The sequence below is a fragment of the Schistocerca cancellata genome, chromosome 5, assembly GCF_023864275.1.
Source record: "Schistocerca cancellata isolate TAMUIC-IGC-003103 chromosome 5, iqSchCanc2.1, whole genome shotgun sequence".
Classification (NCBI taxonomy): domain Eukaryota; kingdom Metazoa; phylum Arthropoda; class Insecta; order Orthoptera; family Acrididae; genus Schistocerca; species Schistocerca cancellata.
The window spans coordinates 805067594-805355951 of NC_064630.1; positions in this window are offsets into that span (position 1 = coordinate 805067594).

The window sequence follows — 288358 nt, forward strand, 5'->3', positions numbered from 1 at the left end:
CACCTACGTGAAATTTATAAATCCTTCAGTGATGCCTAAAAGTGATAATTATTAATTTTCTAGTACAAATTTAATCTTGTAACATGACTAGTAAATAATCTAATAACATACACATTGATTAAAGATGCGCTCCCACTGAATACAGATTTTCTTGTTCGGGAAGAAGGCATTGTGTCGAGATAAATAACAGTGGTGTTGGTTTATATTTTTATGAAGAATTATTAAAACGTTAACAGAGACACGCATCAGCTGACGGTAGTGGTGGCTTTCGATCTGTTGTACTTTAGATCTGAAAATGGCGTATTAGACAGAACCCTATAGTTGAAATTAAAGAAATATGATCTAGATTGTCTTCTGTTAAGCCTTAAAATCGTGTAATATTATACAGCGTATTAGCAGCTTCAAGAAATATCGTTGGTGCCGCTGTAGATGACATCATCCACAACAGGAGGCACAGATTTATGAGCTGGGTACCATCTATAGATACGAAGTTCATTGGTCATTTACTGTTACGTGTCAATGGTCACCAGCCACAGTAACACCGAAAAACACTACGAAATTATGTCATGTCGTCGATTATCATTCACTGGGACTATCTGACATGATCAACAGAATATAATTTGTTTTAAAATACTTTGTATCTTCTAAAATTAGACTAGCTACTACTTTATTCAGGACTGTAAATCTAGTGCAGCTATTACAGTTCGAAAAGGGAATTTACAGAAGACTAGTCTCTAAAGACAGAGCAAGGCAACACATTAGGATATTAAGGGAAATGCACTGTTAACTATGAATAAAAAAAAGTCACATCACATGTCTATTCATACATGGGAAGACTCCTAAAGCCAAAAGGAATCAGATTAAAGTTGCTTTTATTAGTGAAAGAGACGACAACGTGCGAAGATTTACGTTGCTACAAACATCGTATGGGGCATCACGGGATATACTGGACGTATTCACTTTCTCAATCGAAGTATACTAACTGGATGATCGCAGCCACAATACTTTTACAACACTACTTTTAGAACAGAACAGGGTCATTGACAGAGAACATAAAGTCATTAGTAGATTACTGATTAAGCTCATAATACAACACATTACGCAATGGCTTTAATTTTCATCATCAGTTTACGCAACGAAATGGTAGATGACCTACTTAGTTCTTTGTATTAAAAAAAAATTGTCAAGCAACGTATTAAATAATTCTTGTAATTATTCGATACTGTTAGTCACCACTACTAAGTGGTTCTCTGCAAATGGGCTCTCATTAAACTTTGACAAAACACAATATATACAGTTCCACACAGTAAATGGAATGACACCATTAATAAATGTAGACTCGATCAGAAATCGATAGCTAAGGTACAATATTCAAAATTTCCAGGTGTATGCATTGATAAGGGGTTGAACTGGAAAAAATACACTGAAGATCTGCTGAAACGTTTGAGTTCAGCTATTTATGCTATTAGGGTCATTGCAAATTTTGGCGATATACATCTCAGTAAATTATCTTACCACGCCTATTTTCATTTTTTTCTTTCGTATGGCATCATATTCTGGGGTAACTCATAATTGAGTAAAAGGATGCTATTGCACAAAAGCGTGTAATCAGAATAATTGCTGGAGCTCATCCAAGATCATCCTGCAGGCACTTATTTAAACAGCTAGGGATCTTCAATGTAGCCTCACAATATATATATATATATATATATATATATATATATATATATATATATATATATATATATATATTCACTTATGAAATTTGTTATTAACAATCCGAACGAATTCAAAAGTAATAGCAGTGTACATGGCTACAACACTAAAAGAAAGGATGATCTCCACTGCTCAAGGTTAAATTTAACTTTGGCTCAGAAAGGGGTAAATTATGCTGCCACAAAAGTCTTTGGTCACTTACCTAATAGTATCAACAGTCTGTTAGATGTCCATATAGCATTTAAAAGGAAATTAAAAGAATTTCTGAATGGCAACTCCATCTACTCATTACATGAATTTTTGGATATAGTAAGTGGGTAATTTCATCACCCCCCACCCCTACCCCCCAAAAAAATTAAAAATATTAAATGTTATGTAATATTTTGGGTAATGTAATATCTTGTATAGACACCTTTTATTAACCTGACACATTCCACATCATTACGATGTGTCGTATTCATGATCTAAGGAACAAGCACTAAACTAGTCTAATCTAAACTACGTTATAAATCGATTTCATGTAGTGGGCAGTTTGCTGATATCTAAAATAGAATTATTACTGATTTCAAGTTTATTCTGTTAGACAACTACTTGCGAAATTTGCGGGTGTTAATAAAAATTCATATTATAAAATAGTCTCTAATTATTTAGTACCACAATTTATCTCACATAACGAAAAAAATTAATCCAACAATTATGAGAGAGCTGTGACGGATATACTGTCGACATCAACGAAATTCCTTTTGTTCTGTTAATGTAATTCTTGTAATAAATTAATTATGATGTACACACTTATAAAATGTTTGCTTGCGTTGCCATCATTCACAGCAAGCACTGTAACATTCATTTCGTAAATAAAAACCGCCTTTTTCTTTTTGAAAGTTATTTCATTCATTCCAGAAACGTTTCGCCTATTTACTTTGAGGTATCTTCCGTGGAATCTAGGATGTTACAGTTTTGACTGATATGCGATATTTATAGATTATAAGACGGTTCTCGTCTTGTTCTTAAGTAAATAAGCGATTACTTACAATCATTCGCGTTTTTGACTGGCATCTGCGTTTCTTCTCATCTGGTCACTTTCTGGAGGTCACACAATAACATCACTTCCGAAACATAAGCACATTTTCATGTTAAGAACGTTTTTCCTCACAGTTATGTTCTTTACGCCAACTGCTGTGGAGTACTATTAGTCTTCTGTCGTTAGTTGTAGACATTTTACCGAAAACTGTGAGTTAAAGTTGTAGCTACTGTGTGTTAACTTGTGTCTTCCTGTTTGCTTTGCTTACGTGCATTTTGCTAACAATCGAAGTAGGTGCTGAAAATAACATATGTTCATTTTTGTTCTCTTTATACGGGGTGGTCCATTGATCGTGACCGGGCCAAATATCTCACGAAATAAGCGTCAAACGAAAAAACTACAAAAGAAGGAAACTGGTCTAGCTTGAAGGGGGAAACCAGATGGCGTTATGGTTGGCCCGGTAGATGGCGCTGCCATTCAAAAGTGTCTGAGGTGCGCTGTCGTATTTTCAATGAGAATTTGGAATACTTTATTCTTGTTCTTTCTTTTATGTCAGAAAGGGACAGGTAGCTTCTTCTCTCTTTTCCCTCCCATATTTCTTGCCATTATTTATCAATGAATGCTTTTATTTCCTTATTCTTTACGGCTCTTGTGCCCCGTCCCTCCTTTACCTTACCATGTTCGCGTTTTTTGAGCCAATATTGTGCACCTCTGTTTCTTGCTGTTAGGTTTAGATGTAGCAAGGCTAATGCCACCAACAGCGCCTTAGTCGGTGCTGTTCTAGACGCGCCTGTCAGGTGCAGGAGTTAACTCCTCTGTGTTCGCCGTAGAGCATGAGCTATGCTTGCCTCTCCGTCTCTGTGAGCCCAAACACTCGACCTGTAGCCCACAACAGCGAGTAAGTCTGCGTTGTGGTGCATTCTTCCTGTATTTAGTGACAGCTGAAAACTTCTTTGGCCTATTTTTGCTACTTTATTTTGGGTTCTAACGCCTCTCTAGCAGACTATTTCTTCATGGGAGTGAAAGTTTTGCTTTTCGTCGATGCTCCTTCCAGGGATCGAGATACTTCTTTTTCTGACTGTAGGATTTCTCGTTCATGATAATGTTCCTTTTAGTATGCTATAGACTGTTTTTGTGCGCTGATATCGTTACTTTGTTTTCTGCGCACCAGTTGATCAGTCTTTAAAAAACTAGCCTATTGCCTTCCTCTAATTTAGCCCTTGTGTTAGCAGATACTGTAGTTAGCAGACCGTCTGGGTAGGAGATGCAGCCTCTAGTGTTATACTCCGAAAATATTTCAGTAATGACTCTATGCCACCATCCCAGAACTCTGGGCCACAAACAGAAGCCTGTGGGCACCCTTTGGTGATGTCTTCCACAATTTTCTTTCGAAGACATTCTCACTGCACCTGTCTGTGCAATAATCTCATAAGACGTTATAGAGACATCTTGGATTGTCTATCTGTTTCAATCTTTTGAACGGGGCAGACCACCACAAACTAAGGCGGTTGTTCGTAAAGAAAGGTTCGATCTGTTGCGAAATGTAAACCACAATGAAAATCAAAATTGTTTTATTCACAACTGTTATCCACACCTTCCAGGTACCTTTATAAATAGGCGCCGCTCCCATTTCTCGTAGCGTTGTACAAACTTAAAGTATCCTCGTCACAGAAAGCAACCGCCTGTGCTTTCCGCCAATTCTCTACGCTGGTCTGTCTCTCGTTGTTTGTGCCAAAATGTTGTCTTCACAGCCAGCTGCTGACGTGAGCAGAGAGTAACACCGGAGGGAGCCAATTAAGGGCTGCATTGTGGATAATCAAATATTTCCCATCGAAAAAGCAGCAGGAGCGTCTGCCCCTGCAGTATTCGGCTAAGAATTGTCTTGAAGAATCTAATGAATGATATTTACGTTATGTGAGCTGCATAGTTCCAGGAGAAGTTTCTCACCAGATCCACATACTTGGTGGGAGACGCTGTTGTTTAGGAATTTCTACGTGATCACTTTGCGCGCTGAACTGAAAAGAGCGGAAGCTATAGACTGCAACGCTAAAGCCACTGCCCAACACATCTACGCAAAGTTCCATCGGATTTTCACTGTGATTTCCATTTCGTACCTCGTATGAAACGTCCAGCAATATCAATCATTTTGCCTGTAACGTACTTGTCGTCTGAGATGTTCACAATACTCATTGCGTGACTTATCGCATCCTCTATGGATTTGTCTTTCCTGAAATAGTAACGCAGGGGGCACATGCCTGATAGCTGTCTGTGGGAGCACAGAAGCTTTTCCTCTACTTTGGCTAGAGAATTTACCGAGCAAATTGGTCTGTAAGATTTCGGTCCTCTTTGGTCGTCGTCTGTCGCCTTTTTTAGTGTGATGACATTCGAGATTTTATAAATTCTGGATACCGGACCCTACAAAAGATATTCGTTTAATAACACTGGCACAGTTTAGCCCTCTAGCTGATTCAACACTTCTGCCAGTATTATGTCAGGTCCTGGTTCTTTCTTCTTCTTAAATTCATTAGTACCAGTCTCAGTTCCTCCTGGGTAAATGGAATTGGGACACCGTTATTCTCATGCTGCGCTAGTAATTCACAGCGAAGATGCTGATGAAGCTCTGTGCTTCCCATCATTGTATTGTCTGGCAACAAGGTCCTCAATTTGTACAGTTTGTTGTAATCGGGCCCCTGATTTTCTCTGGGTTGATAATACAGTGAGTGATCGAGCCTTATTCGTTTTAAGTTTGTGTGGAAAACGCCAAACATCTGTTACCATTTGGTCCTTAATGTGAGCCTCCAATATTTCTCCTCTTGCCTGGTGCAGCCGTTGTTTATTTTGTTGTTTGACTGTTCGATAGGAAATCGGCGTTCTTTGTCGTCTGTTTCCCTCAAATATTTTTGCAGTATCTCCTCGTCTGCCTTGCTTTACGTGTTAGGAACTGTAGAGCGGGACTCCAGGGAATTTCAAACCCTTTTCATTTTATAAAAAATGTTCCGATCGCCTTGTCTTGCGTCATCTGTAGTTCTGTGTTAGGATTGTCCTCATCAGAATCGTCAGCAAAGCAAAACCGACAAAGCTAGTTCACGTATACATGACAACAGCGCAAACCGACGATGAAGAGAAGAGAAATCATATGAGGATACTGAACAAATAATTCAGTATATAAAGGCAGATGAAAATGTAATGGTCACAGGGATTGGAATGATGTTGTAGGGGAAGGATTAGAAGAAAGGGTTACGGCAGAATATGGACTTGGTACTAGGGATGCGAGAGGAGAAAGACTAATTGAGTTCTGCAATAAATTTCAGCTGGTAATAGCGAATGCTCTGTCCAAGAATCAGAAGAAGGGGAAAGATTGCAGGTACAAGGGCTGTCCAGAAAGTAAGTTACGATTGGTCGCGAAATGGAAACGACTATGAAAATCCGATAAAGCTTTGCAAAGATGTGTTGGGCAGTGTCTCTAGTATGACTCTAGGTAGAATTATGTCGCTCTTTTCATTCCTGAACTCTTAGTGAGCGCGTAAAGATGTTACAGAAAGTAGTGTCTCCCCCCAAGTACGAGGGCCGGTTGAGAATTTCCCCTGAAGCTATGCAACCAACATTACATAACTGTCATGCGGTTTCTTCGTCAAGACAATTCTCAGCCTCATTCTGCAGGGGCAATGAAGATGTTCCTGCATCGTTTCAATTGAAAATGTTTGGTTACCCACAATACAGCCCGTAATTGTCTCCCACTGAGTTTCATCTCTGCTCAAACGAACCGTTGGCTATGAAGACAACATTTTGGCACAGGCAACGAGCTTTAGGCCAGCGTAGAGAATTGGCGGAAAGCACTGACGGCTGCCTTCTGTGATGAGGGTATTGGAAAGTTGGTACAACGCTACGACGAATGTCTGAGTCAGAACGGCGACTACGTAGAGAAGTAGCTGAAAGGTGTAGCTAACTGTTACAAATGAAACATTTCTGATTTTCACTGTGATTTTCATTTCGCGGTCAATCGTAACTTACTTTCTGGACAGCCCTCGCAGATTACATCATGGTCAGGCAGACTTATAGACACAGATCACAATTTAATAGTGATGAAGAGTTGGCAGAAGTATAATAGAATAATCAGACAGAATCAAGACGCAGAGAAGTGGCATACGTAAGTAGTAAGGAATGATGAGATACACTTGAAGTTCCCTGAGGCTATAGATTTTGTAATAGGTAATAGCTCACTAGGCACTTCATTTGAAAAGGAACAGACAGCTCTAAAAGGATCATCACAGAAGTTGGAAAGAAAAATCTGAGTACAAAGTAGGTAATTGAGAAGAAACCATGGGTAACAGAAGAAATACTTCAGATGTTCGATGAGAGAAGGAACTACGAAAATGTTCACAGAAATTGAGTCACGTAGGAATTGAAATAAACAGGTAGTGCACGGAAGATAAGGCGAAATGACTACAGAAAAAATGTGAAAAAATCTAATAGAAATGACTGTCCGAAATACAGACTCAGAGAAAACTCAAAACAACCTTCGATGAATCTGAGAGCCAGCATGATAACAGTGAGAGTGCAATGGTAATTGAGAGGAGTTAGAAGGTAATTTTCTTTCACATTTTTGGATTTTTATATCATTATAAAATTTGCAATTTTTGAAATAAAATGATATATACATATATCACTTATAAACGTACGTGGGAAGTATTTTATGTTATTTCTTTAATAAAATCTATACCGGATGAAAATGTTAAAAATTTTACGTGCATTAATTCAAGAGCTAACAAAATCGGTAATTTTTTTATGTAGAAGGCTGTGGATTGCTGTGTTATAAGGGTTAACAGTGTTGGTCACGTCCAGAAGAGGATCGGCGCAAGGTTGAGGAAGTTGAAACGAAGTTTGAAAGGCAAGAAACTTTCTGATGATAAAACCATAAGACGGAGGCTGATAGACAAAATGATTGATGAACTACTGCAGTATTATGGGATGGCCATTAGAAATAACAGTGAGGATTTGTTGAAAATGAAGCAGGCAGTATGGGATACCTTCTTCCACAGACTGTCAACTGATGAAAAACCAGTACACCACCTTTGCCCTCCTGGACCTGATTCATGGTGCAATTGCCGTAATGCCCAGTAGTCGAATAGTTCATACAGCCATAAACATTCCATCCCAGCAGGAGGCATGGATATCATAACACCGATTTACAGAGACCTGGAAAATAACGATTTACTGATGAAGTGTCTGCATGGTCAGACTCAAAATCGCAATGAATCATTCGATAATCTTATATGGACTCGCTTACCAAAAAAAGGTTTTGTTTGAACGAAGACACTAAAGTTGGGGGTCAGTGAAGCTGTTAATTCTTTTAATGACGGAAACGCTGGTGGTGTGAAAGTGCTACTGCATATGGGAATTAATCCTGGAGCAAACTGACGGAACGGATGCACGAGGTTCGCACTGATAAAGCTGAGTATGCAGCACAGTTGGCCACTAAGGACTCCAGAAAGAAGAAAAGAAGAAAAAACTTGGAAAAAGATCAAGAGGATGATACACAGTATGGTGCAGGGTGCTTCTGAGTGACTAAAAAAAATTAAGCACGTATTAAAAGAGTTACAATCTTTTGAAAGTTTAGAAGCCGTTCCTGAAAATTTACATGTTTTGTTGCATTTTTCACTAAATCTCAAAAGCCACTTCGAGTAGAGTACTCAAATTTTCATGGAGCAATAACATACATATCCTGAGTCTACTGAACTAAAAGAAGAACATAATATTATGTATAGTTACAATTACTTATGATAACGTACAAAAAAGTACACAAAATTTTAACTACATAATTTAAAAAATGTATTTCCGAAAGCAGTGGCTGAAATGCAATTACTGTAGTTCAGTAGATTCAGAAAATACAGTTCAATGCCCAGTAAAAGTTTCATGTTAATGGCTACAGTGGCTATTTCGGAGAGGTGCTAAGAGTACACTGAAGGTCTCTATGAGAGGGAAGACTTGTCTGGTGATGTGGACTTGAACTCGAATAAGGCGGAAGAGATAGATAACATTTAACATTCCATAGAAATTTCCAAAATTAAAGGTGTAAGTGGCAAAAAAAGTAACAATTCACGTTGGTGTGTAGAATGTGTGAGTCTGGCGCTGTCTGTCTTTCGGAAAATCATAATTCACACAATTCCAATAACTGCTAGAGCCGACAAGTTAGAGAATTATAGCACAATCAGTTTAATAGCTCATGAATCCAATTTGCTAATAAGAGTAATGTACAGAAGAATGGAAAAGAAAGTTGAGGATGTGTTGGATGACGATCAGTCTGGACTTAGGAAGGGCAAAGCTACAAGACAGGCCTTTCTGACATTACGATTAATAATGGAATCAAGACTAAAGAAAAATGAAGACACGTTCATAGGATTTTGCGACCTGAATAAAGCGTTCGATATTGTCAAACGATGCAAGACGACTGAGATTCTGAGAAAACTAGAGGTATGCTACAGGGAAAGACGGGTGATATACAATGTATACAGGAGCCAAGAGGAAGTGGAACACCCAGTACGAAGCGCTCGGATTAAAAAGAGCAATGACGGAAATAAAAGTAAGTCTAGAGAGTGGAATTAAAATTCAAGGTGAAGGGGTATCAATAATAAGATCCGCTGACGTAATTACTACCCTCAGTGATAGTGAGGAAGAATTACTAGATCTTCTGAATGGAGTGGATAGTCTATCGAGTTAAGAATATGGGACGAGAGTAAGTTGAAGAAGACGAAAGTAATGAGAAGTAGCAGAAACGAGAAAAGCGAGAAACTTGACATCGAACTGTTGATCACGAAGTAGATGGAGATAAGGGTTTCTGCTACCTAGGCGCAAAATGATCCAAGCAAGGGCCACATCAAAACCAGACTAACACTGGCAAAAAGGGCATTCCTGAGAAAGAGAAGGCTACTAGTAGCAGCCATAGGCCATAATTTGAGGAAGAAATTTCTGAGAATGTACGTTTGGAGCACAGCGTTGTATGGTAGTCAAACATGTACTGTGGAAAACGGGAAAAGAAGAGAAATGAAGTTCTCCGGAGAATCGGCAAGTAAAAGAATGTATGGAAAACACTAACACGAAGTAGGGACAGAATAGGATATCTGTTAACACATCACAGAATAATTTCCATGGTACTAGAGGGAGCTGCTGAGGGTAAAAAGTATGGAACAAGATAGAGATTGGAATACATCCAACAAAGAAATGAGGTTCTAGGTTGCAAGTATTACTCGAAGAGGTTGACACGGGATAGGACATTGTGGAAAGTCGCATCAAACCAGTCAAAAGACTGATGATAAAAAAAATAATTTTATAAATATCTTAGCAGCATAGCCTTGTCCGCCGATATCAGCTAAAGAAATTACTTACAGGTGTAAGATGTAAACAATATTTTTGGTTACTCTGACACTGAGAAGTAAAGGATTATGATGACGTTACTACATCAGCGCAAATAAAACTTTGGTATAATGATGCTCGCTGTTTTACATGTGATGCAGTATAAAATAAAAATGAGAGGTTGCAATTTATTTCAACTGCAAAATATATTGTCAACTTCACAAATACCAGATGAATCAATATAGGGAAACATAGTGCCAAGTATCAATGACCACAGCAGTGATAACGGAACTACTTTGGTGGAGACTGAGTTAATGCTAGCAGCTTGAACTTAGTATGCGACATCGCACCTAAACTGTATGGCCTTCCTCTGCAGGTGCCGCTGACTTGATCCACTCGCTAGCCCGCATTCCTCTGCCATTCGTGGCTCTTGGCTTCTAGTTTTCCCGCCATTACCCTATCCATCAAGGTCTGGATATCGATCACAACAATATCCACTGAAATTAAAATCACAGAAAACCTTGTTAACCTTGACATGTAGTATCGTCCCATATCACATAAAGCAAGGCCATGGCCTGGGTATAATAAGCTAGTCTTCTGAACGACTGAGTTTAAAAAGTTCATAGCAATAAACCTAGACTGCATAAGAATATATATGTTCTTTATTTGCGACAACACACCCATCAATAACGCTGATTTGGAAAAGTGGGAAAGCAGGAGCTAAGTATCAAATGGTATAGGATCCAGTATGTTAATTTTTTTCATCGTCTAACATTGATATATTCCCTCCTCCAAGACAACTGTAGCCTGGCAATAATACTAATTAAAGTGTAGAAGTTACAGCAGTTTTAAATTGTATAACACTTCGCCTGTGACAGCTGCTAATAGGTTAATTTTACTCCCTTTATTAGTATAATGTTACGAGGACGTGGCTGTGTGAAATCACAGGTACGGGGATTTCTAATGTGCTAATTTTTATAAAACTGTGGTGGAAAGAATGTCTGAGGTGCCATGCAGTATCCAAAAGCTCTGGACGAGTGTTGCTTGTGGCATGCGTGTGTGGTGATGACAGCGTGAAAATATTCCCACAGCCATAGAGTGTTGGGACGCCACTGTTTCTAAGAGACAATATAAAATTAAATTATATATAGTCAATCAAGCATCCGTGTAACTACACTCCTGGAAATGGAAAAAAGAACACATTGACACCGGTGTGTCAGACCCACCATACTTGCTCCGGACACTGCGAGAGGGCTGTACAAGCAATGATCACACGCACGGCACAGCGGACACACCAGGAACCGCGGTGTTGGCCGTCGAATGGCGCTAGCTGCGCAGCATTTGTGCACCGCCGCCGTCAGTGTCAGCCAGTTTGCCGTGGCATACGGAGCTCCATCGCAGTCTTTAACACTGGTAGCATGCCGCGACAGCGTGGACGTGAACCGTATGTGCAGTTGACGGACTTTGAGCGAGGGCGTATAGTGGGCATGCGCGAGGCCGGGTGGACGTACCGCCGAATTGCTCAACACGTGGGGCGTGAGGTCTCCACAGTACATCGATGTTGTCGCCAGTGGTCGGCGGAAGGTGCAACTGCCCGTCGACCTGGGACCGGACCGCAGCGACGCACGGATGCACGCCAAGACCGTAGGATCCTACGCAGTGCCGTAGGGGACCGCACTGCCACTTCCCAGCAAATTAGGGACACTGTTGCTCCTGGGGTATCGGCGAGGACCATTCGCAACCGTCTCCATGAAGCTGGGCTACGGTCCCGCACGCCGTTAGGCCGTCTTCCGCTCACGCCCCAACATCGTGCAGCCCGCCTCCAGTGGTGTCGCGACAGGCGTGAATGGAGGGACGAATGGAGACGTGTCGTCTTTAGCGATGAGAGTCGCTTCTGCCTTGGTGCCAATGATGGTCGTATGCGTGTTTGGCGCCGTGCAGGTGAGCGCCACAATCAGGACTGCATACGACCGAGGCACACAGGGCCAACACCCGGCATCATGGTGTGGGGAGCGATCTCCTACACTGGCCGTACACCACTGGTGATCGTCGAGGGGACACTGAATAGTGCACGGTACATCCAAACCGTCATCGAACCCATCGTTCTACCATTCCTAGACCGGCAAGGGAACTTGCTGTTCCAACAGGACAATGCACGTCCGCATGTATCCCGTGCCAAACAACGTGCTCTAGAAGGTGTAAGTCAACTACCCTGGCCAGCAAGATCTCCGGATCAGTCCCCCATTGAGCATGTTTGGGACTGGATGAAGCGTCGTCTCACGCGGTCTGCACGTCCAGCACGAACGCTGGTCCAACTGAGGCGCCAGGTGGAAATGGCATGGCAAGCCGTTCCACAGGACTACATCCAGCATCTCTACGATCGTCTCCATGGGAGAATAGCAGCCTGCATTGCTGCGAAAGGTGAATATACACTGTACTAGTGCCGACATTGTGCATGCTCTGTTGCCTGTGTCTATGTGCCTGTGGTTCTGTCAGTGTGATCATGTGATGTATCTGACCCCAGGAATGTGTCAATAAAGTTTCCCCTTCCTGGGACAATGAATTCACGGTGTTCTTATTTCAATTTCCAGGAGTGTATTTGACTGAGGTAAAATTTCTGTTTTGTGGCACGTCATAGCTCCTTGCAATTAGTGTTGAATTTGAAGTGAGTTCAAATATTTAATTGATACATAGGGAATATAAGGTGCAGTGCATATAATATTCACTTGAAAAATAGTATTGAAAAGCATTACAGCAAGCAGTTGTAGGTTGGAAACTGTGTGATAGACAACAAGTTCGATTATTGAACTGAAATTTAATATGTTGAACAGTTTCATGTTTAATGTGGAAAAAAAGGTTCGAAAGAGAAAGGAATTGTGCTGGCGTAAGCTAGCACCAGCGCACCAGGTGGCAAAGAGGTTTGCAAGAAGTTCGATAGAAGACAAAGACGGACTCGCAAGAAATGCACCGCCAACGCACTCTCGGCCTCCAGCATTTACATCGTCGCCGCGGACCAGAGGACCCAGTCAGTTTCAGTCTGTCATCCAGTGAGTCACTGAGTCATCAGTCGCAGCCCAGTCACTAGCTCTGGGGTGCGGCAGCACATGTCGACCAGAGTAGTGTACATAGCAGACTTGAATTTCACCAGCAGTGGGGCTGAAGTGGACTCTTACGGAAGAGCTTGTACCACAACAACTAGCTGAAGTAGCATTCTTATTCTCATGAATAAAGAACCCTGTTAACACATATGTGCTGTTGTGTGGCCACCAAACAACATCACTTGACATGGTACATGCCTACAATTTCGAGACGACAGGAAAGAAATATTGATTCTTTGCAAAAGACAGATATATAGGGAAGAACTATAATTGGAACACAGGCACATTAACACTTAGGGCCAAGTATTATCGTTTCAGTATAATAAATCGTTGCAATGTGCTAGGGATTTAATATTAGACCTCTACTATGAGTGATCTCATATGTAAGGGAAATAATATTCCTTGAACGTCCATGATCTGGAGTGAGAGCAGAGAAGCAGTTTTAAACACTTTCTACTTCACTTCCCAACATAAAAGTAACGCTCTAATGGATATGTTGAAGGATTTCTGTGATGGCTGTGTTGCTTGAAGAAAGAAGAGAGTTTTTGATGCATAAGTAAAATTCAGACTCTGTCATTGACAAGTGGAGAACCTGTCGCTTCCCTCCAGACAGTTATTATATTACGAAAAGCATCCAATAAGTAATACAATACATTTCTTTTAAGGTCAATTTTCCATTGAAAAATGGGGGATTTGTTGTGAGACATGGTGGAATATGAAACTTCCTGGCAGATTAAAACTGTGTGCCGGAACGACACTCGAACTCGGGACCTTTGCCTTTCAAGGAAAAGTGCTCTACCACTGAGCTACCCAAGCACGACTCTTGCCCACTACTCACTACCACACCTCGTCTCCTACCTTCCAGTGGTAGAGCACTTGCCCGCGAAAGTCAAAGGTCGCGAGTTCGAGTCTCGGTCTGGCACACAGTCCGCCAGGAAATTTCATATCAGCGCACACTCCGCTGCAGAGTGAGAATCTCATTCTGGAAACATCCCCCAGGCTGTGGCTGAGACATGTCTCCGCAATATCCTTTCTTTCAGAAGTGCTAGTTCTGCAAGGTTCGCAAGAGAGCTTCTGTAAAGTCTGGAAGGTAGGAGACGAGGTACTGGCAGAAGTAAGGCTGTGAGGACGGGGCGTGAGTGGTGCTTGGGTAGCTCAGTTGGTAGAGCACTTGCCCGAGAAAGGCAAAGGTCCCGAGTTCGACTCTCGGTCCGGCACACAGTTTTAATCTGCCAGAAAGTTTCATATCAGCGCACACTTCGCTGTAGAATGAGAATGTCATTCTGGAATGAGGGAATATTCTAGCGTCAATCCCTACATTTCCATGAAGTTCCATTGGTGGCGGTGCTACACATAGCCTTAAAAGTGGACTGTGTTACAGAGGTGCGTTCCAAGCAGAGAGCTGTCACCGAGTTTCTTTTGGCGGAAAACTAGAGCATCGCAGATACTGACACGCTCTCACTGTCTATGGAAACCTGTCAGTGAATCTTGAGGTGAGCCGTCTGTCTTCAACGAAAGAAGATCCTGAAAACCTATCCGATCACCCACGTGTGGACCGGAGCACACAACCGAGACTCCGGCAATCTCGGGGCGTGATATACTGAAAAGTATGGCCGCTGAGTTTCTTGCCGCCTAACAAAAGACCATAAATTGCAACGAAGAACCATCCGTGAGGAATTACTTGCCCATTACGAGGCTGTTCGTGACAATTTTTTGTCGAACATCTTCACGAGCGATGAAACATCATCACATCGAACCGAAAACAAAACGGCAATCAATTGCATGGCGCCTCATAGCCTTTCCTCAGAAGAAAAAGTTACAAGTGTCACTCTCAGCTGTGAAGTCAAGGCGACAATCTTCTTGGACTCTGAAGGATTTTTTCTGTCTAATGTCCTCGATAATGGTGCAGCGATCAAGTTTGACGTGTACAGCGCTACCCTCAGGAAATTGAAGAAACGACTTCAACGTGTTCGTCACCACAAAGCTGCAAACGGACTTCTCGTTCTCCATGACAAGGCCTCACAAAACTTCATTGGGTTAGTCTTCTTCAGTAACACTACGGCGCGGGTCTCGAGCAAACCACCTATTTGGCCCTACGAGGGACGCACTCTACAGGAATCAGTACGTGGATAATGGGCAGGCCATTGATGCAGAAAGACGTGGGCTCCGACGTCGACCAGTGGAGTGGTACCATGCGAGCTTACAGCCCGTCGCATTGAACAGAGATTATGTTGAAATTTGCCGATTTTGTAACCGAAAGAGTGGGAAATAATATGGTGAACTGGAGTTCTGAATAAAACCAGAATCAAATATGTTCTATTGCTGACGAACGACCCTCGTACACGAACATCACGACTTAAGTGCTTATACACTACTGGCCATTAAAATTGCTACACCATGAAGATGACGTGTTACAGACGCGAAATTTAACTGACAGGAAGAAGATGCTGTGATATGCAACTAATTAGCTTTTGGCAGCATCCACACAAGGTTGGCGCCGGTGGCGACACCTACAACGTGCTGAGGAAAATTTACAACCCATTCATCATACAAAAACAGCAGTTGACCGGCGTTGCCTGGTGAAACGTTGTCGTGATGCCTCGTGTAAGGAGGATAAATGCGTACCATCACGTTTCCGACTTTGATAAGGGTCGAATTGTAGCCTATCGCGAATGCGGTTTATCGTATCGCGACATTGCTGCTCGCGTTGGTCGATATCCAATGACTGTTAGCAGAATATGGTATCGGTGGGTTCAGGACGGTAATACGGATTGCCGTGCTGGATCCCAACGGCCTCGTATCGGTAGCAGTTGAGATGGAAAGCATCTTATCCGCATGGCTGTAACGGATCGTGCAGCCACGTCTCGATTCCTGAGTCAACAGATGGGGACGTTTGCAAGACAACAACCATCTGCACGAACAGTTCGACGACGTTTGCAGCAGCATGGACTATCAGCTCGGAAACCATGGCTGCGGTTACCCTTGACGCTGCATCACAGACAAGAGCGCCTGCGATGGTATACTCAGCGACGAACCTGGGTGCACGAAAGGCAAAACGTCATTTTTTGCATGAATCTAGGTTCTGTTTACAGCATCATGATGGTCGCATCCGTGTTTGGCGACATCGCGGTGAACGCACATTGGAAGCGTGTATTCGTCATCGCCATACTGGCGTATCATCCGGCGTGATGGCATGGGGTGTAATTGGTTACATGTCTCGGTCAGCTCCTGTTCGCATTGATGGCACTTTGAACAGTGTACGTTACATTTCAAATTTGTTACGACCCTTGACTCTACCCTTCATTCGATCCCTGCGAAACCCTACATTTCAGCAGGATAATGCACGACCGCATGTTGCAGGTCCTGTACGGGCCTTTCCATATACAGAAAATGCTCGACTGCTGCCCTGGCGAGCACATTCTCCAGTTCTCTCACCAACTGGAAACGTCCGGTCAATGGTGGCCGAGCAACTGGCTCGTCACAATACGTCAATCACTACTCTTGATGAACTGTGGTATCGTGTTGAAGCTGCATGGGCAGCTGTACCCGTACACGCCATCCAAGCTCTGTTTGATTCAATGCCCAGGCGTATCAAGGCCGTTATTACGGCCAGAGGTGGGTACTGATTTCTCAGGATCTATGCACCCAAATTGCGTGAAAATGTAATCACATGACAGTGCTAGTATAGAAAATTTGTCCAATGAATACCCGTTTATCATCTGCATTTTTTCATGGTGTAGTAATTTTAATGGCCATTAGTGTATGTTACGGTTGCTGGCTCCACAAATTCGATGCCCAACGACCTTGTATATATTTATAGGCTACGAGCGGCTACGAGCCGCGTCAGCAGGACGAGCCGGTGGTGGCGGCGGCGGCGGCGGCTGCGGCTGCGGCGGCGTCCTTCCGGTGCCAGGAACCGGCTGGCGGGTCCTGATCAATGAAGCCCGCGCTGTTGCGTCGGGCTGCCTGCCAACCCCGCCAGCTTTTATATTTCGCGTGCTGAACGCGGCCGTATTGAGCTCTGCCGGACGAAATATTAGTCACCGCTTTGGAGGAGCGCGCTGGTCGCTTTGGGTCGCTGTAGGCGGCGACGAACTGGCGCCAGGTGGTCAGGTGAGCCTCGATCTCTGACACATCACGTCAGTGGTCTATACGTGTCAGTCGGTTGTACGATAGCAGTGACTTCAGTCGGTGTGGAGACGACTGGCCCATGACCACACCACGCATGAAGTTGCCCAGTTTGTCGATGTATCAGTTGGGTTGTTTGGGGAAGGAGACCAGACAGCGAGGTCATCGGTATCATCGGATTAGGGAAGGACGGGGAAGGAAGTCGGCCGTGTCCTGTGAAAGGAACCATCCCGGCATTAGCCTGGAGCGATTTAGGGAAATCACGGAAAACCTAAATCAGGAGAAAGTAATTGCTGCTGTCAGTGAATGGAGACTTCTCTATCAGTCTGCGAGCAAAGATTCTGAAGGGAACTACGCGCAATGATACTGCACACCATTACTCACATCTGTACATAAAGCTGTAGCTCGTAGAAGTGAAACAATACAGAAAGTTTTTATACGTCCACTCTTATACTAGATCGTTCCAAGAAGTTCGGACGTGCAGTATGAAATGAAAACTGGAATACCTGCAGTCACCTATTTTAGATTTACTTTATTTTTGCTACCGGTTTCTGTGATCCATTAAACCATCTTCAGGTCCCTTGAGCATTGTAAATTGGGAGGAATCCAATCCTGTATTCACTTAGGAGTCAATATTAAATAACCGCTGTCTGTAGACCTTTGGTTTGCCTGACAGTACCAATGCTTTCATTAGGCTACGACTCTCAGTACATCATGTCCAGAATGGCCTGAATGTTATCCTGAAAGTTTTCGGTTAATGGACAAAGAGATAGGGTGTCGTGTAAACCACAGATCTGTGGACACCAGTTATTTAATGCTGGGTCCTGTTTAAGTGTACACGGGACTACATTCCTTCCAACGTTGGTCGAGGGCCATGAAGCGGGTGTCATGGAGTAGCGAAACTGCTTACAAAAATAAATTAAATAAAAAAGAGTCGCCTGCTTGTGTTTTAATTTTCATGTAGTACAGAATGTGGACATTATCTGACTGGAGACGTGCACTGTGGTCCACTCGGTCATGGCATTCCTCTTATCAGATGATGAGTACCACGAGGCACCAAAAATGCAATTAGCCCACAATGTGTGGTGGCTGCATTTCAGGCTGCATGTGGTCCTCTTTTGTTTTGGTGACGTTTCTTCTACTGTGACTTGTTATAAACTCATTCAAGTAATCAGATTCCTTACTTCAACATTCTCTGTGACCAAGTGATACCCTTCATATTCATGATGTACACACCCAGCTTTCAACATATCAACAGTCATTTCAGATGTCTGTATGCATAAATTCTTTGTTGGCAAACGCTCATGTGGACCATCACATCTATACTGGTTCAGTAAGTCACCTGATCTTAAACTACACTGCAAAACATAATTGAAGGATCACTTTTCCTAAGCCCTGTAATTGTCTCCAATTTCGATGCATAAGTTTGCAATTTGGCTCAAAGATGCCTACAACCCTCTTCTGTAATGGAGCGATGTCATACTTGGACTCGGTGACCCTTCAAATAGCAATGCATATAAAGGTCACAGCTCACTAATTCATGGTGGCTGGGTGGCTGGTGGGGTGTTAGCTAGATGGCTGTTGGGATGTTGGCTAGGTGCATATAGTGGTATTGACTGTGTTGCTGTTGGAGAGTTTGGTGCACGCCTGGTGCTGTGTTGGCTGAGTGGTTCTCGGTTTGTAGGCTGTGCGGCTGGTGGGTTTTCAGCTGCATACCTGTTGAGTAGTTGGCTGGGTGGCTGGTGGAATGTTGGCTGGGTGCCTAGTTAACTTTAGGCTGGGTTGCTGATTGAGTGTATAATGGGTAGTTAGTAGGATGCGGCTGTGCGGTTCTAGGCGCTGCAGTCTGGAGCCGAGCGACCACTACAGTCGCAGGTTCGAATCCTGCCTCGGGCATGGATGTGTGTCACGTCTTTAGATTAGTTAGGTTTAATTAGTTCTAAGTTCTAGGCGACTGATGACCTCAGAAGCTAAGTCGCATAGTGCTCAGAGCCATTAGTAGGATGTTGGCTGCATGCTTGGTGTTGGCTGTTTGCCTGATGGGATATTGGCTGGATGTTGTTTTGGTTTATGGCTGGGAATCCATTGAAGTATTGGCTATGTGGCTGGTGGGGTCTTGCCTTTGTTTCTGGTGCAGTTTTGTGCTGTTTAGCTGGTGTGTTCCTGGCTGGCTGGATAGCAGGGTGTTGGGTCCATATTGTGGTGTTTTCTGTGTGGTTGATCCAGAATGTCTGCATTGCTGATGGGGTGTGGCATGGTGCCAGGGCCAATGTTTATTGGGTTGCAGGTGAGTTGTTAACTGCAGACCTAGTGAGGTGTTGGCTGTGTGGGGGTGGGGGGGGGGTCTGGTGAGGTGTTGGCTAGGTGGCTGTTGATGTATTGTTTGGGTTCCCTTGTTATTGTTTGCTGGATGGCTGATGGGGTGTTGCCTTGGTATGTGATGTGGTGTCAGCTCAGACCTGGTGTACTGTTGGCTCAGTGACCTGTGCAGCATTTATTGAGAGGCTGCTGGGGTGTTGGTCTGGTGGCTGTTGTGATGTTATCTGAGTGGATGGTGCAGTGCTGCCTGGGTGCCTGGTGGAGTGTTGACTGGGTGGCTGGTTGTTTGACAGCTGGTTGCCTGTTGCTGGCTGGGTCTCTTGTAGTTCTTTGACTGGATGTCTTGTGCAGCATTGGCTGGTGGCACATTGGTTGTCAGCTAGGTGCTTGATGCAGTGACAGGTGTTAGTCTGTTGGGGTGTTGGCTGGTTGCCTTGTGGGGTTTTGTCTGGGTAGCAGGTGTCATGTTGGCTGGATGCCTGATGTGGTTTTGGCTGATGGGGTATTGGCTGTGACCCTGGTGTTGTGTAGGCTGGGTGGCTGGTGGGATGTTGACTTCGTGGCTGGTGTGGTGTTGTCGTGGTACCTGCAAAAGTGATGGCTTTGTAAGTGGGAGGGGAAGGGTATCAGCTCCACACCTGGTGTGATGTTGGCAGTGTTGCTGTTGATGTGCTGGCTACATGGCTGATGGGGTGTTGGCTCAGGGCTTGGTGTGTTTATGGCTGGTATGCTCGTGTGTTGTTCATTAGGCTCCTGACATGATCTTGGCAAGTTGGTTGGTGTTGTACTGGTTGAGTAGGCTGAATGGATTGTGGCCTGTTGGGATGGTTCGTGGGGTGCTGTCTATGTGGCTGGTGAGGTTTAGATGGATGGCTGGTGGGGTTTTGATTGGATGACTCGTTCAGTGTTGGCTGGGTGGCTAGTTGGGTGTTGGCTGTGTGCCTGGTGTGATGCTGGCTGGATGGCTGTTGGGGTGTTAACTGAGTCGCAGTGAGGTATTTCCTGGGTGGCTGGTGCTGTGTTTCATGGGTGTATTGTGTGGTGTTGGCTCAGTGGCTTGTGGTGTGTTGGCTGGGTGCTGTGTGGTGTTGATTGAGTGGCAGGGGGAATATTGGGTGCAATCCCGGTGGGATATTGACTGGGTGGCTGATGGTTTGTAGGTTGTGCGGGTAGTGCGGTTTTGGCTGGGTATCGGCTGCAAAGTTGGCTGGTTGGCTGGTGGGGAGTGTGGTGGGCAGTTGTTGTTGTGGTGGTGGCTGGGTAGACAGTCAGACGTAACTCGTTCATGACCCCATCACACAAAAGGTATGGCAATAGCTCCAATTGATAGAGGCAGTGTGTCTCGTATTGCCCAGTTTACCGAATGGTGATCAGCTGGCATGGCTGTGTTAAATACTACTTCCTGCTGCTGATTCAATGTTGACAGCAGTCTGGAACATGTGATGATCATGCAGTTGAATGCCCAGCACTCAGTGTTTGTCTCTCACCTCATTGCAGTTCTGTGTTTAAATTCTTCTGCAAGTTCCCAATACTTCGTTTCTGTTACATTAACACTATGATAACGTTTATTAACATTAATTAATGACGTTTTTCGTAAAATGACTAAAATAATGTGCCTGTAGAGAAATGCCTCCTGACAGTTTTCAGTTACCTGTTAATAAAAATGATAAAATATGAGTAGCTGCTGCCTGCAAAAAAAATCCGTTCCACTCACAGGGCTTTCGTTTCACCCGTATTGAACCTGCCACTGGGAGACAAGCAAACTCTCTAAGTACATGTGATGTTAGTTTCAATACTACCAGCGAAAACTCTCTGATGGAATTAGCTTAAAATCGCCCCAAGACCGAAGCACTTCTATCGCTTATTTGGCAATAAGAATGATGCTAGGTGCTACATATCAGTGGCACAGGTAGCAAACCACTGTTAAGCACTAATACATATCACTGCCGTAGCACTCCACTAATATCTAAGCCTCTATATTCTAAGTGGTAGAAGAAATTTTTATCATCACTATTTGCCCAGCTGTATCAGGAGAGGGTGTTTGTGATAACCTAATTAATGGTTCAAATAGCTCTGAGCACTATGCGACTTAACTTCTGAGGTCATCAGTCGCCTAGAACGTAGAACGAATTAAATCTAACTAACCTAAGGACATCACACACATCCATGCCCGAGGCAGGATTCGAACCTGCGACAGTAGTGGTCACTCGGTTCCAGACTGTAGTGCCTAGAACTGCACGGCCAAGTTAATGAGTACAACCTCTGCACATGGTCTCATGGACGCAGCGTCTGATTTGTGACCATTGGGGAGGTATAGAACTGCCATGGAGTGTTAATATAACTGGTATTGACGAGGCAATGCCAAGGAAAGCAGACAGTACTAAGAACTTCTACTTTTGGAGCAGTGTTTATCTGCTCTCTTGCACCTACTCTGTAGGCTAACGGTAGAAAATCTGTAGGCAGCTGCAAGGACGGACTGAAACTTGGTGTACAACCACAGTTGTTACTAGCCTGTAATATTCCGGAGACAGCTTTAATTCTGTCATCTTTAACAACAAGAAAGTGTTACTTGTTCAGATTTGGAAATGAAATGCCACATTTTCGTCTTAATAGAGGCCAACTGAGTTGACATAGCCGAACTGTGAATGGTCTACATCATGAAATTAACTTCCTATGATAAAAGAATATTTGAGTCTGGCCATTCTGTATTGTCAGAAAGTAACGTGAGGTCGGCTGGTGATGGAAGCCAAAGTACTGAAAGCACCAGAAAATTGTGTTTCCTGGCAAAGACATTCAGGGGTTATGGTAACGGTGTAGTGTCAGCAAGACATCTATATAAGAGCACTTAAAATAAATGATTTGTATCTGAAGTATAAAGTTCGCTGTGTGATGTGGTCAGATTGGCTTGTACATCACTTAAAAAAATAACTAATGTGGATTCAATCAAAATGAAGGAACTGCAATAGTTTTTTTAAAAATTCTGAAAAGCTGGAAAGTATTGTCCAGATGATATCAACGTGGAACTTTTATAACATGCCTGTCCGGTTAGCGTTCGTATATTCTCCAACGAATGTTGGCGTTGGTGCAAAATACAGAACTCATTTAAAATTTTAGAAGTGATATCAGTTTTTAAAAGCGCCAGAGAAACAGCTGTAAAAATTGTACAGGTATTTGCCTCCTAAAGTGAGACTACAGTGTAGTTACAAAAATAATTAAGTCTTAAGAAAACCATGACAGAGAGTCTCCTATTGGAAGAACGAAATGGATTCCTGAAAGGCCGTCCATACAGTTGCAATGTACGAGAGCTATTCAGAAAGTAAGGTCCAATCGGTCGGGAAATGCAAACCACAGAGAAAATTTGAAATGTTTTATTTGCAACAGTTTACTACCCCTTCCAGTAACTTCTCTACATAGTGTCTACATACTTCTCTACACACCAACTTTCCAATACTCTCATCATAAAGGCTGCCGCCTTGGCTTTCCGTCACTTCTCTATGCTCGTCTGCACTTCGTTCCCTGTTCCAAATTGTTGCGTTTATAGTCAGGGGCTTATGTAAGCAGAGATGAGTATCAGAGACAGCCATTTCCGTGCTGTGTGGCGGGTGATCGAAACACTACACAGGCGCATCCTCATCCCGCCTGCAGTGTGTGGCCGAAAACTGTCGTGAAAAAGGAAATGTATGGCAAGTACGTTATGTGGTGCTGCATGAAATCAGGTGAAACCTCGCAGCAGGCACTCAGAATTGGTGCTCGAAGATATTGTTCTAGGCATCTTTACATGCTCACTGTGTGCTCAGAACTGAAAAGAGCACCGTAATGCGATCGATAGGCCTACTAGAGACACTGCCCGTCACATCTGTCCAAAGCTCCATCGGAGTTTCACTGTCGCTCGTACTGTGCGACCTATAGGACCTTACTTTCCGAATAGTTCTGCTATTTACCACAAAAATAAATTCGGGGAAATGACGAGAATTTATGCACCAACTGTAGTGTAACGACGTAAGTTTCTTATAAATGATTTTCTTTCGACATATGACCATGTGCAGACTTCGTCACCTACGTCAGTTACAACCCACTCCAAAATTATTTATATTCTTTTTAAATTGTCTCAGAATGGTTCTTGAACGAAACTGTAAAACATCATTTGAGTCGTATGCACAGAACTACGTCACTCGGGCCAATTGGTTTGCGTGAACTTTTTCAATTTTTGACGTCGTTTGTTTCTCCTCAGAAATTATATTGATACACTTTATCTTGATTTAATCGATATTAGAATCACATTAAATAAACTTTGAGATTCAAAGTCGCGATGAACACTGTCAAAATTCAATAATCTCTTCAAATATATTATTAATTCATTCACATAATTCTTCATAAATAAATCCTCAGAACACGTATTTCAACTTTAATAGCATCCACCAGTTTATTATCTTCCTACATACAGACGTGAACCTGAGCCTTGACGAGACAAAACTAACATTTTCAATAAGATTAAACTTCCCATGATATCATTGTTGTACAAAAAAAATACATATTTTCATTTATCAATTTTTAGAAGCACGACGCAACAACTCGCTTCCAGGATCTTCTGTTGCTCTTTGGCTGTCGACCCGCGACGTATAGTGGCCAGCAATTTTCTCTCTAGTCGCGGCAGCGAAGATGCTGTCTCCGTTCGTTGCGCCGCCCTCTCCGTACATGAAACATAAAAAAAAATACAAAACTTTAGGCAATTCACAACCATTACAAAATATTACAAAAATACGTAAACAAAAACTAAATTAAACTTATAATCACCTGCAAACTGGGCTGACACTGGTGGATGGGTGACGCTTCAATTTCGTCTCACTACACAACCCAAATTTTTATTTGCAGAAGTTAAATGAATGTATTGTGTGATTAAATAAATTGATCTCAGATTAAGTAACAAACAGTCAATAACATGCATGATTAGCCCCCTCTGACGTCAGTGGTTTAAAACTCTGAATAACTTCTATACCATCCTGGAAATATTGAATGCAAGTTGACTGATCTTAACTTTTCGAAGTTAGTTTCAAACATTTTTAACCACAACAACCTTTATGAATCTAGTAAACGGTATGCAGCATTCTGTCTTCAGACGGGAAAGAGGTTACAGGATACTTCAACCAGAACTGATTAAAGTGGTTACTTATCTTCTTCTTCTCCTCGTTTTTCTACAGTTCTAGATTTTGGCACTAGAGCTTGTTCTTGCCACTTCTTTCTGGATCTTCCAACACCCTTTTTCCTCTTAGCCGGTAAAGCATGGCGTGACATGGGATTCTCTCTACAGTCATTTTGTGTAGATGATTTTTCTGTTATGTTTTATTTTCTTGCATCTTTTCATTAATATTATAAATGTCTTTTTGACTTCTAACAGCCTCATTCCTTATTTGGTCTTCGCTGATAACAATCCTGACTTCCCTGGCAATTACAGTTTCTGCTGCTTATACATTATTTGTATCAAGTTTTTAGTGATCTATGTTTCACTTCCCTATAGCAATACAGGTGCGGCCATGGTTTTATAGAATTTTACTTTTGTTTCCTTCCGTGTTTTGTTTCGGAACGTTTGTTTATCATTGTGCATTCTGGCTGATATTTGATAATCTTATTTTCTATATCCTTGTCCATATAATAACTTATTTCACATCCTAAAAAGTCGAAGATGGAGACCTGTTCAAGTGGGGTATTATCTATTATTATTTTTGAGTGGAAGAGGTATTTCCTAGGATGCGCCATACTCTAGTTATCTTTATTGATATGCAAAGACCATATTTACTTTTCCGTAGTCGGTGTAGTTTATACACTGCTTTTAGTAGCTCATCTTCTCTTGCTTCGAAAACTATTACATCGACAACACACACATTTATATTAGCAGATTTATTTATATTATTTTGCAGACCCAGATTCACTTCTTGTCTCCACTTGTTAATCAAATAATTTATCCATACATTAACTCAAAGGAGCAGATTTCGGACATGTTATTGAATGCAGAAAAGTACATTGACGGAAATGGGAAGTGTTACACCATGAATATTCATCAGACTATATGGAGATATTCATCAGACTATATGGAGACATTTGTCAACTTATTTTTAAACATTCATTGCGTTCGGAATTGATGTCTGCCATCGACATCAGTATGAGGTGTGTCTTCGAGAGGCACGAATATACACTTCTAATTGCTATTGCTGGGACACATAATGACTCTGAAAGCCGTCCTCATGAATTTCTTAACAAGCATGAAAAACCTTCTTTCTGTGCCAGTTCATGAAGACTGCTGACTGGAGGAAGGTATGAAGGTATACGTCTTAATATGAGTGCTGCAAAATTGCTGAATTGGTCACTAAATGAAATATCGCTAATTAAAAAACCAGTGACTTTATTTGACGCGTTTTGGCAGATACCCATCCTCAGACAGTCTGGAATCCAAAATACAAATGACAGAAAATATACACATGTATACACTGCAACATGACGAGAGTACATGCACTACAAAGTTTCGTCACGTTGAGAGCTGACATACACACCATTATCGTCTAGGTATTCAGATGCATGAAGCCATGTTGTAACTGATAGAGCTTTCTAGGTAGACAATTTACGACACTAGAGAGCGGTGAAGCATATATAGGTGGTGCCGCATAGCCGCGAAAACAGAATGATAAATTTTAATTTATTTACATAAAAATTGTTAAACATAAATTTCAAAAAGGTATACAAACCAAGAAAGTTAAATAACATGCCGTAGAACAATTTTTAAATTTCTGTAAAATGCCACCAATAGAATAGACATATAAAATAATATGCGTGAGGTATGCAACCAGCCATACAGAATCAAAGTTATGCACAAATGACTTACTGACAAAAAGTGTGAACTTCACCACATAGCGATATACAATAAAAATATATGAAATTCTTATGTTAAAAATGCTAGAAAAAAGCAGTCGTGGCAACTAGATAATACAAGCACTCAGAAGACAGATAATGGGTTAGTACCATTGAGAGGTATTAAAATAAATCAAGAGAATGGTGAAATACATAAAATAATGTAACAAAGCCCCAGGAATACAAAGCGGTGTGCAGGGCGTAACAATGCTCTGGAAATGCTTAAGAGTTAACAAAAAGTATTACAGTAAATAAGCAAATAAAGTTTACATTTCTAGGCCACCAGGCATTCAAACCCTGCAGAGAACACGGAAAGCCTACTTCCGCATAATGTAAGGTACATAGAATTAGAGCAATAACTCCCACTCTCGCAAGATGGGGTGGGGGAGATCGTACAAGTAAGAAAGTGAAATAAATAATAAGCGAAAATGCACAGTGTGGGAAAAATAATAACAAATCATTAATGACTGAATGAAACACGAAATAAATTTGAAGGTCTTCCCATCGGATCTTAGATTTTCTCAAGAGGTCAGAAATCAGGGAAGCGAGCAGGGGAGTTAGGCACCCCAACATTCCTTAAGTCGTTTGTAGTATGGACTGCAGCATTTCCTGCTGAAAACTGCCATTTGTTGCACTAGTTATGAAGAGTATGGTGAAAAACTGTAAAATTCTTACCGAGCATTCAGCCTATTTTAAACAGTTACAAAATGAGTCCTTTTGTCATATGTGGTAGCTCTCCGTACAATTACTGAAACTGTTGTAGAGGCATACGTCTCTAGAGTCACAGTTCCCTTTGACTTTTTATCAGTCCGGCATCGATAGACTACCAAAAACAGAACCGTGATTCATCGCTGAAGGCCACAGAGTTCCAATCGTTGTCCCAGTTGATCCTGGTTTTACACCAAACAAATCTTTAGCAAGTCATTGTTGTCTGTGGCACGTTGCCAATCATAAACGATGCATTGTAGTTCGAGGTCTTAGTCCATGTACCAGCACTATGTTCCCAACGGCTCATGGTGACACACTGCCTGTAATGTCTTCCGGGATTCCTGTTTTTGTTATCAACTTGTACTTCAGAGCCAGTCGGATCGAATAATACTCCTATATACTCTTGGTATAGTCCTTTGCAAGGATCTATGCCTGCTATTCTTCCCACCCTCTTGTCCTGCGCCCATCTCATACATAACTGCGGCGCTGCGCTGTAAAGTGTCGTCACGATCTGTTCCTCATGCCAATGATTCATTATTTAATTCCAAAACCTGGCGTTAAGTTCCAAGTGCACTTTATCTGGGAACGTTGTGTTCTGATCTCCATCTGAAAAGTTCTAGTAATGTTAGCCGCACATTGTGGTGTCACCGCCAGACAACACACTTGCTAGGTGGTAGCTTTAAATCGGCCGCGGTCCATTAGTACATGTCGGACCCGCGTGTCGCCACTGTCAGTAATCGCAGACCGAGCGCCACCACACGGCAGGTCTTGAGAGACTTACTAGCACTCGCCCCAGTTGTACGGACGACTTTGCTAGCGACTACACTGACGAAGCCTTTCTCTCATTTGCCGAGAGATAGTTAGAATAGCCTTCAGCTAAGTCCATGGCTACGACCTAGCAAGGCGCCATTAACCATTTCTAGAGAGAGTCTCACTTGTATCATCAAGAACGCTGTATAAAAATGATGGATTAAAGTTAAGTATTCCAGCAGCTACGTACTTTTCTTTATAGCATTCATTACGTATCCTGTTTCAGACCTAACGCCAGCCTGCGTGAGTTGACGCGTGCATTTCGGCCTCCTCTAAATTAGTGTGCGTTGTGTTGGCTAATCTGCCGACACAACACACATAATAGCTATAATGTACGCAAACCATTCTTCATCAACAGGTATCTACATCCACACCATTCTCCGCACGCCACCTAATGCTGTGTGGCGAAGGTACTTTCTTTAGTGAAAATACTGAAAAGAATCTCGGATAAGGTTGAAATTTTAGTCAACATATACTGCAACCATGAAAATCCTGGAGTACTAGCTATTCAGCCTTCTGTCAAGGTATTCCGTCCCGTAGCGTACACTGTAGACAGGACTGTAGGCTCAACAAGAACCTAAAGATCGCCGCGCCTCCCTCCCTACCACAATGCACCTGCAGGTGAAGCGAAACTGAAACGAGTCCCTCGTGCACCGAGGACCCTCTCTTCTCCCGTCGCCATCGTTGTCTCTACATCGAGAGTGGGCAAGAGTTGGGGTCAGCTACAGCCTCTTTCAGCACCTGAACTCACTGCTAATATGTGAGAAATAAGTCGATGACGTCGTAAGCACTCTTTCAGAACGCGGTAGCTTGAGCACGCTTTTCAGGAAATCAAGTACATGAATCCATAATGGATTCTCGCTCTGCAGGTAATTGTGTACCGATTTGGAATGTACTGGCAAGTTAAAAATGTGTGCCCAACTGGGACCCGAACTCGCAACCTTTACAATACCAAGGTACATGCCTTACTTTCTGAGCTATACATGAACGACTCAGTTGCAGCATGAGAAGCACAGTTAACTACCGTAGTCTCCTATTGGTTACCATTTTTAAAAAAACGAAACAATTACGCTGGTTGGCCAAAACATTATGACCAGTGCCCACTAGTGGCTGAATGCCGCGTGGTAGGGATGTGGACACGTGAGACTGTCAGGAAAGTAAATACGGGGAATCCAATGACATAAGCGACTTTTACAATGGGCTGCTTATTAAGACATGCACAACGGGAAGGCAAATGCCTGAAAAGGCGAGGATGAGCGGCCGATCGCGTGCTGCCGTCGCCATACTGGGTCCGAATCACGAAAGAGTATCCATAAATACAAAAAAAGAAGTTCGTAGTTAAGAAGTGAAAATATGTGCTTCATTACGAGCACTTATTTCGTTATTTAATCATTAATTAACCATTAGTTTGTGTTAATTAACTTCTTACTGGAGTACAAGCAAAAAAAGTTGTAAAATGGAAGCGAATAAGAGATGTTAGGTTCCACCAAATTCCACCTTCTTCCTCATTCCGTCCAGCAGTCTTCCGCGGATCAGCCTTAAACTCCAACTACCAGGCATTTTGGAAAAGACAGCTTCAAAATGCCGTTATTGACTTCGTCGTCGGAAGTTGTTACCCTCTTGGCGTCTTCTGCAGAGAATTACGAGGAATCAGATTCTGAGGGTGACGAATGCTATTCAGTTGCGATGAGGAAGGAGATGAAGAAGAAAATGAACAACAAGAGGCACAAGAAAAAGAAGATTAAGAAGAGTTATGAAATTTTCCATTTCTGTAAGTAAAATATATTTCCTGTTATAAAGACAGTAACAGAGGAAGTTTTGTAACATAGTTTACCATTAAAATTCTAAATAATCGCCAGAAATATTTTTTTTCCTCTTCTTTAATCTTTCCAGAGTCTTTTCGCCATACTGGATCCACCATTCTTAATTTTTCCGGTTTGTTACAAAAACAGTTATCAGAATCGTCAGAAACCGCATTGTGCCCATTTTTGAACATACTGGAGAAGATTTTGAAGTTTTGCCCGGGTTTTCAGGATTCTGACCCACTGTATCCCGAGAAAATATGGAAAGTGTTTCATGAACGGTCAAATGACAGGTAGGCGACAAGGTACTGGACGCCTGTGCATGATCACTCAACGTTCATCTCGGGTGTTTGCCCGCTCTGTCATGCAGGATAGGCAGAACTGTCGACGGAGTGCAGCGCTGGTGCACGCACAAGTGTTTCGCAGCACAGCAATTAGCACGCGTTATTGACCAAGGGGCGCCGCAGCAGTTTCTCATGAGTTCCCATGTTAACCTAGCGGCATCATTAATTACTATTGCAGTGGGCATGGAACCATAGAGATTGAACTGCGGATCAACTAAAATCTATCGGATGAATCACTTTTCTTTTTACACCAGGTCGACATTCGTATCTGGATAAACAGTCATTTAAGCTGACAAAACACGCATTGCGCTACGTGTGCAGGCCAGTGGGGTGAGTATTATGCTGCGGGGAGACATTCACCTCTGCTTCCTGGAGACTTGTGGTAGCAGTCAGAGTTGCAATCATGACTACTGTGAACTGGAGGAATTACTGCAGACCACGAGCATACTTTCGTTCTTGATCTCTTTTCGGACGACGATGGTGCCTTCCTTTAGGATAACTACTCGTGTCGCAAGGCAACAATCTTGCTAAATCTGAAGAGCGTGAGAGTAAACTCACGTTGATGTCTGTGCTAACAAATTATCCTGATCAGAAAGCTATGGATCACATCTGGGGCTCTATAGGGGGCAAGCTGCGCAACCACAAATTAGCGGTTCGTCGTTTACAAGAATTACGTTATCAGTACGTTAACATCCGGCTTCTCGAACGTCCAAATTTATACTAAGACCTTGTCCAGATAACGTTTAATCGCTGCTTTTGCTTGCCACGTATGGACCAATAAGCTGTTAAGTGGGTGGCTTCATTGTTATGGCTCATCAGTGTACATTCTAATACTTTTATTTTCCCCTCTGGAAATTTGTTAGTGAAAGCTTTGCGACTGTAAAAGCAGTGGGTTTATTTCTAAAATAACTTTCTTCTGTTGTCAGGCGCGAATTGCTGTTTGTTTATATCTTCCACAACGCGGTTCGGGAAATGACACCCAAATTCAAATCCGTTTTCCGTGTATTATGCCAGTTTCTTCCGAGGTTGTCGAGGTATGCGGTGCTGCATTGTGCTGTTGTCCTTTAGGTTTTCTTGTAGTCTATCTGTGCAGATGATGTTTGACACGAGTGAGTTTCTGCACTGTACAAGGGGACTGCGAGGAAACTTGAAGGGAATAGTACAATTCACCACATCAGATACCGAAAAAATCAGGGATTACTGGCATAAGACACGAAACACGCACTTGAAAATGGGAATCCTTGCCTGAAACCCGTCGTGTAAAAGATAAATAAAAATGAAAGGTCAGCTAAAAGAGTGTTTGCCGAAAACAACATCGACTTCTCCTCGTTTTGTATAGTCTCATAACTACTACAGAAAGCGATCTCTGTTATGATGTTACGCAGGTTGCTGACAAATGAGGGAGTTAAGCTGAGAGCTATGTCGACACCCAAAATAGTGATAATCGATCTCTTTTACTTTTAGAATGGGGCGGATTCAGACTAACAGGTACCAGAGTTCACGAAGGGAGCATGTACGTCATAAACTGTAGTCTCAAAAAAGTATACATTCATTTATTTGGAACATTTTTTTCGTCAGTTCCTGATTCAAGTGATGTAGCAAGCCTCTCCGACCAGTAAAATACTGACGTACGCAACAACAACGCTTGCTAAGGACGATGGTCTAGGTTCGGAACCCAGGCTAAGACAAAATTTCAATTTGTAGAAAAATTTGTACCTCAAGCTTTTCGAAAATTGTGATGATCTTTTTCTCATTGAAGCTCTTTTTGTTGGAGACGGACGTCTCATGAAAGGAGCGAAGGTAGTGAAATTCAGTGAAATAACATTGATTAATCGTTGCGGATAACTGGAAGAGCACAACAGAGATTAACCTCCATATTGGAGGGTTGGGTGACGTCAAACATTACCTCACATGTACGCTACGTAATAAAGTCCAGACAACTTTTAATTTAGTTCTTGTTTCTAAGACAAAATATTGCGCAAATTTTAGCAACAACGCTTGTAAAGATTGTCAGCCTATATGTAGCCCTCAATTATTCTCCTTTATAACTGTTCTTTGTGAGGTACCTCCTCTTACACTCTGTAAATATTCGTTTCAGGTGTTGCCAACACTCTTTACCACATATGATTGGCATCGATGAAGGAATGTGGATCTTTTCATGCGATTAACGATGAATTTGTAATTCACGCTTAGTCGTTACAGGTGGCGCATTTGCTTGGTTTTTGTCGCCGACCAAGCAATTTTCAGTCTCTCTCTACTCTGCGCCGCGGCTGATGTGTGATATTTCTTATTCCCCGCAACAGAAACATTTGTCACACTTGTTTGGGAAACGCTGATGGCGAGGACAGCGTGCGGTCACCAACAGTAAATTCATATTATCCGTTTGATGTACGGTTCTGTTGTCGTGCTAACACGCGTGAAGTTTAGCTTGCTGTGTGTAATCTGTTCCCGTGGACGTCGTAATAAGTACGAAATTTTATGGACGGAAATTAAATCAAAAACCGTTACTCTCAGAGTATGATAACAACAAATCCGTGGGTTCGCTAGTTCTGACGAGTTACGTTCTCGCAGAACTGACAGATTATGTTACTACGAATTCTAGCTGCAACATATGATAACTAACCCTGGAAAGCTGTAAACATTTATGCAGGGATACGTCTATGAGTAAGGTACAACATAAATATGTACAAAAAACCGCTGTCGTGCAGTATTTTCAACATGTAATGATCAGAGTCTTGTCAAGAAGAGGGGTACAAAATCGGATGTCTTAAAGAAAAGAAAATCCAATACTTCCCTTTTTACAGTAATTTGCCCTTTGACGCAGTCTCTCATTACCTGTCAAGGCATAATCTAAATGATGTATCCGTTTTAAGCACCGTGGGCCGTCAGTCAGTTTCAGTCAGTTATATTCCTATAATGCATCATATATATATATATATGACACACATTCGTGTGTGTCTGTGTGTGTGTGTGTGTGTGTGTGTGTGTGTGTGTGTGTGTGTGTGTGTATTACGTCATTTAGACAATACGCTGAAGTTGATGATATTATCCGCAGGCATACTTTGGGCGCAGATACATTGCTCTTCAAGTATACAATAAAATTAACTTTCTACCTCATAAAATTCATGTTTAGTGTGGTGTCACCGCCAGACACCACACTTGCTAGGTGGTAGCCTTTAAATCGGCCGCGGTCCGTTAGTATACGTCGGACCCGCGTGTCGCCTCTATCAGTGATTGCAGACCGAGCGCTGCCACACGGCAGGTCTAGAGAGACTTCCTAGCACTCGGCCCAGTTGTACCACCGACTCTGCTAGCGATGGTTCACTGACAAAATACGCTCCCATTTGTCGAGACGATAGTTAGCATAGCCTTCAGCTACGTCATTTGCTACGACCCAGTTAGGCGCCATGTTCAGTTACTATTGATACTGAATCATGTACAGTCAAGAGCGACGCTCATCATTAATGGATTAAAGTTAAGTATTCCACCAGCTATGTCCGTTTTTCTAAATTCTAATTTCCTTGTCCTGTTCCAGACCTCACGCCAGCCTGGGTGAGCCTTTCGCCTTCCTCTATTAACACAGTGTTGGCTCTCCTGCCAACCTACAACATTGGCGACGAGGCAATACCGCGTACATAACTATACTGCCATGATTTACTTGTGTAATGGCTTCGCCACCATCTCCAGATGTACTGTCCGAATTTTATCGCTTACAGAATCAGCAGACGCAGGCCTTACTGGATGCCCTTGGACAGCTTGTCCAGGGTCAACCTGCAATGCAAAACGACGTGGCAGCCGCTGCTCCACCGCTAACGCAGCCACAAAACGCAGTTGCACCAACTTTTCGTCCTTTTGATGCTGCACTGGAAAACTGGACGGAGTGGTCACGCCAATTTGGATTCCATCTCGCCGCCTACAGAATTCAAGGTAACGAGCGGCAGCCTTTTTTGTTGTCCTCCGTAGGAGTGCACACGTACTGTGTGATAGTCAAATTATTTCCCTGACGCGACGTAGCAACTCTGTCCTACGACAAAATATTTTCTGCATTAGATGCATATTTCAAAGAATCAGTCAATGTAGTTGCGAAAAGGTATACCTTCTTTCGTACAAAACGTATGGCAGGTCAGACTAATAGGGAGTGGGTTGCAACCTTGCAAGCCCTTACTAGGGATTGTGCTTTTGAGTGTCAATGTGGACTCCCTTATTCAGATACTATGGTGTGTGATGCAATTGCACAGAATGTTTCCGATGTTTGTATACAGGAACAAATTTTGAAACTAGTCAATCCCTCCCTTCAACAAGTGATGGACGTATCGGATCGGCAGGACACACTTGACGTTGCTCAGGAATCATTTGAAACTTCGCCACCTGTGTGTCAGGTTAACCGGCCCACCGGGTGAGCTGCATGGAACAGTAAACAGTCCTCGCGCCCGGCGGCGCCGCTGCCGCCAGGCTCTCAGCCACGTATACTGCGCCGGCAAGCAGATGCAGTGCTAAACTCTTGCCCGCGGTGTGCTACTAGACATTCGCGTGAGAATTGCCCGTCACGCCAAGCTATTTGCATTTACTGTAATAAAAAAGGACATGTTCAAAGTGTTTGCTAGAAAAAGCTCAGAATGGAAGCTCAAAACCATTCCAGGCCCTTTGCTTCACGCTGGAATCGGAATCGAACCAAGGATACTCCGGCTCGCGACACTTTGCCAATGGAAATTCATATAGTTCATTCCACTCCACCCAGTGCCACTCTCTCTGACAGTGACTGTGTTCGTCCCACAAATAGTGTGCGACAACATGGCAGGAACTCCCGTCAAGTCGCAAGTGATTTTGTACCAGTGTCAGTTCACGCTGCACGAGACAGTCGCTCTTGTTGTCAGCAGGACAATAAACTTTTTGTGGACTTGGACATTCATGGCAAAGTGATACCATTCCAGCTCGATACCGGGGCTGCAGTTTCACTGATCAATCAAGACACTTACAAACTGCTGGGCACACCTCTGTTGTGTGCCATAATTGTTAAGTTAACTAGCTATGCAGGTCCAGAAATCCCTGTGTTAGGACAGTGTAGCCTTCTTGCAACATACAAGGGACAAACAAAACTTGGGTCATTTTACGTCCTTCGTTCTTCTTCTGCAGTGAACTTGTTTGGTTTCGATTTATTTCAGTTGTTTAACTTGTATATAGTAAATCAGGACCTATCAGTGAACCAGACTGTGCCTTTAGACAGTGTTTCTCGTCTATGTGAAGAATTTGCAGACATTTTTGCACCGGGCCTCATTTGGAACTGAAAGTAAACGCGCAACCGAAATTCTTCGGAGTGCACAATGTTCCCCACGCATTGCATGATGAGGTCGCAAAAACATTACACGATTTGGAATCACAAGGTGTAACTGAATGTGTCCAGGCTTATCTCTGGGCATCAGCCTTAGTAATTTTGCCAAAACCTTCCGGAAAATTGAGACTTTGTATGGACTTCAAGGCGACAGTGAATCCACAACTAGTGACTGCAACTTTTCCTTTAACCCGCCCGGAAGATCTTTTTGACAAACTGTGTCCGGGTAAATATTTTTCGAAGTTGGACCTAGCAGATGCGTACTGGCAAATACCGGTGGACGAAGAATCCCAGCGCGTTTTGGTGGTTAACACGCATCTTGGTTTTTTATCGATTCCAACGATTGCCCTTCGGGTGTGCATCCGCCTCTGCATTGTTTCAGCAATATCTACAAACTGTTTGTGCGTCAGTCCCTACTGCAACAAACTATCTGGACGAATTGTGATCTCCGGAAAGACGGAAGAAGAACATTTAGCCAATCTCAGAACATTATTTCAGGTCTTGCGACAAAATGGTCTTCGCTTGCGGAAGGACAAATGTGTGTTTTTTGCTCCTGACTTACCCTACCTGGGACATGTACTCAATGCCCAAGGCATACATCCCAGTCCCGAGCACCTCCGTGCCATACAAGAATTGCCTTCGCCGCAGAATTTGAAGCAACTACAGAGTGTGCTGGGCAAGATTAAATATTATCATCGCTTTGTTCCCCATGCCTCTTCCATTTCAGCTCCGCTTCATCGCTTACGCCGTAAAGGTGTTCCGTTCGTCTCTACGACGGAATGCGAACGCGCCTTTCGACAGTTGAAATCGGCGTTGCTTTCCAATACTTGCCTTACGCCATTCGATCCCCAGAAGCCCATTTTGTTGATGGTGGATGCATAGGATTTCGGGATCGGTGCTGTGCTTGCGCACAAAGATGGATCGCACGATCGCCCTTGCGTCCAAATTGCTCTTGTCTGCGCAAAGAAATTATTCACAGATCGAGAAAGAAGCATTGGCTCTGGTATTTGGTGTTACAAAGTTTCATGATTTCTTGTATGGTCGTCATACCATCCTCACAGACCACAAACCTTTGACATCACTTTTTCATCCGACCAAGCCTGTACCTCCACGTACAGCGCAGAAATTCATTCGCTGGTCTATTTTCCTCTCGTAGTACCGCTACGATATCTTGTATCGGTCCACTGCTAAGCACGGAAACGCCGATTCGTTGTCCCGTTTGCCTGTTGCTGAGGATAGAGCATTCGATTCCTCCGAACTTGCTTGCATGTTTATTGATTCGAAAACCGATGACGTGGTCGAATCGTTTCCGATTGATTTTCTTTGTGTAGCTACAGCCACAGCTGCCGACCCTGTCCTTGCTACCGTTCTGCGTTTTGTTGCTACGCAATGACCCTTGTTAAAGTCACGGATCGGGGATTCGTTGGTTCGCCGATTTTTTGCTCACCAGGAGAGACTTTTTGTATGATGTGGTGTTTTGGTGTTGCGTTCTGATAATGATCAGTTCAGGGTCGTGGTCCCACGTTCGTTGCAGTCCTCTGTCTTACAGTTTCTCCACCAAGGACATTGGGGTATAGTGAGAACGAAACAACTTGCTCGTCAGCTCTGTACTTGGTTCGGAATCGATGCCGCGATTACGAATATGGGCTCTTCTTGCATGGTGTGTGCCGAACAGCAGTCAGCACCACCGCGGAAATTCTTTGCATGGCCAAAAGCCACTTCCCCTTGGCAACGCTTACACATCGATTTTGCTGGTCCATTCTGGAATGCTCGATGGTTGGTTGTGGTAGATTCATTCAGTAATTTTCCTTTTGTTGTCCGGATGTCTTTCACGATGTCATCTGCCACCATCCAAGCGTTATCCACTATCTTTCGCATTGAAGGTCTTCCACAGGCTATTGTTTCCGACAATGGCCCACAGATCATGTCCACAGAATTTCAGTCATTCTGCAAGGCCAATGGTATTCAACATCTGACGTCCGCGCCGTTTTCGCCACAGTCAAACGGTGCCACTGAACGATTGGTCAGGACTTTCATGTCACAGATGTTGAAGTTGAAATGGTCGCATTCTCGGGAGGACGCGTTATTGCTGTTTTTGTTCTCGTATCGCTCTCAGCTCCGAGATGGTCGCTCGCCGGCTGAGTTGCTCCACGGTCGCCCTCATCGCACCTTGATGTCTTTGCTACATCCGCCGCATCAGGTTCCTGTGCAATGGCAGACACCTGCTTTTGTCCCAGGCGACGTTGTCTACTACCGCAACTATCGAGGTTCACGGCGTTGGCTCGAAGGGCGCATTTTTCGCTGCCTCAGCCGCGCTATGTATCTGGTTTTGGGGGCCTCTGGTGAGGTGCGACGGCATCTCAATCAGCTGCGCCTGTCGCCGCACGGGATCTGCCGCTCCCCGTCAGCTTTCAGCGACGGTGCCGTCCGGTCAGCGCCCTGGGGACCCATCTACTGGCTCGCCTCAGCCCCAGGTGTTACCGACGCTGCCTTCCATTTTGCCCCATGGCGACGCGAAGCCGCCGCCGCTGCCTGTTCTCCCGCCGGCGACGCCCGCAGTGGACGAGTCGCTGCAACCGCCGGATGCCTCCCTGGGTCACGCGCCGCCGATCATTACCCGTGACCAGTTGTCCTCCGCCATGGAACTCTTGCCCGCTCCGGACCATATGTCGTCTTCGCCCGTCGGGTGCCCCGGCCCGATGGAGGTCGACCCTTCAGCCCCTTCTGTCTCTCTGCGGGCGCATACCCCGCATGTTGGCGTGCACCCTGGAACAGGTTTTCAGGCGTTTCCTAGCTCCCCGCGGTCCGAATGGCAGGGTGCATGTGGCACAGCCTCGCCTGTTGTTAGGCTCCCCACCTCGTCGCATACGTTAACATGGGGTCCTCCCCACGGCGGTCGGAAGCCTTATGCCACAACCGTCTGCCGATTTGCCGGGGATGAATGTGGTGTCACCGCCAGACACCACACTTGCTAGGTGGTAGCCTTTAAATCGGCCGCGGCCCGTTAGTATACGTCGGACCCGCGTGTCGCCACTATCAGTGATTGCAGACCGAGCGCCGCCACACGGCAGGTCTAGAGAGACTTCCTAGCACTCGGCTCAGTTGTACAACCGACTTTGCTAGCGATGGTTCACTGACAAAATACGCTCTCATTTGCCGAGACGGTAGTTAGCATAGCCTTCAGCTACGTCATTTGCTACGACCTAGCTAGGCGCCATGCTCAGTTACTATTGATACTGAATCATGCACGGTCAAGAGCGACGCTCATCATTAATGGATTAAGTATTCCACCAGCTACGCCCGTTTTTCTAAATTCTAATTTCCTTGTCCTGTTCCAGACCTCACGCCAGCCTGCGTGAGCCTTTCGGCTTTCTCTAATAACACGGTGTTGGCTCTCCTGCCAATCCACAACATTTAGTCCACTCTCAAACGTTTTTGTTACATGAGATGTTTCTGAAGAATGTCATTTTACTTCTTACTGATCCACTAGAAAAGATATTTACCGTTTATGGATTTCGACATATCAGATACCACGGATTAGAAATTTTATGATTCTGTTCTTGTGTTAAAGGCGCCATTACCAAGAACTGATAGATATTCACAGAAGGTGCAAATAATTCACATTCAGAGACAAATGGAGTAATGGTCTCGACCAAGAAGTTTAAAGAGGAATTCAGAAACATCTAGAATTGCTTACAGTGCACAAAATGTAGACATTACCAAGGCAACTATAGCGCCATATCACTCACATAACTCTACTTCTAGAAACTTTCATTTATAAACAGAAAAATTAAAGAAATCGACACATTAAAGGCAAGTTTTGGAACCGCTATTTGTAACAGCGTATTAGCCCTGAAGTGAATTTTGTATGAAAAGATTAACGAAAAGACAGCCATTGGCCAGATGTATCTGATAATGGACAAAAAGTTTAACAAAGATAAATAATACAGAATGGTCAAAGAAACATGGTAGTTAGGAACTACAAAGAGGACATTCCACACCAAGGTCCACTTGGTAGGTTTTCCTACTGTGCACCCTCATCTCACTTCTAGTTTATAAATTAAAGTAATGGAGGAAGGAAGTAAACGGGTGAAATCATACATAAAACTTTATTAGAGAAAATAGGAGAAAACAGCATCGTGATCTGATTGGAGAATCACGAGTTGAATTTAATGCAACTCTTAATGGTCCGAACTCACCCGAGCCAGATGGAGCGTGTACAACCACCATCATAGAGCGGGGTGGTAGTGGGCACGAAAATGCGAATCAACTTGCCGTGGACTTTGAGTATGGCAACGACAAGTTTCTTATGTTGGCGGAGATACACCATCCCGCATTACTAAAAATATTACGTAGTTTGCAGTGGTGGAATCCCCTTTCGCACGACCTGAGTCCGTGGGAGAGCAGAAGAGAAGCGGGAAAATAGCGCATGATGAAATTGCCGCAGGTAGGATGTGGGAGAAATTCTTTCAGGTATCGTTCTGAGAGCGTTCCAATGGCGCAGTCGATTTAAGTTATTATAATATTAAAAGCATTAGTGTGTGTTAAAAACGATGATATGACATCACTGACACCTAGAACAGGAAGCAGCGGTGGTGATGGGCCATTGCTAGGGGAGAAAGTGGGTGATATCCATAGTTATGGCACATTAAGTTCTGTTTCTTTTTTTCTCTCTTCACAAAGTATTTTCATTCTTGACAACGTATGTAGACTTATGCGAAGTAAAACAGCATCACTTCAGTTCATGGGGGTAAATGGGGTACTCTGATTGTACCAGCGTTCACCATCTCAGTGTTGTGACAATGAATGATTTTTTAGTTATTTTAATTTAATTTTATTTATTTGTTTTGCAGAATATCGAGTTATTGATTGCCAGCTGTTTCTAAACGGTCCTGGTGTTGTGATTTGAAGTCCCATGTGGCAGGTAGCAACAATCGTATGCCGCAAATCATAACAGAGCTGTGGCAGTTTACCGGGTACATACATGTGCGGGTATGTTTTCTTGGTGCACCAGTAGCCCCGGGGCGAGACGAAGAAACTGCTGTCGCGCTGCCTCAGTGAATTCGGATAAAATCATTGGTAATTTTCTGAAATTGATCAAAGTAATGCACAACTTCAGAACTGGGGGACACTGGGCCTCAACAATGCATTAAAAGTGTACCAGACGTGTCTGTTATTCATTTGTTGTTGTACCATCCTTAGTTAGCTGATAACAAGTTTTTTTATCAGAGATCATATACTGCAGCGCAGCGTACTAGTATCTGCACTACGGTTAACATCAGGTGAGATTAATAGGTCAATGATGTGCGGTTGGACTTTGAGGAGGAATGGCCAGCTCATAGGACTGCTTTCAATAGGGCCATGCAACCCTGTTACTTTTCAGCTTCCTGTCAAGGGCAGTTATTTATGGTACATAGGAGGTTAGGGTTTGGACATCAGTTATTTCGTTTCGTTGTAAACCGATGTGTTTTGTCCGAACTGGCACTTGACAGTGGCAAATGGAACTGAAGTAAAGTACGAGCGGAAGTATTGGAGGATTTTCCACAGTGGTCCCGCAAATCAAGACTAGGCCTTTATAAATAAGAAGTAAACAATCTGGAGCATTTGAAGGATTCTTTTAGTAAAATTATGTGGAACAAGTCAGTGTACAGGATATGTATACAAGATTAGTGTTGCCATTAATTCACTCATTTTATGTTATTAGACAAATTAGGAAAAATTTTTTGTTGTATGCTGAGCGCCTTTCTAAGCCAGTAACAGCTTTAACAATGTGTAATGAAGGCAATTTTTTCCTCTTTTGTCCGACATATGAACATCACTGTTCTTCTCAAATTGTGATGGATTATGTATGACGAATTTTATCAACGAATATATAAATTGTGGCGACAGAGTTAAAATGCGTAGTTCCTTGAAGATACACCTAGATGACTCTGTGAATGGACACCACAACGGTCCTTACTGTTCGCTTTCGTGCAATCGATACTTGCTTTCTAGAAGATGAGTTACCCCAGAATATATGGTTGTGTAAGACGTTATTGTGTAGAAGTATGCAAAATATGTCAAGAGTTTGATAAGTTTGTTTCCCAGGTTACCAATTACATGTAGACCAAAAGTAGCTGAACATAATTGTTTGATAAACTGAGTAATATGCTTCTTCCAGGTCAAGTATTCACCAATAGAACGTATGCCATTAATCTAGCTATTATGACGAGGAAATCAGAATTAATTCAACTGCTACTCTAACATACACCTATAACTGAAAAAATGACGTAACATCGAAAAAAGAGTTTATGAAGGGTGAATACTTGCTTTGCAACATATTAATATGAGTATATAATGAAATAGTAGACGGAAGCGCTAGTGACATATCGAACACCTAACAATGTCGTGTGGCTAGGGCCTCCTCCCGTCGGGTAGACCGTTCGCCGGGTGCAAGTCTTTCGATTGGACGCCACTTCGGAGACTTGCGCGTCCATGGGGATGAAATGATGAAGATCAGGACAACACAACACCCAGTCCCTGAGCAGAGAAAATCTCTGACCTAGCCGGGAATCGAACTCTAGCCCTTAGGATTGACATTCTGTCGCGCTGACCACTCAGCTACCGGTGGCGGACAACACCTAACAGTTAGTATCACTACAAGTGCTAATTCCTTCTGATACAGGTTTTTCTTTGCATACTGGTGGTTTCGTCGTATATTTCGGAATTGCAGCAGTCCTTCATTTTCTACATATTTAAAAATATGCCACTTGATAACAAGATAGTATTCGAGTTACACACATTCTACAGGTAGTGGACAAATTTCCAGTTTTTGTCAAATGTTTGATGGTTTACGGTTTCCTTCAATGCTCTGAGTGTTACAGTATATAGAGAATAAAAAAACTATGAGGGAGTTGAGTAACTGAAACTAGAAATATCGACTGCGGATGTAGGGGTGCAAATTACATTTCTCAAGATTTTAAACATGGATGAAACAGCAACTGTTGAAAATTTTCACGTTAAATGATAACAGCCAAGCAGTTGCAGGGTAAAGCTTTATTGAAATCCTTGACCACGATTTCGGTATATCTAAATATATCTTCATCAGAAGCAAAAATACACTAAACTCACATCCTGCAGTGGAGATACATAAAACAATCGTGCCAAAGGCGTGGTCAGTAGTTAAACATCATCTCCATTTGTATGTTGTATAAATGGAGATGTTCTAATCCAGTTTCAGAAATACGTAACTTACGGGTTACTGTAGGTTGGCAACTAGAACTTTAATTGGCTTCCTGCGGTGCCTACGGTAGTAGTACAGGCACTAATGGTCTACTAATTACAATATAAATCGCTAAACGATTATTTTGGTTAGTCAAGAATATTAATGTATACAGATACGAGGAGTGAATTTGCTAACACGGTAAGACATAGTACTGTACAGGTTCTGAATCATCTTCAAAACAATACTGGAAATATTGACAGTGTCGTCTGCTGAAGCTGTAGACAGGAACCTCTCGATACAGGTTGATACGTAAATTCGTTAATAGTTAACATTACAAAAAATTAGGAATTTTTCAATCAGCTACAGATAGTCTATCAGTACGAGGACTCTGTACTTATTTTCCTTTCGTACAGAGCGAGATTAGTTCAAGTTCACGAAAGGGCGTATCAAGTTCCCATAAAGACGTCCTACTTTGGTTACTGCTGATGTAGGATGAACAGAACATGAATGGAGGTTATTTTCGAGTTAGAACCAAAAGAAACCTCAAAACCTGTTATAAAGAAGACATACAGTTGACAAGAACACATTCTGAGGTAACGTTACCAAACAGAAGATAATCACCAGATGCTTCTTAACAGAAGTAAACAACACGACTCCCAACACTTCAACGAAACTTCATCAGTGTACATTCGTGTAGAAATTAAAACTGTTTTGTGGTTGTATGGCCACTTGCATGTCGATGTAATTCATCAGATTCATGGCCATAAGACAGACTAGTGAATTAGTTACTAAGTCCAACTTTTCTTTCAGCCACGTTAGTCTATTTGAAGCTAATATTTGGAAACGATTCAAGAGTGAGACCTACACTACGTTTAATTGAGAACGATACACACTGATACCAATTAAAGCTGCAACACCAAGAAATGAAGCAAAAGGGGTGGTGGCGGGGCAAGGTCCTGGGGGTGAAAATTGTAAATCTTAATGCGGCTCCAAAAGGATGAGTTAAACAATACGATGAATGTTTCGGATAAATGAAGAAGTGATAATAAGTTGCAAATGTAAAAAGTTCATGAATTATATTGTCTTGTTGGACATTATGTACGATATTGTGAAAGAGGTGACAGATGAAGTAGTGGAGTTGTTTCCTTTGGATGTGTCTTTGAAAATAGCAAAGCTTGGTAGTGGCAGTGTTGCCAACCGAATTTTAAACCATACGCCTACACAACACGTGAAATGTACCTGCGGCAGCTTGGGAGCCCATGCAGAAGCGAAAAACTTTACAACAAATAATTAAAAATAAATATCCGCATGTGATGGACTGACAGTTTCTACACAACAACCTCAAACACCTATAGGAGTAGCTCATGTGCACCAAGATCTCCTCAGCAGAATGATATCCATTACGTATGCGCGTGCATTGCCACCCATATAGTGGATATGCGGATCTACTGTTCACAGTTTCATCATGCAGATCGATAGATGAGCGCAACAAACGGTATGTTTGTTGTGAAAACTGTAAGAATTTTATACAGAAGTTGTACGAAAGTTTTGAAATAGTTCGAAGATCTGCTAAAAGATAACGCAATAGCCGCGGCAATACGTAGCGCCTATAAACACAGACTGCTGCAGTTTAGAGCGGTCACTTCCACCGTTTAAACATGAGAGGAAGTTAAGCAATAAACTGCATGCGTAGCCAACATTCAGCATGGACATATGTGGCACTTCTTGATGGGATATTCCTGCGTGACCCTATGTTGCCTTGAGGTTACAATTATATTTTTTAATGTTTTACTCTCTTTTCATCAGGAGGTAGTACAAAACCAAACATACAGTTTATTGCACAGCATGTTTTCATATCCTGTGCACGGAGGATCTGAAGAGGGCAACTTAGCCCTACTGAAACTAGTAATCCACAGTACCTACATGTGATCAGTGCAATAAAAATTTCATATTTGAAGCTTTATTTATACTGAATTTACAATCATTCTCCAGTTGACAATGCCTGATATTTATAATTTTCATTATGAGCCTATAACTTTTCTTTTCTGATTCATAATTCCATTTAAATGTGGCACCGAAGGAAGATGGTGATTTTTGAATGGGATATCATTGGTTAGATCACGGCCATACGGCTATAAGGCGCAATTTTCGAACATGATTTAATGTTCTGAAGGCACTCGTTGCGAAAACTATTCGCAAGCTCCTCACCAAATTCCAACGGGCAGGCAGTGTGGCTGATGATGTACAATGGATTGATGGCACCAGGCAAACTGTAGTTGCCTCTACAAGTATCACCGTGGTTTCCGGAACTATTCAGCAAAACCGAAAGAACTCTGTCCGAAGAAACGCAGCACTGACTGATTTCAAGCGTTCCGGTACGCAGAAAGGACTGCGACAGAGTCTACACTTTCAACATCCAAAGCCACCAGGCCATATTTGTGCGAGCTATACCACAGAGGGCTGACTGGGAACCGGTTCTCACAATGATTGACAATGAAGGATTTGATGTTGTCTACATTTTGTTCACAGATGGAGCACGCTTCCACTTAATGAAATGCTGAATAAATCATACAGGCGATTCTGAAGTTCACAAAACCACATTTGTGGGAAGTGAAAGCACTGTATTCTTCCAAAGTAACTGTTGGGTCTACTGTACGCAGCGGAGGCGTATTGGCCCTATTTTCATGTGAGGGACGATGACTAGTGAACGATACGTTGCTACTTTGGAACAATTTTGTCCCCACTCATTGGAGAATCGATCATGCAATGAATGGACCATGCAATATGGGGTGACACCAAATCGCACGTAATAGTTGTTTCATTATCTTGGTTAATATTTCGGAGAGTCATGGCGTTGGATCATTGCAAGTTTACTGGCTAAGGGATGGACTGAGATCATTGCAAGTTTACTGACTAAGGGATGGACTGACCTCAACATTCGCCCGAACTGACTACTTGTGGCTACTTTTTATGGGGCACATTGCAAACCCTGTCTACCGGAGCTACTCCGCCACGCTGGACGACTCTGAATTCTGTGTGGCGTCCGAATCCACTTCCGCTGGGATACGACAGAACACGATGACACATTTCATTGCTCGTTTGCGCCATCGCAGTACTGCGAATTGTGGACATTTCGAAGGACTGCAATTTGATGGGAAAGACTGCTTGCAGGGAACAAGTTTAACTATGATGCACGTTGATACTGTACGAGTTGCACAGCGTGGGGCGCCGTCTGTTGAAACTTTTCGAACTTATTCGGAACTTCTGCATAAAATTATTATAGCTAACACAATAAACATCGATTCCGTCACTCTCGTCTATACTTCTTAGTTTTTGAGGTATCTTATTTTGAAATCAGGGTCTCCTTCGATGGACAAGCTATATCTACTCTAACGACGAAGCCACTAAATAGCACACGGAAAAGTAGGACTGACGCAGTCGCATATCATGTGAGAGATCTATGACGCAGAGAACTTTTAACATCGCAGCGAGTCAGCAATCGTGAATAATTTAATGATTACAAAGAATCCGGCTCGATTGCAAATAGAAACCGGATGTTGACGTAGGTTTCGGTGCGGATAACCACGCCTTCTTCGGAACACACTAAAACTACAAACTGCCTAAAGCGGCATGGTCCAACAGTAATAGCCGGCCGGAGTGGCCGAGCGGTTCTAGGCGCTACAATCTGGAACCGCGCAACCGCTACGATCGCAGGTTCGAATCCTTCCTCGGGCATGGACGTGTGTGGTCCTTAGGTTAGTTAGGTTTATGTAGTTCTAAGTTCTAGGGGACTGATGACCACAGCAGTTAAGTCCCACAGTGCTCAGAGCCATTTGAACCATTTTCCAACATTAATACAGAACGCCCAAAAGGGCAAAAGACACGCATAAAATGCAAAATAAACGGTACGTGTGTATCATCTCAATAAATGTGCTTAGGTCAAACGTCAGAAGCGAGCTTCCTCACCCCAGCCGACGTTCGGTGGGCCGCGGGATCTCAGGTAAACCTTTTTGCCCTTTTGGGGTTCTGTATTAGTTTTGGACCATGCCTCGTTAGGCAGTTTGTAGTTTTAGTGTGTTCCGAAGAAGGTGTGGTTATCCGTGCCGAAACCTAGGTCAAAATCCGGTTTCTATTTGCAATCGAGGCGGATTCTTTATGATCATTGTATCTATGACGAACATGTTGAGATAAGCGAAGAATAAAATATTGACAAAAAGAAGTACCGAGGCTAAAACTGATTAAAACTTACCTGAAGTCAACAACGCGCTACTTACGACTTTGTCGGCAGGCGACGATGGCGACTGTATTTGAACTAGTTCAGTGCTCGTATTTCAAAGGAGTTTTACGGGAGACTGCTGATGCCAAAGCAAGAAAGGTATATGTAATATTACAGATGTTTAACGTGAGTCTTATTTTTGAATTGTTTATGAATCTCATGCTTTTCTTTTCATGGAAGTGCAGTTAGGAGAGGTGAGAGAGAGAGGACGGCGCTTGAAACCTTTGCACATGGTGGCATATTCCATGGACTCGGCCTGGAGGCAGTTGCCTCGGCCGTGCATGTTGACGAAGCTTGCCCCGCCGACGACCCCATCGGCTATTCCTCTTATACGGCGACCGCGGAAAAGGCGGAAGGAACCTCGACTATGACAACCCCTGCGACGGTAGCAGCCGTCTTCGAGAGGCCAACGATACATCTGACTACGGACGCCAGCGGCGACAATGACGACACTTCTCACAATCAACACAATGGCTGTAGCGCCTAGAGCCGCTCGGCCACTGCGGCCGGCTAGTACTGTTGGACCATGCCGCTTTAGGCAGTTTGTAGTTTTAGTGTGTTCCGAAGAAGGCGTGGTTATCCGCACCGAAACCTACGTCAACATCCGGTTTCTATTTGCAGAGGTCGTCAGTCCCCTAGAACTTAGAACTGCTTAAACCTAACTAACCTAAGGGCTTCACACACATCCACGCCCGAGGCAGGATTCGAACCTGCGACCGTAGCGGTCGCGAGGTTCCAGATTGTAGCGCCTAGAACCGCTCGGGCACCCCGGCCGGCTCGACCGATAAGGACGATTAGACAACTCAGCCACTAGCCGCCGCTTCGTCGATGCAAACCTCCGCATGTTGGAGGACAAGACGATGCAACTTGACAACGACAGCAAAATGGAGGATAAGAGCTGCTTCGGCGCCATCTACCAAAGAAGCTACACAGTTCCACCTCAAAACAACATTCTGTGCGATCCACTAGTTCATTACAAGAGCGGCTGTAAGAGAAACCGTTCCCTGGTGACGATCAGCGGTCACTCACAACACTTCTGAGAAGAAGAGGACGACTTCAGTACTATTCAGTATACGAGGCACCACAGGAAGAGTGCAGATTAACTACACAACCCACGAAAACGACGCTCTGGCAAGACAAAGACGAAGAACAGATACCAAGCGATTGCACCACTGGAGGCGCCGCCCAGAGACGCACAGAAACAGCAGCAGTGACTGCAAGAAAAGAATTAAACTGTGGAACCTTCTGTGACCATTACCCCTACACAGAGTTACCCTGAACTCAACAAGGCGCTCTGGTCGCTTCTAGACGGTGGTCTGAAGGCAAGTTATCAACGGGACACGATAAAGTACCACTTCTACACGTTTTCAGACCAGCAACAAGCCATGTCCTCTTTCCCGAATCACGACATCCATTTTTTCACTCATAAGTCTCCGGAGGAAAACGACTGCCTGAACAGTTTCGTGAAAAAGGAGTGCTCAAAGCTCTACGAGAAAAAGGCTACAACGTCATCGGTGTGTACCAGTACGACAAGAGAGACGAGAAAACGAAGGAACTCGTCCCGCATTCGGCGTATTGAGTACGGCTACCAAAGAGAAGGAACAACCATCTGATCTACGATCTGAAGTATCTTCTCTATACTGGAGCGCACGTAGAAACCTACAAGGATGGCCTAGTCCAGTGGAAAATATGCCGACGGTGGGAATACACGGCCTATTACACAACTAACGGGTAAGGCAAACTCTAGATTGCGGTTTATTGGTAGAATCATGAAGCGATGCAGTCCTTCAACAAAGGAAATAGCTTCCAATACGTTAGTTCGTCCAGTCTTTGAGTATTGTTCGTCTGTATGGGACCCTTACCAGTTGGGTCTGATTCAAGAGACTGACAAGGTCCAAAGAAGAACGGCAAGATTCGTGACTGGTACATTTAGCCATCGAGAGAGCGTTACAAATCTCATAGTTTGAAGTGGGACACTCTTGCAGATAGACGGCGCGCTAAACGAAAGGGGTTGCTCACTAAATTTCGAAATCCAGTCTTCGCCGAGGATGTAGAGTATTACCACCAAATTTCAAATCGCGCAATGATCACCGTTGAAAGATAAAGGAAATTAGAACTCGTCCTGGGGCGTTCAGACCGTCGTTTTTCTCTCGCGCGATCTGTGAGTGGAACAGAGAAAGGGGGGAGGGGGGAATATGTCTTTGGCGCGGACTGTGCCCTCCGCTACACACCGCTTGGAGGCTAACGGAGTATAGATGTAGATGTAGATGTAGATATGTAGATTACTGCTGCCTCCCACCGAGGTGTGTCCGACGTGGCGGCCGTCATAAATTAGCAGACTCCAAGTACCAAAAACAGCGCAACCTACATGCACCTATTGCGGAAAGGACCATTCCACGGCCTTCCGCAGCCACGCGGAGTGGCCGCGCGGTCTAGGGCGTCATGTCACGGACTGCGCGACCCATCCTGCCGGAGCTTCGAGGCCTCACTTGTGCATGGGTGTGTGTGCTGTTTTTAGCACAACTTAGTTTAAGTAGTGTGTATGTCTAGGGACCGATGACCTCAGCAGTTCGGTACCTTAGGAATTCACACACATTTGAACTTTTGAAAGACCTTCCGCCGGTGCGAATCGTTACAAGCACTTCTATGGAAGTATAAAGAGAAGTTTGCCCATCAGGCATCACGAAAGAAGACCTTTGTTATAAGAAATACCAGGCAGGAAGAGCAACACTACAACGTACAACGACAAGCCTCTACAGTGACCGAAACGGTAACACAGCGTATGGCTACACAAGTGACAATAACAGCTGGCTCGACTTCCGTTCACGGACTTACGACTACGTGGCATCACCACGTCTTCTACGATCCTGCAGAGAACCAGCGACCCCATCACATCAGCCATGACGAATATCGCCTCGCTACTGACCTCGCTGCATCAAAAACTGTGCACCATTCGCTCACAAGAAGAGAATCTTATCAAAGCATTCGCTCCACCATTGAACGGACAGCGGATGCCCCAAAATGCACCTTAAGATCTTCCTATGAAACACGGAATGAGTCAAAACGACGAAGACTAGATTGGCAGACTTCGCTGCATTCCACGGGATTGACGTTGCGCTCATTTCGGAGAGACATTTAAAGAAGTAGACACCGTTCCGCATACGAAACATTTACGTGTACCGTACAGATCGGGTCAGTCAAAGACTAGATTTGACTGCCGTCCTAGTGAAAAAAGAAATTCGTCATCACGAGGAACAGCTTCCAATGCTACGACAATTGGAGGTTATGGTGGTCACCGCCGCCACCTCCATAGGAAACATCACGTGTGTTGCTACATAACTGTCCAAACAGGCAGTTATTATCCGAAGACCTCCTTACTGGACCTCTTCAACGGTTTCGACAAGGCGCTGCTGGTAGACGACCTACGAACTGCTTGGAAGGCAAAATAAAAAAATAAAAATTAAAAAAATAAAATAAAACGAATCCAAAGGGTAAACAACAATTCGGTCTAGAAGAGGACCTAAACACCAACTTTCGCCCAACACAAGGTGTCTCATCGAGTGCTGCTATCGACGCAGCGGCACAGACGTTGGCGGTCAAAATCTAAACCGCCAAACGCTGGTCAACATCACGAATTTTTCAATCAGATGTCAATTTGGAGGCGGTTCCCCCATGTATTCAAGCCATTGAAACAGAACATAATTATTTCCGGAGATGGTGGATCCGCTTTAGAAGTTATGAAGACAGAAGACAGATGTATCAACTGAACAGGGGACTCCAGAAATGTCTCATACATCAGAACCAGAAAGTCTGAGAAACCAGGATGTCCGAATTCTTCCAATGGCTGCGCGATAAGTGGTTAGAGGTGAAGTACCTGTGTCACCGAAAACCGCCAAAACAATCTGTACGTTGCACAGATAATCTGGTTACGACTCGTTGGCACAAGCTGAAATCTATGCCGACGCATATCAGCAGCAGATGACAACTCTACCTCCACAGGCAGAAGGTGACAAAGTCCTACACTATGAGGAGCAAGTCCGGACAGCACCTGGAATACACCAACGCAGTTCCGGCCACAGTTTGTCACTCCAGTGGAAATTAAACAACTCGTCTGTAAATCAGCCAACACCTCATCAGGACGCGACTTGCTGGGAAGCCGCTGGTCCTAATCAGAAGAAATGTCAACAGTTGTCATCACTTTGGATACTACCCAGAAGCGCTGAAGACGGCGAGAATGGTGCCGCTGCCGAAACCTGGGAAGAATTTCTCGTTTCCGAACAATTACCACCCAGTCAATCTACTACCAACGCTGGGCAAGCTACTCGAACAGGTATTATCATAAGGACTGCAAGACACTATGGTGCGGGACAACGTGATCCGACTAGGACAGCTGGGTTTACAAAGTGTGGTGTCACCGCCAGACACCACACTTGCTAGGTGGTAGCCTTTAAATCGGCCGCGGTCCGCTAGTATACGACGGACCCGCGTGTCGCCACTGTCAGTGATTGCAGACCGAGCGCCGCCACACGGCAGGTCTAGAGAGACTTCCTAGCACTCGCCCCAGTTGTACAGCCAACTTAGCGAGCAATGGTTCACTGACAAATTACGCTCTCATTTGCCGAGACGATAGTTAGCATAGCCTTCAGCTGCGTCAATTGCTACGACCTAGCAAGGCGCCATTTATCCTTTGCTATGTATCTTGTGAAGCATGTACCATCAGACCGATGTACACCAATTATGGACTGAAGTTAAGTATTACTTCAACTACTCACTTTATTTGCTACTATAATTTCCCTTAACTGTTCCAGACCTCACGCCAGTCTGCGTGAGCTTAACGCGTGCCCTTCGGCATCCTCGCATAGTGACTTGGCTGTCTTGCCAGGTCACAACACAAAGTAAACTCTCCGCCGAGCTTCAGTTGCTCAGGATTACCGAAATCAAATAAGACAAATAAACGATTTTCAACGACTGGAGTCTTCTTGGACATTGAGAAAGCTAAGGACAAAACGCTACTTGATAACTTCCTTCATGATAGGAATTTGTATGTGCAAATTGACGAAACGGACTCTGACGAGAAACCAGTCCATGCCGGTATCCCACAGGGATCTATAATCTCGCCAGAACTTTGCAGCGTCTATATCAACGTCATATCTACAGTTCCACATGAGTGAACGGATTGCAACATTGTAGTCACAACTGGATCCGATGGAACGCCGTCCACAATTACACAAGATTACAAACAAACAGGATAAAACGGTAACCATTATCTTCATAAGACGCCGACTGGTCATCAGTACGAGACTGCATATCGGAAACCAACGTATTCCTTTTTCTGGTGGTAAAATGCCTGGGCGTTTACCGAGGCGCGAAACTACACCCATCACGTCACAGAAAAGAAGAAACCCGTATTAAGAATGACGAGATCTCTTACCCCCTTCTTCAGGAGTGAGAACCTGAACGTTGTCAGGAAGATAAGACTGTACCGGGCCACTTTGCAGCCCACACTGGTCTAAAGAACGACTTCCTGGGCCACAACATACGACACGAATTCCAAGAAGCTGCAAGTAATGTAAGACAAATAGACTCTCAGAGTACAATGGAAGTTAAAGGCAACGGGACTCTACGATGCACTGCATAAAAAACAGCTCAACCAAAAAGTGCGGGGAAAGGCCCAAAAGCTGTTTTACAAGATCAACCCTCTACGTCACACAAATGATCAGTAAGCGACAGTGGGCACAATTCTCCCCAACAATGGTACAAGTCTAAAGCACAATGATCCATCCTGCCAGGCCACGGAGTAACGCCTGCAGGACACTAAATAACCTCAATTCAAGTACAACTTACAGTGAAAGAAACGTACTTCCATAATCCCTACAGGCGAAAGGACACCTTTGTGTGTTTTTTTTTTTTTGTCATCAGTCTACTGACTGGTTTGATGCGGCCCGCCACGAATTCCTTTCCTGTGCTAACCTCTTCATCTCAGAGTAGCACTTGCAAACTACGTACTCAATTATTTGCTTGACGTATTCCAATCTCTGTCTTCCTCTACAGTTTTTTCCCTCTACAGCTCCCTCTAGCACCATGGAAGTCATTCCCTCATGTCTTAGCAGATGTCCTATCATCCTGCCCCTTCTCCTTATCAGTGTTTTCCACATACTCCTTTCCTCTCCGATTCTGCGTAGAACCTCCTCATTCCTTACCTTATCAGTCCACCTAATTTTCAACATTCGTCTACACCACTACATCTCAAATGCTTCGATTCTCTTCTGTTCCGGTTTTCCCACAGTCCATGTTTCACTACCATACAATGCTGTACTCCAGACGTAAATCCTCAGAAATTTCTTCCTCAAATTAAGGCCGGTATTTGATATTAATAGACTTCTCTTGGCCAGAAATGCCTTTTTTGCCATAGAGAGTCTGCTTTTGATGTCCTCCTTGCTCCGTCCGTCATTGGTTATTTTACTGCCTAGGTAGCAGAATTCCTTCATTGACTTCGTGACCATCAATCCTGATGTTAAGTTTCTCGCTGTTCTCATTTCTACTACTTCTCATTACCTTCGTCTTTCTCCGATTTACTCTCAAACCATACTGTGTACTCATTAGACTGTTCATTCCGTTCAGCAGATCATTTAATTCTTCTTCACTTTCACTCAGGATAGAAATGTCATCAGTGAATCGTATCATTGATATCCTTTCACCTTGTATTTTAATTCCACTCCTGAACCATTCTTTTATTTCCATCATTTCTTCCTCGATGTACAGATTGAAGAGTAGGGGCGAAAGGCTACAGCCTTGTCTTACACCCTTCTTAATACGAGCACTTCGTTCTTGATCGTCCACTCTTGTTATTCCCTCTTGGTTGTTGTACATATTGTATATGACCCGTCTCTCCCTATAGCTTACCCCTACTTTTTTCAGAATCTCGAACAGCTTGCACCATTTTATATTGTCGAACGCTTTTTCCAGGTCGACAAATCCTATGAAAGTGTCTTGATTTTTCTTTAGCCTTGCTTCCATTATTAGCCGTAACGTCAGAATTGCCTCTCCCGTCCCTTTACTTTTCGTAAAGCCAAACTGAACGTCACCTAGCGCATTCTCAATTTTCTTTTCCGTTCTTCTGTATATGATTCTTGTAAGCAGCTTCGATGCATGAGCTGTTAAGCTGATTGTGCGATAATTCTCGCACTTGTCAGCTCTTGCCGACTTCGGAATTGTGTGGATGATGCTTTTCCGAAAGTCGGATGGTATATCGCCAGACTCATATATTCTACACACCAACGTGAATAGTCGTTTTGTTGCCACTTCCCCCACTGTGTGTCTAGTACCCGTAAATAAAGAAGAATAAATGAAACTTCCTGGCAAATTAAAACTGTGTGCCGGACCGAGACTCGAACTCGTGTCCTGTGTCCTTCGCGGGCAAGTGCTCTACCGACTGAGCTAGCACGACTCACGCCCCGTCCTCACAGCTTCAGTTCCGCCAGTACCAGGTCCCGAGTTCGAGTCTCGGTCCGGCACACAGTTTTAATCTGCCAGGAAGTTTCATATCAGCGCACACTCCGCTGTAGACTGAAAACTTCATTCAAGAATAAATGAAGTGTGAAACCGCTCCCTTTCCTAACACACAGGCAGTAAAATGGCCAAAGGCAATGATATTCCACTGCAACCACGCACACACACACACACACACACACACACACACACACACACACATGCAAACATAAAGAAGCATGGATCTTAGTGGTATTCCGACTACACTCTATCATATTTTTCGTTATCTTACCGTTGTTTCCGTTCCTGATATTGCTTTGGCTAGACTCTGTGTTTGATTCACTCTCCGGACTCGTCATTTTGCCGTGTTGTCCTTGTCCGTCCATTGCAGTTGTTGTCTTTCTATGTTTATCGGAGACTCATCGTCGACGCCCTGGGCCAGTGCCTCTTGGCCGATTCCGGTTACTATACAGTACCTTCCTTCAGCGTAGAAAGAAAATAACAGCCGGAGTCCTTTTCATTTGCTCTGTTTCCCGCATAGAAGACTACTTACTCATAGATAACGCATTTAGGTAAATTTGCAACGATAAACTTTATCCCTCTTGAGCGACTCATTTTTCTCTACTTCCTTTTACTAAGCATGTAATATCTCAAGATATATTTTCTTTCAAGAGATAAAAATCATCATATTTTCCTAATATTTATTTTCATTGTATGAAAATACTCTCAACGCAATGTGATTTATACACATTACCAATAGAGATATCGTATACAGGTGCACGTGGTTTCAGTCCGTGGGTACTTGACCATGACTAAACAAGGAGTGAAGCATCTGAACATAACATATTACATGATTTATATTAGTTGTCCAAAATTTTATACACTTGTAGAATGTCATTTTGGAAAGTATACGGTTGAGTCAGAGGCCCACTTTGCCGGCCTTGGTACGTACTTGCGATCGATGACTGTTCCCCAAGAGGCGGCAGTGGACGGATCAGCGTCTATGGCTGCAGCAGCCAAGATTTTCGACACGAAAGGTACAGGTGTTTAAGAAATATATGCTTCAAACAACATGGTAATACAGAAGTAGAATCTGTCTAAGATATGTTACATTATTATTAAATCTTCTTACGTTTAACCGTTTGGGAGGGAAGAACAGCACTGTGCTAACTCCAATATCTTGTCAGTCACGGGTTAAAATTTAAACCTTTTAAAACTTAGCTCGTCGTTTACAAATATCGACTATAAAGACTAAAAGAAAATTTATCGTATATGGGACATGTGTTGCAGTTAAAATTCCTCTAAAACGGGACGTACGTCGTTAGAGAGCAAAGTGAAACGTGATATGGTTGGGAGGAAAGATCTCAGATTAAATTCGGATTAAAAATTGTAAATTTTACGGCAGCGTGCTCTTGACGGCGCACATTCCGTGCTGCGCAGTCGTTCTTATAGTAACTGTCGTGCATACGCCGAACAAAAGGCTTTCTGCAGACGGAAGCCCGTTTAATCAGCGGAGGGCCAATTACGAAATTCCGTTTTCCGTTACGAGCGACAACGCCGTGCGCCGTTTGGCCTCCTCGCCGTTGCCCGTATTTTCCTTTGTTTCAACGCTGCGTACCAAAACAAAACGGCGCGAAGGAGAAACGGCAGGGGGTGGGGGGGATTGGGAATGGTTCGGAGGTGGGAGGGAGACAGGGAGGCAGGGAGGCGGGACAGAACCTCGGCTGAGGGACGGCGAGCAGTCACGCTCGCTCGCGTGACGTCATAAATACATATTTGCACACCCAGCTGGACAGCGCGCGCTGCCACGGACTTCCGGTCCGATCTCGTGGGAGGCCGCTCCGGCGCAGGCGCCACAGACGACCGCCGCGTCGCAGTTCTCCTTTCTTCCACGAAACGAAGTAATTATTTTGTTCCACTCAGAATAATTGGTATTGACGACATCTACCCACCTGGCACGTCTGGTCATAATGTAATTTTCGTAACATACTTGTTAAGACCAGGTGAAACTTCTTTCGTCCTGCCACAATTGAAGGGCTTAATTCATAGTGGTACAAGTTCATTTTTGTTTATTCTGAGATACAGAGTCCTAAAGTTAAATGAGCGCGGAAAAATATGCAGTTGGGATACCAGAAATATTCAAGCATATGGCTTTTTGCTAGAGATGAAACTATCTTACTGTTTGTTTCGACCATTAATTTCAGAAGCATTATAGACAGAAAAGTGGAGGTAATGGACTTGTACCACTACTGAAATAAGCCCTTCAATTGTGGATTCTATGGTTGCTCAGGGAGAAGGCTCATCATATTAGAACACATGAAATGTTAGCTTACTTTATTACATACACGAATAAAATATTTGCTTAACTTTGACACACTTCGCTACGGGACTCTTGGGTAATTTACAACTGTCATGCACTAGCAAAGTGTCACTTGATGCACAGATTAACAAACTGTTCTCCTGCAGTTCAGACTGCAACATTAAAATCACTACAAATTTACGTGAAACTTTTAACTTCTCGTAGGTCCTGTACAGCAACGTATACTGAAACGTCCCCTTAGATACAATTTCGGAATTACTGTGCTGATAAACCTCTTACATTATTTGCTTTTCAAACAGCTGAGCAAAACTGAACGTACTCAAACATTCACTAAAGTGACACACAATATTTTTAGCGCAACGCAATCTGACTATCAAAGATCCCTGCAAAAGAATGGCCCCGAGTAACATTAACCTATACCTTTCACAAATCACTTACCTCACAAAAATCTTCGTTACTCGAACTACTGCAATACAGCGAGCGCCACTATTGCCAGCTAAATAAAAGATTCAAACTACAGAAGGCACTAACTAGTGATAGGGATAGTTAGCAAATGAAAGGTTTTAATAGAGAACAAACACTGTATTTACCTTAATATCATCATAAGTCATAATATATGTAATTTCAAAACTCCGCCATCTCTCTCCTCACATCCACCACTGCTGGCGGCTCACCTCCAACTGCGCAACGCTACGCGCTGTTCACATCCAGCTGCCGCTGCCTAACACTACAATGGCAGACAACAATGCAAACTAGCCACAGACTGCACACAGCACAGCCAGTGATTTTCATATAGAGCGCTACGTGGCATTACCAATATAAAAATCTAAACAGCCTACTTACAATACTGCTGCAGCTGAGGTCTCGAATTAGGCGACCTCTGGCATGTTCGACACCATATTGACCTCAACGTAATGATGCTGCTCTCTTGAGAGGGGCATGGTCTTCGTGAATGCCTACGTCGTTGCCTATTAAAGTGAGCCCTCGTTAATGTCTGTGGTATCAATTAGCGTTGCCAACTTTGCTTCGGCAGTGCACTCTCTGTACAATACCGCGATAACCGTTGCAGTGTGCAAACGACAAACAGCAAGTGGTAGCCCTCACAGACCTTAGAGTACGAACATTTCTGATCATGCAGGTGGACACTTCTAAGCAGGCATCTGCCGAATAAGTCACCGACTTACGTTGGCCATTAGAGACCATATCAAATAACTGCAAGACATTTCTGGAAGCCATTTTCACGGCCAAAGGCATTTCACTCTTTCTCTGACAGCCTGTTTTCTCTCTTCTGTCCATCCATTGTTCTGCTTTTGGTCATCGTCGATGCCCTCAAAGTTCTTTGATCAATTAGAAAGGTTCTCTTGATTTACTTCAGTTCTCCCGAAGACCCCCTTACATCCTTGAACCATTTACCATAGGCATCAGGTTTGTTACCAAATACGTTACAAATCTGCTTCGGTATTCGCGTTGCAACCATTCTGACCAGATGTCCAGAGACCTTCAGTTGTCGTTTCCTTATTGACTTCACCAGGCGTTCATTATCCCTGTACAGCTCCTCCCTTCCTCGAACATTAAGCTGTCACTTTGTGTGCCCAGGACCCATTCTTTTAGGAAGGACCTTGGGCTCAAAGTTCTCGGCTTTTCTCAGTCCTGGGTTTCATATCATTCTGAGGTATTCACTTTCATACAGACATTCGGTTTTCATCACTGTTCGGTAGTGCTTGAATTAAATTTTCTTAAAATAGTCTTTTTATAGGACATACGCCCTATGCAAAGAGTCGGTCATGTTTTCTCACCCACTGTCATTGGCTTCTTTTTGGCTAGTTTTTATCTGCACTCTCTCAGTACGGTATCTGGAACTATCAACTTCTCTGTTTGACTACACTCTAATGATAGGTGTTGTGGAACTCTTCAGATCTAGAATACGTTCTTTGTTTTCTCGAAAGAAATTTGGAAGCCAGCTTTGTCTCCTCTAACATCTTTACCTTCCACTGCTGTCTCCATATATCCTGACAGGGTCGCCAGGTCATCCACGAAGGCAAGGCAGTTGACTCTAACACCGTTGTTTCATCCTCCAATACGATATTTCTCTGCAGCAGTTCACCATTTAATTGTTTTGCCCATTCTCGGATGATGTTCGCTGACACAGAATTGAGACCTGGGGCAGTCCGTCTCTCTGTCTGGCTCCGGTTTAAATTAAAACTGTTTGGAGAATTCTTGCTTCAACATTACACTTAAAACTGTTTTATAGAATTTACTTGATAATTTGCACTGCTGTCAGATCTACTCCATAATCTGTCAAGATGTCAAACAATACTTTCTTGTCGACCAAATCACAGTCCACAACGGCTACTACCATGTCCTTAGAGATTTACTTTTGCAGTACTCATTTTAAGCTGCCAGTCTGTTCAACAAATGTTCTTCCTTTACTGTATCCACTTTCATATTTACCAAACTGACGATTTACTTGATCAACCACCCTAGCCTGTAGTGTTTTCCAGAGTACCTTGTAAGTCTGAGGTACGACAGAAATGCTAATGTTGACTTCAGTTCTGTCACAATTTTGTACAAAGGGTGAATTGGTGCTGCTTTCCATTCACCGGGTGATATACCAGTCCACAGATCTTTCCAGTCTATTGACTTCTCCTCCACATTTCAACGTTTCCTCGTTGATCGAAGCTTTCCCGACGATTCTGACGTTCTTCAGTTCCACAACACTATTCTGTATTTGATGGGGTGCAGGCGGAGTTGAAGTTTTCTTTATTGTTCACTGCAAGATTCCCGTCGTCTCTCTTGAAGTACAAACCAATTGGTTAAATGCTGCTTGAAGGACTTGTAAAACTTCATGCCGTTGTTTCTTTTGTATTCTGACTCAATACTTTTGATTTTGTGTAGTAGCGGCTAGAAGGATTATTTTAGCAATTGTCGTCTGACTCGTCTGCACGTATGTGAAATGTCGAACTACTCTCTCAAGTTGAATGTCTGATAAATCCGTGCAAGAATCTGAAAACCGAATTTAAAGGAATAAATTTGAACCTATGACATTCCGTTAAGCAACAATTTGTGAGAACGTATCTGTCTCACATGAACTGAATTTGAAAGTTATTAATAATGCGTCTGACTTGCATGAATTTAAATCTAGTACTTCTTCGTAATGCATCGGACTTACGAGAATTGAAACTGCATTTCTTTTAACCTGCATTGATAACATAAAAGTTTCAAGTATGAGTGGTAGAACTACTTGAAAAAGACATTTCGTTCAGTGAATGCCATTTATTTTTACCGCTTAAAATGGACACTGAACATAATTTCAACACCGCTGATCACAGTAAACATGAACAATAACGTCCATTACAAAAACACAAGTGATTTTAAATGAATTAGTTGTAGCGTATTTGTATGTGGAAAAGCGGGAAACAGAAATCAACAGATTTCCTACTCCTCTTTCACAAGACAAATTGTCCTTCCCGAATAACAATGAATGAGCATGCCTCGAAGAGAAAAGAAAAATCATTCAACCAAAAGAAATTACCCCGCGTCTTACCACCTGACTTACCTACCATTTAATTTACCATAACGAGACATTGTACTATGTCGTCGCGGCTGCGACTGCTGCCGCCGATTGGCGTGCGTTCTGCGTATCAGGTCTGTGCTTACAGACTGGTCTGGAGACGGTTGAATCACCTTGAAGACAATGACTTATTGATATATAATCAATGCAGATTCAGAAAATATCGTTCTTGTCCAACACAGCTAGCTCTTTATTCCCATGAAGTAATGAGTGCTGTCGACAAGGGATCTCAGATCGATTCCATATTCCTATATTTCCAGAAACCTTTTGATACCGTCCCTCACAAGAGACTATTAATCAAATTGCGTGCATGTGGAGTATCGTCTCAGTTGTGTGACTGCATTCGTGATTTACTCTCAGAGAGGTCACAGTTCGTAGTGATAGACGGTAAATTATCGAGTAGAACAGAAGTGATATCTGGCGTTTCGCAAGGTAGTGTCATAGGCCCTCTTCTGTTTCTGGTTTACATAAATGATCTAGGCGATAATCTGAGCAGCCCCCTTAGATTGTTTGCAGATGACGCTGTAATTCACCGTCTAGTAAAATCATCAGACGATCAATTCCAATTACAAAATGATCTAGAGAGAATTTCTGTATGGTGCGAAAAGTGGCAATTAGCACTAAATAAAGAAAAGTGCGAGGTCATCCACATGGGTACTAAAAGAAATCCGATAAATTTTGGGTATACGATAAATCACTCAAATCTAAGGGCTGCCAATTCGACTAAATACTTAGGAATTACAATTACCAGCAATACCACATAGATAATATTGTGGGGAAGGTGAAAAAAAGACTGCGCTTTGTTGGCAAAACACTTAGAAGATGCGACAAACCCACTGAAGAGAGAGCCTACATTACACTTGTCCGTCCTCTGCTGGAATATTGCTGCGCGGTATGTGATCCTTACCAGGTAGGATTGACGGAGGACATCGAAAAAGTGCAAAGAAGGGCAGCTCGTTTCGTGTTATCGCCCAATAGGAGTGAGAGTGTCACTGATATGATACGCGAGTTGGGGTGGCAGTTACTGCAACAAAGGCGGTGTTCTTTGCTGCGAGATATATCTACGAAATTTTAATCACCAACTTTCTCTTCCCAATGCGAAAATATTTTGTTGACACCCACCTACGTAGGGAGAAATGATCATCATAACAAGATAAGAGAAATCAGAACTCGAACGGAAGGATTTAGGTGTTCCTTTTTCCCACGCGCCATTCGAGAGTGAAACGGTACAGAAGTAGTATGAAAATGGTTCGATGAACCCTGTGCCAGGCGCTTAAGTGTGAATTGCAGAGTAACCATGTAGAATAGATATAGATGTAGAATCACGACTAAACCAGGGCTACTTTGAATAAAAAGATAACTTGCGAAAAAAAATCTATTCCAATTTAAGTTACAGCGGACGACGGGATGCGTCCAGAGTAAAAGCATAATCCGGCTTTAAAGTGGTGCAAACTTCAACACAAAGTGAAGTAAACCTTCTAACGGAAGGGTAAAAACATATCGTCCTGAGTGAAGCTCCTGAATAAACCCATTCTTAGAACCAAAACTTCCGTAACATGGATCAACAAATGAAAATTTTTCTTTCTCCTTTCCAAGATCATAAACAGCATATAACACTCCTGACTGCTACTGCTATACCATAACATCAAAACTGGAGGCAATTTGCAAAACAGAATTATTTTGTTGGAGTAATAATGGTATAAAGCAACAGAGCAGTGTTACCCCCTGACAGGAATTTTGTTATGTTGACCGTGTTGTACCTAACGGAGGTGGCTAATCGGAAGTGAAAGTGAGAATTACGTAAATATTTGAACAGTAGCAAAACAAAATTTTGCCTATCTGCACTGATTATAGAATAAGAAAAACGGTCGCCCGCCTAATGAGGCAAGAGAAAGATTAACGTTCTCGTTTAAGAAAGTAGGTATAAGTAACTATAACGGATCAACACAACCTATACTTTGTCACACGCGAGTGCAGTGAACTCTGACACACACATATGTTTTAAGATTGAAGCTAACAGTTAGAGTAGCACAAACTATTTGCAAAATTATAACATATACCGAAACACACTATTACTTTCAGGGCTTACACAAAGTGAATGGTCTTTATAACATTACTATTAATATGCACTTCTAATACACAAGAGAGACAAACACTTAGCAATCATGAACATCTAGTTTTCTACTATTGCAGTTTCCCACTTTTACTACAGCGAAACACAATGTTGACAAAATTGCAAGAAACTGACAAACCTTTTAGAATTTACTACAGACAACAATGTGATCATTTACTTTATAAGCCTCAGTCTTAAGAACTTTTAATTTTGAAGTTGGCAACAGCACTTTGGTTCAAATGGCTCTGAGCACTATGGGACTTAACATCTATGGTCATCAGCCCCCTAGAACTTAGAGCTACTTAAACCTAACTAACCTAAGGACATCACACAACACCCAGTCATCACGAGGCAGAGAAAATCCCTGACCCCGCCGGGAATCGTACCCGGGAACCCGGGCGCGGGAAGCGAGAACGCTACCGCACGACCACGAGCTGCGGACAAACAGCACTTTAATAAGCAGTTTTAATAGGAATATTTTCAGCAAACAACATTTACTTTAACTCACTCTCTTGCCACATTAACTTTAACTTTCTATTTACTATGTTGAAGAGGCATTAATGAGCAAAGTACTGGGCTTTAATGTTTTTTTAGTAAGGGCACTCGGATATCACTTTAGCTCAAACGGAGAGGAACCTGAGAGGTGTTATGATGAGGAGAAAAATCTGGGTAGGTACATAAATTCAGATATAAATTACCTTATATTTGAGCACACTAACACATCCATTAAGCTGATTCTTCACTGTACATCATTGTAGTATTCCGATGTAATGATTGCGCCATGTGGTGGCCACTGCATGTTGTTAGGTGGAATTGCAGGTAGAATTGCTGGACTCTGTCATTTCTTGGTGGCGATGATTGATACCAATCCCAGAATATTTCCAGCTATTTATCCATTCTTCCGAGGCATTGGAAAGCGGCAGGAAAAGCCTCTCTCGGAACCAGCACAATATGCATCTTTTACTTGGCAGTGCACGGACTCGTACCTCGTCCCCGTCTCGTAGCTCGTCCCCGACTGACTATTAGTTCCACCTTTTCCTCCTATGCCAACCACAATTTGCGCGCGCTACACAGTTCCGTTCCTGAGGGGAACCACTACACCATTTACATACAAACTAACTAAGAACCCTAAGTGAGGATCAGCAATTTACATAACAGTAGCTGTTTACAGAGATGCCTGTTAGTCTCATAAAGTAGGCCGCCTGATTCAGAAAACAGCAGGACAATGAGAGTGAAGAAAGACTCCAGACTCTGACATTGGGATTTATGAAGCTTCACATCCCCCCACATTGTATCGTTTCTTGCATGCCTTTTCCAATCACAGGACAGAGAACAGTGCAGAGGGTCTGCTTACAAAACGAAAAAAAAAAAAAATCTGTCCAATCCCACATGTTGCTACTTGCCCCTACTGTCTCTCTGACATCATGGGATCTAACCCAACCAGCATTTTTCTTTCTACACGACGCAAAAGTCACAGCGTCGTTACACTCGGTTCGGAATTTCTCTGAAAAGAGCAAAACTAAATAGCAGTGGTCAGGGAGGAATTCCACTGTTCCCCTGCCGAAATCCTGAAGGTTTCGACGTGCAAGAGAGTCGCCTCCCCAGCGTTGGGTGCGGAATGCTCTTTCCTACTACTTTCCTACTACACCATTCAGCTGGTATCTTATTTCCTGGAACGGGAATGTGAATAGGTTACGAATAAGATGAGATGCTGCCTTGCGAGTCCCATCCTTTTTTAGTGAGTCTGAAGTATATGAAACTCCTTCTTGGGATGGCCAAAGCATATTGGTGTTGATCACAATGCAGATCTCATCACTTTTGTCGAATGTTGCTGATGCCAATGATTTGTGTGAGAATTATTCTCCAAGAACGGTTCGTTCATCATGTTCGATGGGAGTACTTATATTGTATGATGACATTATTCTTGTGTGGTTTCAAGCCCAGCGATTTACGAAACTGATGGTTCTTTGGTGTTAACATAATGATTGATTGTAAAATGAAGTGCAGTTGGCTGTATATCCTGGTTTTATAATGCATGCCCATCCCGCTTTAAATGAAGGCGTATCGCGATCCCTTCCCACAGAAAATCGACAAGACGGTCGCTCTGATCCACCATCCTCAATTCAGGATGATCTAATGTCTGAACAGTTAGAGGAGTTGAATCGTGTTACTTGTGGCCTTCACAATTTTATGTCCTGGAAGTACCGTAGGGAAGAACCCATAGATGGTATGAATCACTTTGTTGTTGAGAAATGAATTCGTTACAATTTTACAGTCAACTCGAATTATGCTAACTGGTAACTTCTCCATTCAATGCGCTGACTCAAATTTTTTTCGGATCTTTTCGGAGAATTTGATCGTTTAACACACCTAGTAACAATCTTACTGAATTCCATTTGTAAAGTCTATTATATGTTAGTAGTTAGTATTTCAGTCTTTAGTGTGTTAAAGTTCATGTGCAACTGAAAACTGACAGTTTTAAATATTCGTTTAAATAATCAGTATCATATGCACAGTGATGCATTTGCACAACTTTACCACTCCCCAGATATAGACTGTAGTTTGGTGAATTGATATATTTAACGATGCTGTATTTTTCCTAGCCTGTCAGCACAATATTCCGACCCTCTTTTCCCAGTTCCATTGGTGGAAAGCAGTTCACGCATAGTGCCAGCAACTGAGTACTTAAAGATGAAGTGTGCGACATCGCTTATGAAGCTCAACTGGTGAACTGGTGAGCATGAGTACCACTTTTATGTCTTCCTGTCACCCGTCAGAATGGACATGAGACATATGTGTCAACAGAGTTGTGTTTGAACGTTGGGTAGCGTTACAAATTATAAATATATGGTTACTGGAGAAGTAAGTGCGTAATTCTTCTGTAGGCTGCTAATCGCCAAATAAGCCAAAGCAGTAAACACTATCTTAGGTTCTTCTTCTAACATATACCAGCCAGTGAGTTCCATGTCGTCCCACAACTTCTACCTTTAGCGTTCCACATTCATTAGATTTCCACATATCCTCGAGTATTCTGTTCCACATGATAACACCACGAATATTTGGGTAGAGAACTTTTTGTCTAATTTAAGAACGTCGATATTTGTAAATGGTCTGCTGGGCAGTACAGAAAGTAGTATTTTTTTTCAATGAACAATCCAATCCCTTTCCTGTGACGTTTTAAATACAATTCTTCTGAAATATCCGCAGATTCTATAAATATATTATACATTCTGGATTCATCAAGCAGTTGCTGTGTGCTTTCTACGTCCAGAGAACCAAGTTCTGAGGGTACAGTAAAGACTGGAATTATGAACAGAAGGCACCTTATGTGCTTGAAAGTGGTAGGAATCTAGGAGTTTTAATCAGTTTTCCTTTTGAGGCTCCTTTAGCTGTGGACAGCGATAGCTAAACACAATTTTTTAAATCCCCTGAAGTGCACCTCTGCTTCTTCTTGTTCTTATTCTTATCCTTCAGCGGACGATGAGCGGTGTTTCTAATTCGACTGAAAAGTAACCCCATACGCAGTTTACGTCTTGCAAACATTCCTTTATCTACTAAAAGTGCCGCGATACACTGACCAGTATAAATATCCCTTCTCGAACATATTTCCTTATTTCGGTCGGCTAATATTCTACCTGCAGCGTCACATTCTTAGGAATCCTTATTAGCTGCTTAAGCGATATCGTGGCGTCTGCAGGCTTCATATGAAACGTTGGATCCCAAGTCACCACGCAAGAGTCGTTCATCAAGCTTAGTTCTAGGTTCACTGTAGTTACATGTAGTGATATTGGGTTCTGTTGGCATTATATACCTCTGCTGATGTATTTCCTATCACGCGTGCTACGCTACTGTGGTGTTCGAGGTTTGTTCGCCTTGTAATATACCAAAGTGTTATGCAATGAAGGGAATTCTAACCACTTAACAAGATCCTTTCCCCCCCCCTGTCGCCTTATGACATGTTCTATAAGGTAGATATATGGTTAACCGCTCCTCTATAATTCCTTATCTGTAAAAACTACTAGCGATTTCACTATCACTGAAAGTTACCCTCTGTCCTCTTACAGTCACTCAACAATGACACCTTCCCATACAGCAAAGCATTATCAACCAACAGCTGTAGAATTCTGTCACCCTGTGAGTCAGATCATTTAGTATATAGAGAAGAAGTGTAGTTCCGTCACACACTCCTGAGGCACTCCAGACGATAACCCTTGTCTCTGATGAACACTCGCCATTAAGGACAACATACTGGGTTCTATTACTTCAGATGTCTTTCAGCTACTCGTATCTATAGGATAATATTCTGTATGCTCAGACCTTGGTTAACAGGCTGCAGTAGGGTACTACGTAAAACACTTTCTGGAACTGTAAGAACATGGGCTCTGTCTATTGCTTTTCATTCATTGTTCAAGGATTTCATGTGAGAAAAGGGAAAGTTGAGATTCACATGAGCAATGTTTCGAAAAAAAAAATGGTTCAAATGGCTATGAGCACTATGGGACTTAACATCTATGGTCATCAGTCCCCTAGAACTTGGAACTACTTAAACCTAACTAACCTAAGGACAGCACACGACACCGAGTTATCACGAGGCAGAGCAAATCCCTGACCCCGCCGGGAATCGAACCTGGGAACCCGGGCGTGGGAAGCGAGAACACTTCTGCACGAGCACGAGCTGCGGACTATGTTTTGAAATTCATAGTGATTTGTGGGCAGAAGCTATTCTGTCTCAAAGAAATTTATCATTCCAGAGTTTTTTTTGTTGGACCTTGGAATCTGTAGATATCTCCGTTTTAGTGGTACATGAGGTATGATTCCTCAGTTGCTGTCTTGTGTTTGAAATACGTACAAAATCAGCTACATTATATTTCGATTTGTCTACCTGTGCCATTTTAATCCGACTGTAAACAATATTAAAAGCTCATTATCACATATATCAAATAACCTTATTTTTATAGCGTGGTGGACAGAGCAGTTTTACATTTTGATGACTTTGGGGAGATTATCAGTCTAAAATGGCTCTGAGCACTATGGGATTTAACATCTGAGATCATCAGTCCCCTAGAACTTAGAACTACTTAAACCTAAGTAACCTAAGGACATCACACACATCCATGCCCAAGGCAAGATTCGAACCTGAGACCGTAGCGGTCGCGCGGTTCCGGACTGTAGCGCCTAGAACCGCTCGGCCACACCGGCCGGTGAATATCTATTTAAAAGAACCACAGAAGTTAAAGTTTCCGAATGTTCCACAATACATGCTTTCATCTGTGAGAACAACAAGTTGCAATGTATTGCCTACGTTCCATTACCGCTCTAAAATGTCTACTACAGAACCCATTAGTCTCATCTGTTTGTAGACTATGTGGGAAGCAGTTGGTTCCTGTCTATAGTACTTGTCCAAATGTACACACATCATTGCAAAAGCCTTTCGCACCTTTGTTTTCACAGGTACAACCCAAGCAAATTTCGAGTGTGTACCAACGACCATTAAAATGTATTTGAAGCCTTTATTCTTCCGTTAATATTGAGTGTCTACGAGTTTCACTTACCATAAGTCTAAAAACGGCGAATTGTAACCTGCCTAAATGATAAAGTCCTGGGTTATTGAGTTCTCGAACAACTGTCTGCATAATTATTTAATGATACCTCTTTACCTAAGTTCTAAAATTACAGCCCGCATCTCGTGGTCGTGCGGTAGCGTTCTCGCTTCCCACGCCCGGGTTCCCGGGTTCGATTCCCGGCGGGGTCAGGGATTTTCTCTGCCTCGTGATGGCTGGGTGTTGTGTGCTGTCCTTAGGTTAGTTAGGTTTAAGTAGTTCTAAGTTCTAGGGGACTTATGACCACAGCAGTTGAGTCCCATAGTGCTCAGAGCCATTTTTTTTTTTCTAAAATTACAGAAATGATTTCATTTGAATATGTTGTACTTTCAGTTACACACTATACGGTGAGCAGTTTTCATCGTTTAGGTTTTTCGATGGGGTGATTGCAAAAGATGTATTGGGGTGAGCTGTTGTTAATTTTCGTATTTTGAATGTCGATAATGTCAATACAGGTTTGTCTGTTAATTGAAACATTCCATTTCTGACTAGTGAATTATAGCATAACAGTTCCAAATAGTTAGACCGTGTGCAACTGATTAAGGCCGATTGGATAATATTTGCATGGGTGTTAGGATTTCAGATAGCAATAATCGGTACATACTTTGTTGTTAATGTTCCACATCAACAGTAGGACAAGGGCAGTGCCACCCCACTTCCCATTGTTGTCAGATGTATCCAAGATGGCGGCGATAACGTCATCCCAGATGGCGGCCTATAGACTTGGCAACAGTTCATGACATCATCCAAGATGGTGGGCATGACGCCATCCAAGATGGCGGATTTTGGCAGGAAGATAAGTCAATTGGGCTACCTCCACTAAACTAACCACCCCTCCACTCGCCACCCCCATAAAATGGCAGGTAGTCCAAATTCCATCAGCACAATGCAACACATCAAAGCTACCTCTACTCACCTAAGAAAATAGTGGGAAAATAGGCCACTTGGACTACCTCCACTAACTTAAAGTCATTCAAACACCACCTCTTCCTAGGAATTGGCAGAAAATTTGAATTTTGGCGGTAAAGCCACTTGGGCTATATCTACTGACTTTGGTGGAAAAATAGGTCACTTGGGCTACCTCCACTAACCTAAGTCGCCTGACCGTCACCTCTTCCTAGGAATTGGTGGGAAGAGTGTATTTTGGAGGGATGATGGGTGAACTGCACTGTCTCTACCATCCTAAGGAAATGGCAGGAAAGAAAGGGCAGTTGGGCTACCTCCACTAACCTCAGTCATCTGACCACCACCTCTTCCTAGGAAATGGTGGGAAAAAGACTTGACCTGTGCTGGACATAAGTCTTTATTTTGCATGTACTATTTATTTAAACAATTAGAGGCAGTACCCCAATCAAATGCAGTCGCCATGGGATCCAGAGTCCAACTGACGTAGTACACAGTACTGCCACCAGAGGGCATTGTCGTCTGGTATGTGACGTAACACAAGATGATGGGGCGATATGGCAGGAAACAGTGTGGTCCCCAAGGGGTGCAGAGTCCAACTGGCCTAGTACACAGTACTGCCACCAGTGGGCGCTGTCGTCCATTCCATGATGTACACAGGGTCGGAACGTCTCTGGAGGGGAAAATGACCCAGTCTGCTCTGGGCTGCTGGAGAGAGGAAGCAGTGTACTTTATTTATTTTGGAATAATTTTTTTAGGGATCGATTTTAAACAGTACATTTATGACACTGATACAAAACACACACTCTGATATGCTCGGGTTCACGCCACACAGCCTATAGACCTGTAAACTACTTGTAAATTACCAAAATAACGCTCTGCAGGAGCGCAAACAACACCTAAATGGCCGAAAATAATTTCAGTACACAGCACACAGACCTGCTAACTCCTCCTAAATAATGCAGTACACTGATATGCAGAAACGAAATGAACTCGTAAACTGTCCAAATAACACATAGCACAGCCTACAGACCTGCTCCCAAAATAATGTAACAGACACGCAAACAACGTGTGCAGGCACTGCCTACCATCCCCTGTCCACTGGGCAGAACAGGAGGCTGTTGCACACACACCCAGAAGTCGGGATGCACCGCAGCCTCCATGAAGTGATGTGGCCGTCAGCTGCCAAGCCATGCACAGTTGCCTGTTTGGGTCCCTCAGGTATGAGGCAGTGGCATCCCTTTCATACTTGACACCTGAGAAATTCCTCTCGAAATACGTGATCAGCTAGGCAACATTTCTGATTTGACCGGACAGGAGCGAAGTCCAATTTGCAGAGTGCAGATACTCCAAGTAGCGCGCGCATCGACGCCATCGTTAGCTGCCGCCAGGTGCAAGCATTCCTCTCGAAATACGTGATCGGGTAAACAGTTAGTTTTTCAAGTGTTATACTGACGTCACCAAACTCCAAGGTGTGCTCATGCCTGTCCCATATGCGAGACGCCTCCGTGTGTTTACCATCGCTGACACGATACCTGTGGATATTGACGTCACAGAATAGCACAGAGTGCATTGTTCCTAGCGATCCTAATTGGGCATGCGAGCTGCGTCCAGCCATGTACGAGTACCCAGTGTGGCTGACGCATCACGTGAAATGTTCGTCCAGCTATCAACATACATCTCAGAAACGTTACACATTCTCACTGCTTCAAGCCTGTGCACACTCGTGGAAACTCCGTTAATCATGATAGCATTCTTGTTGTTTGGAAAAGGAGCATTTTCTCTAAGCACAGACAGTAGGAAATTAGAACAATTACGCTAACAGAATTCGAAGCACTGTCTAACAGAAGAGAAAAAATGGTTGGAATTCTCGACAGCCTACAGCTACAGGTCTGGAGAAGTCCTAATGCCACAGTGGTGGATGAGTGATAGCATCCCCACCAGAGATGGATGATCTGCTTCAACTTGTCTTCGAACATTTGCTTTCCCAGAAATTTCTGTACATACTTTGCCTCCATCTTGATCGAATCAGTTTGTAGTCGCTCCTACGTCCTGACACAAAGGGTGTCTTGTAAATGAATGGAACATTATGATTGTATTTTGCACAGATCGTCATATTCCACTGACAATTAAACCCAGCAAAGTGGCCTACAGATCGTCAAATACGGAAATACTCTTACTCAGTTACACTGCTCTTCAACTGAGGACAGGAGCTTGATTATTAGAGCGTGAAACAGATCTCGAACCAACCAATATACACCACGTACCGTGTCGATGTAGTAAACATATAATTCTTATCCTGCACCATACAAATTCGCCCTTTTACATCATTCGTACATATACCGTGAAGACAGACAGCACCATATACACTCCTCGCAGCACTAGATATTTCCCTGAGAAGTCAGTGGTCATCCTCCCCCGATGGGTGACCAGAGCACCCTCAGTGGACCTAAGTTGCTCTCAGAACTGTTCTACAACTCGCTCCCCCTAGGCACAAATGCGTCACTGTTTCTGGTCCGAACCTGCTTGCTTGCTTGCTATTCTACACTGATCTCGTGGCTCTGAGATTACGAGAACACATTTACTTTAGCATGGTTTGCTCTAATATTATACCATTTTTCGCGGTACTTCTCGATATCAAGCACACATTAGTATTGTTCTCAATTCATAACAGGAGGCTGACCCCTTACATAATGCTCCTTTAAATAAAGCATGCTTAATATGCTTTTATATTTAGAACTGTTTGTGCATTTCGCTTCTACTTCATTGCCTATATGTCTGTCATACTTAATATGTATGAAGATGGTATCTATTCTTTCGAACATGTCTGAAAGAACGGATACCATTGCTGATCTTTCAACTCTCGAGGAATGAAATTACAATGAAATCCAGACCATTAGCTGCTTACAGGCGTTGATTAATACCAACGGGCATACATTTTCAACTGTCACCCTTGGTGTTTTATCTGAGCTTGTAAGCACCTAATGATCTGGATTTCATTGTAATTTCATACATAATATATGACACCCCCCCATGAACCATGGACCTTGCCGCTGGTGGGGAGGCTTGCGTGCCTCAGTGATACAGATGGCCGTACCGTAGGTGCAACCACAACGGAGGGGTATCTGTTGAGAGGCCAGACAAACGTGGTTCCTGAAGAGGGGCAGCAGCCTTTTCGGTAGTTGCAGGGGCAACAGTCTGGATGATTGACTGATCTGGCCTTGTAACATTAACCAAAACGGCCTTGCTGTGCTGGTACTGTGAACGGCTGAAAGCAAGGGGAAACTACAGCCGTAATTTTTCCCGAGGACATGCAGCTCTACTGTATGATTAAATGATGATGGCATCCTCTTGGGTAAAATACTCCGGAGGTAAAATAGTCCCCCAATCGGATCTCCGGGCGGGGACTACTCAGGAGGACGTCATTATCAGGAGAAAGAAAACTGGCGTTCTACGGATCGGAGCGTGGAATGTCAGATCCCTTAATCGGGCAGGTAGGCTAGAAAATTTAAAAAGGGAAATGGATAGGTTAAAGTTAGATATAGTGGGAATTAGTGAAGTTCGGTGGCAGGAGGAACAAACCTTTTGGTCAGGTGATTACAGGGTTATAAATACAAAATCAAATAGGGGTAATGCAGGAGTAGGTTTAATAATGAATAAAAAAATAGGAGTGCGGGTTAGCTACTACAAACAGCATAGTGAACGCATTATTGTGGCCAAGATAGACATAAAGCCCATGCCTACTACAGTAGTACAAGTTTATATGCCAACTACCTCTGCAGATGATGAAGAAATAGATGAAATGTATGACGAGATAAAAGAAATTATCCAGGTAGTGAAAGGAGACGAAAATTTTATAGTCATGGGTGACTGGAATTCGTCAGTAGGAAAAGGGAGAGAAGGAAACATAGTAGGTGAATATGGATTGGGGGGAAGGAATGAAAGAGGAAGCCGCCTTGTAGAATTTTGCACAGAGCATAACTTAATCATAGCCAACACTTAGTTCAAGAATCATAAAAGAAGGTTGTATACCTGGAAGAATCCTGGAGATACTAGTAGGTATCAGATAGATTATATAATGGTAAGACAGAGATTTAGGAACCAGGTTTTAAATTGTAAGACATTTCCTGGGGCAGATGTGGATTCTGACCACAATCTATTGGTTATGAACTGCAGATTGAAACTGAAGAAACTGCAAAAAGGTGGGAATTTAAGGAGATGGGACCTGGATAAACTGAAAGAACCAGAGGTTGTAGAGAGTTTCAGGGAGAGCATAAGGGAACAATTGACAGGAATAGGGGAAAGAAATACAGTAGAAGAAGAATGGGTAGCTCTGAGGGATGAAGTAGTGAAGGCAGCAGAGGATCAAGTAGGCAAAAAGACGAGGGCTAATAGAAATCCTTGGGTAACAGAAGAAATATTGAATTTAATTGATGAAAGGAGAAAATACAAAAATGCAGTAAATGAAGCAGGCAAAAAGGAATACAGACGTCTCAAAAATGATATCGACAGGAAGTGCAAAATGGCTAAGCAGGGGTGGCTAGAGGACAAATGTAAGGATGTAGAGGCTTGTCTCACTAGGGGTAAGATAGATACTGCCTACAGGAAAATTAAAGAGACCTTTGGAGAGAAGAGAACCACTTGTATGAATATTAAGAGCTCAGATGGCAACCCAGTTCTAAGCAAAGAAGGGAAGGCAGAAAGGTGGAAGGAGTATATAGAGGGTTTATACAAGGGCGATGTACTTGAGGACAATATTATGGAAATGGAAGAGGATGTAGATGAAGACGAAATGGGAGAAAAGATACTGCGTGAAGAGTTTGACAGAGCACTGAAAGACCTGAATCGAAACAAGGCCCCGGGAGTAAACAACATTCCAATTGAACTACTGATGGGCTCGGGAGAGCCAGTCATGACAAAACTCTACCATCTGGTGAGCACGATGTATGAGACAGGCGAAATACCCTCAGACTTCAAGAAGAATATAATAATTCCAATCCCAAAGAAAGCAGGTGTTGACAGATGTGAAAATTACCGAACTATCAGTTTAATAAGTCACAGCTGCAAAATACTAACGCGAATTCTTTACAGACGAATGGAAAAACTGGTAGAAGCCGACCTCGGGGAAGATCAGTTTGGATTCCGTAGAAATGTTGGAACACGTGAGGCAATACTGACCTTACGACTTATCTTAGAAGAAAGATTAAGAAAAGGCAAACCTACGTTTCTAGCATTTGTAGACTTAGAGAAAGCTTTTGACAATGTTAACTGGAATACTCTCTTTCAAATTCTGAAGGTGGCAGGGGTAAAATACAGGGAGCGAAAGGCTATTTACAGTTTGTACAGAAACCAGATGGCAGTTACAAGATTCGAGGGGCATGAAAGGGAAGCAGTGGTTGGGAAAGGAGTAAGACAGGGTTGTAGCCTCTCCCCGATGTTATTCAATCTGTATATTGAGCAAGCAGTAAAGGAAACAAAAGAAAAATTCGGAGTAGGTATTAAAATTCATGGAGAAGAAGTAAAAACTTTGAGGTTCGCCGATGACATTGTAATTCTGTCAGAGACAGCAAAGGACTTCGAAGAGCAGTTGAACGGAATGGACAGTGTCTTGAAAGGAGTATATAAGATGAACATCAACAAAAGCAATACTAGGATAATGGAATGTAGTCAAATTAAGTCGGGTGATGCTGAGGGAATTAGATTAGGAAATGAGACACTTAAAGTACTAAAGGAGTTTTGCTATTTAGGGAGTAAAATAAGCGATGATGGTCGAAGTAGAGAGGATATAAAATGTAGACTGGCAATGGCAAGGAAAGCGTTTCTCAAGAAGAGGAATTTGTTAACATCGAGTATAGATTTAAGTGTCAGGAAGTCGTTTCTGAAAGTATTTGTATGGAGTGTAGCCATGTATGGAAGTGAAACATGGACGATAACTAGTTTGGACAAGAAGAGAATAGAAGCTTTCGAAATGTGGTGCTACAGAAGAATGCTGAAGATAAGGTGGGTAGATCACGTAACTAATGAGGAGGTATTGAATAGGATTGGGGAGAAGAGAAGTTTGTGGCACAACTTGACTAGAAGAAGGGATCGGTTGGTAGGACATGTTTTGAGGCATCAAGGGATCACAAATTTAGCATTGGAGGGCAGTGTGGAGGGTAAAAATCGTAGAGGGAGACCAAGAGATGAATACACTAAGCAGATTCAGAAGGATGTAGGTTGCAGTAGATACTGGGAGATGAAGAAGCTTGCACAGGATAGAGTAGCATGGAGAGCTGCATCAAACCAGTCTCAGGACTGAAGACCACAACAACAACAACAATATATGACCATAGTTTCAGTATCTTCCTGTGAACAACTGACTAGTTTTGTAGTTTAAAAATACTAGATTCAGTAAACAGGGTCTTTTTTTCCGAATTCTGTCTCCGATCTACATTGGATTCTTGGTTAAAAAAAATGGTTCAAATGGCTCTGAGCACTATGGGACTAAACTGCTGTGGTCATCAGTCCCCTAGAACTTAGAACTACTTAAACCTAACTAACCTAAGGACATCACACACATCCATGCCCGAGGCAGGATTCGAACCTGCGACCGGAGCAGCAGCACGGCTCTGGACTGGAGCGCCTAGAACCGCACGGCCACCGCGGCCGGCGATTCTTGGTTAAACGTATGGGATGATTACTCAGTATATACCGGTTTCCTTGCTTAGTCTGTAAGTTCTATCTATGCGATTATCACTGCCATTACCAACAACATCATCTTCATCCTCATCGTTGACATCTGAGAGCCATTCGAGAGATTTGTGACATGCCTCAACATGTCTTTGAGTGGTAGGCCTCCTTCCAAAAGTCTAACAGATTTTCTCGGATAGTCTTAGGTGATTCAATGACTTCATGTCTCTTCAACATGTCGTTACATAATAAGCAGATTTTGGACTGGAATACAACTTAGATACAGTTCCATATTCCTTCGTTTCAATTACATCAAGCTGTGCAGTTAACTGGTTTGTCTCCCTTTCAATTACATCATCCCTTGCAGTTAATTTGTAGACTGACCGCAGAATGGTTTGAGAATGAGTGTACAATTCTTTCATACTTTTATTGAGTGCTTCAAGTCTAGTAGTAAGACGTTTAATAGCTTTATGTCTAGTAGTTATCGTTTGGTATCTGAATTTTCTCGTCAACATAAAGATGAGTGTTCTGCCTCCTCCTCTCAGAACGATTGTGGGTGGATTATCGCACCGTCTTGTCCATACCATAAAGTACGAGCAATTACCCTGTTGTTTAACTACATGTAACACACATTTCATCACATTTTTAAAAAACCCAAAAGTTCCAAAACTATCACCTTTCATTCAACTTTTTAGTTTTATCGATAAATACAAAGCTATGCTGTGAATAATTCCAATGTTCTCGGCATACATGAAGTTGTAAATCCTTTAAATGTTCTATCAGTTCCGACGTTATACTGGTAAACGCGTTTCAAATTCACATTGTCCTGTTTCAAGGCAGTAATGATGTTTGCATTAACTCTCATCAATGCTTTTCGATTCCTGAATATATCTGGTTTGGGTGAAAGATATTGAGAGCGCTATGCTGACCAAAACAAAAAATATATATTGTCGTATTTGAGCCTCATTTTCCGTTATGACATCGGCAAATATCAACACTTTTTTAGGTTTTACTCCTTCAGGTGCTAATTCCTCTTCACTTCGGATGAAATTCTCGTATGTAATACCGTCAAAACCTGACAGTATATTCTAAACTAGTTGGAACTTGGGTTAAAACAGCGTTTTTGAAAATATATTTACATTCTCGAAGCGAAGTGTTCTCAACGAAGCCATTGTGAAGAGAATGCTTTGCTCATCAGATCATGTTGAATACTGTACGAGTACAGTAGAATACATGGAGTTTTACAGGATAAAAGAAGAACAGAGATATACACAAGTTTCAATTATTTGTACACAATGCTGCGTATGTATACATAGTTAAATAAGATCGCAAATGCATGATTATATCGAGTGTTGTAAACTCATGCATAGTTCTGATTACTGATGTGCAACACTCATCGAAGAAGCTGCATCTTCTTTTGAGGGATTCGAAGTTCTTCGTGAAAGTTCCTGTAAATTGCGCCACAATACTTTGTAGAAGCTGTAAATATAAGGCCGCCAGTTCCGTCTCTGGACTGGAGCGTGCTTGTATGGCAGAACTGCCGTACATTAAATTCTGGAAGGTGTGTTCCTCCTTGTGAGTCGATTTCGATTGTTTAAAAAATTTTATTTTTGTTGCAAGGCAGCAACACTGCTGTTGTGATAACTTAGGACCACTTAAAGTGTCGTTTGAGTATTTCCGGTAAACATGCCTGCAATCGCTGTTGAGTTGTCACACAGCATATACCGATCTGTAGGGATTAATATTATTTTTCTGCTGCAGCATCGTGGGTTCTCAAAAATCAACACAATCACTAAATACTCCAACGCTAACACACTTACATCCACTTGAATTTACTCTGGAAGGCGTGTTGGAATGGGTATGTACTCCTGCTGAAACTTCTTCGTTAGATGGTACGCCATAGTATCATCTGGAAAGAAGAAAATAAAATTAGTTAAGCGACGGACAGGCAGTACATGACACATATACTTATACTCAAGAACAGTGATGATGGATGGTTACCTAGTTTTTATTGTTTACGTAGAGTTTGATGTTTCATGATGATGGTGTTATCTCACCGATTCCACACAGCTATAAATTTCGCAATTTAGTGTTACCAACTTCATGAGAAAAAAGTGTGTTGTCGATAGACTGCAACTGTGTGTAAGGGGAGGAACCTAATGTCAGAATGTTACTTATAATCCGTCATGGCCGCAAAAATGTTTATTCACATGACCGCTTTCGGTTCCTCTAGAACCATCTTCAGATCTGAAACGATAATGTTACTAATTTACTATTTCACAAATGCAAAACTTTTTTCATCCTATCCGATCAACATTAAATGTACCAGAACGTACCTGCAATTTCTGTTACAGAAGTAACCCGTCCACACACAGCAACTTTCACATGCTGTGTCACATAAAATTGGTTGGCAGAATGCACGTCACTTATATTAATTATAAAACTATTACCGGCAGGTGGTGTCTGGTACATTTGTTACATTACATATGCACATACTGCATTAAGTAGGTTTTTGTAATTTACTTTTATCTCTAAAAGTACTTAATTAAAGTCTGTAGATATCAAGGTTAAAATCTAGTCAAAATTAAAATACACAATACAATTATCATTTTTGTACGATCTAAGACAAAGAGCGATTTCTATATTCATGGTGCTGGTGTAGACTTGTTTTCCTGTCACTATCTTTTGACACAACGGACCGTTTCATAAAGGCTATTTCGATTCGAAAAATGATCATAGTTTTAACTCGTACTATCCCCTGTAAGAATATACCGCACTTAAAATGAGTAAGCCTGTATTTCTTTGGGAAACGACTGATAGAAAAAAAAATTCGAACTCATATAAAGGCAATCATTCACCACACACATTGTACACGAGCAGATAGGAGCGATGAACGATATCACCAGCCGATGTAATCTACACTGTGGAGTGGAAACGCAGTCAGAGAAGTGCCACAGAACATTTATGCCATTAAATCACCCTTTATCAGATTCCACACAACAGCACAAGGAGGCTAGAATTTGTGTGGAAAATGTAAGATGCATTACGGATGTCACAGTGTAGCGGAGGATATTTTTGTAATTTCAGGGCAACTGAGAAAGTGTGAAAGCAAGATATCACAGACTCACATTCGTCACGCGGTGTTGCGTTTCACGGCCGTTAGCTACAGCGGCGGCCTACCGCAGTTTATTGCCTTGTGGCTTTTTGGGATTCTCATTTAATGATCTGGAATAGAGAGCAGTTCAAGAAAGCAGGCCCGCAAACGTACCTACAGAGCAACCATGGATCGATCACAGTTCTTTTCTCGCATCAAACGATTTAACAGTTTTAACTCACTGATCATAAATCGAACCAGGGGCCTCTAGTCTCTATTTTCTTAACGACCTTCTGCTGTTTACGGTTAGTTGAACACCATCAAAGGCCGGTGCCGTGTTCACTTACGCTCTTATCCTGAAGGAGCGTATTATTAGGTGACATTTAAGAAAGACATTGAAGGGGAACGGCTAAGCTAGTTTGTCCATACATAAGGCTCTCAAACGTTTATTAATTATGCAATAAGGTCGAGGAACTGCGTTCAGACTCTTTTGCCATTCCGTTCCTTTCTAGACTTACTGCCACCCTAAGCATAGTTATTCACACAAAATGGTATAAAAACAAAATTTATCAATCAGGACAAAATACGAGTAAAATACGTTTTCCGTCGTAGGTAGACACACGTGTTTACCCCCGCACTGCAGAAGTCTATGAAGTGACGTATGGTTATGGCAAATTACATATCGGCGATACCGAAATGGCAGCAAGTGTGAAATCTGGGGTAGCTGAATATCACAAGAAGTGCGGTGAAGAATTGTATTCAAGCAACGTACAACTCCTAACCAATTAAAGCAACAGTTTTAAAAAGAAATTCCGTAAATCGGCTGGGATTTACAAGAAGGGTATAAGCTTCTGGCTTCGTGGCTTTCCGCTATCAAGGAAGACTATACGTAGCCACGGTTCGCGTGGAATGCACAGAAAGATCAACAGGCCTCCTCTGTGACAGAACAATAATATTTTTATTGAAATTCGCCCTCTTTTACTCTACGTGATTTACTACATATCCACCGACGATGGCCCACCAACAGTAGCCGGAGAAATTTCGACAAATAACCTCACTTCTTGAAAGTACTCTTTTACAAATACACGCGACGCTGGTCTTTGATACTGTTCAGCTAACCGGGAACACCAGAAGGTCCTGAAGAAAACTGCGTCAAAACGTCAGTTGTATGAGAAGAAAATGAATAGGGACATGAGACGGCCTAGCAACATAGAAAACTTTACCTTGAAAGTAACGGTTTCGTTTCCCCAAGTTAGCTGTGAAGTGTAAACATATACACCTCAATTTCTCTCTTTGAAGTCTTCTCTTTTTACGTCCGCCTACTATCGTTTCAACAATTCATGTGGACTTGTTAATAGTTCAACACTGCGGGGAACGCCTTAAATTATATTATTACGTAAAAGCTGTGACACAGAATATCGGAATTTTTAGGGAAACCATTCCCATTGAAAACCAATTTATTCAATTTGTGCCGTAGGCGTTTGCCGCTTGAAATGTGAGTTCCAAGTTCGTTATTATTTGAACAGGAAACGTTAAAATTAGTTGACTGAGATATTAATTCCAGCGCTTCTTAGGTTAGGTTTCGTGACTCAATCGGTAAAAACGGATTCCTGATAGGATCACTTTGTTGTCTGTCCAACTATTAAGACCCCTATTCCTCGGAAATGGGTCGAAGTATCAAGTTCAAACTTTACGTCACATAGTGAGGTCTATGAATCATTGGTGGTATAAGAATTTTAAGCATCTAAGTTAAATCAGTCAGAAGACTGGTCATTTATGTCACAAATTTTGAGACTCGCAAACTCACTCACCAAAAACTACAGGGTACTTTTCGTTGGCCTAGAATCATTAAATTCGGAAAGAAGCAAGGTTTCACAGTAAAAGCAAAGTGAAAAAATCCTAAAATGTTAATTAGTAATTACATCACACGAAAAACATATTTTTATCGTTAATTTTCCGATTATCTGTTTGTCCCTCTATTAAGAGACCATTTTCTCAGCAACGAGCAAACGCATCAAGCTCGAATTTATGTCACGTACTATGGTCTACAGTCCCCTGTCGGTGTGAAAAATTTAAGCTTGTAAGTCAGTGCAATCAAAAGATACAGCCATTTATGTTACATTTAGATACTCGCAGACACACTCATTAAAGCCTATAGTGTACTTCCCGTTGATGTAGAATCATTAAATATAGCAAGACGCAAGGTTTCATGCTAAAAGTAAAGAAAAAAATCCAAATTTTTTAAATTTGCAGTTATATCACACGGAGCAGAAGTTTCCTTTTACATTTGCTATCCGATTGTCTGTGTGTCCGTCTCGTACGACGGCATTTTCTCAGCAACGGGTAGTCGTATGAAGCTCAAATCTATGTTAAATACTAACGTTTACGCTCTCTTGGCGGCGTTAAAAATGTAGGTTTCTACATCAAAGTAATCAAAAGGTACGGCTATTTATGTCACGTATGCTGATACTCGCAAACTCATTATCAAAATCTAAAAGGTAATTCCCCTCGATCTAGAATCATGAAATTCGACCAGAATACAGGTTTCACACTACAAGTAAATGAAAAAATAATACGAAAATTGGCAACCTGCAATGATATGATACAAAAAATATTTCTTTATAGTTACAAACTTTCTTTGCGTTCGTAATCTGTGAAAAATCCCAGCAATTACTGTACAGACATTGATCTCATTTTCAGTAATAGGTAAAGCGATTGATGGGAGAGGTTTATGTATACAGTTACATATATTTTGTGCTAACTGAATGAAGTACAATGAAATGAGGTCTCCTGCCACTGTGAAAACAATGCGTTTGCCATCTAGTTCTCGTAGGCGTAAGGCCGCCCGCTACAACACTGACAGTCTATGGCTGCAACGTGTACAATATCTCAGAGAAAAGTAGAGCTGTAATTGATGCAGGATCACATTGTTTGGCGTTAGGTTCCAATACCCCTTCTAATATCAATGATACTCTCCACAGGACAATTCGACACTTGTGTAGCATCAGTAGCCCTAAGGCTGGCTGTACTGTTTCTTTCTCTGAAGACTTCCATAAAATCCTACCAGTAATCAGAACAAGGACAAAAGCAGACTAAACCAACGCATCTGCAATTGCCAGTTAGCATAGCATGTTAATACAACTCCAGAATTAGTAAATAAATGAAAAATTACAATAGAGAATGCGAAACTGGATAACATTTTGAACTTGAAACTAAAACATTCTCGAGATTCTTCGAATTCCCAGGACCGTTTTCATGCCAGCATGGATATCGATACCAGGCAAATATCGTCGAGATTCTCGATTCCTGAGATGGACGAACTTAACTATTTACATAATTAAATTTGCGCGGACCCATCGCTGGAACAGTCCTACTCGTACTTAACCTCATATTTTAATGTCTTCCACGCTTCGGTGAAGTAATGTACTGCTATAATAAACGCATTAGCTGCGGAAGAGCTATTGAGTAATCCTTCTTGTGGCAGTGCGATCACCGAGTAACATGCGGTTTTCCTTTGGGGCTCTGTTCACCACATCAATCCATATATTAGAAATAACGCGAAAATTTCGACCTATGTTTCACTCGTCCAATTCCATTTGCGAAACCTCTGGGGGATCAGTCTTCATTTGCACAACCGAGTAAAAGCAATTACGAAATTGCTACGGCCGTGCTCTCAGCTGCGGTACAAATGACCGCCTGCTTTATGAACGCCACCGCCGAGTTGAACACCTGTGGCTCTGTCCGACGGTACAACACAACAGTTTGGCCATTGCAGCTAACACGGCTGCCGTAGGATGTTACAGAAGCAGCTAGTCCACAAAAGAGAAAAAATTCAATCGCGACAGTTGTAAAAACAGATGCACCAGAAAAAGGAATAAAAATTGTGCTGAGACACAAAAAACGAAGTACACATAAGTGATTTGAAACCTTCGTGGTCGCTGGATGGCGCAGGTCGTCCCTGCAATGTAACTGGAGGCACAATGATACACTGAATCACAGCAGCAATTGTTCATCACTTCCTGTTTGCGTTCTTCTTCCACATCAGCAATTTTTGTAGCAGTGCAGTACAAAATGCTAAGACAGAAGCCAGTACCTACCATTACTCAGTCTACTCGAAAGTTTTGTGGCGACGACCTCTTCACTCCCAACGAGAAATCAGTTTGGTGATACCATCGCTGTGGAGTGTTTGAATTTGTTGATGATGTCAGAACCTCACCTTTGCTTACACCATTTCATCACTATCAAAATGAAGTCCTCGAAAGTGCTTCTTAAATACGGAAATAGATGATAATCGGGCGGAGCCAAGTCGGGACTGTACGGGGGATGACCGATGTTAGAGAACCCGAGGCGTGGGATTGATGCAAATGTCACAGCGCTCTTGTGTCATGGTAAAGTGGAGGGTGTTCCATGTGTGGACGAACTCTTCTGTGGATAGAGACTCGATTACAGCACACTGTTTATTACATCACCCACTTAGTTAAGTTAGACACCGCCATGTTTCACGCTACAATTCTGAGCCGTCCAACGGCATAGATTTGCAAGTAGCGTCAGCGAAGCGGGAAAGGCGCCCTAGTAATACGCATGACACGTAGTAGCTGAGCAAATATTGAGAACAGAATAAAAAGTTCGGAGGCATTAATTTTCAGCGCGACCTTGTATTTATTATAGCCTAAACAGTGAGTTACAAAATTATGTCAGCAATGCCATCTTCAACTGTGGGATGTTGCTCTTGCTGTCTGATTTAAATAATGGGAAATCTGAGAGAAATAAACACAACACACTACACTTACTTTTATAAACATCTGTAAGTGGTAGAAATTAAGAATCGGGTTTCCCAACTTGTACCAGTGGGTGCATGTGTTGTAGCAACTTTATAAATTACATCCCTGACCGTGAGGTTATGTATTACACTAAATTTAAGAAAATATTCCATATGTTATTTCATACATCGTTATTTTCAGGCATTAAAACATAAAATTTTCCCCCTTTTTCCCCACCCCTACACACTTTCCGTGAATCCACATTTTGCGTTTCATGCATCTAATCATTTTTTTCCATTCGATCTTTCTCGCACAACTCGCTGCACAGGCTACTCGTCAGCCCACAGGTTCCTTGGATAGACCCTAAAGTTTTGGTTGGAACCTTCATATCCCCCGTATTCGGTGATATTTCTTGGATTAACACCTTTAGCCCACTTTTTGCGTGCCCGACTTCTTCCGCATTGAAACTATTGGGCAATCCGTTTGTTTCTGAAATGTCGAAAGCAAATTTTCTTATGTCCGGTATGGATGAACGCAACATCATCTCTTCAAATGTAAGAATACGTTCTTCTAAAGTCGTTGGAAACATCTTTTCTACCACCAAAAATTTTTCTTTCCCCATTTGAATTTTTATTTTATTTTCGGATTGTCTCTTAACTGTTGATTTACAATGATTTACATGCGTGCTCGTTCATTTAATCCATGATCCCCATTTAGATATACCGTTACTCTGAATTTTATTCGTCTGTGCTCCACTTTCTATAACGCTTTTCCGCTGCCGTACTGTAACGCATAATAATTATTTAATTAATAACTCATTATAAAGAACGACTTAAAAGATTGACCACATCCATTTTAAACATTATGTTGAAGTACTTATTTATGGCTCACTATATGAGTAAGTTTCTTAGATTGTACCAACACAGTATTGGAAACTTATGATGGTACATTATAGGCAAAGCCTCCATATTCTCTTCGTCCATTTCCTACAAGCTTATCAGAACTAATATCTGATTCATGACTGTCTGAAATGTAAGCTTACATCATGTGTATTCTCCCATGAACAAAACACTTTGTTGCTTCTTATCTTATTACGGCAATTCTCTTTGCCACATACCAGGAAAGTAAGATGGACACTACAATAAAATCAACGCTGTATTACGACGACCTGTTATTCAACAGGCAAGACTCTTAGCTAACAATATGGCTCCAAGAAAGACGTGGTTCCGGCTGAGCTCTTCAAATATCGCAAAGCACAAGGAGTACGAATGTTGTAATAGCGATACTGCGTTCGAACACAATGAATAACCTGGAAGAAAACAATTTATTGACAAACAGTCAGTTCGGACTTACGAAATATCGTTCTAGTGAAACACAACTGTCTCTTTACTCACATGAAGTAATTAGTGCTATCGACAAGGAATCTCAAACTGAATCCATATTTCCGGTTTTCCAGAAGGCTTGTGATACTGTTCCTCACAAGCGGTTTCTAATCAAGCTGTCTGCCTATGGAGTATCATCTCAGTTTCGTGATTGGATTCGTGATTTTCTGTTACAAAGGTCACAGGACGTAGTGACTAACAGAAAGACATCGTCTCAAACAGAAGTTTTATCTGGCGTTCCGCAAAGAAACGTCATAGTCTTTCTGCTGTCCGTAAGTTATATATTCGACTTACCCTATTAGATTGTAGATTTGTCATGTCATAAAGGCCGGCCGGAGTGGCCGAGCGGTTCTAGGCACTTCAGTCTGGAACCGTGTGACCGCCACGGTCGCAGGTTCGAATCCTGCCTCAGGCATGGATGTGTGTGATGTCCTTAGGTTAATTAGGTTTAAGTAGTTCTAAGTTCTAGGGGACTGATGACCTCAGATGTTAAGTCCCATAGTGCTCAGAGCCATTTGAACCATTTTTTGAACCATGTCATAAAGTAATCAATCAAGACCAGTTCCAAAGTAATGTAGACAAGATACCTGCATGATGCGAAAAATTTCACTTGACTTCTTATTTTTATGCTTACGCCTTAAACCCGCAGTGCGCAGTGTCGGCGTGGTTACAATCGTATTTGGCAAGGTTAATTTGAAGGGGGTGAACGGATGCCCTTCCTGCCGTCACCCTGTACCCTGAACGGAATCAGTGTACCCCAGCTGTCTGCGTCTAGTGTAAATCGGGAAATAGTGCGATCGCGATTGGAATGTCTGCGAATCGTGTAACTGAGGTGGGACGTGGGGACCAGCCCGGTATTAACCTAGCAGGATGTGGAAAACCGCGTAAAAACCACATCCAGGGTGTCTGGCACACCGGACGTCGTCGTTAATCTGCCAGGCGGATTCGATCCGGGGCTGGTGCGCCTACCCGAGTCCAGGATGCAGCGCATTGGTGCTCTCAGCTAACCTGGAAAAAGTCACTTTACTCTGAATAATAAAAAGGGTGAAGTCATGAGTACTAAAGGGAATCCGCTACAATTCAGTTATACGATGAATCACACAAATCTAAAGGCTGTGAATTCAGCTAAATGCGTAGGGAACGCTATTACGAATAAGTGAAATTGGAAGGATCACTTGGTTAATGTTCTGGGGAAAAAGACTGCGATTTATTGGCGAAAAACTTAGCATATGCAACATGTCTGCTGAAGAGACAGTCTGTGTTATACTTGGCCGTCCTCTCCTGGAGTGTGGGGGATCCGCATCAGATAGCATTCTCGGTGGACATTGAAAAATTTCAAAGAAGGGCAGCTAGCTTTGTACTAACGCGAAATGGGGAGAGAGTGTCACTGTTATGAGGCGCGAGTTGGAGAGGCAATCATTAAACCCAAGGCGTTTTCCGTAGCAGTAGGATCTTTTCACGAAATTTCAATCTGGAACTTTCTTCTCCGAATGCGAAAATGTTTTGTCGATGCCCAGCTGCATAGGGAGTAATGATCATTTTCAGAAAATAAAAAAGTTAGAGATAGGACTGAACGATTGAGGCCCCGTTTGTCGTTCGCGCTATTAGAGAAAAGAACGGTAGAGGAATAGTTTGAAGTTGGTTCGGTAAACCTTCTGCCAGGCAAATAACCGTGATAAGCAGAGTAGTCATATAGATGTTTTTCTCCTCTGATTCCTCATTCTTCTGACTATTTGACGCAGACCAGCACGTACTCCTGTCCGGCGCCAGCCTCTTCGTTTCAGAGTAGTTCTTGCACGCTGCTTCCTTAATTATTTTTTGGATACGTTACGATATCTTTCTCTGCAGTTTTCACTATCTATACCTCTCTCTAGTAACATGGAGGTTATTCCCTGAAGTCGTAACATTTCTCCTGTCATGTTGTCCCTTCTTCTTGTCAGTGTTTTTTACGTTTTTCTTTCTTCGCTGAATCTGTGGAGATCATCCTCTTTCTTAATTTATCAGCTGAGCGGATATTCGACCTTGTTTTGTCGCACCACATCTCAAACACTTCGATTCTCTTCTGTTCCGGATTTCCCATTGACCGTGATTCATCACGATACTATACTGTGTTCCCAATGTACATCCCCAGAAATGTCTTTCTTTTCTTCTCCAGGAATGCCCTCTTTAACAGTGACAGTATGCTTTTTATGTCCCACTTGCTTCGTACATCGTGGATAACTTTGCTTCCCCACTAGCAGAATTTCTTAACTTCGTCTATTTCGTGATCACCAACTTTGATGATAAGTTTTTCGCTATTCTCATGTATGCTACACCTCATTACTATTGTCTTTTTCTGGTTCACTAACACTCCACATTCTGTATTCATTAGGCCGTTCATTTCATTCAACAGATCCTGTAACACTTCTTCTCTTTCACTAAAGATAGCAATGTCATCAGCGAAACTTATCATTGATGTCCTCTCACCGGGAATTTAATCCGACCGTTGAACCTCTATATTATTTCCATCATTCCTTCTTCGCTATAGACACTGAATAGTAACAGAGAAATATTGCATCCCTGCCTTACATCCTTTTAACTCGGAGCACTTCGTTCTTGCTAATCCAATTTTATTGTTCCTTCTTTGTCATTCTTTGTTCTCTTAAAATGGCTCTGAACACTATGGGACTTAACTTCTGAGGTCATCAGTCCCCTAGAACTAAGAACTACTTAAACCTAACTAACCTAAGGACATCACACACATCCATGCCCGAGGCAGCATTCGAATCTGCGACCGTAGCGGTCACGCGGTTCCAGACTGTAGCGTCTAGGCGTTTGTTCTGTATCACCGTCTTTCTGAATAGCTTACTTTAGCTTTTTCCCAGAATTTTGATAGTCATGTCTTATTTTACATCGCCGAACGCCCTTTATAATTCAACAAATCCTATCACTGTATACTGGTTTTCCTTCGTGTTTGCTTACATTGTCAAATGGAACGTGCGTTTACCTTTCCTAAAGCCAAACGGAGCGTTATCAATTTCCTTTTCATTCTTTTGTATATTGCTCTTGTCAGCACCTTGGATGTATGGTCTGTTGAGCTAGTTGTGCAATAGTTCTCGCACATATCTGATATATTATTTAAACGGTGTGGCAGATACACTCCTGGAAATTGAAATAAGAACACCGTGAATTCATTGTCCCAGGAAGGGGAAACTTTATTGACACATTCCTGGGGTGAGATACATCACATGATCACACTGACAGAACCACAGGCACATAGACACAGGGAACAGAGCATGCACAATGTCGGCACTAGTACAGTGTATATCCACTTTTCGCAGCAATGCAGGCTGCTATTCTCCCATGGAGACGATCGTAGAGATGCTGGATGTAGTCCTGTGGAACGGCTTGCGATGCCATTTCCACCTGGCGCCTCAGTTGGACCAGCGTTCGTGCTGGACGTGCAGACCGCGTGAGACGACGCTTCATCCAGTCCCAAACATGCTCAATGGGGGACAGATCCGGAGAACTTGCTGGCCAGGGTAGTTGACTTACACCTTCTCGAGCACGTTGGGTGGCACGGGATACATGCGGACGTGCATTGTCCTGTTGGAACAGCAAGTTCCCTTGCCGGTCTAGGAATGGTAGAACGATGGGTTCGATGACGGTTTGGATGTACCGTGCACTATTCAGTGTCCCCTCGACGATCACCAGTGGTGTACTGCCAGTGTAGGAGATCGCTCCCCACACCATGATGCCGGGTGTTGGCCCTGTGTGCCTCGGTCGTATGCAGTCCTGATTGTGGCGCTCACCTGCACGGCGCCAAACACGCATACGACCATCATTGGCACCAAGGCAGAAGCGACTCTCATCGCTGAAGACGACACGTCTCCATTCGTCCCTCCATTCACGCCTGTCGCGACACCACTGGAGGCGGGCTGCACGATGTTAGGGCGTGAGCGGAAGACGGGCTAACGGTGTGCGGGACCGTAGCCCAGCTTCATGGAGACGGTTGCGAATGGTCCTCGCCGATACCCCTGGAGCAACAGTGTCCCTAATTTGCTGGGAAGTGGCGGTGCGGTCCCCTACGGCACTGCGTAGGATCCTACGGTCTTGGCGTGCATCCGTGAGTCGCTGCGGTCCGGTCCCAGATCGACGGGCACGTGCACCTTCCGCCGACCACTGGCGACAACATCGATGTACTGTGGAGACCTCACGCCCCACGTGTTGAGCAATTCGGCGGTACGTCCACCCGGCCTCCCGCATGCCCACTATACGCCCTCGCTCAAAGTCCGTCAACTGCACATACGGTTCACTTCCACGCTGTCGCAGCATGCTACCAGTGTTAAAGACTGCGATGGAGCTCCGTATGCCGCGGCAAACTGGCTGACACTGACGGCGGCGGTGCACAAATGCTGCGCAGCTAGCGCCATTCGACGGCCAACACCGCGGTTCCTGGTGTGTCCGCTGTGCCGTGCGTGTGATCATTGCTTGTACAGCCCTCTCGCAGTGTCCGGAGCAAGTATGGTGGGTCTGACACACCGGTGTCAATGTGTTCTTTTTTCCATTTCCAGGAGTGTATTATTCCGAAATGTCATGGAACTTGCTTTGAGTTCTCTGTATGGTGAGTCAGTCTTTTCTACACGATCACTCCTTTTTCGATTTCATCACTTTTTACCTGCAACCATATAGCCTTAGCTTCCACGCGTTATCCATTTTATTTATTGCTAAGTGGTTTATGTTTCTGCATTGCTGTTTTTCTCGTAGCATCTTTGTGTGTCCTTATTCCGTCTGTCAACTGCAGTATTTCTTCTTTGACGCAAGGGTTTCTTGCATTTATCTTTCTTGTTTCTATGTCGAACATCTGTCCCTTTTATACATCTTATAGGCGAAGAAGGGTAATACACAACATGTACAAGAACCAAGAATGGAAAACTAAGAACGAAGTCCTCATATTAAAAGCGTGAAAGAGATTGTTCTCTCTCTACATAAAAGAAGCAATTACAGAAGTAAAAGAAAGGTTCGAGAGTGAGATTAAAATTCAAGGTGAAAGGATGTCAATGATAAGATTTGCTGATGAGGTTGCTACCCTCAAAGAAAGCGAAGAAAAACTACAGGGCCTGTTAAGTGGAATGAACAGTTTGAGGAATACAGAGTACTGATTGAGAGTAAATCACAGTAAGACCAAAGTAACGAGAAGTAGCAGAAATGAGAACAGCAAGAACTTAACATCAGAATTGGTGATCGCTAAGTAGATGAAGTTATGAATTCTGATTATTATTGAGCAAAGTAACGTATGACGGACAGAGCAATCAGGTCAAAAAAGCAGACTAGCACTGGGGGAAAGGGTATTCGTCGCTTCTCAGACATAGGCCTTAACCTGACAAAGATATTTCCTCGAATGCCCGTTTTCAGCACGTCATTATATGATAGTGAAACAAGTACTGTGAGAAAACCGGAACTGAAGAGAATCGAAGAATTTGAGATACACTGCTACCGAAGAATTTTGAAAATAAGGTGGAGTGATAAGGTAAGGAATGACGAAGTGCTCTGCAGAATCGGCAAGGATAGGAATATATGGGAAACACGGACAAGAAGAAGGGATAGGGAACAACTTCCATGGTATTAGAGGGAACTATAGATGGTAAAAACCGTAGAGGAAGACAGAGATTGGAATAAATACATCCAACAAATAACTGAGGTAAGATTCACATGCTACTCTGAGATAAAGAAAGTTCCACTCTTCTTCTACTGTAATGCCTAATCTGGCATTTCTTCTTCCGGAATTATTATCTTAAACTTAGGTCTCAGTCTTCTAGCCGTCATTACAAAATTGTCGTCTGAATATATCATCTCCTGGGGACGCAACAGAATCCACTATCTGATATCGAAATATTTCTCTGACCACGATGTAATCCAGCTGGAATCTTCCAGTGTCTCTAGGTCTTTTCCAAGTGTGTCTTATCTTCTTGTGACTCTTGACAGATTATACGCTATTGCTATCTGATACTTACTGCAGAATTGAATGACTTCTTCTCCTCTCTTATTCCCACTGCGAAGGCCACATTTGTTCCTTCTATTCCTTCCCCTGCAACTGCGTTCGAAGCCCACATGGTAATTAGATTTGTTTCCGCCTTTAAATACTGAATTACCAGTTCAATGTCTTCGTATATTTTCTCTATCTATTCATCTTCGGCTTCCGGTCACCTGAACTACCGTTTTCGGCGTTGATTTACTGTTGAATCTGATGAGAAGAACCGTACCACTGAACTGTCCACAGTAGCTCACTCTCTATCCTAATGTCCTATTCATAAGGAATGTTACTCTCGTTACACCATTTCCTGCTGCTATCGGTATTACCATATATTTATCTGACCGGAAATCGATTTCAGTGCACTGATCCCCGCTGTGTCTAGATTGAGCCTTTGTATTTCTCTTTTACATTTTAGGGCTTTCATTGCTCAAACTGATAGACTTTTATCTAGTTCTTGGTTAGTTGACGTTTTTCTCATGCAGTCCCCTTCAGATCTGAATGGCGTCTAATCCGGAACTACTGCTATGAAGAGATCACTACGAAACTTTTTCAGTTACATGCTAAATATTAAGTGTCTTTAATGTAGTGGTTTCCATTTCTTTCTGCATCCTCATGCCATTGATCATTACTGATCCTTCCACTCTGAAACTCTGTACGCTCTACTACCCTCTTTGATAAGGTTGTTGGCAGAACGAGGATGAAGTCTTATGCCGGAGTCTTCGGTCGCTATTTCTGATGATTTTTGTTCAAAATTTAAGTAGTGGTCACTAACCGAAGACAGTACCCCTCTCTTCAAAATTTTTTATCGTCGTTGTTCTCATGTTTTGGTCTGGACGGACGTGATATGACACTTTTTCAAGTTCCTCTTTGAATATTTCACTTCGTTTTTTTATTACTGATTGCGGACAAACCTCTGACCGAACACGATGAGCTACCGTGTCGGCAACCCTTAGACCACGAGTGTAACTTCATGTTGTATTAAACTGTTAAAAATCTGTTGCACCGGTCAATTTTATGGAGATTTTGGGCTATTCTCCATGTTCATCTAGAAATATACTGATCTAGACTGGACTTTTCCTACCAATTAAAAAAAATAAGAAAAATGTTGTTTTCTGAACACATTTTCTTCTATTTGTCAGTCAACATTTTACAACATTTAAAAAAAAGGTGTTGAAGCAGCGAAATAAATCTATAAGTGGTGCCGGCTGGAGTGGCTGTGCGGTTCTAGGCGCTACAGTCTGGAGCCGAGCGACCCCTACGGTCGCAGGTTCGAACCCTGCCTCGGGCATGGATGTGTGTGATGACCTTAGGTTAGTTAGGTTTAATTAGTTCTAAGTTCTAGGTGACTGATGACCTCAGAAGTTAAGTCGAATAGTGCTCGGAGCCATTTGAACCATTTTGAACCAGCGTAAGAGGTGTCATAGAAAGCATTAAGGCGAGATAATATGTGTCTAATGTATATTCCGCATTACTCCGATTAGAGGAATATTAAAGTGACAATTTCAGTTAGTTGCTTTTGATGATACTGAAAGGCTGAAACACGGATTTATTCGGAAGTGGTGCGGATTGTTTGTACACTGAAAGTCTAACATTTCTTATTACAAAAGTTTGTTAGTTTTTGTACATTGGTTGTGCAATCAACTCCGTTCCCAACCATTTCATTTATTTTGTTAAAGGCAAGTGTTAGTCTCTTCCTTTATTTAAGATCCAACAATCATTAGTTAATCAGTCCATCTTACACTGAAATCCTTTTGTTTTCTTTCCTAATACTCACCAAAAAAATTATACAACAATGTTAAAACAATTTTCTAAAAGAACTTCCATTTAAAAAAGTTGCGTTTCAATCCCACAAGTTGAAATTTAAAAAAAGACTCAGGCAATACCAGAAGCAAATACAAGTCAGTGTGCAGAACGAACTTAAACACTTTTCACTAATAAGAATCACGTCACCTAACTATCAGCTATTCCCCAGTGTTGTAGTGACTCAGCTACGTTAATGAAGACAGTACTTTTACAATAATCTACAAACTAACAATTCCAAAGGACACTTGCTATTAAATTTCCACACGTTAAATCAGCCTACCCCCCATGAACCATGGACCTTGCCGTTGGTGGGGAGGCTTGCGTGCCTCAGCGATACAGATGGCCGTACCGTAGGTGCAACCACAACAGAGGGGTATCTGTTGAGAGGCCAGACAAACATGTGGTTCCTGAAGAGGGGCAGCAGCCTTTTCAGTAGTTGCAGGGGCAAAAGTCTGGATGATTGACTGATCTGGCCTTGTAACATTAACCAAAACGGCCTTGCTGTGCTGGTACTGCGAACGGCTGAAAGCAAGGGGAAACTACAGCCGTAATTTTTCCCGAGGACATGCAGCTCTACTGTATGATTAAATGATGATGGCGTCCTGTTGGGTAAAATATTCCGGAGGTAAAATAGTCCCCCATTCGGATCTCCGGGCGGGGACTACTCAGGAGGACGTCGTTATCAGGAGAAAGAAAACTGGCGTTCTACGAATCGGAGCGTGGAATGTCAGATCCCTTAATCGGGCAGGTAGATTAGAAAATTTAAAAAGGGAAATGGATAGGTTAAAGTTAGATATAGTGGGAATTAGTGAAGTTCGGTGGCAGGAGGAACAAGACTTTTGGTCAGGTGATTACAGGGTTATAAATACAAAATCAAATAGGGGTAATGCAGGAGTAGGTTTAATAATGAATAAAAAAATAGGAGTGCGGGTTAGCTACTACAAACAGCATAGTGAACGCATTATTGTGGCCAAGACAGACACAAAGCCCATGCCTACTACAGTAGTACAAGTTTATATGCCAACTACCTCTGCAGATGATGATGAAATAGATGAAATGTATGACGAGATAAAAGAAATTATTCAGGTATTCAGGTAGTGAAGGGAGACGAAAATTTAATAGTCATGGGTGACTGGAATTCGTCAGTAGGAAAAGGGAGAGAAGGAAACATAGTAGGTGAATATGGATTGGGGGGAAGGAATGAAAGAGGAAGCCGCCTTTTGCACAGAGCATAACTTAATCACAGCCAACACTTGGTTCAAGAATCATAAAAGAAGGTTGTATACTTGGAAGAATCCTGGAGATACTAAAAGGTATCAGATAGATTATATAATGGTAAGACAGAGATTTAGGAACCAGGTTTTAAATTGTAAGACATTTCCTGGGGCAGATGTGGATTCTGACCACAATCTATTGGTTATGAACTGCAGATTGAAACTGAAGAAACTACAAAAAGGTGGGAATTTAAGGAGATGGGACCTGGATAAACTGAAAGAACCAGAGGTTGTAGAGAGTTTCAGGGAGAGCATAAGGGAACAATTGACAGGAATGGGGGAAAGAAATACAGTAGAAGAAGAATGGGTAGCTCTGAGGGATGAAGTAGTGAAGGCAGCAGAGGATCAAGTAGGTAAAAAGACGAGGGCTAGTAGAAATCCTTGGGTAACAGAAGAAATATTGAATTTAATTGAAGAGAGGAGAAAATATAAAAATGCAGTAAATGAAGCAGGCAAAAAGGAATACAAACGTCTCAAAAACGAGATCGACAGGAAGTGCAAAATGGCTAAGCAGGGATGGCTAGAGGACAAATGTAAGGATGTAGAGGCTTGTCTCACTAGGGGTAAGATAGATACTGCCTACAGGAAAATTAAAGAGACCTTTGGAGAGAAGAGAACGACTTGTATGAATATCAAGAGCTCAGATGGGAACCCAGTTCTAAGCAAAGAAGGGAAGGCAGAAAGGTGGAAGGAGTATATAGAGGGTTTATACAAGGGCGATGTACTTGAGGACAATATTATGGAAATGGAAGAGGATGTAGATGAAGACGAAATGGGAGATACGATACCGCGTGAAGAGTTTGACAGAGCAGTGAAAGACCTGAGTCGAAACAAGGCCCCGGGAGTAGACAACATTCCATTTGAACTACTGATGGCCTCGGGAGAGCCAGTCATGACAAAACTCTACCATCTGGTGAGCACGATGTATGAGACAGGCGAAATACCCTCAGACTTCAAGAAGAATATAATAATTCCAATCCCAAAGAAAGCAGGTGTTGACAGATGTGAAAATTACCGAACTATCAGTTTAATAAGTCACAGCTGCAAAATACTAACGCGAATTCTTTACAGACGAATGGAAAAACGAGTAGAAGCCGACCTCGGGGAAGATCAGTTTGGATTCCGTAGAAATACTGGAACACGTGAGGCAATACTGACCTTACGACTTATGTTAGAAGAAAGATTAAGAAAAGGCAAACCTACGTTTCTAGCATTTGTAGACTTAGAGAAAGCTTTTGACAATGTTAACTGAAATACTCTCTTTCAAATTCTGAAGGTGGCAGGGGTGAAATACAGGGAGCGAAAGGCTATTTACAGTTTGTACAGAAACCAGATGGCAGTTATAAGAGTCGAGGGGCATGAAAGGGAAGCAGTGGTTGGGAAAGGAGTAAGACAGGGTTGTAGCCTCTCCCCGATGTTATTCAATCTGTATATTGAGCAAGCAGTAAAGGAAACAAAAGAAAAATTCGGAGTAGGTATTAAAATTCATGGAGAAAAAGTAAAAACTTTGAGGTTCGGCGATGACATTGTAATTCTGTCAGAGACAGCAGAGGACTTGGAAGAGCAGTTGAACGGAATGGACAGTGTCTTGAAAGGAGGATATAAGATGAACATCAGCAAAAGCAAAACGAGGATAATGGAATGTAGTGAAATTAAGTCGGGTGATGCTGAGGGAATTAGATTAGGAAATGAGACACTTAAAGTAGTAAAGGAGTTTTGCTATTTAGGGAGTAAAATAACCGATGATGGTCGAAGTAGAGAGGATATAAAATGTAGACTGGCAATGGCAAGGAAAGCGTTTCTCAAGAAGAGGAATTTGTTAACATCGAGTATAGATTTAAGTGTCAGAAAGTCGTTTCTGAAAGTATTTGTATGGAGTGTAGCCATGTATGGAAGTGAAACATGGACGATAACTAGTTTGGACAAGAAGAGAATAGAAGCTTTCGAAATGTGGTGCTACAGAAGAATGCTGAAGATAAGGTGGGTAGATCACGTAACTAATGAGGAGGTATTGAATAGGATTGGGGAGAAGAGAAGTTTGTGGCACAACTTGACTAGAAGAAGGGATCGGTTGGTAGGACATGTTTTGAGGCATCAAGGGATCACAAATTTAGCATTGGAGGGCAGTGTGGATGGTAAAAATCGTAGAGGGAGACCAAGAGATGAATACACTAAGCAGATTCAGAAGGATGTAGGCTGCAGTAGGTACTGGGAGATGAAGAAGCTTGCACAGGATAGAGTAGCATGGAGAGCTGCATCAAACCAGTCTCAGGACTGAAGACCACAACAACAACAAATCAGCCTACCAAAATCATTTCCGAGATCGCATGATAACAACTAATTTAACCAAAGCTCGCGCAGGAAATGATCAGCTTAATTTTTCACGCGATCATTTACAGCTAGTTAACCAAAGAAAAAGCAATTTATAAAATTCAGTTCACCAAGAACACTTATCGACATATTAATCTGAGAGCTCTCCAATATTTCAGTTAATTACTACACTGTGCCAATACACACAGACGTCAAACAAGAAAAATTGCAGTGCACTATATAACCGTACACAGTGAGATGTTACAATAACACATTACCGTGTACAGACTAAACTTACGTAAAATTACTTAACATCTACCCACCTCTTGGACCGGTCGTGCCTTCGTACTACTCGTACGACACTTCTCAGGCCTGGCTACCACAACAACAGGGTCTTCCCGACCAATAAAGCAGGTTACAGTTCCTGCCTTATTTCCACAAAAGCAAATCAACGTATTCGTTACCGGCGCTGTCCATTTCTCCCCCTCTTAGAAGATCTGTTCATAACGTAGATCTACGAAATTCTAGAACAAGATCACTCCATTGGGTGAAACCGTACCGGTCCCCTCGTTTTCAGTGAACAAAAGTTTCAAAAGTTCCAAAAGCGACATACCATCATTCTGCACAAGATGGCTGCCATGGCGTACTGCCTTCTTCCTTCGAACTAGCGAAAGTGTGTGCCTGTGGCTCCCTTCACACAAGCACGCTCCTCTGATCCCAGCAGCCTCACCAAAGCACGTCCCCTCACTAGACGTGACCCTCACCAACTCTTCCTGGGCGCGCAGTGCCACTCGCCATCCTCCTCCGCGAGCGTGCTGCTCTCTCGCTGGGCTCGCATACGTCATACATACCACCAAAGACATTCTATGAAGACAAACCAGTCAATCGATCCCAGCGGAAATCTCGAACCATCTGACATGGCTCAGTTACAAGATTCTCTGTCTTTCCGCCTTCCCTTTAATTTCAGATTCTCTATTTTCAGATCCATCCGAAGATTATCGGTCTATGATTCGCTTATTTTTGGATGTTTTCTAGCCTATTTTTCATAACTCTTTGGATACCCAGAAATTTAACATACGAGGATGTAATTTCAAATCGTTAAATCAAAACATAAAAAATGTACTTTTCATTAATTACTGAAGTATGCTTAACTCCTAGGTGTCAAAGTACTCTGCCTTAAAACAAACTAGGTCGATAGCTCTCAACTGATTGAAATATAATTTGCACACTTCTCGGCAGGTTTACTTCTTAGGGCAAGACAAGTTCCCACACTCGCCGTAACATTTAAAAGTCGCGGTTTTAGAATACTGTTTCTTCTGTAAAAAAGTCCTTATCCGGAAATGGGTCAATGTAAAATCAGTCTGTGGAAATTGTGCTCGGTGTCCATAGTACCACCAAACCGGGTAATAATGAAATAAAGCCCGAAGTACTCAATTCTGCTCTTCAGCAGTAAATAAACAAGACGTTACACTGCAGTTCGTACGCTCGAGTGCCCCAGTGATGCTAAAATGAGGGTTGTAGAAGTACGTGACTGCGGCATAGAAAAACCGGTCAGGATCCAAGGATCACATTCTGTATCGACAATGCAGAGGAGGTGGGAGCTCTTCTAGCATAAGTTAGCTGTAGGTCCATTGAAGAAGGAAGCGAACCACCTCAATGGAAAAAGGCGTCAGTCCTTCAGGCTGATCAGAGAGGCCGCGAAACCGAAACACGAATATACAGGTATGTCCCGCCGAGATAAGTTCCTTGTAAAACTTTGAAACTTACACTGTGTTCACATTTGATACTGCAGAACGAAACCGATACACATAACTGCAGGTCTGGCTCGCTGACATCAGTTCCTTGTAAAATTTTCAAACTTATATGAGTGTTCACATTTGGAAGTGGAAAGCGAATAACTGTGTAGGAATAAATAAGGTTTCAGAAAACATCGATCGTGTGAAACTCAACTATCTCTGTTTATTTATGAATCAAGAAGTCAGCTGAGGTTAGATCTGATGCTCTTGACGAAAGCCTTTGAGATATCTGAAAAGAATAGTGATCAGATTGAAAACTTCTTAGCAAAGAGAAGTCATGTGTCGTTTTCATTGGGGAGGTATCTGCAGAAGCAAGGTACTTTTCCGTGCTTCACAATGTTGCATGGTAGGTCCATGCTACGCCATCTTCGATGTAAGTCGGATGTACCTATGAGGCTGTTTGTAGACAAGTGTAGACGGAGTGGTCGTCGTCAGAATTTTGAAATGAAGTGCAGAACGTCTTGCAGCTAATCAGCTCGTGGTGTCACGATTTTAAGTTATTTTTAAATATAAGGTGACTTGTGCAAATAGAGCAAAAGATTACCACCGACTCAATATATTATCATGCGTCACGCTTCAAATACTTTAGAATATCTCTCCGGAGAAATTTAATGTGGAACATCAATCTGGCCGTGAGAAAGGCAGATGGCACTTTCAGATTTATTGGAAATGTCATGTTGTAGTGTCATTCATCCATGAAATTTGGCGGTTACAAAGCCCTTGTTAGAAATCGTACAATGTTTCGTAAACCCACATGCAAAAACAATCACGAATTCATCAGTTTCCTTTAGTGTCATGTGACGACTGCTAAGGCGAAATTAGATAAAAGTCTGGATCCAAAAAGGTATTTCAACTGTCTTAGCGATTGCAATTCGAGAATGGAATGAGAGAAAGGCTGTAGGTAGAAATTGTTGAACTCTGTTCCTTCCTCACACATAAAAACACACACTCCATACAGTGGATTACGAAGTGTAGATATATATGCTCCAGATAGTCACAATAGTACTTTGTACCTCGTCGGATATCTTGGGCAGTAAATGGTTGCAAAGATATCAAAGAACAATCAAAGTATTTTTTTTTTTACGAACTACATTGCGAATCACGAAAATGAAGTGGACTCACGGAGTTCTATTATAGCGGTATTACGAATGGTAGGTTCAGGAGGAGTGGTGTCTTAAATAAAATCGATTTGATAAAGCCTGCATTTCCATCATCAGGGGTACAGATACTGTGAGATCGATATACTTTGCAAATAAATATAAATATGCGTCTCATAATGCGACCGTTCAAATGGGCTATCTGGATAAATCTTACAATTTCCATCACAGCTATCAGCGAAGTCTGAACGTATTGTATTCCATGTATATACTACTTGACAACTGCCAAGAATCAGGGAGTTGTTGCACAAGAATAATCACGGGCTGTGACTGACGATATGAAACACAGTACATACGCAATAGAGGTGGAGTGGTATATTTATAACGAAAAACGGTAGGTATAACACCACATGGGAAAGCAGGATAACAACCATAACTAACGCTCGTTTGACATTAGTCAGACCCCCAACATAAAGGTCGATAATGTACCCTGAGTAAGTAATATGCCCTCCTCGGGCACTAATGCACATTTTGCACCTGCTATTCATGTTGGCTATCAAAGGGTTAAGGAGTTCTTGGGGGATATTGTCCCATACCTCTCTGAAGGCAGTTTTCTGTTCTCGCACAGTTCGGAAGTGGGTGATCGTAAAGAGACACTTATGCTAAAATCATCCCAGGCGCTTAGATCCGAGGAGTACGCAGTCCATTCCATACGTTCAATATTTTCACTTTCTAGTGTGTTCGATACCTCAGTGGTCCTGTGTGGACAGTCATTGCCATCCGTAAACAGAAAGTCGGGAACTACCGCATCTCAAATATGTCGATGACGTTCATGAACGTTCTGCCGCCTGTAAGGTGTTACCCTCAATTTCCACGCTAACTGGTGGCCAGAATCACTTGGCCCAGTGAAGTGGGGTTCGTCGGAGACAGCACTCTGGACCACTGTTGCTGAACACAGTGTGTTGCTTCCAACAAGCTTCCATCCATATAAACAAGTCTTGTTTAACAGCCGAAAATTGGTTCTGCCGGAGAAATTTGAAACGGTAGCGGTTCGAAGGTCTACAGAGATCTGCCTAGGAGTGAGGTGTCTATTCCTTTTCACCACTAGGGCGACGTATCGATTCTTTTGAGGTGTGTTGGTCCATCTGCGACCACAGACGTACATTCGCTTAGGATTTCCACCTTCAGCGGCCTGTTAAATCGCGAGATGATCCTTTTGGACACACCCGTTATGTGACACACTAGTAACACTTCGATCGGCTTCGAGCCGTCCAACTGCTCGTCCGTGATCGTAAACACTCAAATGATGCGTAGGAGATTTGTTTTTGTATCACAGGACCGTCTCATTAATCGGTTCCACAACAACCTTCTTCAACCACAGTACTGCATGAACTGTCAAATGTACACAGGGTGTTCCTGCACAGGCTTCGCTCAAGTTAACACGTCCCGCCCTCTGTGTTTTCTTTTACTCTTATTGGTTGGCTGTTCCGTAGGAATTTTCGGTTGCTCAGTAGCAGCTGGCAGTTGTTCCTTAAAAGTATCAATTGCTCCTTAGCAATTTTCAAGTAGCGTATTATAAAAATATATGTATTTACGTATGTTACACGTTCCTAAACCGCTGTGAAAGGGTTCCATTAAATCCCTTCGATGGTAGTTAACATGTCTGTAGCAGACCTCGAGGAAGGAGAAATGTGTCATTGTGTTTCAGCATTACACCTATTCCTCCCCATCCGGTGTGTAAGTAAAATAGAATGAATGGAGTAGAATAAGTGTTCATTTCTACATTCAACCTCTTGTTTACCTGGGGAACTGAAGTGCCCTAAAATGTGTTTGAGTCTGTTCTTTGGATGAAGGGTAGCGTGTCTGCTAACGCCTGTTTGCCAATACTAAAATTTTAGTGCGTGGACGGAGAGGCTATCCGGAGACAAAGGGTGTTTTCACATAGTTTTCAAGTGCACGATTAGCTTCTTTGAGGAGCTTTCGGCCTCTACAGTCACGAGCACCGACTATACAAAAGCAGTGAACATTTAGACAACGCTTATTGCTAAAACCCGTTTGCCAGGTTCGAGGAATAATTATTGTGAATCAATGTGGTTCAAACAAGTTCGCTGTTTACAGCCATCTTTGTGTTACTAGATTTAAGAATTCTGAACCCACACGCCTTTGCGCGGTTGCTGGGTAACGTATATCACGGTCCGAGCTACTTTGTATGAAATAGTAACCACGAGAGAAGACTTTGTTATTCAAATAATAGGTTCCACGTGCGTTACTGTACCTGTGGTATCAGTGTTTTAACTGTTTTCTCGGTGTAAGTACACTGATGTTCAGCCACGTGACCCTCTGACAATCCTTCGGTATCCATAGTACCAATAGTAAAATAGCGTCAACTTTCGAAGTAGTGTTGTTGATAATTCTTCCGAGTTATATGGCCGTGGTCCACGGAATTCTTCTATTCCTAACGTTTCGTCCAATACTACGTTGGACATCCTCAAAGGTATGGTTGGTCCTGCTGAGTCCTGCCGACTGACGAGTCGGGCGTCGGAGAGCGGCCTAAACACCGAGGAAAGTGGGCGTGGTCTAGCTTGCACATAGTAGCAGAGAGAAAACTAGTCAAAGATAAAGTGTAACTATCGATGATAGTCCGTCATAGATAAAAATCACTTATCGATTCTGTAACGCCACTGTCCATGTCTAGCTTAATTTAAAGGCCTCTTCTTTTCTATTAAAATTATCTTCATGTTTATAAATTCCAATAGCCTCCCTATACAGTCGTGGATAATAGTTCGTGGTAGCACTTAAAACTGTAGTTTCAGAAAACTTAACTACATGCTCACCTGACTGAAGTGCATGTTCCGCAGCGATCAGTTTATCTATTTTTCGCAGTCGGCAAAGACTTTTATGCTCCTTTCCCTCGTATTCACACATCTTTTCGTAGTACCAATATAGACCTTGCCACAAGTACACGGAATTTTATACACACCGCTAGATGATAATGGTGGCCTTCTATCTTTAACAGAACGAAGTACTTGTCCTATTTTTCTGGTAGGTTTGAATAACGGTTTCACTTTATGTTTCAACAAAATTTTGCCGATCCGTTCTGTAACCTTACTAATGAAAGGTAAAGACACCGTGTTCTTCCATTGCTGTGTACCATCCTTGTCCTTTGGCCTGCTGTAATTAGGTCTTAAAACTATTAATTTCTTTGTTTGAGTACCCATTCTTTTCGAAGGCCTGTTTCAGATGATTCAGTTCCGTATACAGATGGTCCGGCGTACAAATCCGTTTTGCCCTGTCCACTAAACTTTTGATTACACCTCTTTTTTGGTGTGGGTGATGATTCTAGTTCTTATGTAAGTGTCTATCAATATGTGTGCTCTTCCGAAACACTTTATGTTTTAGACTGCCAACGGTCTGTCTCATGACTAACACATCGAGAAACGAAATAGACTGGTCTTTTTCCACTTCAATGGTAAACTGAATTTTAGGGTTTATACTATTAAGATAATCAGAAAATAGTCTGAGGCTTTTTTACCATGTGTCCAAACCACGAACGTGGTGATCGTCAGCACAGAATATCCTTCTGATAATCTGATTTGGTGGTTCGGCGGCGACGCTACTGTGAAGCGCCCGCCTTGTGCCACCGCGTGGGCAGGCGGCCCCGCCGCTGCCGCCTGGTCGCCGCCACGCTGCCCGTGCTGCGCCCGCACTGCCCACCCCAGGCGGCGCGCGGTGCGTGCCGGGAGCCCAGCAGAGCGCGAAACTCGGCGCCATTGCTGTGAGGCGGCGCGTGAAGTGGCAGTCGCAACATTGGGATTCCTGAGGCGCGCCCAACTGGCGTATGAACGGCGGACGTCCGCTCCTGCACAAGCAGCGCTCCGCCCACGTCCCGCCCAGTCACCTTAGGTTGCTCGTTTAACTTCTCCACTGTGCATTTACAGTGAGCGCAATGTTTGCTTGCGACCATATACACGAAAATGGGGGCTCCCTTTGACCTAACGTTTCTCACATATGATGATGTACTTATCAATGTTTTCCTTTATACCTTCTTTATAGTCCCTACTTTATTATATTTGCAATAATTGATTTTCATTGGATATGGAACAGGGTCTTTTAATGAGCGTAACTTTTTTTAAATTCAAGGCTGCCGAAATAAAACTATCTCGGAAAATATTTCATGCACCTTAAGACAGGCAAATCCGCTTACATGACCCACATCCGTAGTGCATGATGTAAGATGGTTTGACCATCTTAATGTGCTCTGAATATTCTCTGTAACAGTTTTGTGAAGGGAGTTCAGTAAGTAATGCAACACATTTTTTATGCAAGCAGATTTGTTTTACTCAGGATTCCAGAACACCATATTATTCCTCATTCTTTTTGCTACATAACACTATTTTTCAACGTATCTCGCTCAATGCAACGGCCTTACGCAACCGTACTGGGAGAGGCTGTATGCCCGCGTGGTACCGCTCTGCTGGTCAAAGTCGGATCCAACGTCTTCTGCATCAGTCATCTCTGTGGTGTGACCGCCAGACACCACAGTTGCTAGGTGGTAGCTTTAAATCGGCCGCGGTCCATTAGTACATGTCGGACCCGCGTGTCGCCACTGTCAGTAATTGCAGACCGAGCGCCACCACACGGCAGGTCTAGAGAGACGCACTAGCACTCGCCCCAGTTGTACGGACGACTTTGCTAGCGACTACACTGACGAAGCCTTTCTCTCATTTGCCGAGAGACAGTTAGAATAGCCTTCAGCTAAGTCCATGGCTACGACCTAGCAAGGCGCCATTAACCATTTCTATAGAGAGTCTCACTTGTATCATCAAGAATGCTGTATACAAATGATGGATTAAAGTTAAGTATTCCAGCAGCTACGTACTTTTCTTTATAGCATTCATTACGTATCCTGTTTCAGACCTAACGCAAGCCTGCGTGAGTTGACGCGTGCCTTTCGGCCTCCTCTAAAAACAGTGTTGGCAATTCTGCCGACTCTTCAATCTCCCCGTCATCCATCACTGTCGTCGTCATGACAACCGCCTGAGGGAGCGACTTTAAACTTCTTCATCGGAGGGCAGTCGGTGTGCCCCCCCCCCCCCCCCCCCCATGGATTGCCATTTTGTACCCGGTTAGAAGTGATGACCCAATGTTTCATCACCACTGACGATGTTCAACAAAAATTGTCACAATGACCTAATACGAATGCAAATAGTCCTTCGTTACTCTTTATCATTTTCTGTTACGCTGCGAGGAACCCAGCAGTCACACAACTTTCAGTACCCCAACAGGTGGACGAGTGTGTCAGCAGTACCAACACAGACGTTCAGTTGAGTAGCGACGTGTTTGACTGAGATACGTCGATCACTTCGACTGAGAATAGCGGCAAGTTCTAACACTGCAGGATTCACAGTTGTGCGCGGCCGGCCGGCAAGTGGGAGATCGAAGAGGTTTGCCTGACCTCGTCGTGATGGTGACAGACGCTTCGCCCAGCGACTTGCGGTCCTTTTGTTCACTGCCAGGTCTCCGTAGACATTCTGCAGGAGCCTATGAAAATCTGCGATTATCTCATTTACCTCCAAAAGAAACTCAAGGATAGCTCTGTGCTTCGAACGCAACTCCGTTCCAGACGCCATTTTGGAGGCGCCGCCGCCTATCAGAACCTTATGAAACTATAGGGGCTAAAGCTGGAATATTCCACGATGTGCCGTAACAAAGGTCTGGTCAAAAAATGTATTGCTTTACTCAATGAACGCGCTTCATATTTTACCAACCCCATCTTATCAAAAATGAATTCGATGGCTAGACCAATCAACACTATCACGCTTGCAGCATAGGTCCCATGCGTATAGTGTGGTCCGAAATTTTGGTTGCTCCATGACGCTCATGCATAAAATCAAATATCTATGACTACCATATGAGTCTATCGTGCATGTAACTAGACTGTTTAGTAGATCTGGAATAAATTTTCTGCTGCGTAATGTGCCGTCAGCAGGTTACTCTAATTAGTGAACAGGAAGGTGTGGTGTATATACTTGCCATCTCAGACCTAAACTCCTGTCGCTCCTGTGTAGCGCGCTGCACTCCAGCCAAAGTGGTGGGTGTTGCTCGCTTTCGGGATGCGAGTGGAGGACCTCAATCTTCCGAAATTATCGTTCTGATGACGATGCGTCTGGAGCAGCTTCAGTATCGGGTTTCACGTTTGGCTAGAATGAAAGCTATTTCCTTGTGTAGTACCTCACTTTCATTTTTGCGCCTCCAATATGGAAAATTCATTTCCTTACGAAATATATGGGATAAAAACAGCCACCAGTTGCGGAAGCTAGCAGTCAAAAGCTCTTGACCTAGTTTCAAAAAATATAAATGATCCTTCTTCAGAAGTATTATTACGTTTTACGTACCGATCCATGATGTGTGATCAATAGGCTTAGTCATAATTCAAACACAATCGTAAAAACAGGTTGAATCCTAGGTCAACAGCTTTTCACTACCACCTTCCGCAACCGGTGGCTGTTTTTATTCCATGTATTATACTTGCACAGTTGCTGCTGCAACCGTGCTTAAAATTCTAATACGATATAATTTATATATGTTATCCTCTGCAAACTATAGCAAGACAGCGATACACGTTTCTTGCTCTCTTCCTCCCTATGGAGATACAGACATTTCCAAAGATCAGTTCATCAAGTCATTAGTCGAAAGCGTAAACACAAATATCCAGTTGTAGCATTCCCGCGTTGGACATAACAACAACACATTTAGCCTTCCATTGTTGACTACTTTGCCTCCCTCCATCCCATCTCATACGACATGTGTCTACGTCTACTTCATCTATTATGAAAGCAAAGAACTACGAAATGAACTGCACATAACATCTAGTCGTTAAAAAAGAAACGAAATAATGTAAAAAAACACTCGCAATTTATCTCTTGAAATAATGAAAGCATCTAAACTTCTATTTTTCCTCTAATTTAATCAATATAAACCTTACGTAGCATTACATACTTTTTACCTTTGTTCTTTTCTTTTTCTGTAATTCTGCTCTACTTCCTCTTTAATTATTGTCATAAATTTTGATTTTGTGTTGTCGTTATTATATAGTAACATAACCCACTCTCGCTGCAATTTTGGAATAGTTATTTAATAGCATATATGTCTTCCTTGTGAAACGTAAGGTGACCAGTTAGATATAAGTCAGAACCGAAAACCCGCAACGGAGTAAACAACTAAACTACAAAATAAATATTCACACAGGAACTGGTTTCCCCTTTTCCAAATCCAGCTGTTTATGACGTCGATCGTCCGAGCACATACGGTATTCTCCGTGGTGCTAATGTTGGTCACTGATGCGAGAGTTTATTTCAGCCACTTTAAGGAATGAAACCCCTGATTTGGCATGATTTTTAGTCCATCGAATCTTGCCAATGTCTTTTGAACTCAGCTTTAAAGTGGTTCCATACAGTTCCTGCCATATTTATCATATCTGGTAAATTGATTAGGTTTTCTGTCGTTTGTGATGAATAAACTCCTGGTAGCACAAGCGCTTATCAGCATCTAGTAGAAGACATGTGTACTCGAATTACGCTTTGCTGTCCATTAAAGGCATGGCCTGTACAACACTAACTCACCGTGAAGCACGCTAATGTTACCCCCTGAAAGGATTCCGAAGATTGGCCGCGTATGTGTAAAATGGACAAAGGGATCGGACTATAATTTCGAATTTGGTGAAATTAACAGAGAAACCTAACGGACTTCAACCTTCGGAGTTAATGAAAGTGGTAAAATTAAATGAATGAAAAAATTAACAGTTGCCAGCCCAATTAGACACATTACTTTGGAAATATATATTTGAGAAAATTGAATATTGGTTATTGAAGTTATTTTTGTTGAGGTATCCCTTTTGAATAGCAAACACGATACAAAATGACACAGTGCACTCTGTACTGTGTGTAGCAGCAGTTACCAGTAGCACACACACCAGTAAATTATGTGGAGTAGATTTGAGCCAAGCTCAAACTAATGACAGCCACACTCAAGAGCATTCCTTGATCAAATACTGAAATGTCACTGCATGAAGTACAGAACCAAAATTGGACATCATGTGCTTCTATCTTGACTGCCATGAAAAACATAAATAAAGATGAATAACAGGATAAATACACTGGTTTAGCTCCTCTAAAAATATCGGTTTTCCTTAGCAACAGTAATAGTTCAATTTCTTCCTAATGGGTCGAGAATATGATGGGGATCCATAAATTAGTATAGTTCCATTAGTCAAGGTTCTTTGATTGTTACAGTAGTAAAGACTAATTGAAAAAGCTAATCATTCACTTCAATGGGAGTAGTTCGTAAACCACTCTGCAAGACAATAAAATATAATACTGGGCTTAATTAACTTCAGAAAAAGAAACCACTCATGATAGAAACCAAAACCACACTATTGTCAAAAATGAGCATAACTTCACTTGTAACATTGGTATCGTAAATCTGTTCATTAAAGAGTTGTATGTATTTACCTTTTAATCACCTGTGAAGCTGGTATTCTAGACGACAATATTTACAAAATCTTACACTGTAATCTTACAAAACTATATTTTATAATAAACTAAGGATACCTTAGCAAAAGCCTATCCAACTTCACTTTTGTGGTTTTAGCTTTAACTTGTACTACTCCTTTTACTTTAGACAAAAAATCACTTTTAAACATTTGAATGCAAGAATTTTTCATTTAGATCAGGATACTCGGTTTTAGTAGCAGTTAGGTGATGATCCTGTGTAGGTTCGTGATGAGGATTGAAAATACGCTTCCAGACACGAATTCAGATTTTATATGGTTATTATTGAAACAACATATTAATTTACTAGTCCAGGCCCATATACATTACTTAGCTGAATGTATGAAGTTTTGGGAAGCAATGGTGAAGATTGGTGACGGGCGACATGGCGGCTAACTGTATTCATGGCTCTTGATATACGGATTTTCAACAGATCAGAGCCATTCTACTACGCCGTGAATACCAAGAGAAAGCCAGATCCAAATCCGAGGCAAATACTTTATAATGCAGCTTCCGATTGCCTCTCTTGGCTCCGTTGGGGTGTACCATGCTAAGGCTAGGCACATACTGCATGTCGTTCACACAAAGGAGCCACTCAGTTGGACCGCCAAACACACCTTTCACCTCACGCCATGCCCCTTACGTTGCGGACAGGCTTCCCTACAGCTTTCACATGTTACAAATACAATTGCCCTAAGCATGAACCAGCTTTTAACAAATATTTTCTTCTTATGAACATACTCATATTATAATAATTTATAATTCCAACATATTCTTTTGATTTTTTCATATGTACATTACAAAACTCTAGATCAAGGTGTTTAAACAACACAGAATACACACTTTGCGAGGAGCCGGGGCTAGCAGTGTATTTAATGATGCACTAAGCCCCCCCCCCCTTTTCTAACTTCGACTTTTGATGTTGCACATGGATTAAGAAGAAACGCGAACTGACTGTAATCGACCCTGCACGTGGAGTAGAAAAGAGTTTGGCACCTGCAATAATTTAGTTTGATATAAACTAATTAAATAAAGGAAAGTTTCATTAATGTTGTGAGAAATGAAAGGGTTGCTCTACCGATTAACAGAATGAAAGTTCTGTCCTAAATAACAATTTGATTTATTATGACTAAACTCAAAATAGTAAAACAAAACACATGAAACATTTACAATACACCAAAATTGGATACTCAAATAAAAACTGTAAAAGTGCAGTTGTCCATAAATTAGATTGTGACATTTATGACCAAGTGGTATGTGGAGCCAATTCCTTGCAACTCAAATCTTAAGAGAAACACCCAGCCAACCCAACATTAATTGCTGTTACAGTAGTGAGAACTCAGGCAATGAACATCCAATATAGAACCACGTAAGAAAAGACGGGAACAGGCGCGCTCTGCTGAGCTCTGATTATCACAGAGCAAATTCCTTAATCTGCCGGTGCTGCGGACATAATTACCAAGCTGTCTTCTTAACTGCAAGGACACGATCTGGCGTACTGGAAGCGATGGCTGGTTGCTTCGACGTGCCGTCGTGGTGATGATAAAGTCGCGAGTACAGCCCGAAACAAACTGTCCTGGTCTGGTTGTTCCAGACTAAAGACTGCCTATCAATACAAATGCGCCTCTGAGGGAGACGAAGAAGGCTCGCCACACAATCACTGACGGTACAGTGATTGATTTTAACAAGCGAAGTCACACAGTAACTCCGATGCAGTCAACTTAAGCCAAAACTGCTCAAGACGGACAACATAGGCCGCTTGTATGCAGAACGCTCAACTGCCAACTGTACTCGGAAAGTTACGTTGAAGTCGAAACTTCAGCAACTTCGTCAATTAAATGAAAGTATATTAGACAGCCAATGGCAGACTGTCCGGAGCAGCGAGAGCTCAGTTTTGTAACCTAACCCTACTGAAAGGCGAGAGCCGATTCTCACCCGTACAAACCGAACACCGAACATTCCCGCCCCCACGACAGTGGCCGTGGTTAAACGTTCCAATCAGCAACTCGAAAACCGGCGGAAAATTCCACTCTATTATCGAAGTACTACCATTCCACCAATGGAGATTCTTGGGGCCAATTTCTGCGCCGATTTTGCTACGTCACAGAGCTATGCCCTGAGCAAGCCAATCACAGTTACGATTTTGCAGAAAACGCGGGTATTTGCCCGCCACGACGGCCTGGGAACACAAGTCATTCCCACCCCTCGCTGGTAGCCCGCCAGAAAGTGTTTTCACTAAGTTTCAGCGAAGTAACGGAATCTCTAGCCCAGCAGCTCCTTCAGGCCCCTGTGGGCGTGTCGCTCCCGCTCTTATAACAATATCGGCGTCTGGAAAGCATCCACTCGACTCCCTCACACCAGTCGGCTTAAACCTTTCAAGCTCAGCAGAACCCGCCTGTCACTGGACCACCCGGGTGACGAGAGACGCTGCATGGGAAGTCTGCATGTGAAGGAATAGCAACTTTTCACCGCATGCAATTAGAGAGGAAAATCGAATTACTCAGAGTAAGATAGAAATATGAGAGGGGGCTCATAAATTGCAGATACACAGTTACATAATATAAATCCACTCCTAATTGATATAGGTGTTACACCTAGACCAATTCTAATATTCGTCTCTAATTTGGAAATTCCTGACACACTCATTATATGCTGCGACTTCCCACACATGACGTTCTGCCAAGATTTCAACCATTGCTGAAATACCAGAGACTGTTTTAGGAAAACCGACTGGACACGCCGTGCATCCGACCAAAGGCAAGGATGTAGGGACAGACTGTTAATGTTCATCACAGGAACAAATGTGTGACATTCACGCATACTCTGGCATTCCTTCAAGAAGCGCCTTAGTGGCACGTCTCTTTGTCCTATACAGGAGTATGTCAAGGCTTCTTGAGTTTCTGAATGCCTCAGTATGAACGTAGAACCACGGCTTACACTGGTACGAAAGTCTAGAAATTATGTCCCACACGCCACAAGGAAAGGATCTATGTGATCAAGATTTTCACAGTAAATCTCATTCGAGAAAGTGTAGGTTCAGTCTGACTAACATGCAGAAGATGGACGAGTGTTGCTCAGAAAGTAGAAATGGCTTCGTTACCGGAACAAGGAGTGGTACCGACAGGGCATACAGCCCGTGTGTCTCGCTGGAGGAAGGAAATGGGACTAGGTGAAGCTCAGTCCTGGATATTACTTTTTTGCCATTGTAGATAACTTAAATGAATGTTGCACCTTTATTTCAAAGTTTTGTAGAGTAATTACAGTATCCATTTTACAATGAATGTTGCTCACATGTTGTTCTTCTGAGTAATCCTTTCCTGAATGTTAATGAGCAAGACGCTTTCGACCACGGGCTTATTACAATGCTCCATATGAAACTTAATGGCAGATTAAAACTGTGTGTCGGACCGACACTCGAACTCGGGACTTTTGCCTTTCGCGGGAAAGTGCTCTACCAACTGAGCTACCCAAGCACGACTTACGCCCCGTCCTCACAGGCACTGCAACAGTGTATTTATCCCCTGAGACCGGGGGACTGACTTTCAAGTACACTACTGCCCATTAAAATTGCTGCACCACGAAGATGACGTGCTACAGACGCAAAATTTTACGGCCAGAAAGAAGATGCTGTGATATGCAAATGATTAGCTTTTCAGAGCATTCACACAAGGTTGGCGCCGGTGGCGACACCTACAACGTGCTGACATGAGGAAAGTTTCCAACCGATTTCTCATACACAAACAACAGTTGACCGGCGTTGCCTGGTGAAACGTTGTTGTGATGCCTCGTGTAAGGAGGAGAAATGCGTACCATCACGTTTCCGACTTTGATAAAGGTCGGATTGTAGCCTATCGCGATTGCGGATTATCGTATCGCGACATTGCTGCTCGCGTTGGTCGAGATCCAATGACTGTTAGCAGAATAAGGAATCGGTGGGTTCAGGAGGGTAATACGGAACGCCGTGCTGGATCCCAACGGCCTCGTATCACTAGCAGTCGAGACGACAGGCATGTTATCCGCGTGGCTGTAACGGATCGTGTAGCCACGTCTCGATCCCTAAGTAAACAGATGGGGACGTTTGCAAGGCAACAACTATCTCCACGAACAGTTCGACGACGTTTGCAGCAGCATGGACTATCAGCTCGGAGACCATGGCTGCGGTTACCCTTGACGCTGCAGCACAGCAGGAGCGCTTGCGATGGTGTACTCAACGACGAACCTGGGTGCACGAATGGAAAAACGTCATTTTTTCGGATGAATCCCGGTTCTGTTTACAGCATCATGATGGTCACATCCGTGTTTGGCGACGTCGCGGTGACTGCATATTGGAAGCGTGTATTCGTCATCGCCATACTGGCGTATCACGCGGCGTGATGGTATGGGGTGCCATTAGTTACACGTCTCGGTCACCTTTTGGTCTCTTTGACGGCACTTTGAACAGTGGACGTTACATTTGAGATGTGTTATGACCCGTGTTTCTACCCTTCATTCGGTCCCTGCGAAACCCTACATTTCAGAAGGATAATGCACGACCGCATGTTGCAGGTCCTGTACGGGCCTTTCTAGATACAGAAAATGTTCGACTGCTGCCCTGGCCAGCACTTTCTCCAGATGTCTCACCAATTGAAAACGTCTGGTCAATGGTGGCCGAGCAACTGGCTCGTGACAATACGCCAGTCACTACTCTTGATGAACTGTGGTATGGTGTTGAAGCTGCATGGGCAGCTGTACCTGTACACGCCATCCAAGCTCTGTTTGACTCAATGCCCAGGCGTATCAAGGCCGTTATTTCGGCTAGAGGTGGTTGTTCTGGGTACTGATTTCTCAGGATGTATGCACCTAAATTGCGTGAAAATTTAATGTCATGTCAGTTCTAGTATAGTATATTTGTCCAATGAATACTCGTTTATGATCTGCATTTCTTCTTGGTGTAGCAATTTTAATGGCCAGTAGTGTATATGTCTCGCCAGTACGGGAATATACAAAATGGATGTACGAGTACAGGTTGTAAGCCGGCCGATGTGGCCGTGCGGTTCTAGGCACTTCAGTTTGGAACTACGTGACCGCTACGGTCGCAGGTTCTAATCCTGCCTAGGGCATGGGTGTGTGTGATGTCCTTAGGTTAGTTAGGTTTAAGTAGTTCTAAGTTCTAGGGGACTGATGACCACAGATGTTAAGTCCCATAGTGCTCAGAGCCATACTGGTTGTAAACACATAGTCGAAGTTTGAGTCTGGCCGTGAGACGTGGTTGGATAGTGAAATGGGAAGACGAGCACTCTCGATGAGCGGGTTCGAGTCCCGCTCCAACACAAATTTTCTATTATGCAGCTGATGGTTGTCCATGTTAGCAACTGCGTATACATTTGATGTAGTTCACACTATCAAAGATGTCAGATATTCTAAACTCGTGGTTAAACGTTGCCCGGTGATATCGAGAACATTCTCTTCAGTGCAGAGTTGCGTAATGACGTATCGGATTTCAGTTGAGGCCCAAATGTATGTAAGCCGTTTCTGAGCAGTAGCAAATTAAGGATCTCTCAAAAACTCGTCGTTGAATCTAGGATTTGTTCCAATAAAATGATGGGAAACAAATTGGTATTTAAAGACTTTTTGTGACTTGCGTATTGTGGATGTATGACGTTTCAAGGTAACGCCGCCTTGAGGAACTATGGAAAACGCAGTGTTCTTGGTACAATTTGTTATAATTAAATGTCAGTTAATAAATGTCTTTGATTAAATCTTTAAGAAGATGGTAAGATTGCAAAGTATGATCATTCATGGTTGGTGAAGTGTAAACAGAGAAGTCTCAGACATCTAACGTTAAAGGAGATGTATTGCTGTTCACGTCACACCTGATCCAAACAGTTTTTTTACTAACCTTCGCGTTTTCTAATAGATTTTCATACTTTCTTATAAGCTTAGTAACAGTATATTCTATGATATTCGATCTTTTGTAGATATAAGTGCGCTCATTCTGAAGAGTGAGTTTCTTCGATTGGCTTAATCTAGCAGACAGCTTGCACTACTTGCAGTAAGATATTTTACACATTCTTGTTCTAAGTTGTTCTAAGACGTAAAGGTTCTGCTACTCAGTAGGAACAGTGATCAAGTGAGAATGACATTAGACTTTTACAAAGTATGGGAATAATAAAATAATTTTCATCTTATGTGAATAACTAGTGTAAATTTCTATCGCACTGTTTTTAATAGTACTTATTGACTGAACATGGTACATTCCTTTTTGCCTTATAAGATTTTAATAGCTATTGAACTTTTTATTTGTGTATGCTATAGACAGAACAAAGTGGGTAGCATATCGACAAAGGAGGAAATGCGCGTTTTAATAGAGGTGGCGTCAGAATTTCGTACCTGTACATTCTGCAAGCAAACAGTGTAACTAGCGAGCCATATACAGCCGACAACTGCCGCTGCACGTTGAGACACACGTACCGAATCAACAACTCGTATCGTGGGCTCTGAGCACTATGGGACTTAACATCTTAGGTCATCAGTCCCCTAGAACTTAGAACTACTTAAACCTAACTAACCTAAGGACATCACACAACACCCAGCCATCACGAGTCAGAGAAAATCCCTGACCCCGCCGGGAATCGAACCCGGGAACCCGGGCGTGGGAAGCGAGAGCGCTACCGCACGACCACGAGATGCGGGCAACTCGTATCGTTTCCGCGCGTTCAGCAGCACGTTTTACTCGACTTGCTCAACGTTGGCGTTCAAATGCACGGTCTGTGTGTCGACAGCTTGCCGCATATTTCTTTGCCTAGTGCTTCATCTCCTAAGCGCAAATCAAGACGCGCAGTCGCTGGCACGGTAGCTCAGCGTGCTCTCTGTAATAAAAAAAAACACTGAGTCAGGGAATCAACGATCAACTTGAACGGATGTCTTGTCCGCCCAGACCAACCGCAACGAACTATACCGAAAAAAACCCGCATATTGAGACGTGCACACGTACTTTGCACGCCCCGGTTGGCGACGCTTTGCGGTGACAGAAACGTAGCGCGCATCGTGTAATCTATCTCACACGATTTTACAGAAACTGTCCAGTTAAAATATTTGATTTTTGCCTTGCTTTCCACGTTATATGTCATCTTCGGGGCGAAGTGCCCATCATTTCACTAATGGTCATACTTACTGGGACATACACATTAGTCCGATGTTCGTGGTCGTGCGGTAGCGTTCTCGCTTCCCGCGCCCGGGTTCCCGGGTTCGATTCCCGGCGGGGTCAGGGATTTTCTCTGCCTCGTGACGACTGGGTGTTGTGTGATGTACTTAGGTTAGTTAGGTTTAAGTAGTTCGAAGTTCTAGGGGACTGATGACCTTAGCTGTTAAGTCCCATAGTGCTCAGAGCCATTTGACCCATTTTTGAACATACACCTTAAAGTAAGACGCCTTGAAAAATTCGAAAAGTTTGCAATGAAAAATAGGGGTCGCTATGATTATGCGTTTGGTGCGTATTAAGAAATATGTTGCTGCGTATGAAACTTAGCTAACACGTGGAATTTTTCTTTACACTTGGGAGGAGGTCTCTATCTGTCTCCGATCTGGAGAAAATGGATCCTCTGTAGCACGCTCACTCCCAATCTCAAGCTTTCGAGAATGAAATATTCTCATCCTTCATATCTCCTAGACCTCTCGAGACTCTGAAACGAGATTTTGTCGAATGATAGCACACAAGAAGGAGAGTACTTCGCGAGTTCGTAAACACACGTAAATTTCTTATCAGTGACGATATATCAGTAGTAATACTGTCTTTTTTAATTTTTTCAGTCCAGTTACTCCAATTTTTTAAGAGGTATCGACAGCTAGTGAAACAAGAGTTCCTAGTATGAAAATAAACATGAAATGTCTTCTCTTATCTTACTGCAAACCGACACAATGAGGTTTTTCGTAAGGTATTGCGGTCTCTGGTCACCAGTTACTTGTTTAATGAGGCACTCTATTTCAGAATTCTGTCGTAATAGCTGCTGCAAGATGAGTTTGTGCAAATTTACTGTGTTTTGGCAGAGGAAGTATAATGAAATATGTCAACAAGAGAAATGTGGTCGTTAATCATAAATGGCGATGCTTCTTCGAATGATAAAAGGTTAACAAATCACACCAAAATAAATTGGCAATTCTGTTGGAATTTTGGTTGCATTCCCGCAGCTCATCGTGTTTTTAACACTAAGATACCAAAGGACTTTATTCTTCTTCTTCATTTAAGCAGCGTTAAAATAATGACGAGCGTTCCCTTCAGACGGAATGGCACGCACACGCCAGATGCTGGTTACTCACATACGGCTTGCCAAACTGACAATGTAGAATTCGCGAATAAAACGGATGTTACTGAGAAAAATAAACAATTGATCTGTAGCACAACACACTGCTCAGCGTATTGTCATCAGCTGAGAATAATGTGCGTGACAGGAATGCGGAAGCAAGCCATGCGTGCCTTGTGAGCGGGAGTTCACGTCGTTCCAAACACTTTGCCATGAAAGTAGATCTTCCTTTGTTATCAATACATTTCAACAAATTAAATATACCAGCCGGCCGTTGTGGCCGAGCGGTTCTAGGCGCTTTAGCCGGAACCGCGCTGCTGCTACTTTCGCAGGTTCGAATCCTGCGTCGGGCGTGGATGTGTGTGATGTCCTTAAGTCAGTTAGGTTTAAGTAGTTATAAGTCTAGGGGACTGATGGCCTCAGATGTCCGATAATGCTTAGAGCCATTTGATATATACCAAGTTACTGCACTCTTTCAGGATACTCACACTTTCTGAATAACACCGACCATTTCTTCATTTATGTAGTCTCTTGTATAATTAGTTTATTAATGTTGATAGTTTGTATGCAACCACTGAAATGATTTTTCTCGTCACGACGCGCCAATTAAAACACTTGTTCGTGAAGTCCTCCCGACTGTTTCTAGCTTGCAGTGGAAATGTGATGTCCATATGAAGGGCTTATTTCAACAGTGGTACGAGTCCATTACCTCTACTTTTCTGTCCATAATGCTTCTGACATTAATGGTCCAAACAAACAGAAAGAAAGGTTCATCTCTAGCAAGAAGCCAACATGCTTGAATATTTCTGGTATCTCAACTGCAAATTTTTCAGCTCTCATTTAACTTTATGACTCTGTATCTCAGAATGAACGAAAGTGGACTTGTACCACTATTGAAATAAGCCTTCCATACGTACGTAGTGTAATGTCTCTTAATACAACCATATCCAATTAATGATAGTGAAACTTACTTACTTCATATCTTGGACGCTTTCTACCAGGAGCACAAAGGGGTCATACCTGTGGAAATTACGCCTCTCAAATTTTTGCAATAGATCGTAGAGGTACGTCAACATAACAGGCAGCAAGTAGATATCCTTGTTTTATTTAACTGCGTTACTTCTAGATCACATGATTTTATAATATTCCTTACTTCCTTATTCACACCCTCACGATGAATCGTCTGTCCCTTCTTACGATCTGAAAACAATGTGGAGGCAGAAGTTGTAATGGATTACCAGTTATTGAACTGTGCATTGTTCTTCACAAAAGAATTAGCAAAATGAAAACCTTTGCAGTTATATGTAACTGAAAACTATTATGTACTAACGAAAAGAGATGGAGTGCTTAAACGGAGAAAGCATATGACAGGGCTGCTTTCCTGTTCCCCACATCACCTCTACCGCAGCGCTCGCGTGGCTCGCGGCGCGAGTAACTGTGCCACAACCACAATACCGCGCGACCTGCCGCGGGCGCGCGTCGCGTCCCGGTCGCGTCGCGTCCCAATTTGCGGCGTCCTATTTGAACCTGTGAAGTTACAAAAGTGCGCGCTGCCCTGCACCGCGCCTCGCGTGTTGTACGGGTGTCAGTTAGGGCCTAGTGTAATTCTGGAGACGTGTGCGGAGGCTACAAAGTATCAGATAGCGCTACCAAAGTTAAATAACGCTCAACAAGCCCAACTTTTTTATGCATATACATGCGACGCCTGGTTAGTGACATTGCGTAGTACGGTAGAGGAGAGAAGAAATAAACAAAGAAATTACGTTAGATCAGTTATGCAACAACAAAGTATGCCCTGACAATATCTACATCTACCTACATACCCCGCAATCGACCATACGGGGCGTGGTGGAGGGTACCTCGTATCACAACTAGCATTTTCTCTCCCTATTCAACTCCCAAACAGAACGAGGGAGAAATGACTGCCTATATGCTTCTGTACGAGCCCTAATCTCTCTTATCTTACCTTTGTGGTCTTTCCGCGAAATATAAGTTGCCTTGGACTAAGGCTTACTGTCCGTAAAACAAAAAATCCAGAAGAAAATTCTGTGTCGTGAGTGTCCGACCACTTGTCCATTTCTGGCTACCTCGCGTAACGCGCTGCTTGAGTGGAGCAGCTCCAGCAGCAGCAGAACGGCCGCTTCCGTCAGGGCCGAGGAACGCGCGGCGCGGTCAGCCCGGAATGCGGCAAGCAGCTGCTCGCAGTGCAGTTGCCATCACTCGCCCCTACCCCTGCCCATCGCGCCCTTACCCATGTCTTGCGGCCCTCACTCCACTGCACGCCACTGCTATACTCTGCAGGCTGTTCTGGGGAGGCGCCCCACTGCTTCGCGGAACTCTGACCAGCGAATCCACTGGTTCCGGGGTCCATCTTGTGGCTTTCCTACCAGCCTTCTCTCACATCCGTTGTGAGAGGCCCTTATAAAGTGATCATCTAGTTAAACCTCGCAAGATGTTCGGGTCTAATTTTGACCCACAAGGATTTTCGATTGTTTATAATTTTGAAAATCTGATGTTTTCATAATTTGCCTTCATTAACTTGTTTCTCCATTAGGGAAGTATATTCTGACATAAAAAAATTATTTTAGAGCTTCGGTTTGGAACACGCAGTAATAGTACTTCTCAAGCTTTTAGGGTGTTACAGAACATTCTAACAATATTGAATTTACCGTGTATGAGACGTGCATGGGTGCAATAAGGTGGGGATGAAGAAGTGAAATCATTGTTGTTTCGAACAATGTAAGGACTGTTTCTTTGGAAAGAAGGGAAGGGGGAGTGCGAGTCACTGTTTTTTCCTGTGACCAAATCAGCTCGTGAAGTAACTCACTTCTAGTCAGGTCACAAGGTTCTACCTTTAAAATTCCTATATTTTCCAAGGATTTTTTTCTCAAGATAAAGCCGTCTTTGGAAGTTGATGAAAGACATATTGAAGAACATATCTGACATTGATGAAGTGGTTTCAGAGAATGTAGCTCTTCATCTTCACCAGAACGTGCAGGTCATACACCATAACAACAAATGGTAAGCAGTGCAGTTATATCAAAGGATAAATCAATTGAATGGAAGACAGAATTCGTACCTCACTTGGGACGACATGCAGCATGTAATATACTTCACCTGACTTCAGAACCTCTTCTGGCATTACAAATGAATACGGAGCTTTCAGATTGTTCCTTCCTCCATCGGTTTAAAACAGTATACTCACACATTGTAATGCTGAAGGAACGCGTTTGTATGGAGATAAACGAAGAAATTGGATGTTCTTGATATAGATGCTTATATAGATCTGTTGTTGTTAGCAGGAGTTTTGTAAGTCACGTAATGAGTTTACTGAACGTTTGTGGAATGAGTACAAAGGTCGTCCAGTTTTCAGTCCTACAGTGTCACTAGAAACAGTAAAAAGGATATAAAGTGGTAAGTGAGAGTATACTACAAAGACATCAACAAGAAAAGTTTTCAACTATAAGCGATTTGCGGGAGAAATTGGTACACATATTACCTAAATTGTACAAACCTAATGTGCTTGTTACAGTAGACGAGAAAGATGTTAATTTCAGGGGAAACCTTTCCTCCGGTATGTGCCAAGTAAACCGGCAAAGTATGGCATCAAGTTTTGGGTATTTTGTGACAATGAAACAAGCTATGCTCGGAATGTATAGCCACATACTGCAAAATGAATAGGTAATGCCCCTGTAAAGAACCAAGGTCTAAGGGTTGTAACTGACTCGTCTCGTGGCTTGAAAGGATATAAAAAATACCTGTGACGATTTTTACCTCCTAGGGGCAGAGAAAATGCTGATGAAGAAAAATATCACAAAGATTGGAACTGTACGAAAAAGCAAGCCTTCCATTGCACAAAAACTATTGTAGACCAGAGGTATTCGTAATCACAGATCAACATTTTCTTTGAAAATGACACAAGGGTTGTATCATACGTCTCGAAGAAAAATAAATGTGTTATGGTGCAACCATTCTACACCATACATCACGATGGGAAAGCCAACAATGGCACCAAGAGAAAACGTCAAATTACTTTAAACTACAGCGCTAAGAAAGGATGTGTGGGAATAATAGACAAGATAATGGTGAACTGTACAGTAAAGAGGAAGACAAACAGATGACCTTTTGTTGCATTTTCAAATATCATTGACATACCTTTACATAACTCTTATGTGCTTTACACAATATTCAAACGAGGAACTACGACATTTCCTACTCACACCAACAATGCACTCTGAGAAAACTGTTTCCCGCTGACTAGTTTTTAAGGCGGAGTCAGCAGGAAGCTCCCCAACAGCGTGGCTGCACGGTACATTCGTAGACAGTACGCCACACAGTTAATACTTTTGATGTGTGCACTTAGTATAATTATATTAATTAAACATGACCCTCAGAGCAGTTCAGACTGAAGCGTAAATACGAAATCTGTTTTCATACGTGATTGTAATTCCTACCAAGTATTTTATGTACATGCTACTTATTAGAAACTGATATTGCGAGAAACTTCAATGTATCTGGCATGTTCTTTTAATTTAATACGAGAATAACATTCTACTTAGAGGGTAATGAGGGGGCCGAATATGTTAGTATTTCTAAAAGGGAACAGGACTGTAGTGACTGGTTTCTAACTAACTTCAAATGATACACTGAACATAGTTTGGGTCTTCTTTTCTTTTTTGCAGTTTTGAGAATGTGTGTGAAGAGGGCAGCACGCAGGACATGGGGCAGAGTGGTGCTTGATGTAATAACGAAAAGCAGTTTCTGGCTTCTACACAGGCAGGCAGCCTCCGGTGTTGTCCGTCGAAAGTCACCTCGCAGGGTGGGCTCCAAGGAACTGGAACTATTGTGCATTTATGAGCCACCCGCCAGCCATGTGGCCAAGTAGCGACCAGGGAAGGAACTGTGTCAGTGGGAGGCCGCCACTTTCCCGCTGTATAGAGAGTACCTACAGCTGAAGAATCAGTAATGATCAACGATATGAGGATGCAGAAGGCAATGGAAACCACTGCATTAAAGACACGTAACGTGTATCCACAGGACATGTGGCCTGTAATTGAAGAAGTGTCATGATGATCTCTCCATTGGCAAAAGATTCCGGAATAGTCCCCCATTCGGATCTCCGGGAGGGAACTGCCAAGGGGGAGGTTACCATGAGAAAAAGATTGAATAATCTACGAAAGGATAACGTTCTACGAGTCGGGGCGTAGAATGTCAGAAGCTTGAACGTGGTAGGGAAACTAGAAAATCTGAAAAGGGAAATGCAAAGGCTCAATCTAGATATAGTAGGGGTCAGTGAAGTGAAGTGGAAGGAAGACAAGGATTTCTGGTCAGATGAGTATCGGGTAATATCAACAGCAGCAGAAAATGGTATAACAGGTGTAGGATTCGTTATTTATGGGAAGGTAGGGCAAAGGGTGTGTTACTGTGAACAGTTCAGTGACCGGGTTGTTCTAATCAGAATCGACAGCAGACCAACACCAACAACGATAGTTCAGGTATACATGCCGACGTCGCAAGCTGAAGATGAAAAGATAGAGAAAGTGTACGAGAATATTGAAAGGATAATGCAGTATGTAATGGGGGACGAAAATCTAATAGTCGTGGGCGACTGGAATGCAGTTGTAGGGGAAGGAGTAGAAGAAAAGGTTACAGGAGAATATGAGCTTGGGACAAGGAATGAAAGAGGAGAAAGACTAATTGAGTTCTGTAACAAGTTTCTGCTAGTAATAGCGAATACCCTGTTCAAGAATCACAAGAGGAGGAGGTATACTTGGAAAAGGCCGGGAGATACGGGAAGATTTCAATTAGATTACATCATGGTCAGACAGAGATTCCGAAATCAGATACTGGATTGTAAGGCGTACCCAGGAACAGATGTAGACTCAGATCACAATGTAGTAGTGATGAAGAGTAGGCTGAAGTTCAAGACATTAGTCAGGAAGAATCAATACGCAAAGAAGTGGGATACGGAAGTACTAAGGAATGACGAGATACGTTTGAAGTTCTCTAACGCTATAGATACAGCAATAAGGAATTGCGCAATAGGCAGTACAGTTGAAGAGGAATGGACATCTCTAAAAAGGACCATCACAGAAGTTGGGAAGGAAAACATAAGTACAAAGAAGGTAGCTGCGAAGAAACCATGGGTAACAGAAGAAATACTTCAGCTGATTGATGAAAGGAGGAAGTACAAACATGTTCCGGGAAAATCAGGAATACAGAAATACAAGTCGCTGAGGAATGAAATAAATAGGAAGTGCAGGGAAGCTAAGACGAAATGGCTGCAGGAAAAATGTGAAGACATCGAAAAAGAAATGATTGTCGGAAGGACAGACTCAGCATACAGGAAAGTCAAAACAACCTTTGGTGACATTAAAAGCAACGGTGGTAACATTAAGAGTGCAACGGAAATTCCACTGTTAAATGCAGAGGAGAGAGCAGATAGGTGGAAAGATTACATTGAAAGCCTCTATGAGGGTGAAGATTTGTCTGATGTGATAGAAGAAGAAACAGGAGTCGATTTAAAAGAGATGGGGATCCAGTATTAGAATCGGAATTTAAAATAGCTTTGGAGGACTTACGGTCAAATAAGGCAGAAGGGATAGATAACATTCCATCAGAATTTCTAAAATCATTGGGGGAAGTGGCAACAAAACGACTATTCACGTTGGTGTGTAGAATATATGAGCCTGGCGATATACCATCTGACTTTCGGAAAAGCATCATCCACACAATTCCGAAGACGGCAAGAGCTGACAAGTGCCAGAATTATCGCACAATCAGCTCAACAGCTCATGCATCGAAGCTGCTTACAAGAAGAATGTGATGTTCTCCTCGCCGTGTCCGGCGACAGCGACTCCGTCAGTCTTCTCTGTCCTTGTTGTGGTAGGCTCGGATGTGGCTCGCGAATCCGAATTTCGCTTTGAATATCCTGTTGCATGAAGCACAGTGAAGTTGACCAGCAGAGTTGTAAGCATACGTGTAGACAGGCTTGAGCTGAGATTTTCGGAGCTCTCGTTTAGCATCCAGGTTCATTAGACGCTTTTGCTCGAATTGTTCGATGCTCTTATGTACAGTTGATCGCCACTCCGATCGGCGCAATGCTAGCTCCTCCCAACGGTTGCTTGGGATGCCACAGGCTGCAAATGGTTCAAATGGCTCTGAGCACTATGGGACTCAACATCTTAGGTCGTAAGTCCCCTAGAACTTAAAACTTCTTAAACCTAACTAACCGAAGGACATCACACACACCCATGCCGGAGGCAGGATTCGAACCTGCGACCGTAGCAGTCCCGCGGTTCCGGACTGCAGCGCCAGAACCGCTAGACCACCGCGGCCGGCCCACAGGCTGCAAGGTGGCGTTTAATGGTGTTGACCACCTTTCCTCCTCTTCCCGCACGAGAGCTGCGAGTAGAACACAGCTTTAGGCAGCCTACCGTCATCCATGCGTACTATGTGACCACTCCATCTCAGTTGATGTTTCATTATTGAAGCTTCAATACCAGCCAGTTTCACGCGGCGCAAAATCTCCGTGTTTGGGACACGGTCTTCCAATTTGATGCGCAGAATTGATCTCAGACATCGAAGATGAAATTTATCTACCTTCTTAATGTCAGCTTTGTAACAGCACCTGGTTTCCGAGGCATAGAGTAAGGTGGATAATACTACTGCTTTGTAGACTGCAATTTTTGTTCGTAGTTCGAGATCATGTGATTTCCATACTCGGTCATTAAGCTTACCGAAGGCTGAGGCTGCGATTTCCGTTGTCAGGCTGTTATCACTTCTAATTTGGCTTCCCAGGTATTTGAAATTTGACACATTTTGCAAGGGTTTGTTATTTATCTCAATACTGGAGTAATCTGAATTAAGACCTCTAAGAGGCTGTTTGAGAACTTGCGTCTTAGTGATGCTAATGGCTAAGCCAAATCTTCTGCAGGAGGCATTTAGCAGATTTATGTAAGTGTGAAGAGTTTCGCAAGAATTGGCCATCATGCATATATCATCCGCGTAGAGAATCTCTAAGATGGATAGTTTGGTTACGCGACATTTTGTTCTGAGGCGAGAGATGTTGAAGACACTTTTGTCTGTCCTTGTGTCGAGACTAATTTGATTACTACAGGCTTTGGTCGCGTCTCTCATAACAACTGCGAAGTAAAGTGAGAAGAGTGTGGGAGCCAGAACACAGCCTTGTTTTACACCACATGTCACGGGAAACTGTTCTGAGAGCTTGTCCTCATGGCGGATTTTTGCCATCATGTTCTCATGAAACTGCCGAATCAAACTGACAATTTTGTCAGGGCACCCAGTGATCCAGAGAGTTTCCCGTGGGACACGATCAAAAGCTTTTTCCAGGTCTACAAAGCACATGAACAAAGGCCGATGTTGCTCTAAGCTTTTCTCTTGCATTTGTTTGACAACAAATATGGCATCCACTGTGCCTCTGTTTGGGCGAAAGCCACACTGGGTCTCTGGTAGCAGTTTTTCTGCAAAGTGTGTTAACCGGGTGTTACTTATGTGGGAAAGGACTTTTCCCGCTGCTGAGAGGAGAGAAATGCCCCTGTGGGAGCTGCAGTCTGATATGTCACACTTCCCTTTATAGATCTTGGAAATACAAGCATCTTTCCAGTCTTGTGGAATCATTTCATACTCCCAAATCCTAAAGATCAGAGCAAACAATGGTTTCTTGATGTTTGGCCCCCCATATTTATATAGCTCTGATAGCAAGTTATCTAATCCTGCTGCTTTGTCATTTTTCAGCTTAGCCAGTGCTGAAATGAATTCATCGTAGGAAGGGGCATCCGCAAGTTGTTCCTCAACTGGCAGGTCTTCAAGTGCTTCTATGTATGGAATATCGGTTGTCTGATGGTCGGGATTAAGAACGTCATTAAAATGTTCCGCCCACCGAGACTGGATGTCACTCTGTTGCGTCAGCCGACAACTTTTATCTTTGTTATAGACTGGGGAAGGGAGTGAGACAGGGTTGTAGCCTCTCCCCAATGTTATTCAATCTGTATATTGAGCAAGCAGTAAAGGAAACAAAAGAAAAATTTGGAGTAGGTATTAAAATCCATGGAGAAGAAATAATAACTTTGAGGTTCGCCGATGACATTGTAATTCTGTCAGAGACAGCAAAGGACTTGGAAGAGCAGTTGAACGGAATGGATAGTGTCTTGAAGGGAGGATATAAGATGAACATCAACAAAAGCAAAACGAGGATAATGGAATGTAGTCGAATTAAGTCGGGTGATGTTGAGGGTATTAGATTAGGAAATGAGACACTTAAAGTAGTAAAGGAGTTTTGCTATTTGGGGAGCAAAATAACTGATGATGGTCGAAGTTGAGAGGATATAAAATGTAGACTGGCAATGGCAAGGAAAGCATTTCTGAAGAAGAGAAATTTGTTAACATCGAGTATAGATTTAAGTGCCAGGAAGTCATTTCTGAAAGTATTTGTATGGAGTGTAGCCATGTATGGAAGTGAAACATGGACGGTAAATAGTTTGGACAAGAAGAGAATAGAAGCTTTCGAAATGTGGTGCTACAGAAGAATGCTGAAGATTAGATGGGTAGATCACATAACTAATCAAGAGGTATTGAATAGGATTGGGGAGAAGAGAAGTTTGTGGCACAACTTGACCAGAAGAAGGGATCGGTTGGTAGGACATGTTCTGAGGCATCAAGGGATCACCAATTTAGTATTGGAAGGCAGCGTGGAGGGTAAAAATCGCAGGGGAGACCAAGAGATGAATACACTAAGCAGATTCAGAAGGATGTAGGTTGCAGTAGGTACTGGGAGATGAAGAAGCTTGCACAGGATAGAGTAGCATGGAGAGCTGCATCAAACCAGTCTCAGGACTGAAGACAACAACAACAACATAGACTGGTGCTATCTTCCCAACTCTTGGACCAAAGATAGTTTTCAGGGACTCAAAGAATCTGCCCGTTTGGTGTGTGTCGGCATATAACTGTATTTCATTTGCTTTATTTGCCTACCAACCGTCTTTGAGAGCACGTACCATTACTTTCAGAAGAAGAATGGAAAAGAAAATTGAGAATGCGATACGTGACGATCAGTTTGGCTTTAGGAAAAGTAAAAGGACGAGAGAGGCAATTCTGACGTTACGGTCTAAATGGAAGCAAGGCTAAAGAAAAATCAAGACACTTTCATAGGATTTGTCGACCTGGAAAAAGCGTTCGACAATATAAAATGGTGCAAGCTGTTCGAGATTCTAAAAAAAGTAGGTCTAAGCTATAGGGAGAGACGGGTCATATACAATATGTACAACAACCAAGTGGGAATTATAAGAGTGGACGATCAAGAACGAAGTGCTCGTATTAAGAAGGGTGTGAGACAAGGCTGTAGCCTTTCGCCCCTACTCTTCAATCTGTACTTCGATGAAGCAATGATGGAAATAAAAGAAAGGTTCAGGAGTGGAATTAAAATACAAGGTGAAAGGATATCAATGATACGATTCGCTGATGACATTGCTATCCTGAGTGAAAGTGAAGAAGAATTAAATGATCTGCTGAACGGAATGAACAGTCTAATGAGTACACAGTATGGTTTGAGAGTAAATCGGAGAAAGACGAAGGTAATGGGAAGTAGTAGAAATGAGAATAGCGAGAAACTTAACATCAGGATTGATGGTCACGAAGTCAATGAAGTTAAGGAATTCTGCTACCTAGGCAGTAAAATTACCAATGACGGACGGAGCAAGGAGGACAGCAAAAGCAGACTCGCTATGGCAAAAAAGGAATTTCTGGCCAAGAGAAGTCTACTAATATCAAATACCGGTCTTAATTTGAGGAAGAAATTTCTGAGGATGTACGTCTGTATGGTATTTCTGAGGATGTACGTCTGTATGGTAGTGAAACATGGACTGTGGGAAAACCGAAACAGAAGAGAATCGAAGCATTTGAGATAAGATGCTATAGACGAATGTTGAAAATTAGGTGGACTGATAAGGTAAGGAATGAGGAGGTTCTACGCAGAATCGGAGAGGAAAGGAATATGTTGTAAACACTGATAAGGAGAAGGGACAGGATGATAAGACATCTGCTAAGACATGAGGGAATGACTTCCATGGTACTGGAGGGAGCTGTAGAGGGCAAAAACTGTAGAGGAAGACAGAGATTGGAATGCGTCAAGCAAGTAATTGAGGACGTAGGTTGCAAGTGCTACTCTGAGATGAAGAGGTTAGCACAGGAAAGGAATTCGTGGCGGGCCGCATCAAACCAGTCAGTAGACTGATGAAAAAAAAAAAAAAACAGCTGAAGAAACACTGCTTGCATAAAAATAAGAGCCTAGCTTCAGAGCAGTTATTTTACTTTCGAAAGACCTCTGATGTAAGGCTAGTCGTTAGGCACGAAAAGGTGTGATTGCTAAAAATATTTATGACATCATGGAGACGAAACAGAAGCGGTAGATTTTTTTAGAAAGAACGACGAATCGGAAAGTAGTTGGCGTTTTAACTTTACACGCTTTCTTGGTGGGATTTTTTGAACAATGAATCACGCCATTGGCCAGCTGAGTGTTCTTTTTCAGCGTTTGGTGGTCATGTCCTGTTTGGTAAGAAGAAACGAGCACGTTGTACAATTCAGCTAGAACATTTGTTGGTTGTGGGACAGAGACGTGGATGGGTCGAGGAGCTCATTCAGACACAGAAAGGCGTGGGTCTGATACAAATCTTAGCAGCCGATCGGGATCTACCGTTGATGTTGGCAGAATCACTGTGCTTCAGAGACAAAAAATGTTCAAATGTGTGTGAAATCTTATGGGACTTAACTGCTAAGGTCATCAGTCCCTCAGCATACACACTACTTAACGTAAATTATCCTAAGGACAAACACACACACCCATGCCCGAGGGAGGACTCGAACCTCCGCCGGGATCAGCCGCACAGTCCATGACTGCAGCGCCCAAGACCGCTCGGCTGATCACGCGCGGCACTTCAGACACACAGGCACGACATTATCTTTCTGCAGACCTCGTGCTGCAGGTATATATGATGAGCATTAATAATAGCACTGGCATCACAAAACAAACCTAGGTCAGCATTTGCTCTGATCATTATCGTTATCTGTCTCAAGTCCAACTTGGCTCTGGTATATGTAAGTGCTCCAAAATCTGTCGGGCTAACTGTCACTGTTTCGTTGTAATAAAAGCTTGTGAGTAATTTTAGAACAGCAGTTGCATCTAAAGGACATGTTCTCATTTACCTTCAAGTAATGCTGGAAACCAGGAGATTTACTTGGTATCTTTCACCTACTGCACGTTTTGTAATATCAGATGAGGTTCTTTCATAACAAAACGCGTTTAGTGTGTGTTTTTAATTGAATAAATTAGTATGTTCATTTAAAACTTATTTTTATGAACATCGTCCACAGATATGAAATTTAACACTATACAATTCTCCACTTTACTATCCACAGCTAGGGGCCACAAAATTTTTGCGTTAGTTTTTCCGTTGTGTCCAGTAATTTCATCTTGGGTCTTAAACGTATGTCCAGCTCTTGATAACTTTCTGTGTCAGGATAAACATTTTAAATACGCAAAGGGTTTTGCAACTGTAGTTGAAAGCTGGTTATATCATACGGTAATAGTTTACAGCTTTGTTTGTTATATTGTCACTAGAATCCTTGTTTAAGTTCAACTGTTCAAATGGTTCAGATGGCTCTGAGCACTATGGGACTCAACGTCTGAGGTCATCAGTCCCCTAGAAGTTAGAACTACTTAAAACTAACTAACCTAAGGACATTACACATATCCATGCCCGAGGCAGGATTCGAACCTGCCACCGTAGCGGTGCCGCGATTCCACACTGTAGCGCCTAGAACCGCACGGCCACTCCGGCCGTCTAGTTCAACTGTTCTTTTGCAGAATAGGGAACCATAGTCTACTCAATAGACAGTTTCTTACGGCCTCACATCTGCAAACATGAACCAGTGAACTGGGTGCTGCTTCTGTGCAGGGTGGGCAATTAAAATGTGTGTTATGCATTGATGTGACAGGGTACAGTTAGACTCCTTACAAGTTTGGAATTAGTGGTACAAATATGAGCTGGCGGATGTAATGTGTCGTAATACAGAGGGAACAGACAAGACATTAACAGCACTGAACATTGACTCTTGATTCCATTCGGTTGGAAACGTTAATTACTTTCAAAACAGTGCTCCCTGTTGTGTAGTTTCGCCGTAATATGTCCAATGATATGAACTACAAAATTATTTTAATACTTACGGAAATAAATTGTGTTATTTAACGTGCTGTAAAATAGCAGTACCTGTGATCGCCGTTTACGTTTTGAGTGCAGATCTGGATTTTTAATTACCATTTTTTTCTTTATAGCTTGTCTCTCAAGTCAGCAGATGCACGACGGTGTTCTGAAGATAAACTACCGTCACTAAACAGGCCTTAACTAATAAGTAATAGCTTTCTGGCCAACTGACACATAAATATTAAATGTGGTAGAGAATTTTTCATTAGATGTGGCTGCAGTGTTTCGGTATGTAGCTGCGAAACGTGGGTCCCAATTAAATGGGATCTACAATGGCTGGAAGTAATAGAGGTGTGGATATGGAGAAGCATGCTGAAAATGACATGAGGAGATAAAAGGTCGAACGATTAGGTCCTCAAAGAGGCAGATGAACTTCACATAACTAGATCATAAAGTGACTTGATCATTGCCACAGGAAAGAGGCCACACAACACTCACAACGAATTCGTGACCACCATATTGAAAGGAAAAGGTTTCAGAGGAGAGATTAAGAGTAAAGCCACGGAATAGTCAACAGTATTCTTTGATTATTTCCATTAATACGCTGAAATCAAACAATCAGCACAGGAATTCATTGTGAAGTGTTGTTTGTGTCTTTGCTGTTGTAGTGATCAAGAAGAGAGGCAGTTGTCATCTATGTGAAAAATACATAACACAAGTTCATTAAACAATGTTAAGGGTATGAGATTCACTTGCAAGAAACATTTTACATACACGTCTAAAACCTGGTAGCAAAAGTTAGGGGTAGATTAGTAAGGTCGACACACAGATAATTATGATATTCAATTATTGTGTAATTGTACTGTTCTGTTATGCAATTTGAATGATTAAAACATTAAACTATATACAATATAACTTTATTTATGATCTCAGTACACCAATATGTTTGAGTATACCTACAGAACGGAAAAAGGGTCTTTTTTGACCCGAACATCCTAAACGCATGTGTAAAATAAACACCCGAGTAGAGTTAAGTAAATAATCAGGCATATTGACAGCGTATTATATCATATAACATGGGAAACATACTTAAGGTCTTCTGTTTTGTATCTCACTGCGACCGAAAGTCTCATTTTCTCACTCTTCCGCTATGACACATGTATTTCTCACGATTAAATAGCAGTTTTTTAGTGAAATATTACACTTATTTGATTTGCTACACACACAAAGAAGTAAAAAGAGAGGAATTTTTTTTGTAGACTAGAACAAAATGGGTGGTCCATGGTGTGGGTTCCTGTAGACATGTCCTAGTCCATGAACCACGGGCAACGTATGAGTGGCCAAGTAAGTGGTCCCGACAGTCGGGATACCAGTTACTTTGGAATAAGGCTGGGCATCTCGGACATATTCTGAGTCGTGGTCACCTTTGTGCTCAGACGGCAAAGACTACCAAATCCACCGGTTAGTCCCTCAGCCGTTAGGGGTAAAACCCAATGGGACTCGGGCCAAGTAAGGCTAGCAACCTGCTTCCCTGGTACTTTAAATATGATGCTGGCAACAATCAGAGCAAAATGCCTCGGACCTTTGGAGGTGACGGAGTCCCACCTCTAACTGACAAACCAGGGACTCCTAAGATACGACTTGGCAAACAAATGGTAATGAGATGGGGAGCGATTAATATCAATGGGGGCTACTCTGGGAAGAAGGTAGAGCTGGCAGAGGCTGCAAGTAAGATGGGGCTGGACGTTTTAGCTGTTAGTGAGATTCGGGTAAGGGGTGAGAAAGAAGAGGAAGTGGGAGAATACAAGGTCTACCTGTCAGGAGTCAAAGCAGGAATAGCACAATGGGGTGTAGGGCTTTACATCAGGAAAGAAATCGAACCCAACGTAGTTGCAGTAAGGTATGTAAACGAACGACTGATGTGGATAGATTTGACAGTGTCTAGCAAGAAAATTAGGATTGTGTCAGTATATTCGCATTGTGAAGGGGCAGATCAAGATAAGATGGATAGTTTTTATGAGGCACTCAGTGATGTAGTTGTTAGAGTAAAGGACAAGGACAGTGTTCTGCTCATGGGTGATTTTAACGCCAGGATTGGAAATCGAACAGAAGGGTATGAAAAGGTTATGGGTAAATTTGGAGAGGATATGGAGGCCAATAGGAACGGGAAACAACTCTTGGATTTCTGTGCTAGTATGGGCTTAGTAATCACAAACTCCTTTTTTAAACATAAGAACATTCACCGGTATACTTGGGAAGGCAGGGGAACCAGATCTGTCATTGACTATATAATAACAGATTAGGAATTCAGGAAGGCTGTGAAGGACACACGTGTATTCAGGGGATTCTTTGATGACACTGATCATTATTTAATCTGCAGTGAAATTGGGATTGTGAGGCCGAAAGTGCAGGAGGTCAGGTCCATATGTAGGAGGATAAGAGTGGAGAAACTTCAGGATAAGGAAATCAGGCACAAGTACATAACAGCGATCTCAGAAAGGTACCAGTTAGTTGAATGTAGTCAATTACAGTCATTGGAAAAGGAATGGACAAGGTACAGGGACACAGTACTAGAAGTGCCTAAGGAATGTCTTGGAACAGTAGTGTGTAAAAGTAGGATGAAGCAAACAGCTTGGTGGAATGATACAGTCAAGGCAGCCTGTAAAAGGAAAAAGAAGGCGTATCAAAAATGGCTACATACCAGAACCCAGGTAGACAGAGAAAGTTATGTTGAAGAAAGAAACAAAGCCAAACAGATAATTGCAGCATCCAAGAAGAAATCGTGGGAAGACTTTGGAAACAGGTTGGAGACTATGGGTCAAGCTGCTGGAAAACAGTTCTGGAGTGTAATTAGCAGTCTTCGAAAGGGAGGTAAGAAGGAAATGACAAGTATTTTGGACAGGTCAGGAAAACTGCTGGTGAACCCTGTGGATGCCTTGGGCAGATGGAGGGAATATTTTGAAGAGTTGCTCAATGTAGGTGAAAATGCGATCAGTAATGTTTCAGATTTCGAGGTATAATGGGATAGGAATGATGATGGAAATAGGATCACATTTGAGGAAGTGGAAAAAATGGTCAATAGATTGCAATACAATAAAGCGGCTGGGGTGGATGAAATTAAGTCGGAACTCATCAAATACAGTGGAATGTCAAGTCTTAAATGGCTACACAGGATAATTGAAATGGCCTGGGAGTCGGGACAGGTTCCATCAGACTGGACAAAAGCAGTAAACACACCAATCTTTAAACATGGAAACAGAAAAGATTGTAACAACTACAGTGGTATCTCTTTAATCAGCGTTGTGGGTAAAATCTTCTCAGGTATTGTTGAAAGGAAAGTGCGAGTATTAGTTGAGGACCAATTGGATGAAAATCAGTGTGGGTTTAGGCCTCTTAGAGGTTGTCAGGACCAGATCTTTAGCTTACGGCAAATAATGGAGAAGTGTTATGAGTGGAACAGGGAATTGTATCTATGCTTTATAAATCTAGAAAAGGCATATGACCGGGTTCCTAGGAGGAAGTTATTGTCTGTTCTACAAGATTATGGAATACGAGGCAAACTTTTGCAAGCAATTAAAGGTCTTTACATGGATAGTCAGGCAGCAGTTAGAGTTGACGGTAAATTGAGTTCATGGTTCAGAGTAGTTTCAGGGGTAAGACAAGGCTGCAACCCGTCTCCACTGTTGTTCATATTATTTATGGATCATATGTTGAAAACAATAGATTGGCTGGGTGAGATTAAGATATGTGAACACAAAATAAGCAGTCTTGCATATGCGGATGACTTAGTTGTGATGGCAGATTCGATTGAAAGTTTGCAAAGTAATATTTCAGAGCTAGATCAGAAATGTAAGGACTATGGTATGAAGATTAGCATCTCCAAAACGAAAGTAATGTCAGTGGGAAAGAAATATAAACGGATTAAGTGCCAAATAGGAGGAACAAAGTTAGAACAGGTGGACTGTTTCAAGTACTTAGGATGCATATTCTCACAGGATGGCAACATAGTGAAAGAACTGGAAGCGAGGTGTAGCAAAGCTAATGCAGTGAGCACTCAGCTACGATCTACTCTCTTCTGCAAGAAGGAAGTCAGTACCAAGACTAAGTTGAAAAACTGGGAATGAACTCTATAGATGTAGCAGTCAGGGCGAACAGGCTTAGATGGTGAGGTCATGTTACACGCATGGGAGAAGCAAGGTTACCCAAGAGACTCATGGGTTCAGCAGCAGAGGGTAGGAGGAGTCGGGGCAGACCGAGGCTAAGGTACCTGGATTCGGTTAAGAATGATTTTGAAGTAATAGGTTTAACATCAGAAGAGGCACCAATGTTAACAGTGAATAGGGGATCATGGAGGAACTGTATAAGGGGGGCTATGCTCCAGACTGAACGCTGAAAGGCATAATCAGTCTTAAATGATGATGATGATGATGATGATGTAGAACAAAATGTAGTCCATCCCCATATTCCGAAGAGATGACTCCCTATAAACATTGAGTTAAAGTTCTCTTTTCAAGGCGTATGCTGCAGCAGTACACAGTTATATTCTGTTTCCTGAGAAGACGTCTTTTAGCATCTGTTAGTTTAACTGTGAGTCAAATGGACTGCAGACTTGTATCTTGTTAAGGGCATCACGTCACAGTGATTGATATGTTAGAGTGTTAAGTTCAACAATTTAGAGTTGATGAATGTTCACGGTAGAGAGATCTGACGCAGTTGTAAAATGCGTTTCGTGGCCGAAGTCTTACACGATAGAAGTCACTAAATGCTACCACAGTTTAGAAATCTTAGCCCCATCGTATGATGTATCTGAAATCTAGTAGTAGCAGGATGTTATGTCCTTGCCAAAACAACCAGTATGCAAACATCCACCGCAGGTGGAACGTCATAGTAACATCCAATGTTTGAGATGCTGTTATGACGGTCCATATGCGGTAGATGTTTGCGTACTGGTTGTTTTGCCAAGGAAACGAAGTCATACTACTGCTAGATTTCAGATACTCATGTTGATAGACCCAAGACCCTGGAACTTTGGTAGTGTATAGCGACTTCTGCATTTTACAGCTGTGGCCAATTTTTTTGCCATGAGTGTGTTAAAAAGCCGTTGTGGATGTCGCACAAACAAATTTGGAGCTAATTGTCTAATGCACATTCCTGACGTTCACTGGGTTAATGTGGAATGCTCAGCTTAAGTTTAATCAACCAGCCCTTAGACGAATAGGAAGCTATTATAATTGGTATTGTAGTGATTGAGTCCTATGTTGGGCGTTCGTCAACGTAGTGGTGGAATGTTGTTGGGTTATTTTTATCAATTATCCGTGGACATGCTGAAAAGTAATGCCTCCTCAGCACTACGGCTACTGTGAGGCACCACTGTGTTTGAATGGGTGTCAAAGTCCTCTGAGAGAATTTTAGCTGTTCAGCAACTGGGGTAGAGGGGGGGGGGGGGTTAGTGGAACTCTTTGCCTTTTCATTCACGCACATGTCACACCGTAGGAGGTTGCGAGACAGGAAGGCTGAGAAAGCAAAAACACACTTTGCTGATTCGGATCACGTTTAAATTTCGTCGTATGGTTTTTAACGGTTCCTGGTGGTTCCACCCCGTATGCCAGAGCAAAACCAGCGGTCCCACTCCACTCCAAAATGGTCAAATCACGTTCAATGGGGTTGGAGCATTACGATACCCTTAGAGAAAGTTATAATTGTCCTCGGAGTGCTAGCAGTCTCGAACGCTGTCAGAAACGTCATCCTGTGGTTGGTCACACTGCCAACTGTCATTTCCCATCGCGAAATGTGTTTTCCCCACCTGGAGGGGTGGTTTCATTGACGCCTTTTATGCGACCGCCTGATGACTTTTCATGTCGGCTCTGAGCGGAGGTGTGTCTGGAGTGCTTCCTCTGCTACCCATAAGAAAACCGCGTTATTTCAACGCTAGGTCTCGTTGTTCTCACCTCCATCGCAATAGAAGTCAAAAGAAGCGTTGAAATGTGAGTAAGACGGTGCGTTAGTCCTTCTCATCGTGTGACACGCCCACGATGGCGTTCGTCAGAGTTGTGGTGAAATTTGGCGCCAATGTGATAGCATCAACCACCTTAAGTTCATATGAAATTCTGAGCTATGGCCTACTTTTCGCTTGTATCGACACCTTGCTGTTTGAAGTGTCTCCGAGCCGTAGGGTGACTTCGAAGGGCGTCACGTTTTTGCATCATGACAGAGAAACACTGTAAGCACACTTGGACCAAATTTCAAACTTCTGCGACACTTTGGAAGTCAATGAAGGGCCGTCGAAAAAGTGATACTTTTCTTGCGCAGTGCACATTTTGCTTGGAAGGGGCAGACCGTCACTGGAGCAGACTTCTGATAGGTTTATTGGGGCTGTTACGATGAAAAATGAAAGAAATCTGTCGAAGGAGTGTTCTCATACTCGGCAGGACAAAGTCACAAGTAATGCTTCTTTGATCTATGAAATTTAACTCGCCCCTTCGTATTCTCCTGGACTGACAAACAGTGTCTTCCTCCTCTTTCGTCGGATGAAGAAACAGTTACGTAATCAAGGTCGGTAACGCACGCCTGTACTGCGGTGTTCGACTTGGAGGTAACATGGTTCGCTTCCTGGTGGCGGCGGAAATTTTCGGAGCCAGTGTTTTGACGTGAAGGAGAGGAAAGGTGGCGCCTTGAAGTTCTTAAATTGCGACAGTGTCCTGGAATAAATTCCGAACTCTCCACGGTATCCACTGAAATGAGGGTATATTATGCTGTTTGATGGTAATACGTCCATCAAGATGAGGAAGTTAAGCTCAGCGGCAGGAGTAGGCTGCCGGCACCTGGTTCTACCTTCTCCCTTTTCCCAACAACATCAACCAACACAACATAAACATAATACTGCGGTATACAGAACAGTGACTGCCACCATCACTCAACAGGTATACTTAACACACGGATCCCGTACTTCACGAACGAAAGGTGCTATTGTACGGGAATGAAAGTAAAACATTTCCAATTAAATGGCTGAAACCACCTTCTTTTCGTCTCCCACTCATCGACGACATACGACAGTAAATAAATTTTGAGAATAACAGTGAGGTGATTTTCGAAATGAAATACGTTTCCTAACAGCCATAATGGTGACTTCTGTAATCAAGATCGCATTGGAAAAAAATGTCGTATTGAAGCGTGAATGTGTAGAGATTTAACATTTCGTACTAGCGCACTGTGTAAGGTAACGGTGTTCCGTGGGTGTTGCTCATCTGTAAAACAGGCTTTTGTGTTACTTGAATAGGCGTTAGCGTGGTTGGCGTTGGCCCTACGTAGTCACAAGCAGCTTTCTGTACTCGTATGAGTAACGTTCGATAGCCTACACACCAGCGCCCACTACAGTTGTCTGTAGCCAAATCTCAAGGCACCCAAAAGGCACCAGAAAGTATCATCCTGCAATCTAAAGCACCAGAAGTAGACGATGTCTCGAACTATTCATAAATATAGTAAAGGGCACGAGCAACTTTCGGTTAACTGCTAGTATTTTTAGTCCTGAAAATCGAAAGTCATTTGTTAAAGCTGCTTAGGTTGTAGACAACAGCAAACTAAAGCATACTTCACTGTTATGGAAACGTTCTATCATAAAAGTATCTTCAACTCAAAATCAAGTATCCTCATATCGACTCCTATTGTCATCTTTTGTAGTGTCTTCAAGGGGAGTGGTTTGGGTGTGAAGGTACGGCTAATGTTTCGGCGTATCGAAAAGCGACGGCTCGAAGATGAAGAACGCAAGAGCAGAGAAGGCTGTGAGACGACATCAGCCGATAGTACCACGAGAGGAGCGCCATCTACAAGAAGAGAATATGAGCGTAGCGGCAGCCAGTCTCGGGTGGACCGTTAGATGGATAGTAGAAGATGGACACTTGTAGAAACCACGCCTAGAACAGAGCACTACGGTAGCAGTTGTTAGTGATCCACAAACTGTGAGACAAACTTGCATGGACATTGTAAATAGCAATGAACACTGATTGTTTGCATGTCGCAAATCGCTTCGGACACCTACTTGTAAACCAAAGTTAAGTATTGTCAGTCTTCTTTTTTGTAATGACAACCATTAATGTGATTTGCTTTAATTGTTGTATAGCTAGCCGAGAAGGCAGCTTCCTTTAGGCACCCTTAAGAGACGAGTAGGCAGGACCCGACGCCTAATACGTTTTTTTGCCTGCTTACAATTTGACGTCTCTGAAGCCCCTTTAGTTTCCAATTAGACCCTTCTCTATATAGCAAAAGGCGGCTGTTAGTACATTATTTCACGAAGAATATAAAACTACCGGATTCTGATACTTGAAGAACGTCATAATCCAGTGCCAATGGCTGCTCATACCATTTTTGTTATTGAACAGCTGCGCTGTCTGTAGTATGTAGAATGCCTTCACTTACAGCGTTAATACAATTGATATAGCGTGTTTAAGCGCACTCTTTCGCACATTGGATGATTACCGATGTAGTTTTGGTTACTATGAGACAAAATGGTTCAAATGGCTCTGAGCACTATGTTACTTAACATCTGAGGTCATCAGTCCCCTAGACCTTAGAAGTACTTAAACTTAACTAACCTACGGACATCACACACATCCATGCTTGAGGCAGGATTTGAACCGACGACCGAAGCGGTCGCGCGGTTCCAGACCGAAGCGCCTAGAACCGCTCGGCCACAGAGGCCAGCTTACTATGTGACAATAGCGATGAATTTAACGATTTTACTGTGTGACACCATTGATTTTATAAGGCCTAGTATGATGTAAATGTTTTTATGAACCTGATGACTGTCTGTGGAACGCAACTGGGAGTTCAGTGAGACTTTTTATCAGAAGCCCTTGACAGTAAACACGATGTTTTTCACAGATTAACGAGCTGTGGGCAACCACATTCTGAAAATATATTGATTTTGATAAGTTTCTTAATGGTAAGAGTCCAAAGTACATTCCTTGATGCGGGTAACGAGTCACTTTTTAATCCACACCCTCCCACCCATACACACACACACACACACACACACACACACACACACACACACACACACACATTCTATTTTTATGCTTGACATGAAACAATATTGTGTAAATTGTGTAACATATCAATCACGTGAGCGTATATCTCGTTGTAAACCCTAACTGCTCACGTGGTAGCTGCAGGTTTAGATGTAAACATCAGGCACTCGTCACTAATACACAGTTTTCTCATCTTGCGTCTTCTAATGTCCTCTTTGCAGAAGATCTCATGTGGTCGTTGTTCCATTATTTAATCGGCTCTGCGGATCTCCTATAAGAATGTACAAGTACGTAATTTTTTTTGAGCTGCCAGTAATTTACCCACGTTGAAATGCTTGATACTACACGCTTTACGTAATCGCTCATACGAGCATTGATATATCCTACTACACACTATCTCATTAATAGTGGTGAACTACTGTACAATTCCGTATGCACTGTTTCCCAATGCTGTATATTCACACATATTACTTCATCATTCTACCTTACCATCTGAATGCAAGCCAATAACACACCGATTGCAATAAGAACTGAATAATGCTGTGAAAATAAATATCCTGAGCAGTTCAGGCCAGGATTTTCCTCCCAGTGACTCCTCACTAAACACCGACTACTGACGACTGCAGTTGTTCTCAAACTGCAGTGGCGTCACTATCTCATTGATCTGGCCAATCAGAGGCCAGGAAAGGCAATGGCTAGCATGTAATACCATTCTACGACCAACGAATGAGAGGTGAGAAAACAGCGAAAATCGACAGTTTAGTTCGCGGTCACAGCATCGTAGTCTATGCAGAAGTAGGATTTAAGCCACACTACACGACATTACAGTTTTCAAATCAATACCAGAAACAAATGAAAACCAGTTACAATAAGAAGATCATGGTTTTCGGCAGATTTCCGTTATTTGTAAGGCATATAACGGAACTCGTAGCCCCCTCCAATTATTTCCCAACTGTTAACTTCTCTGATCCAATACCAACTCGCCTGAAATTTAACTGATAACAGAATCTGAAACAGAACGTATGAGGACCGTTGAATAAGTAACATATTTTTTTCTGAAAGCTTGCTTGCTTTATTCACGATCCACTAATCATATTACTCCCTACTCTTTCGGCTACTAAATACAGTTTGCAACATAATCTCCTTCCTGGGCGACGGTCTTATGCCACCTTACTGGCAGGGCCTATATTCCTCAGTCGTACTAATCTACCGGTCGACGTCTGAGACAAAGTCTTGGTACATCAATAACCTCGCAGCCATTCACGTAGTGATATCCCTCGGAGTGGATCCTTCGTTGGAGAAAACGAATGGAAGTCGGAAGGTGCGAGATCTGAGCTGTGGGATGGATGAGAAAGAATAGTCCAATAAAGTTCGCCAGCTCTCCTCAGATGCGCACACATTGTGAGGCCTTGCGTTGTCATGGAGAAGGAGAAGTTCGGTTTGCATATTTGTGGCGACGTACAAGCTGAAGTCGTTTCTTCAGTTTCCTGAGGGTAGCACGATACACTTCTGAATCTATCGTTGACACCATAATGGAGGACACCAAACAGAATAACCCCTTTAAAGTCCCAGATCACCGTCGCCATTTCTTTACCGGCTGAGGGTGAAGCTACCGAAATTTTGCGAGGTGCCGGGGCTAGCAGTGTATTTAACACTAAATTGTTCTAGAATCTACATATGTAAATGATGCTCTAAGCCCCCACCCTTTTCTAACTCCGACTTTTGCTGTTGCACAAGGATTAAAAAAAATATGCGAACTGACTCTAATCAACCCTGCCAGTGGAGTAGAAGAGAGTTTGGCACCTGCAATAATTTAATTTGATAAATAAGTTAAATAAACGAAAGTTTCATTAACATAGTGAGGAATGATAGGGTTGCTCTACCGATTAACAGAATGAAAGTTCTGTCCAAAATAACAATATGATTTATTAAGACTAAACACAAAATAATAAAAAAAACACATGAAACATTTACAATACATCAAATTGGCGCAAATTGGATACTCAAACAAACGCTGTGAATGTGAAGTTGTCCCTAAACTAGATTGTGAGGATTATGACGAAGTGGTATGTGGAGACAATTCCTTGCAACTCAAATCTTAAGAGAAAACACATAGCCAACCCAACATTAATTGCTGCTACCCAAGACAGAACAAAGTTAGAAAAAGACGAACAGACGCGCTCTGCTGAGCTCTGATTATCACCTAGGAAAATCCCTGTCTGCCGGTGCTGCGGACATACCTTACCAATCTGTCCTCTTAACTGCAAGAACACGATTTGGCGTACCGGAGGCGATGGCTGGTTGCTTCGACGTCCTCGACCGAAAGGCGAGAGCCGACTACCTCGAGCACCCGTACAGGCTGAACACACAACATTCCCGCCTCCACGACAGTGGCCATGGTTAAACGTTCCAATCAGCAACTCGAAAACCGGCGGAAAATTCCACTCTATTGCCGGAGCACTACCATTCCACCAATGGAGATTCTTGGCGCCAATTTCTGCGCTGATTTTGCTACGTCACGGAGCTATGCCCTGAGCAAGCCAATCACAGTTACTATTTTGCAGAAAGCGCGGGAATTTTCCTGCCACAACTGCCTGGGTACACAAGTCATTCCCACGCCTCGCTGGTAGCCCGCCAGAAAGTGTTTTCGCTAAGTTTCTGCGAAGTAACGGAACCTCTAGCCCAGCCGCTACTTCAGACCCCTCCGGGCGTGTCTTTCGACAATGTCGGCGTCTGCAAAGCATTCACTCGACTTCCTCACACCCATCGGCTTAACGCTTTCCAGATCAACAGAGCCCGCCTGTCACCGGACCACCCGGGTGACGAGAGACGCTGCGTGGGAAGTCCGCGTGTGGAGGAATAGCGACATTTCACTACATGCAATTAGAGAGGAAAATCATAAGATAGAAATATGAGAGGGGGCTCATGCCACCTCTCAATTTTTCTTCAGAAGAGAGGTGCTGTGGCGCCAGTCTACGGATTCCCGTTTTGTCCCCGGTTCGAACTGATGAACCCACGTTTCATCGCCTGTGACTGTGATAGACAACACATTGTCTGGTTCGAGCTCATAAACCGCTACTGAGTCTGCACAGATCGTACTTCGTTGCTCTTTATGGTCTTCTATTATGCGGCGAGGAACCCAGTGGGCAACCACATTCCAGTTCCCCAAACGGTAAATGAGTGTGTCAGAACTACTAACACAAACGTCCACTTGAGCAGTATAGTGTTTTCTCATCGGTCGATCACCTCGAATGAGAGTGTCCGTACCTTGCAACACAACAAGAGACACAGCTGTGTGCGGCCGGCTGGCTCGCGGGAGATAGCATAGGTTTGCGTGACCTTGTTGTGATGATGGCAGATGCTTCAGCCAACGACTCACCTTGCTTTTGGTCCTTGCCTGTTCTTCATAGGTATTCTGTAAGCGCCTCAGAATATCTGTAATGCTGTGGTTTTCCGCCAAAAGAAACTCAGTGACCGATCTCTGCTTGGAACGCACCTCTGTTGCAGACGCCCGTCGACGAGGCGTTAAACCCAATCTTTCTTCCTTCTATCCTGTTGCAGACACCATTCTGAAGCCTACGTACAGCGTCGCCCACTATCAGATGTTCTTGAAACTATAGGAACTGAAGCGGGAATATCTCACCACGTCCAACAGCAAATTCTACATTTTTTTTTTCCTGCGAAACTGGCCGTGAAAGTAAGTGTGTTGCTTTACGTATTGAATTCCCCTAGTACATTTAGTGCAAATGCTGCCTTTAAGAATACATGCTTAAGAATACGAATCAAGTTACAAAAATCTTTCTCTTAGTTAATCGTTGTACTTGAGGCACAGAGCCTCAGCTACGAATATCACCCTGAAATAACTTAAGAAGTAATCAACCATTCATTTCTGTTTCTCCTCAGTTTTTTATTATTTTACTCTTCTTATTTTTGATTAAAGTGCTCTGCAGTATTCACTTTGCAGTTTGAACACTAGAACGTAAATCACATCAATACATTTCATATTGGAAAGATATTTAGATTCTGAAGTACAAATAATTAGCTGCTGAAGGCGTTCTATTACCGTCGTTCTGATGTGGTTTAATGTTCAGCAACCTAAAATCTACCCATAGACTGTTTCTATTTCACTCACTACTTGCAGCGCATTTGTTAGTTAACGACGTCCGTGTTCGGCATGCAGCCTGGAGACGGCGCCCGACGCTACAGCTGCACTCGCTGTACGGCTGTGTGTTCTGCGGGATGGCAGCGCGCAGAGTGTTAGGCGCTCCGCTGCCGCCGCCGCTCCCTCTGTGCTGTCACAACTGTCGGCAACTCGTTAGGCGATGTTGCCTGGTCTCCTGGGCCTCGGCCTATTACTCACACACAGCCAGACAGACGTAATTAACAAGTTCTGCTGCTTTACCAGAGTTAACCGCCAACCTCTTAGGGGGTCGACTCCTTCAAGTATCTCCCGCCCTACCATCTCCACGATGGCTGTCGCGGAGTTCCGTTATGGATATCAAAAGTATCAATTACGAAGAGTGTGCATATTTAGGTGCCTCACTGCTGAAGTATGTGTCTGTAATTCTCATAATCCTCATTTAACTCACCAGTTAATACGCATAAAACCCACCCACAAACAAGAATAAAACGCCAGATTCCTTACCAGCCGCTTACTGTTATGAATAAATTTCATTTGTCATATAGAAATATTTCCAGGTCTTAATACGAACGAAGAAAACAGTAATTACGCAAAACCATTTGTCATTCCCATCATTATCTTCTAAAGGCTAGATTTTGACTCTGCTACCCTATTAGTCTGTTCTGTGCTGATTGTTTGATTTCAGCGTATTTTCAAAAATAATGACATGATACTGATGATTAATTCATGGCCTTACTGTTAATTTCTTTTCTTAAACCTTTTCTCCGAATATGGCGGTCATGAATCTGGTGTGACGTGCTGTGAGGCCACTTTGCTGTGGTGATGATCAAGTCACTTGTTCATCGACTGATCTCCATATCCATACGTCAGTTACTTCCAACCATTTACATTCTGTTTAATTGGTACCCAAGTTTCACAGTTACGTAACAAAACACTGCACCCACATCTTCTGAAAAATTCTCTCCCAGATTTAATACTTACGTGCCAGCTGGCCAGAAAAATATTATTTGTTGCTTACGGCCTTTTTAGTGACAGCAGTTCGTCTTTTGATCTCCGAGGAGCATCTGTTCACTTGAGTGACAAACTGTAAAGAAAAAAATAGTAACTAAAAATCCCGTTTTGCACTCAAAACATAAACGGTGATGACAGATACTGCTATATTCCAGCATGTTAAATAACGTAATTTAATTTTGTGTGTATTAAAATAATTTTCTAGTTTATTTCACTGAACATATTACAGCGGAACTATATGGCAAGGAGTGCTGTAATGAAAACAATTAACGTTTGCAACCAATGAATCAAGAGACAATGTTCAGCGTGGATGATGTCCTGTCTGTTCCGTCCACTGTATTACGACTCATTCCACGCGCATCCACATATTTGTATTATATTTGCAGAGCGTATAAAGAGTTATCCCCTGTCACATCAACGCAGAACACATATTCTAATTGTCCATCCATCTGGTGTCTTAATTAGATATAAATGCACCAAAGCAGCAACCAGTTCGTTGGTTCATGTCTCTAGATGTGAGGCCGTAAGAAATTGTCTAGTGAGTGGTCTAAGGCCACGAAATAAGCAATTGAACTTAAACCAGAGATTCCGGCGACTTTCTTAACAAACAAATGACATAGCAAACAAAGCTGTTAAGTATTAACGAATCACGTAAGCAGCATTCGACTACAGTGGCAACACCACATGCGTGTGTAAAATGTTTGTCCTGACGCAGTAAGTTAATCAAGAGCTGGCTGCACTTTTAAGGCCCAAGATGAAATTATTGTACACAATGGGATGACTAACGAGAAGGATATATGATCCTAACTGTAGATCGTAAAGCAAAAAACTGCATAGTTTTAAATTTGATTTTAATGGATGTGTTCATAAAAATTAGTTTTAAATGAACATATTAATTTATTCAGTTGAAAACACACATTAAATGCATATGACTATGAAACAACCTCAGCTGATATTACAAAGTGTGCTGCAGGTGAGTGATTATAATCAAACCGGCTAGTCTTCAGAATTACTTGAAGACCCTTTAGATGCAGTTGATGTTCTAAAATTAGTCACGAGCTTCTATTACAGCGAGTAGAGTGACTGTGGGTCTAACAGATTTTGGAACACATGCACATACTAGAGCTATGTTGGCTTTGAGGCAGATAACCACAGCGATCTTTGCAAAAGCTGACCAAGATTTTTCCTGTGATTCCACTGCTGTTAATAATGCTCACCGTAAATATTCAGCATGAGGTGTGCAGAAAGATGCTGTCGTGTCTGTGTCTCTGCTGTACGATGATTCTGCCAACGTTAACTGTGGGTTCCGATCGGCTGCTAAGATTTGTATCAGATCCACGCCTCCCGGTCTCTGTACGAACTCCTAGACTCATCCACGCCTCTGTCCAACAACCAACTTTCCTGTGTTCTAGCTGAATTGTACAGTCTGCTCTTCTCTTACAACCAAACAGGACATTACCACCGAACACTGAATAAGAGCACTCAGCTGGCCAATGGCGTGATTCATTGTTACACAAAAATCTCACCAAGAAAGCGTGTCAAGTTAAAACGCCAACGACTTTCCGATTTGCCCTTCTTTCTCAGAAAAGCTACCCATTCTGGTCAGTCTTCATGATGTCATGATGCCAATAACTGCGCCGAAACTTGCCTTTTATTTTTTTACAAGTCGTGTTTCTTTAGGGATGTGTAAGTTTGTTATCTTCTCAAGGCACTCTTCAGAAAATGCTAAAGTGGCGGCATTCAAACTGATAAAAGTCCTTCTCTAGCCCCTGCTTGGTCACAGGGCTGGGGGGCGGTTCATAAATGCACAATAGCTCCGATGCTTTGGAGCTATCCCAGTGAGGTGACTTTCACAGAGACAACATTTGGCGCCGCCTGCCTGTGTAGAAGCCATGAACTCTTTCTTTTTCCTTACATCAGACACTGCTGTGCGTGTCCCACATCCAACGTTCTGCCCTGTTCACATACACTCCGAAAGAACAAAAAAGAAAGAAAGACTCAAACTATGCTGAATGTAACATCTGAAGTTAGTTAGAAGGCATTACGTACAGTCACCACAGTGCATTTCCCTTTTATAAATACTAACATATTCCGTAGTATCATTATCCTCTAAGTGGAATGTTATTCTCATATTAAATGAAATGGAAGATGCGAGATGCATGAAGCTTTACACAATGTCAGTTTATAATAATTACGACGTACATAAAATATTTGGCACGAGTTAATATTGCGTATGAAAACACCTCCTATTTACACCCCATTGTCCTTTGCTTTTGTTGTGGGTTGGCAGGAGAGCCAACACCGTGTACTAGAGGAAGCCGAAAGGCACACATTTTAGCTCACGCAGGCTGGCGTGAGGTCTGGAACAGGACAAGGGATTTAGACTTTTGAAAAACGGACGTAGCTGGTGGAATACTTAACTTCAATCCATTAATGATGAGCGTCGCTCTTGACTGTACATGAGTCAGTATCAATAGTAACTGGTAATGGCGCATTGCTAGGTCGTAGCAAATGACGTAACTGAAGGCTATGCTAACTATCGTCTCGGCAAATGAGAGCGTATTTTGTCAGGAAGTCTCTCTAGACCTGCCGTGTGGTGGCGCTCGATCTGCAATCACTGATAGTGGCGACACGCGGGTCCGACGTATACTAACGGACCGCGGCCGATTTAAAGGCTACCACGTAGCAAGTGTGGTGTCTGGCGGTGACACCACAGCTTTGACGGGCATGGTTAATTAATATAATTAAATTGATTCCACACATAAAAAATTTTGACTGCGTGGCCTGCTGCTTGCGAATGTACGGTGTAGCCAGACTGTTGGGCCACTTTCTGCTCACTTGAGTCTTTGTTAAAAACTAGTCAGCGGGAAACAGATTGCTCAGTTTGCGTTGTTGGTGTGAGTGGAAAATGCCGAAGATCCTCATCTGCTATTATTAATACTAAAGATATCAAAGTGCATAGGTAAATAAATAAATCTCAATGTTCTGTATGACAGGTTACTACTGAGGATCATTGTGATAACTGTTAATCAAATCAGAATTATCTGTAAAGAAAATATTAATTATTGAAGGAAATACCTGCATGTCACCCCACATCTTATGTCAAACGTTAGATAGTTGAAGTGAAGTTTGAGAGTCAATAGCATTGCTTCCAGAGCCAGGAAAGTTACAAAATTCTTCTCTTCAACCGATGCCATTAACATACCCTTCAGTAGTGGCATTATACGTACTAGGTGATATCTGATTAGAATCCTGGCCATAGAAAAATATTTTACCTCCACTATTTGGTCAACGTAGTGTGGATGAGTAAAGAGCTTCGTGATTATCACATCTGGTGCAAATGTCTTGGGTTTAATTGCAAAGCTTCCTGCCATGGTGAGTGACATGGTCGTTGATGAATGCCTGTAAGTTTGGGACGTTAAGCTCGCGGGATGAGTTGGTGCACCTTCAGAATAGTAGACTGCTTCAGCACTGCATCTTTAATTTTTATCAACGACTCAAAGACGATATTCTGCTCCATACAGAATCCTCAACGTCTGTTACACTTACATTAAACATCTGGAAACAAATGTACATAATATAAGCAAGGAGAGGAGGTGTCGACGATTTGGGACACTGAGTTACAGACTATCTGAGACTGCCAATTTACGATTAACTTATGAAAATTATGTGTAGCATCTACAGGTATTGTCAGAGAATATGACAGTCTTAATTAAATGAAATTAACAGTGATTGGAAATGACCAGCGGTGGCACAGTGTCGTAGTGAGTGATGCATGCAAGCACTGTCCTGTCTGGAGGCATACTTCACCATCAGTGGATGTGGAGTTTAAATAAAGACTCAAATACTCCTGTAATACCCTAGCAGAGGAGAAGTTCTTTTAAATGTTAAATATGGGCATAAGACAAGTGGGCTTATACTTAAGAAAAGTCAGCGCCAAACCGAAGGTGGTACCTGTTTAGCATGTAAGTTGTGTCTGTTTCAGACTTAAGAAAAAGTGGACCCTTAGAACATCCATAATGTTGTATGAGAAAGTGAAAATCAAAGACTTTTAATTTCCTGACACATTGTTCTGGGTAGGATTTTGATATTAGAAAGCATGTGGAGTCTGACAACCACACACACTGGGCCGATATCACTTGGTCTACCACCTTGGACTCAGATGTCATGAGAGGGGGGGGATCACAGTGGCCATATGGGATGGCCATAATGGATTTTGATGTCATAGGGCTGGGAAATCACGAACCATGGAGCTGCGGCTAGTATCTCTATGTCGCCAATCTTCAAAATGGTTCAAATGGCTCTGAGCACTATGGGACTCAACATCTTAGGTCATAAGTCCCCTAGAACTTAGAACTACTTAAACCTAACTAACCTAAGGACTTCACACACACCCATGCCCGAGGCAGGATTCGAACCTGCGACCGTAGCAGTCCCGCGGTTCCGGACTGCAGCGCCAGAACCGCCAATCTTCGATTTTGATGTTACAGAGCTGAGGAAATCTGAATACCATGCCGGCTACTCTCATAACCCCAGGTCAACCATCTGGGATTCTATACTTAGCACAAATGATCTACTTAGATTTTTAAGCAGTAGGATGATTGCCAATTTTGAATTTTTTAGTTTCTCACTATTTTGCTCTTAGTACACTTGATCTGTTTAAAATTTCCGTCATTATTTGAAATTCCCACACAGCTACATAAGGAAAATGGGTAATTTTGAATGTACCGCCATTTTTAAATTTTGCGCCATTTTATACATAGGGCAATCGGCTGTGATTTGAGAAGGGAACAGGAGAGAAAGGGGAAAATTTGGCAAGAGTGCAACATGTAATACGGTGATGATGATGATGTTTGGTTTGTGGGGCGCGTAACTGCGTGGTCATCAGCGGGCAGAGGAGGAAATCTGGCAACAGTACATTGTAGAATCGAACTGGCCTAGTCACACTACTGACATGACCAAAAAATGTTGTGGGCTCTCTAATTGTGTAGTATTTTTTACAGACAGTAACATTTAATCACAATACTATATATCAAGAATAAGTTATGGGTAACATTAAGTATTCAAAGACAAAACAGGGTATACATTTATTAATATAGATAGATGGTATAGATTTATTAATATTTCGTTAATGGAGCGATAACGGACCCACACGTAACTGGACAGAGGACATTTCAATATAGTGAACTTATCACGTACGTAACATGTGCTAAGCTTCCAGTTTTACCATGGTGAGTTAGTTGTGGCCATGACCACATCAATGTGTCAGATCTGTAGTTAAAATCATCAAAAATTTGATAGCCTAGATTTAAACAGTATCAAGCAGAAATTCAATAAAAAGTCTCAAATTTTATGTGCATACGTAGGAATAACTGCAGGAAGTGAGAGGTAGCAGAAATTAAAGGTATTTGGTGCCCTTTTTCTGACACTGTACTCTCTCCTTGAATTATTCAGAAAACTACATATTACTGCGATATTACTGAACGCCAGACCACCTTTTTCCCAAAAACATTGTCCTTCTAAAGCAACTTCGTGAGAACTCCAATAATGAAACTAAGGTTGCAGTTAACCCGTTGGTATGCAACCTGCATCCACTCATGGATACAGAGTAGTGTGTTGATAAATGATAGGTTCCGAAATTTCAGAAACACGTTTGTCATCGTATGACATCGTTGACTAGATCTACTAATAATAGCACAATTGGAATTTTCAAGAAGTATGTTCCAACAATTTAATCACTATTGTTGTTAGTTTCAACCAGAGCAAGAGTCGTATTGCCCTGATAAAGTATAATATTGTTAATCTATATCTTAAAACGATGTTCACTGTCAAAGTGGTAGTATGAACATAGCTGCCAGAGAATCAGTGACACAGAAATGTTTCCTCAATGAGTGCTTGTAGTAAATTTCAGAAGTACTTACACAGTTTTGCTTTCCTTGCGGTAATGTGTAGCTAGTCCTTGAGCAGTTGCAGAATTACAAATATGAATGCGGAAGAATTCAGACAGCGTTCGACTGTCAGATTAATCGTGAGTCCCTAACCTTACAACGCTGTCAACTGTACGAATTAAAGATCTTGGAATAAAATTACCAAGTAATGTAAAATGGAAATAACATTTTTTTTTAAATTCAAGAGTGCCATTACAGGCCTTGCCGGAAGCATCTAAAACCGTGGAGTACATTCTTCAAAAGGTTCAAATAGCTCTGAGCACTATGGGACTTAACATCTGAGGTCATCAGTGTCCTAGAAATTAGAAATACTTAAACCTAACTATCCTAAGGACATCACACACATCCATGCCCGACCCAGGATGCGAACCTGCCACTGAAGCGCCTAGAACCGCTCGGCCACAGCGGCCGGCGTACATTCCTCATAAGCAGCTCATGGATTAACTCAAAACGTGATAAATAAGCTTTTGCTAAAAAGGTAGCATGGTACATGTATTAACCATTGTGAATGACCATATTGGCAAGCCATAAGAGATATGAAGCGATCATTTTGAAACTGGATAGTTTCAGCAAGATTGACATATTACCTAAAGAAGTGAAACAGTTGATTTAAAAATCTGTACTTCGGTAGCTAACGTGAAAACAGATGTCAATTGGGTAACTATAAACGAGATGAAATATCTTAGAAGCATATGTCCTCACGAGTCGCCTGGAATTCAGTTCTCGGTCCATTTCATATTGCATATCAGTAATGTTCCAAGTTTCATCTGTATTATGTTCTCATAACAGTCATCTGTATACTGACGATATCAAGTACATTGTTTTTGTCAACTCAGGCATGGGTCATGTCTTCCGTTCGGTTTGACTTCTTGGCAGATTATAACTGGGTCCAGGAGCATTTTCCCGTGAAAGGTAAAGGTTCCGAATTCGACTCTCAATCTGGAACTCAGTTTCAATCTGCCAAGAAATTTCGAATCAGTACACAAACCTCCGCAGCGTGAAAATTTTAGTACAAGAACATACCCCAGGCTGTGGGTAAGCCATGTCTCCGCAATATCGTTTCTTCCATGAGTGCTAGTCCTGCAACTTTTGCAGGAGAGCTTCTGTGAAATTTGGAAGGTAGGAGATGAGGTAGTAACGGAAGAGAGGCTGTGAGGACAGGGTGTGTATCATACTGGGATAGCTCAGTTCAGTCTGCGTAAGAACACGGAACTGTGCAGACTTGCACCGAGTTTCCACCTGTGACGCACGTAGCCTGCGTTGTTTACTTTCCTGACATAGACTCCGTTTGATAATGCACAGGAACATGGAAAAATAATTTAGAAAAGGAACACTTCAATTCACTTTTAGGAATGAAAACGTGAGACCTAAAGTGATGCAAGCAAAACATTTCGCCCTTGATGGAGCAAAGTGCCCAGTGGACATACTGCAAATACATCTTTCATTCTTTGTACTGTCATAAATGTAAATGTCATTGGCAATTAGGAGTATGACAGGATACTGAAATCTAGGCAATAAAGCCTCCTATTTCGATATGCCGACGGCAACATTGTCACGGCGATGGTGGCGCATACGGCGTTCGTACCATACGGTATCTGAGCTTCAATTCGAGCTACCGCTGGAAGAAGACGTAGCGGCCTTCCGGCCCTATGACGCAGTTTATGGTCATATCACAGAATTCTGGATGCAGTCCACTACTTACCTCACTTTAAAAGGGGGTGTGTCTGACCTCAGTCGATCTTCGTTGTCATATGTCATCCTATTCAACCATCCGCGGGAGCCGTTCTGTTATATACGATGGTCAACCCTAGACCTGCTCTGGGTGTGGCAAGGAAGGTCACCTCCGTTCGTAATGTCTGCAGGGCCACATTATTCATCTGCTGCCCGCTAAAGTACTGGGAGAGACTCCATAAACGGTATTGCCTGTCACCTATGTGGCGACCATCATTTCGCAGCCCACCAGTTTAAAATCAGTTGTCACAAGCGACCAGCCTGTCTACGGAGTTCGACGGAGTAGAGGAGCCGGAATCCCTAACACCTCCTAACACATCCATGCCGTTCCGGACGATTCAACGAAAATTTCGTCACTCACCATCTCTACAACCAAGCAACACAAGTGGAGGTTTCTCACAACCGCCGTACGGGATGCATCGCTTTCCATTGGAGATTCCGTGGCCGACCACCCTGGTGACGGGAGATTTCTCAAAATGAAGAGAACAACTCTGTTATTTCAGCTGAAGGACCATCACTGATACATATGCTGGCCCCTATTCGTTTGATGGGCACTCCTTTACTATCCACGTGTCACTCGGTGTACGATGACACCTGTCACCTAACCGGAGCCCATCTTCGTGAAGTCTTGGCGTTAAGAAGGCAAACGTTCAGTTGTTTCCTCTGTGCTTCTTCATCATTATTTAAACCATTTGCTTTCATTCGCCTGGAGGATGTGTGTTTACCTGTGGCGCAGACTCATGCGATTGTCTGAGTCAAAGGATGAACGGTTGTCTAACTACACTCCTGGAAATTGAAATAAGAACAACGTGAATTCATTGTCCCAGGAAGGGGAAACTTTATTGACACATTCCTGGGGTCAGATACATCACATGATCACACTGACAGAACCACAGGCACATTGACACAGGCAACAGAGCATGCACAATGTCGGCACTAGTACAGTGTATATCCACCTTTCGCAGCAATGCAGGCTGCTATTCTCCCATGGAGACGATCGTAGAGATGCTGGATGTAGTCCTGTGGAACGGCTTGCCATGCCATTTCCACCTGGCGCCTCAGTTGGACCAGCGTTCGTGCTGGACGTGCAGACCGCGTGAGACGACGCTTCATCCAGTCCCAAACATGCTCAATGGGGGACAGATCCGGAGATCTTGCTGGCCAGGGTAGTTGACTTACACCTTCTAGAGCACGTTGGGTGGCACGGGATACATGCGGACGTGCATTGTCCTGTTGGAACAGCAAGTTCCCTTGCCGGTCTAGGAATGGTAGAACGATGGGTTCGATGACGGTTTGGATGTACCGTGCACTATTCAGTGTCCCCTCGACGATCACCAGTGGTGTACGGCCAGTGTAGGAGATCGCTCCCCACACCATGATGCCGGGTGTTGGCCCTGTGTGCCTCGGTCGTATGCAGTCCTGATTGTGGCGCTCACCTGCACGGCGCCAAACACGCATACGACCATCATTGGCACCAAGGCAGAAGCGACTCTCATCGCCGAAGACGACACGTCTCCATTCGTCCCTCCATTCACGCCTGTCGCGACACCACTGGAGGCGGGCTGCACGATGTTGGGGCGTGAGCGGAAGACGGCCTAACGGTGTGCGGGACCGTAGCCCAGCTTCATGGAGACGGTTGCGAATGGTCCTCGCCGATACCCCAGGAGCAACAGTGTCCCTAATTTGCTGGGAGGTGGCGGTGCGGTCCCCTACGGCACTGCGTAGGATCCTACGGTCTTGGCGTGCATCCGTGCGTCGCTGCGGTCCGGTCCCAGGTCGACGGGCACGTGCACCTTCCGCCGACCACTGGCGACAACATCGATGTACTGTGGAGACCTCACGCCCCACGTGTTGAGCAATTCGGCGGTACGTCCACCCGGCCTCCCGCATGCCCACTATACGCCCTCGCTCAAAGTCCGTCAACTGCACATACGGTTCACGTCCACGCTGTCGCGGCATGCTACCAGTGTTAAAGACTGCGATGGAGCTCCGTATGCCACGGCAAACTGGCTGACACTGACGGCGGCGGTGCACAAATGCTGCGCAGCTAGCGCCATTCGACGGCCAACACCGCGGTTCCTGGTGTGTCCGCTGTGCCGTGCGTGTGATCATTGCTTGTACAGCCCTCTCGCAGTGTCCGGAGCAAGTATGGTGGGTCTGACACACCGGTGTCAATGTGGTCTTTTTTCCATTTCCAGGAGTGTATATGGGGACCGAGTCAAATTAAGACTTGGTCTTTGGACGTTCCTACATCCAGTGGTTGAAGGACGTTCACACTATCGTGCCTGTTTTGCCAGTTACCTCCGCGGGGTTTCGTATGACATCACACTCTGCTGGGACATCCCTGGCGCGGCTGGTCAGACTGCTGTGGAGGAGCATTTCTAACAGCCACTGCCGTTACTTCAAGCCCCTAGCACGTGCAACACCTGCTACTGCACTGTCTTTGTTTTCCGTTTCCCGTCTCCCCTATCTACCACCGCTGCGACAACCAGCAGAAATACAGGATTACAGCTGAGTATCTCCATCCCTCGCTGTCCGTTCTTGCGGACTTAGGGTTGAAAGGTGATGTTGGAGGTGCCATGGTGAGCCCTCGTGTAGGCCCCTTTGCCCATTCCACCTTTTCCCCCTCCCCCGCCCTGTCATACAGCCGAAGGCTCATCTCCCGTATATATATACGCAGGGTGATTATAATTAAAGTTAAACTTTCAAACCACTTGAGAAATAACACCACTGGTCAGAATGACGTCAAATTGCAACGGAATATTATCGGAGAAGGGGGAAAACATATGACAGAAGAAATATAAATAGTTACAAAATGTAGCAATAGATGACGCTGTAAGCATCATATATTAATAGTCGTCCACTACAGATGACAACTGAATCACCTCGGGGTATGACCATGCGGTGCATTTGACCTGCGATCACCGCATGGTGGCGCTGGCAGCAGCCCACATACGCATGTCAGAGTACGGTGCAGCGAGTAAGTGTGCAGGCGTTTTCAGACTTGCTAATGGTGACTGTGTGTTGAAAATGACTCGAACATCACATATTGATGACGTTATGAGGGGTAGAATACTAGGGCGACTGGAGGCTGGTCAAACACAGCAGGTCGAAGCACGGGCCCTCCATGTGCCGCAGGATTATGGCAACGATTCCAGCAGACAGGAAACGTGTCCAGACGCCACAGTACGGGACGTCCATAGTGGACAGCACCGCAAGAAGACCGATATCTCACCATCAGTGCCCGCAGACGGCCACGGAGAGCTGCAGGTAGGCTTGCTCGGGGCCTTACCGCAGCCACTGGGACAGTTGTCTCCAGACACACGGTCTACAGACGACTGAACAGACATGGTTTTTTCACCCGGAGACCTGCAAGGTGCATTCCACTGACCCCTTGTTACAGGAGAGCCCGTAGAGCCTGTTGTCAAGAACACAGTACATGGTCATTGGAACAGTGGTCCCAGGTTATGTTCATGGACGAGTCCAAGTATATTGTGAACAGTGACTCTCGCCGGGTTTTCATCTGGCGTGAACCAGGAACCAGATACAACCCCTTAATATCCTTGAAAGGGACCCGTATGGAGATCGTGGTTTGATGGTGTGGGGTGGGATTATGATTGGTGCACGAACAGCCCTGCATGTCTTTGACAGAGGATCTGTAGCAGGTCAGGTGCATCGGGACGTCATTTTGGACCAGTATGTCCGCCTTTTCAGGGATGCAGTGGGTCCCACTTTCATCCTGGTGGATTGTAACGCACGGCCCCACCGAGCTGCCATCGTGGAGGAGTACCTTGAAACAGAAGATATCAGGCGAATTGAGTGGCCTGCCTGTTCTCCAGACCTAAACCCCGTCGAGCACGTCTGGGAAGCTCTCGGTCGACGTATCGCTGCACGTCTTCAAACCCCTCCGACACTTCAGGAGCTCCGACAGGCACTGGTGCAAGAATGGGAGGCTATACCACAGCAGCTGCTCGATCACCTGATCCGGAGTATGCCAACCCGTTGTGCGGCTTGTGTACATGTGCATAGTGACCATATCCGTATTGATGTTGGGGTACATGCGCTGCAAACAGCGGCGTTTTGTAGCACATGTGTTTCGCGACGGTTTTCTCAACTTATCCCCAATACTGTGGACTTACAGATCTGTGTCGTGTGTGCTCCCTATGTGCCTATGCTATTAGCGCCAGTTTTGTGTAGTGCCACGTTGTGTGGCACCACATTCTACAATTATTCTTAATTTATGAGCCTAAGTGTAAATAGTAAACTGTAACGGTCCTGTCACACTTCCTTGGTGTATTCCGGAAATTAACTTCACGTCTATCGATTTACTTCTGTCAAGAGCGACGTGTTCAGTTCTGCTGCAGGGAAGTATTGAATCCAGTCGTAAATTTGTTCCGATACCCGATAAGCTCGGAAACGGCTCATGTCGGTCTTAAATGCACATTCCTTCGTGTGATTCTACAACCAGTGACTAGGCTGAAGTACCGACCAAAAGACATTATATGTTCCTATATATCCTAACCCCAGGTACACCACTCTTCCAACTCTTCTCTGTTAGTAATGTGGCCAAGAAAGGAGTTAACTCTGTAGCAAATTCTGTGTAGAATCCGACCGAGAATCCATTTGGCTCTATGACATTTTCGCGTTTTAACGACATCACCTGGTTTCAGTGCCAGCGATAGTAATGAACATGTCGCTCATCTTTACAGTGCCGTAAGAACTAAACGAGTCTAAACAAAAAAAAAAATAAACTTTGCGACGTGGTAGTATGGGACAATACCAGAAAAATGTGTTCTGTAAACATGGGCTGTCATGTGCATACCATATGAGCTATGAGCATTTGTTCACGTTCGCTATTGTGAAACATCTTTTCTGTTGAACAAGTGCTTATAGTTCTTTAAGGCACGCAATTTAGAGCCCATGTTTATTTGATTTTTTTTCTTCTTTTGGTTCGTAATATCACCTCGCAAAATATGAAAGCAAACAGCTCGGAGTAGAAGAGATGTGCCGAAGATGAACAAGTGCTCATAGGTCTTAAGCTACGCATTTTAGAGCCCATGTTGACTGGATATTTTTTCTCACTTTGTTTCTGATTCACTGTGTGTGTGTGTGTGTGGGTGTGTGTGTGACTGAGTGTGTTTCGCTCTCATAGACGGTATGGTCTGCACAGATTTTCTTTTCTTTTCCTTTTTCTGTTTGATAGAATTGTTAAATTGTACACAAATTGCAGAATCCTCCAAACTTTTCTCGCTAATTGAGGCCATAGAAGTACGATCTTTTCAGAATGTAGTTGCGACCAACACGCGGTTTTGGTTACTGGAGGCGGAGGGCTTTGTTATTCATGCCTTTTGAGCTCCTATGGTGACATTTGCAGAGGAACTTTCATCCTGTAACACATATATCTTCGAAAGTCAAATACCAGTTTTCATAGTTCAGGTTTAAAAATCTTTTAATGTAAGGAGATATTTTTTCTAATAATTTTATCTCGTTTTCATACCATTAGGTGTTGCATTTCCAAAAGACAATGAAAGAAGTCTTTTTTATTTGTAACCGAGAAGCCACGTAGAAATTTTCAGAGTTTATTTTAAATAATGCTTTCGTAATAAAATATTTCCGTAAAAACTATCATCGCTTATTTCAGCCCCCTTAGGGATTTCAAGAGTTGAAGCCGATATTTTATTTTTAATTCTAACCGAAAAGTCAGTAACTTATTTCATATATGTTGCTTTAAGAATGCTTTGATAGGTTTTGGTAATGATTTATATATATATATATATATATATATATATATATATAGAGAGAGAGAGAGAGAGAGAGAGAGAGAGAGAGAGAGAGAGAAAAAGAAATGAGGTCTAGAGTTATGACAAATGATGATACATATAGTGACAAATTGTGTAACATATATCAGGTTGAGACATAGGTCTAACACAGTTTCCGGCAGACAGCTGGCAGTCTACCACAATAACCTTCCGGAAGCCTGAAAGCGGAGAGAGTGGAAATTCGCCTCTGCCTGCGATAGTAGCTGAGTGTGTACCCACCAGAACAGACACTGGGCGAACGACCGCCGCCGCCGCTCCACCTCTGCAAATGAAGTCCATCGCAATCCAAACCAATTAAACACGCGGGTGCACGCTAGTACGGGATCCGCGGTAATTGCTTTATATGGCATTGAATACCCCGTTTGTACCGCCTACCAATTACAGTTTACGTTTCACAATAACAGCTGCGCGCCGGCCGACCGCGGACGTAGCAGAGAAAAATCTGCCCACGACAGCTGGAGCCGCGCGGCTGCGCGACCATGTGTGTGTGTGTGCGTGTGTGTGTGTGAGGGAGAATAGTGGAAAAACAGCATGCGCGGCCGAATAATGGATTCTCTTTGGGGAACGGCGCAGGCAGCCGCGCGATACGCAGTGCGTGTCGGCGCTCTGTCACGCACCTCCCACAATCCGTCTGTGCGCTTTGTAAATAGCGCCACAGCCGGAGAACTGCCCGTTTTATTGTTTCGTTTTATTCCCACTGTACACAGTTTTCACCACTCGCACCGGCGTACATGAAACAGAAATATGCTGCAGCGAAAAAGAAGAAAAGAGAGGGAAAAAAAAAACGGTCCGAGTTTGTGGTGCAATTACAGTGCGTGAACGCGGGATTTTACGTTGCACCAGCGGAGCGGCACGGCAACACGGGGCCATTGTCCCCTGGCTGGAACTGCGTCATTCCCTCACTTAGCCCTGTGCGTGCCAAGTGGCCGGTAGCAGCTAGGATGGGGCGTGTCCCGCGGTGCAGTCCGCTAGGTAGGGTGGAGAAAGTATCCACAAGCTTTTTTTGCGAAATGTGGTGTTTCTAGTTACAGCTACATCTGCACCTGCATATCGCACGTGCCGTGAATTGTATGCAGAGGGATGTATAATTCTTCTTCGTCTTCTTCTTCTTCTGCACTTCAGGTATTAAGCCCGCACCTCTTACTGTGCCCATCACTTAATTGGCCTTTCCGGAGTTCCCCTGTCTACTAAATGATAATTTCTGGCTTTCTAAGGTAATCTGTCACTGTTCATTCTGTCGAGTTGTTCACTCTGTTTTGTTCTCTTTTCTCTGATTTGGTTTCTTATGTTAAGCGTGTTTAATTCTTTCCTAAAGTTGCTGTTTCTTAATATGTCTGCGGCCTTTCACAATCCTAAGAAATTTCCTTTCAACTCCTTGGATCATACAGGGCTATTACAAATGATTGAAGCGATTTCATAAATTCACCGTAGCTCCATTCATTGACATATGGTCACGACACACTACAGATACGTAGAAAAACTCATAAAGTTTTGTTCGGCTGAAGCCGCACTTCAGGTTTCTGCCGTCAGAGCGCTCGAGAGCGCAGTGAGACAAAATGGCGACAGGAGCCGAGAAAGCGTATGTCGTGCTTGAAATGCACTCACATCAGTCAGTCATAACAGTGCAACGACACTTCAGGACGAAGTTCAACAAAGATCCACCAACTGCTAACTCCATTCGGCGATGGTATGCGCAGTTTAAAGCTTCTGGATGCCTCTGTAAGGGGAAATCAACGGGTCGGCCTGCAGTGAGCGAAGAAACGGTTGAACGCGTGCGAGCAAGTTTCAAGCGTAGCGCGCGGAAAATTTGCTCATGCCAGCTTGGAGACCGACAGCGGCGACTTCATCTTTCAACAGGATGGTGCTCCACCGCACTTCCATCATGATTTTCGGCATTTCTTAAACAGGAGATTGGAAAACCGATGGATCGGTCGTGGTGGAGATCATGATCAGCAATTCATGTCATGGCCTCCACGCTCTCCCGACTTAACCCCATGCGATTTCTTTCTGTGGGGTTATGTGAAAGATTCAGTGTTTAAACCTCCTCTATCAAGAAACGTGCCAGAACTGCGCGCTTGCATCAACGATGCTTTCGAACTCATTGATGGGGACATGCTGCGCCGATTGTGGGAGGAACTTGATTATCGGCTTGATGTCTGCCGAATCACTAAAGGGACACATATCGAACATTTCTGAATGCCTAAAAAAACTTTTTGAGTTTTTGTATGTGTGTGCAAAGCATTGTGAAAATATCTCAAATAATAAAGTTATTGTAGAGCTGTGAAATCGCTCCAACCATTTTTTAATAACCCTGTACATTTTTGTCGTTCGTAAATGACTCGCAACTCAATTCCCTTGAGCGATGTTGGGTCGGCCATTGGTTTATACGGTTTCGGTCATATTACTTCTTGCGTCTTATTTCTGAAGCACATGTTTATTGTTGTACGTACGTTTGTAATTTTTGCTTCCTTCTCCTCTACGTCATTATGACCCTCGTATGTGATATCACAGCTCCGCTAATTGGAATGGCTGACCTATTCCGCTACTTTAATGTTAAGCACCATTGTTTTGATTTTCTTTTTGGATGTAGTCATATTGTTGTCTTCGGCGATTTTATTTAGAAGGCAGATAAGTAATTGCAGTTTGTTCGCCTTCTCTGTTTAAATTATATCATCTGCATATAATAAACAATTCATAATAGTCTCTTTGTCTATTCTGATACTCTCATGTAACTTAGTTTTCCGTATATAATAAGCGAAATGCTGCATCCCTGTCTGACCGCTAGTTAGTGACAAAATTTTCTGCCAGATATCCATTTGTACCTAAATTGACATATTTTCGTATAAACATTATAAAATGTTTATTAAACGAAATGAGTTCTTCCATTTCTTCATTATTCTCCAGTCTTCCTTTACACATTTTATCAAAGGCTTTTTCTAGATCAACGAATGGTAAATGAATCTCTCGATGCAGTTCTGCATATTTTTCAGTAATATGTCCCGTCACAAATACTGCATCTGTTGTAGATTAACCTCTATGGAAACCAGTTTCTTCTTCATTTTATGAACACTCTGATACTGCTTTTAATCTGCTCTTTGTGATCCTAGCGTCAGTCTTTTATGCTGTGTCCAGGAGGCTAATCCCTCATCGTTCTGGCAGTTACTTCTTTAGCCCTTTTTTTAAACATCGATATAATGTGTTCTTGATGCGATGCTCCTGGCGTGACAGCTCTTTCTCATCAAATGCTTGAATGGAGCGAAAACAATACCGCCAAGATATTACATAATGGATAGTTGTGCGAATTTTCGTTACCAAACGCAGAGTGGGAAGTGGAGAAATGGAGTACCAAATGGACGAGCGTGATGTGTAATTCTGTAAAAACAAAGATTCAGTTACCTTTAGAGTAATCATGGTAATTAAGACATACTTAATTAATGATCCAACGAAATATTTTGTCCAGATTTGCGTAGCAAAGAGATAGTGAGAAGACGGCAAATTAACCAGATTGAGATCTAGTTTCTAAAGAGAGGAAAAAAAAGAAAGAAAAAAGAGACAGAGGAAAAAATTGTATAATGTTTTCTGACATTATATAAAGAGATTAGGCAAATATATGACGCCCTTCGAATGATACTCGAAATAACGTATGGAAAATAAAGTGCTAATTGAGAATTTAATGTTCAGTGCTTAACTGAGAATCTTAGCATTTTAAATAGTAGTAGACGACATCTGTCTGGTAGTTTACGTAGTCCGAGCGATCTGAAGTAGTGTGACCTTGACGTATTTCTGTCATCTATGCCAGAAGGGGTAGAAAAGTTCCATCAGTTGCACAGTCTCAAAAGTTTTCCGATACAGAATCCTTCAAACGTTAGGAAAGGGAAAGCACGTGACGAAAGAAGTAATGTCTTCCTTACAAGTGCTATCGCCACTAATGAGCTAACTCACTCACTTTTCAAGACTGAAAAAAGTGAATGTACATTCTAAGAGATAAAGCGATGCACCACGAAGAAGTTATCCGAAGGTAACGGAAATTGGTAGATGTCATGAACATGTTCAGACAAACAAATGATAACAATTACAGAAAAATCGGATGCTTTACTCAAGAGAAAGAGCTTCACAAATTGGATATGTCAATAACGTGTTATTCCACCACTGTCGCTCATGAAAACATTTACATATCATGCCAAATTGTCTCCAACTGGCACGTTAGACCGTTAAAATCCCAAACTGGTTGAAGGCCACTGCCCATAGTGCTCCAAACGCTCTCAGCTGGAGAGAGATCCAGCGACCTTGCTGACCAAGGTGGGGTTTGGAAAGTATGAAGACAAATAGCACACACTCCCGCCGTTTTCTGGAGGGCATTATCTTATTGAAATGTAAGCCCAGGGTCTCTTGCAACGGAGAGCAACAAATCCACTTTGTTGGTAATTGGGGCTCAGTTCGAAGCAGGGCTCATCACTGAAGACAATTCCAATCAAGTCAGTGAGATTCCAGGCCGAAGACGTGTCTGGATACGCCCGAGACAGTGGTAGGATACCAACCTTATTCACACCTGCCATATATCCCGATAACCAGGAGTGATAGTGTGTGGTCACTTCTGTTTTAACAACATGATCCATTTGGTTGTCATCAGTGCTACTCTACAGTACAGCAGTACGTGGACGATATTCTACGCCCAGTTTTGTTGTCCTTCATTGCAAGCCATCCTGGTCTCACGTTTTTGTAAGATAATTCTCGTCCGCACACAGCTACAGTTTCTACTGCATCTTACTGTGTTTGCCAAACGCTATCTTCGTCACAATGTCGTCGGATGTATATTCAGCTGAGAACGTCTGGAGCATTATGGGCAGATCTTTAAAGATCTAAAACACGCCAAATTAGCGCGAACCAATTTTAACAGATATCGAAAAATGACTTATTGTACGTAGCCAACCGGAAAAACAGATACCGACTGCGAAAGGCAAAAGGTGGTACCAATGTACACAGCCCAAACTTGCTGGCAGTAATGAAACATGATACTGAATACATCAAGTGAAATATATAGCTCAGTATAAAAAGCCGATACCAACACAAAGCATATTTATGATGTATTTGATACGCCGCTGAAGTCCACCAAAGAAGAGATCTTAACAAGCCAGTAAGATAAAAATCCGATTAACATAGCAATAAAACAATTAAAACAAACATCACCGCGAAGTAGATAGAACAAACATATGGGAGGTGCAAGGCAAATGGCTGAAGGCCACAATTAACTTTCAAAATTATAGTATATATTACCATAGACTTTTAAAGGCAGAGGGCCATAATGTTTAAAAACAAGAAATGTTATACATCAACAAGATAAAAATGCAATTAAAAAGGCAAATAAAAAAATAAAGAGAATATGTCACGGCTATGTGGAAAGCCTCAAGTCAAAGTAGATAAAACAAACATATGCAAGGTGCAATACCAATGTTGAAGACAACAATTAAGTTACAAAATTTTAAAATATATTACCATAATCTTTTAAAGGCGAAAGGTCGCAATGATAAGCTTCAAAGATAAATGTAAGAATTAATTTTTCAAAATTTTTAAGAAAAAGGAAAATAACCGTAAGCCTTAAATTTTAAGCAACTGAAAACAGATAATTAAACAGGGTGGCACTCAGAAGTATCCAGAGAGGTCAGTCTGCCCTCGTTCACTTAGGCGAGACAGGTGGTGAGCCCAGCTACACTCAGTCCATCGGAACCCAACCAGGGGGCAGCCACGGACTGACCGACACAACGCCTTGCTTCCCATCAATCAGTACATGAGAACTCAAACAGAAAATGTTACGGACGTAATTACCCACAATCAAATACGTACAAACACTCGGTGTTGGTCACAGGAAAACCTCCCCAACAGTGAACCACCGAAACGAACCACAACATGAATGGACAAGGCTTGGGTACTTAAAGCCACACTCAACTCTGACGTCCTGTGTCGGTGAACCGCGAAGCTCGTAGCGATCGGAGAGCTCCACACACGCTCCGATACTGCGCAGGAACCGGCAGCGGACCCAACGCGGAGATGAAATCTTCAAATGTTCAAATGTTTGTGAAATCTTATGTGATTTAACTGCTAAGGTCATCAGTCCCTAAGCTTACACACTACTTAACCTAAATTATGCTAAGGACAAACACATACACCCATGCCCAAGAGAGGACTCGAACCTCCGCCGGGATCAGCCGCACAGTCCATGACTGCAGCGCCTTAGACCGGAGATAACTTCCCTGGTCCGCAGCAACAGACCGACTGCCTGCTGGTCCGTCCGCGACTGCTGCTCCGTCGTGACTGCACTGCTGGTGCTTCTCCCCCTCACTTCCAGACACTCGACAGCGGAAATACTGGCTCTGCAGAGGAAACACGCCCACTGGCTAACCGACATCCCTGCACCAGGAAAGGACTGACCCGTTTCACAAGATGGTAATTGAAGTAGCCCAGAAGCGCTCAGAGAACCAGTTATACGTCGCCCAATGAGACGACCCTTCCTCTCAGTAGCCAGTACACCGACAACATTTAAAATAATCGTCAGTGGAACTAACACCAACTACACATACAACCTGACAAACACTTGCATGAAGAACTGAACGATGCAACAGCAACTAACTAAGTACACACTAAGACAAGTCGGGAGTCGATGCACACACACACACACACACACACACACACACACACACACACACACACACACAGCCGACTCATGAACGATCGGCGAGCCAAAACGCGTCGTCCGGTAGGACGACCGACCGACGATCCACCAAGACCGTGGCCTGGCTCAAGTGATGCGTGGCGGCAATGGTCGGGCGAGCCACGTCGACGCAGACCTCGTTGCTGCTCCAACCCGACTGCACTAGTGCCGCATTGCAACTCCCCGAATGGCAGGTCCGGACTGCGCCCCAGACACGTTCCAAATGACTGTCAAACCCGAACTCGCGTCCCGAACTCGCAACCCGAACTGCGACCAACTCACTTACAACAGACAACCAGCGGGAAGTAATAGCAGTCGAGCAAAGATACTACGAGTGGGGATATATCGATACGCGCTGCTAATGCCGCTCACGGTCAGGCAAAAGAGCCACTCATTGACAGTAGTAATTTAAACTAACGTAGAGAGATGGAAGTACGTTAAAAAGAGGGTGTAAAATACATGATGGCAGGAACGCGAGCCACTCACCGCACCTCCACCTGTCAAACAAGATCCCGGGGGTGATATGCCGAAATAAACAAACTAGGAACTTCTAAAATGGCACACGACAGTGGCCGAGAAAGGCGGCAAGCGAAACCCTCTGTCGGAACCACCCCTGCAGAGGAAACACGCCCACTGGCTACAGGAAACACGCCCACTGGCTACCCGACATACCTCCCCGGGAAGAGAGCGACGTAAGTCCGGCAAGACGACATATTCACAGCCATTCCTAAGCCAGCAATAACAGTAGTGAGATACCCGCTCGGACTTCAACAATGCAGAGCAAATATGCCCCAGGCATCCCAACATCCCTACAGGGTAGAAGACACCGAGATAAGCCTCACAAGATGACCAAAGAGCTACCAGAACTTTAAGACCAGAAAGTAATGCCTGAACTAAACGGATTATCAGTGCTCGCTCTCAATCCATCTGTCACCAGGTTCGGTTCGCTCTAGAAGACAAATACTGTCTTCAAGGCCTTCAGTAGCCGTAAAGGAAACAGAATTGCGCTCCAGTCTCTGTGACCACCACCGACGTAACGTCAACCACCTGCAGCATGGCAATACGTGTGCATCCGCACAGAAGAAGAAGTTCAATGGCCTGTTAGCCTTAACTATATAATGATGGTATCTGTTCTTTCGGACATTACGCAACTCGGTAAGGTTGATTGCCGCGAGTAATGAGTGTAATGGGAAGGCGCACTATGAATGTAGTGAGTGGACATTAAGTTGGGAATGTGGGTCTCACGGGGAACTTGTAAGGGATAGGTCCCTGCAGTGGAACGCTGCTCTATGCCCTCGGTGACTGAGGTGGATTGATTGTCTGACATGTAAGCAGGACATACCGGGTTCGAGTCCCGGTCGGGGCATACATTTTCAACCGACCCCGTTGATGTATATCAACGCCTGTCGGCAGCATATCGTGTTGATTTAATTATGATTTCATTAGTTTATACAGTTTCGTTCATGTTACTTTTTGTGTCTTATTTCAAGAGCACATGTTTACTGACGCACATACGTTTGTAATTTTTGCTGCTTTCTCCTCTACGTCATTATGACCCTCGTATGTGACACCACAACTCCGATAATGCGATTGGCTGACCTATTCAGCTACTTTAATGTTCAGCACTATTTCTGGTCTAAGAAGCTCTCGTCCTGTAAAAGCCATTGTTTTAATTTTCTTTGTGGATATAGGCATATTGTTGTCTTCGGCTATTTTATTTAGAAGGTTAATATCTAATTGCAATTTGTTCGCCTTCTCTGTTTAAATTACACCACTGACCATTTTAAATTGCTACACCACGAAGATGACGTGCTACAGAGGCGAAATATAACCGACAGGAAGAAGATGCTGTGATGTGCAAGTGATTAGCTTTTCAGAGCATTCACACAAGGTTGGCGCCGGAGGCGACACCTACAACGTGCTGACATGAGGAAAGTTTCCAACCGATTTCTCATACACAAACAGCAGTTGACCGGCGTTGCCTGGTGAAACGTTGTTGTGATGCCTCGTGTAAGGAGGAGACGTGCGTACCATCACGTTTCCGAATTTGATAGATTGTAGCCTATCGCGATTGCGGTTCATCGTATCGGTACATTGCTGTCGCGATGGTCGAGATCCAATGACTCTTAGCAGAATATGGAATCGGTGGGTTCAGGAGGGTAACACGGAACGCTGTGCTGGATTCCAACGGCCTCGTATCACTAGCAGTCGAGATGACAGGGATCTTATCCGCATGGCTGTAACGAATCGTGCAGCCACGTCTCGGTCACCTTTTGTTCGCATTGACGGCACTTTGAACAGTGGACGTTACATTTCAGATATGTTACGACTCGTAGCTCCACCCTTCATTCGATCGCTACGAAATCCTACATTTCAGCAGGGTATTACACGACCGCATGTTACAGGTCCTGTACGGGCCTTTCTGGATACAACAAATGTTCGACTGCTACCCAGGACAGCACATTCTACAGATCTCTCACCAACTGAAAACGGCTGATCAATGGTGGCCGAGCAACTGGCTCGTCACAATACGGCAGTCACTACTCCTGACGATCTGTGGTATCGTGTTGAAGGTACATGGGCAACTGTATCTGCACACGCCATCCAAGCTCTGTTTGACTTAATGCCCAGGTGTATCAAGGCCGTTAATACGGCCAGAGGTGGTTGTTCTGGGTACTTATTTCTCAGGATCTATGCACCCAAATTGCGTGAAAATGTAATCACATGTCAGTTCTAGTATAATATATTTGTCCAATGAATACCTGTTTATCATCTACATTTCTTCTTGGTGTAGCAATTTTAATGGCCATTAGTGTACATAGTCTGCATATAACAAAATTCATAATAGCCACATTTTCTATTTATGATGTATTGGTATATGAGTTATACATTTCGTAACTGATGTCTTCAGTGCCACGTTTTTACTATTTACTGTTTCGGTGGAAGTAACGAAAACAAATTACATTACATGAGTTAATGTCTATAAAAGATCAAAAACTTCTATCACAGTAGATGCAGGTGCCATGCGAATGAGTGATTAAAACGGACGGGGCACGTATAGGATATCGTAAAACATCAACTGAATAAGGTATGCACAAATATAATATCATACAAATCAAAGATGAGGCAAAATAGCAGAAAATCCTCAGGAACTGGCAAATTTGGGTAAATTACTATTTATATGGTTATTGTTGTTGTTGTCTTCACTCCGGAGACTGGCTTGATGCAGCTCTCCATGCTACTCTATCCTTTGCAAGCTTCTTCATCTCCCAGTACTTACTGCAACCTACATCCTTCTGAATCTGCTTAGAGTATTCATCTCTTGGTCTCCCTCTACGATTTTTACCCTCCACGCTGCCCTCCAATGCTAAATTTGTGATCCCTTGATGCCTCAGAAAATGTCCTACCAACCGATCCCTTCTTCTTATCAAGTTGTGCCACAAACTCCTCTTCTCCCCAAATCTATTCAATACCTCCTCATTAGTTATGTGATCTACCCAACTAATTTTCAGCATTCTTCTGTAGCCCCACATTTTGAAAGCTTCTATTCTCTTCTTGCCCAAACTATTTATCGTCCATATTTCACTTCCATACATGGCTACAGTCCATACAAATACTTTCAGAAACGACTTCCTGACACTTAAATCTATACTCGATGTTAACAAATTTCTCTTCTTCAGAAACGCTTTCCTTGCCATTGCCAGGCTACATTTTATATCCTCTCTACTTCGACCATCATCAGTTATTTTGCTCCCCAAACAGCAAAACTCCTTTACTACTTTAAATGTCTCATTTCCTAATCTAATACCCACAACATCACCCGACTTAATTCGACTACATTCCATTATCTTCGTTTTGCTTTTGTTGATGTTCGTCTTATATCCTCATTTCAAGACACTGTGGTATTGCGGAGAAATGACAACAGAAATACCTGTAGCAGCCACAATGACAAACAAAGCGAGCACAGTGATGTCGTTTTCTAAGACAGAAACTGAATTGGGGAACAATACAGAAATTAAAAACATAAGATTTCAACAGCCATAGATGAGTAACCAGTCCACGTCCTACATCTACATCTTCATCTAAGTAATTACTCTGCTATTCACAATAAAGTGCCTGGCAGAGGGTTCAATGAACCATCTTTAAGCTGTGTCTCTGCCGTTCCACTCTCGAAGGACACGCGGGAAAAACGAGTACTTAACATTTTTTTTTTTGTGCGGGCCATGATTTCTCTTATTTTATTGTGTGGATCATTTCTCTCTACGTAGGTGGGTGCCAACAGAATGTTTTCGCAGACGGAGGAGAAAACTGATGATTGAAATTTCATGAGAAGATCTCGTCGCAACGAAAATCGCCTTTGTTTTAATGATTGCCACTCCAATTCACGTATCATGTCTGTGACACTATCTCCCCTATTTCGCGCAAATATAAAACGAGCTGCCCTTCTTTGTACTTTGTCGATGCCATCCGTCAGCCTCACCTGATTTGGATCCCACACCGCACAGCAGTACTCCAGAATAGGGCGGACAAGCATTGTGTAAGCAGTCTCTTTATTATGTTGCACCTTCTAAGTGTTCTGCCAATGAATCGCTGTCTTTGATTTGCTATACCCACAATATTATCTACTTGATCGTACCAATTTAGGTTATTTGTAACTATAATCCCTAAGTATTTACTTGAATTTACAGCCTTCATATTTGTGTGACTTATCGCGTAAGAGAAATTTAGCTGATTTCTTTTAGTACTCATGAGAATAACTTCACACTTTTCCTTATTCAGGGTCAATTGTTACTTTTCGCACCATACAGATATCTTATCTAAATCATTTTGCAAGTCGTTTTGATCATCTGAAGACTTTACACAACGGTAAATGACAGCATCATCTGCAAGCAATCGAAGACGGCTGCTCAGACTGTCTCCTATATCGTTAACATAGATCAGGAACAATAGAGGGCCTGTAACACTTCCTTGGGGAACGCCGGATATTACTGCTGTCTTACTCGATGACTTTCCTTCTATGACTACGAACCTTTCTGACAGGAAATCACGAATCCATTCGCACAACTGAGACGATGCTCTGTAGGCACGCAGTTTGGTTAGAAGACGCTTGTGAGGAACGGTGTCGAAATATGTGAAGAAGACGTACACAGACAGTAAACAGTGCCCGTTAGGAAACATAGTTAATGTCTTCTGACTTGGTTGATAGCCGGCTGGAGTGGCCGAGCGGTTCTAGACGCTACATTCTCGAACCGCGCGACCGCTGCGGTCCCAGCTTCGAATCCTGCCTCGGGCATGGATGAGTGTGATGTCCTTAGGTTAGTTAGGTTTAAGTAGTTCTAAGTTCTAGGGGACTGATGACCCCAGAAGTTAAGACCCATAGTGCTCAGAGCCATTTGAACCCTTTTGAACTTGGTTAATAGGGCCCGCCACAGACTCTTCAGTTGGGCCAATCTTTCCATCTCGGAGTAGCACTTGCAACCTAAATCCTCAGTTATTTGCTAAATGTATTCCAATCTGTCTTCCTCTGTTGGTTTTACCGTGTGCTGTTTTCTTTAGTAACATGGAAGTTATTCCCTGAAGACTCAACAGATGTCCCATCATACTCTTCCTTCTTCTTGTCAACATTTTTCAAATACTCCTTTCCTTGCCGATTCTACCGAGGACTTCCCCATTCCTTACCTTATCAATCCTTATCAGTCCACTTAATTTCCAACATGCTTTTGTAGCACGACGTATCAAATACTTCGATTCTCATCTGTTCAGGCTTTCCCCCCAGTTCATGTCTCACTGCCATATAGTTCTGTTCTCTAAACGTATGTTCTCAGAAATTTCTTCCTCAAATTATATATTTGATACTAGTAGACTCCTCTTGGCCAGGAATCTCCTTTTTCCCAGTGCTAGTGCGCCAATCATGTCGTCCTTGCTCCATCTGTAATGGGTTACTTTGCTGTTTAGGTAGCAGAATTCCTTAAGACTGTTTCGGGATCACAAATTACGATGTTAAGTTTCTCGCTATTCTGAATTCTCCTACTTCTCAATGCGTTCGGATTTCTTCGATTTATCCTCATTCCATATTCCGTACTCAATAGACTGTTCATTCCGTTCAACAGATCCCGTAAATCTTCTTTTCACTGAGGAACACAATGTCTTCAGCGAATCTTGTCACCTATACCCTTTCACCTTGAATTTTAGTCCCACCTATAACCTTTCCTTCACATACATAGTTGCGTCTTCGATGTACAGATAGAACAGTAAGGGCCAAAGGCTGCATCCCTACCTTACACACGAGAGAAGACGAGAAAGGAGTGTCTATCACATTTTTCTTTATATTTATTTCAATCTACTTCTATCACTCTATCATTTAGATGGCTATCTATTCGCTACTCTACATGTAGTTGTCCTATTCGTCCACACATGGCATGTGTTTCTACGAAATATCTGCGTGATGTTCAGGTACTCCAGCGGCCTAGGATATCATATCGACTCCGACGTCAGTTCCGTCCCCGCGCTAGTATCCGGGATCAGATCAAGCATCCAGCTGAACTTAGGAGTGGTTGCAACCGAATCAATGGATGGCTTCCATGCCAGAGAGAGTACAACGTCATACAGATGAGAGGACTCATACCGCCAAGTTCTTTATAAATTTTACTCCAACTGCTAACTGCTGAAATAACGTGACATACACTCTCAATCCGTTAGGTTTCAATTCATTTCCTCCTGTCCTGGGTGCTTCTCTTTTTTATTGGGTTGTGTCACCCGCACTTCGTACATCTTACTCCAGGCGTGTTCACCCGCAGGCTACCCAGCCATTCATCCACGTCAGTTCGTTCTGGAAAACTTACTCTCGATTTCTTGCTAATCAGAGGCTTCCTTACAAGAGCACACTATGGACAGGAAATGGGAGATGAGAAACGTATATTTCAGTCGTATCGGCCATATCCGAGTGCGTGATCACGACACAGTATGCGTCGTCCATTTGAACGTAACTCATATTTCAGAAAAGTGCAGTTTCAATATACTGTATTATATGGCTGGAATAACTGTCTCCGAATGAAACAATATCCTATGTCAGATTTGGCAGGTCTCAGCGTAGGATCAATTAAACAAAATATTACAAGACGCAGATAAAGTTTAGTGAAAGACATCTTTTGCACTGCATCAGTACTGTATAAATTTTATTAAAATGTGCTACTAGTTTCAGCCTACATGGACAATCTTCTAGCACTTGATAGTTGTAATGAAACCAGAGGATGACGTTAATAACAAACTGTTAAAAGCGCCACACACACGACCCCCCTTGTGTGATGGACACATATGTCTTCACGTCGTTGGTGGTCTTTGAGCTCAATGTAAGTGAAGTTACACAGTAAATCTGCAAAACCGTATCCCACGGACAAGTGGAATACGTTTTTCCTCAGCACAGATATAAGTTTTCAACAGTGGTTGCGATGTGAGCGTAATGAGAGTAACTTGGACAGATGGTTATGATGGAGTGTCTAGCAAAATATTAAAGTAATGTGCTGCACATGCTATCCCTGTACTTAGCCATATTTGTAATATTTCCTTTAGGAATGGTGAGTTTCCTGAGTGATTAAAGTACTCAGTAGTAAAGGCGCTTAATAAAAAGGGAGAAAGGGATAACGCAGATAACTTTTATTGCTATTTATATTCCATCAGTGTTTGCAAAAGTTATTGAAAAGGCTATGTAGGTAAGTATAATTGACCATTTTATATCACACGATTAGCTATCAAATGTACAGTTCGGCTTTAGAAGTCGTTTAACAACTAAAAATGCTATATTCACTTTTCTCTGTGAGGTACTGGATGAGCTAAACAAAAATTTCCGAAAGCTTGGCATATTTTTTTATTATTATTTAACTAAGGCATTTGATTGTGTTGATCACAAAATATTTCTGTAGAAGTTGGAGCATTACGGAATACGAGGGATAGCTCACAATCGGTTCACCTCTTACTTTAGCAACAGGCAGCAAAAGGTCATTATTCATGATGCTGATAACAGCTGTGATGTGGGGCCTAAGTGGGGTACTGTGAAGTGAGGGGTGCCCCAGGGATCAGTGTTGGGGCCACTCCTGTTCCTTATTTATATAAATGATATGCCGTCCAGTATTACAGGCAACTCTAAAATATTTCTGTTTGCTGATGACACTAGCTTGGTAGTAAAGAATGTTGTCTGCAACATTGGCTCGGTTTCAAATAGTGCACTACATTCCTAAGTTCATGGCTTGTAGAAAATAAACTATCGCTAAATCACAGTAAGACTCAGTTTTTACAGTTTATAACACGCAATTCAACAAAACCTGACGTTTTGATTTCACAGAACGGGCGAATGATTAGTGAAACAAAACAGTTCAAATTTATAGGTGTTCAGATAGATAGTATGGTTCAAATGGCTCTGAGCACTATGGGACTTAACATCTGAGGGCATCAGTCCCCTAGAACTTAGAACTACTTAAACTTAACTGACCTAAGGACATTACACAGCGTGGGATTAGCCGAGCGGTCTAAGTCGCTGCAATCATGGACTGTGAGGCTGGTCCCGGCGGAACTTCGAGTCCTCCCTCGGGCATGGGTGTATGTGTGTGTTTGTCCTTAGGATAATTTAAGTATTTTGTCAGCTTAGGGACTGATGACCTTAGCAGTTAAGTCCCATAAGATTTCACACACATTTGAACATTTTTTTGACATCACGTACATCCATGCCCGAGGCAGGATGCTCGGTTCCGGACTGAAGCGCCTAGAACCCCTCGGCCACCGTGGCCGGCTGATAGATAGTAAGCTGTCGTGGGAAGCCCACGTTCATAATCTTGTTCAATGACTTAATACTGCCATTTTTACTATTCGAACAGTATCAGGAGTGAGTGATAGTTCGATATGAAAATTAGTCTACTTTGCTTATATTCATTCGCTTATGCCGTATGGTATTATATTTTGGGGTAACTCTTCCCATTCTAAAAGGATATTTTTGACTTAGAAACGGGCAGTTCGGGCAATAAGTGGTGTAAGTTCACGAACCTCTTGTCGACCCCTGTTCGCAGGTCTGGGTATTTTGTCATTGGTCTCTCAATATATATATATATTCCTTACTGTCATTTCTTGCTGACTATGTTAGCTTATTCCCAAGAATAAGCAGCTTTCAGTCGATTAGTTCTCGGCAGAAATCAAACCTGCATTTCGATCGGACTTCTTAATTCTTTAATAAGTTTTATTAAAGAGTACTATGAAGATGGAAAAGAACCAGCAAAACAGTAATAATCCACAAAAAAGGAAATGCTCTGGACTGTGAGAACTATAGAACTATCTCCTGACTATCCCACACTTCCAAAATAATGTTAAACATAATAAAAAATCGAATAAAAAAGAAAATTGAGGCAAACCTAGGAGAAGACCAATTTGGTTTCACATCCGGAAAAAGGAACTAGAGAGGCAGTACTAGCTCTGAGGATGCTATTAGAAAGACGAATTGGAGTTAATAGGAAAACCTACTTGACCTTTATAGCTTTACAAGAAGCATTTGACACGGTTAATTGGAAATTGTTATTCCGAATAGTGAAGGAAATAAATCATCATTGGAGAGACAGGAGATTAATCTGGAACCTTTATAAAAGGCAGGAAGGAGAGATAGAAGTGAATGGTGTGAAGAAGAAAGCTAAAATAAGGAGGGGAGTAAGGCTAGGATGCCCCTTATCACCATATTTGTTCAACTTATTTATTGAAGAAACCGTTGAAAAACTGAAAAGAATAACCAAAGAAATTAAAATTAATGGGGAACGAATACACTTTATCCGTTTTGCAGATGATATAGTAGTACTTGCCGACTCAGTGAAGGAAATGGAGTCTATGTTGCCAAAATTCTAAGAGAATTTAATCTAAAATAAGAAGAAAACAAAAACTATGATAGTAGGGAAGACAAAAGAAAATGGTAAAGTTAATATTAAACTAGAAGATGATGTTCTAAAGCAGGTTGAGAACTTCTGTTATTTGGGGAGCACAATCACTGACTACAATAAATGTATCACAAATATAAAGAAAAGAATATCCTTGGCAAAGGAAGCTTTCCAAAATAAAAGGTATTTACTAACAGACAATCATATAAGCCTAGAAAGTAGGAAAAATTTGCCAAAACTTTTGTCTGTAGTGTCTTAACATAGGGATGTGAAGCATGGACTCTGGGAGAGGCAGAGAAAAATATACTGGAAGCAATGGAAATGTGGATGTGGAGAAGAATTACGAAAACAAGCTGGGTAGATAGAAAAAGTAAAGAACAGGTCTTAAGAGAAGTGAATGAGAACAGAACGCGGCTAAATTATTTAGGAAGAAGAAAATCAAAAATGATAGGGCACATAATGAGAAACAACCAGTTCCTAAAGAATGTATTTGAAGGAAAAGTTTTAGCGAAAAAACCTAGAGGTAGGCCATGAGCAATGTACTTTAATAACATCAAAGACGATTTAGGGATAAAATCGAATGAAGAATTGAAGAGGATGACTAAGGTGTGCAGTATACCGCTGCATCCATTTTCAATAAGCTACCACTCGAATTCAAAAATCTTAGCAGTAATCCACGCTCTTTCAAATCAAAACTAAAGAGTTTCCTCATGGGTCACTCCTTCTATTCTGTCCAGAAGTTCCTCGAAAAATTAAGCTGATTCTTGTTGTATTGTTGCTTGCGTTTACTTAAACCTATGTAGTGACATTTTTCGGGTTCATAAACACTTATTTTTATCTGTTATTACTTTTATGTTGTAATTTCGTCTACTGACACCTTCCATGACCTTGGAGATTTGCTCCTCAATTTGGTCCTACGGAATTTGACGTGTGAGTAAAATAAAATAAGCCGGAGATGGTGCTTATCACACAGAACTAGCTTCACAGGTCTTACAAAAAAGTGTATATGCCACCTTTTCAGCGAGAGTACTTCTCACCAAATCGTTTTAGTGATATATTATAATAAAAATATTAATGTTTTCATTTTTAAGTCAATACTAAGGTAACTTTATTTAATAAAGCAGAAGCAAAATGCCACATTGACTGTTTGACCAATAAGTGCATATTGACATTATGAAATTTATTACGAGATGTCCCAAAAATAACGATTCATTTTCATGAAATACATGCTTAATATGGAAAACATACCGGCTGTCTCTCCTAGCAATCGTTATGCGCATTGTCTCTGGCGTTGTGCTTACAGTTGCAGTTTCGTTTTCGCAATGTGCAGGTGACGCCATGGCACGCGCTACCTGTTACCGCCATCCAGCAGCGCCATTAGTCGCTGCTGCAGGACTGGTTATTCTTCCTGTTTTGTTGCCCTTGTTAATACAGGGTGATGGAACGAATACCGTTCTAGACTAATTTGCAACCGTTATAACTAAGTACCACGTAGTATTTCGCTTTAAAACGTATCTTGTTGGAAACCAACTGAAGCTTTTCATTGACGCTAGGTACCACATAAACATCTGGTGATCAGTATATGTTAGGGCCGAATCCATATATACATTGCAAATGTGAAATTCTAAGTATATGCCCAAACACCAGATAAAATACGCCTGCGGACTCTTGGAGGAGACACTCTTCACGTCTGTACAACAAGGGCAGATACGAACCACTGCTAGAAATCATTAAAGTTCGAAGTTGACATCTTGCATGTGTAAGTAGGCTGTTTAGGTTTTCTTATTGGTAACGCCACGTAGCGCTCTGTATGAAAATCACTGCCTGTGCTGTTTACAGTCTGTGGCTAGTTTGCATTGTTGTCTGCCATTGTAGTGTTGGGCAGCTGGATGTGAACAGCGCGTAGCGTTCCGCAGTTGGAGGTGAGCCGCCAGCAGTGGTGGATGTGGGGAGTGAGATGGCGGAGTTTTGAGAGCGGATGATCTGGACAGAGACAGTAAATTTGTAAGACTAGATGTCATGAACTGATATATATATATATATATATATATATATATAATATGACTTTTGAACATTATTCAGGTAAATACATTGTTACCGTTATAACTAAGTACCACGTAGTATTTCGCTTTAAAACGTATCTTGTTGGAAACCAACTGAAGCTTTTCATTGACGCTAGGTACCACATAAACATCTGGTGATCAGTATATGTTAGGGCCGAATCCATATATACATTGCAAATGTGAAATTCTAAGTATATGCCCAAACACCAGATAAAATACGCCTGCGGACTCTTGGAGGAGACACCCTTCACGTCTGTACAACAAGGGCAGATACGAACCACTGCTAGAAATCATTAAAGTTCGAAGTTGACATCTTGCATGTGTAAGTAGGCTGTTTAGGTTTTCTTATTGGTAACGCCACGTAGCGCTCTGTATGAAAATCACTGCCTGTGCTGTTTACAGTCTGTGGCTAGTTTGCATTGTTGTCTGCCATTGTAGTGTTGGGCAGCTGGATGTGAACAGCGCGTAGCGTTTCGCAGTTGGAGGTGAGCCGCCAGCAGTGGTGGATGTGGGGAGTGAGATGGCGGAGTTTTGAGAGCGGATGATCTGGACAGAGACAGTAAATTTGTAAGACTAGATGTCATGAACTGATATATATATAATATGACTTTTGAACATTATTCAGGTAAATACATTGTTTTTTCTCTATCAAAAACTTTCATTTGCTAACTATGCCTATCAGTAGTTAGTGCCTTTAGTAGTTTGAATCTTTTATTTAGCTGGCAGTAGTGGCGCTCGCTGTATTGCAGTAGCTTGAGTAACAAAGATTTTTGTGAGGTAAGTGATTTGTGAAAGGTATAGTTTAATGTTAGTCAGAGCCATTCTTTTGTAGGGATTATTTAAAGTCAGATTGTGTTGCGCTAAAATTATTGTGTGTCATTTTAGTGTTGGTCATAATAGGTAAAGAGCGAAATGCGAAATGTCTGAGTACGTTCAGTTCTACTCAGCTGTTTGAAAATCAAATAATGTAAGAGGTTTATCAGCACAGTAATCCATTAATTTTTCTAAGTGGACATTACACATGTCAGCGCAAAGAGTCCACCATCCTTTTGTTGCTCAGGTGTAACGCCTCCACAACCTGATCACGAAGCTGATGCAAGGTACTGATTTTAAAACTGTACACTAAGGACTTCAAACAACGCATGGAAAGAAATCCCTTTGATAAACTCGGAGCTCACCAAAGCAATGAATTCTAGCTATTCACCAGACAGAGAACAAGCAGTTGAGAAAAATCACGAAAAATGAGAGCAAAATGTGGATGAGCACCGTTGTGCCGATACACAGGGGAATTTAGAGTTCCATCAGACTGCAATCGTGGTTCCAGGAAATGTTCAAGCATGTGTGTATAAGTGGTACAACCCCTTACCTCATGGCACATACCCCTGTAGGAGACATAGACACAAGACCTGTCCCATACATTCTCCCACCACCACTAGTCCAGTCACAAGCATCACCTATCCCACCAAAGGCAGGGCTAACTGTGAAACCAGTCATGTGATCTACAAGCTCGGCTGCAACCATTCTTCTGCATTCAATGTGGGCATGACAACCTATAAGGTGTCTGTCCACATGAATGGCCATTGATGAACGGTGACAAAGAAACAAGTGGACCATCCAGTTAGTGAGCATACTGCCAAACATGACATCCTTCAGTTCAATGACTGTTTCGCAGCCTATGCCATGTGGATCCTATCCACCATCACCAGCTCTTCTGAATCGCACAGGTGGGAAATTTCCATGCGATACATACTACATTACCATAACCCTCCTGACCTCAACCTTTGTTAGTCACTGTCCTCACCCATCCAGCCCCTTCCCTGTTCCCAATCCAACACTACACAGCTCTCATTCCACCATCGCACCCAGCCTTTTTACTTCCCTCCTTTTCTGCACCCCCCCCCCCCCCCACTCCCCACCTCTTCCCAGCCCATCGTCTAACCTCCCAAGAGCAAACAGCTGCCCTACCCTCTCTGCACATCGTCTTTGCTCGATCCCCAGCAGTAAGCAGTACTACAATGACTGCTACCCCTACCCTCCTACCCCTACCACTCCCAACCCCAGCCTCCTCCTTACACCCATCCAGTCGGCACTCCCATCATGCACTGGTGCTGCTGCTCGCAATGTGGCCTCAGTTACATGAGACTTCTGTCATGTGTGTATGAACTGCATTTGCGTGAGTGTCTGTCTGTCTGTGTGTGTGTGTGTGTGTGTGTGTGTGTGTGTGAGAGAGAGAGAGAGAGAGAGATATATATATTTTTGATGAAGGCCTTACTGGATGAAAGCCTTATTTGTGACAGTCTTTTTGTTCTGACTATCTGCGTAACAGTATCTCTGGTTTATGGTGAGTGGCACCTTTCCTTTCCGTGATATTGTTACATTGCACACTGGATTTTCCATTGTTGGATTTTAACTGGCATATCGTTTGTTCTGAGAAAAATAGTGGTCAATAACTCTTAGTTTTTGTCATCCCTAACCATATGTTCAGTTTCTGAGTGTTTCTCTTTTTCTTTTTTTTAAACCTCAAGAGGTTGCACCCTTGGTCTAGTGGTAGCGTCTTTCATACATAACCAAAACTTCTTTTGTCCTGGGTTCCAAGCCCGCTCCAGCTTAAATTTTGATTAATAATCAGCATAAGTTGCGTAAGACATCCGGCACATGAAGGCACCCCTCATTCTGCCAATGGCCTTGTCAAAGATGGCCGAGGAGCGGACAGAGGTTCAGGGCACTCTCTTGTCATAGGGATGGCAAACTACCCCTAAAGGCGGAAGAATCAGAAATGATCAACTGTATGAGGATGCAGAAAGCAGTGGTAACTACTGCATTAAAGACATATAACGTGCATCCACAGGACATGTGGCCTGTAATTGAAGAAGTGTCATGATGATCACGCTATTGGCAAAAGAATCCAGTATAGTTCCCATTCAGATCTCAGGTAGGGGACTGCCAAGGGGGAGGTTTCCATGAAACAAAATTGAATACTCAAGGAAAGGATAAAGTTCTACGAGTCGGATTGTGGGTTGTCAGAAACCTGAATGTAGTAGACCACAAATGGTGGCTACTATACATTCTATTCCTTGATGCTTATGGTCATTACGTCATGGGAAGCGGAAGTGGAGGGTGCAGACGTGAGCCCTATCCAAGTGGGGTAGTCCCACCTCCCAGAAACTGATTAAATATTCTGCATCAGTTTATCATTGACATTGATTTGATTTTTGTGTCATGAGATCCATCCTTCAAGCACAGGGTGAGTCTTCTTCCCATCAATTTTTTTGTGGGTGGGGTGTGAGGAGGGGTAGGGAGGGGTAGCCCATATAACATTGGTGGCATTATGCACTAACTCAGTCGATCCCTATATGTCAAGGTAAGCTGCCATATAATTACATAATTGCTACATACAGTTGCTGGATTTTAGCCTTCTTTGCCAAATAAAATGATTCAGTCCCTGAAAATTGAATTTATAAATAAACAGTACATCCTCTGCTATGTAACTGACATTAACTTCAATTTCGTGTCATGAGATCCTTCCTCTCCAGCAGAGACTGAGTTCCTTTCCACCAATTTCCAGATGGTGGAGGGGCGTGAGGGATGCAAAGGGATGGTTGGGGGATTTCAAGGGGGAGGAGGAGGTATAAGTGATTAATTTATCGTCATCACTAATTACTCAATTAATTTGATGTCTGAAGTGTGCTTCTATCAGCAACGGGGAGAGGAGAAGGGTGTGTGGTTGTATGGAAGGGGGGAGCTGCAGTATTTCTCAGAAAGGTAGATTATTTCAAGGGGGTCATAAACCAACCCTCAGGAGGTCGCAAATCAATTAGCATAACAACAGGTTTGCCTTTGAATATACGCTTCCTCCTAATTGTGTGCAACCAGCACTAACAATCTGCGTTGTGTCCCACTACTCAGCTCATGCACCTCCTCATTGGTTGTACTACCAATTCCCAGGAAACAAGAGCTATTGCGTCTTATAAAGGTAACATCCCAAAGAACTGTAAAAGAAGACCTGAAAAATATTGTAGTGAAAGTCAGACATACTTCTGAGGAACACTGTATAGGAATTTATGTTACAATCTGAAAAGGGACCATTAAAATTGGCGTTTTTCCACATATTCTGTTTCTGCATAGCTCCATATAGCGAGCAAATTTATAATTATATCTGCAGCATAATGATCAACTTTTGCATATTTACAGCTGTTTCGGTTGTGACCAGATGTGCCTGGCGTCCTTAAGGCGATGTGGCTTCGGCTAATAAAGGTGTTAGGCTTCAGTGTATTTCGTTTCGGCTGCTCTGGAGTTAAGTTGTGCTTGTCTCATGTCCCATATCGTGCGACTTCATTAATATACACTGTATGACAAAAAAATAAAATAAAATAACGAAAAAATATAAGGAACCAACGGACCACGTAGGTATCACCAAATGGGATGGCTATCGGTACGTGTGAAGTACATGTACAGAAAAACTAGTGATTGGAATTTCAGGAAAATGGATGATTTACTCAAGAGAAAGAACTGCATCAATTGAGCAGGTTAATAATTAGTTGGTCTACCTCTGGTCCTTATGCAAGCAGTTTTTCGACTAGGCATTGATTGATAGAGTTGTTGGATGTCCTTCAGTTGATGCATTAGATTGTCAAAATCCCGAGGTGGTTGGAGGGCTCTGCCAATAAGCTTACAAACTTTCTCGTTCAGGGAGCAATCTGGCGACCTTTCTGGCCAATGTGGGGTTTGGCTAGTTCGAAGAGAATCAGTAGAAACTCTCACCATATGAAGACAGGCATTATCTCGCTGAAATGTATGCCCAGGATGGCCTGCCATGAAGGGCAACAAAACGGCGTGCAGATTATCGTCTACGTACCATTGTGCTGTAAGGGTGACGCTGATGATAACCAAAGAGATCCTGGTATGAAATGAAATTGCGCTCCAGACAACTTACTTTCTGTTCGATGGGAACTACTACGAACAAACTGATGGAGTGACGATGAGCTGTCCGCCATCACCAGTAGTGGCCAGTATGTTTATGGTGGCTTTTGGAAGAAGAAGCTCTCGAGTCGTCAGCCTACAACACCTCTTGCTGTTTTCTATCCGTAGACCATACATTCTTAATCTGGCCGCACGGACGACAACGCCTGCAAGGCTTTCTGCAGCATCTGAACTCGCTGCACCAGAATATCAAGTTCATGATGGAGGTAGAAAGCAACCAGCTTCCATTTCTGGATGTGGTCGACAAGCGAAGACCAGATGGCGCAATAGGACACAACGTCTACCGTAAGCCGACACATACAGAGTTGTACCTGCATGCCTCCAGCTGTCATGCTCCTTCACAGCGAGAGGGTGTTCTAACAAGGGAACCTCCCCATCGCACCCCCCTCAGATTTAGTTATAAGTTGGCACAGTGGATAGGCCTTGAAAAACTGAACACAGATCAATCGAGAAAACAGGAAGAAGTTGTGTGGAACTATGAAAAAAATAAACAAAATATACAAACTGAATAGTCCATGCGCAAGATAGGCAACATCAAGGAAAGTGTGAGTTCAGGAGCGCCGTTGTCCCGTGGTTAGCGTGAGCAGCTGCGGAACGAGAGGTCCTTAGTTCAAGTCTTCCCTCGAGTGAAAAGTTTACTTCTTTTTTCACAAAGTTATGATCTGTCCGTTCGTTCATTGACGTCTCTGTTCTCTGTAATAAGATTAGTGTCTGTGTTTTGCGACCGCAACGCAAAACCGTGCGATTAGTAGACGAAAGGACGTGCCTCTCCAATGGGAACCGAAAACATTTGATCGGAAGGTCATAGGTGAACCGCTTCCTCCACAGGAAAACACGTCTGATATATTCTATACGACACTGGTGACGGCATGTGCGTCACATGACAGGAATATGTTGTCGACCCACGTAACTTGTACACTTGGCGAATGCGTGAAAAGATTCTTCTACCTCGCCCGATTTAGGTTTTATTGTCGATGAGATAATCACTCCCAAAAGACGGACAGATAGTAATTGTCTGAAAATAAAAAATTAATCTTTTCACTCGAGGGAAGACTTGAACCAAGGACCTCCCGTTCCGCAGTTGCTCACGCTAACCACGGGACCACGGCGCTCCTGACATCTCCTTTATGTTGCCTGTCTTGCCCATGGACTACTCAGTTTGTACACTCCTGGAAATTGAAATAAGAACACCGTGAATTCATTGTCCCAGGAAGGGGAAACTTTATTGACACATTCCTGGGGTCAGATACATCACATGATCACACTGACAGAACCACAAGCACATAGACACAGGCAACAGAGCATGCACAATGTCGGCACTAGTACAGTGTATATCCACCTTTCGCAGCAATGCAGGCTGCTATTCTCCCATGGAGACGATCGTAGAGATGCTGGATGTAGTCCTGTGGAACGGCTTGCCATGCATTTCCACCTGGCGCCTCAGATGGACCAGCGTCCGTGCTGGACGTGCAGACCGCGTGAGACGACGCTTCATCCAGTCCCAAACATGCTCAATGGGGGACAGATCCGGAGATCTTGCTGGCCAGGGTAGTTGACTTACACCTTCTAGAGCACGTTGGGTGGCACGGGATACATGCGGACGTGCATTGTCCAGTTGGAACAGCAAGTTCCTTTGCCGGTCTAGGAATGGTAGAACGATGGGTTCGATGACGGTTTCGATGTACCGTGCACTATTCAGTGTCCCCTCGACGATCACCAGTGGTGTACGGCCAGTGTAGGAGATCGCTCCCCACACCATGATGCCGGGTGTTGGCCCTGTGTGCCTCGGTCGTATGCAGTCCTGATTGTGGCGATCACCTGCACGGCACCAAACACGCATACGACCATCATTGGCACCAAGGCAGAAGCGACTCTCATCGCTGAAGACGACACGTCTCCATTCGTCCCTCCACTCACGCCTGTCGCGACACCACTGGAGGCGGGCTGCACGATGTTGTGGCGTGAGCGGAAGACGGCCTAACGGTGTGCGGGACCGTAGCCCAGCTTCATGGAGACGGTTGCGAATGGTCCTCGCCGATACCCCAGTAGCAACAGTGTCCCTAATTTGCTGGGAAGTGGCGGTGCGGTCCCCTACGGCACTGCGTAGGATCCTACGGTCTTGGCGTGCATCCGTGCGTCGCTGCGGTCCGGTCCCAGGTCGACGGGCACGTGCACCTTCCGCCGACCACTGGCGACAACATCGATGTACTGTGGAGACCTCACGCCCCACGTGTTGAGCAATTCGGCGGTACGTCCATCCGGCCTCCCGCATGCCCACTATACACCCTCGCTCAAAGTCCGTCAACTGCACATACGGTTCACGTCCACGCTGTCGCGGCATGCTACCAGTGTTAAGGACTGCGATGGAGCTCCGTATGCCACGGCAAACTGGCTGACACTGAGGGCGGCGGTGCACAAATGCTGCGCAGCTAGCGCCATTCGACGGCCAACACCGCGGTTCCTGGTGTGTCCGCTGTGCCGTGCGTGTGATCATTGCTTGTACAGCCCTCTCGCAGTGTCCGGAGCAAGTATGGTGGGTCTGACATACCGGTGTCAATGTGTTCTTTTTTCCATTTCCAGGAGTTAATATTTTGCTTATTGTTTTCCTAATTCCACGCAACTTCTTCCTGTTTTCTCGATTGACCTGTGTTCAGTTTTTCAAGGCGGAGCCACTGTGCCAACTTATAACTAAATCTGAGGGGGGTGCGACGGGGAGGTTCCCTTGTAAGCATACTCGTGCACAGAGCTCGCGAAATCTCGGACTGTGACAGTTTAGTCGCTCAATTGCAGCGCTTGCAGGCCGTGTTCCGCCCGAACGGTTACAACAACCGGCAGATAAAACGGGCCTTAAGACCGAAGAAGCCGAGACCGCAGCTTTCCGAGGACGAAGACAAACCGGTTGCGACAGCGATCATGCCATATGTCGGGAAAACGTCGTAAGAGATCGGCAAAATACTCAGAAAATATAATGTCAAGTGCGTGTTTCGCCCTCCATCCAAAACGAAAACATTATTAGGATCAGTCAAAGACGACATAGGACTCTGGAAACCGGGCGTTTACGGCATCCCTTGCCAGTGCGGGAAAATGTATATAGGCCAGACCATCCGGACGGTACGGGAGAGATGTAGTGAACATAGACGCCACACAGACAGCGCACTACCGACCAAGTCCGCCGTGGCAGAGCACTACATCTTACATGCACAAGGCATGAACTACGATGGCACAAAGGTGTTACAGTAATCGAACGCCTTCTGGGATTGTCTCCTCAGATATGCAGCGGAGATCCGTCTGCATGACGAACTAATAAAAAAAGACAGCGGTTTCCAGTTAAGCTTTAACCATGATTAAAACAAACCAACACTCGACACGGAAATCCACTCCTGTCAGGACACCTGAAGAAGAAGAAGCGCTGTCACCACGACGGCAGAGTTCCGCAAGCGGCCGTAGCCGCGGGAGGACTGCGGCCCGTGATCAGTCGTGGGGCGCCCAGCTTCCCCCACCACCCAGCTATGCTTCGAATTCAGAGCCGATAGCCAAGAAAGAAGAGATAGGGGATCCAGTATTAGAAACGGAATTTAAAAGAGCTTTGGAGGACTTACGGTCAAATAAGGCAGAAGGGATAGATAACATTCCATCAGAATTTCTAAAATCATTGGGGAAAGTGGCAACAAAACGACTATTCACGTTGGTGTGTAGAATATATGGGTCTGGCGATATACCATCTGACTTTCGGAAAAGCATCATCCACACAATTCCGAAGACGGCAAGAGCTGACAAGTGCGAGATTTATGGCACAATCAGCCTAACAGCTCATACATCTAAGCTGCTTACAAGAATAATATACAAAAGAATGGAAAATAAAATTGAGAATGCGCTAGGTGACGATCAGTTTGGCTTTAGGAAAAGTAAAGGGACGAGAGAGGCAATTCTGACGTTACAGCTAATAATGGAAGCAAGGCTAAAGAAAAATCAAGACACTTTCATAGGATTTGTCGACCTGGAAAAAGCGTTCGACAATATAAAATGGTGCAAGCTGTTCGAGAGTCTGAAAAAAGTAGGGGTAAGCTATAGGGAGAGACGGGTCATACACAATATGTACAACAACGAAGAGGGAATAATAAGAGTGGACGATCAAGAACGAAGTGCTCGTATTAAGAAGGGTGTAAGACAAGGCTGTAGCCTTTCGCCCCTACTCTTCAATCTGTACATCGAAGAAGCAATGATGGAAATAAAAGAAAGGTTCAGGAATGGATTTAAAGTACAAGGTGAAAGGATATCAATGATACGATTCGCTGATGACATTGCTATCCTGAGTGAAAGTGAAGAAGAATTAAATGATCTGCTGAACGGGATGAACAGTCTAATGAGTACACAGTATGGTTTGAGAGTAAATCGGAGGAAGACGAAAGTAATGAGAAGTAGTAGAAATGAGAACAGCGAGAAACTTAACATCAGGATTGATGGTCACGAAGTCAATGAAGTTAAGGAATTCTGCTACCTAGGCAGTAAAATAACCAATGACGGACGGAGCAAGGAGGACAGCAAAAGCAGACTCGCTATGGCAAAAAAGGCATTTCTGGCCAAGAGAAGTCTACTGATATCAAATACCGGCCTTAATTTCAGGAAGAAATTTCTGAGGATGTACGTCTCGAGTACAGCATTGTATGGTAGTGAAACATTGCCTGTGGGAAAACCGGAACAGAAGAGAATCGAAGCATTTGAGATGTGGTGCTATAGACGAATGTTGAAAATTAGGTGGACTGATAAGGTAAGGAATGAGGAGGTTCTACGCAGAATCCGAGAGGAAAGGAATAAGTGGAAAACACTGATAAGGAGAAGGGACAGGATGATAGGACATCTGCTAAGACATGAGGGAATGACTTCCATGGTACTAGAGAGAGCTGTAGAGGGCAAAAACTGTAGAGGAAGACAGAGATTGGAATACGCCAAGCAAATAATTGAGGACGTAGGTGGCAAGTGCTACTCTGAGATGAAGAGGTTAGCACACGAAAGGAATTCGTGGCGGGCCGCATCAAACCAGTCAGTAGAGTGATGACCAAAAAAAAATAAAAAACCAAGAAGGCCGTGGCCTGAGACGCCCCAGGCCCCATGCATACCCACTTGACTGTCTCCCGCCAAATGACCTGACAGCCAGAAGTGGTGGTCTGGGGTGCCATATCATTTGACAGCGGGACCCCCATTGTTTGTTAGCCGAGGCACCTCTACATCACAGCAGTAGGTCGACGATATTCTACTCCCCGGTTTGTTGGCCTTAATGGCAACCCATCCTTCGCATACATTTCAACAAGATAATGCCAGTCCGCACGTGGCTACAGTTTCTTCTGATTGTCTTTGTACTTGCTAGAGCCTACTTTCGACAGCAAGGTCGTCGGGTCTCTACTTAATTGAAATGCATGGAGCATTATTGGCTGGCACCTCCAACCAGTTTGGTATTCTGAAAATCTAATGTGCCAGTTGGAGAGAATTTGGCACGATATCCGTAGGAGGACATCCCACAACTGTGGCAGTCAATGTCAAGACAAGTAACTGCTCCATAGGGGCCACAGGTGGACCAACGCCTCGTTGCCTCGCTCAATCTGTGAAGCTCTTTCTCTGGAATGAATGATCCAATTTTTCTGAGATTGTAATAACTTCTTTGTCTCTACATTTGCATCTCATCTAACGATTTCGGTGCCATTGGATAAGTTTTTCGTGGTGCGTGGTATTTTTTTCCCTAGAGTGTACATGGAGAGAAAGAGAGTGGGCTAGGCACGCAATCTGCAGTTGGCTTGTGTTGCGAAGTGATTATAACAAGCATTTACAGCTCCGCATTTTATCTTTATGTTGGTCAAGCGAACGACGGCCTAACTATACCGTTACTCGCTGGTAAGTCCCCCCCCCCCCCCCCTATGTCACTCAATACCGAGATGCCAACAGTAGTAACCGTTTGCCGATTTGCACTGCCTTACGATCATCTGTGCCAACTTTGGCGCATAAACTTGAAAGCGTTGTCCTTTCTATGGGAAATGAATACGAGATTAATAAAAGGTGAGAGGACGCTTAATCTGCAACCAAGTTAGCTAATAAGTGCAAGGGTGGTAAGTCGAAAGTTACAGATAATAAAAGAAAAGAAAGGACGAGCATCACAAATTACATGTCTAAGCTTGATTGTACTGATGATTTGACTAGTAGTGGAAGTATGAAGTTCGCCATGCGCACAGATCTAGATTATGCAGTTTAAAAGTGATTTACGCGAAAAAGGTCACTCAATGAGATTTTCACTCTGCAGCAGAGTGTGCGCTGATATGAAACTTCTTCACAGATTAAAACTGTGTGCCGGACCGAGACTAGAACTTGGGACCTTTGCCTTTGTCGGGAAAGTGCTCTACCAACTTTTTTTTTTTTTTTTATCGTTGTGTTTGCTCATTGCGGACGAGGTCGTCACATGACATCCGTTTAAGTTCGTCGTTGATCCTTTCACTCAGTTTTTTATTACAGAGACCAACCAGCTCTCTGACCGAACACGCTGAGCTACCGCGACGGTGGCACCTGAGCTACCCAAGCACGACTCACGACCCGTCTCCACAGCTTCAGTTCTGCCAGTACCTCGTCTCCTACCTTCCAAACTTCACAGAAGCTCTTCTGCGAACCTTGCAGAACTATCACTCCTGGAAGAAATCTCATTCTGGAAACATCCCCTAGGCTGTGGCTAAGCCATGTCTCCGCAATATCCTTTCTTCCATGAGTGCTAGTTCTGCAAGGTTCGCAGAAGAGCTTCTGTGAAGTTTGGAAGGTAAGAGACGAGGTACCGGAAGAATTGAAGCATTGGGGACGGGCCGTGAGTCGTGCTTGGGTAGCTCAGTTGGTAGAGCACTTGCCCGCGAAAGGCAAAGGTTCCGAGTTCCAGTCTCGGTCCGACACACGGTTTTAATGTGTCAGGAAGTTTCAAAGGTCACAGGTCAATTCAACCACAATTTTGCAGAGCGCTTGAATTTTAAAGCAACCTCAGGTTTCTTAAAACTCTTTAAGGGAAGACACGGTATTTTTGAGCTTCAAATACAAGGTTGCAATCTGTTTGCTGATTCTTCACCAGTTGATTGTTTCAAAATTAAACTAAAGGACGTTTTGAGGGAAGACGATTATGCTGTCGAAATGGTTTAAAATCTGACGGAACTTGGCTCCATTGGAGGCTTTGGCAAGAAAAAGTGTCTTGCCTCATGTCATGTGTTAGCAACATTTACTCCTAAAGTAATCAAGTATCGCATTACTGATTTAACAAGTTCTATCGCTACTGACAGTCACCGACTGTCTATGCTCGTCATTGGTAAAAATGAGAACTGTAAGGTTTCAAACACGTGCCAGCGGTGCCTGTTATTTAAACCTCACAAAAGGCCACCTCCATGTTTAGTACGACTTTCACGAAATCAATTATGGAACTTTTTCCATCTTTGCAAGAATTCATCAGTTAAAGAATGGCAAAACAAAGGAAACATTATTGTTCTTTGTCAATGCACTAATTCATCGATCGTGTGATATCGTAAACGAATACGACCTGTTCAAAAAAGTGGTTTTCTTCCGCCTGACGTAACCACCTTCCTACAACACATGACTCAAGGCGTTTTTGAGACTTTCTAAAGGTATTACACAATAGAATCGTTAGGGACGCAGAAGCATATTTCAGAAATGATCAGTATGCTAAAAGAACTCAACTGCCATGGATGTGATGTAGACGACACTCAAGAATGAATGAGTCTCGACGATTCTAATCCGGGGCAGCGGATCATGTAGAATAGCGAAATTGTAAACCTCGTCACTGACAAGGCTCACGCTGCCAGCTTCTCGTCAATCAATGTTGCAGAAAATGAGGATGAAAATTTACCGTCTGATTCTTAAGCATACGGATGGTATAAAGCTCCAGGAGAAAGCGGCCAGTATCAGATGTCTGTCCTGATAAATGTTCGTGACTTAGCTACTTGTAAAAGAGTAGGTTTCCTTAGACAGTTGAAATTTAGGATTACGTTAAGCGTTAATTCTATACATATGTCATGTACTATCATACCCAAAAGTATCCCAATGACCTGAACTGAGTTTTGCTTGATTTGCATGCAGCTCACATAACGTACCCGGCTTGCAGGTCTTCTAATCCCTTTGCAGTAAAGTCGTTTGACCATACAAAACAGATAACACAAAAGATAACTAGAGAACATTCTTTTCTCAAGGTATTCAGTCCAGATGTCAATCAATACCACGATATTGTAGACACTAAAGAATGTGTCATTAGAGATGAGACAGTCCTTAACGCTTGTAAACTCAATTTTACTACAGTCAGTCACATTTCAAAATCACTACCACACTCATTAGAATTTGAGTCAACTAACTCCCTCACGTAAGTCAGCTTAGCAATCTTAAGGCAAAATTAAATATTTTTTTGAACAAGAGATTTTGAGACATTTTGAGACAATATCTGGACTCCTCCAGTTCTATGAGAAACGGAAGTATTTTTTTTTCTTTAAAAGTGATAAAGAGGATGCTGAATTACCCAGTTAAAAGCAACGCGATTAACAGCAGCAAGCGGTCTACGAAACCTCAAAATTAAAATCGAATTTCTCTATACTACTGTTTGTACACATACTTGAACATTAAACGACATGACGAAAGTTTTTCTTCCGGATATGTGTTGAATCCAAGCACCTACAGCCATTGTAACTATGCAAAGCTTTCGTGTCTGACCGAGACTCGACCACAGTAACGTTTGTAATTGGCGGCTAGACATAGAGAGTCGAGAAATATCCAGGTTTCCAACAGTATTATTTAGTAAATCTGTACTTGAAAGTTTCTGTTCTCGGCCTGGAATCCTATAAAGATCCATGTCTCCCTGTTAACTAATCACGAAAAACGTTTAATATAATTTCAAGTGACAAAGTTAGCAGGTGTTTAAAACGAAATGTCATGATGTAAAGTTTTGTGCCTGGGACTCGACCCCAGAACGTGATCAGTTTGTTAACTAAGTAAAATCAGATGTTAGGTATCGTACTTTTTCGCCAGCAGTGAGATGTCTGAATTCAAATAAGAATATAATTTTTTACCTGACATACCGCCGTTGATTTCTGTCCACGAATTGTTTCCTCACCAGAAGTGAGATATGTGCAGGTTTCAAAAGAAATAATGGCACCTGTCGTTATTGTTGACAACACATGAAAAAGACATTTAAAAAGGAAAATTATTTACCTCTAATTTTTCGGTGTGCATATGGTGGGCTTGAAATGAAACTACGGATATTTTTGTGCTGGACCATTACTGGCACCCACGTATGAGTCTATCGTGGACATGTAGAGGAGTTTGCGATTTTGGAGGAGCAATGAAATGATCTAACTATATCATTTCGTGTGGGTCAGACGCTCTTGTCACTAAACCCATTTACAGAAACGCAAGGAAGACTCACTGACATACATTTTAGGTATTTCGGCGCTCGGGTGCCGCATATTTGAGATACGAACCGTAGTAACTTCCTAGACCGCTCAGGGCTGGAATTTCCTGCTAGAAGTAAACTGAATCTTGACAACATAATAGAACGACGTAGTGTATGTTTGGCAACCCTGTGACCGACGATTTACTTCCTAAATGACACAGAATTACTCTATAAATTCACTTGACATGTTCATATCATTTCCATTAAATAATCTGAGTGATTTTCGTATGGGGTGTGAAATAAAGTTATCAATTCATTGTTTTGAGTCCGGAAAAGTAATTCGACGTGAAAACTGCAGTCAATCCCGCATCTTACATTAAGAGCTTATCTGTCTTAGCCAGCAGTGGAGTAACAAGGGAGAGCACAAGGCTCCAGCGTTCCGCTAGCTGTGAGGTATCGTCGTCATCTGTAAAGTGGCGGCTGCCTTGGTTTCCGGTTCCAGTCTCACTAAAGGATGCGCTTTAAGACATCTTATGACCGAGCTACAAGTAGTCAGATCAGAAATCAATAATGAAATTTTATTCGTGTTATTTATGAAATGTCATAATGCCATACTACTTCACTGTGACACGGGACAGCATGTAAACATAGATGGTTTCAGTTTCCAGAATGAGCAATTTGTTATTAATTCGTGCTGATACAGCCACGCACCTATTACGGATACTACATGTTTCATTAAAACAGACCTTCGTCTTAAGGATATCGTGGTAATTAGTGTTTCATTTGAATTAGTACAGTGCATATCTTAATAGCATTGTCCAGTACTTTATTTAAACCTACAGTAAACATCAGAGACAAATTAATCGTCGACAGTATACTCTCAAATTGTCCAAACCAGTTTGACAACGCTCAGGAGTTTACAGATTCCACGCCTGTAGGAATTTGCTAGATTTAAGTTAAATATGTCGTCAAACCAGGTTTGAAGTAACATTTTCGCCCAGAAAAAAATATTATTGAGTGTTATTTGATAAGGAGCTTTAGAGGTTCAAAAATGATTCAAATGGCTCTAAGCACTACGGTACTTAAAATCTGAGGTCATCAGTCACCTAGACTTAGAACTACTTAAACCAAACTAAGCAAAGGACATCACACACATCAATGCCCTAGGCAGGAATCGAAACTGCGATCGTAGCAGCAGCGTGGTTCCGGACTGAAGCGCCTAGAACGGCTCGGCCACAGCGGCCGGCAGCTTTAGGGGTAAACAATAAAGGGCATAAGTCAGAAGAATAAGTGTGTGATTGATGACTTTTCTAATTCCTCGATAGTTTTGTTAGTGAAGTGGACGGGGTGAGTTATCGTGTAGTATCAACATGTGATGAAATTTTGTAGGTTGTTTTTCTTACACAGCGACTGAGACAATATGCGATTTAAGGAACTAGGGAATATAGTGGACTCGAATGCACAACTTTCATTTACAGAGCAGAGACATTTCTGTAGCACCTTGAGAAGACTGAAAGAACTTCCTCCATATACTTTTACATCATAAAGAGTTGGCAGATCATGCCTATGAGCGGACATAGATTTTTGAGGGGTGGCTGCTCTAAGTGAATGCCTCGGATTTCGTTTCTGAGGCAGCTGACCAGCGGCTGTGTTTTATGTATAATATTGTACTTTCTTGTCATCTCAATGAGACATTGTAATTGGCTTCCGTTTATGACGTGACCGTGGGCAAGTAAAATTATTTGTTTAAACCGAGATTTGACGTTTGGCACCTACGCTAAGATCTCTAACGTCACGTTCGAAGTAATCTACATTAAGAAGTGTGGACATAATGAAAAATGGTATACCACAGAATTATTATGTTGGTTTAGTGGTGAAACGCTCCATTTACTGCTGTTTGCAATTCATTATCTTGTTTTCTTAATTCAACGACTAAATCAAAAGACAGGCTCTGCATCATAAGCCATCTCACAGCTTCCTTGCAGTACACTATAAGAAGAGCCAAAATATTTAGGAAATGCTGAATTATTTCACAAGGAACTTTCAAATAATGCTCCAAGGGTCTGCTAATGACTGTTATTTATGTGCTGTTTGTCATTTTGGGAGTCATTACCCATAATAAACGTTATGAACGCAGTGAACATACGGTTGTAAACCTGGAAGTGAAGGACGAATAGAATAGCAGAATCTCACGCTTTTTAATATCTTTCTATCAGTATCTGCACTAGATTTTGATTACTGTGTGATATACTAGAATCCGTTCACAACTGTGACTGAAACAAACAGTTTTATTTCATTACGTCACACTTTCGTCTTAAGATAGGTACTATAAGAATTTACACTATGTGATCAAAAGTACCTGGACACCCCCAAAACATACGTTTTTCATATTACGTGCATTGTGATGCCACCTATTGCCAGATACTCCATATCAGCAACCTCAGTAGTCATTAGACATCGTAGAGAGCAGAATGGGGCGCTCCGCGGAACGACAGACTTCGAAGGTGGTCAGGTGATTGGATGTCAATTGCGTCATACGTCTGTATCCGAGATTTCCACACTCCAAAACATCGCTAGTTCCACTGTTTCCGATGTGTTAGTGAAATGGAAACGTGAAGGGACACGTACAGCACAAAAGCGTACAGGTCGATCTCATCTGTTGACTGACAGAACCGCCGACAGTTGAAGAGGGTCGCTATGTGTAGTAGGCAGACATCTATCCAGACCGTCACACAGCAATTCCAAACAACATCAGGATCCACTGCAAGTGCGATGACAGGCGGGAAGTGAGATAACTTGCATTTCATGGTGTAGTGGCTGCTCATAAGCCACACATCACGCCGGTAAACGCCAAACGTCGCCTCGCTTGGTCGACGGAACGTGGACGTTGGACGATTGAACAGTGGGAAAAGGTTGTGTGGAGTGACTAATCACGGTACATGTGGCGATCCGATGGCTGGGTGTGGCGAATGCCCGGTGAACGTCATCTGCCAGCGTGTGTAGTGCCAACAGTAAAATTCGGAGGCGGTGGTGGTATGGTGCGGTCGTGTTTTTCGTGGAGGGGCTTGCACCCCTTGTTGTTCTTCGCGGTACTATCACAGCACAGACCTACATTGATGTTTTAAGCACATTCTTACTTAACACTGTTGAAGAGCAATTCGGGGATGGTGATTGCTTTTTCAACACGATCGAGCACCTGTTCATAATGCACGGTCTGTGGCGGATTGGTTACACGACAATTACATCCCTGTAATGAACTGGGCCGCACAGAGTCCTGACCTGAATCCTGTAGATTACCCTTGGAATGTTTCGGAACGCCGTCTTCGTGCCAGGCCTCACAATTTTTTCTTTTGGTCATCAGCCTACTGACTGGTTAGATGCGGCCCGCCACGAATTCCTTTCCTGTGCTAACCTCTTCATCTCAGAGTAGCACTTGCAACCTACGTCCTCAACTATTTGCTTGACATATTCTAATCTCTGCCTTCCTCTACAGTTTTTGCCCTCTACAGCTCCCTCTAGTACCATGGAAGTCATTCCCTCATGTCTTAGCAGATGTCCTATCATCCTGTCACTTCTCCTTATCAGTGTTTTCCACACATTCCTTTCCTCTCCGATTCTGCGTAGAACCTCCTCGTTTGTTACCTTATCAGTCCACCTAATTTTCACATTCGTCTATAGCACCACATCTCAAATGCTTCGATTATCTTCTGTTCCGGTTTTCCCACAGTCCATGTTTCACTACCATACAATGCTGTACTCCAGAAGTACATCCTCAGAAATTTCTTCCTCAAATTAAGGCCGGTATTTGATATTACTAGACTTCTCTTGGCCAGAAACGCCTTTTTTGCCATAGCGAGTCTGCTTTTGCTGTCCTCCTTGCTCCGTCCGTCATTGGTTATTTTACTGCCTAGGTAGCAGAATTCCTTAACTTCATTGACTTCGTGACCATCAATCCTGATGTTAAGTTTCTCGCTGTTCTCATTTCTACTACTTCTCATTACTTTCGTCTTCCTCCGATTTACTCTCAAACCATACTGTGTACTCATTAGACTGTTCATCCCGTTCAGCAGATCATTTAATTCTTCTTCACTTTCACTCAGGATAGCAATGTCATCAGCGAATCGTATCATTGATATCCTTTCACCTTGTACTTTAAATCCATTCCTGAACCTTTCTTTTATTTCCATCATTGCTTCTTCGATGTACAGATTGAAGAGTAGGGGCGAAAGGCTACAGCCTTGTCTTACACCCTTCTTAATACGAGCACTTCGTTCTTGATCGTCCACTCTTATTATTCCCTCTTCGTTGTTGTACATATTGTGTATGACCCGTCTCTCCCTATAGCTTACCCCTACTTTTTTCAGACTCTCGAACAGCTTGCACCATTTTATATTGTCGAACGCTTTTTCCAGGTCGACAAATCCTATGAAAGTGTCTTGATTTTTCTTTAGCCTTGCTTCCATTATTAGCTGTAACGTCAGAATTGCCTCTCTCGTCCCTTTACTTTTCCTAAAGCCAAACTGATCGTCACCTAGCGCATTCTCAATTTTATTTTCCATTCTTTTGTATATTATTCTTGTAAGCAGCTTAGATGTATGAGCTGTTAGGCTGATTGTGCCATAAATCTCGCACTTGTCAGCTCTTGCCGTCTTCGGAATTGTGTGGATGATGCTTTTCCGAAAGTCAGATGGTATATCGCCAGACCCATATATTCTACACACCAACGTGAATAGTCGTTTTGTTGCCACTTCCCCCAATGATTTTAGATATTCTGATGGAATGTTATCTATCCCTTCTGCCTTATTTGACCGTAAGTCAATAAAATAAATAAAATAAAAAATATTGTTTAAATATTAATTATTCTACATGTCTGATGGTGATTGTGATTGTAATAAATATTTGCTTATCTGGAACGTGGACGTTTAATTATTCGGTATCAGACGCTTGACAATGGCTTTCTCATAAAGGCAATGTTACTCGTAGTTGACCGTGAAATAAAACTGAAATAATCGGACTTCGTAAATAAATCGTTTCCAAAGACTGCTGCGGTAGGTGCGGACTCATAATCTAAATCTCAATATTTCAATAATTTGCCAGCCATGCCAATACGTCGTACAGAGGTGATTGTCTACTAAACATAAAAAAATTACACAGTTAGTTAAATCAGATATATTCAATGAATAAGCCTACAGTTCATAATCCTACTTACTTTTATAAATATAAATTCTATACAGAATCGAGTGCCTAGTCTGGTTGCAACTCGCAGTATTCTTCTATAACATGAAATATGGCGGTGTGCCAGACAATAGAATAAAATACGTGCTTCTCGCACCACTTCTACCAGAGCTCTCCCATTTCTTAATCAAACATAAGAGTAACGTAATTGTGCTTTTGTTTTATCAGCGACACAGCTCTGCAGTTGTGTGCCATAGGCTTTATTTATTTGTCACTGATTATTTATGTAATTAATATTTCGAGTTTCCGAGGAAACTCACGCTCGGCATGTAAATGTGCCTTTATATTGCCCCCTGAATTGCAAGGCGAAAGGACACACCTGCAGGCGAGCAATTCACCTAAAGGCACAAGAAAATCTAAGTTATCTACAACTATTTACATGACCTACATTATACACATTATATACAAAATTTGAATGACGCGGGTGCGCCGTAAAAGTTCTTATGTTGGCAGATAGAGTGCGCGCATGCGCAGAAGCGTCTGTGTGACTCCGGCACTGCCGTTATATCGTACAGTTAGATCACGCGGCACAGTATTGCAGTTCATATTGTTCGTGTGCGCGCGTTTCTCAGTCGTTGCACAAAGAAAATATTCAACCAAGATTACATATGAAGACTACATTCTATGACAGGTAACTTAGTTTTAAATTTACAATATTTGTTATAACACAATACAACTTAGATTGTTGAATGTTCTTAGTTACATATTATTGTTTTGAAATACTTCAAAGAAAAATGTCCGTATGTTTCAGGTGCGTTGACCTATACACATCGTGTCGTTATTACAGTTCATATTCATCTGCTGCACAATAATTTTTTTTTTTTAAAGGTTAGTATCGTCGTGGTAAAGTTTTTTTGATCACAGTAACATCGTTGTATAACAACGTGATTAATACATAAGCGTGTCCATTTCCCATTTCCATTATAGTCGTTGTGATGCAGTTCGTTGTGACTAAAAGCATTGCTTATTACAGATCAGACGTGACCCGTCGAGTAATTGGTCCACGTGCAGTTCGTTTTTTACATTCCGTGGAAGCTTGGTTGCAGAACCTCGGACGGCACATAGCTGGCGTCGATCCTTGGACAGTCCAGGTAAGAGTGTCCGTCACATTTCGAGAACATTTCATTCCCTGAAGTTCCAACCAAAATTCTTCCACCTGTCGTGTTGTTTTCTGGACAGGCACTATGTGTCCATTTAATCCAGTTAACATCTTGAAGTTAGGTACTGTAGTAATGTCACTAGACGATGCACGAATTATGCCCTTCACATTTTCAGTTTTTTGCTGAATATAGCTCACCTAAATGTTCGTAGTTATTAATCAAAGAAAACATTCATCGCGTTTACATAGATACGCTGCATAATGAATGGCATTAACCGTTTCTTTCACATAGGTTTCTGCGTAGTTGCAGAGTTAGTAATGTTCGTTAATGTCCGTGAACAGAGGTTCACTATGCAATGTCTTTTTGGCACTCGTTTTGTTCAAATTTTTTACATAGTAACAGTTACATGATACATCAGTTAAAAAAATAAGTAATTATACATACACACGTCACATATTTTCTTAGCATAAACATAATACAGTTGCACATAAACATGTTTGCATCATCATTACATAGCTATAGGTTATTACATTGTGTCACGTGATGTCATCTGAAATTAAGATAGGTTAGACACAACATTCATTACATCAGTAGGCAAGACCAGGCGTTTTCACTACTCAATAAATATTCAAAATAGTAAGAGAGAGAAAATGTTCGATTCCTCGCGTTTTGTGCGTGTGTGTAGAGTGTCTGTGTGGCCTTGACTACTGATAGATGCTTTTCGTGTTGAGAGATGTGCATCTAATCTATTTCTCAAAGTAAAAGATCGCTTCACAGATGACGTCTGTCGGTTCGTCAGGTGTCATACCAAGTCAGTGGTACCTACAATAACAAATGTTCCGTGAAAAATTAATTATCATTCACTGCTACGTAATCATAAATTTTATTTTGATATTCCGTCTTCCAGGTGGTGGCGCGCGCTGAAAGAAGAGTTCTTCTGCCTTCAACTGCGACTCTGGAACCCCTGAAATGAACATTTCTACACTACTTATTATCTGTGTTGTAACAACAGTGTTTTTCGAGTTGCTTAGCAATATTTTGATGGGTATGACTTTGACATTATTCAGCATGAAATGCTCTAAGATCTCGGTGTGCGTATTTTTCTAAAATTCTTTGAAGTGTGTCAACGTGTTCCTTCCAAAACTGTGTAGCTATCAGTATATCATCTACATAGTGTGTGACTGTCTCAACTAAATCGTCGCCAAGCACGGTATCCAGGGCTGTAATGAATACCCCAGAGCTGACATTCAGTCCGAAAGGTAGAACACAAAACTGATAGGTTCGCCCCCTGAACATAAATGCAGTATATTTCCGTGAATCAGGAGTGATACCCACCTGCCAAAACGAATTAGCGAGATCTATTGTGGAAAAATATTTTGCATCTAGAAATTTCTGTAATTGCTCTTCTAAATTTTCGGGTTTTGTGTGAACCGGTAAAATTATTTCATTAATTGCTCGTGCGTCTAACACTAACCTAATGCTTCCATTTGATTTTTTGACAACAAGTAGAGGACTACAATAAGGTGAGGTGGATGGTTCAATGACCTTCCAGTCTAACATTTGTTTTAATTCTTGCCACACAGCAGGTCGTTGAGATAACGGTACGTTATATGTCTTGTGGTAGAATATCTTGTGAGGCTTAACTTCAATCTTGTATACATACGTGTTGATAACACCTAATCGTTTGGTAAAAACTTGTAAATATTTGGATAACACTTCCTGTAGTTTTATACGTTCATGTACACTGAGAGCTGTAGCTTCACTTATCTTATGATCAAGCAATGTTTTCAAGTCCATTATCTCTGTGTCAGATGAGTGTGTTTGCATATCTTGAATGTCATTGTCAAGTACTAACTGAACCTTGTACCCTGTACAGTGTTTGTCATGCTTTAGAGTTCTCCTGTCCAAATCAATAATAATTACACTGCCTTTATCATTTAAAATACATTTACCTTTGGAGAAGTCTATAATAGAGTCCTTCTCGCTCATAATATCTATTCCTAATATGCAATTTGTCACAAGGTTTTGTACAACCAGGAATGGCCATTGTACGGTTCCATTACCTATTTTAAGGTTTACAAAAACTTGCTTCGTAACCCTACATGACTTATTACCTAGTGCAGTAGTTATTTTACAGTTTTGGGCAGGAAACTCAGGCACAGGTTCCAATTCACACATTTTTTTATAGAAATTAAAAGACAAAACGCTCACAGCTGCACCTGTATCTAGGATAATAGTTGTTGGAATCCCACCTACTACACCAGTAGTAGATGCTAAAACAATTTCATTTGTGTTTGAACGACATTGTGTACTGTCTTGTAAAAGTTCATCTGATATATTGTCATTGTAGTTGTATCTTATAAATAAAACAGGTAATTTTTGTTTAAAATTATTCGGCATATCATTATTCTGTTGTTCAAGTGTGGTGTCAAATAACTGATTAACATTGAAGTCGCCCCCCAAGAATTCTTCAGCCACGACCTGGGGCATAGAAGTGACTGTTTCTAGTTTGTCGGATTAGCATTTGTACTAGGTACTGACACAGATTGAGGTTGTGCATCAGGTGTCATTTCTATTATATTCACATTCGGATATTGCCTATTATGATCTCCAAACTTTTGCGGTTGTTGTTGCTGTTGCGCATTATAACTTACCTGTCGGTCGTAAGGTATGCTCCAATTTTGTCCTGGTGGATGCTGTGGTAAAGCAGAGTTTGAATGGAAGTACTGATCGTTACGAGTCCAACCTTGATGCTGTCTTGGCTCGTAGTTATTATTATTTCTATTTCTGTTTGTGTTTTTGTTGTTGCCTTTGTATCCGTTGTTACCGTTGTAGTTATTACCGCGGTGCCTTTTGTATGGATTGCCGCATGAAGTGTCATTACTGTTGTAACTATTGTTTGTATTGGGATACGCGTGTTGATTTTGATTTTCGTATTGAAACGGCATGTGAGTTTGCTGTTTTTGCTGTACCGCGTATCCAACTGTGGGCGCGCCAGAATTGAGTTGGCAAGCCTGCATGTTTTGCATACCAGTAGTGTGAACATTGTGGCTGCTGTTTTGCCGCGCGAAGCGCTGATCTTCAAGTAACATGTCAACCGAATCTAAGGCTGTTAAAAAATAATCTGAATCGTCATCCGGGATATGTAGGAGTTTTTCTTTAATGTTGAAAGGCAATTTGGCCTTCAACGCACGGAGTATATCACGCGTTGCGACTGGTTCGTCTAAAAAGTGTCCCATGTTCAAGTATTTTTCAAAATATCTGCGTAAGTTGCCATTTTTACTGTTAAAAGTTTCAGGTTCTAAAATTTGTCTTCTGAGTCGCTCCTGGACGGATTGCGACCAGAATTTGTTCAGAAAAGCACGCTCAAACTCACTGTACGTGGTACATACGTCAGCTTGACTGTATGCCCAGACAGCTGCATCGCCTTGGATGTAACCGACAATATATGAAATCTTTTTCCGGTCACTCCAAGTGCGTGGAAATGCGTTACTAAAAGATTTAAGAAAAATCACCGGATGAATGGTTCGTTTTTCTGGGATAAAAATCTGAAATTGCCTGTGTTTCATTAAGCTTTCTTCTTCCTTCGCATTGTGATATGGATTTATTCCACTGTAATTACTGGTATGTTCAGCTGGCGAGTAATTACGATAATGTTGCTGTGGTTTACCATGATAATAGCTCGTGTTTGTGTTTGCACATCGTGGTATGTGTTGTAGTCGTGGTGTGTTTTGTTCTTGTGTGTTTGTCGTGTGCGGTATGTGTGTGTCATACACGAATGTATATTGGTTCCTGAACTGTGCGTTTTGACTGATATTTTCGTTACATTCAGACTGTGGTCGATCGGTGAATTGTCTCATGGGTGCAGTGACGGATTGTACTGCGTCACTGATCAGCTGTTTGTTATTAGTAATGTATTGCGCTACGGAGTCGTGCACAATTGTTGGTAAATTTTCACGTAAGCATCTATCAAAATGTTTGTCTTTGTTCACTACCCAATCATGAAATTCTTTATTAATATTTTGAAAATGAGCTGTGGCATCAGATTGTACGATGTCAGTCAGGTGTTGTTCAACATTGTCAAATTTATTCTGTACGTCAGTAATTCGTTTTTCAAGGTTGTCATGTACTGAAGGATATGTTTGAATTTGTTCAGTAAGAACTTCACACGTGACATTAAGGTTTTTTACTTGTGTCTGTAAAAGTGCTACGTCAGTTGTAGTCTTTCTTGTCTCGTATTAAGCTGGGAAAATTATTACTGAGTTCAGTCATCTGTTTGGTCAGTGTGGCGTCTATAAGTTCCACACGTTTACATAAAGTGTCATTACCTGTCTTGAGTGCTATGAGGTCAGATTTAATTGCGTCATTTTGTGTCTGTAAGGTTGCCATGTTTTCGGCGTTCTGTTTCCTTATGTATGCCATATTTTCTGCGTTTTGTTTCATTAGCATTTGTAACATGTCGGCAATGTTTACTGTTTGCAAGGTCTGTGCCCCCGTCGCGTCATTAGACGTGACGTCATGCATCAACATGGGCTCTGACTGAGACTTTGAAATTTTTGTAGTGGACGGCCTATTGCCAAAATTTCCGTCAACACTTGCGTCAATGTTTGATAAATCGTCACTACCGGTTGCTGTCGTAAAGTCATTTTCTAACATTTGTCTCTCGTCCGAGTAGGATTGCGTCTGAATAGTACGTCTTTGCTGTTCCATTTTTGCGTATTGATTTCTAGTTATTACCATGCCACACGTGATATATGTTTCAAGAAAATATTTGACACTGATTTTAAAATAAAATGCAGTTGAGCATGAATCGCTCGTAGCAACAATGGCTGTCTGTTAATTTAAAAATATAAACTGAATTTGAGATTATTGGTAATGGCTGCTGTCCATGTTACTACGTATCGTACAGAAGTCGGCCATATTGTACTCTCATGTATTGGTATTGTTGCATACGTTATTGTTTAAGGAAAAGTACTGAGAATGAAATTCATCACTGAAAACTGTTATGCACGAAAGAAACACTACAGAATCTACTGAAAAGCTAATACACTGAATTATACGTCTGGTCAAGCCTGCTAATGCAAAGATGCTGCGTCTTACCTTATTTTGCTGGAAGTTTCATTGCGTCTTCCCGCAAAATTTTAGAATTGGAAAATATCTTCAGATTTTTTGTTATCTCTCATACATTCACGTCCGGGTCCAGAAAGTTGATTTTTCACATGAAACAAAGAGAACAATGTAACAAATGACAAAATAACAAGTCCGACACGCAGTCGCCAATATAAAATAAATAAAATAAATAAAATATTGTTTAAATATTAATTATTCTATCTGTATGATGGCGATTGTGATTGTAATAAATATTTGCTTATCTGGAACGTGGACGTTTAATTATTCGGTATCAGACGCTTGACAATGGCTTTCTCATAAAGGCAATGTTACTCGTAGTTGACCGTGAAATAAAACTGAAATAATCGGACTTCGTAAATAAATCGTTTCCAAAGACTGCTGCGGTAGGTGCGGACTCATAATCTAAATCTCAATATTTCAATAATTTGCCAGCCATGCCAATACGTCGTACAGAGGTGATTGTCTACTAAACATAAAAAAATCACACAGTTAGTTAAATCAGATATATTCAATGAATAAGCCTACAGCTCATAATCCTACTTACTTTTATAAATATAAATTCTATACAGAATCGAGTGCCTAGTCTGGTTGCAACTCGCAGTATTCTTCTATAACATGAAATATGGCGGTGTGCCAGACAATAGAATAAAATACGTGCTTCTCGCACCACTTCTACCAGAGCTCTCCCATTTCTTAATCAAACATAAGAGTAACGTAATTGTGCTTTTGTTTTATCAGCGACACAGCGCTGAAGTTGTGTGCCATAGGCTTTATTTATTTGTCACTGATTATTTATTTAATTAATATTTCGAGTTTCCGAGGAAACTCACGCTCGGCATGTAAATGTGCCTTTATATTGCCCCCTGAATTGCAAGGCGAAAGGACACACCTGCAGGCGAGCAATTCACCTAAAGGCACAAGAAAATCTAAGTTATCTACAACTATTTACATGACCTATATTATACACATTATATACAAAATTTGAATGACGCGGGTGCGCCGTAAAAGTTCTTATGTTGGCAGATAGAGTGCGCGCATGCGCAGAAGCGTCTGTGTGACTCCGGCACTGCCGTTATATCGTACAGTTAGATCACGCGGCACAGTATTGCAGTTCATATTGTTCGTGTGCGCGCGTTTCTCAGTCGTTGCACAAAGAAAATATTCAACCAAGATTACATATGAAGACTACATTCTATGACAGGTAACTTAGTTTTAAATTTACAATATTTGTTATAACACAATACAACTTAGATTGTTGAATGTTCTTAGTTACATATTATTGTTTTGAAATACTTCAAAGAAAAATGTCCGTATGTTTCAGGTGCGTTGACCTATACACATCGTGTCGTTATTACAGTTCATATTCATCTGCTGCACAATAATTTTTTTTTTTTACAGGTTAGTATCGTCGTGGTAAAGTTTTTTTGATCACAGTAACATCGTTGTATAACAACGTGATTAATACATAAGCGTGTCCATTTCCCATTTCCATTATAGTCGTTGTGATGCAGTTCGTTGTGACTAAAAGCATTGCTTATTACAGATCAGACGTGACCCGTCGAGTAATTGGTCCACGTGCAGTTCGTTTTTTACATTCCGTGGAAGCTTGGTTGCAGAACCTCGGACGGCACATAGCTGGCGTCGATCCTTGGACAGTCCAGGTAAGAGTGTCCGTCACATTTCGAGAACATTTCATTCCCTGAAGTTCCAACCAAAATTCTTCCACCCGTCGTGTTGTTTTCTGGACAGGCACTATGTGTCCATTTAATCCAGTTAACATCTTGAAGTTAGGTACTGTAGTAATGTCACTAGACGATGCACGAATTATGCCCTTCACATTTTCAGTTTTTTGCTGAATATAGCTCACCTAAATGTTCGTAGTTATTAATCAAAGAAAACATTCATCGCGTTTACATAGATACGCTGCATAATGAATGGCATTAACCGTTTCTTTCACATAGGTTTCTGCGTAGTTGCAGAGTTAGTCATGTTCGTTAATGTCCGTGAACAGAGGTTCACTATGCAATGTCTTTTTGGCACTCGTTTTGTTCAAATTTTTTACATAGTAACAGTTACATGATACATCAGTTAAAAAAATAAGTAATTATACATACACACGTCACATATTTTCTTAGCATAAACATAATACAGTTGCACATAAACATGTTTGCATCATCATTACATAGCTATAGGTTATTACATTGTGTCACGTGATGTCATCTGAAATTAAGATAGGTTAGACACAACATTCATTACATCAGTAGGCAAGACCAGGCGTTTTCACTACTCAATAAATATTCAAAATAGTAAGAGAGAGAAAATGTTCGATTCCTCGCGTTTTGTGCGTGTGTGTAGAGTGTCTGTGTGGCCTTGACTACTGAGAGATGCTTTTCGTGTTGAGAGATGTGCGTCTAATCTATTTCTCAAAGTAAAAGATCGCTTCACAGATGACGTCTGTCGGTTCGTCAGGTGTCATACCAAGTCAGTGGTACCTACAATAACAAATGTTCCGTGAAAAATTAATATATCATTCACTGCTACGTAATCATAAATTTTATTTTGATATTCCGTCTTCCAGGTGGTGGCGCGCGCTGAAAGAAGAGTTCTTCTGCCTTCAACTGCGACTCTGGAACCCCTGAAATGAACATTTCTACACTACTTATTATCTGTGTTGTAACAACAGTGTTTTTCGAGTTGCTTAGCAATATTTTGATGGGTATGACTTTGACATTATTCAGCATGAAATGCTCTAAGATCTCGGTGTGCGTATTTTTCTAAAATTCTTTGAAGTGTGTCAACGTGTTCCTTCCAAAACTGTGTAGCTATCAGTATATCATCTACATAGTGTGTGACTGTCTCAACTAAATCGTCGCCAAGCACGGTATCCAGGGCTGTAATGAATACCCCAGAGCTGACATTCAGTCCGAAAGGTAGAACACAAAACTGATAGGTTCGCCCCCTGAACATAAATGCAGTATATTTCCGTGAATCAGGAGTGATACCCACCTGCCAAAACGAATTAGCGAGATCTATTGTGGAAAAATATTTTGCATCTAGAAATTTCTGTAATTGCTCTTCTAAATTTTCGGGTTTTGTGTGAACCGGTAAAATTATTTCATTAATTGCTCGTGCGTCTAACACTAACCTAATGCTTCCATTTGATTTTTTGACAACAAGTAGAGGACTACAATAAGGTGAGGTGGATGGTTCAATGACCTTCCAGTCTAACATTTGTTTTAATTCTTGCCACACAGCAGGTCGTTGAGATAACGGTACGTTATATGTCTTGTGGTAGAATATCTTGTGAGGCTTAACTTCAATCTTGCATACATACGTGTTGATAACACCTAATCGTTTGGTAAAAACTTGTAAATATTTGGATAACACTTCCTGTAGTTTTATACGTTCATGTACACTGAGAGCTGTAGCTTCACTTATCTTATGATCAAGCAATGTTTTCAAGTCCATTATCTCTGTGTCAGATGAGTGTGTTTGCATATCTTGAATGTCATTGTCAAGTACTAACTGAACCTTGTACCCTGTACAGTGTTTGTCATGCTTTAGAGTTCTCCTGTCCAAATCAATAATAATTACACTGCCTTTATCATTTAAAATACATTTACCTTTGGAGAAGTCTATAATAGAGTCCTTCTCGCTCATAATATCTATTCCTAATATGCAATTTGTCACAAGGTTCTGTACAACCAGGAATGGCCATTGTACGGTTCCATTACCTATTTTAAGGTTTACAAAAACTTGCTTCGTAACCCTACATGACTTATTACCTAGTGCAGTAGTTATTTTACAGTTTTGGGCAGGAAACTCAGGCACAGGTTCCAATTCACACATTTTTTTATAGAAATTAAAAGACAAAACGCTCACAGCTGCACCTGTATCTAGGATAATAGTTGTTGGAATCCCACCTACTACACCAGTAGTAGATGCTAAAACAATTTCATTTGTGTTTGAACGACATTGTGTACTGTCTTGTAAAAGTTCATCTGATATATTGTCATTGTAGTTGTATCTTATAAATAAAACAGGTAATTTTTGTTTAAAATTATTCGGCATATCATTATTCTGTTGTTCAAGTGTGGTGTCAAATAACTGATTAACATTGAAGTCGCCCCCCAAGAATTCTTCAGCCACGACCTGGGGCATAGAAGTGACTGTTTCTAGTTTGTCGGATTAGCATTTGTACTAGGTACTGACACAGATTGAGGTTGTGCATCAGGTGTCATTTCTATTATATTCACATTCGGATATTGCCTATTATGATCTCCAAACTTTTGCGGTTGTTGTTGCTGTTGCGCATTATAACTTACCTGTCGGTCGTAAGGTATGCTCCAATTTTGTCCTGGTGGATGCTGTGGTAAAGCAGAGTTTGAATGGAAGTACTGATCGTTACGAGTCCAACCTTGATGCTGTCTTGGCTCGTAGTTATTATTATTTCTATTTCTGTTTGTGTTTTTGTTGTTGCCTTTGTATCCGTTGTTACCGTTGTAGTTATTACCGCGGTGCCTTTTGTATGGATTGCCGCATGAAGTGTTATTACTGTTGTAACTATTGTTTGTATTGGAATACGCGTGTTGATTTTGATTTTCGTATTGAAACGGCATGTGAGTTTGCTGTTTTTGCTGTACCGCGTATCCAACTGTGGGCGCGCCAGAATTGAGTTGGCAAGCCTGCATGTTTTGCATACCAGTAGTGTGAACATTGTGGCTGCTGTTTTGCCGCGCGAAGCGCTGATCTTCAAGTAACATGTCAACCGAATCTAAGGCTGTTAAAAAATAATCTGAATCGTCATCCGGGATATGTAGGAGTTTTTCTTTAATGTTGAAAGGCAATTTGGCCTTCAACGCACGGAGTATATCACGCGTTGCGACTGGTTCGTCTAAAAAGTGTCCCATGTTCAAGTATTTTTCAAAATATCTGCGTAAGTTGCCATTTTTACTGTTAAAAGTTTCAGGTTCTAAAATTTGTCTTCTGAGTCGCTCCTGGACGGATTGCGACCAGAATTTGTTCAGAAAAGCACGCTCAAACTCACTGTACGTGGTACATACATCAGCTTGACTGTATGCCCAGACAGCTGCATCGCCTTGGATGTAACCGACAATATATGAAATCTTTTTCCGGTCACTCCAAGTGCGTGGAAATGCGTTACTAAAAGATTTAAGAAAAATCACCGGATGAATGGTTCGTTTTTCTGGGATAAAAATCTGAAATTGCCTGTGTTTCATTAAGCTTTCTTCTTCCTTCGCATTGTGATATGGATTTATTCCACTGTAATTACTGGTATGTTCAGCTGGCGAGTAATTACGATAATGTTGCTGTGGTTTACCATGATAATAGCTCGTGTTTGTGTTTGCACATCGTGGTATGTGTTGTAGTCGTGGTGTGTTTTGTTCTTGTGTGTTTGTCGTGTGCGGTATGTGTGTGTCATACACGAATGTATATTGGTTCCTGAACTGTGCGTTTTGACTGATATTTTCGTTACATTCAGACTGTGGTCGATCGGTGAATTGTCTCATGGGTGCAGTGACGGATTGTACTGCGTCACTGATCAGCTGTTTGTTATTAGTAATGTATTGCGCTACGGAGTCGTGCACAATTGTTGGTAAATTTTCACGTAAGCATCTATCAAAATGTTTGTCTTTGTTCACTACCCAATCATGAAATTCTTTATTAATATTTTGAAAATGAGCTGTGGCATCAGATTGTACGATGTCAGTCAGGTGTTGTTCAACATTGTCAAATTTATTCTGTACGTCAGTAATTCGTTTTTCAAGGTTGTCATGTACTGAAGGATATGTTTGAATTTGTTCAGTAAGAACTTCACACGTGACATTAAGGTTTTTTACTTGTGTCTGTAAAAGTGCTACGTCAGTTGTAGTCTTTCTTGTCTCGTATTAAGCTGGGAAAATTATTACTGAGTTCAGTCATCTGTTTGGTCAGTGTGGCGTCTATAAGTTCCACACGTTTACATAAAGTGTCATTACCTGTCTTGAGTGCTATGAGGTCAGATTTAATTGCGTCATTTTGTGTCTGTAAGGTTGCCATGTTTTCGGCGTTCTGTTTCCTTATGTATGCCATATTTTCTGCGTTTTGTTTCATTAGCATTTGTAACATGTCGGCAATGTTTACTGTTTGCAAGGTCTGTGCCCCCGTCGCGTCATTAGACGTGACGTCATGCATCAACATGGGCTCTGACTGAGACTTTGAAATTTTTGTAGTGGACGGCCTATTGCCAAAATTTCCGTCAACACTTGCGTCAATGTTTGATAAATCGTCACTACCGGTTGCTGTCGTAAAGTCATTTTCTAACATTTGTCTCTCGTCCGAGTAGGATTGCGTCTGAATAGTACGTCTTTGCTGTTCCATTTTTGCGTATTGATTTCTAGTTATTACCATGCCACACGTGATATATGTTTCAAGAAAATATTTGACACTGATTTTAAAATAAAATGCAGTTGAGCATGAATCGCTCGTAGCAACAATGGCTGTCTGTTAATTTAAAAATATAAACTGAATTTGAGATTATTGGTAATGGCTGCTGTCCATGTTACTACGTATCGTACAGAAGTCGGCCATATTGTACTCTCATGTATTGGTATTGTTGCATACGTTATTGTTTAAGGAAAAGTACTGAGAATGAAATTCATCACTGAAAACTGTTATGCACGAAAGAAACACTACAGAATCTACTGAAAAGCTAATACACTGAATTATACGTCTGGTCAAGCCTGCTAATGCAAAGATGCTGCGTCTTACCTTATTTTGCTGGAAGTTTCATTGCGTCTTCCCGCAAAATTTTAGAATTGGAAAATATCTTCAGATTTTTTGTTATCTCTCATACATTCACGTCCGGGTCCAGAAAGTTGATTTTTCACATGAAACAAAGAGAACAATGTAACAAATGACAAAATAACAAGTCCGACACGCAGTCGCCAATATAAAATAAATAAAATAAATAAAATATTGTTTAAATATTAATTATTCTATCTGTATGATGGCGATTGTGATTGTAATAAATATTTGCTTATCTGGAACGTGGACGTTTAATTATTCGGTATCAGACGCTTGACAATGGCTTTCTCATAAAGGCAATGTTACTCGTAGTTGACCGTGAAATAAAACTGAAATAATCGGACTTCGTAAATAAATCGTTTCCAAAGACTGCTGCGGTAGGTGCGGACTCATAATCTAAATCTCAATATTTCAATAATTTGCCAGCCATGCCAATACGTCGTACAGAGGTGATTGTCTACTAAACATAAAAAAATCACACAGTTAGTTAAATCAGATATATTCAATGAATAAGCCTACAGTTCATAATCCTACTTACTTTTATAAATATAAATTCTTTACAGAATCGAGTGCCTAGTCTGGTTGCAACTCGCAGTATTCTTCTATAACATGAAATATGGCGGTGTGCCAGACAATAGAATAAAATACGTGCTTCTCGCACCACTTCTACCAGAGCTCTCCCATTTCTTAATCAAACATAAGAGTAACGTAATTGTGCTTTTGTTTTATCAGCGACACAGCGCTGCAGTTGTGTGCCATAGGATTTATTTATTTGTCACTGATTATTTATTTAATTAATATTTCGAGTTTCCGAGGAAACTCACGCTCGGCATGTAAATGTGCCTTTATAAGTCCTCCAAAGCTCTTATAAATTCCGATTATAATACTGGATCCCCTATCCCTTCTAAATCGACTCCTGTTTCTTCCTCTATCACATCAGACAAATCTTCACCCTCATAGAGGCTTTCAATGTATTCTTTCCACCAATCTGCTCTCTCCTCTGCATTTAACAGCGGAATTCAGGTTGCACTCTTAATGTTACCACCGTTGCTTTTAATGTCACCAAAGGTTGTTTTGACTTTCCTGTATGCCGAGTCTGTCCTTCCGACAATCATATCTTTTTCGATTTCACATTTTTTCTGCAGCCATTTCGTCTTAGCTTCCCTGCACTTCCTATTTATTTCATTCCTCAGCGACTTGTATTTCTGTATTCCTGATTTTCCCGGTACATATTTGTACTTCCTCCTTTCATCAATCAACTGAAGTATTTCTTCTGTTACCCATGGTTTCTTCGCATCTACCTTCTTTGTACCTATGTTTTCCTTCCCAACTTCTGTGATGGCCCTTTTTAGAGATGTCCATTCCTCTTCAACTGTACTGCCTACTGCGCTATTCCTTATTGCTGTATCTATAGCGTTAGAGAACTTCAAACGTATCTCGTCATTCCTTAGTACTTCCGTATCCCACTTCTTTGCGAATTGAGTCTTTCTGACTAATGTCTTGAACTTCAGCCTACTCTTCATCACTACTATATTGTGATCTGAGTCTATATCTGCTCCTGGGTACGCCTTACAATCCAGTATCTGATTTCGGAATCTCTGTCTGGCCATGATGTAATCTAATTTAAATCTTCCCGTATCTCCCGGCCTTTTCCAAGTATACTTCCTCCTCTTGTGATTCTTGAACAGGGTATTCGCTATTACTAGCTGAAACTTTTTACAGAACTCAATTAGTCTTTCTCCTCTTTCATTCCTTGTCCCAAGCCCATATTCTCCTGTAACCTTTTCTTCTACTCCTTCCCCTACAACTGCATTCCAGTCGCCCATGACTATTAGATTTTCGTCCCCCTTCACATACTGCATTACCCTTTCAATATCCTCATACACTTTCTCTATCTGTTCATCTTCAGCTTGCGACGTGGGCATGTATACCTGAACTATCGTTGTCGGTGTTGGTCTGCTGTCGATTCTGATTAGAACAACCCGGTCACTGAACTGTTCACAGTAACACACCCTCTGCCCTACATTCCTATTCATAACGAATCCTACACCTGTTATTCCATTTTCTGCTGCTGTTGATATTACCCGATACTCATCTGACCAGAAATTCTTGTCTTCCTTCCACTTCACTTCACTGACCCCTACTATATCTAGATTGAGCCTTTGCATTTCCCTTTTCAGATTTTCTAGTTTCCCTACCACGTTCAAGCTTCTGACATTCCACGCCCCGACTCGTAGAACGTTATCCTTTCGTTGATTATTCAATCTTTTTCTCATGGTAACCTCCTCCTTGGCAGTCCCCGCCCGGTGATCCGAATGGGGGACTATTCCGGAATCTTTTGCCAATGGAGAGATCATCATGACACTTCTTCAAATACAGGCGACATGTCCTGTGGATACACGTTACGTGCCTTTATTGCAGTGATTTCCATTGCCTTCTGCATCCTCATGTCGTTGATCATTGCTGACTCTTCCGCCTTTAGGGGCAATTTCCCACCCGTAGGACAAGAGAGTGCCCTGAACCTCTAATCCGCTCCTCCGCCCTCTTTGACCAGGCCGTTGGCAGAATGAGGCTGACTTCTTATGCTGGAAGTCTTCGGCCGCCAATGCTGATTATTTATCAAAACAACCAGATCTGGTGAATCCTAACAGAACATCTACTGTTTCACTTCCAACTGGCTTGTGTTCTTCATAACTTCGTTCTTGGAATTCAGTCAGATGGACTGTCAGCACTTACGTCGAATACGCACTGTGCCGCTTTCACTTGGTTTATCATTTCTTTTTCATGAAAAGGGAGTGACATCACAGACCATATCATACCATCTCGTAAGGGTAGTGTATGTGATTGGTTGAATGGTATATTGGTTAAGGCGGTCGGATTTTAATTTGCACGTAGGGGTTTCGAAACTTTAAGTTTGGTATGAGTTATTAGTTTAGGAGGACTGAGAAAAGTGTTAAATATTTGTAATTTTAAAGTATTACCCCTACACAACCGGTCTTCGACTTCTCTTTATGTACTGTGATGTCTGCTTGGCGTTAAAAGAAACTGATATATCTTTTGTTTTTTCGTCGGAACTGGCGTCCTGTCTGCATGTAGATAAATAGAACACAAATAATCAAAAAAGAAATATATACTTTTCTTTCATGCCTTCAGTGACACTGACGTAAAGCACCATCTGACAAAAGTAATTAGTTTCAGGTTGGACTAAGTCTTTGTGATCAAAGGTCGTAAAATAAAATACAGAGTCTAGTGAAAGACTGAAACGAATGTAATAGACAGGTTAGTTTTTACGTATAATCACCTCAAATAAATAAATAAACAAGACAAACTAATTTCCTCCTCCTTCGAGAGAGAACCAAACATTGATTTGTCATAAACAACTTCTCCCTAATATCGGAATAGTTCCAGAATGAGATTTTCACTCTGCAACGGAGTGTGTCCTGATATGGAACTTCCTAGCACATTAAAACTGTGTGTTGGACCGAGACTCGAACTCGGGAGCTTTGCCTTTCGCGGGAAAGTTCTCTACCATCTGAGCTACCCAAGCACGACTGACGACGCATTCGCACAGTTTCAATTCTGCCAGTACCTCGTCTCCTACCTTTCAAACTTCACAGAAGCTCTTCTGCGAACCTTGCAGAACTAGCACTCCTGTAAGAAAGGATATTGCGGAGACATGGGGGATGTTTCCAGAATGAAGTTTGGAAGGTAGGAGACGAGGTACTAGCTGAATTGTTGCTGTGAGGACAGGTCGTGACTCGTGCTTGGGTAGCTCAGATGACAGAGCAAAAAAACCTCTTAAATCCATGGATTAGGCTGTTCAAGCTGGTGGAGGCTCTGTAATGCTGTGCAGCTGGGGCAATATGGGATCCCTGATAAGTTTGGATATGACTATGACGGGTGACACGTACGTAAGCATCCTGTCTGATCACCTGCATCCATTCATGACCATTGCGCATTCTGACAGACTTCAGCAATTACAGCAAGACAATGCGACACACCCAACGTCCAAAATTTCTGCAGAGTGGCTCCAGAAACGCTCTTCTGAGTTTACACACTTCGAGAGAGAACTAAACATCCATTTGTCACAAACAATTTCTCCCTAATATCGGAATAGTTCCAGAATGAGATTTTCACTCTGCAACGGAGTGTGCGCTGATATTGAACTTCCTAGCACATTAAAACTGTGTGCTGGACCGAGACTCGAACTCGGGAGCTTTGCCTTTCGCGGGAAAGTGCTCTACTATCTGAGCTACCAAAGCACGACTGAATCCTCAAACATGAACATTACTGAGCATATCTGGGATCTTTAGCAACGTGCTGTTCAGAAGAGATCAGTACTCCATCGTATTGTTAAGGATTTATGGACAGACCTGTAGGGTTCATGATGACAATTCACTCCAGCACTACTTCAGACATTAGTAGAGTCCATGCCACGTCGTATTGCGGCATTTTTGCGTCCTCGCGGGGGCCCTACACGAAATTAGGCAGGTATACCAGTTTCTTTGACGCGTCAGTGTATTTCCCTGTGTTTGGCCACTGCTTCCAAAACTGACCAAGAAGCTTTAAAAGTTTCACTAAAAAACGAGTGTAGTTAACAGCGACAATGGAAGTAACAACTGAAGCATTTGGTAACTTAATACTCTTCAACGGTATTTCTAGACCTATGAAATTTCTTAAAATAGTGAAAATTTGAAAATGACATCGAGTCGAGGCTGTGATGGCTAATACATCTTTACATCCAGCCGACATGAGAGTAGCATAATTTCTGTGTCAGAAGCCTTCTGAAAATTAATCATTTAATAGAAAACTTAATTTTTTCGCCGTATCTAATTTGAAAACTAAATTCAACATACATTACGACACAATCATTACTGTAGCAAATGTGGCGTCCTGTGGTCTCATGAACTGATCGTAGTTTCTTCGTTGTAAGATATGGATTCGATTCCCCCTTCTGGTATGTATTATAAACACACGCTAACGGATCTCATTCACCTCTAGTAATGACAAATGAAGAACGCCAGGTCGTACCGCAGTTCAGAATCCTCGTTATGATCATCATATCCCTTCGCTACCAGATGTGGATAGAGTCCGTTTAGGTTGGACCATTGTAGATTGTAGTCGCGGTAAACAGAAACTCTGTAGCCAGTGAGCTACCTTACACTAGAAACTTTATTTTACTAACGAGTACTAAGCCAATGGTCATTTAAAGACATAGGGTTCATATTTTATTTGAACTTGAGACGATGAAATATTTGTTGCTGAACTGTGCTTCCATTCGGATCTCCTGTTTCGTGGTATCTGACCCACAAGGAAAGATATAGTTCGATCATTTCGTTGTTTTCCTGAAGATTGCTAACTGCTCTAGATTGCCACGAGAGGCACATATGTGAATCCCAGTACTGGTCCAGTACAAAAATATTCACGGTTTCGTTTCAAGCACCATGCACACCGAAAAACTAGTGATAAATAATTTTCATTTTTAATGTCTTTTCATGTGTTGTAAACAACAACGATAGGTGCCGTTATTTCTAATGAAACGTGCACACATCTCGCTACTGACGAGTAAGCAATTCGTGGACAAAAATCAAGGGCTGTATGAGCCGGACTCGATTCCTGGTCAGGTAAAAAAAGAAAAAAAAAATCACCTTATTTCAATATCAGACATATCGCTGCTGTTAAGAAAATTCAATATCTAATACCTGATTTTACTTAGTTAACAATCTGAGTAGGTACTGTGTTCTACTCCCTGTCACAAAGTTTTACATGGCGGTACTTGGTATTAAACGTGTGCTAACTAGGCATTTGAAACAATATTAAATGCTTTTAGTGGTTAGTAAACAGGGAGACAAGGATTTTGGCAAAATTCCAGGCAGAGAACAAAAACTTTCAAGTGCACAAAATTCCATAGATATCGACTCCATGTGCCTAGACACCAATGACGAACATTGCTATGATTGGGTCTCGGTATGGCGCGGTCGCTTTGCTTAGTTACATGTTTAAAGTGCAAATATGTCCACAAATAATTCCTAAATCATGAGCAGAGAGAAATTACTGGCGATACGACGTTAATTTTGAGGTTTCCGTAGGGCACATCCCGCTGTTAATCGCGTTGCTTTTACTACTTACTTCAACATCCAGTTATGAGTAACCACACGTATCAGGAACAAGGTCACACAGGTATAGCTAGGTAAACTTATTAAACAACAAAAATATTTCGAATTGTCATAGAACTTCAGGAGTCCCGATATTGTCTCAAAATCTCTTTGTCATAAAAAAATTTAATTTTGCATAAAGAATGCTGGAATGACTAATGTGATGGGTTCAGTTAACTCAAATTACAATGAGTGTGGAAGTGATTTTGAAATGTGACTTATTCTAATGAAATTGAGTTTACGAGCGTTAAGGATTCTCTCATCTCTAGTGGCACATTTCCTAGTATTTACAATATCGTGGTATCGATTTACAGGTGGACTGAATACCTTAAAGAACAGTGTTCCCTAGTAATCTGTTGTGCTATCCATTTAGTATAGTCAAACGACTGCAATGAGAAGTGATTAGAGAGCCTGAAAGACAGCTACGTTATTTGGACTGCATGAAAATTAGGAGAATCGCATTTCAGGTCGTTCGGAAACTTGTGGGTATGATAGTACATGCAAAATGCATATACATTACGTATTCGTTCTGTACTAGGTTGTACTTTTTAGCATTAGCATTAGTGTCTCGAAAGGAGGATGTAAGATGAACAACAACAAAAACAAAATGAGGATAATGGAATGTAGTCGAATTAAGTCGGGTGATGCTGAGGAAAATAATTAGGAAATGAGACACTCAAAGTAGTAAAGGAGTTTTGCTATTTGGGGAGCAAAATAACTGATGATGGTCGAAGTAGAGAGGATATAAAATGTAGATTGGCGACGGCAAGGAAAGTGTTTCTGAAGAAGAGAAATTTGATAATATCGAGTATAGATTTAAGTGTCAGGAAGTCGTTTCTGAAGGTATTTGTATGGAGTGTAGCAATGTATGGAAGTGAAATATGGACGATAAATAGTTTAGACAAGAAGAGAATAGAAGCTTTCGAAACGTGGTGCTACAGAAGAATGCTGAAGATTAGATGGGTGGATCACATAACTAATGAGGAGATACTGAATAGAATTGGGGAGAAGAGCAGTTTGTGGCACAACTTGACTAGACGTAGGGATCGGTTGGTAGGACATGTTCTGAGGCATCAAGGGATCACAAGTTTAGCATTGGGGGGCAGCGTGGAGGGTAAAAATCGTAGAGGGAGACCAATACACTAAGCATATTCAGAAGGATGTAGGATGCAGTAGGTACTGGGAGATGAAGAAGCTCGCACAGGATAGAGGAGCATGGAGAGCAGCGTCAAACCAGTCTCAGGACTGAAGACCACAACAACAAAAACAACAGCAACAAATTGTTTTCAGATTATGGAAGGTAAGCTAGTCTCTAAAGCTTCTGGGCAGCAGCCATTTCGTCATTTCATTATTATCTTCCGTGAGAATATAATCAACAGTATAAGGGACAGTTAAATAAAAATAAGAAAGACAAAGAAAGTAAACTGTTTACTATGACTACTGGAGTAGCCTTACCTGTTTAGACATTTGTCGCATTGTGAGACAAGACGGACCCACACGTTGACGCCAAGGCTGTTTAGACTACGGCATAGAAATGGCGCTGGGGAGCCCTTACACGTCCTCCATTGAGCACCGATCTCTGCCCATGCGATTTTCGTGTATTTGGTGCCCTAAAGAATGTCATTCTTGGTAGTCGATTTGCAATGGAAGAAAAGGTCAAGTCCGGGTACAGTCATGGTTCCGCATACAATCGCAAACTTTTCTCCGTGAAGACAATGAGTTTCTTGTCTCACAATGGGATGCATGTGTCAATACTTATGCCGTTTACATTTGAATTACTGAACAGTTTTCCTATTTTTTTCTGTCTACCTCTTTTTTCATTTTACTACTTCTAAGTATTTCAGGTTGCTATGAGAATATCCGTTGGGTTATGGATGCATGTCTGTGACGAATTATTCCTGACGATAGTCGGATCATATAATAACAGTTTCTCCTTAAGGCTATATTCACTTGTAAAGAGGGCATCCTTTATAACAGCAATTTCAACTGGAATTTTAGTGTCCAGTGCTGCTAGCAAAGGCACATCCAGCTTAACAGGCACCCAAAGTTTTTTTAGCATTTGATACTGACACCATGTTCCGCTTTACTTATATTCATCGAGTGGTAGAAGGTGGTCCATATGAACCGAAACTGGTAACACGTTTTAGTAAAGTTTGTACAGCAGCTCATAGTGTGCTTAAGTATGTCATTCACTAATAGCTTTGGAGCACCACTTTGCAGAAGTATTTGATGCAAAAGGAGGAAAATGAATACCTATACTATCATTCAGCCACAAAAGCAATAGTAAGAAAATTTTGCGTGCAGCACCAGGCATTTGTTTTGGTTGATCAGTTCTCGCAGGAAGCGTGACACACCTATAGCGACCAGATGAAATATAGGGACACTTTTTTCACTTGCTGGCCTGATTTTACGACCCACCACCTATTTGCTTAAGGTGGGTCTTTATTGATCACTTAGCCGCTGCGATCGGTATATGGGTGCTGATGTGGCTGAACCTCCATACCAGTTCCCACATCCGATCGCACAGTTGCCCGTGTCCCGCCACGTGGAGGCGGGTCATAGTTGATCGTGCTCTGTTTTCATCTCTTTTATTTTGTTTTCTTTCACTTGGTTATCTTTGTTTGCTATTTATCTTTTTTTCTTTTCTTTATGGAAGCTCTCCCAAATCGTTTAACAATAAATTTTACATGAAGATTAGGTTTTGAAAAAGAGATACAAAAGTATAGTTTAGAATAAAGAAGAGGAAAGAATATAGGAAAGGGTTTATAGTGCCTTCACCCTGGGGAAATGTGGATGAATGCCTTGGAATTAGTCGTCAAGCCATTGACCCTCAGTTTCCAATCCTTTGCTTACCCTTAACTAAGAAGACCTATGCTAGTCTAATTTCTATCCTAATTACTAAAGCTGTTACTAAGACACTTACGCTATTAACAGGTTTAAAGTGCCGTGTTTGCCTGTGGCAATTGCGACGGTGCGCCGGCACTGTTTACATCTATTCATGTTGAGCTTTAGTTATGTGTAATCCATTGTGATGTCCGTACATTATGTTTAGACTAATGCATTTCTGTTGGTCTTCTTTCTGTCTCGGTTTTCATCCTGTGGTGTCACCGCCAGACACCATAATTGCTAGGTGGTAGCCTTTAAATCGGCCGCGGTCCGTTAGTATGCGTCGGACCCGCGTGTCGCCACTATCAGTGATTGCAGACCGAGCGCCGCCACACGGCAGGTCTAGTCTAGAGACTCACTAGCACTCGCGCCAGTTGTACAGCCGACTTTGCTGGCGATGGTTCACTGTCTACATACGCTCTCATTTGCCGAGACGACAGTTTAGCATAGCCTTCAGCCACGCCATTTGCTACGTCCTTGCAAGGCACCATATTCAGTTACTAACAGATAATATTGTGACTCATGTACCGTCAAGAGCGACGTTCATCATTAATGGATTAAAGTTATCAAACTAATTACGTCCGCTTTCTGAATTCTCATTCCTTGTCATGTTCCAGACCTCACGTCAGTATAGTTCTTCCCTCCTCACGCCAGCCTGCGTGAGCTAAAACGCGTGCATTTCGGCCTCCTCTGGTAACACGGTGTTGTCTCTTCTGTCAACCCAACACATCCTCCACAATAAGGCGTCTATGTAAGTGTGTAATCTCCCCACGGAAATTTACCCTCTACCACGCAATAATTAATAATGGTCAACCAAATCATCCACATTTATTCACTTTTGGGAAGTATCTGATCGGATTTCTAGTAATATATGCGCCGACAGCTCGTCGACGCCAAGGTATATAGTAAGATTATTCTTTGGAATAACAGAGATACATAGATGTATTCTCCATGGTTATTATAGAGGGAGAACGAGTACAGCTTCGGAAGTATCTGTTGGAAGATTGTCGGGTTGCTAAAAGAGACATATTTGCTCTTCTTCTCGCTAAAGCGAGCTATTAAAGTTTGTGCCACTAGCGGGTTATTGGCGGATAGAGAAAAACGGTAAACGAAAATTAAGTAAGACTTGGAATCAACAGAAAACGGAACATGTAATGGAGATGGATTGAATATACTATTTTCCTCAGAAATAAGGTTTGTGACCCTTTTATTCTAGAGTGAATGACGAATGAGTTCTCTGTCTGAATCATTGATGATTGCCTTGGCCCTGTAATTAGTGGGGAAGTTTCAGCTGTGACGAAGAGAGCCTGCAGTCACCGAGTTTTGATAAAATCGTCCAAAAAGGCTTCGTCCACATCTGAAATTCTAAATCTGTCGTAAAAATGAACGAATTGTTCAAACGATCGATTTTTCCCAACTGAATGCAGCGCTTAACAATAATAACAAATGTAAAGATCTTTTCCAGCAAACCAGCCGCTGAATATTAAGACGAAGGGTTCCACCAGAGATTCTATTGGGCTGATTCCACGTAAATGAAATAATGTATTTAAAACTGTACACAGATAAAGGACAGAGAGAGAGAGAGAGAGACAGAGAGAGAGAGAGCGAATGAAATTCGAGAAAATACTCAGAATCCTCCATTAGCATAATTGTTTGCCTGTCTTATCACGGATCAGCCTCAAGATGAAACAGGAGGCCCTAACTGTATTGTACCGATTTGTGTGTGAGAGTTAAGGGAGAATAAAGGCGACAGATACACCTCTGTACAGACAAAACATTACACCAAGTTAGCGGCAAGCTGCATTGACATACTTTCATCAATTACAGTAGAATTCATTATAAGTGCTGCATCTAGGGGCAGCGCGCATGGGACTAACACTTTCTGCTCTTTAGGTAGTGTTAGGCTGGTGATGCTGGTAAGGCAGTCTCGCCGTCTTAGAGCCGAACCGAACGACAGCTGTAGCCGACGTAAAAGAGGAACCAGTAAAAGCGGCCAGCCGGGCAGCCACACTTTTATTGCTGCCGCCGGCAGTAATGCGCCCGCCATTAGTCGCACGCGACGCTCGATTTGCTATTCTTCCCTCCCCCAACCCCCACCCCTCCCCCTTCCACCACCACCACCCGGCCCAGCACCAGCAGCGTCTTAAAAACAAAAGGCTGCTCGCTGCGAATCGATGTTCTCGCGACCGCCCCGGTGAAAGGAAAATATCGTTCCTCACACTTAGACGGTGGTTTTAGGTATTTTTAGCTCACACCACCAGGAACAGTGCAATGAATGACATCTTCAGAGCAGTCCTCCGAATCCATCTGTCTACCATTCTTTTGGCCGTCGTTGTCTTCATCATCCTACGGATTTTCTTTATGGTCACACTGGTTTGCTGTCCTGCACAGTGTAAGTCACATAAGACGTAACTCCCCTTTTATCTCGTGAACGCTTTTAGGTAGCGGAACGAGATTTTAGGCAAATGAAAGAGCGCTACGAGGCACTTATTTTGGTATGTAATCAAGAATATTATCGCTCAAGCTGTTGTTGTTGTGGTCTTCAGTCCTGAGACTGGTTTGATGCAGCTCTCCATGCTACTCTATCCTGTGCAAGCTTCTTCATCTCCCAGTATCTACTGCAACCTACATCCTTCTGAATCTGCTTAGTGTATTCATCTCTTGGTCTCCCTCTACGATTTTTACCCTCCACACTGCCCTCCAATGCTAAATTTGTGATCCCTTGATGCCTCAAAACATGTCCTACCAACCGACCCCTTCTTCTAGTCAAGTTGTGCCACAAACTTCTCTTCTCCCCAATCCTATTCAATACCTCCTCATTAGTTACGTGATCTACCCACCTTATCTTCAGCATTCTTCTGTAGCACCACATTTCGAAAGCTTCTATTCTCTTCTTGTCCAAACTAGTTATCGTCCATGTTTCACTTCCATACATTGCTACACTCCATACAAATACTTTCAGAAACGACTTCCTGACACTTAAATCTATACTCGATGTTAACAAATTCCTCTTCTTGAGAAACGCTTTCCTTGCCATTGCCAGTGTACATTTTATATCCTCTCTACTTCGACCATCGTCGGTTATTTTACTCCCTAAATAGCAAAACTCCTTTACTACTTTAAGTGTCTCATTTCCTAATCTAATTCCCTCAGCATCACCCGACTTAATTTGACTACATTCCATTATCCTCGTTTTGCTTTTGTTGATGTTCATCTTATATCCTCCTTTCAAGACATTGTCCATTCCGTTCAACTGCTCTTCCAAGTCCTTTGCTGTCTCTGACAGAATTACAATGTCATCGGCGAACCTCAAAGTTTTTACTTCTTCTCCATGAATTTTAATACCTACTCCGAATTTTTCTTTTGTTTCCTTTACTGCTTGCTCAATATACAGATTGAATAACATCGGGGAGAGGCTACAACCCTGTCTTACTCCTTTCCCAACCACTGCTTCCCTTTCATGCCCCTCGACTCTTATAACTGCCATCTGGTTTCTGTAAAAACTGTAAATAGCCTTTCGCTCCCTGTATTTTACCCCTGCCACCTTCAGAATTTGAAAGAGAGTATTGCAGTTAGCATTGTCAAAAGCTTTCTCTATGTCTACAGATGCTAGAAACGTAGGTTTGCCTTTTCTTAATCTTTCTTCTAAGATAAGTCGTAAGGTCAGTATTGCCTCACGTGTTCCAACATTTCTACGGAATCCAAACTGATCTTCCCCGAGGTCGGCTTCTACCAGTTTTTCCATTCGTCTGTAAAGAATTCGCGTTAGTATTTTGCAGCTGTGACTTATTAAACTGATAGTTCGGTAATTTTCACATCTTTCAACACCTGCTTTCTTTGGGATTGGAATTATTATATTCTTCTTGAAGTCTGAGGGTATTTCGCCTGTCTCATACATCGTGCCCACCAGATGGTAGAGATTTGTCATGACTGGCTCTCCCGAGGCCATCAGTAGTTCAAATGGAATGTTGTCTACTCCCGGCGCCTTGTTTCGACTCAGGTCTTTCAGTGCTCTGTCAAACTCTTCACGCAGTATCTTATCTCCCATTTCGTGTTCATCTACATCCTCTTTCATTTCCATAATATTGTCCTCAAGTACATCGCCCTTGTATAAACCCTCTATATACTCCTTCCACCTTTCTGCCTTCCCTTCTTTGCTTAGAACTGGGTTGCCATCTGAGCTCTTGATATTCATACAAGTGGTTATCTTCTCTCCAAAGGTCTCTTTAATTTTCCTGTAGGCAGTATCTATCTTACCCCTAGTGAGACAAGCCTCTACATCCTTACATTTGTCCTCTAGCCATCCCCGCTTAGCCATTTTGCACTTCCTGTCGATAACATTTTTGAGACGTCTGTATTCCTTTTTGCCTGCTTCATTTACTGCATTTTTGTATTTTCTCCTTTCATCAATTAAATTCAATATTTCTTCTGTTACCCAAGGATTTCTATTAGCCCTCATCTTTTTACCTACTTGATCCTCTGCTGCCTTCACTACTTCATCCCTCAGAGCTATCCATTCTTCTTCTACTGTATTTCTTTCCCCCATTCCTGTCAATTGTTCCCTTATGCTCTCCCTGAAACTCTCTACAACCTCTGGTTCTTTCAGTTTATCCAGGTCCCATCTCCTTAAATTCCCACCTTTTTCCAGTTTCTTCAGTTTCAATCTGCAGTTCATAACCAATAGATTGTGGTCAGAATCCATATCTGCCCCAGGAAATGTCTTACAATTTAAAACCTGGTTCCTAAATCTCTGTCTTACCATTATATAATCTATCTGATACCTACTAGTATCTCCAGGATTCTTCCAGGTATACAACCTTCTTTTATGATTCTTGAACCAAGTGTTGGCTATGATTAAGTTATGCTCTGTGCAAAATTCTACAAGGCGGCTTCCTCTTTCATTCCGTCCCCCCAATCCATATTCACCTACTATGTTTCCTTCTCTCCCTTTTCCTACTGACGAATTCCAGTCACCCATGACTATTAAATTTTCGTCTCCCTTCACTACCTGAATAATTTCTTTTATCTCGTCATACATTTCATCTATTTCTTCATCATCTGCAGAGGTAGTTGGCATATAAACTTGTACTACTGTAGTAGGCATGGGCTTTGTGTCTATCTTGGCCACAATAATGCGTTCACTATGCTGTTTGTAGTAGCTAACCCGCACTCCTATTTTTTTATTCATTATTAAACCTTCTCCTGCATTACCCCTATTTGACTTTGTGTTTATAACCGTGTAGTCACCTGACCAGAAGTCTTGTTCCTCCTGCCACCGAACTTCACTAATTCCCACTATATCTAACTTTAACCTATCCATTTCCCTTTTTAAATTTTCTAACCTACCTGCCCGATTAAGGGATCTGACATTCCACGCTCCGATCCGTAGGACGCCAGTTTTCTTTCTCCTGATAACAACGTCCTCCTGAGTAGTCCCCGCCCGGAGATCCGAATGGGGGACTATTTTACCTCCGGAATATTTTACCCAAGAGGACGCCATCATCATTTAATCATACAGTAGAGCTGCATGTCCTCGGGAAAAATTACGGCTGTAGTTTCCCCTTGCTTTCAGCCGTTCGCAGTACCAGCACAGCAAGGCCGTTTTGGTTAATGTTACAAGGCCAGATCAGTCAATCATCCAGACTGTTGCCCCTGCAACTACTGAAAAGGCTGCTGCCCCTCTTCAGGAACCACATGTTTGTCTGGCCTCTCAACAGATACCCCAGATACTCGCTGTTGAAGCGAGCATAATTTTTTTTTTTTTAAATAGCGCTTGAAAGGACGGTAACAGTTACATTATGCCTGTTAATTTTGAGGTTGAAGCTCTTCGGAAAAGAATCAGAGAAATATTCTAAACTTGAAAGTCGGCCTATATCTGCTATCGCGCTGCAAACATGCTCGTGCCAGACTACGCCGTTGTGTCCAGTCATTCGACTGTATACTTGTCTGCACTGCAGAACTAGAATTAATTGCGTTGTCTGATTGCAGAGGTTGCCTGCGAGAGAAAGTTTCGTAAGCGTTTGAAATTTCGTGTACAGTTTTATGCAAGGTGCTAAAGGATTTCACTGTCTAATACTGGATGAATAAAGTATAATGATTCGTGTCTTGTGAGCTACACTACTTTTTCATCCCCAACCTCGCACCTTTCATGGGTGGTTCCTACCCCACAGTGGTCCTCTACGGACAGTATATCTACATCTACATCTACATTTATACTCCGCAAGCCACCCAACGGTGTGTGCCGGAGGGCACTTTACGTGCCACTGTCATTACCTCCCTTTCCTGTTCCAGTCGCGTATGGTTCGCGGGAAGAATGACTGCCGGAAAGCCTCCGTGTGCGCTCGAATCTCTCTAACTTTACATTCGTGATCTCCTTGGGCGGTATAAGTAGGGGGAAGCACTATATTCGATACATCATCCAGAAACGCACCCTCTCGAAACCTGGACAGCAAGCTACACCGCGATGCAGAGCGTCTCTCTTGCAGAGTCTGCCACTTGAGTTTGCTAAACATCTCCGTAACGCTACCACGCTTACCAAATAACCCTGTGACGAAACGAGCCGCTCTTCTTTGGGTCTTCTCTACCTCCTCCGTCAACCCGACCTGGTTCAGATCCCACACTGATGAGCTAAACTCAAGTATAGGTCGAACGAGTGTTTTGTAAGCCACCTCCTTTGTTGATGGACTACATTTTCTAAGGACTCTCCCAATGAATCTCAACCCGGAACCCGCCTTACCAACAATCAGTTTTATATGATCATTCCGCTTCAATCGTTCCGTACGCATACTCCCATATATTTTACAGAAGTAACTGCTACCAGTGTTCGTTCCGCTATCATATAATCATACAGTACAGGATCCTTCTTTCTATGTATTCGCAAAACATTACAGTTCTCTGTTAAGGGTCAGTTACCATTCCCTGCACCAAGTGCCTATCCGCTGCAGATCATCCTGCATTTCGCTGCAATTTTCTAATACTGCAACTTCTCTGTATACTACAGCATCATTCGCGAAAAGCCGCATGGAACTTCCGACACTATCTAGGAGTAAGTGATATATATACCCTAGCTTGCTTGAAATCGGTCCAATGATTTAGGAATAGACGTGGAACACACACACACACACACACACATATATATATATATATGCAAAAAGTAAATACAAATAAATGTATCTACATTTTTCGTGTTACATGTGTCTTTTATATGGGACATGAGAATAGAATCAAATACTTGTGAGGACAAGCGCAGCAGTTTATTATGAAGACAATTGTGGTAATTGGAGTTGAAATAAAAAGCATACTTCGTGTGAATACAGCACACGAAGAGGATCAAATTGACTCTTCATTGCGTTCGCGGACTAAGCGCAACCACAAAATAGCCTGACAGTATTGCAAAAGATTCAGAGAAAGAAATCTGTGATCTCCATTTGGAGTTTAGATTTATTTACAACACTTAGTAAACTAAAATCAGTCGTTGCTATTAAATCTCGTTCAAAATAGCAATATTCTCGTGTTATTGTGTAATTAAAATGTCATTTGATTCTAAGAAGTGAGTTGCATGAGCCTGGAGGTAATACTGAATTTCATCAGTTTCCTTCCGGTTTTTGTACTGTGTATGTCCAGAAGTTCGCTAAAGCAATCTGCCGTACAAATGTCCCACTGATCGTACAATTGTACTGAAACTTAGGTATAAATTATTTAATGAATGTGCGCACTGGGTCTAAAACCACTTTGATGAGGTAACAAGGAGAAAAAAAACGAAGTGTGAGTGAGTACTACGGCTGAAGTGTCTCGGCCCACTTCATCTGCTATAGTGCGCCATTAAAAGTTCGGTAATTTTTCTCCTCTCCCAAGCCAAAGATCTAATTATCTGGTTACCGCTGAGTTGGAGTACACTAATTAAAAAGTTTAAATATGTTACTTCAGGTTATAATTTTTTGTCGCCTTTTACTTCCTGTCAAGAGCTTAGCGGGTGCACTAGAACTGGAGCTCTAACAGTTCAAAGGCTGAACAGTGAAACCTATACGTTTAAACGCGTCTGAAGTTAGAAACGAGTAAAAAATTGTGTCCAATACGTGAGTAATTATTTACTACATAACACGAAGAAATTACAGTTACTCGCCTGAGGTGCTTACCATCACGCATTCGATACCCGTGTGAGGTAGTGGGTTCCAACCTTACACTGTCGCGGCGATTATCTTCCTGCTGCCCAACGGCCGACGCCTTCCGTTCCCTGAAGCTATTTATCTCGCAAGGACCGTAACACCACATCACTATCCATCTTAACGCCCCCACATTCGTCTTACCTGTAGATCCTATCTCAAGTGAGGGCTTTATCCAACGGACCCACAATTTAGTGAAGCGGAAACCCAAACAACGGGTGCCAGAGACTGTTACGGCTGCTTAAATGTATGATGCCAGCAGGAAAATTTCTCACAGATATAGAAACAACGAATATTTTCGATGTTAAATGCGCATATGTCTTGACGCAGTCTCCTTTTCGAGCAATATACTCGGCGAATGTTTTCCCACTGACACCTTTCCTGTTGTGGGTTTCTGAAATGCTTGAAAAACATCCGTTCCATTAGATTTGAGAACAGAGGGAAATAATTGATTTATCTGACAGTCTTAGAGAGGAAGGTTATGTACTACTTGTAAAGAAACCAGATTGTAGTTTTGAGTCTAAGGGCATAAAAGGGTGGCAGTAATTGAGAAGACAGTGAGACAGGGATGCAGGGATGTGTCACCAATGATACGTGACTATACATAGAGCAAATAATAAATGAAAAGAGGAGAAACTTGGAAACCGAATGAATGTTCTGGAAGATGAAATACTGGCGAATTTATAATTGAAAGGACTGAGTGGACACTTGAACCTACAAGGCGAACATAAATAAGGATCAAATACGGTTAATCAGAGTGCTTTCGAATTAAACCACACGATGCGAAGGACATAAGGCATGGAAAGAGAAACGTTGAAGACAGTAGATAAAATTTGCTGTTGGGGTTGCAAAATAAGAGATGGTGATAGAGACTACCAAGAATAATTTTTCTGAAAAATAAAAACAGGTCAACATCTAATACAAATTTAAGTTTTAGGAAGTATTTTCTGAAGAGTCTATAGTGTAGCTTTATGTGGAAGTAAAATGCGGACGACCAACTCTACAAACGAAAAGGGAATGGAAGTTTTTGAAATGTGGTGCTACAGAAGAATGCTGGAGATTAGATGGGTAGACCGTAAAATTGACGAAGTCATACAAATTCGTGGCGACAAGAGATGTTTTAGATACACGTAAATTACAAAATGAGGTTGGCTGCTACGAATCATAACTAACATGTCGATTATCAAATTATGGAACATGGGGTGAGGGACTGGGGTAAAAAAATGTAGTCGGTCATCAAGGTTGGATTACAATGAGGTGGTGAAGAGACAAGCGTGAAGAACTTGTTATGAGTAGTCGGGCCTGAAAACAACTGTCACAAAGGCGACGCAATTTTATCGCTGAGAACACCGATTACGCAGAAACTTTACCCAGTGGCAGCGTGTTCAAAATAAGTGCACACTGGTCTTGGATAGTTGGTACTCTATCGTTTCGCAGAAAACGACGGTCATTGTTTTCAAAGTACTTTATGTGCACTTTAGCGAGTAAATCGTGTCACTGAATCGGTAACGCGTTGCCTACCATTGCGGCCTCACACGTTTTGCGCCCCGCGCTCTAAACCCGTTTATTATTTTTATTTTTGTTTCTCTTTTATCTACCCATATTTGTAGACGATAGCTACACTATGTTTTCCATTGTGTTTTGAAATAACGGTGTCCTTATTCGCATGGTAACGGTTTGTTTGGTGGATGAATTTAAAAAATAACAATAAATCAATGCGAGAATTCCAGAATGAGATTTTCACTCTGTAGCGGAGTGTGCGCTGATATGAAACTTCCTGGCAAATTAAAACTGCGTGCCCGATCGAGACTCGAACTCGGGACCTTTGCCTTTCGCGGGCAAGTGCTCTACCAACTGAGCTACCGAAGCACGACTTACGCCCGGTAATCACAGCTTTACTTCTGCCAGAATCTCGTCTCCTACCTTCCAAACTTTACAGAGTCGTGCTTCGGTAGCTCAGATGGTAGAGCACTTGCCCGCGAAGGGCAAAGGTCCCGAGTTCGAGTCTCGGTCGGGCATAAGGTTTAAACTGCCAGGAAGTTTCATTTCAGCGCACACTCCGCTGCAGAGTGAAAATCTCATTCTGGAAACATCCCCCAGGCTGTGGCTAATCCAGCAGTAATGTTTCCAGAATGAAACATCCCCCAGGCTGTGGCTAAGCCATGTCTCCGCAATATCCTTTCTTTCAGGAGTGCTAGTTCTGCAAGGTTCGCAGGAGAGCTTCTGTAAAGTTTGGAAGGTAGAAGACGAGGTACTGGCAGAAGTAAAGCTGTGAGTACCAGGCGTGAGTCGTGCTTCGGTAGCTCAGATGGTAGAGCACTTGCCCGCGAAAGGCAAAGGTCCCGAGTTCGAGTCTCGGTCGGGCACGCAGTTTTAATCTGCCAGGAAGTTTCAATGCGAAAATTATTTGAAAATGTTTTCGGTGAAATTTCTATAGTCTATTTTGATTCATAATCAACTGCAAGCGCCAGTTTTCAAGAAATTGATCCGTTATGTGTGGTTTGCTGCGAAATTATTGCCACTGCGTCATTACTTCAGCATTGTTAACGACGTTTCTTTCCCGAATGTAATTCATACGAAGAAATGACACTGTTAGAAACCTACCTTCACGCGATGCTCATGGTCTTAGGAATTTCTATGTTTCGAATGTTTCTACAATCGGTATCATCCACTGGAATGCACCAAATCTTCCTGAAGAATAAACATTAGAATAAAATATGAGCATTAATGTAATAATTGATATCAGAATGAAATATAAGAATACGGGAATTTATAAGGATGGTAGGACCTGAAAGTATCATACACAAATATATTATACAATATGTATATGATACTTATTGTAAAACCCAATCGTAATCTTACAGTAAATACAATGCATTTGTACCCTAGAACTTGAAAACTTACGGACATGAATAGATAAATGAAAAATAAAATAAAATAAAAACATAATTCTGATTTGGAACATGGAGTGCCTCCCCTGCCTGCAAGGAAAGTAGGTAGTTTTGTTTCGTCACTTATAGATTAATTACATCTGATACAAACCTACAATGATTTCATTTAAAATTATCATCATTCCTTGTCGTAATCTAATTTTAAGTTTTTTTTTTTACAGCAATGTAACGTGAGCGATGAACGAAGTTGGGAGTTAATAGTATGGTGATGCTATTGATCGGCCTTGAATGCATATTGCATGGCCAGTAAAAGAACCTGCACCTAATCTCGACGCATGTTTATGAAGTCCGATACCTTTTAGCCAATCTTTGAAATGCAACTCAAATACTGCTGTCAAAATATTGATATTTCTTCAAACGGGTCACGTGCCACCCTGTTAGCCAACAATAACTGATTACGCAAATTTCTGTCTCTGTTTCCGTCATTAAGGTAATTCCGCTTCCTTTATTGCTAGCCAATTAAAACAAATAAATGTCAATATTTGACTAAAAAGAAGGAGAAATTATCCCACTTTCCAAGATGCTTTCAGATAACACGTGAAATTTTTCACATTATTTCTCCTTATAACATCTGTTAGATATATTCTTAATTGGTGAGTGTCCAGCATCACACCCCATATTTTCACAAACCGCGTGGATTATATTCCATACAGGAGTGCCACATCAGAGGCAGCTGTCCACTTTTTAGATGCGCAAACATCAGGGAACACCTGATTAATGCAATTCTGATTCCTTATTTTCATTCGCCTATATGGTATGGTGTTATATTTTGGAGTAACCCTTCCCATTCTAATAGGATATTTTTGGTTCAGAAATGAGCGGTTCGGGCAATAAGTGGTGTAATTTCACGAACCTTTCGTCGAATCCTGTTCACTAGTCTGGGTATTTTGACAGTGGCCTCTCAATATATACATGTGTATTCTTTGGCCAGCCGCGGTGGCCGTGCGGTTCTAGGCGCTGCAGTCCGGAACCGCGGGACTGCTGCGGTCGCAAGTTCGAATCCTGCCTCGCGCATGGATGTGTGTGATATCCTTAGGTTGGTTAGGTTTAAGTAGTTCTAAGTTCTAGGGGACTGATGACCTAAGATGTTAGGTCCCATAGTGCTCAGAGCCATTTGAACCATTTTTTTGTATTCTTTACTGTCGTTTCTTGTTATCAGCTTATTCCCAAGAATAAGCAGCCTTCACTCGGTTAATAATCGGCAGAAATCCATCGTGCATTTGGATCGGACTTCCTTAACTCTTGTGCAGAAAGGTGTGTAGTATACTGCTGCTTCCATTTTCAATAAGCTACCACAAGAATTCAAAAATCGTAGCAGTAATCCACGCGTTTTCAAATGTAAACTGAAGAGTGTCCGGTTGGGTCACTCCTTATATTCTGTTGAGGAGTTCCTTGAAAGATTAAGCTGATTCTTATGTTATATTGTTGATTGCGTTTATTTAAAAATATGGTTTTACTTTTTGCGTTCATTAACATTTTATTTTCCTGTTATTACTTTTATGTTGTAATTTCATGTACTGACACGTTCCATGACCTTGGAATTTGCACCTCAATTTGGTCCTATGGAACGTCATGTAAATAAAAAATAATTTCTGTGGTTTTGTAAGGAATAGTACTACATTTCAATCTACATAGTTACAGGTCTTCTATCTAGAAATAGGATTATATCTTCTGTCAAAATTATGGCAGGATTACGTGCAGCCATAGTTCTTAGTGGATCAAAATCATTAATACATAGTGTTAGTTTGTATTATTATCTATCCACTAAAAGTGGAATGGAAAATATATTAAGCAAAACACAAGTTTACGTAGCATCTGTGGTTTTACACATACATGAAATATTTCCTGGCTTTATTTAGATTTTTACAAATTAAATTTTTCTGTAGACTGATTTTCACTAATATACACACATTCTTTCCGATACTTAGGAACATATTACGATTTTTTCCCCAACATGCTTCCTTCCGTATAGTTGTCCCATTTTATATGCAACACCAACCCTACTTTTGTAAATTTTCTAAGATTCATTTTTCGTTACGCCTTTTAACAAATCTTTCAACATGTCAGCTTGAAAGTTGCGGTGTAAACTATCATTCCTTCAACGATTCACCTTCAGTAGCTCGGGTACTGGTCGTTGCTAACTACTTGCACAGATCCTCTGCAAACTAATAGAGACTTATACACTATAGATTCTTCGAGGTCCCTCTCTTTCTCTCTGTCTGTCCGTCTGTCTGTTTGTCTTCCTCCCTCTCTCTCTCTTTCTCTTTCTCTCTGAGAACTGAATGGTCCAATCCGACGTATCGAAACCTACACTTAAATTCTTCACACAGGAAGAAAACAACGAAATAAATGCACAGTCCAGATTTTAGCTGCTACGAAGCGCTACAAGAATTTTTTTTAAAAAAGTTGCAAGCTACGCTTAAACAACGGTTTGTTCAGTCCTTCCTGCCTAGAAGACGATCTGGCGAATAAGCAGACACAGGCATGACGTAACAGTAAAACATTGTGCCACATAGCGTGAAGTCCAAAACGCAAACACGAGAAATTTAAGCACTAAAATCATAACAAGAAATGTCTCAAACCGTTAATCTTCTGTATAACTTGTAGTTCACACTGACAAAAAAACTTTTGCAGGTATAATTGTAACACTAGCGACCGGCAGAGGTCGCAAAATAAAGGCAATGTAATATGTTACACTACTGGCCATTAAAATTGCTACACCACAAGGACGACGTGCTACAGACGCGAAATTTAACTGACAGGAAGAAGATGCTGTGATATGCAAATGATTATCTTTTCAGAGCATTCAAACAAGGTTGGCGACGGTGGCGACCCCTACAGCGTCCTGACATGAGGAAAGTTTCCAATCGATTTCTCACACACAAACAGCAGTTGACCGGCGTTGCCTGGTGAAACGTTGTTGTCATGCCTCGTGTAAGGAGGAGAAATGCGTACCATCACGTTTCCGACTTTGATAAAGGTCGGATTGTAGCCTATCGCGATTGCGGTTTATCGTATCGCGACATTGCTGCTCGCGTTGGTCGAGATCCAATGACTGTTAGCAGAATATGGAATCGGTGGGTTCAGGATGGTAATACGGAACGCCGTGCTGGATCCCAATGGCCTCGTATCACTAGCAGTTGAGATGACAGGCATCTTATCCGCATGGCTGTAACGGATCGTGCAACCACGTCTCGATCCCTGAGTCAACTGATGGCGAAGTTTGCAAGACAACAACCATCTACACGAACAGTTCGACGACGTTTGCCGCAGCATGGACGATCAGCTCGGATACCGTAGCTGCGGTTACCCTTGACGCTGCATCACAGACAGGAGCGCCTGCGATGGTGTACTCAACGACGAACCTGGGTGCATGAATGGCAAAACATCATTTTTTCGGATGAATCCAGGTTCTGTATACAGCATGATGATGGTCGCATCTGTGTTTGGCGACATCGCGGTGAACGCACATTGGAAGCGTGTATTCGTCATCGCCATACTGTCATATCACCTGGCGTGATGGTATGGGGTGCCATTGGTTACACGTCTCGGTCACCTCTTGTTCGCATTGACGGCACTTTGAACAGCGGACGTTACATTTCAGATGTGTTAAGACCCGTGGCTCTACCCTTTATTCGATCCCTGCGAAACCCTACATTTCAGCAGGATAATGCACTACCGTATGTTGCACGTCCTGTACGGGCCTTTCTGGATACGGAATATGTTCGACTACTGCCCTGGCCAGCAGATTCTCCAGATCTCTCACCAATTGAAAACGTCCGGGCCATGGTGGCCGAGCTACTGGCTCATCACAATATGCATCCAAGCTCTGTTTGACTCAATGCCCAGGCGTATCAAGGCCGTTATTTGGGAAAGAGGTAGTTGTTCTGGGTACTGATTTCTCAGGATTTATGCACCCAAATTGCGACAAAATGTAATCACATGTCAGTTCCAGTATAATATATCTGTCGAATGGATACCCGTTAATCATCTGCATTTTCTCTTGGGGTAGCAATTTTAATGGCCAGTAGTATACATTACACGAAGAACTTATTTCAATAGTGGTACAAGTCTATTTCTTCTATTTTTCTGCCTATAATGCTTCAGAAATTAATGATCCAAACAAACAGACAGAAAAGTTCATCTCTAGCAGGAAGCCATATGCTTGAATATTTCTGGTACCTCAACTGCAAATTTTTCAGTGCTCATTTAGCTTTAGGAGTCTGTATCTCAAAATGAACAAAAATAAACTTGTACCATTATTGAAATAAACCCCTCACATATTACTTCCGTTAATCGGGATTATAATTTGATGACAAGAAATATTTTATAAAAATTCTGTAGCATACTTCTTTTGATAATTTTTGATTAATATAGCCGGCCGCGGTTGTCTAGCGGTTCTAGGCGCTCAGTCCGGAACCGCGCGACTGCTACGGTCGCAGGTTCGAATCCTGCCTCGGGCATGGATGTGTGTGATGTCCTTAGGTTTAGTTAGGTTTAAGTAGTTCTAAGTTCTAGGGGACTGATGACCACAGATGGTAAGTCCCATAGTGCTCAGAGCCATTTGAACCATTTGAATAATATACAGTGTACTAATAACGGAACAGTTCTTTGTTTATTCGTTGTCGTCGTCACAAAAATGTGAAGTGTATATTGGATGATGGAAAAATATTTTCTTTCTACAAGGTACACCGGAAAAAAGAAAACTTATTGCTTTCAGGCACTTCAAAGTAGGCCATAGCCATTTTTCTGCCTATTGTGCTGCTACGTGATCAAATTCGTAAAACGTGATGGGGCAAACTCACAATGCACAAATGACTGAAGTTTAACAATGTTTTACCCTTTTAAACCTGACATGAGAAACAGCTATCGGAAATTATTTTGTACAACAATTGTCTGAGTAATACTTTTCACTTCCTCTTAAAGACAGATATGTCGTTGTGTCCGTCGACCGCTTTCTCCAGGTCGACATACCCCATGAACGTGTCTTGATTTTTCTTTAATTTTGCTTCCATTATCAACAGATACTTCAGAATTGCCTCTTCGCAACTTTACCTTTTCTAAAACCGATCTAATTGTCATCTAATTTTCTTTCCCATTGTCCTGCATATTATTCTTGTCAGCAACTTGGGTGCATGTGCTATTAAGCTGATTGTGCGATGGTTCTCGCACTTGTCAGTCCTTGCAGTCTTCGAAATTCTTTAGATGATGTTTTTTCCTAAATTCAGATGGTATGTCGTCAGACTCCTACATTCTACACACCAATGTGAATAATCGTTTTGTTGCCATTTCCCCCAACGATTTTAGAAATTTTGACGGAATTTTGTCTATCCTTTCTGTCTTATTTGATCCAAGTTCTCCAAAGCTTTCTGAAATTCTTATTGTATTACTGAATCCCCTACCTCTACTAAACTGATTCTCGTTTCTCCTTCTGTGACGTCAGACAAATCTTCCCCCTCTTAGAGGCCTACATTGTACTCTTTCCGCCCATCCGCTCCGTTCTCTGCATTTAACAGTGGCAGTCCGGGCGCTCTCTTAATGTTTCATTGTTTTTCCATTTCTTCACGTTTTCCATACACCCATTTCGTCTTAGCTTCACTGCACTTCCTATTTATTTCATTCCTCAGGGACTTGTATCTCTGTATTCCCTGAACATTTTGTACTTTCTTCTTATATCTATTATCTGAAGTATTTCTTCTGTTACCAAATGGTTCAAATGGCTCTGAGCACTATGGGACTTAACTACTGAGGTGATCAGTCCCCTAGAACTCAGAACTACTTAAACCTAACTATCCTAAGGAAATCACATACATTAAAGTCCGAGGCAGGATTCGAGCCTGTGACCGTAGCGGGCGCGCGGTTCCAGACTGAAGCGCCTAAAATCGCTCAGCCACAACGGCCAGCTTCTGTTACCCGTGACGTCTTCCCAGTTATCTTCTTAGTAACTATATTTATCATTCTAACTTCTGTGAGTGCCCTTTTTAGAGATGTGTATTTCTCTTTAGCTGAACTGCCTACTGAGCTATTTCTTTTTGCTGTTTCTATACTCTTAGAGAAATTCAAGCGCACCTAGTCATTCCTTAGTAATGTCGTATGTGACTTCTGTGCGTATTGATTCTTCCTGACTTATCTCTTAAACTTTAGCCTACACGTCACTACTGCAATGTAATCTGAGTCTGTATCTGCTCCTGGGTACACCGTACAATCCAGTATTAAATTTCGGAGTCATTGCCTGACCATGATTGAATCTAACTATAATATTCCCGTATTTCCCGGCCTTTTCCAAGTATACTTCCTCTTGTGATTCTTGAACAGCGTATTCGCTATTAGCAGCTGAAATATGTTACGGAACTCAATTAGTCTTCCTCCGCCCTCATTCTTTGTCACAAGCCCATATGCTCCTGTAACCATTAACTGCATTCCAATCCACCATAACTATTAGGTTTTTCATTTCCCTTTTTGTAATGTATTATCCGTTCAATATCATCATAAACTTCCTCTGTCTCTTCATTTTCCTTGCGATTTCGGCATGTATACCGGAAATATCGTTGTCGGTGTTGGTTTTCTGTCGATTCTGATAAGAACAACCCTATCACTGAACTGTTCAGACTGTTATATACATATCTTAACCGCATACTTGCATTTTAAATTGCCTTTCTTGTGCATTTAATTCTGGAAGGGCACATGAAATTGAGTCTCTTTGTCGAAATTTGATGCAGATGTAGACAAGACATGATTTGTCTGCTGATTAACCAATGATGATTAATCAATGGAACGATATGAACAACTCTGCAAAATTCGGAACTATTCGTAATTACTCAAAACTACTCAGAACTACTTGAAACCTGCTGATTCAAAACTAAGGGGATTATAAAAGTGGGGCAATCATTCAAAATAAAGTAATGACGACATGCCATTGCTGCCTCTTCGTCATTCAACACTTCTCGTCGGACATGCACGCAACAAAAACATGTGTCACTTGTATTACTACACTGATGATAAAGAAACCAACAATAAGAAATTACATCTGTAGAGTAATGAAATTTCAGAAATACATTTTTCTAGGTTGGCAGCTACGAGTTTAGATGGGAAGATTTGGGATCGGGTCATCGTGATTGAAGAAATAGGGTCGCTAAATAACTGCTTCAGCGTTCATCACCTTTAACACATAACTTGCCTTTATTAAAGTCAAACGAGTTTTTAAAAAATGCCAACAGTAAAACTGACGGAGCAGACTTTAGGAAAATGACCTTTAAACAACTCCACTAATCATGATCCACCAGCCATTAACTGTACACCAAAGGTGCAGAATGTTGAAAACAATTAACTACAGTTAGCGACATTGACTTAGTAGCTTTTTTAACTAAAGGGCCTTTAAATAGCTTCCATTAATTATGAACCCAACGTCATTCAGTAGACAGAAAAGGTGCAGAATTTTTAAAAACAGTTATCTGTCACTGAATAGTTAGCTACAGTGAGCCAAAATTCACTGATCAGATTTTGAGCAAGCGATTTTTAAACAGCTGCTATTAATTATGAAACCACTGTAATTCGGCAGAGAGTAGAATACTGAATTTAAAAAGAGGCAATTAATAATTACGGAATAGGCAACTACAGTTTCCTAAAATTCACTGATGAGATTTTAAGGAAATGACATATAAACAGCAGTCATTAATTATAAACCTATTGTGATTCAATACTCACACAAAGAACAGAATTATAAAAAAGTTAGCAATCACTGCAGAGGCAGCTACAGCTAGCCAAAATTCACTGATGAGTTTTTAATCAAATGACTTTTAAGCGGCCGCTGTTAATTGGGGATGATGGTTGACTAAACACCACCTGTGAGAGAGGGGGAGGCAAAGGACAAGAGGGAAGGACATATAAGGAAGTTACTTAACTTCGGCAGGATGCAGCCGATCTTCCACTCATTAGGCCTGCAAGAGACCGGACCACCTTTACTAGCGTCAAACTGCCCAAATAGCGTCCAAGTCGGCGGTGGTGATGTGCGAAACATCGCGCCCACTCACGGAAACCGCTTCTCAGGGCAGTCGATAAACTAGGCTTGGCGCCTGCAATGGAGCCGATTCGATCTCTCGTGTACAATCCAGAACTCCAAACCTCTCGTACCCCGAGGCGTCACGCTCTACATATCACACACTCACTACCCAAAACCTTGCTGCTTCGTGACTTTTGTCCCCATCCGCGACGCCACCGCCATACCTCCATACAGACAAAGATCGTCAACGAGGAGCGAAATCGATAGAAGGCCAAGCTCACACTTCTCAACCTCCCTCACTGAAGGTCACAGACGCTCTCCCGGGAGTCGGCACCAAGGGCCAAATGTAAAGGTGTGGCTAACTACTCCCCATAACCTGACTAACTACAGATCTCCCAGTTCTATACATTATGCACCGAGATACGGATTGGACTCAGAAATCTCAAAATTCTACAGTTTATTAGAAGGGGTTGCGCCAGCCTTGGCTCCGACGTTATACTTATCCACAAACACAAGGTCCCCGACCTTCGCCTCGAATTCGCGCTCCCCACAATTGTATCTACGAGCCTGACGCATATGCGCGAGTTGTATATAGTTCTCGCTTTCCCATAGTTACATTGGGTAATTTAGGGGAGGGGGGGAGGTGACTCGCTTTGTCAAAATTTCATTTCCCACCGAAATAATCATGTGAAGTAATTTGAGAAAATAATTCTAATAATCTGTCTGTTGATGTGAATGTTATTTAACAGTCTGAGACCGAGTGGATGGCTGTAAGGGGGCAGAGGAAAAAGAAGTAAAATATTTCTAGTGGTTCCATTGTTTCGCGATACATTATAAACGTGAGAATTATGTGAATTCCATAATACAGCCTGTTGAAAATGCAGAAATTAACCATTTTTGCTAAATAAACCGTTCAAGTTTAGCACGTTGTAGCATTACTGCTCATCAGCTTTCATTTAAACTATATGAGCAATTTGTGCGTGATTTACTTACTAACGAGACACTTGCTTATATTTAGTCGATTCTTTCGCAATTCAAACCAGTCACTAGTATCATAACCAAGGTAGAGAAACAATTTTTAGACTTTGAATCATATAACAAAGTACACTACTGGCCATTAAAATTGCTACACCACGAACATGATGTGCTACACACGCGAAATTTAACCGACAGGAAGCAGATGCTGTGATATGCAAATGATTAGCTTTTCAGACCATTCACACAAGGTTGGCGCCGGTGGCGACACCTACAACGTGCTCACAAGAGGAAAGTTTCCAACCGATTTCTCATACACAAACAGCAGTTGACCGGCGTTGACTGGTGAAACGTTGCTGTGATGACTCGTTTAGGGAGGAGAAATGCGTACCATCACGTTTCCGACTTTGATAAAGGTCGGATTGTAGCCTATCGCGATTGCGGTTTATCGTATCGCGGCATTGCTGCTCGCGTTGGTCGAGATCCAATGACTGTTACCAGAATAGGGAGTCGGTGAGTTCAGAAGGGTAATACGGAACGCCGTGCTGGATCCCAATGGCCTCGTATCACTAGCAGTTGAGATGACAGGCATCTTATCCGCATGGTTGTAACGGTTCCTGCAACCACGTCTCCATCCCTGAGTCAACTGATGGCGAAGTTTGCAAGACAACAACCATCTACACGAACAGTTCGACGACGTCTGCCGCAGAATGGACGATCAGCTCGGATACCGTAGCTGCAGTTACCCTTGACGCTGCATCACAGACATGAGTGCCTGCGATGGTGTACTCAACGACGAACCTGGGTCCACGAATGGCAAAACGTCTTTTTTTCAGATGAATCCAGGTTCTGTTTACAGCATCATGATGGTCGCATCCGTGTTTGGCGACATCCCAGTGAACGCACATTGGAAGCGTGTATTCGTCATCGTCATACTGGCGCATCACCCGGCGTGATGGTATGTGGTACCATTGGTTACACGTCTCGGTCACCTCTTGTTCGCATTGACGGCACTTTGAACAGCGGACGTTACATTTCAGATGTGTTACGGCTCTACCCTTCATTAGATCCCTGCGAAACGCTACATTTCAGCAGGATAATGCACGACCGTGTGTTGCAGGTCCTGTACGGGCCTTTCTGGATACAGTAAATGTTCGACTGCTGCCCTGGCCAGCATATTCTCCAGATTCCTCACCAACTGAAAACGTCTGGTCAACGGTGGCCGAGCCACTGATTCGTCACAATACGCCAGTCACTACTCTTGATGAACTGTCGTACCGTGTTGAAGCTACATGGGCAGCTGTACATTTACACGCCATCCAAGCTCTGTTTGACTCAATGCCCAGGCGTATCAAGGCCGTTATTACATCCAGAGGTGGTTTCTGGGTATTGAATCCCTAGCATCTACGCACCCAAATTGCGTGAAAATGTAATCACATGTCAGTTCTAGTTTAATATATTTGTCTAATGAATCCCGTTTATCGTCAGCATTTCTTCTTGGTGTAGCAATTTTAATGGCCAGTAGTGTACCACTCGTCATTTTTTCAGTATAATTGTCCTTCTTGATCGCTGTTTATATTTATATTTTATTCCGGCCATAAGCATCATAATAATATGTCGGATGAACAAAACAAATGAGACGTAATACTTATTCCAAAAATACAATAATACATAGTACAGTACAAAGCGAAGATGCACCACACGTAAACGTTTCATACATACTTTGTACACTGAGGCACCAAAGAAACTTTTACACGCATGCGTATTCAAACACAGAAATACCTAAACACGCAGAATACCGCCTTGCGGTCGGCCCCGCCTATATAAGAAAGCAACTGTCTGGCGCAGTTGTTAGATCGGTTACTGCTGCTACAATGGTATGTTATCGAGATTTAAGTGAGTTTGAACTTGGTGTTATAGTCGGCGCACGAGCGATGGAACACAGCATCTCCAAGGTAGCGACGAAGAGGCGACTTTCCAGTGCGAGCATTGCGTGAGTGTACCGTGAATATCAGAAATCCGGTATAACATCAACTCTCCAACAACGCTGCGGCCGGAAAAGCTTCCTGCAAGAACGGGACCAACGACTACTGAAGAGAATTGTTCAACGTGACAGAAGTTCGACCCTTCGGCAAATTGCAGTAGATTTCAATGCTGGGCCATGAACGAAAGCCACCGTGCGAATCATTCAACGAAATACCACGGATACGGACTTTTAGAGCTGAAGATCCACTAGTGTACCCTTGGTGCGTGCACTACACAACACTTACCGGTTCTCCTGGGCCCGTCAACACCGACGTTGGAGTGTTGATGATTGGAAACTTGTTGCCTTGTCGGACGAGTCTCGTTCCAAATTGTATCGAGCGGATGCACGTCACGGGTATGGAGACAATCTCATGAGTCTATGGACCCTGCATCTCATCCGGTAACTGTTCAAACTGATGGAGGCTGTATAATGGTGTCTGTAGTTGGAGTGATATGGGACCCCTGCACGTCTAGATGCCACTCTGACATGTGAAACGTGTCTGATCATCTGCATCCATTCATGTGCATTGTGCATTTCGACTGACAAGGGAATTCCAGCAGTACAATTCGACACCCCACCCGCCCATAATTGCTACAGAGTGGCTCCAGGAACACTCTTGTGAGTTTAAACACTTACGCTGGCCACCAAACTCCCCAGACATGAACATTTACATCTACATCTACGTGATTACTCTGCTATTCACAATTATGTGCCTGGCAGAGGGTTCAATGAAACACCGTCAAGTTGTCTCTCTACCGTTCCATTCTCGAACGGCGCGCAGGAAAAACGAGCACTTTTTCTTATTTTATCGCGATGATAATTTCTCCCTATGTAGGTGGCTGCCAACAGAATTTTTTCACAATTGGAGCAGTAAACTTGTGGTTGAAATTTCATGAGAAGATCCCGTCGCAACGAAAACGTCTTTGTTTTCATGATTGCCACTCCAATTCATGTATCATATCTATTTCGCGATAATAAAATGCGAGCCGCCCTTCTTTGAACTTTTTCGATGTCATCCGTCAGTCCCACCTGATGCGGATCCCACACCACACAGCAATACTCCAGAATAGGGCGGATAAGTGTAGTGTAAGCAGTCTCTTTAGCAGATTTGTTGCACCTTCTAAGTGTTCTGCCAATGAATCGCAGTCTTTGGTTTGCTCCAGCCACAACATTATTATGTGACCGTTCCAAGTTAGGTTATTTGCAATTGTAACCCCTAAGTATTTAGTTGAGTTTACAGCCTTCAGATTTGTGTGACTTATCGCGTAATAGAAATTTAGCTGATTTCTTTTAGTACTCATGAGAATAACTTCACGCTTTTCATTATTCAGGATCAATTGCCACTTTTCGCACCATACAGATATCTTATCTAAATCATTTTGCAATTCGTTTTGGTAATCTGATGACTTTACAAAACGGTAAATGACAGCGTCATCTGAAAATAATGTAAGAGGGCTACTCAGATTGTCTCCTATGTCGTTAGTATAGAACAGGAACAATAGAGGGACTATAACACTTCCTTGGGGAACGCTGGATATTACTTCCTTTTTACTCAATGACTTACCGTCTATTACTACGAACTGTGACCTTTCTGACAGGAAATCACGAATCCAGTGGCACAATTGAGGTGACATTGTATAGGCACGCAGTTTGGTTAGAAGACGCTTGTGAGGAACGGTGTCGAAAGCCTTCTGGAAATCTAAAAACATGGAATCAATTTGGCATCACCTGTCGATAGCACTCATTACTTCATGAGTATAAAGAGCTAGTTGTGTATTTCAAGAACGATATTTCTGAATCCCTGCTGACTATGTGTCGCCGGCCGTGGTGGCCAAGCGGTTACAGGCGCTACAGTCTGGAACTGCGCGACCGCTACGGTCGCAGGTTCGAATCCTGCCTCGGGCATGGGTGTGTGTGATGTCCTTAGGTTAGTTAGGTTTAATTAGTTCTAAGTTCTAGGCGACTGATGACCTTAGAAGTTAAGTCGCATAGTGCTCAGAGCCATTTGACTATGTGTCAATAAATCGTTTCCTCTGAGGTACTTCATAAAATTTGAGTACAGTATATGTTCCAAAACCCTACTGCAAATCGACGTGATATGGGCTTGTAATTCAGCAGATTACTCCTACTTGCTTCAGCAATTTTCCAGTCTTTAAGCATGTATCTTCCTGTGAGCTAGCGGTTGTGTATAATTGCTAAATATGGAGCTGTTGTACCATCATACTCTGAGAGGAACCTGACTGGTATACAATCTGGACCGGAGTCCTTGCCTTTATTAAGTGATTTAAGCTGCTTTGCTACCCCAAGGATACCTACATCTATGTTTCTCTTCTTGGCAATTGTTCTTGATTGGAATTCGGGAATATTTACTTCATGTTCTTTGGTGAAGCAGTTCTGGCAGTCCGTATTTAATAACTCTGATTTAGTGGCACTGTTACCAGCGAATTCACCGTTGTTATCGTGCAGTGAAGGTATTGATTGCGTCTTGCCACTGGTGTGCTTTATATATCACCAGAATCTCTTTGGGTTTTCTGCAGATTCCGAAACAGAGTTTCATTGTGCCGATTATTAAAAGCATCTCGCATTGAAGCACACGCTATATTTGGAACTACTGCAAAACTTTGCCAACATTGGGGATTTTGCGTTCTTTTACATTCGACAGCCTTTTTTCGTTGCTTCTGCAACAGCGATCTGACCCTTTTTGTGTACCATGGGGGAGCAGTAACATCACTTATTAATTTATGTGGTATGTATCACTCAATTGCCGTTGATACTATCTCTTTGAAATCTTTTCTAGGCTTAGGTGATCAGATCGAAGGAGTGGAGACTTTCCCTTAAAAAGGCGTTAAATTTTTTTAAATAGATTTTTTAAATAGATGTAATTCGCGTTGTTTTTTTGTTTTTTTTTTTTTTTTTTTTTTTTGTTGGTTGTGGATGTTACGGTATTCAGCCTAGCAGCAACTGCCTTGTGGTCGCTAATCCCTGTATTCGTCATGATACTCCCTATTTGTTCATGATTGTTTGTTGCAAACAGGTCAAGTAATAATTCACAACCATTTACGCTTTGAGGGGGGGTCATGAACTAATTCTTCAAAATAATTTTGTGAGAAAGCATTCAGTACAATTTTGGCTGACATTTTGTGCCTGCCGCCGGATGTAAACGTATAATTTTTCCAGCGTATAGAGGGTAGATTGAAGTCGCCACAAAGTGTCTGAGTGGGGTACCTATTCGAAATGAGACTCAAATTTTCTTTCAACTGTTCAGAAACTATATATTCTGACTCGGGGTGTCGGTAAAACGATCCAATTAATAGTTTAGTCGATTGTCGAGTATAGCCTCTACCCATACTATTTCGCAGGAACTATCTAATTCAATTTCACTACAAAGTAAACTTCTTCTACGTCAATATATACTCCACCATCAACTGTATTTAATGTATCCTTTATCAACACTGTTAGGTCGTTTGAAAAAATTGCGGCTGTAGTTACTTCCGGCTTTAGCCATCTTTCTGTACCTATAACTATTTAAGCTTCAGTGCCTCCTATTAGGTCTTGGAGCACTGGTACTTTCTCAACACAGCTACGACAATTTACAATACCGATCGTTTCTACAACTTACTTCCTGTGTTTTACCTGCCCCTTTTAGACGGACGTCCTTTCTGTGGTTTCCTGAGACCTTCTAACCTAATAAAACACCCAGTCGTTTCCACAAAGCCCCCGATACCCATGTAGCCGCTTCCTGTGTGTAATAGACTCCTGATCTGCTAAGCGGAAAACAGAAACCTACCAAACGATGGCACAAGTCAAGGAATCTGCAGCCTACACGGTCATAGAACCGCCTGAGCCTCTGATTCACACCCTCCACTCGGCTTTGCACCAAAGCCCCACAGTCGGTTCTGTCGACGATGCTGCAGATGGTGAGCCCCGCCTTAATCTCGCAAGCAAGGCTGGCAGTCTTTACCATTTCCGCTAGCCGCCCGAAACCAGAGATAATCTCCTCTGATCCAGAGCGACACTTGTCACTGTTACTGACATGGGCCACCACCTGCAGATGGCTGCACCCTGTACTCTTCATGGCATCCGGAAGTACCCTTTCCAAGTCTGGAATGACTCCGCCCAGTGTACACGCTGAGTATGGGTTCCTTCCCCTCCTTGGCAGCCATGTTCCTAAGGGGCCCCATTATGCGCCTAACGTTGGAGCTCCCAAGTACCAGCAAACCCACTCTCCGTGCTTGCCCAGACTTTGCAGGCCTCGAAGCTTCCGCTGGAACAGGGTGGACGCCTGCTTCCGGCTCAGAGACTTCGTCAGCCACAGATAACGCCCGAAACCTGTTCGTTAAACGGCCCATCAGAAAGTCTTTCACTGCCTGCCAGACTTTGGAATGATCTCCCACTCGACCATGGGTGAGATGTCAACTTCAGTGCAGGCAGTACCGGGGGTGGTCATACGAGTGGACCGATCTGGGGACAAGTGGGTCGTGCTCGACGTCCCTCTCATCCCGCACTTGACCCCCCCACAGTGATGCCCCTTGGCAGCAGCCTCAAGCTATGTGACGGAAGCCAACACTGTCAGGAGCTGTGAGTGAAGGAACGTCAACTCAGCTTGCATCTGCACACAGCAATCACAGTGATTATCCATTTCTCAAGTCTGCCTTGTTTGAAACTCGTAAAAATATGTAATAAACGAAACGGTGTACTCGCCCTATTAGCAGCAGGATCTCGAGCGGCTCTTCCACTGATGGTCTAACCGACATTTCAGAGCACATCTGGGATGCCTTTTAACGTGCTGTTCAGAAGAGATCTCCACCTCGTCAACTCTTATGAATTTATGGACAGCCCTGCAGGATTCATGGTGTCAATTACCTCCAGCCCTACTTCAGACATGCCACGTCGTGTTGCGGCGCTTCTCCATTCTCACGGGGGCCCTACAGGATACTAGGCAAGTGTACCTGTTTCTTTGTCTTTTTAGTGTATAACAACCTGTGGCCGTTAGATAGAGTCAAATGATGTTGGACTTGTAAATTTGTTTTTAAAGTATCAAAAAGTTAAGCATACAGTCATTTCAAAAAAATAATCTTTAAAAAGGATGTATTAGAACTGTTATGCTAAAATTCAAAGTAGCGTATACAAACTAAACATGCGGCCTCTTCATTAAGAAAACAGCATACACTTATTTCATAAAGAATAGCATAGAGTCATTTGCTAAAAGTCATCTTTAAAAATAAAATGGACAACTGTATTAAATTTTTTTTCTGGTGGAGCTTAACGTAACTTTATCTGCACTGTGACTTACATAAAGCTATATTGTAACTTTTTTCATTTATGGCAGCTGAAGGTACAAAAAATAATGAACTGTGTAAACAAAGTTTATAGCACTGTCATTAATGTATTAATACAACACTGCTGTAGACTTAGGTTTCGTCGCCATCTCGCGGCCGTCGTGTTCGCTTGTAGCGTTGACACTGCAACACGTGGTCATATCAGCCACTGCCACTGACCGATGCAGACACGATGGATGCCAGTCAGGCACCATCCTCGTCTTCCCCCGCCCTCCTCACCGAACTGCAAGACGAGTAAGTCTTGTAGAACGTCAGAGCGCGAGTTTAATCTCGGATCACTTTATTCGTTAAATAAGCACCTGTGTTCTCTTTTGCCTTGAACAAAGAATTCCATGTTTTCTTTTTTATTTCATATGCACGTTCCATCGGCGCTTCAGGATCCTCTACCAAATGGCACTGAAGGTAATGAAAGAGTACAGCATAGTGGAATATAAAACACAGAAAGATGAAGTTTGCTGATAAGGCAGAATTTTAGGTGCTTACGTATTTTATTGTAAATAAGTATGGCACTAGTTTTCCTCAGTGAGGTATGAAACAACTGCCAGCCAGTTCCCCGTGGTGGCTTCTACTGGTGATTTTAAAGGATGCAGTCCTCTTCCTCATTAGCCAGAGCTAGTATATTCATCGATACAATTCCACTGTAATACACTACTGGCCATTAAAATTGCTACACCAAGAAGAAATGCAGATGATAAACGGGTATTCATTGGACAAATATATTATACTTGAACTGACATGTGATTACATTTTCACGCAATTTGGATGCATAGATCCTGAGAAATCAGTAGCCATAACAACCACCTCTGGCCGAAATAACGGCCTTGATACGCCTGGGCATTGAGTCAAACAGAGCCGTACAGGTACAGCTGCCCATGTAGCTTCAACACTTCATCAAGAATATTGACTGGCGTATTGTGACGAGCCAGTTGCTCGGCCACCATTGACCAGACGCTATCAATTGGTGAGAGATCTACAGAATGTGCCGGTCAGGGCAGCAGTCGAACATTTTCTGTATCCAGAAAGGCCCGTACATGACCTGCAACACGCGGTCGCGCGTTATCCTGCTGAAATGTACGCTTTTGCATGGATCGAATGAAGGGTAGGGCCACGGGTCGTAACATATCTGAAATGTAATGTCCACTGTTCAAAGTCCCATCAATGCGAACAAGAGGTGACCAAGACGTGTAACCAATGGCACCCTGTACCATCACGCCGGGTGATGCGCCAGTATGACGACGACGAATACACGCTTCCAATGTGCGTTCACTGGGATGTCGCCAAACACGGATGCGACCATCATGATGCTGTAAACAGAACCTGGATTCATCCGAAAAAATGACGTTTTGCCATTCGTGGACCCAGGTTCGTCGTTGAGTACACCACAGCAGGCACTCATGTCTGTGATGCAGCGTCAAGGGTAACTGCAGCTATGGTCTCCGAGGTGATAGTCCATGCTGCTGCAAACGTTGTCGAACTGTTTGTGCAGATGGTTGTTGTTTTGGAAACGTCCCCATCTGTTGACTCAGGGATCAAGACGTGGCTGCACGATCCGTTAAATCTATGCGGATAAGATTCCTGTCATCGCGACTGCTAGTGATACGAGGCCGTTGGGACCCAGCACGGCGTTCCGTATTACCCTCCTGAATCTACCGATTCCATATTCTGCTAACAGTCATTGGATCTGGACCAACGAGAGCAGCAATATCGCGATACGATAAACCGCAATCGCGATAGGCGACAATCCGACCTTTATGAAAATCGGAAACGTGATGGTAACGCATTTCTGCTCCTTACATGATGCATCACAACAACGTTTCACCAGGCAAACTTTCCTCATGTTAGGACGTTGTAGGTGTCGCCACCGGCGCCAGCCTTGTGTGAGTGCTCTGAAAAGCTAATCATTTGCATATCACAGCATCTTCTTCCTGTCGGTTAAGTTTCGTGTCTGTAGCACGTCATCTTCGTGGTATAGCAATTTTAATGGCCAGTAGTGTACTTATCGACGAAGTCGGTTACCCAACACACAATACATCATAAAGAAATAAACATTGACTCTAGAAATAAATCGATTAATTCCCTTTTCATTGTATTTCACACCCGACATTTAGAATTATGAATGGTTATACACTGTGTTAGGTGTGTAGGTATCGGTATTGTGATAAATGGTACCTTAACATATACTCACTTTGATGTGGTAATTGTTTTCTTCACTGCTCCTAGCAGTCACCCCACAAACACATCACATATCTTACTACCGGATGATTTACATATGGTCATAACTGCCCTGTTAGTACAGATTTCCCTTTTTGCGTCCACACTTTCATACCTGACGTGATGCCCATGGCAAAATAAACACAAAATGCTTACTTGTGTCATGTGTACTTGTAGCTACCAACCAACCTAAAAACACACTGCTCATAATAGTATATTTGTGAGTTTGCAGAAAAGTGAACCCTGTTTTAACGTTGTTTCGTGTAATGTCATCAGTGATCAATACAAATAGCTGCCTTATACCGTAAACACCCTATATTTCTTTATAAACTATGATCAATACCCTATGAAAACATTATATATATTTTAAATTTCTTGTTGTACTATGACATTTGCACACTTTTCTGAAGATTAGAAACTCATAATTTTCGTCAGTGACGTCGAGAAGTGTGATACACAATGCATATAACAGTTAAAGCAGATGTACCTAAAGTGAGATTCTTTATAAAAATCTCTGGTGTTTGTGTCAATATGTCAGATAAGATTCATATGTTCCCTTCGGAAAGTTCAATATCACGCACCGTAAACGAAAGAAAGAACACGAGAACAGGTTTTGAAATGTTTTAGTAAGTTACAACACATTTTTACTCGATCAGATCACATATTACTCTCTCCTTGTTTACACTCTTTGATGCACATTCATCTTTCACGTACTATTTAGGACCTTGCAATTAGCCGGCCGCGATGGTCTAGCGGTTCTGGCGCTACAGTCCGTAACCGCGGGACTGCTACGGTCGCAGGTTCGAATCCTGCCTCGGGCATGGGTGTGTGTGATGTCCTTAGGTTAGTTAGGTTTAAGTAGTTCTAAGTTCTAGGGGACTTATGACCTACGATGTTGAGTCCCATAGTGCTCAGAGCCATTTGAACCAACCTTGCAATTTGTGACTAAACATCCGCGGTGAGTCAAATCAGCACTCCTCGTTTATTATTCTGGATGTGGAAAAACGTCAATGGCCGCCTCATCAGTACTTAAAAAGGTTTAAACGGTATAAATTGAAAGTTATTTATAAATTTTAGAAATGTATACAATTTAACTCACAGTGGAGTGTAGCAGCCGCTTTATCCTTATTACTACGAGATGAAAATCAGCTAAATGCATTTCATTCAACAAAAGTATAGTCAGCTATGAACCTTTAAGTGTTTCTTCTTGCACATGGCCGCAGGTGTAGTCTGAGATATATTAAATGGTGGAGTGCTCAACTCAGAGAAGGGGAGAGAATAAAAACAGGGCGATGTTTATAACTGAAAAAGCAGTTTGTCGTCCCATGTGTTACTCCGACACCGGGGGGCATTTCTGCACAACATGTTTGCCCCTGGCTCATGGCCGCGGGCGGGGTCTGCTGAATTTATCTACCACGCGCCACCCCATTCGTTTCGTTTTGTTTGCGATAGTCTCCCTGTGTTATCTCAAACACTTTTGGCGACCATATCTACAATATTTGTGACGACTCGCGAAGGCGGCAGCACCAGATACAGTATCTAGAAAGTTTCTACGTGTGAACCAGAATGGCAAAATGGCAGTAACATCACTTTAGCAGAGCTTCCAATCTCACAGACGTGAAAAGGTTCTGCTTCTTTCTCTGCAATGTAATATTTTCTGTTGTACTAGATTAACGTTTCATTTATGGCTTGTTTATCATTCCAAAACTAATCGAAAAAATGAACTTCGTTTTTATATAATTATACTGGAAATTAATGTTGTAAATGAAAACGCTGAGTATTTATCTGGAAGCTGTAAGATTGTAAGGCGAAAACTGTAAAATTCAAATATTATTTGCTATAAAAACAGGAAGAGATATATTTAACTTCTTGTTTACCACGAACAGATTGTATCTGAACAGACATATCAGTTCTCTTCTTTATAACTGTGATGAGCAAAATACTACTCAACTAATTTGTCTCGGACAACAACAAAGGTCTGTTTAGCTCTAAATTTTTTTAAAACTTTTATGTAAAAGCTAATTCACTTTTTGCTGACTATAATCGACTCTTATCTACTACTGTGTTTTTTATAACTGCCTACTTTGCTGTCTGCAGGTGATAATGAGGTTCAGCGATATTGGAAGCCCTATAGTAAGGACTTTTTACATGTGTATTAATTTATGACCAATGAAATATGAACCTGTAGCAGAAGATTTTACAGTCTTTATTCAACTTGAATGAGGAATGTGGTTCAAATGCTAGGAAGTGGGAAAATATTGGCTGGGATAGTTAAAAATATGCTTTAGGGAATTTCTTCTCTGTATATGCCCTGCATTAAACAGAGTGGCAATGTATACGGGATAAAATTCGATGCGTCTTAGATTTCGAATAAGCGCAGAGAAAAGTCTTTCCTTCTGAAACAGGAAGTGTAAAGAGTTTTCAGTTTTTTAATTTTGTTTTTACCCAATAAATATTGCATTCTTCGACCTACGGAGAAATCAATACATACTGTAGTACTTTATCACTAAGAAAAGTATTAAAGAATTTGAAATAGCTTCAGAGTTTAGAAATACATAGTTCCATTACTATTGATTTACTTGCAGTTGTTCATAGTCCTAGTATTTCAATTGCTGTAACTTGCCAGATTCGAAACTATTGTCAATAAGAAATAACGGTTGATATGGATATTTCAGCTTACCTTAAACTGACACATTCACATGTAGACGTTCATATGCGACACTCTAAATGGTTCTCCAGATAATTTTGTATGATCTTCTGTAATTTATCTGTGGACCGTTCTGTACCAAATAGCATGAATATCATGATGTTCGACAGTGTTCAAGTATGAATTCCAGTCATTAGCAAGTGTTATTTGAGACAGGTGGAAGGTAGAGTTTAGTTTATGAGTGTTGTCTAGACACCTCTGTCAAATAGAGCATTGTTTGTGAAGGTTTGTGAGTAGGTACGTAGCGAGAGAACGGGCGTGATTTTCTGGCGCGCTGAAGTCATCTATGATGTCATCAATGAGTGATGGGTTTCCCTACCCCAATCCCCAGCCGTCAGGTACAGCCCTGTCTCTTAACGTACTTGACAGGTTTTCCTCAGGAACTATTCACTCAGAGGTGTGTGGTGACTCCTGCCGCTAATTCTAAATATGGTTCTTCCCACTATACATCTTTAATACCACAATGGCAGCGAAAGGCTTCCGCTCAAAGGTATGTTGCTACTTATAGAATTCTTGCATACTTCTTCTGCTAACACCAATTCCTCTAACTAGCCCTGGAGTCAGACCGGTGACAGCTGCGTGCGTGCATACTATTGATTCAACTACCTCAACTAAGTGAAGGATATTGCTGCATCCAAAACCCTTGTCCTAAGCTTATCTCTGCATTTGCTATGTTTAAAACAACTGCAGGAAGAAATACAGTAACAACTCACCTTTGTCTAAACAAACAGACACCAGGCTGTGCAGAAGCAACTTTCCGTGAAAGCAAAGTCCGCCTCTAACCGCTTGGAGCTGTGTCAGTATACACTGCTGCCGACGTTGCAAGACAAGGCCACAGAGCTCACAGTGCCGCGCAAGCCATGTAGGTTCCGAGTTAAAATGAGGGAAAACGTGAAAACATTTGTACTTTCGTCGAAGGGATATGTAAGACGTAATAGCAGTGAGAATAAGAGGGCAATGCTGGGACTGAGAAGCACTAGAGAGTTTCTCCAGGCAAGTCTAGTCAGTAGGGAATGAGAGAAATGCTAGGACAGCTATGAGATTCACCAACAATGTACAACCCGAACATACTTAATTACATATACACGAGGGCTATTCGGAAAGTAAAGAGCGATAGATCGCGAAATGGAAACCACAGTGAAAATCAAAACCGTTTTATTTGCAACATTAGCTACAACTTCCAGCTACTTACATCCATAGTCGCCGATCCGACTTAGACCTTTGTCGTAGCGTTGTACCAACTTTGCAATACCCTGGTTATAGAAGGCAGCCGCCAGTGCTTTCCGCCAATTCTCTACGCTGGCCTACAGCTCGTTGTCTGTGCCAAAATGTTGTCTTCATAGCCAGCGATTCATGTGAGCAGAGATGAAACTCAGAGAGAGACAATTACTGGCTGTATTGCGGGTAATCAAACGCTTCCAATTGAAAACGATGCGGGAGCATCTTCATTGCCCTTCCAGAATGCGGTTGAGAATTGTCTTGAAGAAGAAACCGCACGACAGATATGTAATGTTGGCTGCATAGCTTCAGGCGAAATTTATCAACAGGCCCTCGTACTTGGCGGGAGACACTACTGATCTAAGTACCTTTATGTGCTTCTTGTGTACTCAGCACTAAAAATAACGACGTAATGTGATCGACGGGCATACTAGGGACACTGCCAGACACACCCGTGCAAAACTTCATCGGATTTTCACTGAGGTTTACATTTCGTACCGATCGTGCCTTACTCTCCGAATAACCCTCGTACATACATACAGGCATAGATTCGGGGTGGAAATGTAAAATCGAGAGATGCACGTTCATCCTCCACACTCCGGAAACTTGTGCACAGAATGTGAAACCGAAGTAAAGCAAATCGAGTAATGAACTTACAAGATTCACCACGAAAATGAATTTCGTGTGGAATGGACTGTGACTATTTATCACAATAACATGGCCAGCATCACAGAGTCGTGAAACAAGCAAACGTACAAGGGAAAGCCATGTAGCATCGACAATTGAGAGTGAAACCCGGCTGTACTTATTTACAAGTCGAATCACACTCATCAAAACGTGTCAAATATAGACGATGAAAGCCAATGAGAACTTCGGGAGTGAGAGTCTATATCCTTCTTACTGACGGCGGTGAAAGGGTACAGTACCGCCCGACATTGAAAAGAGGTACAACATACTTCATTATTTTTGTCAGAACAACACATTTTTTTGTAAAATAACTCAGTTTCAATTAATATAGCGAAGCCGGATACCAGTGTGGGAAAGAATAACAATTTATTTATTTAATTGATCACATGTGCACTCCCACAAAATAAATCCCTACATCCACTTTGGTGAGATCTGTGAAATGAATGAATGTATGGTCGTCTGCTAACCGCAGATAGTGAATGTGAATATATGATCATCTTTGAGACGATCCTTTGACCACCTTTGGTGGGACCAAACAGATGAAACTTACCTGAGCTTTGAGCGCCTGAAATGTGGTTGACCAATACGGTAGCAAGGTGCTCCCCCACTTCAGCAGAGGTGCGAGAGGACCTCGGGAACGGCCATATTTCAGCACTCTGCCACTGGATCTTGTGCTGTTTTAGTTGTGCTCCGTAATGACGAAAGAGTGGAGACATGGTATGCATGTGGAATATTTAAGAGTAGTTTGAAATAATAATTTCTCTATTTCAGGAACTTTTGTGGGGAGAATTAAATGTCAGGCAGGTAATATTAATGGGATTGTAGTAATCTTCGGAAGTGACCAACGGTCACAATGAAACCACGTGTAGCAATAAGTTGAAATACTTTCGTGTGCTTAAGTTAAGCTGAATTACTAGCGTGTGTACAATAAGTTGAAATATTTAAGAAATAACGTATGTACCATAAGTTGAAATATTTAAGAAGTGTCGTGTGCAGGACTTGAAATTAGAGACGAGTACTTCCACGTGGTGAGTACTGTGTGAGTCTCAAACTGTGTATGAGACAAAAGATAAAGAGAAGTACTCGTCCGTGGTATCAGTTGAGGACTCGCGTGTGTGATGAATATGTTCTTAATATTACTTTGCGTGATATGATTCCATGTGACGCTAGATTCAAACTCTGAGAGAGAAGCAAGGTGAGTCGGCCGTCTATCCAGCAACGCCACTTGGCTTGCATTGCACAGGAAGACGTGCATATATCTCCAGAGTTCATAGTAGGAAAGTAGAATTACGAAGTGGGGCAGTGTCGTGTGAAACTGGGATAAATATTAATTGAAGTGGGAAAGCTGAAAGTGATAATGTTGTGACTATTACCTGTGCAGTATTTCATATTGTAGTGTGGTGTATGTCATGTAATTTGGGTATGTGTGGTTTGCATGGGAGAGTAGCGAGGTAGTTTCAAAAGATTAGTGGGTTATGCTTGTTCCTTCTGTACCGCTCGGTCTGGAGGAAAGTTTCGTGATGATGCTTGTGAGAGTCGAAGTGTGAGAAATAATAAAAGATCTACCATCCTATCCAGAAAGTGCACTGTAGCGTTAAATAATTACGAGACCATGATATAGAGATGCACCCATGTAAAGCCATGCCCACTGGGCGGAATTTCTCATGTGTTACTGTTGTAGGTTATAGAATTTGTGTGTTTAGGTTATAGAATTTATCGGAATAAATGAGATAGTGAAAAGAAAAAGATTGGTGGACTTTTCCTTCGAATTGTATGTTGTCATGATGTCCCGAATTTATAATGTGTGCGCCATTCGTATTCAGAGCGGTGGCCACGTGTTGATAAAAGCCGTTAAATAAAAGACATAAAGAAAATGTGGTATTGCCAGTGCGTAGTGAACAGTCTGAGTTCTGTAAATCACTGATAGTCAGATGTGCGTTTCCGTTGCGTATTATTCATACAGGAGGATAATTTGAAACTTAATTGTGAGTACTAGAGTTCATGTTACTCGATGAATAAGAATGAATCCACTCGCTTGGCAGACCACTCATCTTGCAGGCCTGACTGCTTGATGCCACAGTATGAGCAAGGCATGTGGGTGCCTCTCAGCGGTTCACCACGAAAAACTGTCACCAGTATCAGATGCTAGACAACAGCACATGCTGTCAATATTGTCCAGAGACTATAACCGAATATAGGCCTCACTAATTCGTGTGACGGGAAAGTGCGATATTACCGCCATACTGGGGTTATGAATCACATGGTACAGTGCGGAGCGCTCGCGGCCGGTGATGCCGACAGCATGCACGCAACCTCCTTACACAACTGCCAACCAGTAGCGGTTTAAAATATGCTACATATGCACCGCATTATAACTTGCAAAGAATAGACCAATCAGATGCTCCACTGGATTTCCAAGTCGGACAACGAAATACCATCATCTAAGCGATATCGTTTCTGCAGAACTCAGAAGCAAGTCGCTCAAGTTTCACACCAGTTTGACGGTGACATCAACGAACAACGTATCAGAAGTTACGCACTCCAGTGTCGTGAATGAGTAGAATGAGCCTTCGCCTTTAAGAACAGCACGGTACATGCTAGGAACCCATCAGTTCATTCGTATTTCTCACATAAACATTTCATTCTTTGTTCATGTTATAACATCTCGGAACTTAACACTAAGTCTTACTGTGTTGGTCCACTTCTTTTCAGCGTCGCGATTCTCCATGTGCACCACATAGAGGCTTGCAGAGTATAATATCAGGTGCCCCACTAGATTTGTAAGTCTGGGGTCGAATTTGTGGAACTTGGAAGCTGGGTATATGTGTAAGGGCTCTTGGATGGCGTTAAATCATCATCACCATTTCGCAATGCTTGTGTTCTGCACTCCCACTTTCTGCGGAGATGTCTGATTCTTAAGAAATATGAAAAAATGGTCTGCGGTTTCAAAAATCCGTGCTGTTCTTGAAGGCGAGGCTCATAATGCTGATTGATGAGCCTGGACTGCGTAACTACTGATTCATTATTGTTTCATGTCACCGTAAAAATGATGTGAAAATTGAGCGACTTGCTTTCTGACTTCTGTAGAAATGATATCGCTTAGCTGGTGGTATTTCGTTGTCCGACTTGGAAATCCAGTGGTGCATGTGTCGTCATTATACTGTGCCAGTCTTAATGCGGTGCATGTGGAGTATGCCGTATATTAAGCAGCTGCTGGCTGGCAGTCGTGTTGCAGCTTGAACGCGCACTCCCGGCATCAAAGGCCGCGCCCGTTCCGCCCTGCACCACGTGATTCATAACCCCAGTATGCCGGCAGCATCGTACTTCACTGTTACACGAACGAGTAAGGGCTATATGCGCTTGTAGTCTCTGGACCATACTGACAGGTTGCGCTGTGGTCTAGCACCTAATACTGTTGACAGTGCTTCGTCGTGAACGGCCGTCAATGAGAAGGCTACAGGCTCTTACATTTGAAGTTATCACTGGATTTCATCGTCTATATTTGTCACTTTTTGATGAGTGCGATTCGACTTCTAAATAAATATAGGCGAGTTTCAGTCTCAATTATCGATGCCACATGGCTTCCACATGTACGTTTGCGTGTTTGGCGTCTTTGTGACGTTAGCTGTGCTATTGTCGATAAATTCCACATATAATCTATTTTTGTGGTGAATTTTGTGAATGAATTACCGGAATTTTTTTTTCCTTTATTGAGTTTCGATTGCCCCTAAAGGGGGCGGGCTGGCAGCAGCTTATTACGCCGCTCTTCAGCCTACAGAATTTGTTTTAAAAAGAGGAAGATAATAAAAATAATAACAGTTGGTGATAAAATCGGTGACTTAAAGATAAAATGGCAGAAAATACTGGAGCTTAAAACATAAAAACACAGGGTGGATGATGCTAATAAAATACACAGGAAGCAGAAAAAATAAGAGACAGACAATTAAAAAATACGGCGACAGTCTGGTTTCTGTTCGCAAGAGAGATAAAATGCACACCCAGCGACAGCATGATTTCTGTTCGCAACACTGTGGAAAGACGCACAACACTGAACACTCACTTAAACACTGCACTAAAAAAAAAAGAAAATGGCACAAATATGACATACCACACCCGCGAGCAGGTGAGGGAAACTGGTCTGATGACGTCAGGAGGACTTTCCACTTCCACCCAGAATCTATTATGTATGTACCTATGTATGTACGCATGTGTGCTTGGGTTATACGAGGTGCATTCAAGTTCTAAGGCCTCCGATTTTTTTTTCTCCGGACTGGAAAGAGATAGAAACTTACGCATTGTTTTAAAATGAGGCCGCGTTCATTGTCAATACGTCCCAGAGGTGGCAGCACCTTACGGCAGATGTAATTTTACCGCCAGCGGCGAGAATGAGAACTGTTTTAAATACTTAAAATGGCGACATTTTCCTTACTTGAACAGCGTGGAGTCATTCGTTTTCTGAATTTGCGTGGTGTGAAACCAATTGAAATTCATCGACAGTTGAAGGAGACATGTGGTGATGGAGTTATGGATGTGTCGAAAGTGCGTTCGTGGGTGCGACAGTTTTATAAAGGCAGAACATAGTGTGACAACAAACCGGAACAACCTCGGGCTCACACAAGCCGGTCTGACGACACGACCGAGAAAGTGGAGAGAATTGTTTTGGGGGATCGCCAAATGACTGTTGAACAGATCGCCTCCAGATTTGGCATTTCTGTGGATTCTGTGCACACAATCCTGCATGACGACCTGAAAATGCGACAAGTGTCATCCAGGTGGGTGCCACGAATGCTGACGGACGACCACATGGCTGCCCGTGTGGCATGTTGCCACGCAATGTTGACACGCAACGACAGCATGAATGGGACTTTCTTTTCGTCGGTTGTGACAATGGATGAGACGTGCATGCCATTTTTCAATCCAGAAACAAAGCGCCAGTCAGCTCAATGGAAGCACACAGATTCACCGCCACCAAAAAAATTTCGGGTAACCGCCAGTGCTGAAAAAATGATGGTGCCCATGTTCTGGGACAGCGAGGGCGTAATCCTTACCCATTTCGTTCCAAAGGGCACTACGGTAACAGGTGCATCCTACGAAAATGTTTTGAAGAACAAATTGCTTCCTGCACTGCAACAAAAACGTCCGGGAAGGGCTGCGCGTGTGCTGTTTCACCAAGACAACACACCCGCACATCGAGCTAACGTTACGCAACAGTTTCTTCGTGATAACAACTTTGAAGTGATTCCTCATGCTCCCTACTCACCTGACCTGGCTCCTAGTGACTTTTGGCTTTTTCCAACAATTAAAGACGCTCTCCGTGGCCGCACATTCACCAGCCATGCTGCTATTGCCTCAGCGATTTTCCAGTGGTCAAAACAGACTCCTAAAGAAGCCTTCGCCGCTGCCATGGAACCATGGCGTCAGCATTATGAAAAATGTGTACGTCTGCAGGGCGATTACGTCGAGAAGTAACGCCAGTTTCATCGATTTCGGGTGAGTAGTTAATTAGAAAAAAAAATCGGAGGCCTTAGAACTTGAATGCACCTCGTATATTATTATTGGTGCATCTCACTAGCTGTTCTAGCTTTGCTCCCTCCTTCCCTACTGAGAAGACTTGCCTGGAGCAACTCTCTAGTACTTCTCAGTCCCAATATTCATCTCTCATTCACACCTCTGTTACCCCATACCTGTCCCTTGCGTTAATGTACAAGTGTTTTCACATTTTCCGTCATTTTAACTCCGGACACACGCTCATGATTTACGTGGCATTGTGAGCCCTATGGCCTTGTCTTCCGACGTCCGCGGGCGGACTTCTAGATCACGAACTTTGCTTTCACGGAAAGGGGGCTTCTGTCCAGCCTGGTTTTTGTTAGTTTAAACGGAGATGAATTGTTGCTATCCTGCTTCCCCCAGTTGTTAAATTTAGACAAGTGGTATGGTGCAGCGGTATTTGATCAGTGCTGCGGCTCTCGTTGGTGCTCTTTGTAGGTTTCCGCCCTCTGTTGGAGGCCAGACGGTATCGTTTAGTTGGTTGCGGTTCTTCGTCTTCTTCTCGTGTTGACTGGCGCCACTCTGTTTCGCAAGCGTTGCCTGTTGATATGTAGTAGCTGTTGCCCTACCTTTGGGGTGACGTTATTGTTGTGCCGGGTCGTCTGAGTGTGTACCTCGTTTGGGGACTCAGGCGGAAAGTGTATTTTTTTTAATCATTATCTGTATCTGTATTTTATGGTGGTTTGCTAAATTGTAACGCACTGAAAACACTATTATTTACACAGTTGTTTATTCCTTCATTAGTAACGTGTGGTATTTTTTATTTATTGTTGAATCTGGAGTAACTCTTTTAAAAATAACTGTGTGTAACTGTAAAAGGCAACCAAAAGTAACTGATTAAGGCCTCGTCCTTAATCGTAACAGAATCCTGCCTTCCCTTGAGTACCACCAGGTTTCAGTATGCTTCACTTCGCTCGAGGTAGCTGAATCAACAGTACGCGTGTGACACCTGTGTACACAGAATTGTCACCGGTGTGACCCCAGGGAGAATAGAGAGGTTTTGGATTTAAGAGAAGCAGTACGCAGGTATTCTATAAGTATCCACACATCTATGAATAAGAACCTTCCTCTTCCGGTGCGGTATTAAAGATATAAAGTGGGAAGAACAAATTTATAGTTTGGAGAAGCAGTAAACAACTCCTCTAAGGGAACAGTGACCGTGGAAAACATGTCAAGGTGGTTCGGTGACAGGAGCTGGATACACAGAAACATCCTTTGTCTCAGATGTGGTAGTGGCAGTATTGCGGAGGTTGGATTCTGACTTCACAAAATATGTCCCAGTATCTCAAATCTGGGACAATATGCCAGAATGCCACATTGTTGTAAATAGCACATCAGGTCTGAGACGGGTTTGTGACGTCATAGAAGCTGGCCCTGTATTCCAGCTCTGGGTCAGTCTTACATGTCGACAGTCTTGATTTCTGACGCTATAGTCAGGCTGATGCTATTCAGATGCACCATTGTGGATTTTCAACCAGTTTATGCTTGGGGCACAATCCGACTTCTCCACTAGCAGTTGAGCTACTTTAGAATCTCCCGCCAATGTGTTGAATTTCTGGCAAAATTTGATTTACCGACATTTTATACATAACGCAATTGGCCATAGTGAAGGGTGTGCTGGTGCGGTTTGGGGTGGGGCTGTGGATGGGGAAAACACATGACGATCCGATAATGTCGTCGATGGCTCCAGCACCCGAGAAAATCACCTCCGTTGTCTCCATACGTGTCTACTTCCTGGTCTCGGACTATCACGGAAATATAATCTTGCAGAAAGTCATATGTATGCAGAGGTCCGGATACTTCACGCTGGGACTGGGGAAGTGAAGAGCAAACTCAAAGAAACAAGTTTTTCGAGTGCCATCCACGGTCACCAGAAGGTAACTTTCACTGATACAATATCGTAAAGGATCATCGGCTTACAGTTGAGAGAACATGCTGTGTGGAACAGCTGAAAAATCTTCAGTTGCATTTAAAAATTCTTTACTTAATTACTTTGTAAAATGATTTGTTCATTTATTTCAAGCTATATTTCGTGACCGTAGACTGAAATTAACATTATGTTCTGAAATTTTCTTTATTATTGCAAACGTGTTGGTCAATTTTTTTCATTACGATTTCTATAGTCCCTATAAAGGATGCCTATTGAAAAAGCAATTGTAATGGTTGTGAGTGATGGTATGTTATTGTTTCAATAATGTCAGGATTGTATTCTTTATCATTCACTTAACAAGACACCATTTTTTAAGTATCTCACGAATTCTACAGGTTCTACGCAACTTTCAGTCACTTGTTTGCTGTATTATGCTCAAAAGCTGAAAAAAAATTAATGAGGGAGATTTTCCTGAACGTTTAACTATACTGTCGAAATAATTGAATTATTTAATTATTTTGCTTTTGTTTCAGTTTCCTGCATGCATTCCACGTGCACGCTGAAATAACTGCACCATAATACTGTAGCACGCTGTTAGAGCACACAAAATAAATTGGAGCAGTCCATTGATTAAGTGAACTACGTACAAGAGGGAGTAATATGGTTTCAGGTATCATCTCGAAAAAATAAGGTTCAAAAATGTTTCAAATGGCTCTGAGCACTATGGGCCTCAACATCTTAGCTCATAAGTCCCCTAGAACTTAGAACTACTTTTACCTAACTAACCTAAGGACATCACACACACCCATGCCCGAGGCAGGATTCGAACCTGCGACCGTAGCAGTCCCGCGGTTCCGGACTGCAGCGCCAGAACCGCACGGCCACCGCGGCCGGCAAATAAGGTTCACCATTTGATTGATAAGCACCCCTTTCAACCTACATGTAGGGACGTAGTTGCATTTACGACACATCCAACCATCTGCTGACTTTTTACAGTAGAGGTACGTGATCGTTACCTTATGGTTTGGTAGGACGTGGACCTTTTCGACGGAATTAATTTATTTATCTGTTTTATTGTCTATGTAAAATATTTCAACAAAAAATCATTAAACGATTATATATGCATTCAAAGGGTTTGCCTCTTAATCCACATTACTGACAACTGTCGCCTTTCGTAAAAGTTTGACTTGATACAATAATATCTTTAATGGGTAATCTGAAATCCTTCCCCCTATTTACACCTAACTGAAGAACGATTCTTCACTCGCTATCTCCTGATTGGAAGCTACTGGAACAGACGTTACTCTCCGTAAAGGTAGTTCCTCAGGCACCGTGGGAACGGCCTCTACTACGTACGGCACTTTTAACCATCTCTTAATAGTTTTCCATTTCGTACCTCTAAATAAAAGGAAACTGTTATTACGGGAATCACATTGTCTTGATTTCGTTTACCTACAGATTTCGGTTAGGGCTCTCCCTCCTAATGGGTAGACTGTTTTCTTCTGTGCACCATTCTGCTGAAAAACGCTTTACATTTTACGAACACTCACATACCTACTACCATCTCGATGATAAAATTAGAGAATTTGCTGTCGATACGAAGACATAACAGCAGCATTAACGAATGTAGTGGAAGGGTCAACTGAGAGTGGTAACTGCATGTCCTCTGTATCAGACCTTAAGGTGGTTTGCGATGGGATCCCACACTGTTAGTAACTAAGGTCTCCAAATAGGATAAAACTACGAGTATAAGGCCAGTACGCCGACGCTCTCATCAGTTTCGAATGATATTCTGTCAGAGTTAATCGAATTGTAACTCAATATTACAGCGCGTAACTTAGTAACAGCAAATTGTAAAGATGTTGTGAGGTGTAGTGACAATGCAGACAGAATTTCTGTTTCCCAAAGGACAGCGGTAAGCTTCGAGGCGTCGTAGTCCCTGAGCAGACACGCTCAAAATGAAACATATAAACCTCCTGATGTATCAATAATGGTGATTTCTAGTAGTCGCGTTGCATCATCCACATAGTTGTCCTAGAAGAACTTTATTGCACAGAAGAGTTCAATATCGACACATTTGGTTCTTTTGCCTTGTTAATACGATCTTTCAACCTACTGTGTGTAGATTACTACAATGTTTATTTCGAATCTACCGTCTGATAACGTGTAGTCGTAACCGCACCTGAACAGCTCATACACATATCAATGACTTTTAGGAATTTATGTCAGTCAGAGTGAACTCTGCAGGGTGTACATAAAGTCTGGGGACACTTTTAATTAATTATTGCACAAGAATCAAAAATTGTACAGAAATCATAAATTGTACAGATATCATACATATGTCACATTGGAGAGAAACCGTGAAAGGCTATTTTTTTCTTCATGTATACTGCCACAGCGTAGTTTCGTAATTTGGCGATGTTAGCGCTAGTCGCAAACATGGCGAGTGCAGGTGCGGCACAGCAGAAGGGGACAGCTGTTTCATGAAATGGTCTCCCCGATCACCAGATCTCACTCCCTGTGACTTTTTTGTGTGCGAACACATTAAAGATCTGGTGTATGTACCGCCTCTACCACGTGATGTAGCAGAGCTCCGGCAGAGAATACAGGATGCGACTGCCACAGTAGACGATGCCATGCTGGGAAAGGTGTGGCAGGAATTCGATTACCATATTGACGTCTGCCGGGTCACTCATAGCTCTCATATCGAATGTTTGTAAAAAAAAATAAAAAATAAAAAAATTGCAGAGTTTCTCTTCAAAATGCAATATGTATGACGTCCGTACATGTTTAGTTCTTATGGAATAAATAATTTAAAGTGTTCCCGGATTATATGCACATCCTGTATTTCAAAATTAAAACGAATTTGTTTATGTTGGGCGCAATACAAATACACTGAAGGAACTCTGGTACAAATCTGGTCAAACTGAGTATATGAAACTAAACACTGAAGTTACCACACGCTATGAAGTTTGTCACTACGCAGTTTAGTTTTGTCACAAGTGGAACATGAAGAGATAGTGTAACCATCAATCTCGACGTATCATTGTGGAAATCCAGTGAAATCCCTCAGGTAGGCAAGAAAACGAAGTAACGATATGCTTTGTTTGTAACGTATGTTTTATTTGCGAAGAAGTATTAACTTTCACGGACAGAATACGTGCGTCGGAAGTGTGAGAAATAAAATGCGAAACAGTGAAAACTGTGTGATACTAACAACCTAGTTAATATATCATCTGTAAAAAGAATTATGTATTAAAAGTGCGACCAATAACTGATACTGTTAAACTGTAAATGACTTTTATTAAGACTTACCACCATCATACCTCAAGTAATAAGCAAGAAGATTGAGTAAGTAATTGTCTAGATGGTAAATTAATGAGTTATTCATAAAAATTGTTTATCATTTATTATAACATTTGTCTTTGCATAATAGTTGTTGAGAGTCTTTAGTCAAGAATACATCGACGTGTTCCTACTCAACTTACAGTCTCATATTAATCGGAGGGTGAGATATAATTTGGAAAATATTTCGTGTAGATTTCCTCACCATGTTATAGTTCTGGGTGGAGATTTTAATTTGCCGGATATAGACTGGGAGACTCAGACGTTCATAACGGGTGGCAGGGACAAAGAATCCAGTGAAATTTTTTTAAGTGCTTTATCTGAAAACTACCTTGAGCAGTTAAACAACCGACTCGTGGCGATAACATATTAGACCTTCTGGTGACAAACAGACCCGAACTATTTGAAAAAGTTAACGCAGAACAGGGAATCAGTGATCATAAAGCGGTTACGGCATCGATGGTTACAGCCGTAAATAGGAATATTAAAAAGGGTAGGAAGATTTTTCTGTTTAGAAAAAGTGACAAAAAGCAGATTTCAGAGTACCTGTTGGCTCAACACAAAAGTTTTGTCTCAAGTACTGATAGTGTTGAGGAACAGTGGACAAAGCTCAAAACCATCGTACAATATGCGTTAGATGAGTATGTGCCAAGCAAGATCGTAAGAGATGGAAAAGAGCCACCGTGGTTCAACAACCGAGTTAGAAAACTGCTGCGGAAGCAAAGGGAACTTCACAGGAAACATAAACATAGCCAAAGCCTTGCATACAAACAAAAATTACGCGAAGCGAAATGTAGTGTGAAGAGAGCTATGCGAGAGGCGTTCAATGAATTCGAAAGTAAAATTCTATGTACTGACTTGGCAGAAAATCCTAAGAAATTATGGTCTTATGTCAAAGCGGTAGGTGGATCAAAACAAAATGTCCAGACACTCTGTGACCAAAATGGTACTGAAACAGAGGATGACAGACTAAAGGCCGAGATACTAAATGTCTTTTTCCAAAGTTGTTTCACAGAGGAAGATTGCACTGTAGTTCCTTCTCTAGATTGTCGCACAGATGACAAAATGGTAGATATCGAAATAGACGACAGAGGGATAGAGAAACAATTAAAATCGCTCAAAAGAGGAAAGGCCTCTGGACCTGATGGGATACCAGTTCAATTTTACACAGAGTACGCGAAGGAACTTGCCCCCCTTCTTGCAGCGGTGTACCGTAGGTCTCTAGAAGAGCGTAGCGTTCCAAAGGATTGGAAAAGGGCACAGGTCATCCCCGTTTTCAAGAAGGGACGTCGAACAGATGTGCAGAACTATAGACCTATATCTCTAACGTCGATCACTTGTAGAATTTTGGAACACGTATTGTGTTCGAGTATAATAACTTTTCTGGAGACTAGAAATCTACTCTGTAGGAATCAGCATGGGTTTCGAAAAAGACGGTCATGTGAAACCCAGCTCGCACTATTCGTCCACGAGACTCAGAGGGCCATAGACACGGGTTCACAGGTAGATGCCGTGTTTCTTGACTTCCGCAAGGCGTTCGATACAGTTCCCCACAGTCGTTTATTGAACAAAGTAAGAGCATATGGACTATCAGACCAATTGTGTGATTGGATTGAGGAGTTCCTACATAACAGGACGCAGCATGTTATTCTCAATGGAGAGAAGTCTTCCGAAGTAAGAGTAATTTCAGGTGTGTCGCAGGGGAGTGTCATAGGACCGTTGCTATTCACAATATACATAAATGACCTGGTGGATGACATCGGAAGTTCACTGAGGCTTTTTGCAAATGATGCTGTGGTGTACCGAGAGGTTGTAACAATGGAAAATTGTACTGAAATGCAGGAGGATCTGCAGCGAATTGACGCATGGTGCAGGGAATGGCAACTGAATCTCAATGTAGACAAGTGTAATGTGCTGCGAATACACTGAAAGATAGATCCTTTATCATTTAGCTACAAAATAGCAGGTCAGCAACTGGAAGCAGTTAATACCATAAATTATCTGGGAGTACGCATTAGGAGTGATTTAAAATGGAATGATCATATAATGTTGATTGTCGGTAAAGCAGATGCCAGACTGAGATTCATTGGAAGAATCCTAAGGAAATACAATCCGAAAACAAAGGAAGTAGGTTACAGTACGCTTGTTCGCCCACTGCTTGAATACTGCTCAGCAGTGTGGGATCCGTACCAGATAGGGTTGATACAAGACATAGAGAAGATCCAACGGAGAGCAGCGCGCTTCGTTACAGGATCATTTAGTAATCGCGAAAGCGTTACGGAGATGATAGATAAACTCCAGTGGAAGACTCTGCAGGAGAGACGCTCAGTAGCTCGGTACGGGCTTTTGTCAAAGTTTCGAGAACATACCTTCACCGAAGAGTCAAGCAGTATATTGCCCCCTCCTACGTATATCCCGCGAAGAGACCATGAGGATAAAATCAGAGAGATTAGAGCCCACACAGAGGCATACCGACAGTCCTTCTTTCCACGAACAATACGAGACTGGAATACAAGGGAGAACCGATAGAGGTAATGAAGGTACCCTCCGCCACACACCGTCAGGTGGCTTGCGGAGTATGGATGTAGATGTTGATGTAGATATGAAAAATGTAGTAAGTGAATTTTACACAGCAATCAGTGCGCATCTATCGTGCTGCGTATCTCGAACGTATTTGTCTCACCGTCAGCATCCCTGGGATGTCCGTCCATCCCGTATCCCGTTTCCAGTTCTATTGCCTCTGCCGGCAGATCTCCAGCTGAACCGGGTGAACTGGCTCCCCTCGGCAGCGACTGTAGTTTCCTCGGAAGTCTCTTCTTATTTCCTGCCTCGCTGCTATCGGAACTACGTGGACATTCCCCTTCGGTGTAGGCTTCACAGTTACTCACGCAAGAGCTACCTGCGCTGTGAGCTTCTGGTTCACTCGCTTCTCCTCTAACTGACGTACTGGGTGAGGAGATATTTCTCCTGCAATCTGCAGCTGCGTTGTATGACAGGCAGACTGACTTGCAAGTTTTCGTAAGTCTTCGCATGTCCATCAATTATACCCTATCATTCTGTGCTGTACAAGCTAAGATCGTTATATTGAACATACATACATTTAAAAAAATACAAATGTGAAACAGTGAATCAGTTGTTGTCTTAAGAGCGAAAATTACGACTTTGACAATTCACATCTGCCTTGAACGCATAACACGTCAACAGGAGCTTTTCTGCGAGGAGTGTATTGTTTGTTTGTTTGTTTGACAGGACAAGTTTACTGCTGTGTTTTTATTTTCGAAGGGGCCTAATGTCATACATGCTTTGAGGTATGTGGGATTCCGTAGAAATATTGGAACACGTGAGGGAATACTGACCCTACGATTTATCTTAGAACATAGAATAAAGAAAGGCAAACCTACATTTCTAGCACTTGTAGACTTAGAGAAAGCTTTTGACAATGTTGACTGGAATTCTTTCTTTCAAATTCTGAAGGTGGCAGGGGTAAAATACAGGGAGCGAAAGGCTATTTACAATTTGTACAGAAACCAGACGGCAGTTATGAGTCAAGGGGCATGAAAGGGAAGCAGTGGTTGGGAAGGGAGTCAGACAGGGTTGTAGCCCCTCCCCGATGTTATTTAATCTGTATATTGAGCAAGCAGTAAATGAAAAAAAAGAAAAATTTCGAGTAGGCATTAAAATCCAGAGAGAAGAAATAGAAACTTTGAGGTTCGCCGATGACATTGTAAGTCTGAGACAGCAAAGGACTTGGAAGAGCAGTTGAACTGAATGGACAGTGTCTTGAAAGGAGGATATAAGATGAACATCAACAAAAGCAAAACGAGGATAATGGAATGTAGTCGAATTAAGTCGGGTGATGGTGAGGAAATTAGATTAGGAAATGAGACACGTAAAGTAGTAAATGAGTTTTGCTATTTGGGGAGCAAAATAACTGATGATGGTCGAAGTAGAGAGGATATAAAATTTCAGGAAGTCGTTTCTGAAAGTATTTGTATGGAATGTAGCATTGTATGGAAGTGAAACGCGGACGATAAATAGTTTGGACAAGAAGAGAATAGAAGGTTTCGAAATGTGGTGCTACAGAAGAATGCTGAAGATCAGATCACACAACTAATGAGGAAGTATTGAATAGAATTGGGGAGAAGAGGAATTGTGGCACAATTTGACTAGAAGAAGGGATCAGTTGGTAGGACATGTTCTGAGACATGAAGGGATCACCAATTTAGTATTGGAGGGTAGTATGGAAGGTAAAAATCGTAGAGGGAGACCAAGAGATGAATACACTAAACAGATTCCGAAGGACGTAGGATGCAGTAGGTACTGGGAGATGAAGAAGAGTAGCATGGAGAGCTGCATCGAACCAGTCTCAGGACTGAAGACCACAACAACAACAATACTACAGGAGAGTATAAATATTTTTATGTGGTTGTCGGCACATATTGTTGCGATTTACCGATTAGTTTGTTTGTTTTATAGCATTTGATAATGGCATAACGTAGTCCCGAAACGTATTGTAATAAAAATATCACATATTTGGCAGCTGGTGGCGTAATATTCTGGCTACCGTTCATACCAAGTTGCTAAAGATAAAACGTACCAATGTGTGACAGGAATCTGGTAGGCACTACGTGGCTTGTACGGTCCACGTTGTTTACTCGGGTAAGGTGCACAGTATTGATCAGTGTACAGTGCTGAGACGGCGGGGTGTGTTGCCGCTGCTGGCACAGCTGTGCTGTACCCTGTCCCTGGGGGCGCAATTGGCCGCGCTTGGCACTCCCTCACAATCAGCGCTAATGCTTTTAGGGCACCTACTGTACGCTGCGTTGTTCACACACACAGACGTGGTGGCCGAACTATGTAGGGAAGGGCTCCGAATAGAGGCCAGGAAACCGCTTTTGTTCCCATGGCTGACTACGAGAAGATCAGAAGTTTACACTGCGACGAACTTTATGCCAGACCGTATGATATATGGCAGGGTCAGGTTTATGCAGCATGCAGTCTTAATTCTAATTATCAAAATTTTTCTTGCAATTTACACGGGGTGACCGTTTTCGACATATCAGGCGATCGTCTTTTGATCCACTATAGACAGAGAAAAAGCGTTATCTTCAAAATATTCAAATTACAAACAATACGTACTGCAGAGGCCTAAAATTTAAAAAAAAATTAGAGACGGAGCTGAAGTTGACTGACTAGCGGCTGAATGATGACAAAACATGACAAGTGTTTTGGAGAAGTTAGGTGGCGGACTTTAAATGAGCAGGCTGATGTTTGATACTCGGAGCAATTTGGAGGCGTACATAAGTCAAGTGCCAAAACAGCTTTAAAAGATTAAAGAAGTAGATTTACAGTAGCAGCGGCGACGAGTTTATTGCAGCCAGCAGGGGTCGCTTTTCTCGGGTGCCCTCTAATTTCGTGTTCCTCTCTCTCTCTCTCTCTCTCTCTCTTTCTCTCTCTCTGCTCAGTCTCTGATGTGGCTCAGATGAGAGTAGACGGAACATACGGAAGCAGTGCTGCTGCCTGTCCGATTTCCTACAAATTATTAGTCCGAATCAGATTCTTTTTTAGGTTTTCCTCTTAAGCAAAGTAGGATCAAACAGCGCACAGCAGCGTTAATTACACAGTATGGTTTTATACTGAACTTGATGAATTACACATAGAACGATATTTAACTGTGTTTTCGTCGTCACTGCTTATATACGGTAGGACCTACATATAGTATGTAGTTATAACAGTTAAGGAACATTGCATGAGTGTCCCATCTATGGAAACAGGTCATCTTTGAAACCTCTCAAATTATTTAGGTGGAACAATAAGCTGTTGTGTTCTTTGTGGTGGATACAGTCTACACAGGGTGTTACAAAAAGATACGGCCAAACTTTCAGGAAACATTCCTCACACACAAAGAAAGAAAATGTGTTATGTGGACATGTGTCCGGAAACGCTTACTTTCCATGTTAGAGCTCATTTTATTACTTCTCTTCAAATCACATTAACCATGGAATGGAAACACACAGCAACAGAACGTGCCAGCGTGACTTCAAACACTTTGTTACAGGAAATGTTCAAAATGTCCTCAGTTAGCGAGGATACATGCATCCACCCTCCGTCGCATGGAATCCCTGATGCGCTGATGCAGCCCTGGAGAATGGCGTATTGTACCACAGCCGTCCACAATACGAGCACGAAGAGTCTCTACATTTGGTACCGGGGTTGCGTAGACAAGAGCTTTCAAATGCCCCCATAAATGAAAGTCAAGAGGGTTGAGGTCAGGAGAGCGTGGAGGCCATGGAACTGGTCCGCCTCTACCAATCCATCGGTCTCCGAATCTGTTGTTGAGAAGCGTACGAGCAGTTCGACTGAAATATGCAGGAACTCCATCGTGCAAGGTCCACATGTTGTGTCGTACTTGTAAAGGCACATGTTCTAGCAGCACAGGTAGAGTATCCCGTATGAAATCATGATAACGTGCTCCATTGAGCGTAGGTGGAAGAACATGGGGCCCAATCAAGACATCACCAACAATGCCTGCCCAAACGTTCACAGAAAATTTGTGTTGATGACGTGATTGCACAATTCCGTGCGGATTCTCGTCAGCCCACACATGTTGATCGTGAAAATTTACAATTTGATCACGTTGGAATGACGAAACTAAAATGAGCTCTAACATGGAAATTAAGCGTTTCCGGACACATGTACACATGACATCTTTCCTTTATTTGTGTGTGAAGAATGTTTCCTGAAAGTTTGGCCGTACCTTTTTGTAACGCGCTGTATAAATTCAGAAGTGACAGGTTGTCATGGTAAAATAAGGACTGTTATTGTCACTACATCGCCAGTTTCGGTCTGTGTCTCACTCCGAAGTGCGCTAGTCGGGTAAGTATACACCATCTACAACATGCTCTGCACGTTTATGCACGGCATGAACTTTAACACACTTTAAATATAACGGCATGTGCGTGGTTTCAAGCTTTTCGTTAGAAGGACTGTGACGTTTCATAGACACTGAGGTGACAAAAGTGATGGAATACACCCCAATACCGAGTCGGGCCTCATTTTGCCCAGCGTAGTGCAGTAAGTCGATGTGGCATAGACTCAATAAATCGTTTCAAGTACCCTGCAGAAATATTGCGCCAGGGTGCCAGTATATCTGCCAAAACTTGCGAATGTGTTGACATTACAGTATTTTGGCACGTTCTAACCTCTCGATCATGTCCCTTAAATGTTCGATGGGATTCATGTCGGACTATCTGGGTACCCAAATCATTCGTTCGAATTGTCCAGAATGTTCTCCAAACCAATCGCGAATAATTGTGGACCAGTGACATTTTCGGAAACATGAAGTCAATGATCGGCTGCAAATGGTTTCGAAGTAGCCGAATATAAGTATCCCCAGTCAATAATCTGTTCCGTTAGATGGGTCCATGTCTCCGTGGGGTCTGCGCCACACTTGAATCCTAACAACAGTTGTTATACCAACTGAAATTGGGGCTCATCTGACCGTGCCATGGTTTTTCAGTCGAGTATGGTACGACCGATGTGGTCACGACCCCAGGAGAGGCTCTGCCGACGATGTCGTGCTGTTAGGAAAGGCACTCGAATCGGTCGTCTGATGCCATAGCCCATTAACGTCAAATTATTCTGCACTGTCCTAACGAATTCGTTCGTCACAAGTCTCAGATTTATTCCTGCAGTTATTTCAAGCAGTGTTATTTGTCTGTTAGCACTGACAACTCTAAGCAAGCGCCGCTCTTCTCTGTCTTTTAGTGACTGCCGTCGGCCACTGCGTTATCCAAGGTGTGAGGTAATGCCTGAAATATGCTATTCTAGATGGACGCGAGAGGCACCAGGATCTGCATAACGCGTTCCCGTTCATAAGAGCTAGTAACAGAGTAAGATGGGGGCACGGGTAGTAAGCATAATGCGGCACAGCGCAAAGGTAACGATTTTACTATTTTGTATTTCTAATTTTTACTGAGTTTAACGAAGGCGATGTTGACCTGATATATTTGACGATGCCCTTTGGCTACACTGACTAAGGGATTCTTCTAAGAAATACGAAATCAAGGTATTTGCTCTTTCAATAGGTGACCTGTTTATACATGCTTATAGGTTACCAAATCTGCACAACGCGATCTCGATTCTTAAATAGATGTATTTGTTGTCTGTTTTTTATTTGGATAACCTGAAGATGCCTAAATAAGGCGAAACGCGTCGAAAAATTTAAAAAAAAACTAAAATTGGTACCAAGACTGTTTTTAACCTATACTGTTAAGCACTGGTTTGCTGTATGCCACATATGGATTGGAAGAATTTCTAACTCGAACTACCATTCAGCTGTCAAAGTCTTTAATGTCAGTCGTGCGGCCATAATTACCTTGAGTACAAATGGCAGCTTCGCCAATGCACTGCCTCTTTATTCCTTGCGTAGGCGATACTACCGCCATCTGTATATGTACACAGCGCCAGCCCATGACATTTGTCATCTCATCGTACGTAGTCGGAGGACGGTGACCGAGCCAGAGGACCACATAAAAAGCATAACGGCAATAGTAAAAAAATAATTTTTGAAAGAGAAAACTGTTAACATAGAGGATATTTTGATATGTTTGGAAGTCTTTACGGAACTATTTGATGTGTATCCGTGTACGGAGGTGAAAAGATGGAAGTGCAGGTAAGAAATCATGTCCTTCATAATAATTATTAAGGTTTGGTGGGTGGATCGAGAAATTAATGAGGTACTGTATCTAACTGGAGAAATAGGAAATTAGTGACACAACTTGACTTTAAAGAGCGTTCCACTAATAGAACTCTTCCTGGGGTGACAATCGTTAGTTTGTCAGAGGAGAGAAGTCCAAACATTCTTCGGACAGATTAGTACTTGCTCCATAGATCACGAATACGACACTTCGGAATGATGTGGAACATGTCAGAAGACCACACAACAGTGCGAGGAATTGCCAGCATCCTTTTCAATACATGGAAATGAACTAATATTCGAAACTGGCCAATAGTTCTAAACAAAGCACCTTCTTTAATCTAACAGTCTGGTACTAACTGTGATGCCTTTCTTTGATTTTATCGAAGCTGTGTCCTCCAAGAAGAAATAAATGAAATTTACTTCCCTGTTCAGCCTTTTAAACTTTTGAGACAGCAAGATAGTGTCACAGCGCCTTCATATGGAGCTACTTCTCAAAACCCTTAAGGAAATAGTGCGTTTTTAGACGAACAACCTGGTCTTTGAATTTCATTACAGTGCATGAATATAGACAATTTTCACACAACTGGAAAGATGGACACATATTATTGTATAACACATTATGATAACATCAATAAATGTGATCAATCTGGATTGTTCAGATGCTACAGAATAGTCTGCGTGTTATAAAACATTTCAATAGACTTCTTTATATTTTAGTAGGCATTTTTGAGATTTATTTTCTAGTGCAGTAAGGTATCTGTTGTTTTCTGTATCCAATGTGGTTCAGTCGAGATGCTATACCACTAAAATATGATGCTCTGATTTAATTTCGGTAATGTTAGCTCAATGGCGTATCCAGTTTCTTTTATCGATTAGCATTAATTCCTTGTACGTTTTTGCTCCAGTATACCTCAAACATATTTTGTAACTTAGCCTGACATTCTCTGCCTCTAGGCAGCGAACACATCCACATTACGTCCTAAGGCAGGTAACTGTTGTGATCCGCTGTCCCTAATTAACTACGCTGATTCCACGTCATTATTTCGTTAGCAATTTTCTGCAGGCGCCCTGTAACAACGGTCAAAATGTAGGTTCTATGTAGAACACGATCTGGTCACAGAACAAAAATGTTTTATGGAAACCAACTCCGTTCACGATAGTCTAACAACTCAGAAGCTTACCTCTATCATACACAAAGTATTTCATGACTTCGTCAGCAAGGACAAGTAGACAAGTTACCAGAGAGCAAAGAGACTGGTTGAGAACTGAGCACAGGCACCTGCTTGCACACCAGATATTTTCGATTTGATTGATTCCTCAAATTGTGCAACTCATAAAGAATAACCAACAGTGAATATTAATCCCAACTTCACGAATTCGAGTAAGCTGGTGGCTGCTTCCCAAGAACTACGGCGCTGAAATGAACTCAGAATTGCCCTTACGACACTTCCGTCTTCTCATTTAACTCGCTAATACATTAGTTTCTTAATCCGCGGGAAATCTACGCTTCGTCTAAACAAATCTCCACTTCCTCTAAATTAGACGACAGCCAGCCATTATCCAGAAAGTGCAATACACTCATTCCGTCGCTGATGTTACCCAACTAATGTTGCGCATTCTTGAGGTGCTTCGCCACCAGTGGGGCCATTCTTTTCTTCGTCATTGTGTTTAAACATTACTTTAAAGTTGATTCTCTATCACCCCACATAACTCATTTCATAATTGAGTTCCTGGTGAACTTGAGTGCTAAGATGCTAACTGGTGCATAATATTACCCGAATGAAAAATGCTCCAGTCACATCAAAAAACGAGAAGAATATTACGGATGTAAAATAAAGTCAAAGTGTCTTGAGATATTCGTACTTTTTAACTTAATAGTATTAGTATCTAAGCGACGTGATATAGTAAGCCGTGACAAGTAAAGTAACATGATACATCAGTGTCATGTTGAACAACATGACTCATGCCGTCATGTATTCCAACATGGAATTTGTTATGTCGTGCAATACGAAACAACATGTCATTGAAGTTTACGATGCATGCATCCTGACTCTGGGATGCTTTCTATTATATTCGGATATTTCGTACTGTAGATTCAGTCTTTAGAAGCGCATAAATACGTTTCTAGATGTTATTACAGCCCTCATCACACATGAAAAAGGCAGTGAGTCTAAGAGATCTCACTGCGTTTGGAAAGTAGGGTCATTTCGTCAAAAACGTCGCGTATGTCAAGAAGTTTTGATTTAAATGTCTTTGAAGCGGCCCTATAATTCGAAAAGGAGGTTCCCTTCTCATACATCCCTAAGGCTGGACAGGGCATATTCGCCATTTTTGTGCTATGACGGGAGTATTTTTCATTCTGCTTGCCAAATTTTACTCTAAATAAATTCTGATATTGTACCGCCATAGCCTGAGCACCGCAGTAGATTTCTGTTGAATTGGGCGTCGACTGATACCGTATTGGTATTATTACTGTCCTTAAAACCATGTTGCTTATATCGCGACAACGGACAAATCTTTCACAATAGGACGACCGTAACTAAATGTATTTATCTACCCTCTTGCAGTAATTTTAACCGTTTCACACAAGCTCAAAACATTGGAAGTGGTGACCGTAAAAATACTCACAAAAAATGTGTTTTTGCACGTAAAACCTGAAGGAAGCTAGATTTTTCAAAGCTCATTTTCCGTTTTATTGTAAGAATGCATTCTTATTAACTTATTCACCTTAAAGCCTTTCCGCCCATTCAGTTCACATCAGAGCAATTTTACGTGCTACGTTTAGCTCGACTTTAAACTATCGTATCTCGACAACGGATAAAAAATAACGATAAAAAAAATTCGTTTCGACTTTATCCATTTATATTCCTTCGTGCAAAGTTTTAATCGATTCGTATAAGTTTACAGAAGTGGCACGTCTCAGAAACCTCCCAGAAAAATGTATTTTTTGCACTTGAAATTCAAACAAAGGAAGATTTTTGCAGACATTTAAACCTTACCTTAGACGAAAGTCCAATGTACAGGTGGACCAGATTTGAACCATCAGTCTCGCTACAGCCCAGTTATTTCAGAGTTATTGGTTTTGCAGGTAAAATCCGAACGAGGCAGACTGTTTTTGCAAATAAAATCCGAACGGTGAACGTCCAAATGTTGCCATTAGCTGAGCATCAGTGTCGGTCCAATTAAAATCTTTTGAAAAAGGAGTTTATCAGTTTGCACAATCTGCCTGGGTACCAGCTCCGGTTCATCGTTTAAACATTGGTTAATGTATTGTAATACATCTACCGTAAGACAGATATCCGAATGACTGGATACGCAAATTACCACCGGTCGCGCAGCTAAACCACGACAAACCACTTTGGAATATATCGTCCATTAACGGATACAAACGCTTAGCAACAACAGCGAGGCTTCCCAGGGAGTAATAATGCAAGTGTTCCGAAGAAATCATCTGGTAATACGTGCATTGACCTGATTCATCTGTGTCCCATTGGTCCGCACTCTTTAATTGCTATAGTCACAACGACCCTTGAAGATGGTCATGTGCTCAGATTCAAGTCAGAGGAAGAGGGTATTGTTCGATGTGCGCTAACGCACTTTCAGCATCATCCGTATTGACCTCTTTTGTTAATGCATCACAGTTTATTAGCTGTTCTCCCTTTACGTCGGCAGTGTGCGTGTAGGGTAGGTGTTCTTGGCTTAAACATAGGTTTCAATGCTTCTGTTTTCTTACCGGTTTCACAGTCATCTGTTAGCGTTCGACAGATACCATTGACGGCTACAAGAGTACAGGCGACGAGCATTTTTGCGTACGTAACACTCGTCTTCTCCAACTCTACACCATCGGAGACTGCCCGATAACGCAGTCTTGTAAACCATTTCCTTTGCATGCCATCTGTACAAAGAGTCGAATTTCTCTGTATCCCTTACACTCACTCATAGCACACTCCGAGTGTTTAAAGTAACTTAGATCAAGTAAATTCCAGTTCAGAATGCCTGTGTTGTGAGTGAAATGAAATTACATGGAAGTTTCAAGTATTCTACAACATTATTCTTAGCTCATTTACTACGAAAAGAAAAGAAGATTCCTTCTGGAAATGAGTAATATCAAGCCCAAAGGCATTACTGCGAACAATATCAATTAGTAAGAATAAAATATGTCGCAGAAAACACTTTTTAGTGACTGAGTCATCAGAATTTTGACTGCTATGATATTGCCCATCACAATTCCTCTTCTCTGTCAACCTTTTCTCTTGCAGCAGCTCTCGTACATATTAGTCCAACTATTTGCTGGACGTATTCGAATCTCTGTCTTCCCGTACAAGCTTTACCCTCGTTAGTTCCCTCCAGTATCACGAAAATTATTCGCTGATGTCCTAACATAAACTGACGGGAAAAAAAGCAGAACCAAATTATAATTAATGTAGAGTAATTTTAAAAACGGCTGTCCCTCAGCAACATTATATACGTTTCATCATAGTAATAACACAGACAACTGGTTGCCATTAATTGATTCGTATACTGACCTGAGTTTCGACACCTCTAAGGACGTCTTTATCAGAATGAAATTTTTAAAAACCCTGCAAAATAATACATAGAATGTTAAATTTGACAAAACTGTTAACCAAGATGTCAATTGTCATGGCATAAAAAGGTTACTTACGTAGAACTACGTTGCGAGAAAGCAATGCTCAGAGTATCGAGCAGATATGCTAGAGTCAAAAATTAAAATTAGACACGTTCAGGCCTTTGGCACGTATGCCTTGCTAGGAACAACATCAGACTGATTGGCCCAGAGGCTTACATTGCTGCCACGAAAAGAATACAAGTTGCTCAGTCTATCGGGTGCCGACAGTGCCATGTTAACGGTTAACTGTAAAAACAAAATACAAAGGAGGAGAGCCTAACGCACTTCTAAAAATACAAAAAAGTCGAGCAAAAGAAGCATAACAGAGCCGTCTATTAGGCGATACAGAAGTTGTTGTTGTTGTTGTTGTGGTCTTCAGTCCTGAGACTGGTTTGATGCAGCTCTCCATGCTACTCTATCCTGTGCAAGCTTCTTCATCTCCCAGTACCTACTGCAACCTACATCCTTCTGAATCTGCTTAGTGTATTCATCTCTTGGTCTCCCCCTACGATTTTTACACTCCACGTTGCCCTCCAATACTAAATTGGTGATCCCTTGATGCCTCAGAACATGTCCTACCAACCGATCCCTTTTTCTGGTCAAGTTGTGCCACAAACTTCTCTTCTCCCCAGTTCTATTCCGTACTTCCTCATTAGTTATGTGATCTACCCATCTAATCTTCAGCATTCTTCTGTAGCACCACATTTCGAAAGCTTCTATTCTCTTCTTGCCAAACTATTTACCGTCCATGTTTCACTTCCATGCATGGCTACACTCCATACAAATACTTTCAGAAATAACTTCCTGACACTTAAGTCTATACTCGATGTTAACAAATTTCTCTTCTTCAGAAACGCTTTCCTTGCCATTGCCAGTCTACATTTTATATCCTCTCTACTTCGACCATCATCAGTTATATTGCTCCCCAAATAGCAAAACTCCTTTACTACTTTAAGTGTCTCGTTTCCTAATCTAATTCCCTCAGCATCACCCGACTTAATTCGACTACATTCCATTATCTTCGTTTTGCTTTTGTTGATGTTCATCTTATATCCTCCTTTCAAGACACTGTCCATTCCATTCAACTGTTCTTACAAGTCCTTTGCTGTCTCTCACAGAATTACAATGTCATCGGCGAACCTCAAAGTTTTTATTTCTTCTCCATGGATTTTAATACCCACTCCGAATTTTTCTTTTGTTTCCTTTACTGCTTGCTCTATATACAGATTGAATAACATCGGGGAGAGGCTATAACCCTGTCTTACTCCCTTCCCAACCACTGCTTCCCTTTCATGTCCCTCGACTCTTATAACTGCCATCTGGTTTCTGTACAAATTGTAAATAGCCTTTCGCTCCCTGTGTTTTACCCCTGCCACCTTTAGAATTTGAAAGAGAGTATTCCAGTCAACATTGTCAAAAGCTTTCTCTAAGTCTACAAATGCTAGAAACGTAGGTTTGTCTTTCCTTAATCTTTCTTCTAAGATAAGTCGTATGGTCAGTATTGCCTCACGTGTTCCAGTATTTCTACGGAATCCAAACTGATCTTCCCCGAGATCAACTTCTACTAGTTTTTCCATTCGTCTGTAAAGAATTCGTGTTCGTATTTTGCAACTGTGGCTTATTAAACTGATTGTTCGGTAATTTTCACATCTGTCAGCACCTGCTTTCTTTGAGATTGGAATTATTATATTCTTCTTGAAGTCTGAGGGTATTTCGCCTGTTTCACACATCTTGCTCACCAGATGGTAGAGTTTTGTCAGGACTGGCTCTCCCAAGGCCGTCAGTAGTTCTAATGGAATGTTGTCTACTCCGGGGGCCTTGTTTCGACTTAGGTCTTTCAGTGCTCTGTCAAACTCTTCACGCAGTATCGTATCTTTCGTTTCATCTTCATCTACATCCTCTTCCATTTCCATAATATTGTCCTCAAGTACATCGCCCTTGTATAGACCCTCTATATACTCCTTCCACCTTTCTGCTTTCCCTTCTTTGCTTAGAACTGGGTTTCCATCTGAGCTCTTGATGTTTATACAAGTGGTTCTCTTATCTCCAAAAGTCTCTTTAATTTTCCTGTAGGCAGTATCTATCTTCCCCCTTGTGAGATAAGCATCTACTTCCTTACATTTGTCCTCTAGCCATCCCTGCTTAGCCATTTTGCACTTCCTGTCGATCTCATTTTTGAGACGTTTGTATTCCTTTTTGCCTGCTTCATTTACTGCATTTTTATATTTTCTCCTTTCATCAATTAAATTCAATATTTCTTCTGTTACCCAAGGATTTCTACTAGCCCTCGTCTTTTTACCTACTTGGTCCTCTGCTGCCTTCACTACTTCATCCCTCAAAGCTACCCATTCTTCTTCTACTGTATTTCTTTCCCCCATTCCTGTCAATTGTTCCCTTATTCTCTCCCTGAAACTCTGTACAACCTCTGGTTCTTTCAGTTTATCCAGTTCCCATCTCCTTAAATTCCCACCTTTTTGCAGTTTCTTCAGTTTTAATCTACAGGTCATAACCAATAGATTGTGGTCAGAGTCCACATCTGCCCCTGGAAATATCTTACAATTTAGAACCTGGTTCCTAAATCTCTGTCTTACCATTATATAATCTATGTGATACCTTTTAGTATGTACAGGGTTCTTCCATGTATACAACCTTCTATCATGATTCTTAAACCAAGTGTTAGCTATGATTAAGTTGTGCTCTGTGCAAAATTCTACCAGGCGGCTTCCTCTTTCATTTCTTAGCCCCAATCCCTATTCACCTACTACGTTTCCTTCTCTCCCTTTTCCTACACTCGAATTCCAGTCACCCATGATTATTAAATTTTCGTCTCCCTTCACTACCTGAATAATTTCTTTTATTTCATCATACATTTCTTCAATTTCTTCGTCATCTCCAGAGCTAGTTGGCATAAAAACTTGTACTACTGTAGTAGGTGTGGGCTTCGTATCTATCTTGGCCACAATAGTGCGTTCACTATACTGTTTGTAGTAGCTTACCCGCATTCCTATTTTCCTATTCATTATTAAACCTACTCCTGCATTACCCCTATTTGACTTTGTGTTTATAACCCTGTAGTCACCTGACCAGAAGTCTTGTTCCTCCTGCCACCGAACTTCACTAATTCCCACTATATCTAACTTTAACCTATCCATTTCCCTTTTTAAATTTTCTAACCTACCTGCCCGATTAAGGGATCTGACATTCCACGCTCCGATCCGTAGAACGCCAGTTTTCTTTCTCCTGATAACGACGTCCTCTTGAGTAGTCCCCGCCCTGAGATCCGAATGGGGGACTATTTTACCTCCGGAATATTTTACCCAAGAGGACGCCATCATCATTTAATCATACAATAAAGCTGCATGCCCTCGGGAAAAATTACGGCCGTAGTTTCCCCTTGCTTTCAGCCGTTCGCAGTACCAGCACAGCAAGGCCGTTTTGGTTATTGTTACAAGGCCAGATCAGTCAATCAACCAGACTGTTGCCCTTGCAACTACTGAAAAGGCTGCTGCCCCTCTTCAGGAACCACACGTTTGTCTGGCCTCTCAGCAGATACCCCTCCGTTGTGGTTGTACCTACGGTACGGCTATCTGTATCGCTGAGGCACGCAAGCCTCCCCACCAACGGCAAGGTCCATGGTTCATGGGGGGGGGGGGGGGAGGGTTACAGAAGTTACCGTTACGTAAAACACAGGATATTACATTATATTTATATAAACTGTTTCACAATGAAAAAAAAAATTCTGCATGAAGGTAATTTAGCAGTATACACGTACGAAATTCGAAGAAAAAGGTTTTTAACTAGAGGCAGGAAAACACAGTAAAAAATAAAGGAATCAAAAATTCTGCGAGTAGTGGATCAAAGCCACTCACAAAAGAGGATGAGACCATTGTTCTTAGAAATACGCTTGAAATTATCCAGCTCTTCGAGTACGTCGTCACTATGACCTTTCGTTTTCCTATATGAAAATGGAAATGTCTTCAGCATTTTTCGTTTTGTGATCGGAAATTAACAAGTGATCAGCAAAAGTGGAATTACGTACATTAGTGCCTCTTTTTATCGATAAACGTTCCTTGTACATGTCTCTGAAAGATCTTCCAGTTTGTCCTATATAATAAACGGAACACGTATCACAAGTGATTTTACAGATCAGGTATTGCCCGATAATTCAGTGTATCCTCATTCCCATAAATAAAGCATTTTACCATTCAGTCATTCATCGTGCAATTTCTATACCTTTGTCACGTGAAAAATTAAGGAAGGGATTAACTTAATAAAAACTATTGCAATTAATAACGGCTACGTTCCCTCGTTAGCTGAAAAGGACTTCAAAATTAAGACTGGGGCTAAAGTGACTGCTTTCGGCATCAGTGCTCTTTGCGGCAATAACGAATTCAAAAAAGCCTTCCCTATTCCATTTTTAGACCCTCTGTTCCATGGAATTAGCCGTCTTCTAGTGACAAAGTATGGATGCTATATCCCACTAACAATGTCGTTGTTGTTGTGGTCTTCAGTACAGAGACTGATTTGATGCAGCTCTGCATGCTACTCTATCCTGTGCAAGCTTCTTCATCTCCCAGTACCTACTGCAACCTACATCCTTCTGAATCTGCTTAGTCTAATTAATCTCTTGGTCTCCCCCTACGATTTTTACCCTCCATGCTGCCCTACAATACTAAATTGGAGATCCCTTGACGCCTCACAATGTGTCCTACCAACCGACCCTTTCTTCTAATCAAGTTATGCCACAAATTTCTTCTCCCCATTTGTATTCAATACGACCTCATTAGTTATGTGATCTATCCATCTAATCTCCAGCATTCTTCTGTCGCACCACATTTCGAAAGCTTCTATTTTCTCCTTGTCTAAACTATTTATCGCCCACGTTTCACTTCCATACTCACTCCATACAAATACTTTCGGAAACGACTTCCTGACGCTTAAATCTATACACGACGTTAACAAATTTCCCTTCTTCAGAAACGCTTTCCTTGCCATTGCCAGTCTGCATTGTATATCCTCTCTACTTCGACCATCATCAGTTGTTTTGCTTCCCAAATAGCAAAACTCCTTTACTACTTTGTCTCATTTCCTAATCTAATTCCGGCAGAATCACCCGATTTAATTCGACTACATTCCATTATCCTTGTTTTGCTTTTGTTGATGCTCATCTTATATCCTCCTTTCATGGCACTGTCCATTCCGTTCAGTTACTCTTGCAGGTCCTTTGCTGTCTCTGCCAGAATTACAATGTAATCGGCGAACCTCGAAATTTATATTTCTTTCCCATGGATTTTAATTCCTATTCCGAGTTTTTCTTTTGTTTCCTTTAATGCTTGCTCAGTATACGGGTTGAATAACATCGGGGATAGGGTACAACCCTGTCTCACTCCTTTCCCAACCGCTGCTTCCCTTCCATGCTCCTCGATTCTCATAACGGCCATCTGGTTTCTGTACAAATTGTAAATAGCCTTTCACTCCCTGCGCTCCCTATATTTTACTGCTGCCACCTTCAGAATTTGAAGAGAGTATTCTGTTCAGCATTATCAGAAGCTTTCTCTAAGTGTACAAATGCTAGAAACTTAGGTTTTCCTTTCCTTAATCTATTTTCTAACATAAGTCGTGGGGTCAGTATTGCCTCACGTGTTCCAACATTTCTACGAAATCCTAACTGATCTTCCCCGAGGGCAGCTTCTACCAGTTTTTCCATTCGTCTGTAAAGAATTAGTGTTAGTATTTTGCAGCCGTGACTTACTAAACTGATAGTTCGGTAATTTTCACATCTGTCAACAACTGCTTTCTTTTGAATTGCAATTAGTATATTCTTCTTGAAGTCTGACGGTATTTCGCCTGTCTCATACATCTTGCTCACCAGGTGGTAGAGTTTTGTCAGGGCTGGCTCTCCCTAGACTATCAGTAGTTCTAGTGGAATGTTGTCTACTCCCAAGGCCTTGTTTCGACTTAGGTCTTTCAGTTCCCTCCTTTGCTTAGAACTGGGTTTCCCTCTTTGCTCTTGATATTCATACAAGTCGTTCTCTTTTCTGCATACGTCTCTTTAAGTTTCCTGTAGGCAGAATCCATCTTACCCCTAGTGATATATGCCTCTACTTCCTTACATTTGTCCTTTATCCATCCCTGTTTAGCCATTTTGCTCTTGCCGTCGATATTATTTTTGAGACGTTTGTATTCCTTTCGGCCTGCTTCATTTACTGCATTTTTGTATTTTCTCCTTCCATCAATTAAATTCAATACTTCTTCTGTTACACAAGGATTTCTACTAGCCCTCGTCTTTTTACCTACTTGATCCTCTGCTGTCTTCTCTATTTCATCTCTCAAAGCTACCCATCACTCTTCTACTGTACTTCTTTCCCTCATTCTAGTCAATCGTTCCCTAATGCTCTCCCTGAAACTTTCTACAACCTCTAGTTCTGTCAGTTTATCCAGGTCCCATCTCCTTAAATTCCCAACATTTTACAGTTTCTACAGTTTTAATCTACAGCTCATAACCAGTAGATTGTCGTCAGAGTCCACATCTGCCCCTGGAAATGTCTTACAGTTTAAAACCTGGTTCCTAAATCTGTGTCTTACCATTATATAATCTATCTGAAACCTTCCAGTATCTCCAGGCTTCTTCCATCTACATCTGTCTGACGTTGTTCCCAGCTAGGCACACGTGCCAAAGGCTTGAACGGATTTAATTTTATTTTTTGACTTGAGCATATCTGCTCGAAACTTCACCATTGCTTCCTCGCAATGTAATTTTACGTAAGTAACCATTGTATGCCATGACAATTGTCATCAATGTTAACAATTTTGTAAACTTAATTTTTTATATATTATTATTATTTTTTTTTAATGAAGCGGTCCTTAGAGGTGTCGAAATGTACATCAGTGTACCAAACAGTTATTGGCATCCGGTTGGCTGTGTGACTCCTATGCTGGAAAGTAATGTAGAATAGTGAAATTTCGGGAATGAATTTTCCTACGTAACATATTTAAGTAATTTACATCGCAAGTTAATGTAAGCGCGAGATAAGCCATAGAAAATGTGAAATGGTGGTCTACAGCTACATCTACATAGATACTCTACAAATCAAACTTAAGTACATTGATAACCGGCATAATTGCCAGAATGTTGAATGCAAGCATGCAGACGTGAATGTATTGTGTTTTGTAGGTGCCGGATGTCAGATTGTGGGATGCAGTTCTACGTTTGTTGCTCTTGGTTTGTCAATACAGGGACGATTAATGACGGTTGTGAATGCGTTAGAGCTGTCCTTAGATGATGTCCCGTAACGTGTTCGATGGGCGACAGATCTGGTCATGGAACAGACCAAGGAAAAATGTCGATTTTCTATAGAGCACGTTGGGGTACAACAGCGGTTTGTAAGTGACCGCTTTTCTGTTAGAACATATCCCCTGGAATGCTGCTCATGAATGGCAGTGCAGCATGTCAAATCACCAGAATCTGCAGTCAGGATGTGTGACATAACCCAGTCAGTGCTCCTGACATCATACGAACGCACACGACAAGACCATATCAGCAAGTGTTTATTCTACTTCAAGCACGTAGACAGGTTGGTTGCAGACCCTCAACTGGCAACACACGCCATCACTGGCGCCGAGCCAGAACCAGCTTTCTTTAGAAAATACAACAAACCGCCACCCTCTCATCCAATGAACTCTCGCTTGCCACCACTAACGTCGTAAATGGTGGTCATTTGGGGTCAATCGAATGCACGCTACACGGCATCTGGCTCCGAGCTATCCCTAAAGTACCTGACTGTAACTGTTTGTGGTGTCAACGTGGTGCGAACTGCTGCTCAAATTGCTGCTGCTGATGCAATACTATGAGCCAGAGGCACACATCGAACACGGTGGTCTTCCCTTTCAGTAGCGCCGCGTGGTCGTCTGGGGCCGGATCTTCTACCTACAGCACATTCTCATGACTACCGCTGCCAGCAGTTATGTGCAGTGGCTACATTCCTGCGAATTCGTTCTGCAGTATCGCAGAAGGAACACACAGATTCTCGTAGCCTTGTTTCACGACTTCGTTCAAACACAGTTAGTTGCTGATAATGGCGGCTTTGTCGCCTTAAAGGCATTCTTGGCTAACATCAACTCGCCACGTCCATTCTCAAAGGTAACAACGTTAACGAACACTACAGCGTGTGTTTAAAGATAACCTGATTTGCAACCTCACAGTGGCGCTCTTAGGGACAGTATTATGTGACTAGGGAGAAATTTGAATAGACATCTTTTAGGAGTAGAAACACGCCTACCAACTTTCGTTAACATCGCACAAATCCTTCTTTGTGTTACGACTTTTTTTCCCTGCATTGTATGTTTTATTATCATGTCACTTCTTATTGTCAGTGATTACCGTATGTTACTACCTTAGCCCATTCCGTTGCGAACTTAGAAATTCCTTATCAGTCCACCTTATTTTTGACGTCTTTCAATAGCACCGCATCTCTAACACTTCGTCTGCAGCTCGTGGTCTCGCGGTAGAATTCTCGCTTTCCGAGCACGGGGTCCGGGGTTCGATTCCCGGCGGGGTCAGGGACTTTCACCTGCCTCGAGATGACTGGGTGTTGTTGTGTCGTCTTCATCATCATCATTTATCCCCATTACGGTCGAAGGAAGGCCATGGCAAACCACCTCCACTAGGACCTTGCCTAGTACGGCGGTGCAGGTCTCACGCATCGTTCCCCTACGCTCTGTAATGGAGTATGGGACTTCATCATCATCAAACACTTCCATTCTCCTCTTTCCCGGTTTTCCGACAGTCCGTGATTCACTGCCATACAATGCTGTACTTCCAACGAACCGTACTCGAAACTTCTCGCTCAAATAACTCCTATGTTTGATATTAGTAAACTCCTTTTTGCGGGAAATTCCATCTGTGGAAACCTGCTGTTTTGCATCTTCCTCTTTTGGCCTTTGATTTTGAATTTTGCTTCCCAGTTCACTGCCTGTACGTAGCGACTACAATTCTGAACTCATTTCTGCTACTCCTCGTCTTTCTTCCGATTACTTTCAGACCAAAGTTTGTGCACATTAAACTATTCATTCTACACAGTTTGTAACAATAATAACCTATAATAATTTTTTTCTTTATGAATTTAGATAAATTTTTCTTTCTGAATTTATGTAAAGTAATATAAGTAATGTTTTGAATTTCTTTTTCTTTTCGTGTCATGTTAAAGAAACTGTAAACAACTTTTGAAATGAATGTTATTATTTATGTTAGATTTCAAGCAATTTGATAACCAAAGGAAATGTATTTAATGTTAAAACTATTGTAAAATGTGAAAATTGTAATTTAAACACTTGGTCCATACGTAGGTAATGCATTAGGATATGTGTAGTAGAAAACCTGTGGTGAATACCCTACCTGTAGGGGAGCGGGAAAAGGTGGATGCAGGCGAGCGCGGGAAAACGCACACTGGTGCGGTTCGGCACAACGGGCTCAGTATAACAGTCGGAGTTGGGCATCGGTCAAAGGAACATGTACTGTACCGAGGAGGCTATCTAAGAAAAGTGGATTCCATTGAGCCTCGGATGGGCCGATTCCGACGACTACTTGGCATGGCTATATTCTCAGGCACAAAATTGGAAAGATTACGACGCTAAGAAGAAGGAAAGTGCCGATGCAGTGAGAGCCTGAGCCGTGCTTGTATGTGTGCTGTGCTGCCCGCTATCTCGCTGCCCGCCACCCGCCGCACCGACGTGCACAGGTCAAACATTTATTTCATCTTTAGAAGTGTATCTGTGTGGACCAGTGTCGAAACTGTTTTAACTGTTCAATAATAACGTGACTTTTACTAGAATTGCCTTAACCATTACTTGTCCTTATCATTGACCTAGACAGGGTCCTTACCACATATTGTGCAACCCGAGTATCCCGAATTGAAAGTTTACAGTCAGCATTAAATTATCTGCAGACCAATCTATGCTATAAAGAAGTTTAAAGTTAGGTATGTTAATGTGAATGTTAGTAAAGAACTACAGTTTGATTAAATTGAAAGATATAGTTTGAATTGAGCTCGCAATGTTATTTAATTAATTTGAGACAGAAAGAATGATAACTAATTAATGCAGAAGTAAAAGAAAATAGTAGTTATCCACAGATTGATAATTTTGAGTGTTAATTTACCTTCAGAACTTAATAGTTTCAATATAACGACCATAACAGTTTCAGGCCCCCCCCCTTCTCTTGCCCATTCTTGCACATATTGAAGTGTACTGATCAGATTTGAACAGCAAAGTTAAGTTCTATATTTAACCTAAGCGTATTAGTGTTTTTTTTAATTTTAATAGTGACGTTGTATGTATGCTTTCAAAATTGCTAATTCTAGGGTAATCTATGCCCGATTTCAGTCTGATCAATATACAAAATACAGTTCGTAGTAATCATTGCTGTGTGGTGTTGTGTACTTATAGCCCGTCCAATTTAGTACAAAAGGAAAGAACTTTAGTTCAGTGGATTTTTCCTATGCCAAACTTTGCCAGATAACGCAACAATACTGCGTATTATTTTGCTTGTACATGCATACACTTGTACAAGGAAAAACTCACTCAATGCCTAATTAGGCTGGCGACCGAATTATTAATCATTGGTAATATCTACTGTGTGTATTTCTTGTCCGTGCGAACGCGTAATTGTATTTTACATATGCTTGACGCATCACTGTAGTTACTAACTGAGTGTAGGTTCGATCTTGCTTCCATTAGGTACACGCGGTCATTTTATGTACTAAATCCTTGTTTACAAGGTGAAGCCCGTGAACTTATTACAGTACAGGCTTTATTGAGTTAACGCACGTCAGACAGGGCGGTAGTGCTACAAGTTCTGCCTCATTTTCATTGATGATAGCAATGTCATCAGCGAATCTGACTATTGACAGCTAGCTGTGGAGAAACTGTCAAAGCGTGGGAGGAAGGTGGATGACTGAGAAGGCGGAACAGTCGGGCAGAACGAGTCAGAACGAGCAACAGTGTCCCAACTCGCCGTTCTTATAATGTTATTGATTATATCTATGGCGTTATGTATATCATTCAACGGCTTGACGTGTCCAACAGGCACTGTGTTCACTGTATTTGCAGCAAAACACAACGTAATTACCCGACATTGTCAGAAATAGAGCGATCTCGGAATCAGTGTAAAAAAAACTTCGAAAATAGATGTTGACCAGATCGTAATTGATGCATATCCTGATTACTAGTTACAGCAAAGTTATACTGCCATCTTCAAATCGACGGATATGTGAATTATAAAACCATACATATGGCACATTGAAAAATTGGCCACTGTAAGCGTATAGATAAACTCACAGAAGAGGTACTCCTATGCATCACTAAGTACACTAAAGTAAAAGCCATAACTATATCAGCAAGGCACAGAGGCACCAAATACACCAGAAACAGTATACCAACTGCTGTCAAACGTATGTTGATAACCGGCCCCATACCGCCGGAACTATATAATACTACAGAGTACCTACAGTTGGCAGCAACCTCGTACATAATAAAATGTAAAGACAGCGGTGTATGTGCTCTGTCCAATGTATTTGACACATCTGTGCCTTGCTGATACAGCTTTGGCTTTTATTTTAGTGTTCTTAGTGGTGCGTGGAAGAGTCTTTTCTGTGAGTTTAATTCCATGTCTTCAATGGACAGACGGCAATGTGCCACACCTAAGGTTTTATACGCTACTGGCCATTAAAATTGCTACACCAAGAAGAAATGCAGATGATAAACGGGTTCTCATTGGACAAATATATTATACTAGAACTGAAATGTGATTACTTTTTTACGCAATTTTGGTGCATACATCCTGAGAAATCAGTATCCTGAACAACTATCTCTTGCCGTAATAATGGCCTTGATACGCCTGGGCATTGAGTCAAACAGAGCTTGGATGGCGTGTACAGGTACAGCTGCCCATGCAGCTTCAACTCTATACCACAGTTCATCAACAGTAGTGACTGGCGTATTGTGACGAGCCAGTTGCTCGGTCACCATTGACCAGACGTTTTCAATTACTGAGGTATCTGAACAATATGCTGGCCAGGGCAGCAGTCGAACATTTCCTGTACCCAGAAAGGCCCGTACAGGACCTGCAATATGTGGTCGTGCATTATCCTGCTGAAACGTAGGGTTTCGCAGGGATCGAGTGAAGGGTAGAGCCAAGCGTAGTAACTCATCTGAAATGTAAAGTCCACTGTTCAAAGTAACGTCAGTGCGAACAAGAGGTGACCGAGACGTATAACCAATGGCACCTTACACCATCACGACGGGTGATACGCCAGTATGGCGATGATGAATACACGCTTCCAATGTGCGTTCACCGCGAAGTCGCCGAACGCGGATGCGACCATCATGATGTTGTAAACAGAACCTGGATTCATCCGAAAAAGTGATGTTTTTCCATCCGCGCACCCAGGTTCGTCGTTGAGTACATTATCGCTGGCGCTCCTGTCTGTGATGCAGCGTCAAGGGTAATCGCAGCCATGGTCTCCGAGCTGACAGTCCATGCTGCTGCAAACGTCGTCGAACTGTTCGTGCAGATGGTTGTCGTCTTGCAAACGTCCCCATCTGTTGACTCAGGGATCGAGACGTGGCTGCACGATCCGTTACAGCCATGCGGATAAGATGGCTGTCATCTCGACTGCTAGTGATACGAGGCCGTTGGGATCCAG